The following is a 235,740-nucleotide window of genomic DNA, read 5'->3' on the forward strand; positions in this document are numbered from 1 at the left end:
GCAGATTATGTTAACCTAACTTTGTAGTGTAGACCAGGCCTCAGGCTCAGCAATGAATACATGGTTAGATTAACGTGAGCAAATCACAAGAGATAAACACTTCTGGGAGGAAAGAAGATCTATCACGAGCTACCTAAGAGAAAAGAAAAGGAGTACTTGTGGCACCTTAGAGACTAACAAACTTATTTGAGATTTAGTCTCTAAGGTGCCACAAGTATTCCTTTTCTTTTTGCTAATACAAACTAACACGGCTGCTTCTCTGAAACCTACCTAAGAGAAGACATTCTGTCTCTGAGGATGGGTTGTATGTGGGATGAGATGGGGACAAGAGATCCAGTCAAGGCAAGTCACTGGGGAAGCCAACCGAGTGGCAGACAGCATGCCCTTTTTACCTGGAATAACTAAATTTCTGCATAGGCCAGACCTGGTTGTAGTATAGGGCTGGGCTACTGTCCTTTCAAACTGGGGCTGCTATAGGTTTGCATGACAAGAGACAAAATCCACTGACTAACAGTTACACTGACCTGACAGTCCACCAGCCCTTTATATTTCACCAAAGTCTTCGGTCAATCAATTTCCTCCCCCACATCAACAAAAACTCCAAAGAAAACTTTAAGAAGTTTAGGAGGAAGGCAGCAGGCTGAGGAACTAGCTCAACATGTTCTGCTTCAAAGACAATTATATTACCCAGTAGTTGTGTTATTTGACCGGGCTCCTGTTTAAAGCCTGGGCTCCCCATAGATAGACATCAGACTGTAATGAACAGCAAGGAGTCTTCTTCCAGGGCTGATCAATCATCACGATCAAAAAGTTTAATCAGATTAGAAGGAAAAGCCTGTACTTTTAAACTTTTAACTCCCAACCTAGTTTTATTCAACCTCATTAGTCCAAAGAGCTCAGATTTGCAAAAGTAAACATCTTCCCATGTGTAATCTGAGGAGAAATGGCTGTTGCTTCACTTACTTTGGAATGTTAATGTATTTGTTGCTGTTTCACGACCTGTTAGTAGGTTACATTGGTCACATTCTTCTTCACTCAGAACACAAAATGACATTTCTTTCTCTCATAAGCCATTTGGATGGATGAACTGGCCAACAAGAAGTGGCGATTAACTACATCTCTCTCTCTCCCAAGCTCCTGGAAATCTGGATTGTTGCCCACTCAGCCCCATCACTTGCAGATGTCCCCAAGATGCTAAGACGTTTCATATTTTGCCACATCCTGGGATGGAATCTTCCACTGACTTAAGTAGAAATGATCCTAAATCCAAGAAAACTCTGTGGAAATTTAATGGCTACACACGCCCATTAAATGATGGAGTTTGTAGACCCACCAGTGTTAAATGTGGGCCAGTGACTTACCCACATCTTTTCTGTAGTAATTTTTGATGACAGAATAGACTCCTCTTACATCTATCAAGACCACACTTCTGAGTTTGTAGATCTACTGGGTGGGACCATTTTTGTGTTTTAAATTGGAATGGCAGCATATAAGAAGTTTTATTTAGTCCAGTTTTGTAGTCAATTGCGTAGGGCCTTAAAGTGTAATCTTCTTGAGGCAGGGTTCTTGGCACCTTATTACTTTGTAGTTCAGTGCTAAATAAACAATATAACAAATACCAATAATTATCTTTACAACTCCCAGACTCTGCTTGCTACTCAGCCTCTGGGGCCTTGTTCTGAACTTGCCAATTTTCTTCCTGTACTAACGTGTATTAATATATAGCTAACAGTTCATCAATGACTGTTTTCACTTCAGACTTAATACCTCTCTGAAAGGAGGATATTCTCCCTTGAAAACAAAGACCTGTAATATGCCCAGCCACTGGCTGTCCTGGTTGATTTACAGACCCATGTTCATCTAGATGGCAGTTAAAGAAAGAACATTTAATGTCATAAGGAAGAAAGAGTAGAAAGTAGTCATGGAGCTGGCTGTGTTTCATGTAACTGTGTGTCTCTGTTCTCTCTCTTCATCATCACATTTCTATCAGCTATTTTCAGTTGGCTTCCTTTTTATAGCCTTTCCCTTAAGCTTCACTATAACTCTGTCTGACCAGTAATTTCTTCTTCTCCATTATCTGTTGGCAAGAATCCACCAAGATCCTCTTGCTCTAAATCTCCTCTATTCCAAATCATTTTATACTCCTGGAAATCTTCAAATCCACTTTGCCCTTTGATCACTTAACCCAGTGGTGTATAGGCTCCTGAAGATCCTGAGGTTAAGTGGGCTAAAAGGCAGATGACCATTATGATCATTTAGTTGGACCTCCAGCATAACACAGGCCATTGAATTTCACCCAGTACTTCCTGCATAAATCCCAGTGATTGTATTAGCAGGTAGCTTTTAGAAAGCCAGTCAGCCTGGGTTCAGTTCCCAGAGCTAGCACACCTTCCTTGTGTGACCTTAAGCCTGTCTGTGCCTTAGTACCTCATGTGTGAAATGAAGAGATGCCTTCCTTTCTCACACCCTGTCTGTCTGATTGCCAGGGACTGTCTCTCACTCTGGGTCTGTAACCCACACAGCACAATGGGCTCCTGATCATGGCTCGGGTCTCGAGATGCTACCGTAATACACATAAACAAGGGTCATAACCATATACCAGCCCTTAGCTGCTGGTGAGTCACAAACAGATTCTGGTGACAAGGGTCCTGGGCCTGTTTCCCTCGGCATGGTAACTTCACGTAGGGGGCATGGCTGCCTCCTAATACCAGCCCTGTCAACCTGAAGAAACATCTTCCATCGCTCAGAGGGGCAGCCCTGTTCGTCTGTAACCACAAAAACAAAGGAGGAGGCTGATGGCACCTTAAAGGCTAACAGATTTATTTGGGCATAAGCTTTCCTGGGTAAAACCCCCCACTTCTTCTCCATGCATCTGAAGAAGTGGGTTTTTTACCCAGGGGAATCTTATTCCCAAATAAATCTGTTAATAAATTAGCGTGTAATTCGTGGTGCCACGACAGCCTTGCCTCCCCCTCGTGTCTGGGGAGCATCCTTCTCACCTCCTTTGTATGCCCCCCACCGTAGTCCCCTCCCAGCCCCAGGCTCTTTGCCCCTCACCGAGCTCCCCAGTGAAATCTCCTTGGCTCGGACTCCCCCCCAGTGCGCTGGGCTGGGGGGCAGCGCCAATGTGGGAAGAGCCTGGTTCCGCTCGGAAGTGTCCGGCGCAGGCGGCTGGCTGAGAGGAGGCGTGGGGGGCAGGAGTGCAGCCCAGGGGTTGGGAAGGAGGTGACTGGGGAAGCGAGAGGTCCAGGCCCACACGCGGCCCTTCTCAGGGCACCCCCGGCTGGAGCAAGCGGCCGAGCTTTAATATGCAGGCCCAGCCGGGGGTAAAGCGAGCGTGGCTGGCGACTCGAGGCGGGTATTTCCATTGCAAATGGCTGGTGATAACCCCCCGGAGTCAGCCCGGCGCGAAATGCTAATCCCGCCGCGAAAGAGGAGTGGGGGGAGAGCCAGAGACTCCAGCCCGCCCCGGCGCCCCCCGAAGGGAGAGCGGCCCCCAGCCACCGGCGCTGCTGCCAGGAAAAGGGAAGGAGACAACCGGAGCCCGGCCCCTGGAGCTGCGCTCTGCCCTGCGGCCCGGGGGGCGCATCGCCCAGCTGGGGCCGGGCCCCTTCCACGCGCCCAGCCTGGCCCGGAGCAATACGGGGGGGGGCTGTGATCCGCACGCAGCGGTAACCAGAGGGGCGCACGCCGAGCCCGCGGGGGTCCCGGGGAGGCCCGGGCACGCTGCCCTGCGAGCGCCAGCCGCCGGCTCCTCTCCCGGGACTCTGGGGTGCTGCCCCCCGCAGACCCATTCCCTTGGCACCGGCGGCCGGGGGCCCGAGGCCAGTGTGGGAGCCGGGCCGCAGCCCCGCTCACGGCTCCGGGTGGGCTGGCGGAGGGAACTGGCAAGTCGCCTCCTGGGGCAGCAGCCGCCTCTCCCGGGAAACCCCGAGCGGGAGCGGAGCTGCGGGAACATGGACGGAGGGATTAGCCGGGGGCGGGGCTGCGTTTACACTCCCGAGCGGGACTCGGGCTGCTGCCTCCCTGAGCCGGGGGCGCGGCCAGGCGTGAGCGCAAAGCCCCCGGCCTCCCCCCGGGCACCTGACCTCGCTCACATCCCCCGCTCGCCTCCTCATTAGCGCGTAGGAAATGGATCCTGGCCCGAGGGGGGACCCACTTATTTGGGTGTAAAGCCGGGAGTCGTGCCAGGGTCCGGGCGAGGAGGGTCCGGCTCCCGAGCGAACCCCCCTAGGGAGGGCGGTGGGAGCAGAGAGGCTGCACGGCTAGAGGAGAGGGAAGGGTTAAAAGACTCGGCCCGGCCCCGCAGCGCTGTCCCAGCACCCGAGGGTGGTGCTCCGGGCACAGCCACACGCCGGTTGCCCGGAAGGACAAGACAACCGACCGGGGAGGGCGGGCGAGGGTTCAGCTAGGGAGAGCTGCCAGCCAGACCGCTCCGGGGAACCGACCCCTGGGTGGAGCCACGGCGCAGGTGCAAACCCAACACCCCGCCCTCCGGGCCCTTCCCAGCCTGGCCCGAGGGACCCTGGGCTGGGGAGGGGAGAGAGTTCAGTCTCCGTGGCCCCCTGAGTCCTTGATTTCTCTGCTGGGGAGGCCGCCAGAGAGGCCAGTTGGCTGTGAAGGGGGTTGTTGAGAGAGCTGTGGAAATGCAGCCACTGATACAATTCACAGAAGCCACGGAGCAGCCATAACAGGGGACCTGTGCTTGGTTGCTGTTTATCCTCGGGCTACGTGAATGCAGGGCAGAAGACCCTCGCGGTTGTAAAAGGTTGTACAGGGAGCCCCAGAGTTGTGCACTCTAGGGGCCCAGTTGGCGAGCTTGGGGTCTAAAGTCAGAGGCGTAATTATCCCATTTCAAGCTCTCAGCTGATTTAGGTGCCTGCACAGAGACTTAGGTGCTTAGTGCTAGGCGCCCACGTTTGGAAATTAGGCCTGGCTTGTAATGTTAGCGTTTGTCAATGTTAGACAACTAGCAGCTACTTATCAGTCAGACAAAGGAACGCTGAAACACTTTTAGAGCACGGACTGGGGAATTTTGTAGACAACAGCTCTCTAAGCAAAACAGCAGATGAACTGTCAGGCTATGCTACATTTAAAGTGCCCTTCTCCAATATTGTTTAGACGAGTTACCATTTCTGGATACAGCCAGAAACAGGAAAATAGCTGAATCTTTCTTGATCTGATTTAGAAGCTTTTCGAGAGACAGTCTGATTCCAGTTCAGAATGGTGCTCTTCCCTGATCTATTAGCAGCCAGGCAGTTCATTCTCTGACCAGTGCCTCACAAAGGGCCAAAGAAGTGGCATTTCACACCGAGCCCCAGGATCCTGCAAGCATTTCCTCCTTGTCCAAGTAGACTGGTGGCCATGAATTCATGGCTAATGAAGCTCTAAGTGAGCTACAAAGAGGATTGCTCCCTCCTGTTAGAATTAAATACAATATTCCACCCCCCATCCATATTCCACTCTCTTCAAGTCAATGCTCATCTGCTTTGGGGATTTTAAAAGACTGCTGCTGCTATTTTAAGGTTGCACTCAATTTTGTCACATTTACCATATAAGCACAAGTTGGAATATTTCTATATAATTGTTTTGCCGCCTTCTTCATTCTTGCAACTCTTATTTTTTCTGGTTAATGGAGGGGTTAAGTGTCTCTGAATCACTCCTTTTATACTTATTGTTCAACAAACCCCAACACCTCAAAATGTATGCTGGGGCTGCTTTATTGGTATTCCACTAATGTACAGCTTCCCATGCTACAGCCGAGGAGAATCAGAACTTCCTAGTAAACTAGGAAACATTGGGTCAATTACAGCCTCAGTTAGAGAAATTAAAGCCCACCCACATTGGAAGAAACACCAGTTCTAACAGTGATTCCCAACTTTCTCCGTCAACTGTACCAGTCCACCAGATACAGTAAGTCACAAAAACCAGAGAATCACTGTTCTAGAACCTATGTGAGCTGCGCTGGGGAGACAAAAAATATTGCTTAGGCTACGGTGACAACAAATTCTCATTTGCAACCACAATCATGCAACAACAGTCTTGGCACAGCTCCCACTTTCAGCATCAGCCAAAGAGTCTGGACTCTGCTGATTTGAGGCAGTGTGAGCATAATTACAATGTATACAGTAATGTCAATAGAGGCAAAAGCAGGTCCTTATGGGAGAGTTACTCAGAAATCTAATCAAGTAATCAGCTGTGCAGTGCTTGGGAACCAGGGCACTGTAGGGGAGTGAATGAAGAACAGAATTCACCTTGGGAAAAAACTGCACATTTCCATAATGTTCCATGTCTGATGACAACGAAGAACAAGTGGTTACACAAGTTTCTAACTACAAACCGAACCTTGGGAATATACTTGGAATGTAACCTCCTCTCTTTAGTGATTGTAAACCAAACCATGTCCCATGTCTTGGGAAACTCTGGAAAGAAAGAGGAAGTAGAGGAAAATCCCCCTTGTGCTAGGGAAAGGGCACACAGATCCTATACAGCTGCACAATAGTTATTGTCTGGCCAGAAGTAACATGCATCTCAATGACAGGAATAAACTGAAGGGCCAGATCCTCAGCTGGTCTAAATCGGCCTAGTTCCATTGAAGTCAGAAGTCAATGGAGTGACAGCGACGTGCACCAGCTGAGCGTCTTCTCAAAATGTTGTTTGATAGTAAAAGCCACCAGTGCGGATCTGTGGGTGTGGAGACAAAAATAAGCTTAGAATGACCCGAAGCAGGGACCCAAACTTCACAGGCAATTGTCCCTCAGATCGAGAGCTCAGCTGCACCAGTCAAGACCTGCTAGCTCACAGTCAGTAGCACACACACTGTCCCATTTGTGCTGCTTCAAGCCCAAATCTTAATTTCAAGAGGCCCAAGCTCCTTTGGGGGCAGGTGGTTGTTTAGAGAAAAAGCAATTACATGAGTCAGGCATGCATCAGGGCCCAGCTCAGAGGCTTATCATTCAGGTAGGGAAGGGGGATCTAGAGAACCCCTCACACAAGCCTTCAGTACCAGCACTACGCATGAACCAGCCACTAGGCCCCATTGACCCAGAGAACCATGGTGCAAGCTGCTGGGTCCTGTGGGGGAAATGCACCCCAGGCAGGAGGGTAGCACAAGCCCTATGCACTACCTGAGTCCCACTCAAGCTCTGTTTCGAAGGCATAAATGGGACCTAAGTTGTGCCGAGGCATTGCACTAGTGCTCTGCACAGGAGGTGAATTTCCAAGTCACGCCATGAGCTGTTGCATTTGCTTGCAACACCCTGGACAGAGAATGTAGAAGCATCACCTGTAATTAGGAAGCATTAATAAATGAACAGCAGCCATGTCGCTTTCCCACCTCTCTTGTTCATATTTAATTCACTAGGAAGTTCGGTGAAGCCTGGCTTGCAATAAGCATGGAGCCTAATAAATATTTGCCTTACTGCACGCACTGTTAAACGTTAACAAATGGAGGAAAGGCTCTCTGCTTGAGCTAATCGCCATTGCTGCCTGGGGACAATGAATGGTGCGCGCCTCATCCCAGGCAGCTCTCCTCAGGCCCGGCATTTGGACAGGATCGCAACCCAAGCACATACTCACCTAAGTAAGACACCTCATTGATATTAATGCTGCCCACAGACCTGTTCAAAGGGAATCAAACCAGGAGGAACGCTTCTGGTTAAAGCCCATGAAGCATTAACCCAACCTTTTGTGCAAGTGGGTTAGATTAAAGTGTCTGATCCTACTGCTGGTCTCAGAGGCTGGGTGTTGGAATCCAGATTTTAGGAAAGGGATGAAGACCACATCCGGTGGCCCCTGAAGGTACTCCTTTGCTCCTCCCCTAAGCTCCATTAGAATTGTTTTTTTCTATACAAATACATGCAATGTCTGTAACTGAGGACAGGGTGACTGGGATAGAGGAAGAGGAGAACAGGGCTGGCTTCAGGCCCACGATGCTCAGCTTGTTCACACTCATCATTGTATTTGGTGGCGTGTGCAAGAGAAGAGAAGAGCAAACATGGGCTGAACTCTATGTCTCTGGCTTCCTGTGAAGGCCCCTGCAGCCTGTAGCGTTGGCCTGCTGGAGAGAGGCTGGATCAAATGCACGCACTTGTCCTGGATCTGTTGCACAGGTTGAGGAGGCTGCAGTGGAAAACAAGATTAGGCTATCACCCAAGTAATGCTTAACCCCCTGAGCCAGTGAACCCCAGATACTGTTCTCTGGGCTCTTGTACCCACTCTAGTCTGCCTTCCCCCCAGGAGGACAACATGCTTCCAAACTTCCAGTCACTCCAGCTTTGCGTCTCTCCAGTTTGCTAACAAAGTGCATGAAGAGAAGGGGCTTCTCCCCTCTCCTTGGCAGATGGGCATGCTGGAAGTGCTAGATCCAGGCAAAGCCGTTAGTTGGTGAAGGGGCTTTTCACCCAGCTCGTCAGGCTCATCTGCAACAGGATTAACACAGCAAAGATACATCGTGTTCCTGTGATCTGCTGCTTCTCCTCTAAAGCGGCATCTACTTGAACGAAAGGGAGTTTGAAGAGAATGGAGATCCTGAGCATGCAGGTGCCATAATGAGGAATCTTCTCCCCTGCTCTCCGCTCCCCTGTGCAGCCTTCCTACGCTTACCTGATACTTGGGTTCATTATACTGACACTGTGCTCACGGCTATTGTATTTCAGCCACTATTATAGCACTGGTTGGATAGCCCAGGATGTTGTAGCCAGCTAGATGAAGGGTGGTAGTACACGGCCGAAGATCCTTCAGCTGGCATGTGGGTGTATGAGAACCAGAGAATCAGAAAGAAGAAAAGCAGAAAAGACCCAGCTGGCCGCAGTCAACACATCCTCCTCCCAGTCAGGGCAGGTTTGTTCCTGTCTATTCATCAGGGCTGTGACCAGTCAACTTTTACAAGACCCCAGTGGTGGGTCTCCCCTCAGACCAAGGCTCCACCGTCTCACACAGCTGATTGTTTGGGAGGTTTTAGTAGCTACCTGGCCTAAACTTTCCTTTCTCAGTTTCAGGCAAGAGTTTCGGATTGGTACAAAGACTTCACTAAACCAAAAGCTTCCTGGATTTGTTTATTTCCTCTTCGCTTCCATTTCCATCTCTCCTTTTCCTTCCCACCCTCCCTCTAGTTCTGGTATTTTTCTCCTCCCCTCCCCTCTGTCTTTCTGCTTATCTGTCTCTCACTTTCATTCCTATTCACATCTTTCTCTCCTCTTCCTGACTCCTGCCTTTTCTCTCCCAACCTGTCTCTGGCCCTTTTCTCTCCCTTTTCAATTCTCCCCTTACTCTGCTGCAGTTTCCTTTTCCTCTCCCCCTTCCCAAGAGTTCCATTTCCCCTTCTCACGCTCTTCCAAGCACCACTGGCTCTCCCTCCTTCTCTCTCTCCATAGGACCATCCACTTCTCCCTTCCACCCTGGCTCTTGCCTCTACACACACCTCAGGAGGCCCACTGAGGTGGGGTGCTGGAGTACAGGAGGTAGGGGGCAGCGCACAAAGGGGTGACAGCAGCAGCAGTGAGGAGGAGCTAGGAGCCATGCTCAGCTGGTTAGACCCCAGCCTGTGCATGGGTCTGAGCTTCATGGATGGGGGGCAGTTTCCTGAGCACCCACATATGCTGCAAGAGACTCAGACCAGCTCTACAGCCAGTGTAACCTGGACCCCTGACGTATCACAGGTGCCATTTGCTATTCGCTTACTTGCTCAGTGCTTAATCCTGACCTTCTACTGCTATGCTCAGAGCATCCTGTACCGCAACTGGCCCTCCCCATGCCCCCAGCCCAGCAAGCTGCATGCAAGGACCACTGCTGTGCAAAGGCAGAGCTGAGAATAAGCATTACTGAGGAGCTACTGCGAGAAGCAAGAGCCCATTTCTCAAGGAGGAGCCAGGGAGTGCGGAGACTCAGGCAGCAGAATGAGCGGGCTCTGTTCTCTGCCAGCCAGGCTAATAACCCTCTATTCAATTACTGGCTGGGTTTTTTATCAGCTGTCTCGTTAGCTTTATCAGCATAATTCCTGAGCCTGCCTTGTCGGGGAGCATTATGATAATCTCCGTAGCGTATCCTTGGGGGCATAGCGAGGAAAGTGAGGGGCAGGCCTGGGAGCTGAGGAGAAGCAGAAGCACTGTCCCCCTCTCAGCCTCCAGTTCTGAGCTGGTGAGGGTGTCAGAGCTGCAGAACTTCCCTCGCTGGAGGAACAGATCAATGGGCATGAAACAGGGAAGTGTGTGAATGTGGGTTATGCTACAGGCCCTTTCACTATAAAGGATCCTAAGGCACTTTGCTGAAATGCAGCCACCTCTGGGGTGCAGAGCAACAGCCAACATACAGTACAAAAGGGGAGATTTGGGTCTATGGGTTTCAGACCTGAGGCTGAGACCCTAAAGCCTGGCCACCCCTGCCCTGCTGCTTGGGCTCTGGGAGCTCACGGATGGATTCTGTGATGCATGTTCTGCGAGGCACTGCAAGAAAGCAAACCAGTATTGGGGAGTGTTAGTGGGCCCCAGGAAGTCATTGAGGAAGGTGCTCCCAGGAAAGGGTGTTCTTTGTCAGCGGCTGTTCTCCACAGCACCACTGTGTCACACATAACCCCTTTGTGCTCTTCGAAACAATCCCTTCCTCTGCTGGGTAAGAAACGCAAAGGGGGCTTAGAAATAAAGACACACATCAAAAGTATTTACTGTAGAGCGCCCACAAGCTCCAGCTGAGCAATGAAGAGTAGGACAAGAAAGCCCTTAGCAATGGCAGCAGCACCCCATTGCAGAGCGGACTGGGACAGAGACAGTCATTCTTTTCCTCTCTCCCCTCAATCACGTGCCAGCCCCATACCTTGTGGCGGAGAGTTCTCAGCTGTACTAAAGCAGTTAATGCCTTGCCCTGTGTTTGCCAGGAGCCCACATGGCATAATTTTAGTACACTGGGCTGGGTTTCATCAGCACGTCTCCCTCATCTAGCCGTTAGAAAGCTTATGAGGCAGAGACAGGATCATATGGCCCAGTGCTTAGGGCACTAGCCTAGGCGTTGGGAGTCCTCCGTATTTCAATAGTTGTTTTTTGGAGGGGAGGAGCCCGGGGGGTGCAGTTTAACATAGCTCTCCCTGTTAGTAACTGTTAGGCATAGTTTAATCACCAGACCATGAGTATAAATGTAGTCCTTGAGACTGCACCCAAATTTGCATTTACCATAGCATCTCCACAGACATCCTGGTTGACCATGGGCTAGTCACTTATGAATGTTGTTCCTGGGTTTCCCCTCTGTAAAATGGGGATAACAGCACTTCCCTCTGAGGAGAAATACCCTACAGGTTGGGAGGTGCTGTAATGGAGGCCTATAAGCACATTACATAGATAAAGCAAACAGCAGCCTGTGCAGAGAAGAGGCCCATCATAGAGCCAGAGGAGAGGCATCCCATTTGCTTTGCCCAGTGACTGTTTGCTACATTACTGATAAATGCCAATACAGGTACCAAGCTGAAAACAAGACTAATCCCGGCAGGATGGTTAAATACTAAAAATCAGCCAAAGTCACCCCAGGGACCCCAGAAATTCTATGGGGCAGGGCCAGATTAGGGCAATTCAGCTATTTTAATAGGCATAGGGAGGCAATATTCCCCTCCAGGGCTCCCCAAAGGTCCAAGAACCCCTCTTCCTTTCATCTGGTTGTCAGAAGTTTAGTGTCCCTGGCCAGGAGAGATTTAATATCAGCTCTTGTTCTGGCCCCTTCAGCAGGCGGCTCTGTAGGGAATGAGAAAGCAGGAGTGGACGAGGGGCGAGCTCCCAGCTACCGCAGTTCTTCTTTCTCCCAATAGGAGGTGCTGCAGGGAAGGGCAGGGGCAGTGGCTGAAAGGCACTTCCAGATCCTCCAGTCCTGGACTCTCTCAGCAAGGTGTACTGTAGAGGCAGGGCCAGAGGGGTGACGGTGGAGAGTTCACAGCTATTTGAACACTGGTGTCTCTCTGAAGGAGTCTTTGTGGAATGGTGCAGCACTGGCTTGGGCTCCCAGCTACCCAGCCTCTTCCAGCAGGAGGTGCTATGGGGAACAGTGCAGAAAGCAGTCGTAGGGGCCGAGATCCCACACAAGATCGCACGAGGAAGAAGAGAATTGTTTTTAAAATGAGTGAAGACAAATCCTGAGGATCCAGTGAAGCGGATAATTGGAAGCCTTTGTGTTGGCACCAATCCCCCACCTCCCCTTAATTCCCAGTAATTGCATCATTTATTTAAATAAGGCTCAGAGCAGAAAGTGTAGTGAGGGGAGGGTGGGGAGGCCAGCCTCACCCAGCCAGCCATCCCCAACACTTGCTGTTTTCTCATGTCATCCTGAGAGCGCAGATCCGTATGGCTGATTCTTTCAAGCTACAAGTCTCTATCCCCCATCCCCACACACAGACTCCTAATTGCAACAGCTGCAGCTGGGCAGCTCTGCTCTTCGCTCTACACAGGGGGATCCACACCAGGCCGAGACATGGAATCTGGTGTGTAGCCCTGTCCTGCTTGTTCTGTTTATAAACACTTGCTTGGCAGAAGGCAAAGCACAGACTGTTTTGTTCCCCAGCCTTTCAGTGGTGACTTTGCATGAAGAACCCTTTGCCCTTACAAGTACTAGTCCACAGCAGCGCCTGGTGGCTGCCACCCATGTCACAGTGGGAGGGGGAACAGTGCCTCTTGGATCAGTTTGCAACGATGTCAGTGGTACTCACTGGAGGTTAGTGAGGGGCACAGCTCAGGGAGTCTGCTCCTCAGCTTTACCACAAGAGGGATGGAGGCAAGGAGTCCAGCAAGGCCTTCTGGCAGCGTTCCACTCCCCACAAACAGGGCTTGCATCACCAGAGACAGGCAACTCACACCCATCAAGGCTAAATTGCAAGCCCTCCCTGCTCTCTGATACTCAGTCCCCTCTCTGCCAACAGAAGCGAGGAATGCAAAGCCCCACTCCTGCCCCAGCCAGTGGGTTCCCCCCTCCATCCAGGGTAATGCCTGTGCTCCCTCTCCCAGGATTCAGGAGGGGAGGGAGGGAACGGCTTCTGCCTCTCTGTGATTGCAATTGCTTTCCCACCAGCAACCCTCACTTCTACTGTGCCCTCTGGCACGGCCATCAGCTCCTAACAACGTGGGAGGAGCTTGAGTCCGATTCCCCCCAACTTCCGCACTATTGATTTTATTTATTCCTATGGAGTTCGTTAGATTCTCCCATTCCACCCTGGGCTCATGGACTCAAAATGCAACAACAAACCTTATGGATAAACCAACAGCACAGGGTGAGCTCCTCTGTCCCCTGCAGCCTCTCCGGTGTCAGAAACACCAATGGCCCGAGCCCCCGCCATCCCTCATCCTAGCCCAGACAGACCCTGCAGCAGGTCACCAGGCTTGGGTTCTGCTAGACCAAGGGGCAAGTGCGGGTTCCATGCCCACGTTCCCCTCATGGTTAAACTCGGGGACTGTCAGCTCCCATGCCTTGGGGATCTCAATTGCTGCAGGATCACATCAGGTGCAGCTCTGAGGTAACCAGGGACCAAACCAGTCAGGGCTTTCTAGACTGGAGTCAAAAGCTTTCAGTTGCACCTGGGAATGATCTGTCTGCCAGTGCAGCTGCCAGAGCCCAAGGTAATGCATGTCCTATGGGGTTCGCCCCAGCCCCGTTCTGCACCAGCTGATGTACACATTGTGCGGATCCCAGTTTGAGGCCTGGGGAACTGTAGCAGAGGCCTCACATCCACAAAATAAGAACAGATGACAAAGGTGTATGCTTGGCCATTGCTGCTACCTGGGCATCCAGAGGTAGCTGGGGATCCACTCCGACACCCAGGCATGGCAGGCAGGGAGACAGTATGCCCTTGGTCAAATCTCCCCATCACTTCCCCCATCCAACAGCTCACCTCAGTCTTGTCTGGGCTGCATCTGAGACAGTGCACCCCTGTCCAGGAGCCTTTTTGGGGGCTGGGAACATGACTCCACTGCAGCAGGTCAGACCAAGGGGCTTAAATACAATGGGAGAGAACATGGGGAAAAGAAAGGAATTCAGGAGAACGGAGAGAATGACGGGGAGGAGAAAAACTGACAGAAGAGAGGAGGAGGACAAACAGCAATGGAAAGAGAGAAGAGAATGAGAACCAGGAGCTCTGACTTAGGGGCCTTGTCACACCCACTGAGATAGTGCGGCACCGGGAGCTCTTCCCCGCCCACCAGGGACTGTTCAGCTATTGAAAGACACCAGCCCCCCCCCCCCCCCAGAGTCCCTGTTAGAACCATAGCTGCATTCACACAGCTAGCAGCAGCCACCGACTGGGTATCCCCACCCTAGTGTCTGCTCCCCAGTGGGCTGGCTTGGCCAGAGCAGAGAGGGAGAGGGGGACAAACACATCAGAAAAATAACCTTGTGATGGCTTTACTAAATAAAAAGAGCCTCTGATGGGACTTAACTTCCAGCCTTTCAGAGATTAGGAGCAGTGCTGGGATCTAGCCCAAGACCCTGGAGACAATGAGCAGAGAACAGAAGTGACAGGACTGGAGGGGAATGAATGAGAACCACCAGGACCAGCTAGAGAAAGGCTCAGACCATGGGAGTGAGTGATGAGGGCCCTGGTTGAAACGGCAAAGGAATTCTGCTCTGCAATTAGTAAGAGAAAGGAGAGAAGCAGCCAGTATGACGAATGGCAAATCAAACACACATAATTGCCTCATTCAAAACAGGGCACTTGAAGTAGCAGCGATGTTAACCCCAGGGATCAGTTAAGGGGATGCTTTGGCCAAGGGAAAGGGCACCCGAAACTAGTTTGAGACCCTAAGTTTAGATGACTATCCTGCAAATATTTATGCCCAAGAGTAATTTTACACACATCAATAGTCCCATGAACTCTATGGGAACCCCCACATGCCAAAAGTTACTCTCCTGTATCGATGTTTATGAGATCAAGGCCTTCAGTTTTAGCAGCCCCACTCAGAATCACAGCCAGGTGAGTCGGGCTACCTAGAGGTACCAAACCGATCACCTGGGTGGGAACATTACTACCATGGTGCCTGTCTGACAGCTCAGGGGCCTGCAGCTCCTGGGCTGAATCTGTTCCAGAGTCATGACGATGACGGGCAGGGCTTCTGTTACAAGCCCCCTGTTTTGCCATGGGTGTTTAGGGAGCCACCTGAGTGTGATGGAGTCAGAGCGGCTTCCCACACCCTCTCAGTAACTTTCTGCAGTGATACCTGTCAGTGAGCCACAGCCCAGATCCCCGGCAGGAGCCATGGCGGGGGCGGGGCAGGTTTCCTCTTCCCTCCCCAGCTCAGCACTGTGCCTGGGGCTCTGTTTCCTGCCCCGTACAACACAGAGGCCTACAGGGCCTGGCTGGGAACTGCAGCCCCGAACAAATCAGCATGCCAGAAAAATAGCACTAAAGAGGTGAGTGGGTCCCCCAAGGATGGTTTGTTACCAACTGGAAGGGAGGGATTTGTATGCAAAACGTTCAGACGGCACGCAGCCCATGGCAAACGCCAGCCAGCCCCCTAGATGGGCAGAATGGCTTTAGAGTCTGAGATCAGGGCAGCAGAGCATGAAGCACCAAGCCTAAGAACCTGCCTGGCCATGGGAAATCGTCCCGGAGTCCTGGGAAGCAGCAGCAGCCCCAGTCCAGTCTCACACACAGCAGCAGGATGACCGAGGGTGGAGTAACTAGTGGCTCGGTTTCAGAGTCTGTCCTTCTGGATGGGCCAGATGGTCCCTTAGCAGCTGGGCTCAACTCCTTAATGAGCGTGGAATAAACAACAAACATTTGCAAACCTTCCTCCTCCTCACATAGGGTTACCATATTTGAACATTCAAAAAAGAGGACACTCCAAGGGGGGGGGTATTTGCTTGCGTCCCCCGGTTCCGCCCCAACTCCGCCCTTCCCTGCCCCCATTCCAACCCCTTCCCCAAAGTCTCCGTCCCCTCCGTGCCTCATTGTACCCCTTCCCCAAATTCCCGCTCCGGCCCCGCCTCCTCCCCTGAGCTTGCCGCATCCTCCCTCCCAGCCATGCAAAACAGCTGTTTTGCAGTGCAAGCACTGGGAACTAGTGGGAAAAAGCGGGCACTCTCTCTAGCGATCAACATTCACTCTCTTTCCTGAATGATCAACTCTTCTTTGGGGAAAAATAATAATGGCAAAATCCTGGACGTTTTTAGATGTTTAAAAATTCCTCTTGGACGGCGATTTAAAAACCAAAAAGCCGGTCATGTCCAGGAAAATACGGACGTATGGTAACCCTATCCTCACAGCTGTATGAGACAGACCATTGTATCTGAATGCATCATACCCCACAGACAGCTGGGGGGATGGAGGGGCTGGAGACAGCCCAACCCTCAAAAACCAGAACAAAAGGAGAGCGAAGCACGGAACCCCCGAGGCAGGTTTACACAGTACCCAGTATAGGGGAGCCCCAATAGGGAAGGGCTCATCCCACAGAGAGGAAGGGCCCAATCCTGCATGGTGCTCAGCTCCCCCGACCACTAAGCACTTCCCAACGTAGATTCAGCACCTCTAGCAGAGCAAAGGGGCGGCCTTTAGCTCCTGTCCAGGCTCTCTGGGGCAGAGGCTGTCACTCAATATATGGGGCTGGCCTGGCTGAGGCCTTAGGGCTGCGGCAATGTAAATGTTAAACAACACTAAATCCAAGGCAGGGCTATTGCTCTGGTCCCTTTAATGACTCCACCCTCTAAGTTCTGATTCATCAGCATCTCCGGGGGTGCTGGGAAGAGAGATTTCAGGGAAAATCTTGGTGGCTCCAATACCTCCCCTCCCCACACCCTGCCGTTGGCATAGAGACGAGATTATCATCACTATATACAGAACGCTGACAACACACCTGGCCTTGTACGAACACAGCCAAAGGGCTGCCTTCCCCAAGGTGCTTGCCCCGCGCTGGGGGCTGCCTCACAAGGTGACACTGGTACGGTGAAGTGACTGCTCCACACTTTGCAGCCTCAGGAGGCCGTAATGGCAGGTGACTCTGGACCTGGCCCAACAGGACACCCTGCCGGCAGTGCAGGGCCTGCTGCAGAGGTTCAAGGCACAGAGCCAGGCACCGTTGTGTGTGGAGATTTCACCCACGCAGCAGCAGACTAATGCCCGTGTAATTTAAGCAGGAAACTCCTCATTAGGGCTTCCTCTCATGCAGCCTTGCAGGGAGCAGAGCTCAGCCACTAAAGATGCTATTTGTCTGACAGCCAACTCTGCGCGTTAGCAGCTCCCCTGACAGCAGTGGCTTCTAAACCCCAGCGCACAGAGCTGGCAGGGCTGGCAGCAAGTCTGGCTCTGGGAGCTTTCTGGGGCACTTTGGCATTATGGTCCCTGGGTAGCGAATGGAGGCCCTGTAGAGGACAAGGGAAATGGCAGGAGTAGGAAACAACGAAGCCTCCTCACCCTTTATCTCCATTTTCTCCTTCTACCTGCCTCTCCCCTGCTCAGTAGCTGGGAGACAGGAAAGCCTGCTCCTAGCAGGACCTCACGCTCACCAAAGCTGTCTGGGCAGGGCTGGCCTCAGGTGTTACACAGGGGCTGTTGGAATCAACACTTCCTTTGTGCTGAATGGTCTCCAGGGACTGCTCTAGCTATGGGAAAACTAGGCAGCTGTCTAAGGTGGCAGATTCTTCCCAGGGCAGCTGGGCTAAACTTGAGTGAGTGGCACTGCGACCTGAAGCTTGGTTCCCCCATTTCTACTACAACCACTGAACCTTCATAAGGCTCCCCACCTCCCCCACCAAAAGTACCCCCTCGCCCCAGCTGAAAACCTTTGTTGGGGGTTAAGAGCTCTCTGAAGTTTTGCCTAGAGCAGTAGACTGTCTTGAGCAGCCTCTGTTTTGGGCTCTAATGCCAGGCTGGGAGGCTGAGATTTGAACCTGTGAGCTTTAAACTCAAATGCCTGGCAGCTAGTTTTGTGATGTGTGTCCGTCCAGAAAAAGCCAAGGTGAGAACACACTCACTGCCGCAACCCAACTGTGCTCAGCAAAGAAAGAATGGAAGAGCTGCAGAAAAAAAAAAACAGCCTCACAGCACATGGTACCCCTTGGGTATCCACTCTGCCAAGGGCTAGCTGAGCTCAGACACGACAGCAGCAGGAGTGTGGGACCCATCCCTAGGCAGCTGGTCCACATTAACCAGACTAAGAGCTTAGCTGCCCCAGACCATGCCCACTGCTTCCTGCTATGTGATGCCACTGACCTACCACAGAGACTGGGCTGGTTAGTGCACCCCCCCTGAATGGGGTAGGATATGGGCAGCAGCAGCGATGCACTGGGGCCCAGCGGAGCTCCCTTGACAAGGCTGGGAGAGAGAAGCGCAGAGTAGCCGCCCCCAAACCTGAAATGAGGGCTCCAAAATGCCAGCACTGAGCCAGATGACCCAGTGGGATCATATCAGCTATTGCCATTTGGCTGTAACTTTCTATCTCAAGCCCTTTCTAAGGGGGAACCTAAAGCCAGCTGACCTTTCCACTGACCTTTCTCACAGCCTCAGAGCTGGGTGACAGTTTTTGGACAAAGAGTAAATGAGCCAGAAAATGCGGTTTTGGTCGATCTGAGACTATTTGCGGGTTTGACACAAATTGGCCAAATAGTTTTGGCCAGAAAAAAAAAAAAACAGGCTAGATTTACAAACCAGCTGCAGGCGGGGAGATGATCACCGTATAACTTTTAGCCCAGTGGTTAGCACTCTGGCATGTGGGGGACACACAGTTGACTCCTTACTCTGGAACAGGGACTCGAACCCAGGTCTCTCCCTTTCAGTGTGTGTGCTGTAACCACGGTGCTAACAGTGATCAGGTGAGCATCAGCCCTCTCCTCCCACCCCCACTGTGTTTGTGAATCTAGCCCTTTTAAAATGCCCAGAAACAACACAGTTCAGATCAAACTACAAATCTTCTTTGACCCAAAACAAATGTTTCTGATTCACCAAAAAAAAATCTTCCAGATTCGGGTTGGACCCAGCTCTTTTCCAATTCTTCAGAACTTCCAGGGAACTAAAAAGTCAGTTATTTACCCAGCTCTGCTCACCATGTGCTCCCTGGCTCCGGGTGTGCTTTCTGATCAGGTCGAGGGACTCAAAAGGGGGTGGGGGATTTACAGGGGATTGGATGAAAAATATAAAATTGTCAGCTTCACCCCCATCCAAACACTTCAAGGACCAGACAAGGTCATGTCCCAGCTTGTAGGGTTCGCATAGGCTCGGCTCAAGCAGGGCAGAGGCTCAAGGACAAGAAATGTGTGCGTGACAGGTCCAGAAGGGAGAAGAGAGGGGTGAAACCGAAGCCTGTGGCAGCCCGGCCCCTGATTTGTTATCCTGAGGCACAAGTGCTGCTGGCTGAGAAGGATTACTGAGGTTTCTTGCTTTCTCTTCTCCAAAACATGCTTCCCCCCACCCCCGAGGGGTGTTGAAAGCTGCAAACTCCACACTGTGACCCAGGACACACGCTGCCTCATGTCCCTCCATCTGGCTAGAGGAGAGTGATCTGATCCAGAGTGGGTTGGTCAGAGCCCTCATGGAGTGCGTCTCCTGCTCTTCCCTTCCCAGTCTGCGCACCAGCAACACCAGCCTTTTGTTCTTGCCCTCCCTGCTCACCCTGGTGAAAACAGCTTTGTCACTATCCAGTGGATGCAGGCACTGGTATGCGAGAGGCTCACACACACAGCAGTGCCTTGCTTTGCTAGGAATTAGGCCTGAGAGCTGACCCAGAACATTTCCTCGGCGGGTGCCACAGGCTGATAGAGGCTGAAAGAGAACTGCACCAAAACATCCCAGTGAGCTCAGGGGAGCCACCCAACACGTTGAGGGGGGGAAGGGGGGACACACTCTCACAGAGACTTGGGCTGTCACTCAGAGCAGCTCTTTTCCAAGCGATGGGAAGATGTGGTGGCAAACGTTGGGAGTAAGACACCTGCCCTCTGCACTAAAACAGCCACAGGTCTGGGAGTGGGGGGTGCATCCCACTGAGTATTCTTACAAGGAGCAGCATGGTTTATAAGCATTTCTCTGGACCCCAGCAGTAGCGTGTCTGAGCCCCTCACTATCACTCCTGAATCCATCCTCGCAACACCCTGGGGGACAGGAAGTACCACAATCCCCATTTCACAGACAGGGACATTGAGGCCAACTTTTTCAACAGAGGCTCCAGCTGTCAGGGGCCTCAAGAGTTTGGTACCCGACTTGAGCCCCCATTTTCAGAAGTGCTGACCACCCTATGGTTAGCCTCTGGCTGGCTTCCATTCGGCACCCCAAATCAGGGGCCACTTTTGAAAATCTTGACCGAAGTGATTTGCCCAAGTCACAGCTGGAGTCTGTGGCCAAGCTGGCTATTGAGCCCAGGGCTCCTGATTCCAAGCCCAGTGCCTTAATGTTCAGGCCAGCCTTCCTCCCCAACATGGCAGGACCACACGCAGCTGCCTACATGTCAGTCTGTCAGCATCTGATCTCCCCTCAGTGCAAGCCTCAAACCGCACGCCGGCACTTCCTGCACTTAGCTGTTGGGTCTAACATGCCTTCCCCCCCCACCCCCAACGTGTTCAGATGTACACCAGATGGGCTCAGGACTGCATGAGACCAGGCCTTGCTGTCTCACTCAGCTCAGCACACGTGGAAACACATCAGCACAGGTCACTGCTGGGGGTCCAGCCTTCATTAGGAGAGAACAATGCACATATATGCCAGAAAAGTGGGTCCTCGGTGCCAAGTCAACATGGTATTTCTTTCAGGCCATGGCAGAGGCAAGGGCAGCGCAGCCTCTGACCCACTGCAGGATGCTCTCAGGTCTGCACTTGGCACCACAACAGAGTTTGGCAAAGCCATTGTTTTGATCTATGTAACGCCGAAAGCCCATTCTGCTGCACCAGGCTTGGGCATGCCGGGATTTCCTGAGCCCAGAGCTCCTTCCCCAGCAGCAGCTGCAGGGGCTCATTGCCTCCACTCCCCTGACAGAGAAGCAACACAGCATCACGTTGTGTGATGGAACACAGCAATCCCCATTCTGTGGAGCAAGAGCCACAGTAACTGTGGTGGTTTAGGAAGCAGCTTCCCTCACTGATGACTGAACCCAGAAGAACTCACATTGTCAAACGGTCTCTGGGGCACTTCCTGGAAGATTAGGATCTGAGCGTGTCATCAGCTTTGCCAGGCTAGCAGGAGGCAATATAGGGAATGTCATGGGAGCACCGGCTGTGAGGTTGCACCCTGCTACCCCAGGCCCTGACTCTGCCAGCAGCTGGTGCCTTAGGGAAAGATGCATGCAGGAGTACTGGCTGTTGCTAGGGGTCACCGCTGTTGCAATCTGGGCATCTCCAAGTGGAGAGCAGCCTGCACCAGGGCAGGATGACATTGTAACCCAGTTGGAGAAGCAGAACTGTGAGGCGTGGAGGGAATGCAGGTGAAATGGCTGTCTGCATTGGGGCTGTGTGTCTGCAAGGGCTTGGGAGATTTCTGTGCTCCAGCTGTTTCCTAAATGATATGACTTTGTGCAAACCCATCTCCAGCAGCAGCAGCTGTTCCCCCAAAGGCTTGGGAAATAAGTCACCATGGCACCACCACCATGGGGTCTGAACAGTGACAGCCTGCAGTGCGGGAATAGGCCTCCCTGCAGGAGCCCCCTGCCTGCCTCAGCATCGCACGTCAGGGGTCCCTCTGTTATTCATCTTCTTGATGAATAGAGATGGATGTGTGACAGGTACAGCTGAAATGTACTATCCTTATTGAGCTGGGATTCTTCAAACAGCTCTGGACTGTGACACAAATTATACTTTTATGAGGCCCATTATGCCATCTGGATGGACTTAAATAGCCTTCATTGAGCTGGAGCAGGGGCTGCTTAAAGGAAGAAGAGTCTCAGCAGCTTCAGCTCGTTTGCCATCCTAAACTAAACATTTGGACTGAGCGATCTGGCGACAGGGACTCATGTCAGCAGCCATAAAGGGGCTACCAGTGGCAGGATGTGGCCAGCTGCCTCTCTCCCCCACTTATTGTGAGAATAGAGGGGTCTTCGGCAGGGGTGCATACCCCCATGTACTCTGCCCTCCTTGCTTTCAGATTGAAAGTTCCTCTCCCCACATCCTCTTGATGACCACGACTGCCCAGGTGCTGTCCTTCCCAGGGGACACCTTGAGCTGAAACGGGGAGGTTAACCATGGAGGGTGCGGGGGGGTGGGGGGGAAGGCATGTTAGAGCGGAAGGAACCTTTGCCTTTCAAGACAAAATGAGAATTGTGTGTAAGGGGTCTTCCCCCTGTGTTTCCTTTGGGCTCCCCAAGTAGCTGCATTCAGGCAGCACTGTGGCCCAGGACTTAGTGCTCTCTGCTGGCCCTTGGGAGCTCTGGCTTCAGTTCTCACGCAGCCCAGAGGCAAGGAACAGGGAGCACGAGGCTGGAAGTGCAGGAGAAGGGGCTTGTGGAGATGAAGTGCTGGAGATGGATAGAGCACGTGTGCCCGTTTCCAAGCTCTCCTAGCACAGAGCACAGCCCCAAGACCCTTGCCCCAGGCTCAGGCCAGGCTAGAGTGTACCAGAACTGTAACCGGGGAGAGGCTCTGTTAGGGTCCCCATCATCCCTTCAGGAGCAGCTCTCCTCTGCAGACTGCCTATTGGACCACAAGCCAGCCCTAACACAGGCCTATTCCAGGCTCGAGCAGCACAGAAAGCTGCTTCCCCTGCTAGGAGGTACTTGGTGTGGGGCTGACTCACTGCCCAAACCTGGCACTGATGAACTCTTCTTCCTGCCCACACAAGGGGCACCCGCTTCTCCCCTCCACCCCCGGAAAGACAAAATCAGGGGAGGGAAGCTGCTCTGCTCTCCCCCTGGTAAGCCAGCAGATGCCATGAATCTGCAGACAGTGCTGTGGAACACGCACCTCTGAGCAAAGGGTGGCATTCCTGCAGTGCTGCTGCACAGAGCCCAAGCCTCACCCCACCCACCGTCTGCTCCCCTCGACACCAGGAGCAGCCCCAAGAGGGGAGCTCAGGGGGGTGGATTTTTTTCTAATTCAGATGCCAGAGAGATGAATGAATGTGGAGTTAGGGGAAGGGGCTCACGAGGTGAGCCAGCCCAGTTCAAGCCTTACTAGTTCAAGCCTTAATTCCCTCCTAGCACGCCAGTATGCCAACAGCTCAGGCACCTGCAGCCTGCACCCCCGCACTGGGCTGGCAGAGGCAGCATTGCAGGAGGCATTTAGTGAGCTGAAAAGAAAGCACAGGAGCTGCGTGAAACAATTGGAATCTAAATAGATTCGAGTTCCACTCAGGCATTGTCAAGCCAGAACAAAAACCAAAGCAAAAAACCAGAAGGGGAGGGGATGGCTGTGTAGGCAGTGACTGGATAATACGCTATCAGCTGCATTAAGAGGAATTTGTTAGAAGGGCTTTCCCTGGGGGAGAGCTAATCTATTCTCTAGTTTATTATACCTCAGACACGAGTCTGCAATGCCTCCAGGGAGGAAAAATACAGAGGCTGCAAAAACCATTTGCTAAGGACCAGCAGGACGGGCTGAAGGTGGAGGACAGGGAAAACAGCTCTCAGCCCTTGTGCGGACCTGCCCCAGTTTATGCAAACTAAGAGTTCAGCTTCCCCCACCAGCTGTGCCACTGACCCACCTCTTAGCCCCAACCGCTCCAAACACCACTCTCTCCCTCGTGGCACAGGGGACAGACAGAGGCGCTAAACAGAACCGCCTGCATGTCCTTCATCAATCAACGGTACGTGCTGTGACCTTGTTACCAGGATTAGACATAAATAGGAGAGCACAAGGGCAGTATGGCAGAATACTGCCCAGCGTGTCAAGCAGGGAGAGACAATCTATGCTTTCACTATGCATACATCCACTACATGAGCTGCCCAGGGAAGGCAGTGTTGTCCATTCGTTAGAGCACCAGAGACCTACTGGCCATCACACTCCTCCCGTGCTGAGTATAAATGTTGCCTCAGAATGGTCCCCTTCCATCGGTTCTCTGTGCTGCATGGGACACAGGGCTCCCAGGAAGAAAAGCCAATTCAAATTGATCAGCATAAGATAAATCATGTGCCTGAGAGAAAAACCAACAACAAGGTGCAAGAGAAATAAAGTGCAGTGGGGCGTCTGCCCCACACTGGCAGCAGAGGGGTTAAAGCAGCCTCAGGGAGGCTGCGCAGGAGACAGCCAATTAGGAAAAGGTTTAGAGAGACAGCCAATCAGGGCCAGGCTGGGCCATATAAGAAGAGCTGCTGAACAGAACACTGTCAGTCACTCTCTGGAGTTTGAGGAATAGGAGGACTGACTGCCCTGAAGGAGGGAAGAAGACACAACACCATGGCCAGAGCAGTGCTGGGCAGATGAGTGAGCGCCCAGCTGACCGCTGCCAGACTGAGGCCTTGATACAAGGGTGGAAAAGGTGCTAGAGCTGCGGGGAAGAGGCCCAGGGAAACAGATGGCAGGGGTTGAACGTGATGCAGATTTTTAGGGCCAGAAAGCACCACTGTAATCATCTTGTCTGATGTCTTGCATAACAAGCCATAGAATCTCACCAGCAACTCCTCTACCAAGCTCATAACTTCTGTTTTGAGTTATTGCATATCGTTTAGACAGAGAATCAGTCATGATTTACAGACTTAAGTGATGGAGAATCCACCATATCTGTAGCATACATTGTTCCAATGGTTAATGAACCTCACTATTAAAACATTTCCCTTTGTTTCTAGATTAGATTTGTCTAGCTTCAGCTTCCAACCACTGTTTCTCATGATACAAGTCTAAAATTAACAAGTGCTCTGCCATAAGAACACTTCTGCCCATGTGGACCATGATCAAGTCACTAGTCACACTCTGTAAGGCAGGTTTTTCAGATCTTAAATCATTCTTGTGGCTCTTTTCTGAACCCTTACCCAGTTTGTCAGCATCGTTGTTAAAGTGTGGACACCAGAACTGGACACAATATTCAGTCATGGCCTCACTAATGCCACAAACAGTGGCAAAACATCCCTACTTCTACTAGATATTCTCCTGTTTATGCATGCTAGGGTCACATTAGCAGCTTTTAGTCACATCATCACACTTGGTATTCACCATGATTCCTAAGTCCTTTTCTGAGTCTAAAATACAGTTCCCACCCTGCTAACGTGACCTACATTCATAGCTCTTAAATGTCTGACCTTGCATCTAGCTGTAGTAAACCAGTCTAATGCTGCGTAGTGCTATTTATTCTTAAACAATGTCATGCAGTAAATCTAAATATGTTATGCCAACACAGTTACCATTGTTCACCAAACTTATGATCTCATCACAAAACGATATCATGTTGGTCTTTCCCCAGCTCTTTTGGTAACAAATCCATCGTCAGGGCTCTCCTTGGGTCGTTAAACCGGAGTTCGTAGCCTTTCACTTTGGGCAGAGTGCGCATTTAGAACCAGTAGCTCCAAACTCCCGAAAGACTGCTGGAATATTAGTTCAAGAGAGAACAGCTTCGGGGGAGGGGGAAGGGGTTTACAAAGGACTAAGGCATTTGCCCTTTGATTCCTGAGCTGGAATTCATTACAAACATTGACAGTGTCCAGTGGCGCCTTCAGGAGAAGGCTTATGTGACCTTGAAATGAAGTACACACTGGATATCCCTATTTCCAGTCCAAGAAAGGGTGGACTCTGTGCTCCACCAAACACAACTCTGGTTGAGCCCAGAAGAGAAGCGTAGCCTGGGCTGGACCTGGAGATTGAGCCCAGGTCACACTCCAGGATAGGGTGCAACCCCTAGTCTATGGCTGGAGAGTGCAGAAGTGTGGCCCAAAAGCTGAATGAACTTGGAGGACACAATCACAATGGACATACAGGGGGGTAGCACTGGGGGAAAGCAAGAGCAATAAAACGAAGAAAAGCCCAGGACTGAATGAGCACAGACTGAGATCTCTCTGCTGAAGAACACCGTGGGTTGCCATGTTGGTGCCCCTTGGGCAAGCAGCTTAGGAGATACAATGGGCTAAATGGACAACCCTGAATTCTCATCTCATATTGAGCATGGTGGTCTCCTCAGCTCAGGCTGCTGTCAGAGGCACATTGCAGCATGACCAGAGGGGACAGCAACTCTGAGTGAGAGTGAACCAGTGGAGGAAGGTTATTGTTGCTGCTGCCGCCATTGCAAATCCTAGTCTGAGGTTTGCACGTCAAGACCACTCTGCACAGGGCAGGTTCCTGGAGCCCGAGCCCCAGTTTCACATTACAAAACATGGAACTGTCCCTGTAGTTCTACTGGTCATTGTGATTACGCCACTTCCCAGCGCCTACTTAGTGGCTGAGTTTGGCCACTCAGAGAAAAACAAAAAGAACCCAACCAGCCTTGTTTCCTCCGTGAGTAATTGTTTTAATTAGCATTTGCTTTGATGCAGATGATTAGCATGGGGCTGCTAGCAGAGTTTCCGCGGAACTTTTGCAGTGGGCAGACAGATAAGTGCAGCCCTTTGTACTGCTATAGCATTTAAACACTTTAATGTCACCTCCCTCAGAGCTGCCAGTCAGTCTTCATTAGGCCATTGGAGTCTCGTCTAATTATGTCTGTGATTGAACCATTAGATGCAGAGGCGGAGGTGACTGCATGGAGGCCTTAACCGTTGCAACAAGATCAAGTTCATGAGCAAAATCATGAGGATTTCCTGACAGAAAAACACTCCAGTTCCCTCTCTAATCACCTGCACTCTCTAGCTACCAGATACCACTGCACAAGAGCTGCATCTCTCCTGCTGTGGAGAAAGGGGTGTGTGCGGGGTAAGAGCGTTCCTTGCTCTGAAGAGCTTCCAATGCAATTTTTTAAACAGATGCAACGGGTGAGTGTAGCAAACAGGAGGGAAGGGGCTGAGGGTGTCTAACAAGGTCATGCAGTTACACAGGTTAGCGACGCAGTCAGCTTGAGGGTTCCAACACAGCCAGTATTTTCCTGCTAGCAGTCAGTAAAGTACACCACCTTTTCAGCTGGGCCCCAACCTGGAAGGAACTTAGAAAATCCATGTGTAATGGTGACTGCTCATCCTTCACTAAGGTGCCTGTTGCAAAGTACCAAGCATCTTCTCTGCAAGGCTCTTATTAACTGGTACAGTCCCTGCCCAGGGAATTATATTAGCAGAGATAGGAAATCTTGCTAGGGTGAATGGAAGAGCAGAAAGTTGGGTTTTGGAAGCCACATGTCAAAGTGCTTTGGAGCCTGATAGACTGCTCTGAATTAGCAGGTCAGCACTCTGAGACCGCTGTGCCGATAACAGGAACTCGCTTAGCCCCCAACTGGGTCTGAAGTTAGCCACAAAAATAAATAATCTGCCAATTAAAATTTCCCTGCAATAGGGCCCTGTGCTCTGCTCTGAAGGAGAGATTAGAGCCAATTTGATCAGAGCCAATCCATGATCCTATCAGGGTATTACAGTACAATTGAACTGGGAATTGAGAAAACTATTTTAATAGCTACAATCTTATCAGAAGTCAAGCACTAAACTCCAGGAGAGCCCATGACTCCTTGTGCTTTCTCTGCTGCAAGCCAACAATTGCAAAACACAGAATTCTTGAGGGTAAAAGTATTTTCACCTCTGCCCCCAGATTTATATACAACCCCCATCAATGGGAGCCAATAAAATTGTATTATTTATCAGGCACTGACTGCGTGCTGGGAGCTTTACGAACATCCCAGGAGACTGATCCTGCCTCAGGGAGTCTGTATTCTAGTTCAGACACAGAGGGCCTGGTGCCAGTGGAGTGGGGGGAGGCTGAGCTGGAGGTGGGAGTTGGCCACTCACTTTCTGACCAACTGATATTTACAGGACTGTGTCCTGGAAAGTGGTGACTCTGAAAAGGATTTAGGGGTCAGAATGGACAAGCAACTCCATCTGAGCTCCTAGTGCAATGCTGGAACATGCCAACGCACTTCTTGGCTGTAGAAACAGGAGAGGAGCAAGTAAGAGAAGGGATGGTTTTCCCTCTGGATACAGCATTGGTGAGACCGTTACTGGAATACTGTGTCCACATTTGTAAAAAGTTGTTGAAAAGGTGGAGAGGGTGCAGAAAAGAGCCACCAAATTGATTGAGGCTGAAGAAGCCATACAGGGAGATTTGAGGAACTTGTTGTCTTTAGTTTAGCAAAAAGACGAGGGTGAGGTGACTAGATTACAGTGTATAAGTACCTTCATGGGGAGAAAATACCCAGTACTAATGGGCTCTTTCACCTAGGGGAGAAAGGCATTATAAGAACCAGTGGCTTGGGGAAGTGCTGAATTCTCCATCTCTTGATGTCATCTAATCAAGACTGGCTAAAGCATAGCTTCCAGAAAGCAGCCAATCACAAGTTATTGGGCTCCATACAGGGGTAGGTGGGCAAAACGTAACAGCCTGCGATGCACAGGAGGTCAGACTGGATGGTATAATGGTCCCTTCTGGCTTTAAACTCGCTGACTCTCAGAATTTATTCAACCCCTGCAGTTTCTACCACCTATTTGAGCTCATCCTCCTCTCTCATCTAATTGTTAGTCCTCCATTGGCAGGGAGTCTGGGTTAGCCCATCTGACAGGAGGAGCTTGACTGGAGTTGCCGCCTCAGCAGAATGGCACAGGGACAGTCACAGCAGGCAGAGCCCCTCTGATGTCAGCTCTTCACCATGGGATTGCCTCAGGCTGGTCCATTTCTACCACTCAAATAGTTGTAAGGAGAAATCAGCATCGCAGGGGAGGGAAGAATGGAGCTGCTCCCTGTGGGGGCACTGTAAGGGCCCGTCCCCATTGTCAGCCTTCCCTCCCTGCATAAAGAGTTTCTCCCCTCAGCCTCCGGCAAGGAGTGGCACCCCCGATGGACACCATGGGCTGGGCACCGTGCCTGGTTGTGAGCACTTGTGCTGAGTACTTTATTGGGTGGCACAGAGCTGCTGGCAGAGTTTCCCTGGGAACTTTTGCAGTGGGCAGAATGGGTCAGACCCCACGATACAAACACAGGGAGGGTTGGAGTGAGGGTCTGTGACAGGGTGTAGTAGGCCCAGAGGTCCCCTGCTGGAGGTCTTGTGGTCCTACCACACCCATTCCAGAGGGGAGCAGTGGAGGTGAATCCTTCAAGCTGCTCAGAGTGGCTATGTGAGAAGCAGTCAATTGGAAAGCGGCTGCAGGGAGCAGGCGATCGGGGCTCGGTAGGGCCATATAGAAAGAGCTGCAGTCACCAAGGCCCGATCGGTCGCTGTTTGGAGATGCAGGAGTGAGGACTGTGTTCCTGGCTGGCTGAAAGAGCGGCAGGACCACAGACAGATCAGTTGCTGGCCGGGACCGGGACTGCGGGAAGTAAGAGGGAGCTCCTGGCTGGCTCCTGGGGCTGAGTAAAAGACTTCAGCCCTATGGTATGGGTCAAGCATTTGTGAAGCTGCTGGGGCCACGGAGAAGCGGCCCATGGAACTGTAGCAGCGTAGTGACTAATTAAAGGGGACGCAGTGGCCCATGGCTGCTATTCAACGGATCCTCCTGGGCCGGGAGCTGGAGTAGTGGGCGGGACTGGGTCCCGTCCACACCCCAGCCACTAGGGAAGTGGCTTAAGCTCTGAGGAATGGAGTTGAGAAGGTCCAGAGAAGGGGCAGCATATTGAATTGTGAAACACTCCCAGGAGGAGATCAGATGGTTTAGTGACCCAGCTGCAGAGCTGGAACCAGAAAGGCCCAGAGCAGATGAAGACAGTGTCTCCAGGGAGGAAGCACTGTAGGTAGGTTCCCATACCAGGGCTAGGACAATGTAAAGATTGAGCCCGGGAGGGCTACAGAGATACCAATGGAGGGGTACCGGGATAGGCCCCTGTTGGATTGTATGCCTTGGAAGGGGTCTGTTTTGTTTCATAAAGTGGAGAAAGCAAGGGCTGTTCACAGGTGGCACCACGTGGCTTCAGTATGAAATCTGCAGCTGTCCCCACATCCACCAACTGAGGACAACTTGGTGGATACCCGCAAGGCCAGAGGCCCAGCTGGCGGTAACTGGGTACTGCTGGGAGGGGGCCCATGCGGCTGGGTTCTCAGTGGGTACAGATTGGGCACTGCTAGCTCCTGCCTGCTGTACACTAGTAACAAATTGCTTGAAAGAAAAACAAACACTAGCAAAGGAGCTAACCAGGAACAGATGAGACGCGCCTCTGCTGGGGACGCTGTGGGGAAACAAATCCATGTCTTTGCTGGGAAGTGCTAAGCATGTTTTAATGAGCCTCCCACCTGTTCCCCCAGCAGGAACGCCAGGCAATGACAGCAGGAGGGGGAGGAGAGAGGCCCAGCCCACTTCGGGGGAAAGAGAGGAAGGGGCACTAGACATTAATTGGCTGGTTTTTCTCCTGGGGTGCTGGCTGGATATCAAAGGCCATCTCCCTGCATGGGCCGAGTCCCCCCTGCACACGGCATAACGACATTTCCATGCTGTGCACTGAGATCCCAATTAGAGCCACGACAGCTCGCCACACGGCACATTTTAATCAATTTGCCTTTCCTGTGGAAGAACAGCTCCGCTGACAGAGTGCGGCTACGCAGGGAGGGCGGCCGATCCCAGGCAAGCTGCCTCTTCTGTCAGCTCGAGCCAAGGGCAGAGAAGCTAGTTCTGGGCCTTCACCCTGGCTCAGGGACAGGGGAACAGCAGCAGCTCCCTCCACACAGTCCCCTGGATGCTTCTGGCAGGAGGCCAGAGTAGCAGCTTGGCAGCTCCTTCCTTGCCAGGCTAAAATGACACCTGTGGATGAGGGCAGCAGCTAAAGCAGGCAAGTCACAAGCCACCTGTGGGTGTGAATCTGATGCACTTGCCCTCAAAGCTCAGCTCATTCATTTGCCAGCACTTCCCTGGGGTTCAGCACTATGGAATCCCACCACCCGAATCTCCCATTCACTCCTTTCTGTCTCCCCCCGAGCAGCCGGAGTGGAACAGAGCCCTGCAGAGAGAGGCCAGGCAATACTAGCTGCAGGTGGGGACCAGCCCCACCATGGAGAAGACAAGCAAATGCACAGGACCTACAATGTGGGCTTAGCTACCCTCTTATCCTGGTGCTGATGGCCACTGACAGTGGACACTTCAGAGGAATAGGTAAACCCCCGCATTGCACTCAGCTGAGCACTGGGGGGGCGGGGTGGGCGCGGCACCAGACACCCCCACCCCAGCAGCTTGTAGCCTTGGGGTCAGTGAAGGAAAAAATACATAAAGACCCGTAGGAAAAGAACAGAAAATGGAAAAAAAGAAGAGACAAGGCAGCTGTCAGGTCACTCATCTGCTCATCCAGCCCAGGGGCTCCAGCAAAAACCAGCTGGGAATCCTGGCCTGAGCTGCTAATTGTCAGTAGGGACTGGTCCCCAATGGTGCCTTGAGCTTATTCCTCCCTCTCTCGAACACACCCATTGCTGTAGCAGCCTCATAGGTTAGCACTGGTTGAGTCCTAGCAGTGTGTCTGATTAATTTCAAGCTGACCTTCCAACAGCCAGCACCTAGCACTCCTCCCCAATGAATTGCACCTGCCATTGTTCTCCCAATGACCTAACTTTGCTGGTTCCTTCCCTCCTCTTGACTGACCTAAATAATGTTGCATCTTCAGCAAATTTTGCCCCCTTGCTCTTCCCCCTCCTTTTCCAACTCATTAAGGCATTTATAGAACATGGGGCCTTGTGCTGATCCTTGGGCCAACCCACTATTAACCTCTTTCCCTGCTGAGAATTGGCCATTTAGTCCTAACACTGCTTCCTATCTCAGAAAGTTTTAATCTACAAGAGAACTTTACCTCTCACCCCAGAGGTGACCGTTTCCTTAACAGCCTCTTGTGAGGGACTTTATCAAAAGCCTTTTGAAAGTTACATAAATTCTATCCACCAGGTTTCTCCACACTTCTGTTAGCTCATTTAAAGGTGTCTGATGGGTTAGAGAGCCAAGAAAAGCCTTGGATTCTCAGCTTCTTTCTTGTTCCCAAGAAACAAATGCTCCCATTTCCCCTTCTGAACGGGGCCAGGGAAGGGCGTGTGGCCACGACACAGCTTCTTCCTATGGTAGCTCTTGCTGACATGCTGGGGTAGCGGGTCTGAGGGGCTGCCTCGCCCTCACTCCTGGAAGGGTGTTTGCTCCAGACTGGGGTGTTTTCTCCTTTCAGAGCAGGGTCTTTGCGAGAGGTGCCCTTCTTAAAACTGCCAGAGAAGCAAGGCTGGTGCAGCAGTGAAGGGAGCCAGCCCTAGCACTGGCTGCAGGCCCTCGCCAGAAAAATAGCTCTGCCATGATGGTATTAAGAGATGGAAAAACCCTAATAGGTCTCATCTAATCCATCTTCATATCCATATCACCCTCCGTGTAGGATTGTCCCCGGCAGCATACATTTCCAAGGCTTTCTGGAGCTCACTTGTAACTCACTCAAGGAAAGGAGGCTCTCACTCTTTCCCCATAGGCTAAGATCCTCACTGCCCTAGATCAGTGCAAGCATAAGGGATGGAGTGGGAACAGCAGCCATAGCTGCCCTGAGATTCGCTGGAGTCCCCAGCCTTGAGAGCACAGGACTTGCTGACACAGCCTCTGTTCAAAGCTTAATGTGAGGAGAAAGCTGTTAGCCCTCTCTTCCCTGACTGACATCCTGGAGAGAGCTAGCACCCGTCCTAAGGGATTGGGGGTGTGGGCGAAACAGTACATCTGCAGGGACTGGGGCAGGGGTGGCCGTCTGTGCCAAGGACCAGGGAGCTGGAGGGAGACAACCTGAGCAGGGGTGATTCTACTCATCGTTTCCCTCCTGAGTGCTGAGCTCCCCCTGGCAACCCAGATCATCCTCCCCTCACTCTGCTCCATCAGGGGCTCTGGGCCTATTCTAAGGGGTGGGCTGTTGAGTTGTGCAGATTCTCTGCCGGCAGCAGCTACAGTAAACTGCTGATGACTCTGCAGGATCAAGCCCCCCAACTTCTTGCACCAACGAGCACCTGCCAGGCTTTCAACCCTAGAACCCAGTTTCCCAACAGCAGCCTGACTTCTGTTCCCAGCAAAGCTTCTGAAAGAGAGTAACCGAGGACTCAGTAGGCTGCGGCCTGGAGAATTGGTTTGTCCGTCTTCCCCACCACCTTCTCTCCAAGCATTTGTAAATAAATCCACTGCAACTGTGATCTCAGCCTCTGCACAGAGCTGTATTTGCCAAGCAGACTTGAGAGGGAATGGGAGAAGAGCCTTCTTGATGAGCCTGACCTCCTATAGCTGCTGGGCACCTCAGGCCTTGGCACTTCTAGGTAGCTTCACTTCAGCCTTCTCCGAATGAAGATCTACTTCCATACAGGAGAGAGAGTGATCTGAGACATTAGTGTTTGCTCCTGTTCCCACTGGAGTTCTCCCCATCAACTTCAGCAGGAGCAGGACCTTAATGTGAGGGTTGAGGAAGCACACCCAGAATAGCTGGCTAAGATGCTTCATGTCCGTTCACAGCTGCAGCACAAGGGCCTGGCTCAACTGCTGTAGGGTATATGAACAAATTGGGCCCTCACGAACCAGGCACCACTGAAAAAAGGGTATCCCAAGTGACCATTTCCCTGGCCCGATGAGGCTCTCCCCCAAGTCTGTCTGGCCATGGGCTGTAGGGAAGGATGTAAACACTCTGCAAGGCTTTCATCTAGCAAGAATATGCCCAGAGGCTCTTCTGGGAGGCAGACATGGAGAAGGGTGGGGAGAGGCCAGTCTGGTGCATTGGAACCTTTCTGCAGGCTCTGCTCCTTTTTATTTCCAAGGGGAGCAGTAATCGGACCCTCAAGAACTGGGAATATCTAGTGCAGACTCTGGCATTACAGGAATATAGCCCCTCTGGTTCAGGGTATCAATACATGCCCATGGAGCCTGCACAGACGCAGGGGCAGGGAGTGTGAAGCCATCATCTCCACAGAAGGGAATCCCATTATCAGGCCCTGTCATCTCAGAGACGCTACTGACACAGGGCACGTTTTAGAGCCTCATTAACACCCTGCGAAGAGGCCTCGCAGTGGCAGATTTGATTTAAGGTTCATTCCCAGGCTGTGATTTAAGGGAAGATTTGCTTAATGTTCTTTAACAGACTCTTCTGACTGAGAGCTTGAGTGCGGCTTAATGATGGCCTTATTCACTGGGATGGGCCAGGCAGGTGCTGGGTGACAATAACTCAGACACAGTGGGGGAAGTGCACATCCCACCAGGGTGGTTATCACGCCTAGCCCCCATGGGCTTAAGAGCACAGTCCCATCTCTGAAACAGGCCCCTGGCCACCTCTCCTCCCCTCTCCAGGAAGCAGTCAGTCAGATGTCTTTTGGCTCTTTTGGGGTAGGGGACTGGACAGGAAGGACATTTCCTGGCTCTCTTGGAGTAGACAGCTGTGTCCCTATTCTTTTAGCGGAATATAGTGGGAATCAACTACTTTCCCCTTGCCTTAGGAGATGAAGGGGAGAGCGAGGGGAAAACCAGAGAGGAATGTACCCAGCTGTGCAATAGTTAGAGCAAGGCATTTGGAAGCAGGACTCCTGAGCTCTATTCCCAGCTCTGCCAGCGACTCGACGTTGTGTGATCCCGCGTCTCTCTAACACAGAGGTGATTCTACCCCCTGCCCCTTGTGGGGGGTGAGGGAATGAGAGGTTAATGTTTATGAAGCACCTGGAGCTCCCTGGCTGAGGGGGCTATGGCAGGGCCAAGCATGCAAACACACACTCTCCCAGCACACAAGAGAAGACAGCAGGCCAGAGAGGGGTTTGTCATATTTTAATGACGTTGATCTTTGGTGTTTCCCTCGTTAGCACTCAGACTCTCCCCCTACCCTCCCGCCACAAGCTTGCTGGGATGGAGAGTTACAAACGAAAAGGAAAATCACATTTTAGACTAAAAACAAAATATCAGAGCCTTGATTTCTCCACTAGAAACTACATGTACAAGGTCAAGATTTCACATGCAACACCTTACGTCACAGACCCATACCTCATGCCCTGACCTGGAGCTGGAAAATCACCCCCTCCTCGCCTCAAGGGAAATGCAGCCAGCCAATGGTGCCATGATACTGGCAGGCTTTGCCAAGATGGCTCATTCATGTTAATATTGGCACAGCTGGCGGTGTGAAGATATTGGAGTATCCTTGTGCTAACTGCATCCTTACCAGGGGGAGCCACGCCCACCTCACTCCCACACCCTGCATTTGCCCCTATTCTCTCTCCCCATCGATAGCAGCTCGGTGCTAAACTGACACTCAAAGAAAAGGTCCTCACTTCTGAGAGGCTCCTGGGTATATAAAGGATAGTGAAGCTTAAGCCTGGCTCTTTTTACTCCAGCTCTGCCCCGGGAAGACTGCAGACTGGATAGGAATAATGTTCTCTCTAGTCTCCAAAATGCTCTACCCTCCCCCTCCCTTCCCAAGGGGCACTAGGGCCATGCCATGGAGTGGGACTGTGGCCTGGAAGACTCCTCCACTCTACCAACAGAGCTGGGGCATCAAATCCAGGATATGCCCAATAGGGTTGCTTGTCTCTGGAGGACACTGCAGGGCCCTTCCCTGATATTTGTTCTTCTGCTCAATCCTTGGGGCTGGTGGCAAGCAGGGGGAAACGCTCATTTGACAAACAGTAACATTTAGAGCACTGCAGGGTTAGGGCTAAGCCCAGGGATTCCCAGTCAGCTGGGAAATTTACACAAGGCTCAGATGAGCCTTGTTAGGGATCGTTAATGTTCTCATAGAAACTGCAGCAACATGGGTGCCGGAAGCAAAGACCAAATAAAGCTTCTTCCTCCTGGGGTCCCTATAGATTTGATAGCCTCCCTTCCATTTCTGCCCCCTCCGCATAGGTACAGGTGCCCCCTCAATTACCATCATCCTATCAGAGCCACAATACCCCCACTCTTCCAGCTCCTGATCAGCTGTGAGGTACAGGTCTCTGCTTAGCAGTACAAGGGTAGCACCAAGACACAATTCATCTCTACCTGTTCCGCGACTCCCCACTGGTGCTGTCGTTACTATAGTAGTTGGTATTGTCGGGAAGATGGTTATTATTGGTTAGGTCACTGTATTCAATTGGTCCCTCAGTGTCCATAGAGGACTGGGACTGCTCTGGCAGATCCAGTCCCTCGGCTCCTTGTCCTTCACGCCTGCCAGGAGCTGTCTGCGGGCTCTGGCCATGCTCTGCCAGCTGCATAGACTCTGAAAGGATCCGTCCCTCCAGCTCGGCTGCCAGCTCACGCGAGGTGGACTGCTGCATCAAGGCACCATCAGCTCCCACGGATTCCACACCAGTCTGAGAGCTGCGGTGAATCCGGTGACTCACAATAATGTTGTTGCCAAAGCCGCCCATGGATGCCATAGTGGTGCTCTGCTCCCGCTGGACCACAGCAGTCATGCCACCCTCAGCCATCAGCCTTTGGATCCTGCTGAGGGCATCGTCCCCACTGGCTCCATATTCTGGACCTTCACCTGGAGGAGAGAACATAAGTAGTGGCTTGAGTGCACAAAACACAAGAACTATGGGACAAAGAAAACCATGCTGGCCAACTAGAACGGAGGAAGCAGAATGGTCAGATGCAGCATGGTGCACGTGGACTAGGACAGGTCAGCGACAAGGCACACTAGCTCCTCTGCAGATGTGCAGGGTTTGCGCCAGACAGACCCTGGAGTTTTAACTTTTATTCAAGTGCCAAACAAGAGAAATTCAACTCTGAGACCACACCATCCTGCAGAGAAGAACATCTGCCCAAGCCACAGGCCCCCAAAGCCGCCAGCCCATAGGACAGAGGACTGAACAATCCCTGCCAGCCAGCATTAGGGATGGGTAACGCTGCCTTGTCTAAAGGCCCCTAAGGGTGGGACACTTGAGGTAAAGCTCCTCAAAAAGCCACGGGTAAGTGTGTCCATGGTATCTACATCCTCAATAACCCACACCCTGCACATGCTACTCCTCTTCCCCGCTACACCAGGGAGGGGAGCAGTCACCCCCCCTCACCCCCAGAGCACTGTGAGTCAAACTCCCCTATTGTGCTCCACCTAATCTAGAAAATATCCCATAGTGGCAGGTCCTGTTTCCTGAGGGTCAGTGCACCAGCCGTGAGCTCACAGGCTGCAATAGGTCCCAGGCCAGCAGACCGGCCCCCGGGCAGACCCTGCCCCCTCTAAGGCCATGGAGACCAAAAGACAGACTGTGCAGCACGTCTGGTGGGCAACAAGCTAAGCACAGCACAGCACAGCACAGCACAGCCTCCCCCTCGCGCGGCTGCATTCTGCACGAGCTGCAGCACAGGAGTGTTTCCCAATGAAAGAGAGGCAACAAGACCCATCCCAGAGCCGGCTGGCAAAGAGTCCTGGAGGCCCTTCTCTACCACATGTTCACACCCACCCTGGGCTCCCGCAGGCTCTAGCAAAGAGAAACAGCATCCCTGAGACACACAGCAGAGTCTGAGGGGAAGCTCTTATCAAGCCATGCAGGTGTCGAGTGAAAAGGTCACAGAGACAGGGAGTTTCTTCCCAGCTCTGAGAAAGGTCAGCGAGTCCCCAGGACCCCAAGGGGAAGAGCACAGCTCAGCATGCACTGCAATAAACCAAATGCTTTGCCAAGTGGCGAGAGGGGCTAAGAACTCACCTCTAGTGCCCTTCCTCCCTTACCCCACCAAGAATCTTCCAGATCGGGTCCCCCAGCCCCCTCCAATCAGAGGGAGAGGCCAGGGTTGGAATGGATAACGATCCATTGCTATGTGCACAGAGCAATCACAAAGCAAGATCTGTGCCCGCAGATCACCACAGCAGAAAAGACTCAACAGTCTAAGCATATGCTCTATGGAGAAAAAAATCCTACAAGAAATAAAGCCTAGCAAGAAGAAAAAGTAGTCACCAGTGCAGACAGGTCTGGCCCCTGATCCTCTCACTCCATTAGCAGTAAACCTCATCCACACTGTGCAGGGAAAGCTTCTGATTCACTGGAATGGGTTAGAATCATTCCGCAGAGGGATGCAGTAGCCTTCCTGATTCTTATTAAAGAGATAAATCTCACTCCCAGCTCTGGACTGATTAGAACAGAGGAGAAAGGAGCCAGCTTCTCTGGCACCAGGGGAAAGAATACAAATATGAGCAAAACAATAGCGAGTGTGTGTTTGTGTGTGTGTGTGGGGGGGGGGCACGGGTATTTAAAAACCAACAAAACACTGAACTAGAGGGCAAAATTGGCCCTGCTCCTGGCAGTGGCTTGGATAACATTGCTACAATGAGGGAGCAGAGAGAGATTCATCCTGGTCCACACACAATTTTTGTACCATTGTAACTATTTTGATCAGAGCGGTAACGTTTCTTTTTTTTAAACCCTGTTACGCTAATACAGCCTGCCAGATTTTACTATTCATGGCACCAACATGAAGAGCTGGGCACTTCATAGACAGAAACAATTACCAGATCCCTGCCCCATAGAGCTTACACTACTAGGCAATACACAGACTAAAGCAGTGGGGGATGGGATGCAGCAACAAGCAGGACTGGATGGGCAGGCTGAGCGCCTGGCTTGGTTTGGCAGTTTCACTTTGGAGGGATGGATGCTGTAATTTACTGACATTACTCTGAGGAGGAAGGTCTGGTTTGTAGAGGAGAGGGTGGAGGATGCAGATAGGTGGCTGCACAGAGTAAGGCGCAGAGCTGATAGAGTGAGAGGATGACAATAAGGGAAGTCTGGGTGAGGAGGAATCAAGCGCAGAGAGGCAGACAGGCTGTGCAGCGCTATGAAGAGAAGGAGGAGCCTGCGTATGATATATGACCGATGGGAACTAGTGTTTGGACTAGCAGGGCCAGATGTGGTAAGAGCAGCAGCAGGGAAGATAATCTTTGTGGCAGCATTCCAGGGAACATCTGGGAGGCCAGAGAGGAGGCAACCACAAGAATCAGGGACCCAACAAGGGTTCTAGCCATGGGGACAGAGATGAGGAAGTAATTTTGAAGATGCTGCGAAGGAAGAAGGGCAGGAATTAGAGACTGCATCAATGTGGGAGAGATGGAGGTGAGAACAATGCTGAGGCTTGAGCTTGCTGGGCAGAATGTCATCAGAAAGAACCTTACAATGGAATTCCAGCCTCACAGGGCAGAGATGCTGGTTATTTCAGCTAGGCATTAACCTCTCTTCCTGCATTGCACTGGGGAATGACCGGAGAAGTGAGACAGACACACACACGGACAGGAACCATACAGGAGCACGCTAGCCACAGAAATGAAATACAAGGTTGTGGGCAAAGCTGAATCAGGTGGTTAGCAGCTCTGAATTCTTCCTTTCTGGAGGCAAGTGAAAACCAGGAGAGCCCCAGGGCAGGTTGTGGGGGACCCATATCTTACTGCTGCAGCATGGGTGTGGATTTTGGGGGCATGGATGGTGAAGTTCTGAATCCCATGGATTGGTCTGGATGGGCCTAGGGCATCTGCCTAGGGCAATGGTTTTCAAACTTTTTTCATTTGCAGACCCCTAAAAGATTTTGAATAGAGGTACAGACCCCTTTGATCTTAGACAGTCTGCAGATCCCCAGGGGTCCACTGACCACAGGCTGAAAACCATTGTTCTAAGGCCATGACAACCTTTCGCGGACCCCTTAGACATAGTCTGGGGACCCCCTTAGGGGGTCCGCGAACCACAGATTGAAAACCACTAGTGTAGGGAATGCTCTCCAGGACCATGGGAAGCAGAGGTGCTTGAAAAGGGCAGAACATTCTGGGGCAGAGTTTATTTTGGTTGAATTATATGTTTTTACTTCTGAGGTGTTGTGGCCAAAGGCTCCTGGAAGCTAAACATCAGCCCAACTGAAAATGAGACTTTTAGCACCAGTCTGGCCCAGTGACCAAGATCCCAGAACAATTATTATAAGGAGCCCCCAATAAACCAGCCCCTCCATCACTAAAGAGGCAATGAAAACACAACAATGCCTCCTAAGAGGGTACATGGAGCACTAGTGTATGTAAGGCAAAGATGCAGGCCCTCAGGAGAGAAGGTACTTCCTTTCATCCTGACAGGACCCTATACAGGGCAGCAGACACGGACCCTCAGCTGCTGCAGGCTGGGAGGATATTCCACCTAATGACTGATCACAGTGCATACTCTTGGGACCAGAGTGCAGCTCACAAGTCTAACCCTCACAGCAGTCACGCTGCTGTCTACAACTGCTTTTCAAGGGCAGCCACATGTAAAGTGCATTGCACTAATCGAGCCGAGATTGCATGGGTGCAGGTCACCACAGTACAGAGGGTATCTTCAAGAGAGATTAAATCCCAAGTGAAGAAAGTTTCTTCTAACCACCACCAAGACATGAAATTCTATGTTCAGCTCTTGGTGGCCATTCTCACAGCATCTACCTAGCTGCCTGGGGCAAACGGTAAAGGGAGGACATTCATTGAGCAAGCAAGTTCCTCCAGACATTTCCCCCCGTCTCTGGGCAACACTCCCACCTTTTAGAGATATAGCTTCGGCCAGCATCTCATCCACTGCTAGACAGAGACTGAATGGCTTTGGTAAGAATATCAGGAGCATACTGATCACAATTCAGACCACATGTGAATAACAGTCCTTTGTTACTAAGTATCTGGCAATGCTGGAAATATAAAGCATTAGAAATCCAGAGTATTGGTTAGGGGCATGCAAACCAGTTCCTAACATTAGAGGCTGTAAATACCTGGTATTCTGCCCCCCCCATGCATACCCTGGGGCTACAAGTCAGCCAGGATTGTCAGCTGGCACAGGCACCAACTTTCTGATTGCCCTGGGGGTGCTCGACCCGTGCTTCGCCCCAGGCCCTGCCCCCACCCCACCCCTTTCCCCAAGGCCCCCACCCCACCACACTTTGCTTCTTCCTGGCTCCACTCCTCCCTTTTCTGCTGATCTTCTTCTGGTGGGCAGGAGATGCCGGGGAGGAAGGGGGCGCAGCTGATCAGTGGCGCCCACCAATGAGCGCTGAGCACTTTTTTTCCCCCATGGGTGCTCCGGAGCTGGAGCACCCATGGAGTCGGCACCTATGTCAGCTGGTACTCCTGCCTCTGACACGCTCAGACGTTAATAGCAAGTGCTGAATATGAGCACTCCCTGCAAGCAGCCTTCAGGCAGATCCTGCCATACCACCTTTAACTCCCCCCCCCCCGCCCTTTAATTCAGATCATGTGCTTCACTAAGCTACGGCTGGAGTGGAATTCCGGGGTTTGAGGCAGTTGCCTGCTCAGAGAACAAGGGCTGATTCCTCAACAGCAGGCCCTGCTGCTCAGCAATTTATCACATCAGGAGCGATCCTATTAAGAAACCCGAAAGTGCAGAGAAATGAGTGCTAGAGCTTCTAAAAAAAGGCCAGTGGGGACTGGCCTGCAATATCATTGCTGCGCCCACTGGCTTGGTCACTCCAGTCTCTTACCACATACAGCTGAGCAGCGCATCTTGCGCTTTCCTTGGTCCAGCTTGTTACTTTTCTTTCTCCCTCCTCTCAAATGTATAGCAATTGCCTCAGCTAAGAGGCAGCAGAGAGTGTTTCACACAGTCTGTCTCATCAGTTGGATAAGATCAGGACAGCAGGGAGGGAAAGCGGGGCTGGCGATTGGGTGTCTCACTACGTCTTACATCTCTTTCAGGCTCCACTGGGGTTTTGGCTGGTGCTCAGTGTGAGCAGAGAGCTAGTATAAGAGGAATGAGCTAAGTGACAGGTCAATCCACTTTTCCATTAAGAGGCTGTTTGCTCTCTCCTCACCTTTAAAGCTCAACAAATGCATTGAGACCTCCTGGACCCTGCAAGGGCCCTCACGCACACTGCTCAGAGGGTGGTCTGGAGGTCTGGGTCCTGCAGCTGACCCCTACATTGCCTTTCTTAGGAGGGCTGAGTCAGCCAGCTCAGCAGAATGCAGATTTCTCACGGATACTAGTATGACACGCACAAGTAACATACTCCCTTTTGTTTCTCGATGGGACATGACCCTGTGACTCCCCAAAGGTGAGTCTTTCTGAAACGGTCTCTGCTGCACTAGGTCTTGGGAACATTGTCCCCATGGCACCCCTTTCTTGAGTGCTGGTGAATTTTCCACAGTGCTAAGCATCTCCTGAGAAAAATGTCTGCATGATCCCAAGCCCTTCCTTGTGGAACACGGTGCTCTTTACTAACAGCTCTCCTCAGAATACCGGGACAACTGGCATAGCAGATGGCTTTAGCTAATGTTCACATTGCAGCAAAATGGTCTAGTCCAGGAGACAATGGCAATTCTTTGTGGGCCAGAAAAGCAGCAAAGACCCCACATCACACCAGAGGCAGAGAATTCAGATTAGCAGGCAGCCAGCTCCGCAAGTGAGGGTACTGAGTGGAATGTGAATGTGGACGTATCACACAAAGAAGGAACAGCTGCTCATCTTCCACCTGGGTTGCTCCAATGTCAGAATTCATCTTGCAGCGAAACTGACCTTGAAACACCTGAACTGCTTTGCCATTCACCTGGGATAGGGATAAACCAACTCCACTCAGTCAGGCACAGAACAGGATCACTGAGCCCAGCAAATAGCCCAAACCCAGCAGGCTGGGACTCCTTCAAGGAATGCAAACATTAAACAGAGCTGCCCATAGCATCTAAGTTGTAAGGAACTTCCCAAGCGTCCAAAAGATTCCTATTCCTATTCCAAAACAAATGCAAAGCCATAGGCAGAGCTTATAGATACTTATCCCAAAGAGTAGGGGATTCATAGAATCATAGAATATCAGAGTTGGAAGGGACCTCAGGAGGTCATCTAGTCCAACCCCCTGCTCAAAGTAGGACCAATCCCCAATTAAATCATCCCAGCCAGGGCTTTGTCAAGCCTGACCTTAAAAACTTCTAAGGAAGGAGATTCTACCACCTCCCTAGATAACGCATTCCAGTGTTTCACCACCCTCCTAGAGAAAAAGTTTTTCCTAATATCCAACCTAAACCTCCCCCACTGCAACTTGAGACCATTACTCCTTGTCCTGTCCTCTTCTACCACTCAGAATAGTCTAGAACCATCCTCTCTGGAACCACCTCTCAGGTAGTTGAAAGCAGCTATCAAATCCCCCCTCATTCTTCTCTTCTGCAGACTAAACAATCCCAGTTCCCTCAGCCTCTCCTCATAAGTGATGTGTTCCAGTCCCCTAATCATTTTTGTTGCCCTTCGCTGGACTCCCTCCAATTTATCCACATCTTTCTTGTAGTGTGGGGCCCAAAACTGGACACAGTACTCCAGATGAGGCCTCACCAATGTCAAATAGAGGGGGACGATCACATCCCTCGATCTGCTCACTATGCCCCTACTTATACATCCCAAAATGCCATTGGCCTTCTTGGCAACAAGGGCACACTGCTGACTCATATCCAGCTTCTCGTCCACTGTCACCCCTAGGTCCTTTTCCGCAGAACTGCTGCCTAGCCATTCGGTCCCTAGTCTGTAGCTGTGCATTGGGTTCTTCCGTCCTAAGTGAAGGACCCTGCACTTATCCTTATTGAACCTCATCAGATTTCTTTTGGTCCAATCCTCCAATTTGTCTAGGTCCCTCTGTATCCTATCCCTGCCCTCTAGCGTATCTACCACTCCTCCCAGTTTAGTATCATCCGCAAATTTGCTGAGAGTGCAATCCACACCATCCTCCAGATCATTTATGAAGATATTGAACAAAACCGGCCCCAGGACCGACCCCTGGGGCACTCCACTTGACACCGGCTGCCAACTAGACATGGAGCCATTGATCACTACCCGTTGAGCCCGACAATCTAGCCAACTTTCTACCCACCTTATAGTGCATTCATCCAGCCCATACTTCTTTAACTTGCTGACAAGAATACTGTGGGAGACCGTGTCAAAAGCTTTGCTAAAGTCAAGAAACAATACATCCACTGCTTTCCCTTCATCCACAGAACCAGTAATCTCATCATAGAAGGCGATTAGATTAGTCAGGCATGACCTTCCCTTGGTGAATCCATGCTGACTGTTCCTGATCACTTTCCTCTCATGTAAGTGCTTCAGGATTGATTCTTTGAGGACCTGCTTCATGATTTTTCCGGGGACTGAGGTGAGGCTGACTGGCCTGTAGTTCCCAGGATCCTCCTTCTTCCCTTTTTTAAAGATTGGCACTACATTAGCCTTTTTCCAGTCATCCGGGACTTCCCCCGTTCGCCACGAGTTTTCAAAGATAATGGCCAATGGCTCTGCAATCACAGCCGCCAATTCCTTTAGCACTCTCGGATGCAACTCATCTGGCTCCATGGACTTGTGCACGTCCAGCTTTTCTAAATAGTCCCTAACCACCTCTTTCTCCACAGAGGGCTGGCCATCTATTCCCCATGTTGTGATGCCCAGCGCAGCAGTCTGGGAGCTGACCTTGTTCGTGAAGACAGAGGCAAAAAAAGCATTGAGTACATTAGCTTTTTCCACATCCTCTGTCACTAGGTTGCCTCCCTCAATCAGATTCCAGTCTGTGCAGCTGGCCCCAATACCATATTAGTGAGTATGGCAGAATCATCCTCCCCAGTGGTTGGAAACCAACTCAGATGTCCTCTGCCAGGCTGCTCTAGGAAGAGGAGAATTTTGTTTGGAGTAGCAAGACTACAAATTGGGAATGTATAATGACTCCAGTAGAGCCAAGAGACAGCAGGCAGGAATTATATAGCTAGCACTTTCCACAGGACATACAAAAGGTGCGACGTTTATATTCCTGGGTGCAGAGATGGCAACATAACACATGATTAGCAGGGACCCAATGGGCAGCAGGGCTTGGATTGGGCTGATTTGTGGCAGCCTGGCATACTGGCACCTCCCTTCAGGTGTTATTTTGTTCTCCAAAATCTCAACTCTCCTTTTTAAAAGAAAGTCAGTCTTTAGCTGTTATGGTTGTAAGCCTCAACAATGGGAGCCAAACGTAAATGATGGACAGATGTCTATTAAATGAGTCTGCTGAGAACATGGAACAATAGCTCAGAGCCCCTTTAACTCAGATGATCAAGAATAATTCCAATGTCGACATCTCACGTAAGAAAGGAACAGGAAGGTCACAGTTCTGCACAATCTATTGTGAGAGATGTCTCATTTTGGTACCATATAGGATACTGCCACTTATTTTTCCACAAGCCCAAGGATTTAAATCAATATTGGAAGGTTTTCGAAAAGCTCTACTCTAGGAAATATTTTGGGAAGTTCTGTGGCCAGTGCTATACAGGAGGTCAGACCAGATGATCACAATGGTCCTGTCTGGTCTTAGAATCTATTAATTGACTCTATCAGGGCCCATGGCCACATTCAAGCTCCACTGAAGGGTAACTAAGCTCACGGAGCAGGCACAGTTCTTTTGATCATTAGCACAAACTACTCAGCAGTGAATAGCCAAAATGAGACACAAGGGTGGAATTTATTTGGTGGGAAGATCTGAGCATACCATCACCATTTCTCATCCACGGTTTGACCTCTTGGAGGGAAGGGAAATGGACAGGGAACCACAAAGGATCCGATGTATATGCCACTCAAACAATCTACCCTCTCTAGCTAGCCCTTTTCATCAGAGGATCTCTTACAAACAGTAACTGAATTCACAACACCACATCTGACTATGGTACTACAGTGACATAGCCCCAGTCCTAGACATGGCCTTAGATGTGTGTGCTCTCTGCAAGCACTGCTGAGGTCTTTACAGGATGCTTCACTTACTCCAGGATCCAGGGTCCTGCTGGAATGTTTCAGGCATATGCAACATCACTTGGCTATTTGCAGCTTGTGAGGCTCAGCATATACTAGCCCAGTGCAACTTCCAGGCTTTATTTTTAGAAACAACACCTCTAAGGGCCCAGGTCATATAGCTATTTGTACTAGGCTGTAAAACAGGCTGGGCGGATTACAATCAAATCAGAGAGACCAGAAGCTGCACATGCATGAGCACAGTCATCCTGCCCTGGTCTCCCAAGAGGGACAAGGTGACCTACTGATAACAAATCTTCTCATTTTTAGGATACTATGCGCTCATACTGCACTTATCTGCTCAATGGATATTAAAGTGTCTGTATTACAACCCCCCAAACACAGGCAGATGCTGGGAGTTGGGATGATAAACACCACTCTCCAGAGTCCCATCAGGGGTTTGTTTTGTTTAACGTTAATGTAGTGATCAGAAAAGAGAGGGACAGATATATATATGTTGTTAAGGGCAGGCAGGCTAGTTGCATAAGCTCCACTCACTCAGCTCTGCCAACGCTTCTCAAGCTCAACCCGTAGCACCTCTCCTTTAATATTCCAGTCCTGGGCTTCTCCTGATAAACACTGCCAGTTTGGCCAAATTGTGTTGATTCAGTGATGTGTACAAATGTCAATTAGGGACTAAGATGGAACGCATCAAACTCATGTCATTTCTGACATGGTCTGGATTAGCAATCACGTTTCCTAAAGGTCGGTGTGTTGGGAGGTCCTCCTTGTTTCTAATTTTAGAGATTTAATTTGGCCATTAGGCAAGCAAGACCCTCCCCACTGCATCTCTCCATTTGCAGGGAAACTGAGCAAAGTAAATACCAATGTTTAACAAAGACTCCGTGTTAGAGCCCAATCGGAATTACTCTTACATCTGTTAACTTAAAAGGAAGCAGGAAACAGACATATTTTTCAGGAGTCAAAGCATCTTTCAAATATTTCTTAGTGCCTTTCTCACAGCCTTTCACCCAAACTTGTGTCTCTCTGGCTCATGCATGCTTCACAGGGGACACAGTTCACAAGGCAGTGATTAACTAACGGAAAAGGCAACATGTGCACTAGAGGGATTTGCTTCTAATAAATTCACTCCCTGTACATTCATTCTTCTGAAGCAAGCACAAAGACCATCAGAAAGGCAAAGCGTCTGCAGAGCTTAGCAGGGAGAGAAGGAGACTGTATTTACATAGAGAGAAAACTTAATTAGATTTCTGATGCTACATTGCATATTTCTTTCCACAGAAAGTATATATCTGGGAGAGCACCATGACATGGAATTCCCCACACCAGGAGAGGGGACAGCAGGTGGTCCAGAAAGCCACTCGTTTGTTTCCAAAGGAGCTGCAATGTACACTTGCTTTTTTTCTCTCTCATTATGAAGCTGGTCACTAAACATTTTCCTTGGTGCTGCCCAGACTCACATCTGTTTCATCCATCGTGCTGAGTTCTTCCCATAGTAATACTAAGCCCTTATATAGTGTTTTACATCTTCAGAGCTCAACACAAAACCACAAATTAATTCTCACAACCCACTCTTGAGGTACTCCAGTGAAGTTTATCCCCATTTTACAGACAGATTAAATAACATACTCAAGGTCACATACTGAGGTAGTGGTAGCACTGGGATTCATGTTTAGGAGCTCCTGGTTTCTAGCCCTGTGATCTTACCATTGGACAAAGCTGTTTCCCTTTTAAAATGGCATCAGAAACTCAGAATGGTTGAAGATTTTGGCAGATGCAGAAAACAAGAAAGCCATCAAAAAGGCATTAAGACATCTGAACAGCCCAGTGCAATGTGCAGCTCCGTTAGTGCCAGACACAGCGGGAGCATTAAGGTGGACTGGCTGATGACAGCCTGACCCTGTTCTGGGCAGGGTTAGATGATACAGTGGGATAAAACTGGCGGCCACTCTACACCAGTGCTTCCAATATTTCCAGCACAAATGGAGCTACAGCAAACACAGGGTCTTCAGCACAGATGCAGCCCTAAAGCGTAAGATGCTTCCGCTCAGAGAAAACACAGCATTACCTCCTTCGGAATCTGCTACCAAAGGAGGCTACAGACAACCTAGCAATGTTACTGGGGACAAACAGACTGTTTGAAATCATGGACAGTACAAGTAAAATCAAGGACGGAATGTTACCAAAAAAACAGCTGATTTCACATAATCACTGAGCACACTCCAAAGGTTACCACGTGGCTCAGGCTATGTTAGAGCAAAGTGCTAACTTGTTCTTGGAAGGAGCAGGCCAGTGATGCTGTAATTGTGCACGCTAATTGGCTGGGGTGCCAGTCTCAGAGGAGCCAAAGGACCCAATCTATCCAAACCTTGTGAACCTAACATCACCCCAGTGCCAGAGGGAAAGGGGCTCACTGGTATCTGGTAGTGAGTTTCAGCTGGCCTGATAAGGTGAATCTACTCCAACTCACTAATGTCATAACCTCTATCCAAAAGGTATCATGTAAGATATCAACACAAAGTATCATACCGATCATTAGTATTATTGCGCATATGTACAGAGGACAAATTCAAAATTACAAACAGTGTGTGCCAGGCAGGGCTAATATTACCTCACCCTAAACAAAGGTACTGCCACCTTGAAGGTACTTCCAAGGTACATTAAGAGACAATAACACTGCAATTTATACAGAAGGTAAACAGGATCATCAAGCCAACAAGGGGAGGAGATAACTACTCAGCATCATGGCAGGGGGAGGAAATTGCAGGAACAGATCAATCTGCATTTTTAGCAAACACCAGCAGGGAAAGAAACAAGGAATTTTCATGCTGATCACCTTCCTTACAGCTTGAATGAACTTTACTTTGGGGGGGTGGGGGGAGAAGAGGGAGAGGGTAATCTTCAGAAGAATCCATTTCAAAGGTTTACTGCACCATAAAGAGTGGGGCAAAGAACCCCAAGTGATCCTTCACCTAAGACGACAGAGGGACTCAACACTTCGGACTTTGTGGGAGATGCTGACCAGAGGAGTTGGTCAGCCATCATGCGGGAAGGCAGTGTGAAAGAATCTTACCTTAACAAAACAAGCTACAGCCTTTGTTCAAGTCTTAGTCTCTAGAAAGCATTTTTCACTTTTGTTTGCTTGTAACCATTTCCAAATCCTATCACCTTTGTTAATAAACTTGTTTTACTTTTAAATTTAAACCAACCCAGTGCTGTGTTTGACTTAAAGTCAATGTTAACTTCAGTTAACGTGGCAAGCTTCTGGGTATTGTATCTTCAAAGAAACAAACCAATCTTTTAAAACCTCTCAGGAGAGGGCTGGATATGTGGAGCACAGGATTTGGGGAAAATCTGGGACCGGGATGTTGGGGTCATCTTGCTATGTGTAACGAAGGCTGGTGGATGCCAGAGTGTGTCAGAGGTGTAACAGAGGCTGCTGGAATCAGAGCACTGACCCAGGGCTACTTAACACACAGATGTTCCGAGCATGCGTGTATGCTGGCTGGAAGCCCCCAGTCAAGACCGCTATAGCAGCAGACACTGAGAGGCACTCAGGGTTAGAGGGCAGGCAGTGACACTGGTCTGGATCACACCCCAGAACAATGCTAACTGATTGGGGTGCCAGTCACAGAGGAGCCAAGGGTGCCAGTTTATCCACACCATCCTTCTTACTTCAGAGGAGGCTGGGCCATCAGTGCTCAGGAAAGGAATAGGCCTCCTTGCAATAGTACTCTGCCACTGAATTTCAGCTTTTTGGGGCCATTTGCTCTGATTGGCTTATAGTTAAGGAGCTCCTATGTTCTGAGCTGCTCTTGGGCCTTGGTAAGCATCTGCTGATGGGAAGAAGCAATGAATCAATAAGATCCACTGCAGAATAATAATACTCTGCCCATCTCTAGTGCCTCCTTCCTGGCTATAAACAATGAATTTATTCCCTCAGAACCCCCTTGGCAGGTAGGGGAGTTAGTTCATTTTGCAGGTGAAGTGATTTGCCCACAGTGAGCCAGTGGCAGAGCCAGCAATAAAGCCCATGAGGCCATGCTGCCAGCCCGCAAGAGGCAAAGGGGACAGCAGGGGGCATTTGTCACGCTCTCCTCTCTTCTCCAAGTGCCAGATTTGTGGCACCCTGAGAGCTGGCATTGCAAGGTGGGGCTTCCACACGAACAAGAGGAGAGGCTCAGGCTCTCATTTCACATGCTCAGGTTCTCAGCACAGCCATTATTTCAGGTTTACTGATGAACTGTCCCTGCCCCGGGTGCTCGTGTACATGAAAGCATGTGCGAATTTCTAACTGGACTCTTATAATCAACCTGCCCACCTGACAGGGACCTGCAAATAGACAACCTGAACTGCTGGTGAGAGGATGCGACTCCCAGAACCATCCTCTTCAATTGCCTCCTCTCCCATGCACAGAGAGAGATATTTCTATGGTGAGCTCTCTCTTGCACTCACCACTTTTTTCCAGTGCTCCCCACTGAGCCAGCTTAGCATGTCTGACTTCTCCAGTATGTCCAGTCTCTAGTGCCCAAGGCTTTAGTGAAGAGAATCTCTTCCCAGACTGGTTAGGGGCTGTCACAAACCGGTCCCTGTGTCTGAAGACTGAAAAGCTTTTTTAAGAATGGAAACAAAATCAAGCCCTCAGCTGGAACAGTAGCAAGGGAGAGGAGGGTTGGAGAAATGCACTGATCTCATGGAGAAACGAGGATAGGGGACAGCTAAACCAGCCACATATCTCCAGTCGCTGTGTTGAGGTGCTCAGGGTCCCACGGCCTGCACCACCCACCAACCTTCACTTTTCTATGTATCAATAGTTTTCTCTCCTCTCGCTTTTTTTCTCAGGTCCCATGCCAGGTACAGAGAAGGGAACAGAATTATCCTCCCCATGAATTTGGCATTTGCCCAGCCCGTGTAGCTTCCAGCATGGTTCACATGCCCTCAACTGCACTAAGCCTCCCAAGAGGTTAATTCTGATCCCACTGAGACAGGTCGCCTGGAAGCTACTCTCAGATCAGGAGGGCATTTCCCACTTAATTGATTCTGAACTGAAATGTCAGGACCAGAGTAGTGCAAATCTGTATCTCACACCCTGACTGCTGGCTACAGTAGCAGGAACAGTGGAGGGGCACAGGCCACAGAACAGGCAGTTAGCTCAGCTTCAGAACAAGCAGAGTTATAGTTCACAGAGCCTGTTCCCATAGCCCAGACTTCATCATGAACCTAAATGCACTCAGAATCATCTCCTCTGAATTACACTGCCACTTTCCTTATAGGAGCTAGACTCAAGTCTAAGTTCCCAAGCTACAAGCTGGGAACAGGTAAGGTGGCCCTGACACTAGAGGTACTTGGAAGAGCTCTGAGACATGTTCTTCATCATTGGGGAACTGCACCTTGGAAGCTTCCATCCCTGGCTTTGTTGCACACTCCAACACATCCCTTCTTTATCTGGGACGTGGCAGAGATGTTCTTGAGCAGTTCATCGGGGCTCTCACAGAGGAGTTAATGCAACCACAGCCTCTGTGCAACCCAAACCAAGGCAGATACACAAGCCCACTCTTGGAGTTGTGATTATACAATGGCAGAAGAGGGTTTGCAGTATCTGGCCCTAGCAACAGGACAACATCAGAAAGTATAATCAGCTTTTGAAGACTGGGGTAAGAGGGAGCCTAGCTAGACTGGCAGGGGAGGGAAGAGTGAAAAATCTTAGCACTGCCCAGTCTCCCATTCCGGCAAGGGAGCAGGGAGATGCCTGCAGAAGCAGCACCATGAGGAGCTTATTTATTAGGAACAATGTTCTAGAGAAAGCTTCTTTCTGAACTTTGAAGCAGAGGCCATTACTATTGCACAGAGCTGACAAGTGAGGGCCAGGAGGGAAAATGCTATGCCCAACTAGGTAGAGTAACCCCCAGTGGAAACAAGAACCTTGTAACCATCAAGGCCTGGACCCTGGGGTTCCACCTCAGAAAGGCCTCACTGCAGAGGATAACTCAGAGGCTGGAGATGCCTCTTTGCAGACAGATGTTGGAATATCGACATCACAAGGGGTTCATGGGTCACCAGAATCCTGTGTGTATGAGCTCCCTGCCACTCAGCTGGCAAACACAAGGTAGCTCTGTCAAAGAGAGGATACTACCCAAGCTCCTACCTTCTCCGGTTCCTGAGGTAGCAGCACCTGGCTCCTGTACCTCCCTCTCTGTCTGAGTCTCTGCATTCTGCAGCAGAGGAGCCAGGGTCTGGGTACCCTGTGATGTCACCGAGGTGGTGGGGTTCCTGGGCTGCAGACCTATGGCATTCATTAGGCCCATGTCTCTGTCTGTCCTCCATGTGGCTCTGCTTGTTCTGAAGAGAGACAGACAGACAAATAAATCAGGAGCAATGGGGGGGTCTGACAGCTCAGCCTCCCATGACCTTAGGAACACAACAGCATCCAGCTCACTCTCTTCTCTCCATCCCAACCAGGCATCTCGTAGTCTAATCTAACTGCTTTGCAGGCAGTAAGGAATGACACTTATATCATGCTATGAATGCCATTTCCCTCCTTGGTTTGCTGCTCACAGGACTTTCTGCTTGACGTTTAAATCACACTGGGGCCTTGTCATAGGGTCCTTTACCCAGTGTTACCTCCCCATAGGCTGCATGGCTATTTGAGAGGCATGAACATACCAGCAGTGCCACCAAGTCTATAAAACAAACTTTAGTCCTTCGGAGCTACTAGATTGAGCAGGAATTACAATAAGCAGCTCAGGAACATACATTTATGGAACCCTTCTCTGGCTCAGGAGATGGGTCTGGGTTCCAGAGCAATTTGGCAAAGCAGGGTTTCTGCTCCTGAGTGTATGATCTGCATCACTTCCCTGGCCTTATCCTCTTGGTTTGTCAGCATCACACACTAGCTCCCCTCTGGCACATGCTTCAGCCTGTGCTGTCTGGGCCAGCCAATTCTCCTCTCCCCAGTGCAAATTCCAAGAGGACTGGACATGAGGCTTATTTTATTTTCAGAAACAAGTAGTTGATATGTTGGAGCTCCCCAGGTGGGAGTGCTTGCAGTGAAAAGGGACTCTTCACTGAACTGGCCTCTGACTGCCTGTCCTGCAAGTGCTGAAGGGGCTGCAAGAGATCACCTCATCACATGGCTCCTATTCTTCTGTTTAATGCTCTGTAATCTTCTGATGTTCTGAACCCACCCAGCTCCCCAGCCCTCCAACAGGAATCAGAGGTTTCTCAAAGCTGTCCTCCTGCCTCTGGTGTCCACACCAGATGGCGAGAGAAAGGGGAAGCCTGGATTTTCCCACCATGCTGCTGCTCTCCAGCACATCACACTCCTGCAGGACTAAGACACAAGGAGAGAGATCTTGATGACTAAGGAGGGGAAAGAGCTCCACCTAGCTGGAGAGGACGACACACTACAGAAAAGGGACAGCATCTCTCGTCTCCCACCCTGCAGTCTGACTGGGAATTTAGGACTGCGTGGGGGAGGGACAGTGGGAGCCTGGACAGAACCACACTCTGAGCTCCAATTTCCTTGGGATTCTGGAGTTCAGGTATCAGACGGATAGCCTGGGGAGGGAGTGCCCCTCACTGGGGCAGGAAGCTAGAGGTGGCCCCATTCCCACGTTTAGGACATCACTGGACAGAGGGGACTGGGATTCCCCATTGATCCTGGCTGCCTATGAAATACCCTTTGGGATTTTGGGGGAAACCTAGCTCTGCTTTTAGAATTTGTTACAAAGAAACAACTGTCCTGTGACCAGGAATTCAGGGATTAAAGTCATTAGCATTATCCTTTGATTCCTGGTCACTGGAGCTGTTTAATGGATTTGTCTTTGCCTGTAGCTGACCCATTATTCTCCGGGTATCTTGTCCAGTGCCATTTACTTTACACAGCACTTTTCATACTGTGAGCCACACATGGCTCCCCAGTGGTTTGCTTAAGGGTGCTGATGGCAGGAGGGGCCATAGGCGATAGATGTACTTCAGTATCGGGGTCTGCCCCTCTGGGCACCAAATATTACTGCTAATGGTGTGACAGCTGGCGTTGGCTGGGCAGTGCCAAGAGAGAAGTTGTGTACCTAACGATGCCAGTAGGATGGGAGACAGGAGGAAAAGTATGGGCATGCAGCACTGTCAGCTGTAGTAACCCCAAAAGGAAGCACCAAGACAGGGAGCACTCTGATTAGCTGCCTCTAACCCTCCCACCTCCCACAAGACTCACCCAGGCCGCTCGGTGCTCCTGTTGCTGGAATGCACAGTAAAGACAGTTTCATTCAGCTGGTCCCAGTAGTACTCAACTCCAGAGTTTAAGGCCCTGAAATGCCAAGGGGGGAAAAACATTAGAAGGGGAGATTGTTCCATGTAAGCCCCCTACTGGCTACACTGCAAGACAATACTCAGCACTTGTCTAATCTGCCCACCCAGCTTGGCTGAGCAGGCATAACCGTTTGCAATAAGGGTGTCTACTCCTGATGCAGAGGTGGTGTTCAGTGGGCCCCCAGGACAGGCTCAGATCCTGCCCAATTTAATTGAACATTTCTAGGGCTTATTGCTGCACAGTTTCCCAGTCATGGAGTACTGTCTTCTAGTATCTCTGCACTCTGAGCTGAAGGTGTCATTTCCAGCTCAGGTGGATGTTCACGCACTAATTTTGATTGAGCAAGTGCACTAAAAATAGTAGTCTAGGCATGGGCTAGCTGTCTGTACACAGTCCTATCAGAGACCCTACATAAATATTCAGAGGGCTAGCCCTCCGCCTGTGCTGCCAAGCCTACACTGCTACTTTTAGTGCACTAGCTCAACCTAAGCTAGCGCATGTACATCTGTCTGAGCTGGAAAGTACACCTTCAGCTGCAGCATCCATGTATCCTGAGCCAGAGAGCAGTGAACTGCCCCCTTTATTTCAGTGGCGTGTTAGCTCTGAAAGACCACGCCACAGGCCAGATTTCCAAGTGAGGCAGGCACGCAGCTGCACGTGCATTTACCAATTGCGTTTGTATGTCAGGTAACTATACATCCAAGTGGCCAAATACACAAACGGCAGAAAAAGCACTTGTCTAAAAGGCGTCTGGCAGCATTTTACCGCACTGGGCAATGCTAACAATTACTCAATACTAAACATCTAGTTACTATACAAGGGTCTTTCCTTCTGCTCATAAATCTCGGTGCAAACGTCTCATTGGCACTGGCAGGTCTTCTGTGGAATAAGGATGGATGTAGCTCAGGTTATTAGACCACAAATGTAACTTGGCCCTACCCATAGAATAGGTTTGATACAGACTAGACAGGACCTAATAGGACTTTGTCATATCTAACTTCTGTTAAGGGGCACAAGAGGATGCAGGGAGAGATGCACATGTGTATCATCCACACTGCTCCATTAGTCACTCATGGTCTGGAGCACAGCAAGTGGGTCCTTTTTCTGGAGTCTTGGCATGCAGTGTACAGCATTGGTGCCTTCCAGGGATTTCAGCAATCACACTGCTTAGTTGCTGGAAGCCCGATAAGTCAAGAAAGTCACAAAATGCTGCAACTGTTAGTCCAGTTAGCAGACTTAGGGAAGAGGCCTCAGGTGCTGCTCCTGTCCTGCAGACACAGAGTACAAAGTGAGAAAAATGTCTCAAAAGATACGAATGCACACGTGTTCCAGTCACCCTAGAATACGTGCTGTAGAAGCAGGGAGCAGCTGAGCCTCCCACATCCCATGAAGAGAAGCACAGAGCCGGAAAATGCACTGCTCCCCAGAGCTCTGAGATCCAAGCTCGGTCAGCAAGTTGCATGGGAGTGTGTGTGGAGCGTGGTGAGCCGAGGAAGGGCAGAAGGGCTTCTTAAAGCGACAGGCAATGTAAATACAAAGATATAGTGACACATGAAGCAAAGGGCCAGGAGGTGCCAGGATACCGTAAGGCACACAGGAGATGATCGCTGCACAGCAGGAGAATCCAGCTGGTTAACACTAGGGGTCTGAGAGAGGGGAAAGAAACAGGATTACATCTGCAGACCTGGATCCACATCTAATACAGATCACATCAGAAACAGTCTCAATCTAGTCCAGAGTAGATGTTTGTCCAGGCCATGGGAAAGTCTAGTCAGGGAGAGACCCAGGATAAATGGTGTATAACCAATTAGTTCTCAAATGCAGTGACAGAGCGATTGTGATATCAGTGGCCCAGTACTGGATTAGTGAGGGGGGCTGTGGGTCAGGAGTGAGGTGTATCAGCAGGATGGCTGCAGGGGAATATTGAGAAGTATTGGCAGAGCTGTGCATGTTGGAGGACCAGGACCAGCAAAACATGAGTGGCTCCAGTTCAGAGTAAATGCAAAAGCCAAAGAGAAGAAAACAGGTCAACGCAACCATGCACAGAGTCTGCAGAACGTGATCTGTCATCACATTTTTCACTGAGCTAGTCCTATAGCATTATAACCATGTGAAAGCAGCTGCCAACGAGACAACTATTTCCAAACTCTTCAGAATTTATTGACAGATGGCAACCCATGACTAGAAACTCACCAATCCTCCCCAGTGCTCTGCCTGATGCACTGAGACAGCAAAACTTGACAACTAAGCCTACAGGGCAGCGGCATTCCCTAAGAATGAAAGCCATTCAGATCTAGCAGTGAAATCCTCCTGAAAGTGCCTAGCTGCTTTGGCATTTGAGACTACTGGCCAGAGCTGCGCTGAGCCCAAACTCCCATCCTGTCCTCTGAAGCTCACTCTGCCCCCAAGAGCACACAGTCCCCACAGCCGTCCATGCTGCTCCTACTCTTCATTAGGGATGCATGCCAACTGCCGTAATCATCCCCAAACAACTGGAGATCTAAGATTTCAGTGTTGCCCCTAGTGCAGGTTCTGGGATGGTGAAATGCTCCACTCCCCACCCCACATCAGCTGTTCAGTTTCCATGCTGCACAGGGAATGTGGCTCCCTGCCCTCTGCATGCTCCCTTCCTGGGAGCCTAATCCAGCTTGCTGCTATCAGAGCAACAATATAGCCAGGTTGCGTGCCCTGCACATTTTGGAGAAAACAGGATTACAACTCTCACCCCCACTGCCACCCCTTTAGGCGGAGCTCTTGCTGCTGCTCTCTCTTCCTGCTCCCCATTTGTTGGATGGGAAGGTCCATTCTAACTCTACGCTGTCAGCTTGCCTCTTTCCCTGGACAGGGAAATCAAAAGCCATTTAATACATTACTTCACATGCAGGTCTTAAATAGTAGCATTTATCAACTAAGCTCCCTCTGCCATGCTCCTATTAACCACTCATTAACTGCCAGAGGGCTGCGGCCTTTGGCTTTCATTCCCGTGGGAGAGGAGCCTGTTGGAAGCATCAGCTGCATACCTCCACCACTGCCTCTGGGAATTCTGACAGACAGCACAAAGCAGAGTATGTCTGATTTCATTAACTGTGGAAGTGGAATGCCTTTTTTCCCTCTTCACTCAGGACCTGCTCTGACCCGGTTGCCAAGTTTTCATTCAGAGCACTCAACGGGAGGCCAGGAGACTGGCGAGTGCCCTCCACCCACTCTAAGCCCATGTGCCAAGCATCCCAACTGTCCTCCTTTTGCCCTCCCCAGGTTAGCTACCCCTCCTCACCCCAAGTTTTTTAAAGTGTCAGGGTGCTGGAGTCATCTGACACAATCTTTATTCCATCCCTTGCCATGCCCTTCCCTACCCTCTCTCTTTGCCTGTACACACTCATCAGGGCAGCGACTGACTGCTCTTCCTCTAACGTGCTATTGAAAGTGTGGTAGTAGATTATTGAAAAAACAACAAAATAATCCTCCAGCCTTTGTGGACTCAGTTTCGAGCCCAAGGTGTCTCCAGATCTCAGACAGGGAAAAGCACACTGGGATCTTTCTGGGAATCTCAGATATCCTGGTTCAGGTACAGGAAAATGGCATAAATGTGGGCACTATCATTCTCACACAAAAGGGCTGCCTGTCTTGCCCGTACCATCTTAGGCTATGTCTCACTGCACAGTTAACCCAGGCAATTGGCACCCAAATTAGCCTAGCCCGGGTGTGAGCATCCCCACAGTAAAGCCCTACCAGCGTTTTTGTGTCCTCACTAGTTCTGCACTAGCTCATACATGTCTAGGGGTATATCTCATGATTTTTTGAGGAGATGCTCTAGAATTCTTTCCCATAAAATTATGGGAGAATTAGGTTTGTCCTTTGAGGGGGAATACAGGAAGGGTACTAGACGACTGTCAGCACTTGAGTGATTTAGCCACAAAGCAGGTGAGTTCAAACCTGAGTTGAAGCAAAGCCTGGGTTTTAACTCCCATCCCAAGCGAGTAAGATAGCCTGGAATGAAAGCATCTTTGGGCCTGCATCAGAGGTTTTTCTGTGTGCATGGGTAGGGGAATGAGAGGAGAGTGTGGGGAGCTAAAAACCAGGTTAACTATGCAGTGTAGCCATACCCAAAGATGTAACCACAGAGATGCTGCTATACTGAGGGCTCCTATTATTAAGTCTTTGTCTACATGAGAAACTTCCTCTGGTTAAATACGGTGTGATTTTTAAACCAGTTTAGTCTAACTAGCGCAACCCCCTGCGTGGGCATTTTGTTTGGTTTAAACCAAGTTTATTTTGTTTTTGCTTATGACAATTTAAGAAATGGTTTAAGATAAACCAGAATAAGCCAGTCTTGAACCAACATCAGATTGTCTACACAGGGGTTTGCACTAGTTTAACTAAATCAGTTTTAAAAAAAACAGTGCAACTTTCTTGCGTAGATAAGGCCTAAAACTTCATTTTTACATCTTGCATTACAGAATATTGTTAACTTGAAACATTCAGTCAGTCTTTCACAATGGGCTTCCCAGTTCCAGTGGACGTCATCAAAGTCTGACTATTCAGTTGAGAGATGCAGAACTAGTACTGGAAGGGGGAACACTTAACTTTTGTCCTAGCAAGCTCTAGACACAGAAATGCTGGAAACAACATCTTCTGAGGCTTGAGGTGGCATCTTTCCTTGGCACAGCACCGGATGTCTCTTGGATGCAGCTGCAGTAAGGAGGGCATTCACTGCCCAGGGCCTCAGAGTGAGAAATTGCAATTCTCCATGCTGCTGCTAGGTTCTTATTTTTCTTCCTTTTTATGGCTGTCAAACAAGCTCCTCGAACCCTCCCTGGAAATCCCCATTAGCTTTGCTGAATGCAGAGCTAGTAACAGACAGGCTGCCCCAACAGGATATCTGCTCAGTGAGCAGTTTATCCAGCTCAAACTACTGATGTGATTGGAGAGTCTGAGGGGCACAGAGCCCCATGTTGTGTTGTACAGCTGAACAAGGACTGCGAGTGGGTCCTTCAAAAAACAGGCAGAAACAACCTAAGCAGTCTTGCCCCTCAGTCTGGGAGCACTACCTACACTGCATGGGAGCCCTGTGGCAGAGAAAAAACTGGTAATCCTGTCTCACAGAAATGCTTGATTGCTTTTGCCATCCATAAGGGGAAAACTGAACAGTCCCCATTTGTAGTTTCCTAGGCCAGAAGGGACCATTGTGATAATCTAGTCTGAGCTGTATAGCAAAGGCCATGGAACTTCCCCAACATAGTATCTAGAGCAGAGCTTTTAGAAGCTTTTAGAAAAATATCCAATCTGGATTTAAAAATGTCCAGTGATGGAGAATCCACCATGACCCTCAGTAAATTGTTCCGGTGGTTAATTGTCCTCACTGTTAAAAATGTGCACCTTATTTCCAGTATGAATTTATCTAGCTTCGACTTCCAGCCATTGGATGATGTTATACATTTATCTGCTAGACTGAAGAGTACATTATCATACTGAGAAAGAGGGACGATCATTGAGTTATCTCAAGTGCCTATACACAAATGCAAGAAGCCTGGGAAACAAGCAGGGAGAACGGGAAGTCCTGGCACAGTCAAGGAATTATGATGTGATTGGAATAACAGAGACTTGGTGGGATAACTCACATGACTGGATTACTGTCATGGATGGATATAAACTGTTCAGGAAGGACAGGCAGGGCAGAAAAGGTGGGGGAGTTGCACTGTATGTAAGGGAGCAGTATGACTGCTCAGAGCTCAAGTATGAAACTGCAGAAAAACCTGAGTGTCTCTGGTTTAAGTTTGGAAGTGTGAGCAACAAGGGTGATGTCGTGGTGGGAGTCTGCTATAGACCACCGGACCAGGGGGATGAGGTGGACGAGGCTTTCTTCCGGCAACTCACAAAAGTTACTAGATCACAGGCCCTGGTTCTCATGGGAGAGTTCAATCACCCTGATATCTGCTGGGAGAGCAATACAGTGGTGCACAGATAATCCAGGAAGTTTTTGGAAAGTGTAGGGGACAATTTCGTGGTGCAAGTGCTGGAGGAACCAACTAGGGGCAGAGCTCTTCTTGACCTGCTGCTCACAAACCGGGAAGAATTAGCAGGGGAATCTAAAGTGGATGGGAACCTGGGAGGCGGTGACCATGAGATGGTCGAGTTCAGGATCCTGACAGGGAAGAAAGGAGAGCAGCAGAATACGGACCCTGGACTTCAGAAAAGCAGACTTTGACTCCCTCAGGGAACTGATGGGCAGGATCCTCTGGGAGAATAACATGAGGGGGAAAGGAGTCCAGGAGAGCTGGCTGTATTTTAAAGAATCCTTATTGAGGTTACAGGGACAAACCATCCCGATGTGTAGAAAGAATAGTAAATATGGCAGGGGACCTGCTCGGCTTAAGAGTGAAATCCTTGCTGATCTTGAACACAAAAAAGAAGCTTACAAGAAGTGGAAGATTGGATAAATGACCAGGGAAGAGTATAAAATTTTTGCTCGGGCATGTAGGAGTGAAATCAGGAAGGCCAAATCACACCTGGAGTTGCAGCTAGCAAGAGATGTTAAGAGTAACAAGAAGGCTTTCTTCAGGTATGTTAACAACAAGAAGAAAGTCAAGGAAAGTGTGGGCCCCTTACTGAATGAGGGAGGCAACCTAGTGACAGAGGATGTGGAAAAAGCTAATGTACTCAATGCTTTTTTTGCCTCTGTCTTTATGAACAAGGTCGGCTCCCAGACTTCTGCACTGGGCAGCACAGCATGGGGAGGAGGTGACCAGCCCTCTGTTGAGAAAGAAGTGGTTCGGGACTATTTAGAAAAGCTGGATGAGCACACGTCCATGGGGCTGGATGTGCTGCATCCGAGAGTGCTAAAGGAGTTGGCGGATGTGATTACAGAGCCATTGGCCATTATCTTTGAAAACTCGTGGCGATCAGGGGAAGTCCCGGACGACTGGAAAAAGGCTAATATAGTGCCCATCTTTAAAAAAGGGAAGGAGGAGGATCCTGGGAACTACAGGCCAGTCAGCCTCACCTCAGTCCCTGGAAAAATCATGGAGCAGGTCCTCAAGGAATCCATTTTGAAGCACTCAGAGGAGAGGAAAGTGATCAGGAACAGTCAGCATGGATTACCAAGGGCAAGTCATGCCTGACTAATCTAATTGCCTTCTATGACGAGATCACTGGCTCTGTGGATGAGGGGAAAGTGGTGGACGGGTTGTTCCTTGACTTTAGCAAAGCTTTTGACATGGTCTCCCACAGTATTCTTGCCAGCAAGTTAAAGTAGTATGGGCTGGATGAATGGACTATAAGGTGGATAGAAAGTTGGCTAGATTGTCAGGCTCAACAGATAGTGATCAATGGCTCCATGTCTAGATGGCAGCCGGTATCAAGTGGAGTGCCCCAAGGGTCAGTCCTGGGGCCGGTTTTGTTCAATATCTTCATAAATGATCTGGAGGATGGTGTGGATTGCACCCTCAGCAAGTTTGCAGATGACACTAAACTGAGAGGAGAGGTAGATACGCCTGAGGGTAGGGATAGGATACAGAGGGCCCTAGACAAATTAGAGGATTGGGCCAAAAGAAAGCTGATGAGGTTCAACAAGGACAAGTGCAGAGTCGTGCACTTAGGACGGAAGAATCCCATGCACCGCTACAGACTAGGGACTGAGTGGCTAGGCAGCAGTTCTGTAGAAAAGGACCTAGGGGTTACAGTGGACGAGAAGCTGGATATGAGTCAGCAGTGTGCCCTTGTTGCCAAGAAGACCAGTGGCATTTTGGGACGTATACGTAGGGGCATTGCCAGCAGATTGAGGGACGTGATTGTTCCCCTCTATTCAACGTTGGTGAGGCCTCATCTGGAGTACTGTGTCCAGTTTTCAGCCCCACACTACAAGAAGGATGTGGAAAAATTGGAAAGAGTCCAGCGGAGGGCAACAAAAATGATTAGGGGACTGGAACACATGACTTATGAGGAGAGGCTGAGGAAACTGGGATTGTTTAGTCTGTGGAAGAGAAGAATGAGGGGGGATTTGATAGCTGCTTTCAACTACCTGAAAGGGGGTTCCAAAGAGGATGGATCTAGACTGTTCTCAGTGGTAGCTGATGACAGAACAAGGAGTAATGGTCTCAAGTTGCAGTGGGGGAGGTTTAGGCTGGATATTAGGAAAAACTTTTTCACTTGGAGGGTGGAGAAACACTGGAATGTGTTACCTAGGGAGGTGGTGGAATCTCCTTCCTTAGATATTTTTAAGGTCAGGCTTGACAAAGCCCTGGCTGGGATGATTTAGTTGGGGATTGGTCCTGCAGGGGGTTGGATTAGATGACCTCCTGAGGTCCCTTCCAACCCTGACATTCTATGATTCTATGATACTTGTTCCCCCTGCAGGTATTTACAGACTATGATCAAGCCTCCCCATAAGCATCTCTTCATTAAACTAAAGAGATTCAGCTCATTGGCTTAAAAGGAATTTAACAAGAGAGCTGCCCCAGGGCAAATCCAACATCAATCCCATAGTGAGGCCATCAGGGATGAAAACCTCCAGCAGGCATGTACCCATAGATGGAACTCAGTAGGGAAGCGGGACGACACCAACAATGCTAAAGCCTTGCCAGGTGCAGTAAAGCCAATCAGCTTGATGGCAGGAGCCGTTATGAAGAGGCCTTCATCTTGCAATGGGCTGAGCATGCCTGGCCAGGGGGATCATGTTTCTAACAGCTCAGCTTATGGGACCTAGAAATAATGCTTATCAAGGTAATGCTTATATGTCTTTCATTTCAAACCATCCCAAACACCTTGAAGTTAAAGTGAAATACAAGCAATGGTCAGGGATAACCTCACACCTTACTAAAAACGCAGAACAACCATAATACAGTACTCCGTGGAACAGAGCTGGGACACTGAGTTCAGTTGATTCAGGGCCATCATTACCACTTCCTGCAGCCTTTAGGAGGTCTCCTCATCTAAATACCAACCTAGCCTGAAGCTACTTGGCTTGAGAGATCTGAAAAGACCCAACATGAGGTGAACCAGTGGCAGACCCAACCCATATAGAACAGGGCTGGGTGAAACATCTGGCTTTCACACTGCAAAAGCTCCTCTCTTGCTATAAGAATATCAATTTTTAAGCCAGTTTCATAAATCCATCATCAATTCAATTTCATCATCATTGTGGTTCATTCTGTAAATTTTAGGGTAATATATTAAACAGTTTGCATTTTCCATGACAAAAAATACCTTCTCCCCTCTTCCTGTGAAAATGCCAGCAACTCTGCTGCCTTCCAGCTTGGGTGAGGGAATGAACAACCAAGTGAAACTGCACCAATCAATCAGGATTTTGTTGTTCTTGTTTGGAAAGGCTGAAACACCAGAACCTGCCTTGCTGGTACCTCACATAAAGTTCCCCCCAGATCCCAGCTGTACTCCACACAATCAGCTTTTATCTCCTGCCTACGGAGAGAATGAGTAAGGGACCTATTTTCAGTGTAGTAATCATAGTGCTTGTTCCCATGAATAGCTGGACAGTACAGCCTTATGTACTTGAGAGGTTTGGAACTCTCAGCAGCTGCCCAGATAGGCAAACACTAGCATTTATAGTCCTGATTTCAATACAATTTAATTCCCTGTGCAAGAGATGGATCATGTGCAGAGAACGAGAAATTTAAGATGCTTCACCAAAGGGTCTTAAGCAAAGTAAGCAGTCATGGGATAAGTAGTAAGGTCCTCTCATGGACCAGTTAAAAGACAAGAAACAATAGGTAGGAATGGAGAGAGGTAAATAGTGCTGTCCCCCAGGGATCTGTACTGGGACCTGGGAAAGGGTATAAAAAGTGAGGCGGCAAAGTTTGCAGATGATACAAAATTAATCAAGTTCATAGCAGACTGTGAAGAGCTACAGTGGGATCTCACAAAACTGGGTGACTGGGCAACAAAATGGCAGATGAAATTCCATGTTGATAAATGCAAAATAATGCACACTGGAAAAAATAATCCCAACTATACCCAAAATGATGGGATCTAAATTAGCTGTTATCACTCAAGAGAGATCTTGAAGTCATGGATATTTCTCTGAAAACTTCTGCTCAATGTGCAGCAGCTGCCGCCTTCTTCTTCTTCGCATATGCACAATGTACCTCAGGTGGCACATGACCAGGATCCATCAACGAATTTGGTCCACTGGTTGGATCATTAGCTTCCCCAGCCCAAGCTGGGCACTGACAGGGACAGTGACATGAACGCTGATCCATGAAGCTAACAGAATGTTAGGAATCACTAGGAAAGGGACATATAATAAATCAAGAAATATCCCTGGTACACCCACACCTTGAATACTCTGTGCAGTTCCGGTTGCCCCATTTCAAAAAAGATATATTAAGAAATGGAAATGAGCATAGAAAGGCAGCAAAAAAAAAAAAAAATGATGAAGTGGCTGAAACAGTTTCCTTTATGAGGAGAGATTAAAAAGCCTGGGACTTTTCATCTGGGAAAAGGGATGACTAAAGGCAGATAGGATAGAGGATTATAATATCATGGCTGGTGTAGAGAAAGTGAATATGAGAGTGTTTTTTACCTCTTCAGATAACACAAGAACCAGGGGTCACCCAGTGAAATTAACAGGCAACAGATTTAAAACAAAGAAAAGAAGGTACTGCTTCACATAATGCACAATCAACCTGTGGAACTCATTGACAGGGGATGCTGCAATAGTTGAAAGTAAAACTGGGTTAAAAAAAACTAGATAAATTCATGATGATCGGTCCATCAATGGCTATCAGCCATGCCCTGGGTGTCCTGAAGCTTTTGACTGCCAGATGCTGGAACTGGATGACAGGGGAAGGATCACTTGATGGTCATCCTGTTCCGTTCATTCCTTTGGAAGCATGTGTCATTGGCCACTGCCGGAAAACACCATACTGGGTTAGATGAACCATGGGTCTGACCCAGTATAGCCCTTCTTATGGGAAATTGGCTGTGATGCAGACCTGGAGGGAATCAGGAACTGGGATTCCTGGGGTGGATGTGCTGGGCAGTAATTGCCTCCAATCAGGGGAAGATATACCAGTTCAGACGTAGGAATCACTGATATGGATTAGAGCTGTTGATTAATCGCAGTTAACTCAAGCGATTAACTCAAAAAAATTAACTGCGGGATTAAAAAAATTAATCGTGATTAATCGCAGTTTTAATCTCACTGTTAAACAATACAATACCAAATTAAATTTATTAAATATTTTGGATGTTTTTCTACATTTTCATATATATTGCATTCTGTGTTGTAATTGAAATCAAAGTGTATATTATTTTTATTATAAATGTTTGCACTGTACAAATGATAAACAAAAGAAATATTAATTTTCAATTCCCCTCATACAAATACTGTAGTGCAATCTCTTTGTCACCAAAATGCAATTTACAAATGTAGATTTTTTTTGTTACATAACTGCACTCAAAAATAAAACAATGAAAAACTTCAGAGCCTACAAGTCCACTCAGTCCTACTTCTTCTTCAGCCAATCGCAAAGACAAACAAGTTTGTTTACATTTACAGTAGATAATGCTGCCCTCTTCTTATTTACAATGTCACCAGAAAGTGAGAACAGGCATTTGCATGGCACTTTTGTAGCTGGCACTGCAAGGTCTTTACATGCCAGATATGCTAAACATTTGTATGCCCCTTCATGCTTTGACCACCATTCCAGAGGACATGCTTCCATGCTGATGACGCTTGTTAAAAAAATAATGTGTTAATTAAATTTGTGACTGAATTTGTCAGGGGAGAATTGTATGACCCCTGCTCTGTTTTACCCACATTCTGCCATATATTTCATGTTATAGCAATCTCAAAATATGACCCAGCACATTATTCATTTTAAGAACACTTTCACTGCGGATTTGAAAAAACGCAAAGAAGGTACCAATGTGAGATTTCTAAAGATAGCTAGCTACAGCACTTGACCCAAGGTTTAAGAATCTGAAGTGCCTTCCAAAATCCTAGAAGGATAAGGTGTGGAGCATGTTTTCAGAAGTCTTAAAAGAGCAGCACTCTTATGTGGAAACTACAGAACATGAACCACCAAAAAGGAAAATCAACCGTCTGCTGGTGGCATCTGACTCAGATAATGGCATGTCCACTGGAATGGTGGTTGAAGCATGAAGGGACATATGAATCTTTAGCACATCTCTCACATAAATATCTTGCTATGCCAGCTACAACAGTGCGATGAGAACACCTGTTCTCATTTTCAGATGACATTGTAAACAAGAAGCAGGCAGCATTATCTCCTGCAAATGTAAATACACTTGTTTGCACGATTGGCTGAACAAGAAGTAGGACTGACTGAACTTGCAGGCTCTAAAACAGAGGTGGGCAAATTTTTGGCCTGAGGGCCACATCAGGTTTCCAAAATTGTATGGAGGGCCAGTAAGGGAAGGTTGTGTCTGGCCTGGCCCCCACCTCCTATCCGACCCCCCCGCTTCTCGCCCCCCAACGGCTCCCCCAGGACTCCTGCCCCATCCAATGCCCCCTACTCCCTGTCCCCTGACCACCCCAGGCCCTCCCACCCCTGACTGCCCCTTGCTGCCCCATCCAACCCCTCCCCTCATTTCTGTCTGCCCCTCCGAGACCCCCGCCCCCTGACCACACCCCCTGTTCCCCGCCCTCTGACCACCCCAACCACTATCCACACCCCTGCTCCCTGACCACACCCCCAAACTCCCCTGTCCTCTATCCAACCCCCCTTGCTCCCTGCCCCCTTACCATGCCACTCAGAGCAGCGGGTCAGGCTGCGGCTCTGCAACTGGGCTGCCCAGATGCCCAGAGCATTACGCCGGCGGCGCGCTAAGGCTGCGGGGAAGGAGAAACAGCAGGGGAGGGGCCGGGGGCTAGCCTCCCCAGCCGGGAGCTCAGGGGCTGGGCAGGAGGTCCCACGGCCCCGATGTGGCCCGTAGTTTGCCCACCTCTGCTCTAAAATGTGATGCTGTTTTATTTTTGAATGCATTTTTTCTACATAATTCTACTTTTATAGGTTCAACTTTCATGATAAAGAAATTGCACTACAGTACTTGTATTAGGTGAACAGAAAAATACTCTCTCTTTCTTTTTACAGTGCAAATACTCGTAGTCAAAAATAAATATAAAGAGAGCACTGTACACTTTGTATTCTGTGTTGTAATTGAATCAATATATTTGAAAATGTAGAAAACATCCAAAAATATTTAAATAAATGGTATTCTATTATTGCTTAACAGTGCGATTAATCACTTAAAAATTTTTTTTTGATGGCTTGACAGCCCTAATATGGATATATTTTTGGTACAAGTCCCTGTGGTGGAGCCCACATGGCTAACGTGGGTATGAATTCTGGAGGCAACATAAGAGGATTTCTAACAAGGTAACTCATGTGGAGAGAGAGTTTTTAGTTTGAGATTTAAAATCCATTAGTATTTAAGTGACCGTGCTAGCTCTGAAGTTTACTTGCTCACCCCAATTAAGATTGCTAGGGGAAGGCCACCTTTCGGCTGACAGGGTAGCAGGAGCACTTGGTTACTGTGCAAGCTCCTACATTGCCAGCAGCTCATTTTCCTCCAAACCCCACACCCCAAAAAACTCAAGTTGGTGCAGCTTGGCGTGGTGTAGAAAACCAACCATCCTGCTGCTCTCCCTGAAGTGCAGAAACTCCAGTCTGATCACTATGTGGTTGGGTAGCAAGAACGCAGACCCCAGTGCAGCCAGTAGCCCCATGCCTGCTTTAGGGAAGAGGCCAACTCATAACACTATTGACCCAGTAGTAACTGACTGCACAAACATACAAGCTAAGAAAATAAGTGGATTGGAGTGGACTCTGTTCAAAACTACTTGACTAAGGTCAGCATTATAAATCTGGAGACATGGATGGCTGGTGACATTTTCCTGTCTTATAGTAGGCATGGTATTACATGAGCCCCTTCTGCCCACCACTAGGCATCCAAACTGGCTCTTACCCACTGGCTTGCAGCCATGGAGAAAGAAGCCAGCTTTGTCAACAAAGACACACCTCAGTCAGTCTCTTTCCCAGGGCAACATGGTCACTCTTCTTTAGCTAGGATGTTGCATCTGCCAGCCAGGCTATAGGAGAGATCTCATTAAAGAGACAGACTTGGAAATCACACACAAGACACCAACACTCAGGGAAGACATACAAGTGGAATGGTTCCAGCTGGTTTACCAGGTTACTGTGACTAAGACTCAGGAGGTTTACAGGCCCCAACATCTTTTTGCAGCCTTAATCTCCCATAGGCAACATATGATAGGTGTACTGTCTTATGACTGGCATGAAAGATATACTGAGAGAGTAAATGGACCGCAAGCAGAATTCATCTCTGCACTTCCTGGGATGAAGAATCTAAATTAAGAACCAAACTCCTCTCGGGTTCCCAGCAATTCCTGAAAATGGAGATTCATCACTGGTTTAGTGACAGCCAAAGCGGGGAGTTTAGCATGCAAGAGTGGCATCAAGGCGGTCTTGGAGCATGACTAGGAGTGCTGTGACTGGGAGAGTGCCTCATGCACAGCCTGTGCGACAGAGAAGCTACAGAGCAGAACCGTACTTTCCTCTATGCTGCGAACAAGGGCAGAGGATTCGCTCTCTCATGGAGAGCCCCCATGACCTCACCATCTTCTTTTGCTTGTGGTAACTCTCCTTACAATGAAGAGGATTAGGTGTAGCTCCCTCCATAGCTCATCCATGCTATTCTGAGCATCAGACAGAAGGAAGTATTCCAGGCCCCCCAGAGATGACAAGGGACCCTTCTGTGTCCTGAATTTGGATTCCTGCCTCAGACATGCTGTCACTAGACTGCCAGTCACAGAAAAACTACACCCCAGTTTGAGTGACACCCCGAAGCCTTAATTAAATGCAACAGTGAGAGTTGAGGAAATCAAGACAGGAAATTCTAAAGTTAAAGTTATTCCAATAATGACAGGGCTCTTGCACATCATGAATGTTTATGGTCAGTTTAATACCATGAATCTATTACTCTTTGTTTACATGCACCAGAAAAGCACAGAACAGAACATATCACCTACATGGAATGGGGCTGAGGAAACACAGCAGAAGCAGTCTTTACTTTGGGAATTTCCTGAATTTTCTGATTTCTCATTCTTAACAATACACTAATGCTGAGGAACTTTTTTCATTTAATTCCTGCAGACCAACCCCCAAACCTCCCCTACACAAAAGTGAAGCTATTCAAGGTAGGGAGTTTAAAAGCTCCACTGACAAGTTCTCTCCATTGGAGCTATCTGCATTGTGGAGTTTGTAAGTTCCTTGAACAAGACCTATTTTTTTTTTGAGGTCCTTCAACGAGGCTTCATAAGAAGAATAAAATGCTTAAACCACTCCAAGAACTTAGTGCAGCTTCAACTGGATCATGGACTTAAGACTATCACTGCTCAAGCTGCTTTGATCCCTTATGTTTATGTCCTGTCAGGTTTTATAGTGGCTTAAACTACTTAAAATGATTAAAATCTTTAGGGCAGTTCAAACTGCTTAAACCCTTAAGGAATTAAACATCTTAAACTGCAATAAGGCCTTAGAGCCAAATAAGCTGTTTAATCTACTTTAAACACTTACAATGGTTTAGCAGCAGTTAATGTATAATCAGTTCAAAGTAGGCTTGCTTTGTAGATCTTATGGAGAATCAACCAAGACAGACCGAGGAATATGGCTTCAATTGGAAGGAAGTTGCTTCTAAAGTTCTGAATATTTAAGGCTAGAAAGCATAACAAAGCTTTCAGATAGAGCATTCTAATGAGCATGCATGAAGCTGACAATCTTAAACATTCACCAGTTACAGAATCAAAATCTTGGCTTGACTGAAGTCTCAGAGAAATCCACAACCAAGCCAAGTTTGATATATTTCTAGTCTCAGCAGCTTTGAAATTAGCTAAGTAAAAAAACATCTAACTGGAATATACGGAGAGTGGGGGGAGGAGTAGCATTTTTTTTCCCAGTTCCAATAACAGAAAATAAAATGCTCCACCAATTACTTTTCATAAAAGTTAATATTTGGATTGAGATCAAACACGGAACATTTCAATCCATAAGAATATCTGAAAGTTATGAACAACTGAAAGAGAGAAAATGTAAAAGAGAAGCAGGAACTCAACCTTGGCTATTGTGGGATCTATCTCAACTCACTACAATACTTTGACAAACCACTACAATCCCCCTGTCAAAAAAATAGCAGGTAAGGAACAGGGAAGATGGCTCCATACCGGACTGCATCGAAGTTCAGAAGATAAAAAAAACTGTACTGCAAATAGTGGAGGAAGCAACCAAACAAGGACAGTCAGTTAAGGCTTGCAGGGAAAAGGTGAATGCTGCAAGAAAGCAGAATAGTTAGTGCTGTCAAATGGGGAAAATAAGGGGTTTTCTAAAATTATCAGGGAGCAAGAAGTACTAAAAACAAAGGTGGTCCATTCACCAATGAAGAAAAGGATGAAACAAATGATGAGTCAAGTGGCTGAGATTCTGAACTGCTCTTTGAAATCTGCATTCAAAAAAGAAAATCAAGGGAAGTTTAAGCCAATTAGGAGCAAGAAAATTTTTAAAAAGTGTTCTTGACAAAAGGCGGGTAAGAGAACATTTGGAAAAAATGGAGCCTGTTTGAGAGAGGTTGTCATCCTGGGAGATTTCAACACCCACCAACAAGGCCACAGATACAAAAGCTCAAAAACCTCATTTTCTCATTTGCCTCTGTCGGACTTTCTCAGGTCATCTCTGGTCCGACCCATACAGCTGGACACACCTTGGACCTGATCTTTGGCCTGTCTAGTTCAAGGACATTGCAACCCAAGCCTTTGTCTGGGACAGACCATCATCTCATTAAGGCCATGGCCAGAGTTCTTCCAGCTCTCAGGCAACAAGACAAACCCAGGATCCCAATTTAATCATGCAGACTCATGGACTCCAACACATTCCAAACATCTGCTAAAGGACAACAGTGCCCCAACCAAACAACGATGAACTGAGGTCCTGGTGAATCATTTTCACTAGCCTCCGCCATTGACAGGTTGGCCCCCAAAGTATTCTTCCTTCCCATCACTTCCACAGATCTTCGTTTTCTAAACTCTGCCCAGGATGAAGAGAGAGGGGTGGAAACCCAAGCACTGATGGCAGTAAACAAAGGCTGATACAGACAGGATGAAACAATTCCTCCAAGCCTATGCTGAGGCTGTACTACAGGCCTAGAGAGCATTTTTCATCAGTCCTCACTGAAGCTGCCAAATCCCACCCCCAGGAGCTATCCAGCAAGATAAACCACCTTTTCAATCCTGAGTGCCTAGAACAGAGCACCAAGTGCAGGGAAGAACTCTCATCCTACGTTGCTGAACAGATCACAAACCTTTGGGAAGCTCTCTCAAAAACATGGACCCTTTCTGCCTATACTCACTGACTGCCAGTATGCCTCCATTCCCAGAGTTCAATGCGTTCACTCACCAACAAGTTCTGAACACCCTAAAGAAGTCTTGTCCCAAGCCCTGTGAATCCCACCTATGCCCTTCCTGGCTTGCAAAAGTGTCATGTGCAACGGACATCACTCCTCTGAGGCACTGGCTCTTTCAGTTAGAAGGAATCTCTCTTTCCTCCTTCAAATACATAAACAGTCCAACACTAAAGAAACCCACCCTGGATACATCAGTTCTAGCCAACTATTGATCAGTGTCAAACCCCACATTTCTGAGCAAGCTCAGAGAAACTAGCCAAAGCCCAGCTACAAACTCATCTAACAAACTAATATTCTAAACCCAGAACAATCTGGATTGAGGCCAGAATATGGATCTGAAACTGTTTAGAGGCACTGATGGATAATCTGCTCATGGTCAGAGGGCAGACATCCATTCTTATTCACTTCTTTGAACTTGCCCTCTTTAACATAAATACATAGCAACATGTCTATTAAACAAAACAGAATCCTACCCAAACAAGAGATTCCACTGCATGTACCTCTCTCCCTGGGGACAGGATGATACAGATGTTAGTTATGTCGCTTTAATGCAGTATTGGAAGACACTCAGATACTACAGTGATGAGTATGGTCTAAGAACCTACATAGAATAGAATAGGGTGGTTGTACAATGTGCACTCCAGGATAGTTAAGAAAATTACCAAATGAACTTCTGTGCAACTGATGACTATTTTTGACAAGTTACATAAAACTGGAGAGGTACCGGAAGACCACAGAAAACAAACGTAGCATAGATCTTTAAATAGAGAAGGCCAATTTAATTTGGCAATTACTGTCTCTCCTCAGCCTAACCCCCTCCCCTCCTGCTCCTATATAAAACAGACAGAATAATAATTAATTGAATATCCAGAAAGGAACAGAAGAATGAGCAATAAGCAGTATTTTGGGGGGTTAGAGAGAATTTCTTGCCAGATAAACAAACCAATGCTTTTCTTGACTAAATTACAAAATTAGTGAATGAAAGGAAAGGTAAATGTGATATACTTGGATTTTAATGACTTATCAGATACGGTGTCTCACACAAATCTTACTCAACATATATTTCTACCAGCTTGGATACAAACACTGCCCCCTGAACTGAAAACTGGCTGAAGAACTGCAAAAAGGTTACCGCAAAGGCCCAATGAGTTGATACACCAGATAGCAAACAGATGAGAGATATAAAGGTTTTAATATAAGGACAGAGACAATAGCTATGAAATATTTTTATATTACTTTTTCGATCTTTGACCTTAAACCTGGGTTAGGATTTTTTGATTCCTCTGCAGTTTTGGAAGAAGAATTAAGTTTATGATTTATGGGGTCTATTATAAATGAATAAAAAGCTTACTTAAACTTAATCTTTTACTGAAAATAATTTTATTAAACTAATGTTTGAATAGCACAATTAAAATTGGAATTTGATTTAATAAATTAAATTGATAACATGAAATAATATTAACAATTGACTAAATTATTAAATATTGTGGGTGAACACAATTAGGGCCTAAATTATGGAGTTAACATAACACAATTAATTTTTGTACATACTTAAGCCTGGACAGTTGGGGAGGCATGGATGTAGTTTGGTTGTTAGCCTATGCAGCAATACACTGACTCCTTCAAAGTGCGTACTTACTGAATGACTTTTGCAGTTAACTAATTTTTTTTATAATACCAAATGATTAACAACCGTAACAACTTTCCTCTTGAGGCAGATTGTGTTACGCAGCCACGTTTTATATGGCCCGGGGTGTCCTGAGTGATTTTAGGTAGTATTTATTTTAGAGGTAGAATAAGCACTTGCTTTTTCACAAGTAAATTGCAAAAAGAGAAACAAGAAGATGATTATTCAGAGAAAGAGACTGGCTCTCTGGCTTGTTGGTTTTGGGAACTTCAGAGTCAAGGAACTGCACTTTAGGAGACCAGGTGTGGTTGTTTTTGGTCTTGGTACCTTACACTGGCAGGTGGGTTTTCTCAGGCACTCGGCTGACACAGCAGCCTGCAGTTGTCTTGGTCTCCTCTTTCCTTGGGGAAGGACAGGCAGCAGCCCTTTTTGGTATGGGCAGTGGCCCAGAGGATTACATTTGCCTCCCTGCTTACCTGGATTTTTATGGTTGTGATTTCATTAGCTTCAATTAGTGGCACCTCCCCTGTGGGCTTTGAGCAAATAAGGGGATTACAAATCGTGCACCCTGATACATGGCTCAATCTGGGTTGAGAGGTTGGCCAGATGAACCATTTTGGTAGTTTGAAAAGTACTGACTTACTGACATTTCTGTCACCAACTGCAATTGATGTTCTGGAGATGACTGCACAGATGTGATTCTGGGCCCTCTCCTATGGGGTACCAGTTACAGCAGTGGTTCTCAACTAGGGGTCTGAGGCCTCCTGGGGGGGCCACGCACAGATTTCAAGGGGTCTGCCAAGCAGGGCCAGCATTAGACTCGCTTGGGCCGAGGGCAGAAAGCCAAAGCCCCACTGCATGAGGCTGAAGCCTGGGGCTCTGAGCCACACCACTGGGGGCTGAAGCAGAAGCCTAAGAAATGTAGCTTTGCGGGGGCCCCTGTGGCATGGGGCCTCGGGCAATTACCCTGCTTGCTACTTTCTAATGCTGGCCCTAGCTTTTATATGTGTTGTTGTGACACAGGTGGGCTGTGGAGTTTTTATAGCATGTTTTGGGGTCCTCAAAGAAAAAGGTTGAGAACCCCTGAGTTACAGGATACAGATGGTTTGTTTTCCTTTTGAGTTTTAGGCATGGGATACACATTTAGCAGAGTTTTTTTTTAAACCTATTAGCCTTAGGACTTTTTACATTACTTATACTTCCAACCATACTTCATCCTTTTAGCACTTTTAAAACTATAGAGGGATTTTTACTGGTAAAAACTGGGGAAATAAGAGGTCTGTATAATCTAATGGGGTGAAAGGCTATTCCTAAGCAAAAGGCTGTCTTAAGCTTTATTAATATCAACTGTACTTGACCTAAAGAAAACCTAAAAGTTTGTCAAACAAGAGGCTGAACTTTATAAAACTAGGCCTGCTTAGGTAGGCTGATTTACCTTATACAGACTAGACTGCTCAGATGTCCATATACTTCCTCAATGAAATCCAGACATACGATCCGAGCTCTCTAGCAGCAAACTACTAGTGTCACGTTAGTCAGTACTTTAGCATGTCCTGGGGGACAGAAGGAAGGAAGGAACCCATTCACATATGACAAACAGGGATAAAATGTTAAATAAACGGATCCTCAAAACCAGCATGTGGTAGTGACACAGATGAGCTAAGCAGTGCTGTGAGGACAGAGCTTCATCCTTCTAAATGACATCTTTCAACTGACACCAGATCCGTTCTCTGGAAGCATGATGTCGGAAGGGAGACACTGGTTCAAACCCAATCCCTATTTTGCCACTGAAGGTATAGCTACACTGGAATTAAAAACCAGTGGCTTGCCCGTGTCAGCTGACTTGGGCTCATGGGGCTTCAGCTAAGGGGCTGTTGAATTGCGGTGCAGACATTCGGACTTGGACTGGAGCCAGGGCTCTGGGACTCTGCTGGGGGGAGGGTCTCAGAACTCAGGCTCCAGCCTGACCCTGAACATCTACACTGCAATTAAACAGTCCCTTCACCTGAGCCTGAGTCAGCTGACATGGGCCAGCTGTGGGTTTTTAATTGCACCATAGACATACCTTGAGATGCTGCTGTGTCCACAATGACTAGGTTTCAGAGCACAGTATGGAGCTCTCAGGAAACATGCGCTTCCATTGTCAATTTAAAAACAATTTAGTCCAATTTCCACTTGCAAAATGTCTGGGATCACAGGAAGTCCTAACCTAGAGGGGCCAGCCCCTGAGGCAGAGTTAACTTGAGCAATGCCCCTAGCTCCCCTCCCATCCACACACAAAACCCTCTCATCTAAATTTGGTGGTGCTTTCAATTTGGGGTAGCTGACACAGCTGAGGATATAGCTTTTCACTCAGGCTGGTAACCTGCCTACATTACAGCGTGGACACAGGCTAAATCACTTAACTACTGATAGTCCTCCAATACTTTCCCACAATTCCCCCGCGTGTCCAGAAGGACAGACAAATTCTCCCACAATTCACTGGGAAAGAATCAGAGCATCTCATCTTACTGCAGCATAAAGAACCTTAAAATATGCCCACAGTAGTCCTCGCAACACACCTGGGGAGTACAGCATCACTGATGACACAGTAACTTGGGCATGACTTTGCAGGGTGGCTGCTCAGAGCTGGGTGCTCAGAACCAGGTGCCAATCATAAAATCAAAGACCTGGAAGGGACCTCGAGAGGTCAACTAGTCCAGTCCCCTGTATTCATTGCAGGACTAATCATCTAGACCATCCCTGACAGGTGTTTGTCTAACCTGCTCTTAAAAATCTCCAATGATGGAGATTCCACATCTTCCCTAGGCAATTTATTCCAGTGCTTAACCACCTTGACAATTAGGAAGTTTTTTCTAATGTCCAAACTAAACCTCCCTTGATGCAATTTAAGCCCATTGCTTCTTGTCCTATCCTCAGAGGTTAAGAAAAATTTTTTTTCCTTTCTCCTCCTTGTAACAATCTTTCACATATTTGAAAACTGTTATGTCAATGATGTCGTGTTAACGCAATCGCTTGAGTTAAGTCTGCAATGAAGATATACCCTGAGTGCCTGGGAGAGATACCATCTAATATAGTTCAATTACACAGGAAGGAGAACATGGAGGTTCCTTTTTCCCCTCTTCATTCATCCTGCACCCACTGAGGTTGCTCTTAAAAGGCAAACTATGCATTAGGGCTTATGTTGCTGGGAGCCATCTCTGCTAATAACTGAACAGGCTGATAAATGGGATCAGCCAGCACAGCGACATGACAGATGTAGACAGTGGGATAGATTGCCATCTCTCTACCAGCACTAATAACCGGATGAGGCATGCTGCCCCCATGGCTAGATTAGATGATATGCAGTTCTCAAGAAGAAACTGGACTGGCACAGGCAGACAGTCTCAGTGATAAAGCATGGAAGCCTTGTATAGTGGAGTCAATTTTCACCGAACAGTTTCACAACAAAGAATTGCAGTAAGTGCACAGCACAACACTGAATTAATCTGGAACACTCTACCTACTTCCCTATACGGGGATTCCATTGGATAGTCTCGGTCTCAGAACCAAGACATCTTCAGGTGGTATTTTAATTTGTTACCAGAGGCTCTCTATCTCTGCCTGCACTGCATAGCTGGCCCTGCAAAAGGCCTTTGCAGCTCTTAGTTTTGGAATTACCCGTAGCCATGTTCAAAGCATGTTGAAGTTTTGGAATCAGTATTTCCAAAAGATCTGGGCAGTAAATCCCACCTGAACCTGTTCCTGGAGAAGGGAGATTGAGAATGGAAGAACACAGAGAATGATGCTTAGTTCACCCTGCTGCACAGCCTTCTCCAGGAGAAGCCAGAGTGGGCACTGGGCAGAACAGCTGTCTGTGCCTGCCAGCTAGTGTTCTCACACACAGGCTCTGGAACGTCATGAATATTTCATAAGATGGGACTGCAGGTCATTTCTGATGAATGGGAAAGATCTTGATTGAACAGGATGGGGTGGAAAGATTATGAGGAGCTGATATGGTGAGTGTCAACAGGAGCTTGGGACAACTACAGAAATGCCAGCGCTTCCCCTAGGGAAAGTTCCTCCTGCTGCACAGTAACATTGCAATGAGACAGCCTCACTTGTTTAAACGGTGATTCCTGTTCTTATCTACACTGGAGGGCAGTCACCAGGAGTTTTCTCTGAGGACACTGCACTCTACATGGGCTAATACAGTGGTGGGCAAACTTTTTGGCCCAAGGGCCACATCTGGGTATGAAAATTGTATGGCAGGCCAGGAATGCTCTAAGAAATTGGGGGTTGGGGTCCGGGAAGGGGTGAGGGCTCCAGCTGGGGGTGCAGGTTCTGGGGTGGGGCTGGGGATGAGGGGTTCAGAGGGCGGGAGGGTGATCAGGTCGGGGGCAGAGGATTGGGGCGTGGGAAGGGGTCAGAGGTGCAGGCTCTGGGAGGAGCTTATTTAAAGCGGCTCCCAGAAGCAGCAGCATGTCCCCGCTCTGGCTCCTATGCAGAGGTGTAGCCAGGCAGCTCTGCGCGCTGCCCCTTCCCGGCCAATGGGAACTGCGGGAGCTGCATGCGGAGCTCCACGGCTGCCCCTATGCATAGGAGCCAAAGGTGGGACATGCCACTGCTTCCAGGAGCTGCACAGAGCACGGCAAGCCCCCGACCCCGCTTCCCAGCTGGAGCTGCAGCTTGAAACGTCTGGAGGGCCGGATGTGGCCTGAGGGCCATAGTTTGCCCACCCCTGGGCTAATAGCACAGCCTATATCTCCACTCTTATTCCCATCCACTCCTCCCTCACGCACTATACTCTGCCTGTTCCTCTGGGAATGCCTTTTTCATGCTACCCCCTTGACAGAAACATCTGCCTCTACCGGTGCCTTAAGTGTTCTCCCTCAAAACTCACTTTCCGCCAATCATATCCCTATGAAGCATTCTAGTTCCACTGTGGTACCTGATAATTTATGAACAAAACAGAGCAAAAACACCCACCTGCACCAACAAATTAGAAATAAATTGCTCGTACCACCTGCTTCCTTTGCAAATGACTACCTCCAAGAGCTGGATTCCCTTCCCATTGTCTCCCCATTCACGATGAAAGACAGGGATGAAAGGCTGTGCGCATGTCTGTGGGGTCTATCTTAGATAGTAGGTCTATGCCCCAAATCAACAGTCAGTCTCCTTTCATCTGTTCAGTACAGAGAGGACCAATGGTGCTGTGATAAATGAAGCAGGGGAGCTCGCTTTTATGGACACCCAGCCAGCCAGTTAGCTGTAAAATCCCTCTTAGTAGCTGTTCTCTACTTGCTTTACCTGTAAAGAGTTAGAAGTCACTGCGATGCATAGCTAAAAGGAAGGGAGTGGGCACCTGGCCAAAAGAGTCAATGGGAAGGCTAGAACTTTTTGAAATTAAAACAAGACTCCCCTTTTACTTTTGTCTGTTTGTTGTTTTCCGGAGAGAGGGAACAGAGCAACAGCTGATTTCCTTTGTTTTCTTTCTCAGCTCTTCACCGGAGCGGGGGTGGGAGGGGAAGGGCTTGAGGGTACCCCACAGGAAGGAATTCCCAAGTGTGCCTTCTTGGGCCCTCAAAGGGGTTTTGCACTTGAGTGGTGCACAAGAAAAAGCTGTAACCTTGGGAGTTTAATACAAGCTTGGAGTGGCCAGTATTAATTTCTAGATCTTTCCAAGCTGTGCCCACAAAATTAAATCCCATTTACAAAATGCCACTAAAACTAGACATGCTCTCAGGGCACGACAGGGCTCCTTGGACTTTGTCTCTCCCCCACACCTCAAATATACTCAAATAAACCAGTTGGTTCCTCAGTCTGGCTTCCCTTCACTGAGGCTTGAAATCCCCACTAGGTTTTGGTCCCCTTAAGTGGGGCTCAGATGCTCTGCTAAACTCCTTGGGCTTGGGTCTTTATTGACGGGGAGCTAAACATGGCGACTCTTCCCCCAAGTCCACTCGCTTGTGGTTCCACTTATAGTCTATTGTGCAGATCTTCACAACATCATCTTCCCACTGCTTTCTTACTTGTTTTGATAGCAGTAAAATAGTTCAGAATGTTTGACATTTAAAGTATTACCACTGGGCATGTGAGTCAGCACCCAGTGAAATGAATGGTGCAGTTCACATCTCTCAGAGCTATTGTCCTAGACTGTTGCAAACTCAGACTTTGCTGTACTGGTTACACTGTCCGCACTGTTCTCTCAGCAACCATAGACATTTTTCTATGGTCTTGTCTACACAGGGGATATTGACTAGCATGGCTATTCTGGAATAATTCCCCCATGTAGATGGTCTACTCCAGAATAAAAACAACAAGGAGTCCTTGTGGCACCTTTGCCCTGATCTACACTGGGTGGGGAGAGGGGGGTTGATCTTCTACAGAAAGGGAGCAACTTCACTCCCCAGGAATCTCAGCAAGTGAAACATAACCCCATAACCCCAAACCAAAGGCAGCTCGGCAACAGGAAATCACTGATGCAGAAATATATAAGAAGTGTCCTGCATTTCAAAAGGAGCTATGAAGAGCCAGTGGAGAAAGGGATCTCAGCCATACTGTTTGGTCCTTAAGTCCCCCGATGAACCTCTCATACTACAAGAGAAGTGTGTAAGCACTCCACTACCAGGAACTCCCTTGCCTGTCATTATCTCTTCCTATGTTGCATAATTTCTAAATTAGATTGTGTCTACTTGCAAATCTATAAAGTGACATGCACACTTGTGGTGCTGTATAAATAATAAATAGAACTGCCAGACTGGATCAGACCAGTGGCCTTTCATGCTAGAGCCACAACAATTCACTGAATTGTTCTAACAGCCCATACAAAATGTTCTGGTTAATATAATCTCACATTGAATATTCCAGGGAGATTCAAAGATGTCTGGGCATATATGCGCATTAGAGCATCTGGAAGGATTGTGAAAACTATAGTAGGCAGAAATAAGATATGTGAGATATCCCGTCCCCACTCTGCCTCACATGTTTCATCGTCAGGGCAGAAACACTGTTACTTTAATTTTCAAAGACTGAAGTAAACGCTACAACTGCTAAAAAAAAGAGTCCGACTCCTTGCCCCCTAACACAGCCCTGTGTAAGGAGAAGCCACCCCGGCCTGATTCCCCATAAAAAGCAGAACGGTTAAGGTTTCCCTCAGGTTAAGCCATGCCACTTACTCTGGTCGGCAAATCACCAGGTCCCCCTTGTTAGTGCCATATGCCAATCCCAGGCCTGGCTCAGGTAGCCAGCGAGCAGAGTTTATGCTGACGTGTCTCCTCTGGTCAGCAGGCATCGGGTATAGGACGTTGAAAACTCTCTGAAAAAAGCCACAGAAAAGGATTATTTGAAAGGGCAATAAAATTCAGCGTTGCCAAGGCTGCTCACACACTTGAATCCCCTGTAGCAGCACAGCTGGGCAGGGCGGTTAGTCACTTATTTACAGGCTGTTCCAAGAAACAACTAACCGGTCAGCGAGAGTAAGCATCTGACAGAAACATGTACATACATCCACAAATGTTTAATAGAGCACTCAGCAGATAGCTGTGGGGAGCATGACAGCTGCTCCATCATCAGATCTTCACTTGGATAGTGGGCTACACAGCTACACAGTCCCTTCACTGGCACTAATTAATAAGAAAGCTGGGAGCTGGTGGTATATTCACATCAAGCTGGACAGCAGCACAACTGGGAATTTTCTGGCCCTTTATTAACCCCACTTCCCATCTTCATGCTCTCACCATCACACAACTAGGGGAACTGTGCCAGCCAGGAAATGTGCTGGCTTCCAACAGCAATGGCCCAAACAGCTACCTGCATGGCTTAGCTATTAAACAAACCAGAGCCCTACAGATAATATGGGATCTAATCCATGTCAATTGTTTCCTGAATTGCCTTTAGCAACTGGTTAACTTCCAGGCTACAGAGCGTTGAAGAAAATGTTGAGTCCAGAGTTTATCGAGGAGACGCACAAGCACAGAAGTGACATATACCCTCTGAATTCAGTTTGCCTCCCACCACAGTCCCCTTCACCAAATCAATTTTGTTCCCTTAGCAAGACTCTAAGCTACGGCTTGCTCCATACCAAGCACCAGCTGCCTCTGCCTTCCAATCTCACTTGAGCCCAATACTGCAGGGCTCAGACTTGTGTTGATCTCCCTCAACTTTAAGTCATAACAGCTCCGCAGAGGTCTGCGAACTCTCCATCTGCACTCTCAATCTCCTATGGGCCGGGATTTTATATGCCAGCCACACTCCCCATAGTCAGGAAATTTGGTACACCTAGGAGAGGTTGAGACTATAAAACCATGGTGGGAGAAATGGAAAAGAGCAGCAATGTGCTGGTTTGGCCATTGGGTTACGTGGGGAAAGCTGCTTCAGATCATTGGACCATCCAGGGCAGATTCCAATAGTGGGCTCTGAGCACCGGGGCTTCAGAGGGAGGATCAAGAGGTACTTTAAAAAAGACAATTCATTAAGGAGGTTAAGGAGGGTTACGCAGGAAACAAGTTAAAATGCTGACCTGGAGCAATCGTAAGTGACATGCCAATTGTCTAGACTTTCCTCTCAAGAGGTCTGAGGTTTAATCTGCTCTGAGTCACAAGCGAAATGCGTGTTCCCATTAGAATCACTAGTCAATTTTAGCTCATCCAAACTTCAACATAAGTTTGGCCAAACTGGACAATCTTTGTTCAGAAGAGGCCCAATAGCCCGCTTGGTGGTGGGCCACAGGAGATGGGGAATACTGCCTACAACAGTATGTGGGTGCTGCAGGTTAGCACTGTGGTGCATTGTCACAGCTGTGGGGACCTAGGCCTGGAATAGCAGCAGCTCAGGATCCAGGGGTAGCATGATCTGTTGATTAAGTCCCTAGACTGGGACCCAAGAGACGTGGGTTCTACTCCAGAGCTACCACTGACCTGCTGTGAGATGCTGGGCAAGTCACTTTACTTCTCTGTGGCTCCATTTCCTCTCCCACCCCTGTCTATTTAGACTGTAAGCTCTGAGGCAGGGACTATTTTAGTACGTGTTTATAGAATGCCTAAGTGCTGGGGGCCCTATCCTGGCAACTGTCAGACAAATAAATAGAACAGCAGAATTATGTGACATTATTTCTAGCTACAGGCAACTTTCAGCCTCTCCTCAGAAAGGGCCACATTTAGAATAGCAAATGAGTCCTTTAGGATTTCTCTGCAAGATAGAGGCCAGTCACTATCTCTGCCCTTGGTAGTCAGTGGTGTTCACAGAAGCTCAGTGTCAGAGTGGAAGGAACAGGTCCCTGATGTTTTGTTAAGTACTTTTCACAACCCCCCACTCTTCCAGTACGGCCATCCCGTTTTCTGCTCCTGCTTGACTAGCTAGCAAAAATCACATGCACACTAGTAGCACCTGTTGCCATGGAGACTATGGTGCACTCTTCGAAATGGGGAGTGTGGATTTTGATGGGTCAAGGAGGAGAAAGTGGCTTACAACAGCAAAGAGCATTAAATTTGTTGCCAAACTCATAGCTAAAGGCAGAATCTCAAAAGATAAGAACGGTTGGAAATTCTCCCTCGCGACATCTGCTTCATTCAACCCACTTCTCCATTCACTTCTGTACAGCCAGTGGCCCCAAAGAGTTCCCCTCCCCTGCTGCTTCCCACATCCCTCGCTAATGGGACAATGCCATGCAGTTTTAAGAGGTGCTGACATCCATGTGCGTGGTGAGTCACAGATACAAGGAGAGAGAGAACACCTGCACTGGTACAATCACCCCTGGCAGCAGTAACCAGGACCGAGCTGATCAGTCTGATGCAGTCATACAGATGAGCTGCTGCACCCGCATCCATTCATAAAACCTTCCACCCACACACAGAGAATACCAGGGCCCTTTCACATGTGCAGGTGCCCTGGCCCAGAGGGCACTCAGAAAACTACTAGACACACCCTTCTCTCCTAAACAAGGACCAGATCCTGTTTCTTTCTGTCTCACTGCAACACTAAGCATCTTATGAAAAGTTCATGAAATACTTCAACCACACAAGCATGCCATCTGGAAAATTCACGAAGGAGGGCCCGACACCAGCCTGCTGGGAAAGGTGCTTTTCCAGCTCTATACTTGTAGGTACAGCATTCGTAAGATCAAGAAGCCACTTAATGTTCATTCTTCTCCACTTCAGCCAAAGAGTTATGGGACCAGCTGTACTTTCTCCACATATTCCAGACTTGGGGGGGTTGAGAACTTCATTTAACTCAGGCACCAGTTTCACCTATGCAATTGCAATGACATTTCCAGCAAGCATGGCACATTTTCAAGTTCTACCACCTACTGGCCAGCAGAATGTGTCATTTATTACCACATTCAAACCCACCCTAGTATACCTGGGTTACTGACTCAACATTCCATAACCAGGGATATTCCAGACACCTCATTATCCCAGTAAGTTACCCACTATCCACTCCATGTTTCTCTTGTTATCAAACCAGTGTCTGGGTACGAGATCCTGAAGAATTTCGATTCCAGTGCTGGGAAATTTCAGAGAATGGGAGTCTGGAAAGCTGCCGAGCAAATCCTTAAGAGCATGTCTCTGAGGCCTTGAATCCAACAGGTGATGCAAAGGTAACATATAATTTCCCTCTTCAGATGGCACATTATGACCCAGGAAAAGGGGCATGCTACAGTCAGTCAGAAAATGCCTTTTCATCAAGCAAGAGATGTGCTTCCAGAAAACCTTTTACTGCGAGCAGGTCACTGAATCTCAGGGATGTGTGCAAGACTCTGAACCCAGGGGACCAGAGGAAGATGGGGTGTCACCAAATCCAGGAATGTCGAAAGGGAAAGTGATTTTCTCTAGACACATCCCAGTAGTGTCTAGCTAGGTTCTTACACCATCATAAATAAGTGGTATCAAAGGAAAGCAGCTTCTGCTAAAGAGAGGATAATACACACAACCGTTTCCATTTTACATACCTGCATCTGAAGGGTAGGAAGAGACTCAGCTGAGTCATTTGTTACTGTGCTTTCACATTTTCAGATGTCTCACAAAGATTATCTTTCAAGCAGTCACTTACATCTTGGGTGAAGGTTGGGGAAGGGTATCTATTTCGTTCTCCTTGAACATAGAAGCTGCGTGTCTATAATGATCATTCACAAAAAACAGGCACACCCCCATCACGCTACAGCCCCCTTCAGTGCTAATCAAGGAGCATCTCTGTAGAGTGATTTGTCCAGAACATAAAGCTTTGAGGAGGAAGGGGTATAAAAGCAGGGGGGAAATGGATGAACAGAGGTCCAATACCCAGAAATGTTCTGCATACGTTACGCTGGAGAACATGAAGGCTCCAAACTCTGCTGCTGCTCGCCCTCCATCTCAGCAGTGCTTGAGCATCAGCACTGTGACACCTGTCACATCCAATGTTTGGGTATTAAGTGAAATATTTATTTATGGCAGGAAGCCAGGAAAGGCTTCATGATGATCAGCAGCCTCAAGGAATCTTTCCTGAGGATTCCTTCTAAGCTATCAAGCTGCTATACATGGGTGGGCTTGAGAGCGCTTAGGGCACAGTGTGCACACAGAATTATGATGCTAATTTGTTCTCACTCCAGGGGATGGGGACTTTTTATTTTTCTTCAAACAGCCTACCTCTGAAAAAAGTGTTACTTATCCACCTAGTGCTGCTCCTCCGCCTGCCCCATCCTAAGGTAACGGCTGCTACCTAACGATGTTGTTTAAATTCCACCTTCCCCCTGCATTTAAGGGGGCTGCCAATGAGAAGAGTTGGAAAGGGAACTCCCATGCCTGGGATATTGCTCACACCAAGAAGGCAGCAGGCTGCCCTCAAGCTTATGCTACAATGGCCAGCAGACACTGCCCCAGTCCCAGCAGCACCACATCTCAGGTGCCACGTCAATGACAAAAGCATCTGACCAACGGCTTCCCAGCTCTAAAGGAAGGGATAGAAAGCAGAGGGAGATTCCTGTTTCCTTGGAGGGGTGTGGGAAACATTCCCTCTCCTACACTGGGCACCGAGGGAAGAAGAGCATGTTTTGAAGCTGGAGAAGAGGAGAAAGCAGCTATGGGCTGTGCTGAAGACACAGGCAGCCAGTGAAACTCAGCAGGAGCTCTTGCTTTTCTTCCTTTTTAAATTTAATAGAGAGGCATTTCTGCTCTCAATGAGGTGCTTCTCCTTTGTGAGATGCTGATAAATCTCTGGCCATTATCTGTACTTAGTCCCAGCAGCCAATGGGGCTGCTAAATCAGTCTCGATAAGAGGGACTGCATGAATAAAAATGCACAGCCGCTAACTTGTTTACATGGGGAAAAATCTTGTCATCTGTAATGCTCCAACCTTGTGGGTTGGGGGGGGGGGGGGAGAAGTGGCTGGAATGGTACAGGAGGCACTTGGTTACAGTTACACATTATCAGTAGTAGCTTTAAATAGAACGCAGGCTCTCATCCGAGGCAGAATGCTTGCAGAAAGAAAGCATGAAAAACGGAGGTGCATGAAGTGCACTGGAGAGGGAGCTGGGAGTGGAGCAGTCTCAGAGACCAGAAAAGGGCTGGAGTATAGAAAGCCACGGAAATGGATCAGAGCCTAAGAATGGCAAGTGCCTTGAGAGTATCAACCTGTGTTTAAGGAGGCATATTTCTAAGGCAGTCTACTGAACAAACAGCATTATAATGAGGGAAGTCAATGGGGACCCGATGCTGAGAGACAGCTGTCCTTTAAGTTCAAGACTGAAAGCACTCCACCCTAAGGTGGCAGAGAGCCATTAAGCTTCACCTGTAGGAGTCCTGAAGAGGAACTGTGCTCTTTTTCAAGCTTATGGGTTAACAAACTGTGCAAGTGTGAAGGCCCTTGGGATCACTCTGGAGGTCCTCCAATCATCGCATCTCCTTTCTCCCTGGACTTTTCTATGCCTCTTCATTCTGGTGACTGACACTCTGCGTGCAGGCCTTTAGTATCTCCTCGTGTGGCCACAGCTTATACTGGCAAAACTGCACTTTTGTCAGTATAGGTTCCCCCAAGTGAAATAACCTGTACTGACAAAAGCACAGTTTTACTGGCATAACTGTGCCTACACTAGAGGCTTTTGCTGGAACAGCTATGTTGGTCAGAGATCATACCTCATCACACCCGATTAAGCTATGTGCACAAAAGTTTGTAGCATAGACCTGGCCTTAGGAGCAGAATCAAATACAGACATGGCCCTATCCAATTGGAGCTCATTCCAAGGCCAAATCCACATACATCTTGCCCTGGCTAACAGATCAGAGTCCTTTTAGTTATTTACACAATGTTAACATGTGTGCAGAGTGCTTTTCAGAAACAGAGAGCTTGTCAATACCTGGCAATGAGGGAGGGGATAACTTGAGGCAGAATTAAGGAAAAGTAATCTGATCTGGGCTCTGTATTTTGCAATTCCCCAGCTGTAGAATTCCCTCCTTGCTGCTCTGGAATCTCAGCTTGCGTTTAAAAAAAATATCTTTGCTCTTTTATTGCAAAGATTATAGTGAAAGTATGAACTCTGTATAACTGATGCAATTTTTGTTTGCCCCATTCACCTCAGCTGGGTGTTAACTTGGAAATCTAAAGGTGACCATTTCACGGTCAACATTAACTATTATTTTTGCAGAATAACTCCCCATATGTGCTTATCCTACATCCCAAACTGCTTCCCACTCTTCCTCAGATGCTGCAAGCCCCACGCGTCCCTCACTAGTTGCCAGGATCTACAGCTTCAGCACCATCTTCTATGGATACAGTTAGGCACTTAATACAAAAATCCATGGCATACCGACAGCTGAAAATTTATGTATACTGTAAAGCCAACAACTTATCAGAGTAACGATAGTCCTCCTGTGCGGACTGTCATTCATTTCCACATTTATTCAGACCACAACCTCCTATTTTTAAAAGTGACAATGAAGTTGTTGGTGAATTTCAGTATGCTGTGGGGCTGTGCCAGAACCTTCCAACAGTCTTGTAGCAGAGTTTAGGTTTAGCTTGCCATGGAGCACACAGGGCCTCGAGTGCATGTGAACACAATGACTGGGTTTAGGTCGAGTTATTAATGGTTCGATAACACATTTTATATATAAACATTGTGATCAATGCGCCTTTTGCAAGCAAGGATTTTTGGCAAATCTTTCTAGGAGTTTCCAGTTTGGTAAGAATTTCCCTAAATTAAAGCATAAATAGGAGGTGAGTTATGGCCCTGAATCTTTCAGGACACATCTTGCGCCTTCTTTCATGGATTCACCCCTGCTCAGATAGGTTAGTCTGTGCCCTTCCCTGCAATTCATCACTCTCAGCTCAATAGATGTTTCTTCCCACTAGTCATAATGAGATAAATCAATCGGTTCTTGCTCATCTTTTTGGCTTTCTTGGAATTGGTGCGTCTCACCTTAAATTTTGCTATGTGCAACAAGACAGCAGTTTCTTCGAACTGTGTTCATTTTCCCCAGATGTGACAGGATCACGTTTTCTAAGTTTATTTTTCACTCTAGAGATACAACAAATCTGTATGTTGCCTTCGTATTCCATTTAGTCTACAACTCCAACAGAGCTGAAGAAGATCCTACTTTCGCCTTTCAGGATACACTGATTCAACTGGGACCTAACTCCCTGACTCTTAACTCTGTTCTACACTACTAGTTTAGGTCAAATTTAGCAGCGTTAGATCCATTTAACCCTGTACCCGTACACACAACGAAGCCATTTTTGTCGACTTAAAGGGCTCTTAAAATCTATTTCTGTACTCCTCCCCGACGAGGGAATTAGAGCTGAAATGGACATCACCAGGTTGAATTTGGGGTAGTGTGGATGCAATTCGATGGTATTGGCCTCCTGGAGCTATCCCAGAGTGCTCCATTGTGACTGCTCTGAACAGCGCTCTCAACTCAGATGGACTAGCCAGGTAGACAAGAGGCATGTCCGAGCCCCAGACATGCACTTCTATGATGAACTGCATGCAATTCTAGGGGGTGCCCCTACCACTGCCCCATCCCCGTACGTGGATTCCTGCAAGGGGGGAGTCTCACGCGACAGGGATGAGGATTTAGGGGACAAGGAAGATGATTAGGTGGAGGATGAAACCGTTCTCCCTGACACCCAGGAACTGTTTATCACCCTGGATCCAATACCCTCCAAAAACTCCCAAGGCGGGCTCCCGGACCTTGAAGGCGGAGAAGGCACCTCTGGTGAGTGTACCTTTGTAAATATAATACATGGTTTAAAAGCAAGCGTGTTTAATGATTAATTTGCCCTGAAGACTTGGGATGCATTCACGGCCAGTACAGCTACTGGAAAAGTCTGTTAACCTGTCTGGAGATGGATCGGAAATCCTCCAGGGACATCTCAATGAAGCTCTCCTGGAGGTACTCCCAAAGTTTTTGCAAAAGGTTTCTGGGGAGGGCAGCCTTATTCAGTCCTCCCTGGTAGGACACTTTACCATGCCAGGCCAGTAGCACGTAGTCTGGAATCATTGCATAACAAAGCATGGCAGCGTATCGTCCCAGTGTTTGCTGGCAGTCAAGCAACATCTGCGAGAGGACAGGTGGCGGCAGCGTGATGGCGGAAGCAGGATGCAATGCTGAGGCTACTGGAGGATCAAACTGATATGCTCTACCGTATGGTTGAGCTGCAGGAAAGGCAACAGGAGCACAGACTGCCACTGCAGCCCGTGTAACTGCCCGCCCTCCTCCCCAAGTTCCATAGCCTCCTCACCCAGATGCACAAGAACACGGGGCGGGGGAGGGAGAAGGGTCTCCGGGCACCCAACCACTCCACAGAGAGATTGTGGAGCACAGAGCAAGCAGTAATAACAGTGGGAATATTGGTTTCACTGACGTCTAACAGAGTCAGTAAACTGCGCCAGCGCACTTTTAAACACCCAAATGCACATTCTACCACCATTCTGCACTTGCTCAGCCTATAGTTGAACAGCTCCTGACTACTGTCCAGGGTGCCTGTGTACGGCTTCATGAGCCATGGCATTAAGGGATATGCTGGGTCCCCAAGGATAACTATAGGCATTTCAACCTCCCCAACAGTTATTTTCTGGTCTGGAAAGTAAGTCCCTTGCTGCAGCTGTTCAGATAGACCAGAGTTCCTGAAGAGGCGAGCGTCATGTACCTTTCCCGGCCATCCCACGTTGATGTTGGTGAAACGTCCCTTGTGATCCACCACTGCTTGCAGCACCATTGAAAAGTACCCCTTTTGGTTTATGTACTGGCTGCCAAGGTAGTCCAGTGCCAAGATAGGGATATGCGTTCCGTCTATCACCCCATCACAGTTAGGGAATCCCATTGCAGCAAAGTCATCCACTATGGATTTGCACATTTCCCAGAGTCACTACCCTTGATAGCAGCAGCTCAGTGATTGCATTGGCTACTTAGATCACAGCAGCCCCCACAGTAGATCTGCCCACTCCAAAATTGATTCCTGACTGACGGTAGCTGTCTGGCGTTGCAAACTTCCAGAGGGTTATTGCGACTCCTTTGTGAACTGTGAGGGCTGCTCTCATCTTGGTATTCTTGTGCTTCAGGGCAGGGGAAAGCAAGTCACAAAGTTCCATGAAAGTGCCCTTACGCATGCAAAAGTTTCGCAGCCACTGGGAATTATCCCAGACCTGCAACACTATGCAGTCCCACCAGTCTGTGCTTGTTTCCCGGGCTCTGCCCTGTTGCCACCAGGATGTCCAAATTGCCAGGGCCCGTACTTTGAGAGAAGTCTGTGTCCATGTCCTCATCACTCTCGTCACCGCACTGCCATCGCCTCCTCGCCTGCCTTTGCAGGTTCTGAACATATTGCAGGATAATGTACGAGGTGTTTACAATGATCATAACTGCCATGGTGATCTGAGCGAGCTCCATGCTTGCCATGGTATGGTGTCTGCAGGAGAGCAGAGTTGCAGCGGTAGCGATGGCTGACGATGGATGCCACAAGAATAGATATTTATAGAGAACAACGAGAGGACCTGCGAGGTGGATTCATGAGAGAACAGTTGCAGTGGAAGCGGGAGCCCATGACAGCCAACATAGAGAAATTTGCTATCGAGACGAGAGCAGAGTTGCAGCGGAAGCGGTGGCTGGATGACCAGTTTTGCAGACCTACTGCACCGTCTGCTGCCAGTAGCACCAGGACACAACAGCGGTGGTGTCTGTGAGCTGAGCTGAGCGGGCTGCATGCTTTCCGTGGTATGGCGAGACAAGAGGAGGAGAGCAGAATTGCAATGGAAGTCGGAAGTGGTGGATGACAACGGTCATATAGAGGACCTGCGAGGTGGATTCAGGAGAGCAGAGTTGCAGCGGAAGTGGTGGTTCGATGATGACGGTTAGCAGTCCTACTGCACCGTCTGCTGAAAGTAGTATGGCATCCGCACAGAAAAAAGGCACGAAATGATTGTCTACAGTTGCTTTCGCAAAGGGAGGGGCGACTGACGACATGTACACAAAACCACCCGCGACAATGTTTTTGCCCCATCAGGCACTGGGAGCTTAACCCAGAATTCCAAAGGGCAGCAGAGACTGAGGGAACTGTGGGATAGCTACCCACAGTGCAACGCTCCGAAAGTCAACGCTAGCCACAGTACTGTGGATGCACTCCACTGACTTAATGCGCTTAGTGGGGACACACACAATCGACTGTATAAAATCGCTTCCTAAAAAATTGACTTTTATAAATCCGACCTAATTCCATAGTGTAGACATACCTCTAGTGTTGACAGACTATGAATGAGGATACCTGGCCTATCTCCTGAAACGGATGAGCAGGACATGAGGCTATGGGGGAAGGAGAAACTCTACACAAAGATAAAATGCTGCCACTTTCTTACTCGATGCTCTTGATCATGTAGCATATTGTCATCCCTTAGACCAATGCAGGTCTCATTAGAGCACACCCAACTCTTCCTTTCTTCAGGGGAGTTCTTGGTCTTGTAGCCTCGTAACCCATCTCAGAAGCCTATCATGACATAATTGTCTAGGAAGCTTCTTTTAATAATCAACTAGCAGATGGGTTGAAGAAAATTAACAAGGACTGAATCTTAGGAAGGCGTTAATCATCTCAGACAAAAATGCCACCTCTCACTCAGCAACATAATGCTCTTTCAGCAAAGAGCCTCATTACTTTCCTTCATCTCCTGCTAGTTTCTCCTAAAGGCCATAAAAAGAGCAAAGAAACCCAATGCCTCAAAAACCAGAGGGTACTGTCCAGTACTAGATCTGAATCCAAGAACAGAAGAAGCAGCAAACAGAAACTAAGCAAACACGCCCTGTCCTTTAGGGGAGAAGCAGATAAAAGGACAGAAGCAGCAGGCATGTTGAAAAAATGGGCAGTCAGCATAAGAGAAGACAGATAAATGTATGTCAGTGCAGATATGAATGCTGTACAAACAAGACTGTGCCCTAAGCTACTGCTGATCTCTAGCAAATTACTCTGACATCTGCCAATGCTGCAATAATTTCAAAAAATTATGGCCATTTTTACGGCAAAGAACTGATGATCCTCTGCTAATTTTTAGCTTTAATTCAGCCAGTGAACCAAAAACAGTACCTTTGAGTTGCCTGTTAAATGTCATGCTGAGAGAATGAAAGCAAAATTTACAGTATCGTAAAGTTATAATGACAAAAGCAAAGGATTCACATACAGCTGCCACTCCATCCTGCTCTCAGACTGTTGGGCACTCAGTGGAACAATAAATGAGATCAAGTGTCAATAATATGCTGACGAAACAAGCTATATGTATCCTCATCTGGATCAGAAGATGCTCTCAGCCAGCTGCCTAAATGTCTGAAATGAATAAGCAACTAGAGGAAACGGTTGTCTTAAAGTTAACCTAAGTAAGATAAGAGAAAACACTTTGAAAAATCTTTAAGAAATCATGACCGACCCCTCAATCAACAGTCAGACTGGTGCAAATCTTGAAGTCACACTCCGTTCAGTGTTATGCTTGGGCGAGCAGGTTCCAGAAATATATGTCTCCTTCTCTGATTGACAAGATTACTGCGCCCAACTCCCCAGACAAGGCCACAGTGATGCTTGCCTTTATTACTTCAAGGCTGGGATACCACAATGCTCCCTAGGTGAGGCTGACAGAACCAACTGCAGATTGTGTCTACTATAGAGTGCAAGAGCTCATCATGCCCTCAGCAGAACATGCAGACTGGATCATATCACTCTGGTGGTGCGTGCTGGTTCCTTGCTCAATATCAATCCAATTTAAGGTGCTGGTCCTCATCTTCAAGGTCCTTACCAGGTTACAGAGTAACAGCCGTGTTGGTCTGTATTCGCAAAAAGAAAAGGAGTACTTGTGGCACCTTAGAGACTAACCAATTTATTTGAGCAGAAGCTTTCGTGAGCTACAGCTCACTTCATCAGATGCATACTGTGGAAAGTGTAGAAGATCTTATTATATACACACAAAAAGCATGAAAAAATACTTCCTCCCTCCCCACTCTCTGGCTGGTAATAGCTTATCTAAAGTGATCACTCTCCTTACAATGTGTATGATAATCAAGGTGGGCCATTTCCAGCACAAATCCAGGTTCTCTCACCCCCCCCCCCCACACACACACAAACTCACTCTCCTGCTGGTAATCTCAGGCATTGGCACCTTGACAGCAGGATTGTCTGGCTATGTAGACTCCCTCCTCAGGCCCTACGCTACCAGCACTCCCAGCTACCTTTGAGACACCACTGAATTCCTCAGGAAACTACAATCCATCGGTGATCTTCCTGATAACACCATCCTGGCCACTATGGATGTAGAAGCCCTCTACACCAACATTCCACATAAAGATGGACTACAAGCCGTCAAGAACACTATCCCCGATAATGTCACGGCTAACCTGGTGGCTGAACTTTGTGACTTTGTCCTTACCCATAACTATTTTACATTTGGGGACAATGTATACCTTCAAATCAGCGGCACTGCTATGGGTACCCGCATGGCTCCACAGTATGACAACATTTTTATGGCTGATTTAGAAAAGCGCTTCCTCAGCTCTCGTCCCCTAACACCCCTACTCTACTTGCGCTATATTGATGACATCTTCATCATCTGGACCCATGGAAAAGAAGCCCTTGAGGAATTCCACCATGATTTCAACAATTTCCATCCCACCATCAACCTCAGCCTGGTCCAGTCCACACAAGAGATCCACTTCCCAGACACTATGGTGTTAATAAGCCATGGTCACATAAATACCACCCTATACCGGAAACCTACTGACCGCTATTCCTACCTACATGCCTCCAGCTTTCACCCTGACCACACCACATGATCCATCGTCTACAGCCAAGCTCTGCGATACAACTGCATTTGCTCCAACCCCTCACACAGAGACAAACACCTACAAGATCTCTATCAAGCATTCTTACAACTACAATACCCACCTGCGGAAGTAAAGAAACAGATTGATAGAGCCAGAAGAGTTCCGAGAAGTCACCTACTACAGGACAGGCCTAACAAAGAAAATAACAGAACGCCACTAGCCGTCACCTTCAGCCCCCAACTAAAACCCCTCCAACGCATTATTAAGGATCTACAACCTATCCTGAAGGATGACCCAACACTCTCACAAATCTTGGGAGACAGGCCAGTCCTTGCCTACAGACAGCCCCCCAACCTGAAGCAAATACTCACCAGCAACCACATACCACACAACAGAACCACTAACCCAGGAACCTATCCTTACAACAAAGCCCGTTGCCAACTGTGTCCACATATCTATTCAGGGGACACCATCACAGGGCCTAATAACATCAGCCACACTATCAGAGGCTTGTTCACCTGCACATCCACCAATGTGATATATGCCATCATGTGCCAGCAATGCCCCTCTGCCATGTACATTGGTCAAACTGGACAGTCTCTACGTAAAAGAGTAAATGGACACAAATCGGATGTCAAGAATTATAACATTCATAAACCAGTCGGAGAACACTTCAATCTCTCTGGTCACGCGATTACAGACATGAAAGTCGCTATTTTACAACAAAAAAACTTCAAATCCAGACTCCAGCGAGAAATTGCTGAATTGGAATTCATTTGCAAATTGGATACAATTAACTTAGGCTTGAATAGAGACTGGGAGTGGCTTAGTCATTATGCAAGGTAGCCTATTCCCCCCCCCGACGTTCTTGTTAAACCCTGGATTTGTGCTGGAAATGGCCCACCTTGATTATCATACACAATGTAAGGAGAGTGGTCACTTTGGATAAGCTATTACCAGAGAGGGGGGGGGAAGAGAGAGAGTGAGAGAGTGTGTGTGTGTGTGTGGGGGGGGGGGGGGGGGGACCTGGATTTGTGCTGGAAATGGCCCAACTTGATTATCATACACATTGTAAGGAGAGTGATCACTTTAGATAAGCTATTACTAGCAGGAGAGTGGGGTGGGAGGAGGTATTTTTTCATGCTTTTTTGTGTATATAATAAGATCTTCTACACTTTCCACAGTATGCATCCGATGAAGTGAGCTGTAGCTCACGAAAGCTTATGCTCAAATAAATTGGTTAGTCTTTAAGGTGCCACAAGTACTCCTTTTCTTCTTACCAGGTTAGTAGATGACTATCTTAGATACCCTATTTCTCACTTCAGCACACAATGGGCATTATAAAACTGATATTCGTACTTGGATGAGACATTTAATTATTGTATTTGGTGCCTAATACCATATTGATGCACTAGAAACAGAGCTTGCAGGAGTTTCCAGACCATTGAAACACCTATTCTGAGTTCTAGACTTTCCTGGCTCTACAGGTGTGGGCCCCAGTGGACAGAGCAAAATATTTACAGCACATAATCTTCCCATCAGAGAATGCATCTCTTAACTCTTACAGTGTACCAGCCCAACATCCATAGACAATGAAGCCCTTTGGTTATCCACAAAACAATACAGAATGGGCACCAGCAGTGCAAATTTCCCACAGTGCCACACCCCACTACAAATGTCTCAGCCCATAACCATGTCTAGTCTAGAGGTTTTGGTTATGTGATTGTGTAATTTAAAGACTGTATCTTAATGCATAGGCACAATGGGGCAGAGATAAAGTTACACAGGCAACATTAATTCAGGTGTTTCCTAACTTTAGATTGACTTTGCAACCTTAATGTTCTTTTAATGTAGTTTTTAAACATATAATTTAAGTTTTTTAACACCTTAAAAACTGAAAAACAAAAACGTCATTCTGTAAAACCATACTGACCCCTGACAGGAGGCTTGAGCAGGGTTGATATCTTCAGATCCACTGTGCAGTCTTTTACCATTTGAGTTAATGGAGTAACTGAGAGGAGCTGAAGGCTGTTATCTTCTATGTGGACCTGCCACTAGAGCAGTGGTGGACAATTTACTGCCTGTCAGGGTAATCCGCTGGCGGGATGCGAGACAGTTTGTTCACATTGACCGTCCGCAGGCACCACCATCCACAGCTCCCAGCGGCCACGACTTGCCATTCCTGGCCAATGGGAGCTGTGGGAAGCAGCGGCCAGCAAGTCGCTGCAGCCCGTGCCTCTTCCCGCAGCTCCCATTGGCCGGGAATGGCGAACCACGGTCACTGGGGGTGGCTGTGCCTGTGGGTGGTCAATGTAAACCAACTGTCTCATGGCCTGTCAGTGGATTACTTTGATGGGCCGCAGGTTGTCCGCCACTGCACTAGAGGGATGGAGATAAATAGCAGTGAAACCCACTGCAAAGTGCCAGACAGTAAAGGAATACAGAGACTCAGGAGTAATGGGTTCAATTCCAGATTCTACAGAATGCCCTCTAGTGATTACAGACCTTTCTGCCCTTCTGGTCTCATCACCTCCAGGATCCTAACCACCCACCCACCAACATTCCTCACTCCTCTGAATTCAAATAAATCTGCTTCCTCCTCCTACTCCAGGTTGCCTTGGCATCAGCAGCAGGACCACAGGAGTGTTTCCCTGCTCTCAGGTCCTATGCTTGGTGCCACAGCAGCTCCTGGCAATCGCAAGGAGAAATTGCTGGGAAAGTCCTTCTCAGCCATTACAGCGCCAGAGTGGATCATGCACTGTCCAGTCCAATCACACGAAAGCTTTGAGATTTAGCTGCCAAGCTAACGAGTCTCTAGGCATGTACAAACTACAATTTTTCAGGGGCTTATAATTTGGCTAGAACATCTCAATGAAACAATTGTAAGAATTTTTTTTAAATCTTATTCTTGCAAAATTGAAGAACCATTTTAGTTGAAAAGAAAAAACCCCAAACAAAATAGCTTTGCTAGTGTAAAACTCAGTTTGAGCCCAGTACACTACATGTTCTGCAAAAAAGCGAACACAGCGAGCAGGATTTGAAAAAGAAATGTGCGTGAGTGACGACTTCCATCCCAATTGTCAAGCAGGTAAAACTTCCAGAGTAGGTGATGGAAAGAACCCGATAGATCTTAAACACCCAGTCCTGTGTTCCCACACGGCGCTGACACACATTATACTTAACTTCACACCTCGGCTATTCAATTTCTGTGCCCGCGCTCTTTACCAATGCACCTCTGTCAATTCACCTCAACCCTAACCGGCACAACTCCACTCAATCTCTCCCAAATATTAAACCCAGGCTCACTGTAAACAGAAGCATGGACACTGCAATGTAATCTGCACAGGCTGCATGTTAAAGCAATTCAGGAATGTGGCACTTTTATATGGAGTACATTACTCCTGGGTTCCACAAACTATGCTGGATGACAGTTGGCTTTTAGGTGCAATTGAAGATGTTGGCTTTTGTTTATGAATCCCTAATGAGTTGGATCCTGATAACTTTAGTCTCCTCTCCTCCCATTTGATACTGTTGCTGTTGAGATCTTCTGAGGAAACAGAATCAACACCCCTAGCTTAATTGTGAGAGGGATGAAGGCTTGGAGCTTCTGTTTTAACTATAGAATTCTATTCCCTGTTAGCTTGCCAAAGCTGGAATCTGACGACCTTCAGGTCATGTTGCAAGGCTTATTTGTTCTCCCAGGCTTTTCCTGTGTCCGGGTGGAGAGCATCTGCAAAGTGTGATGGGAGAGCTTTCTGAGGGATTCAACAGAATTTGGAGTGCTGTTTCTCTTGGACTTTGGTCTCAGGAGTTGTTCTAATTTTACATTATTTTAACAAGCACCCAGAGCATTGGTTTATAGAGCATGGCTGTGATTTTTAAACAGAATACAAGTAAATGTTAAGCAGTATTTCCTTTGTCACAAACTGTGTCAGCACACTGGCAATATGGATGATTACTGATTCTTTATCTGTAATGTACTTGTTTTAAATTACAAAGCAAAGAATAGAAGCTTTAATGGGTGCTTATTTAAAAAATACTTTTTCTATTACACACTTGCCAAGCTGCAAACAATCTTTTACTCAACTGAATATGAATACAGCAGCCACTAGTCAGCACTGAGTGTGCTAAGACTATTATAAAACATCTTAATTGAGGCCGTGGTTTTATTTCACATGCTCTCAGAAGCAGATACAGAGCAATATAACAGCCTTATTGCAAATCCCAAAGATGACTCATTTTTACAAGTTAACAATTCGTAAAACTAGATGATGAGATAAACATTTAAAAAACAAACGGCAGTTTTATTGTGCCTTCCATTTATTTTTTAGATCTTGGACCGATTACAAAGAAAGTGCATGGCAGAGGCAATAAATGCAGCACAGCTCAACTGTAGTACAGCATTTGACATACTGCCACATGAAATCTTGCTGGTAAAATTAATTCCAATTGATCTGGACATGGACACTGTCATATTGACTGAAAACTGACTGAAAGACTAAAGGATTATGATTAACAGGCAAGGTCAGAGAAGAGGCATTTAGTCGGGGCACAGAGAATGGGGTTAGATCCTGCTACATTTAACATCTTCATTAATGATCTAGGAAATGGAAAAAACAGATTATTAGTGAAATTAGCAGATTCTGTTAAACTGAAAGGAGCAGCAAATACCAGTGCAGAAAAAAACAAACAAACACAAAAAAGGCCCTAGAGGTCCAAAATACAGGCAGGAAATAACATGAAATTCAACCTGGATAATACGGCTAATCCATCTGGGGAAAATAATCCAAAACAGAGATATTCAGATGGAGGAAGAGAACTGGGGAGCAGTAATGCTGAGAGTGAACAGCAAATAGGATAGGACTTTGCAATGCAGAAGACTGACAAAAAGAAAAAACAAACAGAACTTTGTCAATTTTGGCTTGCATCTACTAAGCCTAACATCCCAGAGAAACGAGGAAATATTCCCTTTATACGGTTCTTGTGAGACTACACCTAGCACATTACATACACTCAAATACTAGAAAGACATTGACATGTAGAGAGAATTCGGAAGAGCAAGAAAAGTAAGTATGAGGCTGGAGGACTAAGTTACAAGGAAAGATTAAGGGAACAACAATTTATTGCTTTGCTAAACAATGACTCGGAGCAGGAGAAAATAAGTGTCTACAAATACTTGAAGGGTGTTACACACCAAGGAGGGAGAAGACATGTTTAAAACTAGTTCAAGGGGACACAAATAGGAAGAATGGAATTGAAAAGGAAAATATAGATTGACTATTAGGCAATATTTCTTAATAGTCAGAATTAGTTGGCTGAGGAACAGTCCCCACAGAAAGGGAGGAAAGCCCCATTTATTGGGATTTAACAGCCTATCTAGAGAATGGGCCTTAAGGAACAATCCTGGCCTGGCTCCTTATAGGAATGGATGAGATGTGAACTAAACAGACTGTTCCACCTTTATCTTTTATGATGTGGTACAAGAGGACCCTGGGAAGTGACACACCCATCTATGGCAGTGAAACTTGGGTAAGTCAGAGGTATCCTCAAACAGCTGGAGATGGAAAACATTCTAGTACCAGTGAAAAGTGCAGTCATCACACTAGACACTGCTGCTTATCACATCCATATTCAGGCCTCTACCCCAGCTGACCATTAGATGATCTGTGCTGGTATGTCCCTCTCTCTGCAGTTTGGAGACTGACCACAGAGTTATGAAGCAGAGCCAAGCAATTTATCCCAACAGAGAGGTGGAGTGTCTCCCCTGCATTCTTACAGAGGGATGTCTCAGAGTAACTCTCTCACTCCAGGAAAGCACTGCCAAAATCAGAGATAACAATCACAGGAAAACGCTATTTGTGGCTTTGTAGCATCCGTCATGGAACAGCCGTTATGGAAGCTATTCCACTGTGTAAAGCTACCACCATTCAAAATGAAAAGGTTTAAAACCTTAGCCAGTCAGGCATACACACTAATCCCACTGCTTCACAGCCACAGCTCACTACTTGGGACACCTACTGGGTAATTACTGATTAAAAAAAGACATGCATTAACCGTAGGCATATTTCAGAGATGTAAAGATGCAGTGTGGCTCTCCTGTGGTAATGGAAAATGCCATGACACTGTCCTCAAGTGTATAGGAATTAACTCCAGTATCCCGTCCAGATTTAAATTCTGATTATTACATCATTCTGCCTTCTTAGCATTCCTTCTGCAGTTTCAACTAGGCATGGTTTTCAACCTCACTGCCTCACTTAAATGTTATGTAGCGCCGTATTGAACAGCTGCCATGTTTTACAGTGGAAGTGGTTAAATTTCAATGGTGGTTGATGGGATCACTGTGCACATTTTGTTAAGTTTGCCCATTGCTTTGGGAGGAGATAAATGGACTCTACAAATATCAGACTTATTGGGTTGACAGCCAGGTTCTTCCACAGAGCAAAAGCACAAACAAACCTTCTCCCACCCTTAAGACAACGGCTCATCCCCACCAGCTCAAGCAATTGTGTTAAGCTAGATAGGAAACATCCACTTAGAGTGCAACAAGAGTGCATTCATTTGGTATAAGCATTGCACGGATGTGGTAAGCATCATGCCTAGCCTTCAGACAAGATACTAAACTGAACTCTCATCCTTCCCCAATCACTGGTGGCTGCTCTCCAGGTAGAAGTTAGGCACTTTTCAAACAGAGTTGACAAATAATCCCAATACCCCAGCAGAGAGACTTCTTCAACTCCTTAGTGAAACCAACTCTAACACCCCAGGCTGGGTGCAAGATATTTATAAGCACAGAATGGCTGCCACACACACTGACCCGGTAGTAGTAATGTTCATATTTGGGATGCTCCAAGTATGGGGCATGCTACAGACACAAAAACTGCTGCATGGTTGATGTCAGGCTTCAAGCCATAGTAAATTTTCACAACTCCATTCCATTTAGATCCTGATACCATGCTCCATCACTGTGGTATGCAAGTCCCTAGTAGATTTTTAATCACTCATTGGGGCGGAAACTTTTGACCCTTAGCCTTATAAGCCAGCAACCACAGCACTGAGCCACACAGCCAGCTAAACTAGACACCAACACAAACAAAGTGCTGTAGCAGCAGAGGAATACTCACCCTCATGGATGTTTCTCCACCATGTGGCTGCTGCAGCCTGAAGACCTGAGCCACCATGTGTTCTGTGGAAGGGTGCAGGAGAATGCGCCGGGAAGCCAGTCCCACCATCACATACCTGCCCATTGGAGACAGGCTCACAGAAATTGCATTGGGGCCTGGGGATAGAACATAACAGGTGACATTTCCTGTGAGGAATGGCCAGTGGCTCTGCAATGTCCTCATTAATTATCTACTCCCTCATCTGCCTTATAATCCACTATATAATGAGCTCATGCTGCAGTGACCACTGAACTAGGAGAGGCCTACCAATGCCAGTTAGAACTCTGCAAGGAGATTCCTCACAGCAGTGCCCTCCCATTAGCAACTAGGATTCCAGTACATCTTCACAGCAGTACTCTCATCATCAGCCAGGACTTCTGCAACAGGAGCTTCACCACAGCGGTGCCACATCATTGCCCGGTCAGAACATTGATATAATCTTCCTTACAGCAGTGATGTGCTACTTCATTGTGATCTTCGGATCAGGGCATTTCAATGCCAAGAGTACGCTCCTGAAGTAACAGTCCTGGACCTCTCCCATCCCACCCCCCTTATGCATTCTTACCAAATCTTTTCGTGTATAGCATCTCGCCCAGGTTGTGAGGTGCCAGAGAATACACAGCCAGTATGCCTTCATCAGGAAAGCCCCGCTGACTGCTGGGAATGAAGGCTGCCAGGAGCTGCCCATCTGCAGAGATATCGCAGCTAGCATCATTGTAAATCTTGCAGTTCTGAACAAGCACATTCACAGAGGCTGCAAAAGAAAAGGAAAGAAAGGAACAGGGGTTAAAGAAGTAAAGTTGCAGTTGGGAAGAACTGAGGCTCAAGCCTAGCGCCAGAGATAGGGATCTTCCATGCAAAAGGGCTACAGATTTTTGGTCTCCTTAAAAAGGTACCACAGTATTTACAGCCCTACTGGAATACAATCTATTACAAAATGGAGACCAGACATTTTGAGGCTTCTGAGGCTGGGGAAACGAGATCCATTCACCTCTTAGAATCTTCAGCCTTAAGCAGAGAACCAAGGACGATTACATGCTATCAAATCACCTTCTTCATTCTGATACCACACTTTGCTAAAGATGGCATAGTTTAGAACAGGAGTTTAGAACTGTGGACCTTTGAACACTTGAGGTCCACAGAGAGGTGGCTGTTCACAGGGTCCTTGTTTCCAGCTGCTAAAAAGGCATTAAAATATTTATTATCTTTAGCTACTTTCCCTGATATTTTCCCCATATTAGTAACTGCTGTAGTTGCCACAGTGATTTTTGTGTTCATGAATGGGAGAGGAGTAGGGGACCCAGACAATGGATTCTGAAGAGAGATGTCAATGAAAATCTGCCTGTTAATCTGTAGTGTATGCTGAAAATCTAAGAATCGTTATTTTAGGGTAATTAGAATACATATGGCAAACCAGGAGCCAAACACAGACATCTTAAAAGAGCTCAGAGTTCAACAGAGTTGCCAGCCTAAAGCTATATTCCCTTTATTTGCTCCAGTAAACAGGAAATAAAGGGTAAACACTCCTCACTCCAGGTAAGAAAGCCCACTTTTGGTGTGAGCATGCCAAATCCACCCTAGATATGGCTAGCAATTTTCGCTGGAAGAACATTCTTTTCTGGCCAGCCCAAACACCTCAGCGCCAACCCATCATTCCACTACTCCAAAGCAAAAAATAAAACAGAAAAAAATGCATTGTATGCGACTATATTTGAGAAACAGTCTGAGACCAATGAGGCAGCATGGTCTAGTGGACAAGACACTGGACTGGGAGTCAGGTAAACTTGCTGTGTAAATTTGTGCTACTCACTTCCCCTCCACTGTGTTTGTATAGCCTCCCACCATAACCATTTGTCTGTCTTGTATATTTTGGTTGATGGCTCTAGGCACTAAAGTAATAACAGACTATTGTAATGCTTACTCAAGGAGCAGAGAGAAGTTTGCCCATGCAGCTTAAACATTAGCACTTCGGGATTTCTGACGGCTTAACTGTGCAATATTCTCAAGAAGGTCTGGGCCGGAATTGCATGGGCTCTTTTTACAAAGAAAATCAAGAACCACCTTCACTTTCCAGGACTTTGAAACTCAGTGGATTACAAAGCATTTGCAATATTAGTCTGTTTAAACTCCATGTTGTAGCACTGTTTTGATAAAAAGCAATGGAACATGCTGTTCCACACACCTTAGCCGAAGGCACCCATGGAGTGCTGCCTCAACTTACAAAGCGCACAGGGGCCTTCACACAACCCCTTCAGACCTTACATGGTCTGCAGGAGGACTCAATATATTTGGCTACAACTACACATAGGTGCACCAAATGCTTCCTCAGCTGGACAACCAATGAGTGTAGTAAAAAGGAATCTGCTGGGCATGCATGGTATGTCATTTTGAAAGGCCCAAACTCAAATCAAGCCCAATTTTCTCTGTTCCCAAGGTATTTTTCCTGAAGGCTGGTCCTTGCCCAATTTCAAATTTCAGCTCCTGCTATTTCATCTAAAAAACTGATTAAAAATAGTTACAAGCATTAATAATAGACAAATTAATTCCACTCCCCACAAAAAAAATATTCTTCTACTTAAAATGGCTGAACCATTTTGCTCAACCTTGGATGACACCAAGTACGGTGAGTTTAGCTTAACAAAAGAGAAGGTTAAGGGGTGACAATCACAGGCTATAAGTATAAACCTAGCGACAAATATTTGGCTCTTCAGTCTAGCAGAGGAAGGTAGAACACAATCCAATGGCTGGAAGCTGAAGCTAGATAAATTCAGAATGGAAATATGGTGTCAATTTTTTACAGTGAGAGTAATTAACCATTGGAACAGTTTACCAAGGGGATGGTGGATTCTCCAACACTGAATTTTAAAATCGATATTGGATTTTTTTTTTTTTTTTTTTTTTAAAAAGCTCTGCTCTAGGAATTATTTTGGGAAAGTTCTACGACCTGTGCTATATAGGAGGTCAGCCTAGAATAGATGATCACAAATGTCACTTTTGCCCTTGGAATCTATGAGTTTCAGCCCATAAAAGTGAAAGTGTCAGAATATGATGGTACTGAAAACAAGGGGTTCCAATAGAAACTGGTAAACAACCGCAACTAACTATAGAGGTCTGCGTCTGTAAAAAAGCTCCATAAAATGTACAGGGCACTACAAAATATATACAGTTGACCAAAAGAGGACAAAACACCAATTTCAGGGAGCTTACTGCCTAAAGATGCACGAGTGGATACAGTACAGAACAGAAAGGCGAGAGATCGTTCCATCTGGAATGCTTTGCATAATTCAGAAGTCTGCAGGAGGAAAAGAAATGGCAATTTACAAACTAGCCTGAGACAGTGCTAATTTGAGGTGATATCAGAAATTAAAGTGTGAGCCTGGTAGTTGTATCAGTCCATAAGAGGAGAGCAGGGCAAGAGAGCAGATACAAAGCAGCAGCAGCACACGTTACATGGAGTATCTGAAGAGGCATCTGCAGAGCACTGTTCCTTTTTAAATTTGCTGCATATAGTGAAGCCCTCTTAGCAAGACAGATTGTTAGCTTCCCTGCCAGAAGTGAGCCATCTACCCAGCTTGATGTAAGCCTGGAATATGAGAACATCACAGCTGCACTGTACAGGGAGAGCATCCTGCATTTCAGTCCTTTCAGATCTTATTCACACTGACTTTGTGAAGATGCTTCTTTTGCCCAGTTTACGTATGGTCATGGGAGATGTAGCACTGCCATTAAGGGTTGAGAGATGCCAGGTTCACAGGAGGGAAAAAGTCTTAACTCAAGAAGTGGGGATCTCAGCAACCATCAGCAGGTTTTTGGTACAAGTAGTTACTCTCAAAGAACAGGGAATTCAAAACTTTCCAAGTCATGGTGGGTGGAGCTCTCTATACACCTTACAAGATTCTAGGTAGTTACTCTTTGGGACCTGCTCTATAGGAACAGCCAGTACAGATGATTTGAGAGAAAAGTTTGCTATTTCAGTAAAAATCATTGTGACAAGGCTGCCCTTTCATCTCCTGTTTTCTTTCACATTGTTAATGCAGTGACTGTGCTGACAGAACAGATCAAAAGAGACATCAGACAACAAATTAAGCTGTTGTGCCAACTTGGAGTGCATTACACCTACAGTACGATTATGCTCAGAACCAAGGAAAGTTTGGAATGCCAGCAAGAGAAGCGTTCTGTTTGCTCTGGGTATCTCAGGAAATAGCAGTAGCCAGAATACTGTGCCCATTCCCAGCCGCCCTCAGTGTTCATCTTCCTCATGGGCTGTATATCGTTTCTCGTAGACTTTATTTATTACAATTTCTTATGCCACACACTGGTGTGGGTGGGAGAGGGCTTACAAATCAGTGGGTACTGATTGTCTCCCATCTTGAGACACGGCCAATGTTACATAGGAGAATGGATTTCTGGCTTGTGACTGAGTGAGGTGAACAAGACCAGTTTGCCCAAGGTAGCACTCAGCAGCATAAGAAGAAAGACTATATTTAAAAGGGTGATGGGCAACAGACTTATGCTCAAAGTTTCACCTACTTTAATATATGTAATCTAGAGAGGAGTATTCAAAATTTTCTAATCAATTTACTGTACATCAATACTTCGTTGCTGAGAAAAAATAAGAACACTCACTAGAAGAAAACGCAATAAATGGGCAGTGTTGGCTCTGCTTCTGCCACCAACCTCCCAGTCCACTGCTGACATGGTGACTATCATTAAGGATATGCTTTAGTCACGGAGGTCACAGATTGTGTGACATTAACGGACCTCCATGACTTCTTCAGCTTCAGCCCCCACCACAGCAGCTGGAGCTGCCAGCAGCAGAGGCTAGAGTGGTCTCCCCCTGCAGCTGCCAGGGCTGTCTCCCTTCCCCCCTCCACGGCCAGAGCTGTCCAGGGCCAGAGCTATTCACAACCCCCACCTGCCCCGTGGGCACAGCTGGGGCCAGAGCTGTGCCCACCATCACTGCCAGAGCTGTCCCCCCCAACCCCCAGCGCGGTCATCCCACTACCCTCCCCACTAGCAGACACAGCTGAAGCTGACCTTCCCTACCCCAGAGGCTATGACTGGGGCTTGGGCTGTCAGTTCCCCCAAGCAGTCAGCCCCTCTTCCCCCTGGTTATTTATAGTAAGTCATGGACAAGTTGAGGGCTTCCATGAATTTTTGTTTATTGCCCACGACCTGTCTGTGACTTTTGCTAAAAATAACTGTGACTAAATCTTAACCTTAACAATCATAGCTCTGCCACAAGGAAAACAAAGAGTAGTGTTCATTTTGGAGTCATTAAAAACAAAAGGTGGGAGGAGGGAGAGAAGAAATAAAAGCTTATTAGCAAAATGGAAAAAAAGACAAATCAGTAGGGAATGAGATGGGATTTTACAGTCTTTACTCTAGCTGTCTATTTGGTGCCAATCTCTGTACTGTCCGAGGCTTCTCGAGAGAGAAAGAGAGAGAGAGAGAGTGTGAGTGTGTGTCTCACATTATCTCCCACACCCACCCTCAGCATTTAGTAAGACCTGCTGTTGAGATGAATTCTGAAGCCTGGCTTGATTCATGGCATCGTCCCATGAATTCCATGCCTTAAGTGTTAGGATAGCTGTCTATGCATTGGGAAACAGTTGAACGAAGAACGTTTTATCTAACCGCATTTTGTTAATGACATCCTCTTCCAGAGTCATCTCTCATGTGAAAGATGGCATCTCCGATAGCACAATACCCCCAGCACCACGACAGGGCACTGGGTTCAGTACTGACACAAAGGAAAGAACACTCCTACAGAATGCCTTATATTACCTCTGCACCATCTGGATATTCCTTGAAGGTGTCCCATTCAAGTACTAACAAGATCACAGTTCAATGTAATTAGGTTACAGGCCATTCCATGACAGGCAGGTCTGACACCATTAGTAAGGGGGAAACAGCCTGGAGAGGTTTCTCACCGACACTCCTAATACAACAGCAGCTGAAACAAGGTGTGGTGCCATTCTTATTTTTGCACTTAACGCCTAGAGTTTATAGTGGTGGATGCACTAAAAATACAGAAACACAGCAGAAGAGGAGGTAGGCCTGTCTACTTCAAGGCGCACCAGTTCAATTAAACTGATTTAGGTGATGTCTACACTATTACTTCTGTCACAAAACTCATGTCACTTGGGTATAAAAACACACCGTTGAGCGACGTAAGTTACACCAACATAAGCACCCGTGCGGAGAGACCTATGTCGGGGGGGGGGAGGGGGAGGGCTTCTCCCACTGATGTAGCTACCACTGCTCACTGGGGATGGTTTAATTATGTCGATGGGAGAGCTCTCTCCTGTTGGCATAGAGTGGCTACACAGGAGATCTTACAGCAGCACAGTTGCATCAGTACAGCTGTGCTGCTGTCAGCTCTCTAATGTAGACATAGTCTTAGGGACACCAGTGTAAGTCTATATGTAGATGCTCTTCTATGGGTTTAAAATAATCTTTTTGATTTAGCTTAATCCTGCAAAAAAAACCCCAAAAATTAACTTAAACTGAACCAAGCAACTCAAACCGAAATACAAGTATTTTCACACAAACTTTGATCAGTTTCACTAAAACCAGTTGAAAAACACATTTCTAATGAACATGGTGGAAGCTTGCATATAGACAAAGGCAAAGATAAAAACTCCAAAACCCTGCGTGGACATGCTTACTTCGATTTAATCCCTCCTCATATTGCTTTAGAGTCTGTCAGGAAATTTATAGGTACAAGTTAACGCAATATAGTGGGCTTCAAGAGATATAAAAGTATGTCCCACAGAGATACTGTTTGCAAGTTAATTTTGGGTAAATTGATGTAACTTGTGTGATCAATCAACACCTTGGCAAAGAAGTGAAAGCGAGGGGAAAGGAACTGTTCAAGGTCACATCAATAGGGCCCTACCAAATTCAAGGCCATGAAAAATGCATCATGCGCCGTGAAATCTGGTCTCCCCACCATGAAATCTGGTCTTTTGTGCACTTTTACCCTATACTATACAGATTTCACAGGGGAGACCTTAGACCATCCCACACTTTGCTGCAGATTGGCCTACTCATGTTTGCCATCCTTGCCTGTCAAGTGCCCTTCTCTTCAAATCTTCCCATTTCATGCTGAGGTGCTTGATGTCATTCACAATTGTTCGTTTCCATGTTATTCGCGGTCTTCCTCTTCTTGCGTTTCCTGGCTTTCATTCAAGGGCGGTATTTGGTTAGTTATTTGTGAGGGTGCCTTTTCCAGTAATTTTTCTGACTTCTTTATTCATCTTCCTATCTCCATATCTTATTCCCAATATTCTTCTCAGACATTTCTAATGAAATGCATCCAGCTTTTGCTTATCTTTCTTGGTAAGTTGCCATGTCTCACTGCTATATGTTGTGATGGCGATAACATTTGCTTTGTACACGTTCAGTTTTGTCTTGAGGAAGATGTTTTTGAGTTGCCAGATGTTTCTGAGTCTTCCAAATGCAGCGTTTCCCTTTCAGATTCTCATTTCCTTGGAACTAGTACCATCTTGGCTGATGGTACTTCCAGATACGTAATATAGTCCACCTTCTGCAGTTTCTCTTCTTCCATTTTGATTTCTGTCCCTGTAGTCCCCATTAACATGACTTTACATTTTTTTGCACAGGGAAGACCAGCGTTTCTCAAATTGGGGATCCTGACCCAACAGGGAGTTGCAGTGGGGTCACAAGGTTATTTTAGGGGCAAGGGTCACGGTATTGACACCCTTCTGCTCTGCTTTCACAGCGGGGCGGCTGGAGAGCAGCAACTGTGGGCCGGGCACCCAGCTCTGAAAGCAGCGCCATGCCAGCAGCAGCCCAGAAGTAAGAAACGCAACACCATACCATGCCACCCTTACTTCTGCGCTGCTGCCTGCAGAGCTAGATGGCCAGAGAGTGGTGGCTGCTGACTGAGGGTTCAGCTCTGCAGGCAGCAACACAGAAGTAAAAGTGGCAATACCATACCATGCCATCTGTACTTCTGTGCTGTTCTGGCAGCAGCTCTGCCTTCAGAGCTGGGCTCCCGGCCAGCAGCTGCTGCTCTCCAGCTGCCCAGCTGTGAAGGCAGTGCCGTTGCCAGCAGCAGCACAGAAGTAAGGGTAGCAGTACCGCAACCTCCCACCCCGTACAATAACCTTGCGACCCCCGCCCCCTGCAACTTCTTTTTGGGTCAGGATCCCTACAATTACAACACTGTGAAATTTCAGATTTAAATGGATGAAGTCATAAAATTTATGATTTTTAAAATCTTAGGACCGTTAAACTGAACAAAATGGACTGTGAATTTGGTAGGGCCCCATACATCAGGGTTCAGTAACAGACAATCATAACCTCAGGAGTTACTGGCTCCCAGTGCTGTTCTCTTTCCTCTGTGCCCCAGTATAAGGTCTCAGGTTTCAAGTGCAGCTCTGGAGTAATTCTGGCCAATGAACCAACAAGAGCAGGGGTCCATGAACCACAGGTTGCAAACCATTGTTGTAAGATGTACAAAGTGCCAGAGATACGTGCAGCGAGTGAGTGGGAAGGAAAGGGAGAACTAAATACCTAAACATTGTAAAATTCAAATAAATGAAGGTAAGGAAGCCTGGAGCCAGGTTCTGGCTAGCCAGAGTGGGGAACCAGATGGGCACAGCACAGGCTTGCAGCAGGGACCGAGGCTGCAGACAGACAGAGGATGGGCATGATGGCAACAGAAGACAGAAATATTTGAGTCCAATAATCTGCTAGTTATAAATGATCTCTGAATGGAAGTATCCTAGCAGGGGAGAGGGAGGAGTTTGAAATATTGATGCCTCGAGGAGCAGATGGTTCTGCCTTTCTCTGGGACTCCATAAATTATAAACCAACACCCTACACAAAAATTTAACAGCAGCCTGCTCCAGGGCAACCGGATGAGCCTAGAAGAGTTATTAGCAGCTGAAACACTTTTCAAATGCATTAAAAGCAAGTGGAGAAGCCCAGAGGATTTTAAACCAGCAGCAATGTTTCCTCCTCTCTGATCGCAGCTTTATCCTTGTGCCAGGGTCTCTGACTAGGGAGGGAACACTTCTTGTGGTCAACATGGCAGAGACCTGCCCTTGGGCACAGGTCTGCTTCTCAGGTGAAAAAACCTAATTAGTACTACAAATTAATCGAATCACTGACATCTGGTACAGTGCTCACATCATCTGAGAAGATGCTACCTGCTACTCTCCAAAAGATACAATGCCCCTCAGACAAACAAGATTGCATTTAATTACCTTTTTCCATGCAACATTAAGAACCAACTTTTAGAAATGGGCCTCATTTCCAGCAAGGGTGTAACCCTTGAAACACCACCCTATGGATTTCCAGGGGAGGGGCAACAGAGACAGAGAAAAGGAAGCAGTGCAACTCTCCCTCTACGCATGGGACCACCAGCACTCTTATCCCTACATATACAGTAGCTGCCTTTATTCCTGGGATAGGCTCCACATACTTAACTGTGAAAGAAGAAGGCTCCTTAAAAAAGAATCCATGCCCCTCCCAAGCACCATCAAGTCACTGAAGGCTGCACTCTGCTGCACAGAAATACACTACAACAGCGTTTCTCAATGACCAGTCCGTGGACTGGTGCCGGCCCCTAAGATCTCCCTGACACAGTTTAGGAAGGCAGCAACTGGTCCCTGGTATCAAAAAGGTTGAGAAACACTGATCTACAACTCAGTTGTTTCATGGGTAAGTAGGTGGGGAGGAGAGAGAGAGAGAGAGAGAGAGAAGTCCAGTGATAAGGTTTTCATCCTTCACCTCCAGCAAGAAAGCTGGATGCGGCTCCCTTTGAGATCCCAAACACCATAAATCCCAAGGGTCATTGGAAGCTATAGTTACAATTCCAACCACGTGTTAGTATGGTATGCAAGAGACCAAGTGCTTACTCCAAACTCTAATGCAGCTGGGTGCTGCCAGAATACCACCCAGTCAGCCCTTCCACTCCATGCAGCTCTCCTGCACTTATGAGAATGTTCACTGATTTGAGGAGATACCCACAGAAACTGATCCACCCAAAGAACCCTAGATGAAGTCAACAAGGTGTACGTGGGCAAAACAGAGCGGTAAGAGCACCCTACATGATTCCAACAAACTTGCTAATTATTTAATGGCTCCAGTTGAAGTGACAATCACATCAGGAAATCCAGTGTGCTTGGACTGGACCTTTGGGAATTCCTAGGAATTCTGGTGCTAATGGGGCTCAGTGGGTAGGGGGGACCTGCAAGGAGGCATTAGTTCCCTTCCCAGCTTACCATTGCTGATTTCAGGCAGGTCAAACTTGGTGAAGTCCCACCACTGGAGCCGGTAGGTGGTATTGGCAATGTTGCTGGCTACAGCTGACTGTCCATCTCCAATCACAGCCCCTGGAGGGAAGGAGAAAACAATTAGCAACTGGACATCTTTGCTTTCCCTAACAGATTATCTGAAAATCACAATATAGGAGATGAATCAACAAACATTTTCAGTGCCCAATGCACAAAGGCCTCTGGTTTCCTAAACAAAAGTAACGAAGCAACATTTACAGAAATGGTAACAACTCACAAACCTCTGAGCAGAGGAAATGGAGAAAAAGCCACAACCATCCTTGCATCACATTCTGGGGACGGAAGATGGTTACCACCAAATATTTACCCAAACACAAAGGAGGTTTCATTTATTCCTACCTACTCTCATCTATTCATTTCAGATTTATCTTAATTTATTGACACCATCACAAGGTGCATGTCATTAGCTCCCAAATTTCTATGCAATTTGGAAAGCAGGCAAATGTATGCTAAGGAACAAAAAACTATGGCCTTTAAAATGGCTCTCATCAGAATTAATTTGTCCTATATGAATATCCGCCTTTGTATTCCCCATTCCCACTCTTACTTCCCATCCCTGAAGGGACTGTTTGACTATAATATCTATCCCTATTAACAGGACATATATTTATGAGAAATCAAGGAGCCAATATTTGAGCTGATCCTGGGGCAGGGTGGGGGGGTGGGAGGAGGGAAGAGTCTCGTCACTCCCACAAAGGAGAGATCAGAGAGAGGACAGGACAGAAAGATGGTATGTTCCAAGCAGTCACAGAATAGCAAACACATATGATCCCCTTGTCTTAGTCCATGAGCTTGCCTTCCCTTTGCCTTTCCTATTAATTTTATGTGCCATGTTTGTCTCAGGTAGGTGTAAGCTTTTCTGGGCAGAGAATCTCTCTCTCAAGCCCGATATAAAGTTATGGTGCTATATAAATAGCACAGTGCTCATTATGCTAAAATGCAGGTGAACTTGATGACTAGGCTGGGCAGAATTCAATTTTTTTAATATAATTTTCATGCAGGATATCAATGTTTATTCATAAGGGTTTTCGTTAGATTTTTATTCATTTAAAAGTTCACAGTTGAGTGAAATTGGGAGAAGAGGGGATTAACATCACATGTCTAAATATACAGAGTACATATCCTTAAATCAAACTGAAGTTCTCAAGCAGCATTTTTCTTACTTTGTCTATCTGTAAACTTAGATCATCATCGATGGAAATATTTTTTCATTGTGTGGGTATATGGTGACATGGACGTTCATCGACATTTACCAACAAAAATGTAATCCTGCCATGTCTATTACGGACTGACTTATGCAGTTGAGTCACATGTGTGTCCCTCCTGGCCCTTTAAAATGACACCCGTGTATAGTGTTGTAGCCTCACAGAGGTGGTTCTTTGGTAAAGTCACGTTTTATTGGATATGCCTCAGCCTCAGCACTAAGAGAAACTTAGAAAACTTAGAAAACCACCTCCTATTTCTTAATTCACTCTGATCTCTGGCTGGCACGGGGGAAAGAGGCTCAACATAGCTGTCGGCATAGTTCTCTTCTCTCTGTAGCTCTGTTCTGGCTGGCCATACCTACTGCCACAGAGGCAGCCAGAAACTTATATTCCCCCTTGCTGGAGCTAGGTGCCATTCCCAACTCCAGCAAGCCCTATCAGAAAGCTCAGACAATGCCCCAGAGCATTCAGTTAAGAGAATGCCCTGGAAACTCATACCTAGAAGAGATGTGGCCAGAAAATAAACTTCTAAGCACACTGGTTTGAAACAAAGGAATCACCCTGGCACATCACAATGGAGTAGCTCAGTGGGATTGCACTCAACTTCTGGGGAGGTGGAGGAGAAGAGAGTCAGTACCCACACAGCAACAATGTATTTGAAGGGTTGGGAATAATCACATATTTCATATTCCTGCATAGACAATGCCACTACCTTCAAATGCAAGCAGGCCTAGTGCTGTGGAGACACAGGCGCACACACAGACAAAAGCCCAAGTTAAAAGAATTTGGTCATGGAAAGGAAGACAAGCCAAATAGAATGAGGGAGAATGCAGACCCCAGACTTTAAGGGAATTTGTTTAGCTGGAGCATTCTTGGCACTAATGATGAAAACATTAGACTGTTAGTAGCCAAGTTCTCCCAGAAAGTCTGCACAGGATGCTGCAGCAGCCATATTAGACGAGATGAAATTTCTTGAACAATTCAGATTTTGATTTGTGCCAGACATACCAACTGCCCTGGCAGATGGGTGGGAGTTTGCTAGGCACCAGTTGGCACAATGGCATGCAAGGTGATCAGGCTAAGCTTCCTAGATTCTTTCATTCTCCCTTCGCTCCTCCCTTATCAAATCCTAGCAGAAAGCTCAGGGCAGCAAAATAAAGATGGTCTGAAAACACACTGAGCAATGCTTATGCTCTGTCTACAAATAAGAGAGGTGAGAACAAGGGCAAAGAGCAAACTCAAGAACAATCCTGACGAACAAAGAGGAAGACACTGAAAAAGGGGCTGCTGGTCCCCTTTATACAGATAAACTGTCCTAAGCCATGGTTTGTGGTTCCAGTGAAAACTCTGAAAATATGTCCAGGATGAGATTTCAGAGCAGTCAGTCAGAGCTATATATTGTGTACTCAGCTACGACAGGCCTCCAGCGACTAACAGCCCTCCACTGTGCTCCCCTTGGCCTCTCTATCTGCCTCTTTCAGACACACACTCAGACTGCTTGGAAAGCAGAATTGAGAACCTTTTCTATCACTGTATAAATGCCTAGTGCTTTCCCTCTATATCCCCCCCAAATGCACAGGGCTCCTCTGAGAACCCTGATGGTAAATGATGTTCAGTATGCTACTAAAACTATCCTGCACCTGAGAGTTAATACCCATCAGCAAGTCCATATCTGGGGAAGGGAACGGGAGACAGATCGGCAAGTTTAAACTCCATACTCCTAGGTCTGCTGTTTTCAAGCCTGCCTTGAGCATGTAACTGCAGCTTCCTCTGGTGCGGCCACTGTGCAAGGAGAGAAGAAAAGGAAACTGAAGTCTTTGTACAAAAGGCACAGTGATGGAACCAGCAGGGTGGGAGAAGTAACAGAAACTATCATGATTAGGTTACAGTAATTGCCATATAAGACTTGGTCACAAAATGGTTTCTCTTCTACAGAAATACTGCAGATAGTAAAGGAAGCAGACATACCACGCAGGACACCTACTCTTGTAGCAGCCTAGCTGCAGTAAGACATAAGCCTTTCCTGGCTTGTGAGGAGGATCTTTACATGCCCTTTGGCTCCCAAAGAGAAACCTAACAAGCCCCCTAGTAATGCCACAAACAGCAGTCTCCCTTCCCAAATCCATGCACCACTTTGTATGAGTAAGTCATCTTTTTAGTGTATGCGCAACATACCTCAAGATGATCAGGATTCACCACCGAAATCGGTTCACTGGTTTGATTATTAGCTTCACTGGCCTGGGCAGTGATGGGGAGCACGACATGAACGCTGATGAGTGTGTCCATGTGAGTGAGTGAGTGTATGAAAGTGGGAGCACACTTCTGTCCACAAAGCCCTGGCTATCAGCTGCACTCTCAACCCCTGGGATAACAAACCTTTCCAGTGTTCTTAACCTTGTACACTTCTAGGCCTGGCATACTGTACAGATGCTATTTCCCCCTCAGTAAAAATGGCAACGTATCTGTTTGTTGGCTTTGTGACACAGTTGTATCCATTGCTACAAACACTGAGCGACAGCAAGCCACTGGCAAATGTTTCCTGAAATTTTCGAGACCTTCTGGTTCTGCCCAGAGCCCTTTCCAAAAGGATAATGGTGTCCATTACCCCTTTGCTCTTTTTTTCCTGGAGGTGCCAGACTCTCTTTCAAGGGGTAAAAAGCAGATCCTTCTCTGTTGTTCCAAGAAAGGGTAAAAGCAGCCCTGTGCCCCTTCACCCACATGGCAGCCTTCTACACAAACACACACAGAGTCTGGCAGAAGCTAACACAATAGATGGGTGTTACCGCCACAGATAGCCTAAACTAGAAAATCTCATCCATAGCAGAGAGGAGTGGGCAAAGGCACCAAACCTAGAAAGGGTCTGCTGTGTATGGATGTCCATGGGCAAAAGGGTTCTGGCCACTTCGGATCCAAAGCGGTTCACCCCACATAATGTCTATTCTGCAAATTTACATGCTTTCATTAAGCAATTATCTACATTTACAGTAATTATGTAATTGAGAAGTGTAATTATTAAATTACATCTAGTTACATGTAATCAATGTCATTCAGTTTTGTCTCTCAAATCCAGCCAGAAATTTCACACTTACATGCACCATCCTACAATAAAGACAATTAAGAGAAAGCAAATCTTGGACTCTCAGTAAAAAGGGAGAAGTAGGGGGAGAATATACTTTCATGTGTGCCCCTCATTACCCAGGGCCCACACAGCACTGCCCCAACTATTTCAGTTGGTCTCTCCAATGGACGAGGAGTCAGAAAGGTGAACAATTTAGGAAGAAAGCTAAAAACCCCTCTCCCATTACTCAGCAGTTTCTGAACAATGAAAAGCATCTGGGACTTGCTCTCACTGCTGGCTTTGCCAAACCAGGTACTGACCCAGGAAGGTGCTGCTGTCTCTTAAGCTCTGGCGCAGCCTGGAGATACTGAAGGAACATCCACACAGGGATTAAAAAAATCTGGGGCTGGAAAGGTCAGTTGACTCAGGCTTGCAGAGCGTGGGCTCCAAGCTGAAAAGACTGCTGTGTAAATGTCTGGGCTTGGGCTCAGTCTGGAGCCCAAGTTCTGGGACCCTGCCAGGGTGGAGGGGCTCAGGCTTCAGCCCAACCGTCTACACAGTAATTTTTAGCCCCACAGCCAAAGTCAGCTGACCTGAGCCAGCTGCGGCCATGATGCGGGTCTTTTTTCCCTGTGTAGACATACCCTAAGAACACTTCAGCTTCTTTCATAGATTCGAAGGACAGAAGGGGCTATTGTGATCATCTAGTTTAACATCCCACATAACACAGGCCAGAGAATTTCCCCAAAATAATTCCAAAAGCATAGCTTTAAGAAAACAGCTAGTCTTGATTTAAAAATTGCCAGTGATGGAGAATCCACCACAAACCTGGGTAAATTGTTCCAGTGGTTAATTACCCTCACTGTTAAAAAGTTACACCTTATTTCCGGTCTGAATTTGTCCAGCTTCAATGTCCAGCCATTGGCTCATGTTATAATTTTCTCTGCTAGATTAAAAAACTCATTTTCAAATATTTGTTCCCCATGTAGGTACTTATATAGTAATTAAGTCACCTTATCCTCCTCTTTGTTAAGACAAATAGATTGAGCTCCTGGAGTCTATCCTATAAGGCAGGTTTTCTAATCCTTTAATCATTCTCATGGCTCTTCTATGAATCTTCTCAAATTAAACAACATCCTTCTTGAACTGTGGACACCAGAACTTGACACAGCATTCCTGCAGTGATCACACCAGTGCCAAATGCAGAGGTACAATAACCTCTTTTCTCTTAGAGAGACAAGGTGGGGGAGGCAATATCTTATTGGCCCATCTTCTGTTGGTGAGAGAGACAAGCTATTGATCTTACACAGAGCTCCTCTTCAGGTCCAGGAAACTAACTCATAGTGTCACTGCTAAATACAAGGTGGAACTGTTTAGCATAAGTTGTTAACACATATTTCAAGGGACCATTCAAGGTGAACTCCTACTCATAACTCCCATTTATGCAGTCAAGGATTACATTAGTCCTTCCAACTATAGCATCTCACTGGGGGCTCATGTTTAGCTGATTATCCACCATAAGCCCAAAAATCTTTTTCAGAGTCACTGCATCCCAGGATAGAGTTCTCCATCCTGTAAGCATGGCCTACATTCTTTGTTCCTAGATGTATATATTTCCATTTAGTTGTATTAAAAACACATAGTTTGTTTGCTCCCAGGTTACTAAGCAATCCAGATCACTCTGTATCAGTGACTTGTACTTCCCCAATTTTTGTGTTACCTGAAAACTATCAGTGATGATTTTATGTCTTCTTCTAGGTCACTGATAAAAATGTTAAATAGCATAGGCCCAAGAACTGACCCCTAGGGGACCCCACAAGAAACACACCCACTTAATGACAATTCCCTGTTTACAAGTCTTAAGTCTGGATAGAGGCAGATCAATTCTTCCAGGAAATGGTTCTCACCAGTCACTTGACAGATTGTTCTGATTTCTGGAGCTTCCTTTGTTTGGTGGAATCACAAGTGACTGGAGCAGGTACCCAAGAGTCTTGGGCTTGTCATCACCATGAGCAAAACGACCTTTTTCTACAAAGATGTAGATTTCACAATACTGAAATCTGAAATGAAGGGCAATTGAAATGCAGTGAACGTGGGTTTGATTGGCAGCTTTCCTGCGTCTGTCTATCACTGGGTAATAAACACTAGGTGATGGCAGAAATGAAGATAAAGGCTTTCAGCACCCTCCCCCCCCCAGTCTCTACCCGCCCCCACTCAGCACATGTCGAGAGAGAGTTATAAAAGAAACATCAGCCTTTTAACAAAGATATGGTTAAAAATGTTCCTTACGTGCCACCTCCATGTGACAATTAACCACCTGTCAGCCTTATCCACTCAGAGGGTCCGATTCATCTCAGACACGTGGAAGAATCAACTGTTCATTTGTGAATCAAGCCATGCAAGCCCAATATCTAAGCACAGAGGGGGGCCCAGGAAGAAACAGCACAGAGCTTGTCTTTAGAGCACTCTAATGTTCCTTCATTGAAGAGCAGGGTACTTGCTCTGTTTCCAGAGACTCACTGGATGAGTTGGTAATATTGTCACCATCTTTATACAGGTATTGCTGCTTAAGTGTCAGAGATGGGGAGCAGCTACGTGCTTCAGAAGCTTTCTCCCTTGCTGTACATCTAACAGAAGCAATAGTTCAAGTTCTTCCAGAACTTGGCATAAAAAAGTAAATCCCTTATTCAGAACCACAGCTGGCCTATAAGATGCTAGAAACTTAGGGCCACATTTACAAAGGTACTTATGTGCACAAAGATGCAGACACATATCTAGTGGGATTTACAAAATCCCTAAGTAGGTTAGGTGCCTGACTCCCATTGAAAAAAGTGCTTAGACACTTTGTCAATTCCAATAGGCATTTATTTGCATCTTTAGGTGCCTAAACACCTGTGAAAATTTGGCCCTTAAGTCTGTGTATTGCTTGTGGACAATGAAACTCTCCTTTGGAGCTGCCCATCAGTTTCTGCGTTTACAACTGGGGCTCAGCACACTACTGACACTGGGTTCTACACCTCACTAGCCTTGTGTTAGTTCTAGACACAGCACAGACCAACAGCCAGGTGGTCTGCAACACTGCACAGATCCACCAAAGCTGAGCAGGACAGTGGAGTCTCTCTAACAAGTCCAGACAAAGAAGCTTTCACTGAAAATGGATCGGCCCAATCTGCTGCACACAATGATCTGGAAGTTCCCAGGGAGAGGCATATTTCTCACACAGACAACTCTGACGCAGTTTAATTAAGTTCAGTTTCGATATTAACAGTGGCCACAGAAGCCAGGTGAGGTGAGTACACTGAGATCATAATCTGGCTTGTGCAGAAAGCCAGGTGTTTTACAGGACAGCCTTGTTCCTGGGATCACCGCTGGCCACAGTAAATGGTCAGATGCACCCCAGGAGCTAACCAAAATCCCAGTGAGCCTCCTCTGTTCCAGGCTACCAACAGGGCATGGTTCTGAGCTAGCACAGTTGGCTACATACAACATTAGCCCAACGCAGAAAGATACAAGTGCAGACAGCTGCCATTCTTGACATACAGCCAACTAGGGTAATGTTTTCCAGCATACCAGCAAGTGTACAGCAGCAGGCACAATGCATCTCCTGCCAGAGTTCTTACCATTTCAGTAACAATTCCCATGCCCATTCATAAACGTAGGAAGTGGAAAATCTAGTTCCATATATGCTAAGCAGAGAAAGACTTTAGGCTTTGTGCAATGTTAATGAAGAAACACAGGCAGAGTTGAGTGGGCTCTGAAGGGTGGATCTTTTAAGAGACCTGTTTTCTTCCCCATACCTGGTAAGGAGAGTTGCAATTCCCTAAACAATACTCATTCCTATTACAAAATCTCTTTTCAAAACTGGGGTTTGATTCAGCAGTCAGTGGAGAGAAGAGTAAACCCCAACTACAGACTCTGAACATTCTACCATCTTGATAGGACTTCAGAGTTAAGTGCCCTGTTTACAAGTCTTAAGTCTGGATAGAAGCAGATCAATTCTTCCAGGAAATGGTTCAATGGTTCAATCTTTATGCGACAGACATTGCAAACGTCACACAGAAAAGGGGAATCTAGCTGTTACAAGCTCAGATGATTTAAAAGATCAATTGGTTTGTAAGAAACACAGGTGACAGGGAACAGCTGTCCAGCCCAACACCTCCATCTCTGATGTTGCCTTGATGGCTCCTTGACATCTTACTTTGAAGACAGGGGAAGGGCTTATTTTTAACATCAGGTCAGATAATTTGATAAAGAAATGCCTGTGACACGTCTCGCTTTGATGGTAGGATGGGTTTCCCTGAGGGACACTTGAAGAGGTTAAGATCCCTTTCAAATGCTTCCCCTCTTGTCAGAACTGTTTGTGCTTCACCTCTATGAAAAAGAGAGACATTCAAGCTGGTAACTGTTCTCCCTAGGAGAGAAAATCCAGATGCCCAGAATCTCTGAGCACATCCTCACTGAAATGCCACTGCTCAGATAGGCCTGCAGAGTGGGAGACAGAGACTCAATTAGGAAAGGGCACTGCAATTTCTAAAACAAACCACAACTGCCTCATGGGACACTGGCATTTAATGCAGAATCCCTCAGATCAGGACACCACAAGTCTTACATTGCAGGGTGGGAAATACCATGCCCCAGCATGTTCTGTGTACAACCCCCCGCGCCCTCTCCAAGTGCTATCCTATAGAAATCATGGCCAGCCATTCTCATCGTAAACAGAATTAACAGGGAGGAACAAACTCTTCTGTTTCCTCTGGTTCCAGACCCAAAGTTTCTGAACCCGTGTTACAGACAGAACACACAGCTGTAGTCTCTGATCTCCCAAGAACTTGCTACACCCCCACCACCCGCCTCTTTCCATCCATCTGAGATTCTCAGCACTATGCAAGAAACCTGATTCAAAAGCTGCTTCTTACTGCTCCCTAGGTACCTGCCAGCCATTGCCCTAGAGAACATGGCATGAGAGAACAGAAAAATACTTGTGCTTTCAGTTGTATTTGTCCCCAGTGAGACCGCATCTCTTCCATGCTATCCCATCAGAAATGTGGACATACTGGGGCATCTTTTAATCAGGCTTCACCATGTAATAAATTGAGATAAAGAAATGACTATTTACCAGCAATGAGTTGTTAGGGGACAAAAGAGAGCATGATGGTGGCAGTCATGATTAACGATTAAATTGTATTAATTATTGATGTGTAATTATTTAGCTTGTGTGTATCCACCATCTTAAAAGACAATTAGCTTGAATGGTTTAGACACATTTATTGTGGGGTAACAAATATCAGTGAGTGAAGAGAAGCATCATGTACTTTGCCTGCCCAGGAAGGGGGGGCTTTGGGGATTGACTGTGCTGTTCTTGTTCCTCAATTTCTGCTGGGTTAGTGGGGTTGAGGAGGATGTGGCTGGTGCGTGTTTAAAAGTTGCTGGAAATGGCTATTAGGAGCTCCTTGTTTGCAGCTTGAAATCTATCAGCAACAGTCATTTGGGACACTTTTCTCTCAGGAGAAAGGAGGAACAAGTTCCCCAGCAAGAAGGAGGCATTGCCTCCACTTCTACATAGCACTAATGGGGTCATTAGTTACCTATGACTAAGTCATTGCCAAGCTACATTTGGGGTTTGGGATTTAGGGAACTTGTTGGAAAACACAATGTAGGGCTGGAGTCTTCCTGACTCGTGGATGCTTCCTGGGACGGCCGTTCCATTTCTATAGATGCTGCTACCTGGGCTCTTTTCCTGGGGTACACCTTCACTGCAATTTAGGGTGTAACAGTAGCCCAGGTAGGCATACCTATGCTAGCTTTAAACTAGCTGGTGTGTTAACAGCAGCAGTAAAGAAGTGTACCCCGGTGTGGACTACCAACCCACACACAAACCTAGGTCCCTGGCAGGTTTGCAGTCAGGCAGCTAGCTGGTGGTACCGCATCTTCATTTTGTTCCCTGGGATAGCTAGATTAAAGCTAGCGTGGGTATACCTACCCACACTGCAATTACATGTTAAATGGCAGTGTAGATGTACCCTGTGAGACCATTTCTCTCACATTTCTGTGAGGCAGTGATTTGTGCTGGGAATTTGTTTCATGCTGCCATATAATTTAAGTGGTACGGCATGTTCCATTTCATGAGGAAATTGTAGATTTCGGAATCGCTTTGGTGACTGTTTTATGTTAAAAATGGTTTTACCTGCATCTTGTTTCATCAATTGTTTTAAATTGTTTCTGCCTTTCATGAAGACTCACTGCCTTTTTTAGGCTGTTTTTGTTTTCTGTGGATTCTATATGCATCGTTCAGCTTCTATTGTACGAGAATGTCTAGATGGGACCTGACAGGCTGTGTCTCTTTCTAAATTCTATGATTGTGTGTGACAAGAAATCCACTACCTGGCAGTAAGGGGTTCAGATGTAAGAGCCATCAGTGCCTGTCTGATCACGGGAGACAGGGCTCTCATATCTCCTGGCTCAAATGTGGGAGATGTATCTGACTTGTAGCTTTCCTCTGTCAGTGTGAGGAGAAGTACAGATCTGTGGAAATATGCGTTCATTTCTAAGTCTGGAAGGCAGTACAGATCCACTGAAATGAACAATGCACGCTATATCAGAGACCACTCTCTCCCAGACATCAGATGCTGCAGAAGGGAAATGTTCTTCAGAATGATTATAGCAAGGTGACATGTGGCCTGGCCCTTCAGTGCAGGATGAGGCGGCACAGTGGACTGAACTTTCAAGAATGCTAAGAGAAAGATTTTTTTTTGCTTAACTTCATTTGAACCCAAACACAAGGGGAAGCTTACAAACCCTCTTTGCAGCTTTCCAGAAACAGGAAGAGACTTTTAAAATCAAAATGCCAAACCTTCCTGCCACAGCTCTCTCCCTGTTTTGTGAAATCCCTGTGAACTTGAACTAGTGGGCTCTCAATAGCTAATCTGTGCTGTGTGTCAACTGGGCTCCTCCCAGTGCCAGTTCTGTCCTTTGCAGTGCCTCCACTTTATCCTACTGCCCGGTCTCTTGCATCATTTCCAGACCCTTCATTAAATACTGCTAGAAATCTGCTTTTTAACCTCCACATCTGTGTTTATCCTTTGCACAAAACTAGAGTGAAATGTGTGCCTGGCAGGCATTTTCTTTTGTAAAACTCCCTTTTCTTTCCCTTTTTGACTTTTCAGAGCATGAAATGTGCCTGCTAATCTTAATTGCTTCAGATGGCGAGCCTTGCAAAGGCAGGACAAAGCCTTTCACCAGTTAGTGTAACCCTGCACAGTGCCTGCACACCCTCCTCTGATTCTAACCAATCCCAGGCCTCCAGAGAGCTTCCCTGTCCTGTTTTGCTGTCACTGATGAGGAGTCAGAGCACAAACTTCCCCACATTTATTCCTTAGTCAGCTGCATAAAGCTACATTGAAGAAGGAACGTCACTCTTCCTGGAGTGGTTTCCTTTTCGCCTTGTATGTAGTCCAACAGATTAGTTCATGCAGTCCAGAAGGTCTGTTCTTGTAGTCAAGAATCACCAGGTTGTGAGAATTCCTGTTGGCATGACTGAGACATTGGTTGACCAAGGTCCTGGAGTAGGAATGCCTTGTGCAAAATCAAAGATTTGAGATTTAGCTTTTCTAAGGTGCACCTGTATGACTTAGAAAAACCACAGACACACAAGCTGAGTGAAATAATATCTTTTATTGGATCAACTAGAAACACCTCAGAAACCCTTACCTTCCTCAGCAAGGAAAGAATCCTGCAGATGCTGCTGCTGTTCTTAGGATACCAGCTGTTCCTGGGAACAGCTTCCAAACCCTCTTCCTCCAGTGTTACTTGTGGTTGGGGGCACGAAGTACTATGTTCTTTACTAAACTGGCTTGGATATAAAGCGGGTATCTGCAGAGCTGCAAAGCTCTAGGGACAATGACCGAGACCAGCAAGACTCTGGCCAGTGACCAGGCCAGGAACTACAGCAGCGAAAGCAGCAGCATGCCAGGATGCTGCTCACAGGAGCCAACGCCCAGCCTGGGCAGCTCCTCGGGCGTGGCTGTGCTGTCAGACTCACCAGCAGCTGTCCCTGGTGACACTAGCGCGTGAAAGCAGCTCACATGCTCCCGGACAGGAGCCACATACCACTGCGTGGACACCAGAGTTTTCTCCCACACTCAGAGCAGCCTCTCCCGAGTCCTGAAACCTTACCAAATGGTGGCTCTCAGTCCCCAGATCAGAAGGTCCCTCACTTCCTGAAGCTGGTGCTACCTTGCAGAGACAGGAAGTGTCAGCCTAGCCATAGCACCTGATAGGCCCCACCTAGTCCATCCCCCTACCCAGGAGGCCAATGGAGAAAAGAATGTAAGGATCAATACTACAAGGCTTTTCTAGACTAGTTTTAGACCTATGTTCATTGTTTTGTAGCAAAACCGTACCACTCTCTTTCCAGGCAGATGAGAAAGAGAGTCAGACAAACTTACTTTCATACCAGAAAACACATTCAAGACTAATTTATAACATAATCCCTTGAGAAACCAGGTCTATAATAAAAATGCTGTTTCAGCCTAGAAATAATAGCAGAGCTGCCATCACAACACAGAGTACTGGGCTAAACACACACGATGGTCGATTATGTTTCACAGTTATAATACCCTGAACAGGACAGCTTTGCTCAGGAGATGTTAGCAAACACTAAATTTACACACATGTAAGGGAAGGTTAAGGATAAGTCATGTGTCCTCAGGGGAAATGCAACTTCAGTAATAAGAATTCCAGTCCGAACAATGTAAATGCACCTCATACTGTAAACTAACAGTGTCCTGGGGGAAATGAAGAGCTGACAGATCGTTTTTATAGAATACATTTTAAGAGAGTACTGTGCTCATTAAGAGCACCTATCCAGTGCAATGGCTCACACGCAGTTGCTGTATCTGCAAGGAAAGCAGTCACTAAGCTTGTCTAGGAAACACAAAGCTGGAAGGACAGCACACCAGAGGGAGCAATTTCTGAATCCTTCCCAAAGCTCTATAAAGAAAGGGAAAGAAGCCAGTGCAGCAGTTAGGGAGTGAGCAAGGTCAAGTGAGCGGTTTCCTGAGTGGGATGAAGGGATATGGATATTGTGAGAAGAGCACAATGGAGTATACTAGGGAAAAAGCTCTGGATAATGCAATTAATGGCCAGTGGGTAAAACTAGGGACAATGACAGGAAAGACAGAGATAACAGGCTGGAAGGGCATCCAGTGAAAAGAGGTTTGTTCAGACTGGATGAGAAGAGGAAGGTGAAAGGGAGCCAGGTTAAATAAAATACCTGGGCTCAAGGTAGCAGGACAGATTAAGATCTTCAAAAGGAAGAGTGTAGCCAAATCCTCACTCTATTTGGTGAGGGTCAGAAAGAGGGTGGAGGGAGGTGGACGACAGTTTGGAACAAGACACTAGTGCTCTCTGCAATGACCAGAGAGTAGGCACTTTGAGACTGCAGTAGAGGGAGGGAGTTTTAGTGCACAAAGGAGTCTTCCATATCTCAGTGGAGAGCAAACTCCAGAAAGGCTGCTGAAACATGAACCCTAATTATTGTGATCTGGATATCAGAGTGAGCAGCACAGGACTTCGGGAGACTGATGTGGTTAAGAGACAATAGAAGGCTAGAGCTGTAGGTCCCAAGACTGACAGTCAGGTGAAGAACAGGGTGGCACAGAGGGGGTTAAATGTTTGGTGTCCAAGTTCACAGGAGGATGCAGGAATCCAGGAAGGAGTTACACTGAGCAGATAACATTGAAGTTATCTGCATGCAACAGGTGCCATAGCAAAACACAGCCCAGCCCAGCCGGGTCCAATACACTAAAAGTACAAAAGCAACATCAATGAGAACAAGAGACACGGGCGCTTTTTTCTTTATTTCAAATTAGGTTAAAAGTCAAAAACCCACAACTGACACACAAAAGAAGTCAAACCTGAGTTTAGGATGCAGAAGAGCAGCTCAGCTAGTCAGCCTGCAGGCCCTGGGCTGAGAGAGGGACAGATACTTCAAACAGGTTCAATTTCTTTTTAGGGCAGATTTGACCTTAATCTAACAGAATTAGTTCATAATATTTTAAAGGACATCAAGTAAAGTGACCCAGAAAGCTGTTACACAGCACCATCTGCTGCTACCCAGCAGCTGCACTCAGCCAAATCTTCAATCAGGAGTGGACAAAAATTCAGACAGGAGAAATAGGACATCACAGTTTGTTGACTTACAGCTGAATCCATTAAAGCAGTGCTACTCAAAGTGGTGGTCCACGGACCGGTGCCAATCCACGAGCCATCGGCTGCCGGTCTGCGCGCACATTGGAAAAAAAAAAATTGCCGGTCCCCCACATCAGATAGCTTGAGAAGCACTGCATTAAAGTATATGAGTGAGGTTTGGAGCTGGCTGAACTCCATGGTATATAAGAGCCTCACAAGTAAATGTACAGCAGCGCACCACGATCCCATGCTGACAACAGTAAAGTCTAGAGTACCATGTCACAAGTACCAGTGACAGTGTGGACCAATGGATGACAAGCACTGGCTCAAGTGGCCTCATATTCCTGGAGTTGTGTGTGAACTCTCATCCTTTTAGGACGATTCCCCTACTATGCCTCGGAGTTTGAGGGGGCAGCAGAGCTGGTCCATATCTCACTACATGTGAGAAATGTGAGACAGGCATCTCGGTGTATGCTCTGCTCAGGCAGCCAGCTGGAGGGGGTGTACTGTTACCATAATTCCTGTGTTTAGAGAGAGAATTAATGCACCCAAAGACTAGAAATCAGTGTGTGCATGCACAAGCAGGGCGGGGAGGACTGAAATAGGACTCATCTGATGGTTGGAAAGAGAATGGTCATTAGCTAAGCTATGAAGCAGCACCATTTTCATCATAACTAGAACTGGAAATATCAACACAGCCTCCTTTACAGAGGATTCTTCTGCTACAGTTCTGAGCTGTCCTTTTGCTATGGCTATTAGTGCCTGAATTCTTCTCTACAGTACTCCCTGCTGGAAAAAGGCTGGGACTGCAGTAGCTGTTAGCTCCCCATAGCCAGTTAGCTATCATTTTAGAAAACATATGCACACTGAGCACACTATGCAGCACTGATACTTCCAGTTCCAATTAGCCATTTAACTACCAAAGTTTGCATTCTAACATCCTGCTCTCACCTTGCACTGCTCTGGGTCATTGTAAATACACATGTGGAGAGACCTACTGTCTTGGGATTTTAATTAACTGCATGGGTGGTTTCACTGGTTTTGCTTTAGCAAAATAAATAAATAAATAAATTAATTAAATTGGTCTGCATATTGGAATGCTGAGGACCCACTGTCCAACTTCAGCTACATATGAAAGCTCTCTCCTCTTCTCTCTTTCATCAGCTAAGACAAAGATCAATCTGAAGTACTGTCACTGCCATCATATTATAGTACTGACGACAATATAATAGCAATAGCTGAATCAGTGGCAGCTTTGTCCCTCTACCCATCCGCTCTCATTTTGGAACACATTGCCCCCATCCTCCTCCAGTGATGATGGCCTTGACTGCCCATTTGTCTGCTTTACCCACAATCATCTTCTCAACTTCTTCCATATTGTCCTCAGTGCACAGAATGCCACACTTGAACCTACTCCCTCAAATCTCTCCTTAACGCAAATACCTGCCATAATGTCTTTAAGAAAAAAGGGGTTGAGAGGAAGTCTGGTGCAGCTGAAATGATATCACTATATGTAATTTTAGATGTAAACAAAATGTATTTGAATCCCTTTCCCCCACCTACCTCATCTTAGGGCTCATCTACACAGGGAATTCAAAGGGAAGTTAGTGCAAAATAGTTAGGGTGTGAATTTAAAGCATGACAGCAATTCTGCATTAACTCTCTGTGTGGACACTCTTATTCCTTGCTAAGCACGCCTTTCGTATTATTTAAGTTAATCTGCTTTGGAAGTGGACAAATCTAAACTGCACAAAGGCAGTTTAGTTACAAGTAAGTATGTCCCCATGGGGAATTAGGCTATGTCTACACGACAGCTTATGTCGGCATAACTTATGTCGCTCAGGGGGTGAATAAATCACCCCCAGAGCAACGCAAGTTACACCCACATTAGCACCGGTGTGGACAGCTGCTACGGCGGTGGGAGAACTTCTCCCGCTGACATAGCTTCTGCTCATGGGGGCAAGAGTAGTTAAGCTGATGGGAAAGCTCTCCCCCGTTGGCTTAGAGCAGCTACATTAGAGAGCTTACAGCGGCACAGCTGTGCCACTGTAAACTCTCTAGTGTAGCCATATCCCAAGTATATAATAGCTATTCAGCAACAGCTATTCTAGGCTTTCCTCTTAGCCCTAAGATTGTAAACTCCTTGAAAGAATGAGGTGTTCACACAGTGTCCAGCACAAAGGAATCCAGAACCTCACTAGGGCCTCTATGACCTATACAGATGATGTTCTGGATCCTCATTTAGATGGAACATTAAGTTCACTCTCTTCGTGCTACTTGCAACAGTTTTAATACTGAAGCTTCCCTTTGCTTTTGTTTGTGTTTTGGAAGGAGGCCCGTAGCCTGATTTACTCCCCTGGCTCTGCCCTTGCCAAGACCTTTTTCCAAACAACTCCAGCCTCTGAACATAAAGGATGATCTTACTAGTGACACACTCCAGGACTTGTCTGCAGCATTGTAGCTGTGTTAGTCTCAGGATGTTAAAGACAGAAGGTGGGTGAGGGAATACCTTTTATTAGACCAACTTCTGTTGGTGAGAGAGACAAGCTTTCGAGCTTACACAGAGCTCTTCTACAAGTATGGGAAATATATTAAGTGTCAGAGATAAATACAAGGTGGAACACATTGTTTAGCACAGTGGCTCTCAACCTTTCCAGACTACTGTGCTCCTTTCAGGAGTCTGATTTGTCTTGAGTACCCCAAGTTTCACCTCACTTAAAAACTGCTTGCTTACAAAATCAGACTTAAAAATACAAAAGTGTCATAGCACACTACTGAAAAATTGCTTAACTTTCTTTACCATGTAATTATAAAATAATCAATTGGCATATAAATATTGTACTTACAATTCAGTGTATAGTCTATAGAGCAGTATAAACAAGTCATCATATGACATTGTAGTTTGTACTGACTTTGCTAGTGCTTTTTATGTAGCCTGTTGTAAAACTAAGCAAGTATCTAGATGAATTTGTGCGCCCTTGGAAGACTTCTACATACCTGTACCCCTGGTTGAGAACCACTGGTTTAGCATAAGCAGTTAATATGTATTTCAAGGGAACATCGAAGTGAAGTGGCCTATTAAATACCTCTCAAGTCATAAGGTAGAAAAGAAAACAAAAAGCTGGTGTGTGTGGGGGTGTTAAGTGGGTTACAGATTGTTGTAATAAGCCATAAATTTAGTGTTTCTATTCAGTCTATGATTTTTAATATCTAGCAAAGTTATGAATTTAAGCTCCCAGGGAGTTTAATGGATGTGTGTTAGAAATCTATGAGGGAGTTTAAGTCATCTGTCCAAAAGATGAAAATATCTCAGGTATATCATTGGTTCCATGGTGCATATTTTCATCCTCTTGACAGATAACCTAAACTCCCTCCTAGATTTCCACCACAACTTCAACAACCACTTCTCATCCATTAAACGCCCGAACTCCCACAAACTAGCATCAACTCCCTCGACACCACGATCAGCTTCAGCAATGGAACCCTGCAGACAACTATATACAAGAAACCCACAGATCACCGCACCTTGTCTCTCTCAACAGTCCAATACGATAAATTACCTCTCCCACCTTGACACTCCATGACCTTAATCTATTTATCTTAACAAAGAGAAGGTTAAATGGTGATTTAATCAGTCTATAAATACCTACCTAGGTAAACACATCTTTGATAATGGGCTCTTTAATCTACAAGACTATAACAAGATCCTGTGGTTGAAAGTTGAAGCTAGATAAATTCAGACTGGAAAAATAAGGGGCGATTTTTTAACAGTGAGGTTAATTAACCATTGCAACAATTTACCAAGGATTGTCGTGGATTCTCCATCACTGGACATTTTAAAATCAAAATAGGATGTTCTTCTATAAAAGATATCCTCTAATTCAAACAGGAATTAATTCAGGGAACTCCTCTGGCCTGTGTTATTCTGCAGACCAGACGATCACAATGGTGCCTTCTGGTTTTATAATCTAGGGGTAAGAATGGTTCCCTTCCAGATTAGGGTACAGTAACAAACAGTTTCTAGGGTTAGTTGAAGGGGAAAGATGCAGGCAAGTAGCAATCAATATTTACAGCACCCCTTAGCTTACATCCATCATCCTGAAACTCAGAACCTTGATGCTCAGTTATTGTCTTGGTGGCTTTGAAATGCAAGAGCTGATGCCTAATGACATCTGCATCCATTACATGCCTTTTCGCTCACCTAATTCCCTCTAACATTTAAAACAAACTCCAGGACTGTAGTCAGAAAGATGTGGTGTTCTATACAGCCAAATTTACACAAGAAAGGGAGTCTATAATCAACACTCTGAACAGTGATTATAGCACCCAATGTGGCCACTGTGTAGCAGTAGAGATTTGGTGGTGTCCTGCATTCTGATGGCCCAGGCTAGATGGGAAATCTCTGTCTGAGGCTGGCCCAGGCTGGACCCTCAGTCCTTAGGTAAATCTGGTTCAGAGATTCCTAAATTAATCTTTGAATATAAATTTTTACTATTCTCTCCTGGCGGCACACCTATAGCACATTGCCACAAGCCCTAAAGCCCACTGTCAGAATTCACAGCCTCTTTGCACACTACCTTCCAGGGGGTTCCACTCTGTCCCTCCTCCTATGAAATCTGAAGACTGTGGGTGATGTCCTATTTTTAAAAGGCCCAGCAAGTTATGAGAAAGTACATTTATGGCTGACTAAGTGAGCTTTACCACCCACGGAAAGAGACACAGCCCCAAGGGGCCCTCACCGCCCACAGAGAGATGAGCACTGCCGCAAAACCTTACCCCTTCTAGCATACTGATATCCAAGAATACATCACTTTAACAATGCACGGAGAAAGAGCAACAATAAGCTTGTGAACTTTTTCATCTCTCCAAGGCTCACCTCTTGCCATTCTGAATCTCAGGCCAGCACCAAGTCAGGGCGTGCTTCTGTGAAACTCCATATTTGTGCGTACACAGCTCCCTGATCACCATTCGCTGGGGAATCAAGCCCGCCTGCAGGTTGCGACATGATGTAGAAAGCCACTTGGGCCTCTCCTGTGTTAAGCTCACCTTGCAAGTTTGCTTCACTCTGTGACAATGTTCCCCAAATGTTTCATTATGGTATCCTTCTCCCTTTAACTGCCTTCCGCTTGAGTACCATGGCAGAATAGCTTAGCCACCCATTGCTTGCAATGCTCTTTCCAGTATGCCTCTGTGTAAGACACCCAGTTCTTTTGCTCAAGACCCAGACTTCTCCTTTAATCTTCGTATCCTACAGAGAACCTGCAGTTTCATTTCAGACTTGGGGACTCACCTTTTCTACTACAGACGAGTGCTTACTATATAACCCTTGTCTAAGGCTATGTCTACACTGCCACTTATGTCGCTCAGGGGTCTGAATATTCCACTCCCTGAGACACAAAAATTAAGCTGGCAAAAGCGCTCATGTGCACAGTGCTATGTCGGTAGGAGAGCTTCTCCCGCTGACATATCCCTGTGAGTAGCGTAACCCTTTTTTTTTTTTTTTTTTTTTAATGTCAACGGGAGAGCTCTCTCCCGTTGGCACAGAGCATCTTTACTACACCTGTGCCACTGCAGCGCACGTGTTGACTGAACCGCTGTACGTGTAGATGTACATTCATGGATTTTTAAGGTCAGACGGGACCACTATGATCACCTAGTTGGACATCCTGCAGAACAGGCCATAGAATCTCTTCTGCATCAACCTCATAACTTGTGGTGGTGCTATAGCAAATCTTTTAGAAAGACATCAAATCTTGATTTAAAGACTGCAAGTGATAAAGACTCAACTATGTCCCTAGCTAAGCTGTTCCAATGGTAAGCTACCATAACATGGGTGTACAGTACCTAGCACAATGAGGCCCTGATCGATAACAGAGGACCCTCTGGTCTTCCATAATACAAAGGATCAGCACCACCACTCAAAAACATGCACCTTATTTTAAGGTTGAATTTGTCCAGCTTCAAGGCACTGGATCTTATGATTTTTGCGTGTTAGACTAAAGACCGCTCTATCAGAAATTTTCTCCCCATGTTGGTGTGACACCCTGGCACCCCAATATTCACCACGGTCATGTAATTAGGATATGTTTTGTATAAAGTATGCTTTGTGAGGTATCATTCTAAAAGTCTTGATCTGCTCAACATTATTATCTCATTGGATTGCATGTGCTATCATCGTAAGTTTGGCTATGTATGTATTACAGAAACATGCTGTGAGGTTGAACACACCCACAAGCAGCCTCTCAGGTACAACAGTAAAAAGGCCAAACAATGTTAATGGCTTATTGAGGAAATGCACATAAGCACAAAGGACTTGGAGTGGCTGGCTCACTAGAAAAACAATCTTCCCTCTCTTGATATTGATACCTCCTCATCAATTATTGGGAGTGGACCACAACCACTCTGACTGAACTGGCCATGTCAACACTGGTTCTCCACCTGTAAGGTAACTCCCTTCTCTTCATGTGCCAGTATATTTATGCTGGTCTCTGTAACTTTACTCCATGCATCTGAAGTGGCGTTTTTTATCCACGAAAGCTTATGCCCAAATAAATCTGTAAGTCTTTAAGGTGCCACCAGACTCCTCGTTGTTTTTGTGGATACAGACTAACATGGCTAACCCTCTGATACAAGCACAAGGATTACCCCAGGAAATGTGTACAATGGAAACATCTCAGAGATAGCACTACACAATGGGAACTGTTTGACCCAGGTCACAGCAAGAGAGCTTTCCAACAAGTGGGAAGAAGATATAAAAGGGGGAAAATGACATTCGGGGGGAACCTCACTCTCCCTACACTACCACACCTGGAAACACCTGAGGAATAAAGATTGAACAGTGGGGAAGTGATTGTCCCAGGCTAGAGGGATTTCTAGCCTGTGTATGAAAACCTGGGAAACCCAAGCTGCATAGCCAAGGCAGCTTGTGCCTTAAGAATCCATCAGCCTGTTTATCACTCAGGATGAGAATTTGCTAATTCATATCCTACCTATCTAGAATGTTAAGTTCAGTTCATGGTTTTGTTTATTTATTGGGTAATCTGCTTTGATCTGTTTGCTATCACTTAAAATCTATCCTTTTGTAGTTAATAAACTTATTTTATGTTTTAATCCAAACCAGTGTGTGTTTGGCTAAGGTGTCTAGGGAAAATCTCAGCTTGGTTACCACAAGTGTGCACGGTCCTCTTCACAGTCAGGGAGACACAGACAGAGTTAAACCCATACACTGGCCAGCTTTGACCAGGACAGGACAGTATTGCTCTGGAGTCCTAGGTTTGGAGGCTGGTGGTTAGAGAGCCTGCACGTGACTGCAGCTGGGTGTCCCCCTACCTGTGTGAATGCTGGTGAAAGTGCAAGTTTGGAGGGCTTTGCAACTTGTCACAGCAGCACAGTGTGAGATGGAGCCCAGGCTGGTGGATCAGAGGGCTCAGTGGTATCCCAGTTCCAGGTGGCACTCTGGGGGGAACCTGTCACAGTTGGTACTTACATACTGATCAAGTCACTTCTTAAGAAGCTCATTGTATTAAGCTAATTAAAGAAAAGACTATGTGTGACTTAACCAGGTTTTAAGAACATAAGCACTGCCATACTGGATCAGACCAAATGGTCTGTCTAGCCCAGTATCCTGTCTCCAGCAGTGGCCAGTGCCAGAGGTTCAGGGGGAGTGTACAGAACAGGGTAATTGGAGTGATCCACCCCATCTTCCCCTCCCAACTTTCAGCAGTCAGAGGTTTAGGGTTGCCCCAAGCATGGGGTTACATTCCTGATCATCTTGGCTAATAGTCACCGATGGATCTATACTCCATGAACTTATCTAGTCCTTTTTTGAACCTAAGTACACTTTTGGACATCCCACGGGAATGAGTTACATAGGTTAATTGTGCAGTGTGTGAAAAAGTACCTTCTCTTGTTTGTATTAAACCTGCTGCCTATTAAATTTCACTGGGTGAGCCCAGTTTTTTGTACTGCGTGAAAGGGTAAAGAGTTCTTTATTCACTTTTCCCAAATCATTCATGATTTTATAGACCTCAATCCTATCCCTTCCATAGTCATCTCCTTTGTAAGATGAACAGCCCTAATCTTTTCAGTCTCTCCTCATATGGAAGCCATTCCACACCTTTAATCATCTTTGTTGCCTTTCTCTGAACATTTTCCAGCTCCATATCATCTTTTTTTGAAGTGAGGGACTGGACACAGTATTCAATGTGTGGCACACCATGGATTTCTAGAGTGAAATTATATTTTCTGTGGTTTTCTATCCGTTTCTTAATAGTTGTTAACATTCTGTTAGCTTTTTTGACCACTGCTGCACATTGAGCTGAAGTTCTCAGATAACTACCCGGAGAGACTCCAAGATATTTCTTGAGTGGAAACAGCTAATTCACACCCCATCATTGTAAGTGTGTAGTTAAGATGATTTTTTCCCCAATATGCATTACTTTGCACTTCTCAGTGGTGAATTTCATCTGCCATTTTTTTGACAAGTCATCCAGTTTTGTGAGATCGCTCTAACGCTTTGCAGTCAGCTTTTGACTCAACTATCTTGAATAATTTTGAATCATCCAGAACTTGAATCATTCTTATAACTCTTTTATGATCTTTCCAATTTTTTAACATTCTTCTGAAAGTGTTGACACCAAAACAAGACATATTATTCCAGGAACAGTCTCACTAATGCCATATACAAAGGTAATGCCGCCTCCTTAATCCTCAGTATTCCCATTAATATTTTAAAGGATCATATTCAAACTTAGCCATTTCATCACGATGGAGCTCATGTTCAGTAGACTATCCACAACGACCTGTAAGCCCTTTTCAAAGTCACTGCTTTCCAGAATACAGTCTCCTACATCCTGTGTGACCTACACTCCTTGTTCCTAGATGTATGACTTTGCATTTGATTGTACTAAAACGCATTCAGCCTCATGTTCCAACACTAGGATCAGCAGGGGTGAGGAAATAGGACTTCGGGAGAGACCTCTCCCATTGCTATCAATGGGCTGAGATGGCAAATAGTGTACTCCACAAGCCATATCATTGTCTCCAGATGGTGGCCTAGGCCACAGCAGTGGATTTCCACCCAATCCCCAGCCTCTGCCTTCCATGAAAGAGCTTGGCTCCAAGTCACCAAGATTCTAAACAAAAAATGCCTCTAACTGGCTCAACCTGAAACACGTGTTGTCTTTGGCCCAGTGAATAATCCATTAAAGCAGCTCCCTCTGACAGTCCAAAATCCCTTCGGCTTGCTGCTGACTTGACCTTGCTCAGGACTTTAAACTGAGTAATGCTCTGTTGCTATCTCAGCTGTGCTCTCACAAATGGGCATAGAGGTTAGAGGCCTGAGCTTAGAAGAGCAACAAAGTGCAATTATGCCCTCACATCTCTTTCTGGGAATGTAATCATCACCCCAGCCTTCTTCCCACCAGGATGGCAAGAGTGTAGTTAGTCCAGGGGTGGGCAAACTTTTTGGCCTGATGGCCGCATCGGATTTCCGAAATTGTATGGAAGGCCGGTTAGGGGAGGTTATGCCCCCCCAAACAGCCAGGCATGGCACGGCCCCTGCCTCCTATCCAACCCCCTCTGCTTCTCGCCCCCTGATGCCCCCCCCCGGGACTTCTGCCCCATCCACACCCCCTGCCTCCCCCGACTGCCCCATCCAACCCCTCCTCTCACTCCTGACTACCCCCCCCGGGACCCCACCCCATCCAACCACCCCTTCTCCCTGACCCCTCACCGCTAACTGCCCCTCGCCACCCCATCCAACCCCTCTCCTTTCTGACTCCACCCCCCCACAACCCCTGCCCCATACAACCACCTTCTCCCTGTCCCTGACTGCCCCCAGAACCCCCACCCCTGACTGCCCCCTGCCACCCCATCCAACCCCTCCTTCCTGACTGCCCCCTGGGACCCCTGCTCCAGCCACCCCTCCCTGTCTCCTGACTGACCCTGGAGCCCCCGCCTCTGACTGCCCCCCCCCCGCTGTCCCATCCAACTCCTCCTCTCCTTCCTGACTGCCCCACCAGGACCCCTGCCCCCATTCAACCCCCCTGTTCCCCGCCCTCTGACTGCCTCGACCCCATCCACATCCCTGGCCCCTAACCACCACCCCAAACTCCCCTGCCGTCTATCCAACCCCCCCGCTCCCTTCCCCCTTACAGCGCTGCGTGGGGCACCGGTGGCTGGCGGCGCGGCTGCACCAGGACAGGCAGCTGTGCCACGCAGCACAGAGCACCAGGTCAGGCCGGGCTCTGCAGCTGCAGTGCCCCAGGAGCTCACTGCTCTGTCGCCCAGAGCATTGCGCCGATGGCGCAGTGAGTTGAGGTGGGGAGGGGGGACACACTGAGTCAGGGGGCGGGGGGAGCGCTAGCCTCCCAGGCCAGGAGGGGCCCGCGGGCCGGATGTGGCCCGTGGACCATAGTTTGCCCACCTCTGAGTTAGCTCCTCAGGGCTCTTTGCTTGGGAGCAACACTCCTTTTCCAGAGCCCTCTTCAGTGGGGGAACAAGGAAGGGCAATGTATGCACACACTTAACAGCAGCTCCTCCCAAGTGGTAGCATAACTATGCTGGAGTGCTGTGGACATTTCCATAACTATTAAAATACAGCCATAGTTAAGGAGACTGGCTTGGAATGCTCTTGTGAGTGGTAACAAAGCTCAGGCAGATCCACCCAACAAGTGCCATATCCCATCTCACTGCTGCTGCACTGTCAGATACTAACAAAATCCTCAGACACTTCCTGGTGTGTTCAGCCATCCAGCATGTTCTATAATAGAGCAGCCTGGAACCATGTTAATTGTGGCAGCCCCACAGAGATGTGAGAATGCTCTGCAATCAGATCCCTCACAGGGGTTCCACAAGAGTCCCAGCAGAATGCCTGAGGGGTTTCCATAATAAAGATCGCATGGAGAGGAGGAGACTGTTTTGATCTGGGAGAAGGACTGACTGAAAGGCTCAAGGCGTTGCAAGGTATGCAGTGTTTCTAAAGAGTTCACACCCTTCTGCACAAAGAAGTACCCTGAGACCCTGCATTAAACCCTGCAGCTGCATTAAACACACTGCACAAACAAGCCACACTCCCCTTACGGGTGGATTACCCTGCAGATCTGCTCAGGGTTGAAAAGGAGGCTCTGGCTATGACACTACCCAACCTTATGGTGGCTTCCACAGTCCGAAGGGCAAAAACAAACTGGCAGCTAAAATTGGGAAGAGGCAGCTGAAGCCACCCAAAAATGACACTCAGAAGTCTCGCATAAGTGGAGAAAAGAGTTAGGAAACCTACATAGGAAACCTTCCCAAACATGTGTCTGCTTAAGGTCACATCACTGCCTGAGAGATGAGGGCAAATGGGGGATCCACTTCTCTATCCATTTGCATATCCTTCCAGGGAGGGCAGATCATACTCTCCTAAACATCTGTCAGTCCAGGGCTAGAGAACATTCAATTAAGATTAGCTTCAGACAGCCCAGAGTTCTCTTTGATAGAGATGCTTCTCCCCTTTTCACAGTTCAAATGTGAACCCAAGTTGCAGGGCTGGGCTGACGCTTCTGAGAGGAAGGTCTCAGTTGTATCATGGGGTCAGCAGGTGTGGGATGAGACCACGTCAGAGGAAGTGGGCATCTCTCTGCCAGTAGCAAGACAAGGCTCCTGTAGAAGAGTTGGGAAGTAGAAGTATCCCCCCTGAGAGTCTAGAAGAACAGACTCCCCAAAGCCATTCATAATAAAACGGGACCCAATCAGTCCCTGCTACCTGCCTATTGTAAGGTCAGGTGGTCAAGATGCTTCTGGGAGACTACACCTGAAGAGAGCCTTCGCGATGTTCAGAGCTTCAATCCCAACCCTATTCTGAGCAATTGTGTGTTACACAGGCAGTTTGAAGGAGTCACAGGACATAGCCTTCAAATCACTGGGAGATGCTGGTAACAACAGTAAAAGAATCCAGGGGGCCTGAAACTAGGACGCAGCAAAGTCCTCATGTTAGTGAAGCTGGAGTAGCTTCCTAGAATACTGTTTCCAGGGCAACCAAGCCACCTTCTTATGCTCACTTTCATCACTACAGCAGAAGTGAAAAGTAATTGGGTCAATTATCAAAGCAGCACCAGCCAGAGCACTACCACTAATTGTCCATTTATCAGGGGCTTATAAACAGCTAATTGAAGAGGCACTGGGCTGAAATGTGCCACTTAGGCACACTCATCTGCCCAATATGCCTGAGTACAGCATAAGGTAAGTGAACAAGTAATGGGTAAACTGTGAAGCACTTTGAGATCTACTGAGTTATACCAGAGTTAGAAATAAGAAGGCAGCATGTCTAACAGGTATGATCCAGTATATATAATTTGGATACAGGAGACCTGTGTTCTAGTTCTATCGCTGACATGCGGAGAGACCTTGGGCAAGTCCTTTCCCCTCTCCAAGCCTCAGTTTCCGTACCAGTATCATGGAGATGACAACACTTACCCACCTTTGTAGAGTACTTTAAGATTTACAGATAAAAACATTAAATAGTTACAGGCAAAGGAGTGGAAGCTTGAAGGGTCCAATACAATGGTAACCTCCTGACTCACTTTATGGCCTTGGGCAAATGATCCAGAATTGCCTCTGTGATCCAGGTTGTTAAATGGGATACGGTACAGTGTCTGGGGTATGGTAACTGAATAGATATTGAGACTTTTACCTTGGTCACTGATTCCAATCAAGCACAGGCTGAAAGTGATCAAAAGTCATTACTACGGTTAAGATTTTGTCATGGTTATTTTTAGTAAAAGTCTGACAGGTCATGGGCAATAAACAAAAATTCATGGAAGCTGTGACCTGTCTGTCACTTTTACTAAAAATAATGGGCGTGTGTGTGTGCGCACGCGGTGACAGGTGGAGGACTGAAGCCTGAGATAGGGAGGAGATGAGACCCTAAGCCATGTTGCGGGGAGCGGGTGGGGTGTTTGTCCAGCACCTGCCATGACCGCATCTGATAGCGCCAGGGCCGCCCACGGCTGCTGAGAGCTCCAGGGTGCCTTGCCGCCCGTGGCCAATGGCTTGGAGCTCTGGGCTCCCCCCCCTGCCTGCAGCAGCTTGGCCCTCTGGGCTTGGAGCTCTGGGTGCCCCAGATGCTCCTGGTGGCTCAGAGCTCTGGGGCTGGTGGCTTAGAGTGCCGGGGGGGGCCCAGACACCAGCAGCAGCTTGGAGCACCAGGGCCAGTGGCTTGGAACTCCGGGGTACCCCTGCCGCAGCTGACAGGTCTGGGGAGAAACTGCTGCAGGGCTGGTGATTGGGAGCTCAGGGATGAGAGCTGTGGGGTTTTTCCCCTGGCTGGCTGGAGAATGAGAAAAGCTTGTACTACCACTGCTTGCTCTTGGGATAAACAGAGCTGTTCAGTGACTGGGTTGTAAATCTAGCATGCTTCACCAGCACTAAATTCACTCAAATATTTAAAATGTTTGAATCTCTCAACTCAACAGGAAGCCACACGTGGAAACCAAGCTCTCCACTAAAACCAGGATTCAGAGTCCAAGGATACAGACTAACCCTGCCAGCAGGGTCTCTCAAACTCTAACATAAGCTGTTTGTTTTCATCCAAAGGAAATTGTTAAATTCATTGAGCCGCACACGACAGGGCAGATGCTCATTAAGATAAAAGACAAGGTTTATGTGGGTTCTGTGCTTTCAGCCAGTGGACTCCATCTGTAGGTCCTTTGTTGAGTAATAGGACTATCAATAAGCTGGTGTAACCTTTCAGGATTTTAAGAGTGCGGGAAGCTGAGAAAACACACGTGATCCTGTGCTATTTGGCAAACATTGATTTCTTTTCTCCAGGAGTTTTCATGGAACTGAAACTGAAGTGTTTTTCTGTTCTGTTCCTCTGTCAATATCGCGCTGCCAAGCTCAAAGAACAGAATGCTCAGGTAATTGCCGTAGAGCTGGTAAGAGGAGTTCACACAGGCAGACATGGGGCTTTAAGTGTTTGGTGACAGGGGTTAGATTTTCTAGGTATTTATGGATTTTTAAATGGATATCTGAATCTACAATTGCTTCCCACCAGATGCAAAGAATTCAGTTTCTCCCCCACCTTACTTGACAGTGTACTGTTCAAGGTCTGACTCTCAGTGAGGAAGGCTCTGCAAAGAAAGCTGCTGGTCAGAAGTGTTCAGACCGGGGTGGGGGGATGGGAAAGCAAGTAGGCAGTATAAGACTAACACTGCGAACTCCAGGAAGGTGTGCTAAACATCCTTGACTGGGGCAAGACAGACCATGAGGTCATTGCACTAGTTCCCTGGCTGCTCTCTTTGACAGAGACGTTTTTTCTCATTCCATAAAGCAGGTCCTCACCTGAGGAACATGAGCATTTTAGAATGAATGCCTGCTGGCTAGGGCAGAGGGATGATTGCCCAGAGGATTGGAAATAGTATTGTGAGAAGACCAACATCCTTGTGCCACATACCACACTACAAATGGGTTGAGGAGAGGCTATGGAAATAGAAGCCAATTTTTCTCATTTCAAGATACTTCCCTAGCTGGACTGTTCCCATGTGCCACAGGATTCACTTTACAGGCTTTTCCTCAGAGGCACAGTTCCCACCATGAGCTCAGAGTTTATGCTGATTCTCCTATGCATATTGGTTGGATAGGGAAGAACTAGAATCCAGAGGGCCAGTGAGACCCCTCACCATCCTGCTAAGAGTTTTAAAAGAGCTGACCTGGAAGAACACTAATGTTGTGCAAATATTTAAAAAGGATAAACAGGACAACCCAAGTAATCAATCTGATATCCATGCTGAGCAAAATAATGGAGCAGTTGATACAGGACTCCATTAATAAAGAATTAAAAGAGGATATAATTAATGTCATCAAATAAGTATTTCTAGAGACAGATTGTGTCAAACTAATGACATCTTTTTTAGTGAGATTACAAGTTTATAAAAGGTAACAGTGTTTATGTAATAATATTCTTAGGGCAAGCTTAGAGGGTGTGGTAATGTGCTGTACGGGGGGGTACAATTTGGAAGTGCATGAATGTGCTGCTTATTAATTGGTCCACACAGACCCTGCTAGTACCCATTAAAAGGTCTCTAATGCACTATAACAAACTGCTGCTTGAAACAGCACTACGTTAGCGTGCACTAGGAAACATTTAGTCCGCACCAGCAGGACCAGTGCTGGTCTACATGGGCCAATTAATGCACAACACAATAGCGTACTTTGGAAATCACGCTCCCTCCCCCCCGCATAGTGTACATTATCCCACTCTGTAGACGTGCCGTTAGGTTTCTGGAAGGCATTTGACTCGGTAATGTACAACATTTTAAGAAAGGAGAATAATACAAAACAACATGGCACACATTAAATTGATTATATACTGGCCGATAGCTCTCAAAACATAAGTTGTTAACTGGGAATCATCATCAAATTGGTGTTTTTCTAGTGGGGCCTGCAGGGATTGATTCTTGGTCCTACTCTAACATTTTTATCAGTGATATGGAAAAAAGAAAAGATCACCACTGAAAGTCTGCAGATGACAAAAAATTAGGGGAATGGGAAATAACGAAGAGGACAGGTCATTGATACAGAGCAATCTTTATCACCAGATAAACTGGGATCAAACTAATGTGCGTTTTAATGTGGTCAAATGTAAAGTCATATCTAGGAACAAAGAATGCAAGCCGTACTTCCAGAATGGGGACTCTATCCTGGGAAGCCACGACTCTGAAAAAGTGGTGGATAATCAGCTGAACATGAACTCCTAGTTCAAAGCTGTGGCCAAAAAGGATAATGCTATCCTTGACTGCATAAACAGGGGTCTATATCGAGCAAGAATACATAGGTTGTATTACCGTTTGGTGTGTCCACAATTCAAAAAGAATGCTGATAACTTGGAGAGGGTTCAGAGAGAAGAGCCATGAGAATGATTGGTAAACATGCCTTACAGAAAAAGGCTTCAAGAGCTCACTCTTCAGCTTTACCTTCTCTTTGTTAAAGCGTGACTTAAAGCACAGTCTGTAGGTATCTACATGGGGAACAGACATGTGATAATAGAGAGTTCCTCAGTGTCAGATGTAACAAGTTCCACAGTCCTCCGATACAGATGTAACAAGATCCTATGTCTGGATGCTGAAGCTAGACAATTCAGACTAGAAATAAGGGGCAATTTTTTAACAGTGAAGGTAATTTACCATGTGTTACGGTGGATTCCCCATCACTGAAATGTTTAAATCATGACACGGTATTTTTCTAAGAGATACGTTCTAGTTCAAAGAGGAATGAATATAGAGAAGCCCCATGGCCTATGTAATGCAGAAGGTCAGGCTAAGGGCTTGTCTACACTACACAGCTTTTAGCGACAAGACTGTGTCAACACAGCCTTGTTGCTAAAGGTCAGCGTGTGCGAATGCTCTCTGCCGGTATTTTGTCCGCACTTTTGCGGACAAAATACTTACAGCCCGAGAGCAGCGTTAGCTTTGTCGGTAGGAGTGACAAAGCCGCATTCACACTGCCACTTGTGTCAGCAAAACTTTTGTCTTTCACGGGGGGGCCTTTTTTAAGTATCCGTGAAAGACAAAAGTTTTGTCGACAACATCACAGCGTAGACAAGCCCTAGATCACGATGGTCCCTTCTGGCCTTATAATCTATGAGAATCTTTTTCCGGATTGCTGCAAAGCCAAGCTGGTTCAGCACTGATATTTCAAAGGTGTTCAGTGACCAATTGGCATGTCTCATTCAGAAGGCATTTCCCTTCTGAAGTGGTTGGCAATGGAGAAAGCAAAAGAACTACACAGGCCTTTCCTGCCTAGAGGATCGGACGCAAGTCTGTGGGAGATGGGCATTCCTGGAAGAGCCATAAGATTTCCATACATGGGGTGTAAACATCTGAAGGATTTAGAGATTAATAAATTCATCTCCCACTTCCCTTTCATCTATAAAATCATTCAATTTGCAGACAGGAGCTCATCTCCTCCAACTCCATCCTAGACTCTCTCCTATCTGGCTTCCTCCCATTGCGCTCCACTGAAACCACTCCCATCAAAGTCTAACGACCTCTTTCTAGCCAAAGCTAAGAACCCGTACTCCATCCTCACCCTAATTGACAGTCCGCTGCCTTTAACTGTGTTCTTCTTGGAATCCTGTCCTCCCTTGTCTTCCATGACTCTTCCCTCTCCTGGTTCTCCTCCTACCTCTGTAATTAATCTTTCAACACGTCCTCCATAGGTTCCTCCTCATCCCCTCTTCAAGGGCTCCATGGGGGACCAATGACAGACTCTTTCCTTTCTCCTGCTACACCTTATCTCTGATTTATCTTATCCACAAACAAATTAAACTACCATTTCTATGCTGATGAGTCACAGCTCTACCTCTCTACTGCAGACTAGTTTCCTTCTGTCCAAACTAAAATCTGACATTTTGTGGATGTCTAATCATCAGCTCAAGTGAAACGTGGCTAAAATTGTTCTTCCTCTCCAAGCCCATCCTACCACCTCCTTTCTTAATCACGGTGGACACCATCTCCATCCTGCCTGTTAACTCAGGCCTGTAACATGGGTGTTACCTTCAATTTGGACCTCACTGTAGGTTCTCACACCCAGGCTGTCTCTAAATTTTGTCGATTCTTTCTGCATGAAACCTCTGAGATACAGTCTTTTCTGTCTATCCACAAAGCTAATACTCCTGTACAAGAATCATCTCACATCTCAATTACTGCAAAAATTTTTCTTTGGCCAAATGCAGTCTTACCCTACTCATATCCATTCAGAATGCTGCTGCAACGATCATTCTCTTACCTCATTACTTTGAACATGTCATCCCTCTTTCTGAATCCCTCCACTGGATCCTCCTTTTCTATCACATCAAACGTAAGCTGCTTGTCTTCACTTTCAAGGCCCTTCATAATCAATCCCAGGGGTTCTCAAACTGGGAGTCAGGACCCCTCGGGGGTCGCAAGGTTATTACATGGGGGGTTGCAAGCTGTCAGCCTCCACCCCAAGCCCCGCTTTGTCTCCAGCATTTATAATGGTGTTAAATATATAAAAAAGTGTTTTTAATTTATAAGGCGGGGGGGGGGGGGTTACACTCGGAGGTTTGCTATTTGAAAGGGATCACCAGTACAAAAGTTTGAGAATCACTGGTCAATCCCCACCTCAGTTATCTCTCACTCGCTACTGAAATGTAGACTCCTGCCTCTGAAGCCCTCTCCAACCCCCCCTTTTCTTTTCTTACATTTTTCAAACAAGCACATTTGTGCTTTCTCTCATGCTGCCCTCACATGTGGAAGAAGCTCCCCATAAACATCCACAGAGCTACCTCATTATCCGCCTTAAAATTCTTCTCTGCCAGAACACCTACAAAAAACTTAACAGTTAGGCATCTGGTGCATCGAGACCACTGCCTATCATGCTGACCAATACTGTCTCATTGTTTCCTTGATTTTCTGGTCTATCTGTCCATAGCCATCTGTGGCCTCTTGTCTTGCCTCTTAAATTGTAAAAACTCTTTGGGCAAGTCTACAGAGCAATTCAATTCTTGCAGCTGGCCAGGGTCAGCTGACTTAGGCTCACAGGGCTCAAGCTACAGGGTTGTAAAATTGCGGTGTAGACATTTGTGCTCAGGCTGGAATCCAACCTCTGGGACCCATGACGGGGAAGGGTCTTTTATTCTAGTGTAGACATACCTTTTGGGGCAGAGACATTCTTTTGTTCTTTGTTTGTACAGTACCTAGCACAATGGGGTTCTGGCCCTTGACTAGGCCTCCTAGATGCTACAACAACAAATAGGCAGGGTCTTGGGTATTAACTGGTCAAGAAATTTGCACAGAATCTACCCCATTCCGGGACAGTGTTTCAGAATATAAGTTTCAGAGTTTTCACAAAAAAAAGTATGCTCCAAGCCTTCCATACTTGATCCAAATATAAACCAATGCAGTGTGGCCTTCCCAAGTCAGCAGGCATCCTGAAACAATAACTCTGAGCAGTGTGAACTGGTCTTTTATCTCAAATATTAAATTTCAGAGCTAATACTCTGTTGTGTTAACACTCAGCTATTTCACTGCTAATCATTTTAGCAAAAATGAGTGAATATGCTTATTCCACAACTCCAGGCTCCCTCCAGTTCCAAAAGCCCCCTGTGCCTACAGTTAAGTTTCGACCTCCACCAATTTCTATAATGCAGTTACTTGTTAACACTTAAATCTGTGGCATGTCAAAAACTGAAAATGAGGAGGGAGTAAAATAAACTGAATTCAATATTAAAACAAACACCAAACAAACAACCACCACAAGGGGCCACTGCATGGATGGGATGTAGCATTTCAATAAAAATCATTCAATAAAAACTCCACTGTGGAAGTTACTTGGATTTGCAGCACAATTTCCAGTCTGATGCACTGGAACACTGCAGAAACCAAGGGGCCTTGCCATAGAATTTAGATCCATCTTGCCATGGAGTAGACTGGGATGGACCTTGGTCATTGGGAGATTTAGTGGAGGAGCTGTAAACACCTTGCTTGCTTAGCTTAATGAAGTCTCTGTGATAGGGTGCTGCAGTTTTTACATCTGAATTGTGGGGGTTACGTTTTCTGCACTGAGAGGGGCTTGGGCTCTTGGACTGGGTTACTCTCCATCAGAACATCATGAAGGAAGAGGAAGTAGAATACTAAAAGGAATCATTGGAAGCCAGGAGCCCACTGACTGAGTATCTTAAAGCTAAATGCCAGGAAAAGATAGAATGCTCCTCAGCTGCTGGGAAAGAGGTGCTGTGCAGGGAGGGCTGAAGGCAGATGTCTCCAACAAAGCCCGACTACAGAAGAGTTCTGCAGTGTTGCCTGGCAGCAAGTAATTATCTGCTAGTGAGCTGTTTCCAGAAGCAGACAGCCAAATTCCACACAAGCAACAGTCATGAGGAAAGTATGTGCATCAGCTAAATGCTACAAGCTGGCTTCCCTGCTCATCAGGTAGTGGGATGGAGGTGCTCCACAGCCTGTGCTTTGGCTACTCTTGCAATTGTTGCGACAGGATGACTAGGAGGCAAGTGAGATACAAAGATCTGGAGACATTTCTGGATTTTACAGATGACAATGAGGTTTTAAAAGGCTACGCTGGCACACTATACTATATAGCCACGCAAAATACTTTGGAAGTAGAATGAATTATATTTAAACTATAATTCATTAAAGAAATGCTGCTTGAAGGGTTTGTTGAAATATAGTTGTCAGGAAGAGAAACATTAAGGAGTGTGAGACTATGGGTCCTCAAACTAATTAACTTAGAGCTTCTATTGAGCTAGGAGATTGGTAAACGTTAGTCTGCAAATAAGATATATATGTATATTTGTCAGTTTATCTTCCTTTTGTCTCTTATGTTAAATTGGCTTTGGCTTATCTGTATAAATAAGTTAGCTTGAGCTTTTGCAGGGGGCTCACATATCTGGGTGCATTGGCAAAGCGCTTTGCTAATAAACAGAGTGATCTGACAAATTCTGTGAGCCTTGAATCTGACTTTGACAATACACAGGCTCTCCCCACACAGGTAACCTCTGCCTGAACACACCACAGTGAGAGAGAAAGACTAGATGGGAGACCACGCTCCTTCCAGGGGGGTTTTATGCCTTTCCCACATGTGCCCCATTGCCAATAGTAGCAGCAGCCAATGGATCTCCATCTGGCAGGTACATAGATAGACCTTCCCCTTATCCAAAAAAGTCTCTCCACTGCTGGTATTGATCACAGAGCAGCTCAAGCGCCACCAAGAAGCACTCAAGAATTATACCATCTATCATATAAAACTGTTTCATTCACTGGCTGCCAAAGCCCCACTCCTCTTCCATTCCACCCCCGCCTGCCCTTTAAGGCTCCTGTATGCTGTGGCAGCCGAGGTTTTAACACGCACTTATTAGGATCTTAATTGAATCCCGCGCTCCCTTGTGAGTGGCTTGCCAGCCGGAACATGAACAAGGCACCCTATAATTCAATTAGAAGGACCTGCAGCAAGCTGATCATTAGGCTGTCAGATTGCTTTAAAAAAAAAAAAAATCAGATTGGGGAGGGAATTAAACATCAGGAGAATTATTAAATTCCCCCTTCCTTAGGGAAATCTCAGCACAGAGCCTAATATGCACTCAAAGTACGGAATCTGCAACTTCTAGGCACGTGTATGAACCCCATCACTATAGTATCTAGTTCCACATCCTCTGCTAGTTCAGGAGCTTTACATACCAATACCAGGATGGACACACATTTCTCATAGGTTCTTTTTCCAGGCCGACCCACTATGTGCAGACTCTGGAGAGAATTCCACCTAGCACAGGTCTCTATATTCCAGAAGGGGTATTTCTTTACCTGCCAAGACCCGGTTAACAGAAGAGTGGGTGGCCAACCCTGGCTGTCCGCGTTCATGGAAAATCCCAGCATAAGGTAAGTACTCTGGCAGCAAGAAACGCCTAAAGAAAGAGAGAGCACGCTGTGAGAAACACCCCACACACTGAGAAAAACCTCAAATGTGTTGCCAGGAAACTTAGACTCTAGTGCAGGAATCCCATCTAATTTTGGCAAGCAGTACTGGGCTCTGGGACCCTAACAGGGGGAAAGGGAGGTCAAAGAGAGGAGCCCAGTTATCTGAGTGCTCCATCCAGCAGAAAAATGGCAGGTCATGGCTCAGGAGCACAAACCCTCCCCCGCACCACCACATGCTCCATCCAGCCAAGATGGAATTGAAGACCTGCTGAGCTATACCAGCAATCTAATCCCCATCTTCTCTCTTCCCTCCTCTTTCATCTTTGACCCAGTATGCTTCCCTGAGAATCCCCATCAGATTTTCTCCTCCCTTCCATTTTGGCTCCACACTACAGCTGTCAATTTCCAGTTAAGGAAGCTCAGGACAGGGCTTTGGGGAATGTGGCTATGAAAGCTAATCACACTAATTTCACCCTCTCTTTTCTAAGAGGAGGGCCAGGCATCCACAAGAGTCCCAGACACTGATAACCTAATTCACATCACATCCGTGCAAGCAACTGAATCTGAGCCTCTGACATGGCAGCAGAGAGCTCTGTTGTAAGTGGCACTGCCAAGCTTCTATCCCAATTTCCAGATGGGTTTACAGGTCTCACCTGGGAACGAAGCGCCCAAGCGATGGTGCAGACATACGGGCGTTCCGGGGAGCTCGGTGCCTTGATCTGTCTCCATTGTCCCTTCAGTAAAACAAAAAATATTGCACATTAAAATATCCACATAATAAGACAAGGCCCCAGGAAAGAAACACCTGCAACCTTAATTTACCACCTTGTGTAATGCCAGAGAGCTCCAGAGGTACCATCAGCCTCCAACATTCTGTATTCCCAAAGCAACTTTCACCAACAATCTCAAAGTGATTCTCACATACCAAGCCTCTTGTGTTCCATAGTTCATCTCCAGAGGTGCTAGTACAGGACTGTTCCCTGCAGTCTATTCTTCACTGTTTTGTCACGGTCAGCTTTAAATGATTCCATATCCCACAGTGAGTTTTCCCAGACGAGACAGATAAAAGAAACAAAACAGTCCCAGCTAGGAATTCAACCCCCTCAAAACAACTCATTTCGATCCGGAGCACAAAAGGAGGACTTCAGGTGTTCCTTGAAGAATGGACAAACGATCCCCCTTTTCCTCACCACTCTAGTAAGCCACACAGCTTAATATATTGGAGTAATATGGCAAGGAGGATAGTGAAGAGTCACAAAAGGACCTGGACTCTATCTCCGACTCCAAAATCTGCTCTGAAATGAACTACTGAGGTGGTTCTATTCCCATTTCTGAGAATGACTTGTTGCATGACCTTGGGTAAGTCTGTTCTCTGCCCTGGGTCACAGATCCTTATCTGTAAATGGGGATAATACTTGGCTACCTCCCAGTGAGTTAAGAAGAGAAGCTAATGTTTGCAGAGCACTTTGAAGGCAAGAAGCTTCGAGAGCTACACATCCTCATTCCTAGAGTCTTTGGAATATTAAGTCTCTTTCTGATGCAACAACCCTGGTAGCAGCAAATTCCTAACCCACTCCAGCAAGCTGTGCGTGTAATTTCTTTTTAACAGTAAGCAAGGAAATGTGGGCTGAGAAGGGTCCATTACGTGGTTGTTTCCCACTTATCTGAAGAACCAGGAACAGAAGAGCAGAGGTTGCACTCCACAGCTCATTAGCATCTTAAACTTTACTTCATCAACATCAAATCTAAAACAAAAGCCCAGAAAAGGAAATCCATCCATTTCTCTCCCCATCTGCCTGAACAGCCTGCAGTCGTAGTGCTTGGCCACATAGCTGGATCTCGGCGCATAATTTACATGGGACCAGCAGGGCTCCTGAAGTCTGCAAAGGAAAACAAGTTGCTGTACTTGTCTCCCATTGACTAAGAGGCCTCCTGGCCATTAAGAAGCAGATCAATAGCAGAAAGAATGCCGTGGAGTTTTTCCATCAAAGATGATGTATGTCAGCACTCCACTTCATTCTCTTGCCAAAGAGAAAAAAAACATCTATTCCCCCCGCCCCCACCACCTGCACCACTCCCCAGTCTCGTCTCACTGCGTGGGGAGGGAGAGAGGAAGAAGCTGTTGAAGAACAGGGAGCAATATGCACAAAGACCACTGCATACAGTTAAAGCTAGTAAAAAGCCAAGACAAATCTGCTTTTTCAAACTCTTAACAAGCCTCAAACCACGCTGGGTGTTTGGCAATCAGCGAAGAGAGGCAAAACTAGCCCAGAGAGAACCCCTTAGACCAGCAACACAGAGACAACCACTGGAGTTAGAAGCTGCTTTTTGCAGGGGAGAATCGCAGTGAGAAATCAGCAGGCTGCACCCTGCAAAACTCTGCATCTAAAAATATTTCTCTAGCAAGTTTTAAAGGAATGAGAAATTAATTCAGGCTGACAGAAATAAAGAGGAAAAAAAAAGAATGCAAATGCCCATAGCCACCTCTCCAACCAGGTTCAGAGACCTAAAGCATCACAGTGACTAGTAATTATTCATTTTGATTTTTAAAATGCACCTGCTGAATGCTGCCAGTTCCCATGTAAATATCATAAAAATAATTCAATGTCTTAAACCCTACCTTCAAAATCCAACCAGATACCTCAGAGCTCTCTTACCGTGCCACATCAACCAATTCATTCCTCTCTCCTCCCCCGCACAGAAATAGCTTGAGAGAAGAGACAGGCCTTGTAATGTGGCCTGAAAGTAAACAAACAAGAATTCTAGTGAATTGGCAGGTAAAGCAAATCCTACAGTTTCAAACCACCTGCCCCAAGTGTGCCTGGCCTCCAGGTAACAGGATTTGGGATAAGAAAGAAGAAAAGCAGGCCATATTCCCAAAGAATGCTGAAGATTGCCATTTATTGTAGTCCCTGAAGAAAAAGAACAAGATGATTAAATGATGAGATGGACAGCCTAGGGGGAGAGGAAAGAGGAGGAATATTACAAGCAGACACCTTCTAGTTAGATCTACTAATTTACAGAATCTTTACCTAATCCCATGCTCATCATCACATACTGAATGTCTGAAATCTGTGTTACCTGAGAGCCTTCATCTACTGCTGAAAAGCTGGAGCAGCTGGTGTTACCCTAATGCCAGCTGAAGATTATTCCTGCACCTTCTAAAAAGGAGATAAAGCCTACAGATTGGTAAAGATGGATGGTGCTTTCTGTGTTATTTCTGTACAATATATATTCTGCTTACAGAGAGCAGATGTTAACACGACTGTATGCCAAAATGAAGTAGTGCTGCAAGGAATGAAACAAGTTTCCAACAAAGTTCTCCAAAGTACTAGTGGGACTTTATATTCCATACCAGTAACTTGAGTTCTATCTCAGCTTTGAATTTTCCGTCTGTGTGTCAGCTACTTATTAGACTCACCAGCTACCATGGCTGAGCATCAGGAAGATTTACAGTGTTCAGTTGCAGAGCAAAACGCACAACTTGAATAAGTGGATCCCTTCTATACAAAAAGCAGCTACTCCCCTGAAATCAACCCAATATCTCCCCTGCCAAAGAGGGGGGAAAAAGGAAAGAAAAAGGTGCTGTCTTTCCCAGTGTCAGGATCTGGGCTATAAACATGACCATGCCAACAAACAATGAAAAACGTAGCTGAAGTCGACGTACTTTGATCTACTTACTGCAGGGTCTGCACTATGCTATGTTGATGGGAGACGCTCTCCTGTCGACTCCCCTTGCGCTGCTCGTTCAGATGGAGTACAAGAGTCCACAGGAGAGCAATCTGCAGTCAATTTAGCGGGTCTTCACTAGACCCGCTAAATCGATCACTGATGCATTGATCCCCCGGTAAGTGTAGACAAGCTCTGATATAAACAGATAAAAGCAGATTTGAAAAAACAAGAACTACAAATTCATGCATGTAAAGAAGGAAGTTAGTTAACTTACCAAACTTAATGCTTTTAAAAAATGGCTTAGAACTGAGAAGTTTAGCAAGACACTGGAGAAAAGCAAAATGTAATGGAGATCTTCAGGAAAGGGAAGAAGAGTGATCCTGGTAATTACTATCCTGCACATTTAATTTCCCAGTTTAATAAAACAATCAAATAGAAGAAAATCTCTAAAGGTTTAGGATGGTATTGACAAAAGCACTCTATGTTGGTCTAACTGCTCCCATTGACTGCAATGGGACTAGAGTTAGGTCAACATTGAACACTTCTGAAAATCCCATGTAAGTTTATTAGGAGGTATAAGCAGTAAGCAGAACAGGCTTATAAATATCAAATCATGCCAGACAAACCTAATTGCTTTTTAGAGAATTACTAAGTTAGCAGATCAAGGCAATGTGGTAGAGGTATAACTAAAAACCTTATTTAGAGCATTTTATACAGTGTTTTACAAAACCTAATTTAAAGGGTTAGAGCAAAGTTGTTTATAATGGAATCATATTTAAATTTCAATCACATGGGTAGGAAAGTAGTTAAAGATTGATTTAAAAAAGTGATAAATAATTGGCAAAGTAGGCACTGGGTTTGATTTTATCATCTTTGGTTACATTGTGGAGCTCCTGGGAAATTTATGTATTATTTCTAATTTCATATTTCTAGTTATATGTACCTCAGTTTACATGCTTGATATTATTCTGTATGACTGCATGGAGCTAAATCAATCAAAGGCTTTTGGAGGAGGAATCAAACCAGTGATAGAGAAAAGTCAGGATACCTCCAGAAAGAATATAACAGTTCCTGAACAGAACCTTGGCAGAGCTATTGACTGGGAAATACCCACAGCAGGTTTATTTTTCCAAGGTCTAAGCCTAGGATCAAAGGGACACTAAACTGTTAAAAGACTCCTGCCTAGAGAGGAAAGAGTATGAGTGAGCAGCTGCATCTGGAGGTGACTCTCTGACAGTGAGACATGGAGTATGCTTCATGGGCTGACTGTCCCAGTCCAGGAGAAGTGTCTAGGCTATGTGCAACTTACCCAAAACTTGCCAGGAAAGAATAAAGTTTCAGTAAGATTCACATGTGTAACCCTGCTTTGTTATTTTTACCCATTTCTCCACTACTGTGTTCCTTTTGACTAATAAGTAGAACTTAGTTCAGCCTTTTCAAAACAGTGACCCCACATACATTTTCGGGTACAAAGCTCCTATGACACATGGCCAGAAAGGGTTAAGCATCCTGCAGGATAAATAATCCAAAGTCAATCTTTAGGGACATATTAGTAGATAATGTTTGTGTTTTTGTGTGTTTACATATATACTGTCAGAGGTTAACAATGTAATCAAACAGCTTCTGTCTATGCTGTAGCTTGTTAATTCAGAGACCAAAAGGAGATCTTAACATTTAAAGTAGCTCACGAAAGCTTATGCTCAAATAAATTTGTTAGTCTCTAAGGTGCCACAAGTCCTCCTTTTCTTTTTGTGAATACAGACTAACACGGCTACTACTCTGAAACCTGTAAATATATTAATATCACTGTATTGATCTCTCTCTGAAATGTATAGCAAATCACCTGTGAATGGTGGAAAACAGGCAACTGCCTTATGTTAATCGGTATAGCTAATTACCAGTGATGCTTAGGAAATAGGTCTACTTCAGAGTCTCGATGATTGCCTATTGTTCGCCTAAGAACGCTGAGCTGCCAAGAGAAGGCCTTGAACTATATAAAACCCTTAGGTCCTGATCCTTTTCATCTCAGATCTGCTTGTGGCTTTATGTAGGGGAAGCTTAAGTCATAAGACTGAGATCTCCAGTCCCACCTGGATCACCCTGGATACGAACACTGGACTGAACCTATGGACTAATTCTAAGAACTCTTTGTAACTCCATAGATCACCATCTCTACTAGGAAATTAATCTCAGAACTGTACTCATGTCTGTATGTATTCTAATCTTTTAACCAATACTCACTCTCTCTTTTCATTTTAATAAATTTTAGTTTAGTTAATAAGAATTGGCTGTAAGCATGTATTTGGGTAAGATCTGAAATAGTCATTAATTTGGGAGGTGATGTGTCCAATCCTTTGGGATTGGTAGAACTTTCATATTTGACTTGGGTGTCTGGGTGGAAGCACAAGACTGGTTTGCTATAATGGAACTGTATTTTGGCTTCTGTGCAACCACTAAGGTATTGTGGAAGCTGTTTTGTAGTGGCTTGGTAAATCTAAGTATTGGAATAGCCACCAGCTTTGGGGATTGCCTGCCCCATTTTTTGCAGTTTGCCCTAATTGGGTAACCTCAGTGTGGTCCCCCGGGGCCCCAGTCACATCTCCTAAGAGAGAAGATTCCTGCAGGCAGCCAAGCCAAACTGGCCCTGCTAAAGGAGCTATAGGAAGAAACACAGGTATTGAAGCCTGGAGATCCAGTGAAAGAGTCAGGACCTCCCCTGAAGTGAGTGAAAGTTCAAGGCCTATCACTAGGAAGCGTGTACTCACAAGAACAGGGGTGGCCAACCTGAGCCTGAGAAGGAGCCAGAATTTACCATTGTACATTGCCAAAGAGCCACAGTAATATATCAGCAGCCCCCCCATCAGCTCCTGCCCCTGCTCCCAGCTCCTCCCACCCACTGATAAGCACCTCCCCATCCCTTCCGATCAGCTGTTTCGTGGCGTGCAGGAGGCTCTGGGAGGGAGGGAGGGGGGAGGGAGGAGCGAGGGCACGGCAGGCTCAGGGGAGGGGGCAGGAAGGGGTGGAGTGGGGGCAGGGCCTGTGGCAGAGCCAGGGGTCGAGCAGTGAGCACCCGCCAGCAGATTGGAAAGTTGGCGCCTGTAGCTCCAGCCCTGGAGTCGATGCCTATACAAGGAGACACATATTAAATTCTGAAGAGCCGCATGTGGCTCCGGAGCCACAGGTTGGCCACCCCTGCACAAGAGACTACAGAGGGGTGCAAGGCATAGCACACCCTGTAATCCATAACAGATATGAAGGAGGAAGGAAATAGCATGTTAAATGAAATGTGTGGATGATACTAAGGATGTGTTGTCAGTCACCCTACATACCCATGCTGGTAAGTAAAGGATGTGCGTTGCATGGGGTGCCACTGAAGACAAATTAACGGCTAATTTTGCCCTGAATAGGGAAAAGATGCAAACATCATTGAGGACAGAGAAACAAAGGGATCTAAGGCCTGATAGTGCAGGGTTCTCAGCTCTTTCTGGAAGCGCCCTCAACTTTCACTGACTTGCACTTACAAGGATCAAAGCCCCTTATAAAAGAGAAATATGAGCAGTAAATAAAAACAAAACGTGGAAAAATGGAAACCAACTACACATCTGGGAAAAAATAATCCCAAACATTCAATAAAAGGGAGATAACAAAGAAGCAGAATGCAGAGACATCACTAGGTATGAACACAGGCAGCAAATTAGACAAAAGTATGCAATACAACATGACAGCAAAAAGTCTCCTGTTGGAGCAATGATGGGAAGTCCCTCTTTGGGAGACTCCACCTGAGATTACTGTACTCTGCGCCCAGACCCTCAATTTCAAAGGCCTCATCAAATGAAATTAATAGGCAGCAGGTTTAAAACAAACAAAAGGAGGTATTTCTTCACACAATGCACAGTCAACCTGTGGAACTCCTTGCCAGAGAATGTTGTGAAGGCCAAGACTATAACAGGATTCAAAAAAAAACTAGGTAAATTCATGGAGGATAGGTCCATCAATGGCTATTAGCCAGGATGGGCAGGGATGGCGTCCCTAGCCAGAAACTGGGAATGGGTGACAGGGGGTGGATCACTTAGTGATTACCTGTTCTGTTCATTCCCTCCGGGGCACCTGGCATTGGTCACTGACAGAATACAGGATACTGGGCTAGATGGACCTTTGGTCCGACCCAGGAAGGCCGTTCTTATGTTCATGCCCCAAAGCAGAAAGGCGACAATTGCTCTTGACACAGTTTTGGGCATAGGGACACCCTCCCCAAAATACTGCACTTAATTCTGGATATCTCATTACCAGATCTCTTTGGGCAGGAAGGGTGCACGCATGTGTGCGCATGTGCACAGCACCTAGACATTACAAGGACAGAACTAACTACTAACACCCACAGTAGGTAAAGGGCTTAAGGGATTTAGAAGAAAAGAATCACAATTATACAAGCATAACTTTGTAAGAAATGAGTAAACAGGGATCAAACATTTACAAGTATTTGAAGGATGCAATAATCATGAAGGAAGAAATATTTAAGGTGAAACACAGGGATGTAATTAGAAAGAATGGGGTAAAATTAAGCAAAGTAAAAATTTAGGCTACACCAAAAATCTCTTTACTGGCAGGGAGAGATGTATTAGGACTGTGGAATAAACTCCCAAAGGTAGCAGATAAAGCACTAGAGACAGACTGCAGGGAACAATCCTGTCCTGGCTGAAGAGATGGAAACTAACAGAATAGGTCTTTTTCATCTCTAGTGCATGTAACAACTGAGATGATAGCCAGGTAAAATTAGTAAAGACATGGTACCTTCCCAGTATTTCACCTTTTTCTTCTGAATGCTAAATATGATAATCTTTCACTACAAGCTGTTCCAAGGGAAACACCAGAGAAATCCTCATCAATTTATCAGCTAAAGCTTCCTTAAGACAGCAGGATTGTAGATGGCTGCATTTATTAACAGCTCTCCTGACCGCCAAAAAGAACACAGTCTTGATTACCTCTCAGAGGGCCATTCAGGGAGAAAAAAAATGAGTTTTACAAGATAAAAAAACGCACTTCAGAAGGTCAAGTATCTCTGACAAGTACCACATACTAGAGGATTCATCACCTGGTCAAAAGAGAAACACAGCAGCAGCTCCCTGCTAAATGCTGAGGATTAATCACTTCAGAAAAAGACAGATTTAAAAGCACAGTGAAACAGACTCACAGGCTTACTATATACGTTCTGAACAGGTAACCAGTTGTGTCTATTCCAATCCCACCTGTCACACTGACACATGATTAGGGACCCACCACCACCTTTTGAAATGAGACTAACCAAATCAGTGGCTGCATTAGTCATTAGTGCTTTGAAGCTTCATGGGATAGACTGAAACTGGCTGTAAATAGCAAAATAATATAAAACTACCACAACCATGCAGGTTCTGTCTGGAACATCACTAGGGCTCTGCCTGTACAAACAGAGCACAGCACCCAGGAACCAGCCTCCTTCCAGAGATACGACAACTGCATTAGCCAAGGTAAAGTTCCCAACATGTACTGTCCATTTGACTACTTCCCATCAGTAAGTGTGACTGGGAGACCTCACACCAGGTCTACCCCTAACAGCGAGAACACTCACAGTAATTTGTGCTACTCTGCAAGCAGTTTACAGCCCTGCAACATACACTGGCTGCTCACTGTGGACTTTCAATATCCATACTGGACTTAGGGGTCAAAAATTAACAAAGCCACTTCTCTACATATTGAGCCATTAACAGACTCCAGGATTCTCACCCAACAGGTGATGAGGGGGGAAAAAAAAAAAAGAGTTGAAAGTGCAGATACTATTTGTTTGGGATCATGACCTTGTGGAAGATCAAAGAGCATTTAACACCAAAGCCCTGTATGGCCAATCAGATGCAAGCAATGACTCTCCCTTCCTCCCAAATTGCTCCCCCATTCCCTGTCAACCATGTTTGATCCCTTCTGCTCATCAATTTCACTGGTACAAACTCCAGGCAAATGGAAGGCAATGAACATAATGCTGTTGTGTGAGGGAGTTACAGGCAGCAATCGCAGAATACAGACAGGTGGTTACTTCCTGGAGCTACTTTTAGGAAAGAACATTGTTTTAAGAGTGCCCCATCTTGTTGAGAGTCATCAGAATTGCTCAGGAAGCTGGAGCCATCAACGCTGTGAGAGCAGTGTTGCCAGGAAGCTCAAGCTACTGAAGTCTAAGTTGGCACTGGTATGCAAAAACTTAACCAAGCAGCACCCTTGTGGGAGCCAGCATTCATGGTAACAGGATGCTATTCTGCAGAAGCTAACAATATTCTGCTAATAGCAGCCCCACTGCAAGGAAGAAGTCTTGAACTATCACTACATCCAGACATTGTCGCTGTGCATTAGGACTAAGAAGAGGGGTGCAAGAGTGTAAAAATAAATGTAAAGAATCAGGGAAGACAGAGCTGCAGGCTATGATGAGTAGGTCACAGGCCAAATTAAGACACTTCCCAAGCACTAGTAAGGAAAGTGTAGATTCAGTACCTTTCCTATTCCTCCAGATCTTGCAGGGTTCTTTACCTGCACTGTTTTAAAGGAGATGAATATAATTAATATAAATTGTTGCATGTTTGGTAGTGATATCCGAGTGCTTAGTGTCCCAATCCAAAGATTTTTAGTAGAAAGACAGAACGAAAACAAAAACCACCACCAAGTCCTAGGTGATCCCTTTCTACTTAAACTGCTTCTGAGAATGCACCTCTTCATCAAACCATGGGAAGCAAAGCAATGTGGGATAGGAGTAAGCTTAAATCATTACCCCACTATGCTTCCTCCTTAAATGCAGAGCAAGAGAGAGAAAGAGGATCTGGGAAGAAAATGGAATAATAAAGTCAGGTACAGAAAAAATTTAAGCTCCTGCTTTTAACAGCTCTATCTGGACTCCAGTGACAAGAAACCATCACTCAGAAGAGTATTCATTGTAGTTATGCCAGTAAAAGTGATCACAGACAATTTGCAATTTTCACATCTACATCTCCTGCAGAGAGACAAGTAGTTAGGAACCATTAGGAAAGGAATAGACAATAAGACAGAAAATATCATAATGCCACTATATAAATCCCTGGTACGCCCACACCTTGAATATTGCATCAGTTCTGGTCACCACATCTCAAAAAAGAGATATGAGAATTGGAAAAGGTACCGAGAAGGGCAACAAAAATGATTAGGGTTATAGAACAGCTTCCATATGAGGAGAGATTAAAAAGACTGGGAAAGCTCGGAAAAGAAATGACTAAGAGAGGATATGAGAGAGGTCTATAAAATCATGAATGATACGGAGAAAGTAAATAAGGAAGTGTTATTTATCCTTTCCCATAACACAAAAACCAGGGATAACCCAATGAAATTAACAGGCAGCAGGTTTAAAACAAACAAAAGAAAGTACTTCTTAACACAATGCACAGTCAACTTGTGGAACTTGTTGTCAGGGGATGTTGTGAAGGCCAAAACTATAATGGGGTTAAAAAAAGAATTAGATAAGTTAAGAAGGCTAGGACCCAAGTGGCTATTAGCCAAGATAGTCAGAGATGCAACCCCCTGCGCTGGGTGTCCCTAGCCACTGTTTTCCAGAAGATGGGAGTGGACAACAGGGGATGGATCATTTGATGTTTACCTGTTCATTCCCTCTGAAGCACCTGGCATTTGCCACTGTCAAATCAAAGGATATGGGGTTAGATGGACAATTGGTCTGACCTAGTATGGCTGTTCTTAAGATCTTATGTAATAGCTATGACTGGAGTATTTGTACATCAAGGTCCTAGAAGTTTCTGCTCATCAGCATTTCTGGGCCAGGCACATGTCACCCAGAAGTCTCATGTATGCATCTGCTAGTTTCTTTTTTCCATTTTATTTATATGGTGATCATATAAATTCAACCATCCAGGATGACACTTCTTGTTCTTGCATTAAAGGTCTTACGATCACAGTCCCTTCTGGCCTACATCTCAGAACTGGTCACCTTATATATCCTCTTCAGAAAGAGGGGATCTCCTGATCTTCCTGGCTGAATGTTTAGCCAGCCATATATCTTTCCCCTTTGTGTATGTGTAAATAAGCAGACCAAGCCAACCTCACAAGCTTTACTTATAAGCTGGCCTGGAATGGAGAAGTCACCATGACAAGAAAAGACAGTAATAGTCTTCTGTGCTGCTCACCGAAGTAACTACCCCATACTTCTGCCAGTGCATGTAAATTCAAGTTCTCAAAGGCACTGGAAATCTGATAATTATGGAACATCTCCAGGTAGGATAGAAGAGAGCGGCACTGAACGTAAACCAGTGCTCTGCTTTATAAAATCAAGATCAGAGGGTGCAGCTCTCGGATCCTAAAGCCTCCTGTTTCTTTATGAAAAGATGACAGCTATTGGAGGAACTCTGAGATGACTCCTTTAGATCCCAGTGTGAGAGGTCAGTGAGGCTGTCAAGAATGGTGGAGAGAAGGCAGGTAGGAGACTGGAGGCCTTTGTTGAATGGAAAGGCCATGGCTTATCCTACCATGCGGAGAGCATTTACTTTATACCTGCTGCAAGGTAACTTGCTAAGAGACTCGTAGGTCTGGGAACCAAATATTCCACAGCTGGCCTCATTATAGAAGAGAACCAAGTAATCCTTGGTGCTCTGAAGCATGTGAACATTCTGAAGAAGGCTCATCCACTCTGCAAGTCAATAGGTGGCTGTCATGAACCCATGATCTTACCGACTGGGGCTGCCAAAGACTGTCTCCTGCAGTGCACACACTCCAATCACAGATCTCTGTCTAGTCATTTCTAGTGCACTTGCATTGCTGAAAAACCTAAATACCATGATGGGACCTCAGTTCAAAGAGCCCAGTCCCTCTCCTTGTCCATAGGAGATTCTGCCAAGGACTGCTCATTTGTGTCACAGTCACAGATCAGAAAGGATCTTTCCCAGTACTGATGGGAATTGTTCGGCTTCACAGTCCAATTTACAGGATTTAGGAGCGAAGAAACAGAGCTAACAGTGAGCAGTGCTGGTACAACAGTGACCTCTCCTATGGGACGAATGGTACCATAGTCAGAGTAGAGAATGGGACAGACAGCACACATATAGAAGGGGAGAAGGTACAAACATTAAACAATGTAATTGCTGAACTCTTCCCAATCTATATTCTAACAGGCAGCCCATTTTTGAAGGCAGACAGAGGGAGTCAGCCACAATCACACCTTTAGCCTTGGCTTGAAACCCTTTATGAAACCGTGGTGAAGCACTTCCGTGAAGGTTTTCAGACAGAGCAACATATCGTCCTAAATATTTGCCTTTCTGACAAACACAGTAAATCTGCATTCTCTCCCATGCTTGCTGCAGACAGAGACAGGGAGATAGATGGCAGAAATTCAGGACACGGAAATATTTCTGCATATGAATATGGCAATCAATCTGTACTGCATGCAAAAATTTTAACCTGCTGGTGTCCAAGGAACCCCAACAGCACTGCCCACTGCAAGGATGACTCCCGTGTCAGAAGTGCTCCAAGCGAAAGGAAATCTCCAAGAGAAACCTGCTCTCTCGTGCAAGTCAATTTAAGGGATTTTAAGCCTGCTGGATTTACTGAAAACAACAAGGACATCTTCCCTTCATTAAATGTACCAAATCATGCTCCTCATTCCAAGTATGCTGGAGGATTGCAAACAAGGCTGGGACATTAAGGAGCCCAAGATGGATGAGGGCTTGTCTACAGGGAAAACTTTTACCAGTTATCCTGCTATAATTGTATCAGTGTAGTTAGATAGTTATACCAATAAGGCCCCACATGGACACTCCTATTCCTGAATCAGAGTGTGTCGGCATGGGGAGATATACCACTATAATTATAACAGTTTAAATTCACATCTTAGTTTATACTGGCATAACTTTCCTGTGCAGACAAGCCCTGAGCTTACAGTTGTCAGTAGAACTTAGTATGGAAAAGTATGCTGAGGCTGAGAGGTTAAACATATATGAGTGGGAAGTGAACAGAATTGGTCTTAGGAGAAAATCCCAACAGGGTTGCACAGGAGAGAGCGGGGTTTGGGCAGGGAGGAGAAGGTGGGTACTGGTGGCAATGCTACAGGGCCACAAGAGTGTAGAATTGGCACTGCTGGGGAACAAGTTTCTTGTGGGCCAGCAAATCTGAAAGCACACAATAATACACCCTTAAAACCCTGCGAAAGAGTGAAGGGGCTGAACAAGGCCTGGGCCTCCAGAGCCCTGTGCAAATATGGAAAGGGTGAGGGAATGACAACTATCGCTGCCTGCTCAGAGGCCCAGATCCAGTAGAGTACTTGGGTACTAACCATCACATATGCCTCCTTCACCAGGATCCCTAAACAAAGACTGAAGAGGGGGAGAGAAATTTACAATCGGATTCATCCAGAATAGAAAGACAAGAAACCAAGGTAGTTTGCTGGCACTTCAGGGAATGCTCTCTAGGATTCCAGAAGCAAAAGCAAGCCACTGAAAGCTGAAAAGCATGGTGATGAGGGAAGATCAAAGTACTGACCTATCCCCATCTTTCTCATCCATCACAGAAGGCTGGAGAGATGTGGTGTAAGGTCTGAGGCCTTTTTTCTGCAGCTACATTAGGACAGCAGCAGCCATGAGCTACAAAGCAGAGGAAAAAAAAATCACATCCCTGCATTCCATCTAAATTACATTAAAACAATGAACTATTGGGCTGTTAAGAAGGAGCTCCTGTCCTAACAGTACCCACCATCACCAGATAAGGAGACAGATCTCTAAACATCTTAAGAAAACTGTTTGACAGCATGCTGTCTGGCAAGGAATCACTTATTAACAGTTGTGATTGTAAAATCTATACGTCTTTATTGTTTTGCCTTCATGGTTCCTGCTTCTCTATTGTTTATCTATATGATTTCTGTCTGGTTCTTTGTTTGTCTGTTACAAAACTAATTTCACAAGATTTAAATCAATTAAGGTGGTGGAGTATGATTGGTTAAAGAATTGTTTCACAATATGTTAGGACTGGTCAAAGAATTGGTTTATAGTACTTTAGTTTAAAATGATTGGGTAAGGTATAGCTAAGCAGGGCTCAAGTTTCACTATATAAACTGGGGTCCAAAAGGAAGTTCCTTGGAATCTAACTCCAGGACACAGCCCAGGGTCAGAGCTGCCAGACTCAACACCCTGCCAACCATATCAGGCAGAAACTGGAGGAGCTCCGGACAACCTGATCCTAACTGGCCACCAGGAAAAGTATGTCTGCCTTATTGGCAGCGGTGAGCACTGTATGCTTAGCATGTGTATTCTGCTTTGGTAACTGTTAATAAATAGAGGTTAAGAATATTACTGTGTAAGGCACTTTCACCGGTAAAAGGCCCCGCAAACCCTCAGAAGAATACGCGAGGAGCCCTAGGAACTGGGAAAGGGTGGGGGTGCCTAAATTAACCAGGTTATGCCTTGAGCCCACGGAAGGATAAAGGTGGGGTGCTCTAGAGAGTGCGGGTAGCAGTGGAAGCTAAACCAACTCAATAAGAGCAGAAAAGGGAAAGATGAAACAGAAAAGGGAAAGCACAGAAGGGACAGTTGGAAAGTGGAAGGAAAACAAAAAAGGCTTCACTGCGAGAGGTCAGCAGACAAAACTGAAAGATGAGTCACAAGACAAGTTCCAGTGCAAAGGCCCCCACGCTAGGTCCCTGTTATCAGCCAGAGAGACAATGAAGCAGAGGAAAGAGAGACAGAGAAGGCCCTTAAGATGCAGAAGGGCAGAATTCAACATGGCAATTTCATTCCCAAAAGCTCAGTTAGCACAGAGGAAGAAAGACTCCTTTTCCCTCAGCATGAAATGAAAGGCGACCTCAGTGTGCCTGAGTAAATTGCTTCCTTGAATGGGCTCTGGCACTGTGTGAATATTATCTGCAGGGGAACACATTTCTCTACAGGTATCGGATTTGCTGTGTGAATGGAGAACGTACCATCCATTTTCACCAGCAGAACCACCTTTCCCAGAAGATGAATAGGAGGCAAGAATGGAAATACTAAGAGCTGTGTTTGCTGGGCTCTCCCCTCACAAAATGGGCCCATGAGGCTGTCACACTGATGCTCCTTTTGCTGCAGAGTTGCTTAGGGAAAGCTATTAGGCAGCTGACACTTCTGCATATCTCCCCTCATTTACATCTTACACAAACAAGGCCACAATGAAAAGGGAAGATGCATGCACTCCCCCTGCGCTTTCGAGTATTTAATTGCTGGAGCATGAAATGACAGCTCCACAGAATAACATTTCAGAAAAATTCTGCCACCCCCTTAATCCTCACCAGGAAAGGGATTTATCTGCTGCTACTTTGGGAGGTGTTAGGATCAATACTGTCCTTCATAAAAGGGGCTTCACCTTGAATCAAAAGACATGGGGTATGCTGCTACCCCAGCAGATGGCGCTGTAGGAAATGAGGGTAAGAACTCTGGCAGTGGGAGAGGTCAATCCTTCAGATGCCAGAAGGAGACACTGTTGAGGACAGTCTAGAAGCCCAGGATATTGGGGTGCTCACGGCTCCCACAGTCCCAATACCTCATAGCAGATTGTTTTGTGTGGGGATCCTGTGGGTGGAGAACATAAGTGTGATAAGGATCAAAATAAAAGTGGATACTTGCAACAGCTGGGAAAATTCTACTTCGAAATGGAACAAATAGTGAATGAATGGAAAGGTCACAATCAGCAGAGCAGGGAATGCAAGATGGACCTTTCTTATCTCAGTGCCTCTGACAGTAAGTGGTGCCCAAGCTCTTTGAGCAACCCACTACAGTTAGTCAGATGGCTGTGTGAAGAACCTCACCCTTCCATATAGTGGAAAGAACTTGCTACAAGTCAGTTTGTCAGGGCCACAAAGTGAGAACACAGAACGGCCCATCAGCACAGTTCCAAGCAGAGGCTTGCATGAAACCCAGCATAGAGGATTAAGAATGGAGGATGGCCTCGTCTAAGAGGAAAACTACTCAGCAGAGAGTGTGGTGAGAGAACCAGTTATCCTAGAGGTTTGCTGTCCTCAGCTCTGACTGGAGGAATCTCTCTTTCTGCCACACACTGGTCCAGTTATCATCTGTACTGAAGTCATGGTTCAACCTTATAACCCCTGTGAGAAGGGAGCTATCTGACACCATAGACACCAGCCCCCCCAAAGGTGTCTCCATAGCTATAGTAAATGGAAAATGGAAGCACATGCTGACTGTGCTCTCCCTCTACTCAGCTCAATGAAGCACCACTGTCCCCTGAAAGATATTACTTGCTCCTACTCTGCTACAGCTTTGAGTGCATGTCCCTCCTTGGATTCTGCCCTTAATATGAAGGGCAGGACAGGATTCTGCTTAACCAGCACTCCAGCAGCAAGTCAGCTGGAGGCATCATGAAGCGAAGTAGGCAGCTCAATTTGTGTCTCATTTATTGTTATAAAAGTGTAGGGGACTGATTAGTGACAGATGCTGCTCTAATTTCTGATCAAATGGCCTAAACAAGCCTGAGACAAGTTTGCTTGCTGAGCAATAGAAACTTATAGAGCAGCCATTGGGTAGACAGTGTGATGTAGTGGGAAGAGGCAGGGTGCACAAACTTACTCAAAGTCTTCAAACTCCAGATCATTTCCCTCTACAGACGGGCCTTGGTTCTCTGAGGCGGAAGCAGATGACGAGGAAGAGCGAAGACGATTCTGTTGGTAACGCATGGAGCGCTGGCGAATGCTGTCCCTCCGGGAAAGATACTGGATCATTCTCTGGGCATAATATGCTGCAGGAGACAACCTGAAAAAGGAAGAGACAGAAAGAAACACGTTATGACCTGTAACTTGAGGGCCCAAAGGAGCAGAGAATGAGAGAGCAATCCTACTTTTCCTGTTGAAATCTGAGCTTCCAGGTGATCATGGCAAAAGAACATTGCACCCCATACACACTGGCTGGGAAATAGATAGTACAGACACAAACAAAAAATAGGAAAGGAGCAATGGAGAAGAGCGCAAGGAAACTTCCCCTTTAAAGATAAGCCTTCCACCTCATTCTCCTGCTGGGGAGACAGACAACAGTATCTGCAGACAGCACCACTGATGGTTAACAGACACTGTTTCTTCAGATTCCTTGGAACATGCTCTTTCATTTATCACAATAGTTCTCAAACTTTTGTGCTCGTGACCCCTTTCACACAGGAAGCCTCTGAGTGCGACCCCCTCTTATAAATTAATAACACTTTTAATATATTTAACACCATTATAAATTCTGGAGGCAACACAGGATTTGGGGTAGAGAATGATAGCTCACGACCCCCAATGTAATACCCTCATGACCCCCCTGAGGGGTCCCGACCCCCAATTTGAGAACCCCTGATTTATCATCACCTCAGCCAACTAATTTCAGCAGAGGGCTCTGAACAACCACCAAGAACCAAGGCCATTCACAATAAGGACCTGTTAATCAGTTCTGAGGGGAAAGGCAGCAGCAACCTTCAGATGAGACGTTAAGCAGAGGTCTGTGCCTGCTGCTAGTCTCCACAATACAAGGTACAGGAGGAACTTAATTTTTCATGAAGAGCTACAAACAAATACTTTGTTGAAGGCCCTTTAGAATTTAGTCCCAAGGGACTAAATTCTAATGACCTGGTCAATAATCAAACAGATTTTATCAACCTAGGCTGTGAACAGTCTGTAGATGGAGACTGATAGCAGTTGCTACACTCCTGGAATATACATTCTTATTACTGTAAAGCACTTTGGGATATCGAAGAGTATGAAAGAAATAATGAGAAACCAATGTCTATTCACCTGTGCCTAGCAGTCCCCCCACTGCCATACCATAAATCCTGAGCATACATAAATGCTTCTGCACATAACCAGCACCTGTTGCAGGTGGACAGGGAAATGACTATGTCCTAGTAGTCAATATGATATTAATAGCTGGCCAGAAGAAATCTCCTTTAGCTGAGCCTAGCAATGAAATTCTCTTTTCACTGGGAAGACCAGTGAGACAACTAGGGTCTTGAGTCACCCTTCCACATGACAGACTAGCTCTAGTGATCTGTACTCTCCAACACTCCCTACTTGATACCAGCCTGCTTTTCTCTTTACATATGCTTGATTAGACAATCTCAGGAGGCCAACAACACACAACTTTTAGTGGCCAATATATGTCATTCAATATCTAATCGAACAGTCATAATCCAGATTTCTTTCTGCAGCACTTGATCCAGAAGAGGGGGCTAATTACATAAGTCACTGGGGTAAGCAGAAAGGTCACTTCAGAGACCACAGTAGATGAACAGTGCCACTCACCAAAAAGCAGGATATTCACACGTGTGCCAAATGGCGTCAAAGCTCAACAGCTCTGTCTCACTTTGCAAACAGAAGGGCTGAGGTTTCACTCAGTGAGGGCAATCTCATCAGCTAACCACTGCATTTACCAACTCAGATGGATGCCTTCATGTTAAGAAGCCTTGTGTGTTGTAATGATGCTCATTTTGTAATGTGATAATGCCGTTAACTAAAGAGATCTGATGACTATATTCCTGTATGTCTCTTTAAACAAAAGCTCACTGTTGTAATGATTATTGTTTTGTTTCTGATAGTTATATGGCAAGGATTTGTATGCTGTTAATACTTCCTAAATAAAAATAGTTTAAAAAACACCACAACAGAAGCAGGGCCAGCTGCCTTGCACTCAGATAGGAAGGCTTACCTTAATTCCTGCTCATCTGCAGTTTGGCCTTGGTCTGCATCAACAATTATGTGTCAATATCCCCTAATTCCTTGGTGAAAAAAGATATGTTCTCCCTTCTCTTCTTGCGTTTCCTGTACGCATGCATATATGTGTACATGTGATTTTTCTAGTACAAAGATTTACTAGGGGTACAAACCTTTAACACCTCAAATACTTAGTATGCTAGGGAGATAGTTATCTGTTTATAAAAATGCCTGTTTAGGATTAGAACTGAACTCTTGACTATTTGGGATTAGAGTCTCACTCTTTGCCTGGTCTGCACTGACTGCCCTGAATGAACTGTGCTCAGATTTTAACTAGTGCAATTCAGAAGTGTCTCCTATGCCCTTAAAGTTCACTTTGCACTTCCAGCCTCTCTCATCCCACTGAATCATGGAAGGAAAAATCCTCATGCACTCATTGGAATGTATTTATTTTAATGGTACTGGAACATTTTTAATAGTGGGGGTGCTGAAAGCCAACCCCTTTGCCACTGTCCAAACACCCCCCAACACACACCCCAGAGTTAAGACTGGCAGCCGGGAGCCCAGGCGCTTGGGGCCGGCAGCCCGGGGTGCTGCAGCACCCCCCCACACCCATAGTTCCTGCGCCTATGGATGGGGAGGTAAAAACCTCATTTCTAGTGCAAATGCACTAGGAACAGGAGACGGGATATTGAGACAATGGCTCTAATGTTACAGTGCAGACTAAAGTGCACTTCCACTCTGAAAAAGATTGAAAAATATCCTTCTGGGGCTCATTGTTTCTGGTTCCAGATCAACTGTACTCAGTTTACAAGTACAAAACGGGGTTGTCTAACGGCCAGCACTACACATTCACCACAAAATAAGAGTCAAGCTAGGTGCTTTCTGGAATAGGCATCCCCACCAGTAATAAGATTCTGCAAGTCAAACTCTGCCTTAAATTACACTGCTCAATCCTATTGTGTTCTGTATGGGGAGAGCACAGGTGCAACAAATGGCAAAATGTGCTCTGGTAATTGGAACTGAATTAACAATTCTGTTATTGATACAGAGACCACAAGAAACTCCAGCTCACTCTCCCAGAACTGGTTCTGACAGGAATACAATTTAGTGAGAATTATTCGTAGGTTCCAAGGCCAAAAGAGACCATTGTGATCATCTAGCCTGACATCCTGTATAACACAAGTCAGAGAACTTCCCCTCAAAAGCTTCCAGAACATTTTCAGAAAAACATCCAATCTTGATTTTAAAATTGCCAGTGATGCAGAGTCTACCACAACCTGTTCCACTGGCTGATTACCTTCATTGCTAAATAAAGTCACACCTTATTTCCAGTCTGTCTAGCTTCAACTTCCAATCATGGGATCGAGTTATACCCTTCTCTGCTAGATTGAAGAGCCTATCATCAAATATTTGTTCCCCATGTAGGTACTTAGAGACTGTACTCAAATCATCCCCTAACATTCTCTTTGTTAAGCTAAACATACTTAACTCCTATAGTCTGTCACTATATGGCTGGTTTTCTAAACCTTTAATCATTCTTGTGGCTCTTCTCTGAACCCTCTTCAATTTATCAACATCCTTCTTAGATTGTGGACACCAAACCAGACACAGTATTCCAGCAATGGTATTCCAGTACCAAATGAAGCGGTAAAATAACCTCACTACTCCTACTTGAGATACCCCTGTTTATGTAGCCAAGGATTGCATTAGCCCTTTTAGTCACAACATTGCATGTTCAGCTGATTATCCACAACAACTCACAAATCTTTTTCAGGTTTCAGAGTAACAGCCGTGTTAGTCTGTATTCGCAAAAAGAAAAGGAGTACTTGTGGCACCTTAGAGACTAACAAATCTTTTTCAGTCACTGCATCCCAGGACAGGGTCCCTATCTCGTAAGTATGGCCTATTTTCTTTGTTCCTAGATGTAGACATTTATATTTAGCCATATTAAAACGCATAGTTTGCTTGCTCCCAGCCATCCAAGGGATCCAGATTGCTCAGTATCAGTGACCTGTCCTCTTCCTTATTTACCATTTGCCCAATTTTTGGATCATTTGTGAACTTTATCAGTGATGTTTTTATGTTTTTTCCCAAATCGTTATACACCATAGAGCCAAGAACTGATCCCTCTGGGAGGAGGTGTCCCACAAATACATCTACTTGATGATGATTCCCTGTTTACAATTACATTTTGAGACCTCTTAGTAATTCTGAGACCTATTCAGTTCTTTCTGCTATCACCAGCAGCAAACATAGGGAACAGATCAGTTATGGTGCTTCCCATATGTCCCCAGCCCACAAAGCCACAATTCAGAGCAGAACCACATTTGAGATGATTTTGAGAGATAAATTGCTATAGCCCTTTGTCAGAGGCTTCCCCACTGCAGCAAAAGTGCATCTTTCCAAGAAGACGCCTCACCCTTACACACCCCAGGTAATCTGCCTCACTGCCTGGCACTGACTAATCCCAAGGAAATTTCAATTCAAAGAGACACATTAGTGGAGAACTGAAGAAACTGATCCATCATGCACCACTCCTGCTGTGATCCCAAACCCTTTGACACCAAGAGTCTCAGCCAACAGTAAACAACATGGCTAAACCGGAAAACTACTGGGTTTTAATCTTAAAATATATCCAAGATGAACAACTTTTTTTTAACAAAACCTCACAAAACGTTACTGGTGGGCTTCCCCATTTGTCTTTGTCCTATAAGTCCTCAGTGCAGAAAAAAATGAGAAGCAATAGGCTGGTGAGGCAACAACTGCTCTTATTTGTCCTATCTTCTCTATATAGGTCTCTTAAGACACCCTGATTACTAGATTCAGCCAGTCCTTTGCTAAAGCCAGTACAACAGCAAGCTCTAAACATTAGTTCATTTCTGTATTCCCCACCCATGTCTCTAACAGGCCAGTGACAAAAACAGACAAGCACCTTAGACATACCAGAGTAAAATCCAGACTAATGAGTAGCTGTGTCACCCCTGCCCTGTAATCTGGGGTGCCCTTTACAATGCCTTGTTGCTCTCAAACAGTCACCACATGTAAGTCACTCCCAGCTATGTCTCTGCATGTGCTGGAGCCAGACAGCCACATCTTGGCTCTTAACAGCCCTAAAAATTATGACTTGGTGACCCCAACACACTCCCAGTTCCAGATTTTCCCTCAGAAATCTATGACCTGTACTGCCCAGCCTTCTCCTGGACAGTACAGATATATTAAATTAGTTATTCCTATTAAGTTTGTTATTTCTTTAAAGGAAATAATATGTACACAACTTGTTACCGAGATACTTCAACTTGAACATACTGGATTAGATAAAACAGCAAAATAAATTGATTAACTACAAAGAGAGATTTTAAGTGAGTATAAGTAACGAGGCGTAAAAGTCAGAAATGGTTACAAGAAAAATAAAGATAAAATGTTTACTAATGCCTAACAAACTGTATTCGAGTCAAGCAAAGTTTCTCAGCTCATGCTCCAGCAGATTAGTGACCAAATTCTCAAATCAGAATCTCTCCCACAGAGTCTAACACCTGCTTCCTTTGTCTCTTCAAATGCAGTGAATGTGATGGGCAGAAAGTAAGAGAGGGTCCCTTGGGGTATTTGTCCCTCCTTTTTATAGTTTCAGTCCCCCTCTTGAAAAACATTTTCATCCAAGAACCAGGAGCCAAAGAGAGTCTATGTGGAAGGATAGTCCCTGCTGGTTGTTTCACCTGTTTGAACTTCCTTTGTCTTCCCTTCCTGCTTGAAGGCAGTGCTTATTGCTTAAATCAAACTAAGCAGAGCACACATTCCTTTGTTTAGGACAGACCTGTTCGCCAACTTCTGTTTGGGCAGGGCTGTCTGGTTTGGAACATGGTTAACACCATAGAGGGGAATCTTATAACTTCACATACAGTGTTGCCACACATTTTACCAGGACAACATTGACCAGCAAATTTTGAGTTTTCAAATGTTATCCTACAAGGCCTACTTGTACAAAGATTATTACAATAGCATATAGGATGTGAATAAAGAGATGTATTCTGTCAGAGACCCCTAGCAACACACAAACTGTGTAGCAGTTCACAAGACAGTAGACTACTTTTGACACCACAGGATCCAAATTAACTCAGTACATGAGGTGCATATGGATCACACAGATGCTTGCAGTGAATGGAATCCAATTACCAACGCAGATGGCACAGACTGAGAGACTGCACTGCTGGATGTGACACAACAATTGTTCAAGCTGCTGACTGTGAACCCTGAGGCCAATTTTGGCAGTGCAGAATTCAGCCTCAAGCAGCACAGTCTCACAAAGACTACAGCATGGAGCAATGGTGCTGACCGATGAGGAATCTAGAGGAGAAGGAACTGAATGGCATTAAACACTTGCTTTAGTTGGCACTAAAGCAAAAGTTCAAAGATACCGCTCCCTAAAGAGAGAAGTGAGCATGCAGGGAGGGATTTACTAGGCAATACAAAGTCCTTGGTTACAACCCACAGAAGTCTAACCAGTCTGGCCATGTAGATAAATGGGCAATCAAGATCCTAGGGAAGACCACTTCTTTTCAGAATGAGGATTCTCCAAGCCTCAAGCATCCCTCCCTCCCCTTGTTTTCTGGGAAAACTCTCCACCTGCTGAAGGAACTCTGGTCTATGTTCCTGAAAATACCTGAAGGATCGCTAAAGTAACACTAGGCACTCCTTCTGACCAAGGGAGAATTACACTTGCACTTTCATGTCCCCAGCCCCAAGCTGTCCAGAAGCAGAGTAACTTCCCCCTCCCTGTTGCTGACAGCAGAGCTGTTTAAAGCCGATGGACTTGCTTTCATTAGTACACAAGACTCAGCCGTCAACGTATATTTTAATTAAGTAACTGATTTACAGTTTCTACTCTGTTGTCAAGCCTGCAAGTACCATTAGATCAGCAGAGCAGGTCCCAAAACCTCCTCTGTCTGTTATCAAGGTTCTGTGGTATGGCTTCCAGCACTTCATGGTTGTTCTCAAAGTCAGCCTGATGGCAGCATGGGAATACCAGTCTACAACAGGAAAGTAAAAAGAAAAAGGGAGTACTTGTGGCACCTTAGAGACTAACAAATTTATTTGAGCATAAGCTTTCGTGAGCTACAGCTCAATTCATCGGATGCATTCAGTGGAAAATACAGTGGGGAGATTTATATACACACAGAACACGAAACAATGGGTGTTACCATACACACTTTAACGAGAGTGACCGGTCCTACCCATAGTAACTGCTCCAGCAACTTAAATTTTCTTGGAGTGTTTTCTACTACATACAGTCTGACATGTAGCTGCTTGGAGAGACAGAGTCCAAGTAAAACGGTCTAGCTGGGATATTAATATGAACATCCTTATTTCAAGCTGTACTAGCATAGCTGCCATCAAAGAGCACCTGTCCTAGGGCAGCAATTCCCTTGCTGCTTTCCTTTCCTTTTCTATTGTCTTAGTAAATCTGGAAGTCCAGGGAAAGGACTTAACAGCCAAGCTGACCTTGAAGTCCAATCAATGAGACCATCTAAACAGAGGACAGGCCCTTTCAACTTCATCATAAGATTCCTGGGAATTTTGAAACATAGCTTCAAAGTGATCCACATTTTCCTTGCCTCATTCCATATCCTACACTATTCATTCAAACCAAGCACCACTCCTCATACAACAAGTGGTGGGTGCAACCTAAAAATCTAGATCAAACAGAATCACCTTGAACTGAAATTCTTTAAAGTGTGGCTGAAGTTTTTAAACCTCCCCTAGAGACAAGACACAGCTTGTGTATTTATTTATTTATTTTTATTAAAGTTATTTAATTCCATCTCTGCTTCGAGTAACTTTTCCACTGTGTTTTGTAGGATGCATCTGGTAGGCTCAGACCTCTTGTTGTAACATCAGAAGATTCTGCAGCATACTCAACTGCAATCCATGGAAATAACAACTTCCCCTACATTTCTAGGAACGTCTAGGGGAAATTGGAAAGATCCCATTGTCTCAAAGGATGCCCTTTGGACGAGCATAACCAATAAACCTGAGGGAAGCTATGCAATGATCATACCCTTAACCCCACTCAAACTTTCAGCTCCAGTTGATAGATCCATGCACCTAATCCTTTGCAGGGGAGAAGGATCTGCTATTAACACAGGTTAATCTCAACACTGGCCTTTTCCTCCAGTAGATCCTTATAATCCCAATTCTCACACTTAAAACTTCCACCACTACTTACAGCCCTCAAAGTTCCACGTGGTGAGAGCAAGAACTTGTTTTAAAAATTGTTTCCAAGATGAAAACTGCACTTGATTTTGTTCCCCAGTGTATCAGATACCTGGAACAGCTGTCACATGTTACAGAAATTCAACACGGAAAAGATCCATTAGGCTTTGCCTACTCTGGACTTTCGTCGGTAAAACTTTTGTCGTTCAAAGGTGCGAAAAACACCCCCTCCGTCCCCCGAACAACAAAAGTTTTACCGCCAACAAGCACCGGTGTGAACAGAGCTTTGTCGGCAGGAGCACGCTCCTGCTGACAAAGCTGCTGCTGCTCGTTGGGGGTGGAAGTTTTTTTGTTGGCGAGAGCGCTCTCTCCTGCCAACAAACAGCAGCTACACTGCGCACCTTTTAGCGGCCTGGCTGTAGCGGCACAATTGTGTCGCTAAAAGGTGCGTAGTGTAAACATAGCCTAAGACTCATCTCCCAGAAAGCCACTCTGGATTTAGGTGTTCCAGTCAATGGTGTGTCTTCCACATTGCACCTAATAGCGCTCACTGTTAGGAAATTCCCACATATTTAGATTAAGTTTTCTGTTGCCCCATGTATTCTTAACATTTAATTTTAATCTTTCCTTATAAATAAATCCCTCCAGCCCCCCTTTAGCCACTTTCATCAGCCCTCTAACACACATTTGATACATTTGTCAGCATCTTTCTGGTTTTCAATCACCCAAGAGTGATGGCAACATTCAGAGCCTCAGAGAAACACTAGCCCTCAGCCCACACTCCAGAATGAAAGCTCATAGTTCATGAAGGTTTTGTGGCAGTGGACTCAGTCATATTTTTGACACCATGTTGAATTATAGGCTTATAATCATTTACTGCCTCTTTTATCCTTGAGTCTTTCCACAGCATCTCCCTCCCATTGAATGCTGGGATTTCAAATTAGCTTCCCAGAGATGGATAAATGCTCTTATATTTTTCTGGGATAAGATGTGTATTTTAAGTCCTTACCCATTTTACTAACCTTGTCTACACAGGGAGATTTATTGCTGTAATTAGACAGGTATTATACCAGTATAACTCCTTGTGTGGACACTGCCTTTTTTCAATTTCGCTTATGTTACTCTCTTTACTGGGGAATGCCAAACCTCTCAAGTTAGCCTCATCTGCAGTAACAACATGCAGATTTAATCTCTTCCAGATCATGAAAATATTGACATTAAACTCAGCTCCTGCAGCAACTCACTGGACACTTAACCTCAGTACATTCCCACTGACTGTTTCCCTTTGCATAGGGTTCCTTTAACCCAACTTCAGTTCACATGACAGTGTCAAAGGTTTCATGAGTAGCTATACCAGATGATGATATAGCTGCCGAATTCTCAGTCATTAGCTTTGCTAATTCCTTCCAAAACTGATCACATTTGTCACAATTTAGTCTTTATAAACCTCCAATGCTGCTTATTGCTCATGGTTCCATTACCCACTTTTGACAGCTTCTCTCTGTGGGTCACACTACCCCATCTGTTGCTTTCTTGATATGCTAAGCAGTATGGGCAGAAATTACTCCTTTCTGGTTTTGACAATTTTGCCACATTTGATTTTTTTTTAGTTCTCCAAAATACCTTCACCTATCAACGTCTTCATGGGCTAAACAGCACTGCACATGTTTCTCTCTCTAATGTCAGTGTTTCGGGACTTTCAGAAATAATTTTCAGTGGTTTGCTTTTTGTTAGCCAACACATTTAACACCCTAAGTCGTGCCATTCAGACTCACACATGTGGATAGGTTAAATTTTTCCAAGTATTCTCTCACCTGCTTTCATCAACAGTTACATTTACAAGGCTCTCAGAATAGGCCTTTTCTCTCCCCCGCCCTTCTTGTGGAGATACAGATTTATCAGATTTATCATTGATTTCATCACTCATTTATTGATGAGCCTGCTTCCTCTGTAGTATTTTCCCCCAATATGTGTTTGTAAGTTCCCTTCTTAAAGCTCTTACCCCCTTCAGCAGCATTAACTCATCCTTCCTTTATTATTTACCCCCAAGACTTGACCACATATTGTCTTTTATTTCCATATTTTGTTAGGTTTCTTCATACTCAGATCTTTGAGCCATGCCCTCAAAGTCACACCAGTCTCCTTGTCTGTATTTTTGTTTTTTAGAGCCATTGTATTCTATGGCATCTAGGGATTCTCTAGCCTTCTCCTACATTCATGCATCACAATACTTCCATCACCTTTACTTAAATTTCTTAGTTTAATTTCTCAAATATTTGCTTTCCTAAAATCCAGGATGATCCTCCTCTGCACTCTCTACATCCCCTCGCCTTACTATGTTGCATCAAAATAGGTTGCTATCATTGGCTCTAACCTACCCTATTATTTTCACATCCTTACTTGGTCCCTTCCCATTAGTCAAGCAGCAGATCCAGGGTGGCTTCTCTTCTGGTTTGAATTATCAGCTTTCTGAATCATAAGGTCATCCTCCAGGTTCCTTAAGAACCTCAGATCTGCGTTCGGTTGTATGGAGTCTTTCCCTCCACTTGATTCATCTGACACAGATATAGACAGAGAGAAGGAAGAGGTTCCCTTTCCCAAATGGGATTAAATCCAACCTTGACCAAGACCCTCACACAATAACAGGCTTTTGCTTTTTGTACCTCATTACCTCTCTTTTGTCTCACTGTTATTGCACAAGGCCTTTTGATTTAAATGAAAGGTAGCTCGTCAAAACGTCAACAAAGGGCATGGGACTCTCAAAACCCAACACTATGGTTATCTCCACAGTTATGTGCCATAAAGGGTGAGATGGATCAGATACCAGTACTATTCCCAAGGGGCTCAGTATACGTTGCTGCCACAGCAGTAGTGCTTCTGGCAGTGAAACTGGACTGAATCTGGATTGTACTTAGTCCTCACCTGGCTGGATCTGGGTAGATTGGGTGCTCCCGGGACCCTGCTCCGTCATAGCGTGATAACGAAATGAGGGAAGACTCCAGCAGCCTCCTAGAAATAAAAGCAAAAATGTTAATGTCTGTAAGTGACCAGCTACATGTCTCCTGCTTCCTTATATCACCAGAGATTATTTGTATGACTGATTCATTGCTATAGACATGCATGGGACTGTACAGACAAACAGGGCCAGTGATAGCTGGCATAAATTTTTGCCATATAAAGATTCAAAGCATACAAGAGTCCCATTATATGGATGGAAGAACTCCCAAAAGGACTCACTCCTGCATGGATGTCTCAAGAGAGCTGCAGATGGCAAGCAGTCCAAAGTAGCCAGGCCTGTAATCACAGATGCTGCTTTAGCAGTCTGTCAGGAATTTCTGCCACCCTATTCTAAGGGGCTCATACAGGCCTGGAAGATGCTCTTGACATGGACAAACAGTGTTTGTTTACTGCCCCTCACTGATTCCCTTGCTCGGAAGTCAGGCCACAGGACACCAGAAAGCCTACACTAGTTATGTGTTTATGGGTTTTTCGTTGTTCTTAAACAAAAAAACCCACACCACCACCACCAAAACACCTTGCTTACACGGAGCTCCCCAAAACCAGCAGCCTCCAATCAACCATGATGGAAAAGCTGAGACAATGACCCTCCCAAATGCAGCACTGTCTGGTCATGGCATGGATGTGTCAGACCAGGGAATAGCTTATTGGCTGGAAACTGTCCATTAACCATCCTGGACTAGCTAGTATTAGAGAGTACCAGTTGCTCTATGTTCTGTCAACCACAGAAAAGAGAAAAATGCTGCAGTGTAAACTTCACTGAATTTGCACAGCGGGGCAGATTTTCTGTTGCCTTGCTGTCTGCCTAGGCTTGACAGTGATTAAGCTAAACACTTAGGCTCTTCAAGATAATTGTGTTCTCAAACCAAACCTCTATTATGGTTTTAAAATTGACATCTCTGCTTTAAATTATCAGAGGAATTCAAGAGAATCCGAGGTTTCACAGACTGACAATGAATGCTGACAGATTTCAGTGGTGCCGTGTTAGTCTGTATCAGCAAAAACAAAAAAAAAACCCAAAAAACGAGGCGTCCTTGTGGCACTTTAGAGACTAACAAATTTATTTGGGCATAAGCTTTCGTGGGCTAGAACCCATTTCATCAGATGCATGGAGTGGAAAATACAGGAGCAGGTATAAATATATGAAAAGATGTGCGTTGCTTTACCAAGTGTGAGGTCAGTCTAACGAGATAAATCAATTAACAGCAGGATACCAAGGGAGGAGAAATAACTTTTGAAGTGGTAAGAGAGTGCCCATTACAGACAGTTGACAAGAAGGTGTGAGTAACAGTAGGAAGAAATTAGTTTTGGGGAAATTAAGTTTAGGTTTTGTAATGACCCAACCACTCCCAGTCTTTATTCAGGCCTAATCTGATGGTATCTCGTTTGCAAATTAATTCCAGCTCTGCAGCTTCACCTTAGAGTCTATTTTTGACGTTTTTTTTGTTGAAGAATTGCCACTTTGGGGTCCGTTATTGAGTGACCAGAGAGAGAGAAGTGTTCTGCTACTGGTTTTTGAATGTTAGGATTCCTGATGTCAGATTTGTGTCCACTTATTCTTTTGCGTAGAGACTGTCCAGCTTGGCCAATGTACATGGCAGAGGGGCATTGCTGGCACATGATGGCATATATCACATTGGTAGATGTGCAGGTGAACGAGCCCCGGATGGTGTGGCTGATGTGGTTAGGTCCTACGATGGTGTCCCTTGAATAGATATGTGGACAGAATTGGCACCAGGGTTTGTAGCAGAGTTTGGTCCCTGGGTTGGTGTTTTTGTTGTGTGGTGTGTAGTTGCTGGTGAGTATTTGCTTCAGGTTGGGGGTCTGTGTGTAAGCGAGGGCTGGCCTGTCTCCCAGCATCTGTGAGAGTGAGGGGTCACCCTTCAGGATAGGTCGTAGATTCTTGATAATGCACTGGGGAGGTTTTAGTTGGGGGCTGTAGGTGACGGCTAGTGGTGCTCTGTTACTCTCTTTGTTGGGCCTGTCTTGTAGTAGGTGACTTCTCGGTACCCTTCTGGCTCTGTCAATCTGTTTCTTCACTTCACCAGGTGGACACAAATTGGACATCAGGAATCAGAACATTCAAAAACCAGTAGAAGAACACTTCAATCTCTCTGGTCACTCAATAACGGACCTCAACAAAAAACCCCCTTCAAAAACAGACTCCAAAGTGAAGCTGCAGAACTGGAATTAATTTGCAAACGAGATACCATCAGATTAGGCCTGAATAAAGACTGGGAGTGGTTGGGTCATTACAAAGCCTAAACTTAATTTCCCCAAGACTAAATTTCCCCCTACTGTTACTCACACCTTCTTGTCAACTGTCTGTAATGGGCACTCTCTTACCACTTCAAAAGTTATTTCTCCTCCCTTGGTATCCTGCTGTTAATTGATTTATCTCGTTAGACTGACCTCACACTTGGTAAAGCAACCCACATCCTTTCTTGTATTTATACCTGCTCCTGTATCTTTTACTTCATACATCTGATACAGTGGGTTCTAGCCCACGAAAGCTAAAGCCCAAATAAATCAGTTAGTCTCTAAGGTGCCACAAGGACTCCTCGGGTTTTTTTTTTGGTTTTTTTTTAAATGAATGCTGAGTTACCTAGGCACTGGGTTACTTTTCCAGAGATTCAAGTTCTGTTATTTCTCCTGAAGAGCACATAACTCAGTTCCCAAAGAAGCCACAATTCCTGCCACTGCTGCATGGTGTCACCCCTGAGCACTGTAGCATCCCTTCCCCCCCCCCCCAAAAAAAACAAAACAAAAAAACCCACAACAACCTCAGCCCCTGGCTCTCTCCTCCCCCCAGGTAAGGAATGTCACATGCACTCCACTGAGCATTCTCAGAGAATCTGCAGTAGTCTCGAAGATTATCTGCATGGATTAATTCAAAGAACAGTCATCAAGTACCAGCATGTTCCTCCAAAGGGTAAAGCGTTCTGAATTTAGGGATAGCAAAACCACCCTGGTTATCACCATGTCTCAGACCCACCTGCCTTCCCTACATGCACTCTAAGGCCACATCCGAATGCCATGTATAAAAGTTCAGTTGCCATGAGCAGTGGTTGATTTTAAGCTTCAGCACTGGTTTTTGGTTACCTTGTCACTTTGTCCTGTCAGATTATCAAGAGTGATAAAAGTGTGCTCTTGACATCAATGTAAATAAGGATGGCAGAGATGCCCTGCACCTAAAACCACTAATGTCAAAGCGATTTGTTTTATTAGTTAAAATAACTTGTTCCAAGCTAAAGCCCTGAGGACCAACTTGCAGTTTAGCTTTTATTTTCATAGCCAGATAAATGGGTCCAATAATTAAGGCACTGTTATCATCACCATCAATAATGCCTCCATGGTCTGCGACACTAATATTGTTACCTACAATCCCCAAGGAGACTGTGGTGCCTGCTTTTAAAATGATACACTTTCGTAGTCCTTAGAATTTAAACTCCAGACCTTAAATCCACATAATGGACTAATGGATCACTCACCACCACCCCCTTTAGAATATGCCCAACACTGGGAACCTGAAAGCAGAAATTAATGATCCCTTGGTCAGAAACAGCTGCCCCTTGGAAGACCTAGTCTAGGAGACAAAGACTGGGTTTATTTTCATTATTAACAGAGGGGCTAAAGCAGTCCAAAGTACTGTCAGTGCTAACAGCATTACTAGTAATTCTGTTATAGGTAGAAAAAGATGATCCCTGAAGGAACAGCAGCTGCAACAAGTACTAGCCACGAAACAAAACAGTTTTCAGAGTAACAGCCGTGTTAGTCTGTATTCGCAAAAAGAAAAGGAGTACTTGTGGCACCTTAGAGACTAACCAATTTATTTGAGCATGAGCTTTCGTGAGCTACAGCTCACTTCATCGGATGCATACTGTGGAAACTGCAGCAGACATTATATACACACAGTATAATGTCTGCTGCAGTTTCCACGGTATGCATCCGATGAAGTGAGCTGTAGCTCACGAAAGCTCATGCTCAAATAAATTGGTTAGTCTCTAAGGTGCCACAAGTACTCCTTTTCTTTAAACAGTCTGACATTTTCACACAAAAATTCAGGTTGCACCTCCTCTTGAAACCCTTCACTTGGCAACGCTTGATTCAAGTGTCCCTTCTGGAGCACTGAGCTCCCTTCCCCCCTAGTGCTGCCCAGATCCATAGCAGGCTAACACTAGGCTCTGTTGAAGCAATTGCTCCACAATCTCTGTCTAGACAACATGAAATTGTCACAAATGACATCTAAAGTACAATTAGCAAAGAAACTGCAATTTCCACTCTCCTCCCCCGCTCACGGGGAGAATCACACATTAACATCCTCCAGATTGTCAATCAATGCCTCAGTGATGAAGATTAACTCTGCGCACACTAGGAGACGCTTCAAGCCCAACTTGCTAAAATAGGCTTTTTTTAAAAAAAAAACACCACAAGGAGATATAAATTGCCTTCTGTTCGGCAGCACTCTCTGTTGTGATCTCAACGGACTGCCTGCCTGCCAGACATCAGCACCCCAGGAAAAGGTTTTGGAACTATCATTTTACCCCGCACAATATTACTCAGGGACTGCAAACAGAAGCAGTCGTCAGGAAGAGGAAAAAGGGAACTGGAAGCCCAAGTTATCGGACAACACAATTTAAACAGAATAAAAAAGGGAGAGAGGGACAAGGCAGGAATAAGCTTTTCCACCAAGCTGCTCTCACCTGGGAGCACACTGATCAAAAGAGGAATGGGCAGCTACAGACAGTAGCAAAGGAAGTGGGGAGGAAAAGAAAAATGGGAACTGCAGGGCAGCTAAGCATCCCAAGAATGTTTTTATGTCTCCAACCCTCTGAGCAGTTTTGATTTTCATCAGCCACCAGAGCACTAGCGAGTTTCTTTAGCATGGAGCAGCTGAGTGCCAGAAGCCGTAGCTTTAAAAAACCCAGCACAATCCCCTCATGTTACAGCAGGAGTTAGCAGATTAATTTCTCCCTACTATCCTCATACTCTCCCCGCTGGCAGCAAGACTTAATCACCCAGGCCACTTGGGACAGAATGACTGATTAATCCATAAAGGATCTCAGGAGGTATTCAAATGCAGCAAGTTTAGCTTCTTGGGATCAGTTTCCAAGGATACAAGATTCCTAAAACTTTTTAGCGCAGTGAAGTCTCAAACCCAGCAGCACAGCATGCACATCAATAAATAACTAAGCTATCCAACTATACAAAGCTAATGGCTTCCCTCCCCTCTCAAAAAGGGAGGCACTGATCAAAAGGGGAGCTCTTTAAAAGGCAACTCAAGCACTCTGTGCATGTGACAAGTGTGCACCCCAAAGCATGCTACTGCTCTGGCAGCCTCCATTCCCACCCTCCAGAAGCTGCTAAGTGCTGCCTGGCAAAAACAGAAATTATGCTGAAGCACTCTCTTATAAGGATGGCTACAGTCTCCCTAGCCCGGCACAATCACACCCTCAGTCAACCTCCAAAATCGAATGAGGGTGGAATTCATAGTCAAGATGCTTCAACTTCAAAGAGAGGACCACTCTGCCAACTTCTTTACTATTCTTTTCGGCATTCAGTCTTGCATCTTCCCACAAGGACAGTAGGGCTCAAGAAACCTATGTGAAGGTGGAATTGAAGCAGGACCGTGGATCATATCCTCCCATTCCTCTCAGCTCACAACTATCTGTCAGAGCTCTTGGATTCTGACCCCTATGGATGCAGAGTACCATACACACTGCTCTATATACAAATCCTATGGAGAACTAAACGGTATTCAATCATAGAATATCAGGGCTGGAAGGGACCTCAGGAGGTCATCTAGTTCAACCCCCTGCTCAAAGCTGCTTCCCACTATAAAAGGGGAGGTTTAACCCAGAAAGGTAACAAAGAAGAGTTGAATCCCCACAACAAGTGAGGCATCGAGAGCTGCCCAACATCACCTCCTGCTCATCCTCAAATGCTGCGCCCAGATATTTAAAGGGGGTTGCATAATTAATTCCTATGGACCTGGAGACCAGCATTATGGGATGAATGGCTATGTCAGACCGAAATCTTATCCAGACCATATGATCTCCTCAAGGGCAGGCAGCATTTGTTTTTCCAAAAACCTTCACATTTTAGTCTCTTCTCTTCACAGAGCAGATTTCAGCCTACTTGTCTACAGCCACGCAAGCAAACAGGGATCTTCAACCACCACCCTTTATAGCTAGCCCGATTTCACAGCTCTTGGGAAGAAGTGAAATTTCATAACTCTCTTGGATCAGACACAACCTATTCAAGCTCAAAGAAAGAAGAGCTAGTAAACAACTCTACAGGTTCCTTGAAAAGGACCTAATTTAGGAGATTATTGTTAGTGGAACCCTTGTCAGTCCTGCTTCAGTACTCGGGAATCTGAAAGCTAAAAAGCTCCAGAGTCTGAAATGTTAAGTCCTATAGTTCTCAACCTTTTTGGGCTCAGGACCCATTTGTAAACCTTGATGGCCCGTCGCAACCCAGTAAATAGTTTTAGTACAAAAACCATCTGGCTTACTCAATATTTCTTACCCATGATAAACAATATACTCCTTAAGTACTAAAAAAAGTACACAGTGCGTACCACAGTGACAGCTCCTGACCCATGGGGCTGGCTGGGCTCATCTCCCTGCTGGGGTCATTGTGACCTCAAGGATCCCTTAAGTTTCAGACAGGGAGGTTTAAGTTGGATGTTAAGAAAAAAACTTCCTGTCAGGATGGTTAAGCACTGGAATAAATTGCCTAGGGAGGTTGTGGAATCTCCATCACTGGATATTTTAAAGAGCAGGTTAGACAAACATCTGTCAGGAATGGTCTAGATAGTATGCAGTCCTACCATGAGTGCAGTGGACTGGACTAGGTGACCTCTCAAAGTCCCCTCAAGTTCTATAATTCTCTGATTCTATCTCTGCCCGTCAGGTTTGGACAATTTGAGTGGCACTGTAATCTGACATGTCTGGTTGTAACATCTCTCATTCAAATTTGGCCCAGCTGGTCCCCCATCTTCATGACAGAGGAGTGGCTGAGCCAAACCTCGGCAGTGCTGCAATCCCATGTACCAGGTTTCAACACCTGGAGCGGGGAGATGAGCCGAGTCCAGTCAAATACTCAGTATCAGAGCTGCTACCATAGAGCAAGTGGGGGGCAGCCCTCCTTGGTGACTTTCAACCCCTCCCCTCCCCCTAGGGGCAGGACCCAACCCCATCACCACCACCAGGGCCTCCCACACAACCCTTTGACACATCCTGGCAACCTAATTTTGGGTCATGACCCACAGGCTGAGAAACACTGTTCTAGTTTATTTCAGTTTTTGCATGGTTTAAGATAACCCAAGTTTGTGACTGGCATCTGAACTGGATTATCACTTAACAGCACTGCTCAGGCATAAGCAAACAGGGTCAGAAGAGTAGGAAGAGACATCCAGCGCAGAACAGCACGCTTGATTTTACTAGTCCTAAATCACCACCAGTAGGTGAATATGTAATCTTAGCCATCTAGTGATGGAAACGTGCCTTAGCAGTCATGATGATTTATGGAACCTATGTACAACTTATGAATTTGGTTGATATGAAAGTACTGCATCATGGAATGCCTCAATGTATAGTGAGTCAACCATGGAGTGACAGGGGCTGTGTCACATACCTGTTAGACCAGAGACAATGGTTGGTCATTAATCTTAATGGTCCTCTATTCAAGCGGAAACACCTTGGGACAATGGGTTGGCTGAAGCAAGGAGAGCCAGTTCTCTCCAAATTGGGAAGGGGGAAGAGGAAAATCCTCTGCAACAGAGCAAAGAAACTAAGGTGTTGATGCTAGCCTGTAAAAACAACAGAGACTGGATTGCTCAGACACAGAAAGCTCTGGGCAGGAGAGAGGAAGACATTGGTATGGGTTTATAGCAGGGGCATCTTGTTTAAATATGGGACAAACCAAGGAAGTCAGAAGTTAGCTGACCTCAAGAGAGACACTATGATTCTTAACAGAAGCCACATGAAGGGAGATCCTAGACACCGCAGAGGACTTAGTCCTAAGCCCAGAGAATGCTCCAGAGTCATGAGGAAACGGAGGCAGGGAAATACAAACATCTGATGAAGTGAGCTGTAGCTCACGAAAGCTCATGCTCAAATAAATTGGTTAGTCTCTAAGGTGCCACAAGTACTCCTTTTCTTTTTGCACATACAGGTGTGTTTTTTATTTTGTCTAGATCTGTGTATTTGTCATGCTAAATAAAAGATAATGGTGTTTAGAATCCTGGGCAAAGTCTGTATCTGCTTGCTTCACTCTCACATACCCCTGAAGAGTTAAACTGTGAACACAGAACACCCACACGGCAAAGTTCTGGAAGAGGGTGCGCTTAAACTACTCTGAAATCAGCACTGGTCATAGGAGGCCATGGGCAGCTGAACCATATGGTCTCATTTCTGTGAAGGTGGGACACACAGTATGCCTGTGCTCATAAAATGTCCCAGAGGGGCCACAGGAGGAGTGGTGTAGTCTACTCAGCTCAAGAGAGGTTCAAAGCACACATGGAGAGGTTCAAAGCACACATGTCCCAACACAGGTAGCCTGGAGAATGTCCAGCAGAGGGAGCTTTGATAGGACTGTGTGTGTGTGGCAGCAGTTCTCAGAGTTACATTTTCCCTGTAGCACCTTAGCCCTTTGACTTTTTCTGGTCTTCAGTGACTAACAAGAATTGGTGGTTGCTTTTCCCCAACCCTATCTGGTCATTCTGTAGTCCATCTGTCAGACTGTGTACACAGTGCACCTTTCTGCAGTAAAGGTTTCTTTCTTTAAACGGGGTAGGTGGAAGCAGAAGTATAGTGAGTCCAGTACACAATCAAGCAAGTTTTCCAAATTCAGGCCCCAGTCTCTCCAGACCATCATTCCGGGGAGGACCCCACACTCAATAGCATTGGAGTGGCATGTTATGGTAGCATTTAGGGTTGGGGGAGGAGGGGAGTTGAGGAGGGAGGAACACCTTCTGAATTACCCTGGGCCATTCCAAACATACTAGCAGAATCCAGCCCTCAGGCAGAGAAATAGATTGGTTACGGGGAAAGAAGAGACTGAAGAATGCATTTGCAACAGTACAAAAATGTAGTCATATGGAGAATGGCGCTGCCAAATAAGAGACCTATAGGAATTAAACTTTAAAAACTTTCTACTCAAGAGGAGATGAAAGAACACTAAACCTTCTGCCAGGATGGTGGAAAGTCTCAGACACAGAAGGGGAAAGAAAAGGAGTAGTTGTGGCACCTTAGAGACTAACCAATTTATTTGAGCATGAGCTTTCGTGAGCTTCATCGGATGCATACCGTGGAAACTGCAGCAGACTTTATATATACACAGAGAATATGAAACAATACCTCCTCCCACCCCACTGTCCTGCTGGTAATAGCTTATCTAAAGTGATCATCAGGTTGGGCCATTTCCAGCACAAATCCAGATTTTCTCACCCTCCACCCCCCCACACAAATTCACTCTCCTGCTGGTGATAGCCCATCCAAAGTGACAACTCTTTACACAATGTGCATGATAATCAAGTTGGGCCATTTCCTGCACAAATCCAGGTTTTCTCACATCCCCCCCACCCCCATACACACACAAACTCACTCTCCTGCTGGTAATAGCTCATCCAAACTGACCACTCTCCAAGTTTAAATCCAAGTTAAACCAGAACATCGGGGGGGGGGGGGAGGAAAAAACAAGAGGAAATAGGCTACCTTGCATAATGACTTAGCCACTGCCAGTCTCTATTAGACACTGCAGTGCTAATAAACAATGGTCACATAAACACCACCCTATACCGGAAACCTACTGACCGCTATTCCTACCTGCATGCCTCCAGTTTTCACCCTGACCACACCACACGATCCATCGTCTACAGCCAAGCTCTGCGATACAACCGCATTTGCTCCAACCCCTCAGACAGAGACAAACACCTACAAGATCTCAGTCAAGCTTTCTTACAACTACAATACCCACCTGCAGAAGTAAAGAAACAGATTGATAGAGCCAGAAGAGTTCCCAGAAGTTACCTACTACAGGAAAGGCCTAACAAAGAAAATAACAGAACGCCACTAGCCGTCACCTTCAGCCCCCAACTAAAACCCCTCCAACGCATTATTAAGGATCTACAACCTATCCTAAAGGATGACCCAACACTCTCACAAATCTTGGGAGACAGGCCAGTCCTTGCCTACAGACAGCCCCGCAACCTGAAGCAAATACTCACCAACAACCACATACCACACAACAGAACCACTAACCCAGGAACTTATCCTTGCAACAAAGCCCGTTGCCAATTGTGCCCACATATCTATTCAGGGGACACCATCACAGGGCCTAATAACATCAGCCACACTATCAGAGGCTCGTTCACCTGCACATCCACCAATGTGATATATGCCATCATGTGCCAGCAATGCCCCTCTGCCATGTACATTGGTCAAACTGGACAGTCTCTACGTAAAAGAATAAATGGACACAAATCAGATGTCAAGAATTATAACATTCATAAACCAGTCGGAGAACACTTCAATCTCTCTGGTCACGCAATCACAGACATGAAGGTCACTATCTTAAAACAAAAAAACTTCAAATCCAGACTCCAGCGAGAAACTGCTGAATTGGAATTCATTTGCAAATTGGATACTATTAATTTAGGCTTAAATAGAGACTGGGAGTGGCTAAGTCATTATGCAAGGTAGCCTATTTCCTCTTGTTTTTTCCTCCCCCCCCCCAGATGTTCTGGTTTAACTTGGATTTAAACTTGGAGAGTGGTCAGTTTGGATGAGCTATTACCAGCAGGAGAGTGAGTTTGTGTGTGTATGGGGGTGGGGGGATGTGAGAAAACCTGGATTTGTGCAGGAAATGGCCCAACTTGATTATCATGCACATTGTGTAAAGAGTTGTCACTTTGGATGGGCTATCACCAGCAGGAGAGTGAATTTGTGTGGGGGGGTGGAGGGTGAGAAAACCTGGATTTGTGCTGGAAATGGCCCAACCTGATGATCACTTTAGATAAGCTATTACCAGCAGGACAGTGGGGTGGGAGGAGGTATTGTTTCATATTCTCTGTGTGTATATAAAGTCTGCTGCAGTTTCCACGGTATGCATCCGATGAAGTGAGCTGTAGCTCACGAAAGCTCATGCTCAAATAAATTGGTTAGTCTCTAAGGTGCCACAAGTACTCCTTTTCTTTTTGCGAATACAGACTAACACGGCTGTTACTCTGAAACCTGTCAGAAGGGGAAAGAGCACACTGACAAGAAGAATGAGGTATGGACTATATCAAACACATACATATATATTTATTTAAGTCTGCAGGGACAGAGATCCTTGGATTTGAATTCTCCGTAGAAAAAAGTTGGGGGAAAGGAGGACACAAAAATCCCTTCCCCTGTCTCTGAGCGAAATAGGGCTAATGCTCCAAAATTCACCAGATTTTGTTAAGTGAACTGAGGTGTTGATTTGCAAAAAGAAAAGGAGTACTTGTGGCACCTTAGAGACTAACAAATTTATTTGAGCATAAGCTTTATTTTCCACTGCATGCATCCAATGAAGTGAGCTGTAGCTCACGCAAGCTCATGCTCAAATAAATTTGTTAGTCTCTAAGGTGCCACAAGTACTCCTTTTCTTTTTGTGGATACAGACTAACATGGCTGCTACTCTGAGGTGTTGATTGTATCCCAACAGCAGTTCTACTCTCTGGCTCAAACATTAACCTCTGTTTAACTGTCTGATGCCACAAAAGCCAAGCAGCATCTCTGGTGGAGCTCCTCGTATTCCCTTGGTGAGTGTTGTGGGCACCAGGAAGAGTGATTAATTCCTCAAGTGACCCAAGGTTGCACTCAATCTGCTAGGTCGCTTGCAGACAAAGGCCATAAATCAGAACAGGAGATGAGTGAGCATTATGCAGACATCCCTCATCTTACAGCACCCAGAGCGTGATTAATGGACTGGTTTGCAAGTGATGGGAAGCATGCCTCTGTGATGAACATGCTAAGGACTGAGAACAGAGCTGAGAACATACTATTTAGTTTGGCAAGGACTTTGCAAAGTTGGAGACTACCCAAGTGAGAGACCGTCCACTTTGCATTTCAGGTGCTGGAGTTCTTTTGAGACTGGGGGGAGGGAAGAGAGGAAAACCTAAGTAACTAACAAAGACTGATTATTACGGTTGCTATTTACTCCATGTTTGTAGTTCTGCACTCAAGAGACTGGAAAAGCACCAAGGCCAGATTAAAGGCACAGGCACGATACGCCTGTGCCTGGAGTGACCTGGTTGTATCAGAAATTCAGTTTTACACTTTTTAAAATAAAACTTTCTTTTCTTCAAACCATGAGGACTAGCTTGAAAATGTGCCAGAATGTAACCAAGACAGTGATGTCTACTCGAGCACGCAAACTCTGCTGGAAAGAGCAGCCCTCAGAGCGGTGAATAGCTCCATACATCTAACTGGTGTGTTCGCTTCGAGACCCACTCCTCTGAGAGGTCACCACCACCAGCACTCACAGATGACTCTGTTTTGCAGTAGAAAAGTTTCGCAGGCTCAGTCCGCCAGCCCAAGCATATATACCTCAGATTGGGGGTCAAGCACTGGAGGCTTCCTACCTCTCTGGAGGGGATGGAGGAAGAACTGCCTTTCCTGAGTGGGAGGGGAGCCCCGCTGTTGTTCCTAAGGGGCCCAGAGCTGTGGGAGAGCTGCTCAGGGATCACGTCAACGTGTGCCCAGAGCCCCAGCCTTGTCTGAACTCAGCCCCACGAGACATTTTATAAATAAAAAACAGGTCTATGGACCTTCTGACAGCATCTAGGCCACTTACCCCAGCTTTTCCCTGGGAGGGAATTTCAATTCGATAGAATTCAAAACAAAAAAAATTTGTCACTTTCTTGGCAGATAATAAACCCTGCTTGCTCCCTGGACTTCAGTTCCAGCAGGTGCTTTCTCAAGAAAAACAGTGGGAACAATTACACCAGCGCAAAGGCAGCTATTTCGAGCAATCTGTTAAATATGTATGTTGAGGGGGGGAGGGGTGGGGGGAGAATCTTTAAAATGCATGTTAGTTACTCAACAGACCAGAATGGTTCAACTGGAGAAAGCCAGAGTCATAGCTATTTTGGTTAAATTCATATTTATTGAGGTCTCTCTCCATTCGCTCATGCTCAGAGCCGGCCTGGGCTCAAGGCCCTGGGGAATCAGTGCTCAGCTGTAACTTCTCCAGTCAGGAAGCCAGTCTAGAGGAGTCAGGGTATTGCTTTCCAAGAGATGCAAGATATTTGCCTTTCCTTTTCCCCCTTTATAATTAATCTGAGAATGGACTATCTAGTTTAGTTTATGAAAAACGTAAATCTGGATATGTTAAGCAAGTCATGTGTTTGATTCAGCTGACCTTCCAATTTTAATAAATCTGTTTAAGATTATTGTTGTATGGGCAATCTCATGCAGACTCCTCAAGGAGAAGAGGACCCATAAACTCAGAGGAGGTGCTGATGGGTTTCCCACAGCTTCCAGAACCTACATCCCCTCTTAATCTTAGTCAAGGGGCTTGGACAGAGGCTTCCACTCTAAGTGGCTTGTATTGCCAACAGTCGGCAAATACGAGGGGAGAAGCAAAAAGGCCCAGGTGGAGACTAGAGCTAGGGGGTAGGTTACAGGCCACTTTCCCCAAATTCACACATGTCTAAGTACATCATTTGGGGAAGGTTTCACTTGCTCATCAATCCTGTGCAACTCTTGTCCTTTGAAAGGGAAAGGAATGTTGGAGATTTAAGATAGTAAGGTAGTGGGGCTGATCTATATTACATGAACAGAATTTGGCACAGATCAGAGAGTTAACTCCAAAGAGGGCCGGTCAGACCTTTTCAAATTCAATGCACATACGAAGCACAGCCAAATCTGCTCTCCATCCAAGAAGGATAATTGGGGCAATTTGGATCAGTTTATAATGTATTAATTTGGCCTCAGGTAGGGGAGAAGATTCGTGCTAATCACAAGAGGTTGGAAAGTCCAGGTTTCTCATTCTATCAAAGGGGAAGTTTTGACAGCCTGAGCTTATTCTTCCACTCACTGCAAGAGCTGATGGAGGAAGATTGTCAGCATGGAGATCTATTGAGGAAGCCTGCCCTACCAGAAGAAAGAGGAGAAGGGGGAAGAGCCTGTGCGAGTGGGCCCTTTCTCACAAATCTGGAAACAAGAGCATAGATGGGAACAAGCCCAGCTTTTAGATACACAAGAGCAACTCTGCAGCAGGAACCGAGAGTAACCCCTATTAGTCATTGTTACAGGGAGGGAGAATCAGTTTTTCCCACCAACCCTCCATAATAAAGAATCAGAGTAAAGAGCAGCAGCAGTTTATTCCTAAAATAGGAAGCTACAGTGGGTGCAAGGAAGCTTGCGTAAGAACAGTTTCACTTAGAATGGTGAGTCAAAACTGAAACAATTGGGAGAGGGGCAGACCTGATCTTTCCCCATCAGCAATGATGCACCACCACAGTGGGGGTGGACTGGCCTAGTTGGGGGTGGACTGGCCTATGGAACATGCTGGCATTTCTTTGGTAGTCTCAGAATAGCTAAGTTTGGCACTTGACATCTCATGAGCAGGGACTCTTGATTGCTCCAAACTGGGGCAATGCAGGAATTCAACAGTTCCAGGGGCTTGAGAAATAGGTTACTTGTAAGCATGAGGAAATCTGGAGATGGAGGAGGGCTGCAGGTTGGAAACAGTTAATAGAACAGAGTTAAAACAAAGGTGTAACTAAATGAGAGCATACTACAAGAGTGAAATGGGCACAAAGTTGGAAAGGGTAATGAACAGTGTGACTGCAGATTAGGATAGGGTTTCCAAATATTGTGTTCTCTCTTCCTCTCTCATCTATTTAGAATGTAAGCTCTTCGATGCAGGGATCTGTTTTATTTTTGTATTGTTTACTATGGCTCTCTGCGAACATGCTTATGTATGAGCATCCTTAGTAAGTTAAGTTTCTAGTACTTATGCAAACAAAAGCTTCCAAACGTGATCCAACGCAGCTCAGAGTGGTATGGATGGTCCATTCCTATAAAGTAGTAGTTGACTCTGAAGTCTAATGACCATTTAAACATCAGCATTCTAGAGTGATTAACTTCTCCATAGTTAAGGTTACAATGAAAGTGCCACTATGAACCCAATTCTGGTCCTACTTTTCTCAAATCTACAATAATACTGGCTTCAGAAGTGTAAGTTAAACCAAGGCCAAGGTGGAACTTCACCACCAAACCTGATGAAAACACAAATTTATAACTAACATTTGGGGCTCAGAACTCTAGGCCCCTTTCAGTACAACATCTATGCAACTGGCTGTGGCAACAATTGGGAGTGCAAGAGTCCAGCGTTCACCATACAGGCATCCAGGGACTGCCCATTTCAGGAGGCTGCTTACTATAAAGAAGGGGGTGAACTACTGTTATTTATTATTTCTATAATCATCTTCCAAGGAAAAGAAAACACAGAGAAAGGCAGCGGAGGGGGGTTAACCGAAAAAAGAGTAAAACAGCTAGCTAAAACTTGGCCAGAGAATTGCAGCAGCTCAGGGAAGAGGAGGGCTACAGAGGAAATTAAAAATAGAACTGAAGGGAGGAGAGAGGCTAAGGCTTTGTCTACACTGCACTTTCGTTGGTAAAACTTTTGTTGTCAGGGGGCATGAAGAAAAAAACACCCCCAAATGACAAAAGTTTTACCGACGAAAAGCATCGGTATGGACAGTGCTTTGTCGGCGGGAGAGCTCTGTCCTGCTGACAAAGAGCGGCTACACAGCACAACTTTTAGCAACACAGCTGTAGCAGCACGGCTGTGTAGTGTAGACATAGCCTTAGCTGAAAGACAAAAGCTGAAGAGGGCAAAAAAAGTGGGAAATTAAAAATGATCCTACATCAAGGGGAGGACAGGAAGACTGTGAGAGGAAGGGAAAGTGAATCCACCTCACCCCCCCTCCAACTTTCTGTGGGGGTTCCATGGGGATCTCTCCTTGGTCCCCTTCTCTTCTCCCTCTATGCCTTACTCCGAGTAATCTCATCCACAAACAAATTCATCTATGCCGAACTCACAGATCTAACTCTCTACTGCCGACCTGTCCAAGCTAAAATCTTGCCCTGTCTCTTTCATATCTCTTTGTCCCATATCTAACTCAAGCTTAGCATAGCTAAAACAGAGCTCTTCATCTTCACCCCCAACCTCTCTGCCTTGTCACTGTTCTCAATTACTGTCAACACAACCACCACCCTGTCTGTAACCTGGGCATCATCTTTGATTTAGACCTCTGGCTAGGTCCTCATATGCATGCTACATCTAAATCTTAGTGATTCTTTCTGCATAACATTTATAAGTTACGGCCATCCCTATCCATCCACACAGCTAAAACTGATCCAGGCTCTCACTATCTCTATTATTGCAACATCCTTCTCTTTGCCCTTGACAGATGCAATCTTGCCCCCACTTATATCCACTCACAATGCTGCTTCAAAGATAGTTTTCTTAGCTTATCACTTTAAGCATGTCATCCCTCCCTTTGAATCTCACCACAGGTTCCTCCTCCTTTCTCACATCAAACTGTCTTCACTGTCAAGGAAGCCCTTCACAGCCCATCCCCACCCTAACTCATTCACTATTGAAATGTCAAGTCCTGTCTCCAATCAACCCAGGTGCCACCCTCCATTACCCACCCCTGCTCAATTTTTCCAACAAGCACCTTCCTGGTTTCTACTATGCTGCCCCTCACATTTGAGAGAAACTCCCCCTAAACATCCACAAAGTTACCTCAGCCTTCTTCAGATCCCTCCTTAAAACTCTCCTTTGTGTGATACTTACACAAAAAAACTGGACAACTGTTAGGCCTCTAGTGTGCTGAGACCACTCACCACTGCCCGTCATGTTGACTATACTCCTATGGTTTCCTTGTACTCCTGTGTGTGTTTATCTTTTGTTTGACAGCTCCACATACAGCAGCTAGCAGTGCACACTGCTTTACCCCTCCCTCTCCGGTCACAAGGCGAAGGGCCACCTCTCCCCATATTACAGCTTTGCACAACTGGTAAGTTTTGCCTTTTTTGAAGCATTCTGCAGTGGGTTCAGCTGGAAACAGAATAGCAGACTGTAGTGCTTATGGTTTGTCTAATCATTCCTAAAACAGCAAATCCAAAATGTGAGAAAGCTTGATCTTGTGGGTAAGGCACTGGAATGGAACTCGAAGATCTGGATCCATTTTCCTGTTTGATCTTGGGCACATCTTTCAGTACAGGGATTCTAAAACGGGGTTGGGACTGCTCAGGGGGTCGTGAGGTTATTACCTGGGGAGTCGCGAGCTGCCAACCTCCACCCCAAACCCCACTTTGCCTCCAGCATTTATAATGGTGTTAAATATATTAAAAAGTGTTTTTAATTTATTGGGGGGGGTCTCACTCAGAGGCTTGCTATGTGAAAGGGGTCACCAGTACAAAAGTTTGAAAACCACTGATTTAGTATCTGTGCCTCAGTTCCCCACCTATAAAATGGGGATACGATATTATTACTTCCTTTCTTCCACTCTTTGTCTTTCTTGCCTATTCAGTTTATAGGCTCTCACTAGGTGTTCGTACAGCACACGGCATTTAGCACAATGGTGCCCTGACATCAGTTGATACTTGCGTCCATAGATATATAGAGGTGTCAACTACAAGCCACAGCTTGATCGGAGTGGTCTGATCATTGGCATCAAGCATTACATGATGGGACTCAGACTCTACTGGCTTTGCCTCCATATCAAGGTGTAAAAGAGTGACTGTATTCTGCTCCATTTTATGTATAATAGTTACCCTTGGTTGGGTAAAAGCAGGATTGCTCCCTCTCTATCAATTTGGCTTAAACACCAGACTGCTCCTAGCCTGAGACAATCATTGCCTTATCTGCAGTTTGGGCTTGAGAAGTGAGGTGGAAGAATTGCTTGCTTATTTTTAACATAAATGTACCCCGAGGCTAGAGACATGAGAGGCATGCCTACAGATCTACGTAATTGTTCAAGACAGACTTGGCAAGGAGAATATTTACAACTCCGTTTAAAAGGTGACTAGCCAGCCTCTATCACAAGCTGCCAGGCATTCCTCAGACAAGAGGAAAAAATCACTTAACATGGATTATAGAGCAGTCTCCTAGGGAAGGAGTGAAAGCTATTTAAAGTGAGCAAAGCCCTAGAGAATACAGACTATAGGGACACGCTTGCCCTGCCCTCAGGGCCAGGGGTGTGGCGGGCACGACAAATTAAATGGCACTGGATGGGGTTTTTTTTGTAGTTCTAACTCACTTTATTCTATGAGCCCACTTTCATTAAAGAAGCAAAGCACTTGCTTCTTCCTTGTAGCCTAGGGTGACCAGATAGCAAGCGTAAAATCGGGATGGGGGCGAGGGGGGTAACAGGCGCCTTTTTAAGACAAAGCCCTGAGTATCGAGACTGTCCCTATAAAATCTGGTCACCCTATTGATCTCCCAACAGAGCCTTCACATACAAGCCAACACCACACATTCCTTCCCACTCCCTATCCATGACACACATTTTCCCCATAGATTTTTTTTCTCTACTGTAATGGGAAACACTTGCAAACCCATATAACTGAGAACAGAAGCTGTAATTTAGGACTCAGGGAAAAGGAGTCTCAAACCACATTTTCTTCTTTTCTACAGGCATTCAAAGAGACATTTGGATACTGTAATGAGCTGCAGGAAAGCAGTGAGCAGCAGCAACATTACCCCCTTGTGGCAGGAAGGCAATATGGAAACCAAATAAAGTCTAGGAAATCTAAAGGGAAACTAGATGGATGAGATGTTTCTTTGCAGATCTCAAGGCATAAAAGACATTTGCAGACAGGAATCTGCATGTTCCTGAGGGGAGCACAGAAAACATGGGAACTGGGAGACATGGGCAGAAGAGTCAGTACTCTCAAGCCAGCACATGACTCTCTCTAACTCGTTCCCACATCTTCTCATCCCCCAATACTGCTCCTGAGCTCTGCACAGCACCGCCAGAAGCAGCAGACAAAGCTTAAGAGGGTTTGGCTTCATCTCCCATCAGGAACATGAAAAGCATTCACAGCTGTCCCATAGAAAGGGAAAGACACACATTGGCAAAACACTTGTGGGGAGTGCAGGCAGTTAATGCACTGAACTTCATGCTCGTATTTACTTTCGCATCCGAGCTCAAGCAGCACTGGTGTCACAATCCGGACCACAGCCACTTGGTGCCTAAAGCACTGGCCGAATGGAGAGGACAAAATCTTATCCAAAACCCAGGTGGATTGGTTTAAATCAGTGTTTTAAACCACCAATTTTAATCATGACATAAATCAGCAAGCAGGAAACCTTGATTTAAATAATCAATCAATCTTGTTTTGCATATGTACTTTAGTTTCCTAAAGAAAATTCATTCTCATTGGTTGGTATAATTTGGTATTTCTTTTTGTTAACCCGCAGACTATGCTATATCTATACACACTTAAGTAATTATACAGCTTATCCATATTCTTAAATTTTACATGTTTTATGTTAGAAAAGGGTGAATGACGTATTTCTAATTTACTAGATGATTATGGTCTTTTATTTGTGGTCAGTGTCAAGCTGTAATTGGAAATTTGAATTCCATCAAGAATGCACAAGAGCAGCATTCTTAAGTTATTAGTTAAACAAAATTACCTTAAATGTGCTGATATAAAAGAAAAATATTTATCAAAATATATTTTGCATTTAACACTAACTGCTTAAACAAAGGAAGTACAGTAGAACCCCATTTATCCAAACCTCCATTACCTGGCTCTCCATATTAACTGAACCAAGCTGACCACTGAAGCCCCGCCACCTAGGGCTGAAGCTCTTTGCCCATTCTCCTAATTATCCGGATTTTTGATTATGCAATGTTTCCCAATTAGATCAGATAAATGGGGTTCTACTGTATTATCTGTAGTTAGTGAAACTGATTGGTTTTAGTCATTATGTTCTTCAAAATTTAGAACTAGTAGATCTTATCCTCTCCTACCTTGTGTTTATTAAAACTGGAAGAGGAAAACAAGCTTTCCTGCTTCTTCAGCTGGCAATTTAATTGGTTTCTCAACTCTGAATGAGCTAGTCATTGAACTGAACTAGTTGAAGAAAATACTCTGCACCTGCAGAAGCAGCTACTGTGCCAAATGCTGATTTAGCACTTCAACAAACTGTTTCCAGGTTTTTAACCAGTGACTTCCACTAGTTTAATGGTTTGACTTTCTTTAAAACTTCAAATATGTGCTGCTTGAATATTTTTAAATTTAATTTAAGTGATGTCAATAAAAATGTAAATGTAGGCCTTAACATGGAGTGACAATTTCAAATAGGTTTATTTTTGAAAAGATGCATTTTCAAAAATCCAACTTTTAAATTTATTTTAACCAGCCTGTCTAGACCGCCCCTCTCCAGAGTCTGCCTACAGTTGCAGTTATCTTCATACACGCAACGTCCACAGATAAAAGCAAGTCTCTCCCTCCCACCTTAATCTGATCAACTCTGCAGTCTAAGCAGGCGGCTTATTTTACACAAGAGTCTGAGATGTCACATATTGCTGGCTTCTCTAACACAAACCCAGATTCAAGCTTCAGGAAAAGCTGGAAGGAGTGTGAATAGATCCCCCAAGTCACAAACCATCCCAATGTGTGGCTGAACCTTTATCTGGGTCAGTGAGACTGCTGGGGGTTTAGCTAGATTTGACAACTCATTTTTCCTCATGACATCTCTTATTTTCTCTTTCTGTAATCTCCAATCTATTCACCTTCCAAACTCCCTACTTGCCAAAACAAACAGCTGAGTGAGGGAAAACTTATGCTCCCTCTTCTAACACAGGGAAAGGAATTAATTATGCCAAGGTCTGAGGGGGCATGACTAAGAGGAGTGGGGAAAAAAAACTTGGGCTGAATAACAGACCAAGTTTCTTAATGGTAGGATCTAGACAATGAAAAAAAAAAAGTTTCCTCTTGGGCCTGGTCTTCACTACCAAATTAGGCTGATGTAAGGCAGCTTATGTCAATCTAATTCTATCAGTGTCCACATTCTAGCCTTGCTCCCACTGAAGTAAGTGCTTTACTACACTGATATAACAACTCCACCTCCACCAGAGGGGTAGAGCTTATGTCGTAGTAGGTAGGGTGATGCAGTGTCCTTGTAGACACTGTGGGTTACTTACATCCGTGGTTGGCTGTCATTCTTGTCAATTTCATAGCTCCAGCCTGGCTCACAGCTTGGGCTGTCATCCTGGGGCAGGTGAGGGGCTCCCCACTGTGAGCCAAGTTGGGCTTTCCCCGGGCTCCCCACTCCAAGCTGGGTTGCCCCCAAGCTCCCTGCCTGCACCAAGGCTCCCCACTGGACTCCTGGAGGAGGCAGGGGTAGCCGAGAGCCCGAGGTAGCAGTCGGGCTCTCAGCAGGGTGCTGTGCATGGAGTTGGGAGCCCTGGCTCTCAGCCCCCTACACGGCCCCTCTTAAGTCAGTGGAAGTGCTGGTGAGGATAAGCATCATTGACAGAAGGAGGGTAGTATGGACATGAACCACCACAGTAATTACTGCAGTGGCTAGAAGTTGACCTAACATAGGTCGACTTAAGTTTGCAGTGTAGACATGCCCATGGAAGGGATGAAGCACCAACACAGGAGTCAATTCAAACTGGACTGGCTGGCTCAGCTCACCGGTCATGGGATAAAGCGCCTGTTTCATCTATAGACTGCTAGTCCAAATCCAGCCAAGATAGGTAAACCACAATCAGACTCATGATGGTTGATCATGTGAGGAGTAGCCAAAGGCGCCATGGAGACTGAGGGTTTTTTTGGTTTGTTTTTCTACTCTTCTTAGGATTGGTCTCACTAGGTCAGGTTTGAGGCAAAATGGCAGGGGACAGCACATGGCAGAAGCTTTTCCTAGAACAGAAGCAGCAGGGCAAGCAGACTTTGGCCTTGGAGGTCATCAAGCCAGCACCTTACACCAGCATCAAATTCACATGAAAATCTTTAAACAAAACTATTGTATACAAAACTCTGAAGATGAGACCAAAAGGGACATTTCAGTACAGCCAAAGGTTTATCAGATTCAAAGAAGGATTAGACAATTATATAAACAGCTAGATCATCAATTACATCAAACAAAGAAATAAGGGGGAATATAAACCCTTCTAATTCAGGGAATAAAAGACAACCACTAACTGATGAGGAGGGCCCTACCAAATTCACAGTCCATTTTGGTCAATTTCATGGTAATAGGATTTTTCAAATTGTAAATTTCATGATTTCAGCTATTTAAATCTGAAATTTCAGGGTGTTGTCATTTTAGGGGTCCTGACTCAAAGGAGTTGTGTGTGTGTGGGGGGGAGGGTTTGCAATGTTAGTGTGGGGGGGGTTGCAGTACTGCAGCTACCATGACCTCTGTACTGCCTTCAGAGCTGGGCAGCTGGAGCGTGGTGGCTGCTGGCCGGGAGCCCAGCTCCAAAGGCAGAGCCACCGCCAGCAACACCACAGAAGTAAGGATGGTATGGCCACTCTTACTTCTGTGCTGCTTGCTGCAGAGCTGGGCCCTCAGCCAGCAGCTGCCACTCTCTGGCTGCCCAGGTCTAAAGGTGGCAGCACAGAAGTAAGGATGGTATGGTATGGCATTGCCACCCTTACTTCTGCACTGTTGCTGACGGGGCGCTGCCTTCAGAGCTGGGTGCCCGGCTAACAGCCACCACTCTCCGGCTGCCCAGCTCTGAAAGCAGTGCAGAAGTAAGGGTGGCAATATCACAACTCCCCTAAAATAACCTTGTGACCCTCGCTGCAATTCCCTTTTGGGTCAGGACCCCCAATTTGAGAAACGCTGGTCTCCCCTGTAAAATCTGTAAAAGCACACAAAAGACCAGATTTCACAGTCCATGACACATTTTTCATGGCCTTGAATTTGGTAGGGCCCTACTGATGAGGGTTAGGAAGAAACTTCCATAACAGTCCACTCCAAGGATTTCATGCACCGTTCTCTGAAAAATTTGGTACTGCCAACTCTCAGGGACAGGCTATTGGGTTAGATGGACCATCTCCCTCATCCGTTATTGCAGTTTTTAAGTAACAATCCTCCATTGATCTGTCTGATAGGGATGGCTTGAACAGAATTTAATCTGACTTTTCAATCACTAAAATTCTAGAACAAAGAGGCCAATCTTGAGGGTTATCAGGAAGTTAAAAGAGAACAAACTCAACTGTGGCTCAATTATTTTCCCCTTCATTCAGCTTTTGCTAACAACCTCCTTTATCACTTGATACAGTAACGAAGTTCACATGTCAGCACTCAGATACTTCAAAGACTCCCACCACCTTGATATCCAAGACAGGTAGAGAAAATACCTGGTGGAAGTATACATGACAAATATAGTATCTATCAAATGCACTGACCCGGAGAATACTTGAGAAACTGAAGCCCAGATTTCACCCACTACCGTTTAGGGCAGTCAATGACACACTCTCTCTAATCCCCCCTCCAGAATTTTTTTTCCCTCCCAAATTCTTATCATACCATTGAGCTTATCACACAGCAGCTAAAAGTGCAGATCTGAGCCCTGACAGAAGGCCCCCATCAACGCACTTGGAAAGTGAAAGCTGCATGCAACAGTCAGGCTGCCTGTCCTGTCCCATCCTGTCCTGTTGTCATACCAAGCCAAGTGAGAGAGCCAATACACTGTGCTAAATGGAGTTCTCAGCAACATGTCCCTGTTAACAAATGATGCCAGAGCTGTCAGTCAGGGAAAACCTCATTAGATGCTTATTAATGTCCTCATTATTAGCCCAAATTAATTAGCCCAGCACCATCAGAAAAAGCAGAATGTTTCACTCCCGACCTGGCCTAAGGGCAGCAACAGAACCCAGAAAGGGCCAATCTTCATTAATTACTCATTAACTTCTTTGACCCTCTGCAGCAACGACTTCCCTAGCGAGTTACTTCTGTGCCAGACAAGCTAGGCCAAGGAAATCGATCCCACCCACAGATGGTGAATGAAACACACTCCACCTTCTGGTCCTGCTTTATCCTAGGTTTCCTGACAAACTGCATGTAGAACTCGACTGCCCAACAGTGACAGCTGCTGGGGAAAACAGGAAAGTGAACAAAATTATGAGAAACCAACTAACTAGCTAGCACAGGGATTTCTTCTAGCCCTAATCTGCACCTTGATACTTTGTGGTCTCTAGCCACAAACCCAAGTACATTTATTTTGTGAGAACAAGGTGATTGCTATGTATAGCTGTTCTCTTGCTGTTGCAGTCCTCATCCTCCCAGCTCCATTTCAATTCCCACCCCCACTGCTCACTATATTACATAGTTTAGATTACGCGAGCCTCTGTGCAGGAATCTGTTATGGTCTTTGAGGTGTCCTGCACCCCTTTGGAATTGAACCAACTAATGAAAGGGGGCCTAGAATTCAGTTATGAAGAACCTGCATTAGTGCTCCCTGTTCTTGGGCTCTGGTGCTCACCAGACCTGGATGCAGGGAGGTTGGGTGGGGGTCCATCCTATGACTGGAAAGGGCAAATTAGTGGGTGAGCATTAGCTGGCTTGCCACTGTTCTGAATAGGAATATATTTGTAAATTTGGGGATGGTGAATGGGGGGGAGGGGGAAGAGGAGTGGGGTATTTGTAGGATGCCCACCCCACTCTGGGGTTACCCTTTTTTTTGGTAACAAGATTTTATGAAACTTCCTTGATTTAACAGCCAAATGGGCTTGTTCCAGCCTAACTACATAAAGCATTTAATGCTGATTTATACCCACTGTTCAGCCAATCCAGCACTCTGGCCCCACTGTTTTATGGTTCACATTCACTTCCTGTTAAGTGTGAATGAACCCACAAGAACAGCCCTGAAGGAGAAAGAGTCTCATGGCAGATGCAGGAGACAGGGACATACAAGAAAGCACGGTACCTAGTTTGGCGTCTTAGCAGTGTCTTCTAACAGGAGCTGAGCCAGGGCTCCTTGCCATAGGAATCCCATGGAATGAATTCCAAAGCAAGCCCAAGCATTAGACTGCTTACTCCAAATTCATTTACCTTGGCAAGAAGCATCTGTTTGCACAGGTGAATGACTGACTGGGTGACTGACTGTGCACAGCTGCTACAGCCACAGTGCAGCAGTAACAACCATCTGTGACAGCTCAAACAGCCCAAATTGAAGCACAGGAATCAGAGATGAAAAAGATTTAAGAGGTCACAACTAATCCCCCCCGGGAACCAGAGCAGGATTGCTCTCTATGGTGTGTGCTCCAGTGCAGTTTTAAGTGACACATTAGGAGGCTCAAAATCCCTCCCCTTGGAAGGACTATAGAACAGCTTATTACATCTCATTGCCAGAGTGTTCTGAGAGCCTTTTTTTTTTTTTTTTTTAATTTCACCTCATTACTTCTACTGACACACCACTGAATTGGCCCAGAGAACAGATACTAAGATAGTTAGAAGAAAAGGAGTACTTGTGGCACCTTAGAGACTAATAGATGTATTTGAGCATAAGCTTTCGTGAGCTACAGCTCACTTCACTGGATGTAGCTCACAAAAGCTTATATTCAAATACATCTGTTAGTCTCTAAGGTGCCACAAGTACTCCTTTTCTATTTGCAAATACAGACCAACACGGCTGCTACTCTGAAACCTGTTAAGATAGTTAGCTGTACAGTGGAGGTATTATGAGAGGGGAATTATTTGGCCAAGAAAGGAGATGAGTAAAACACACCTGAGTGTCGGTTTCAAAGTTATAATGTTGTAACAAAAACAAGTCAATCCGGTCTTTTTTCCCTTCTGTCCTATGAGACCAGAGGGCATTTACTTAAAATCAAGGACCAGTAAATTTAGACCAAGAAAGGAAGTAACCATCATCATGCAGTCAACTTGTGGGAGTCACTCATATAGACAGTCAAAAACTGGGGCAGAGATTAGAAAGAGCAGACTAATTTCATCACCACTACCACCTGCTATACAAATAAACAATTGAGATAATCACAGCTCCTGCTTCTGAGAATAAGCTGATTACCTGCGGAGAGAAGGAAAAGAAGAGGATTTCCTTCCATCAAACATCCCTATGAACAATACTGCTCAGCTGGTTACATGCACCAAAGTAGGAGATTTCACCTTTCTCTAAAAGCATCAGGCAATAGCCATTGTTGGAGAAAGGATTAGACAAGCTTCCTCTGAAGTGGCTGGTACAAGCCATTGACAGACAGGATGCCAAACTAGATGGACCATCGGTCTGACCCAACATGGCAACTCCTGTGTAATATATCAGAGTGGCTGGACCAACAATCGGAGCCAGCACAGACAGTGTCTGAAGTGCAGATTCAGCTGAGCTGCTCTGCTCCACTTGCCACATCTGAAGTCTGTAAGACACTCACTTTCTAGTACAGCAAATACTACATTTGGGGGTGATTAATATGACCCTCCTGTGCAGAGCACAGATATACTCTCAGGCTGAGCTCTGAATGCCAGATTCAGCATAATGGGCTCTCTGTAAAGGTGCAGGCTCTGAAAATGGTTTTCAGTTACCTACTTGCTCAATGCCACAAGAAGCAGTGTTTCTCATGGTACGAATATGAACTGCATCGGTTTAATAAAGGTCATGTATTCAAAACGAGCCTGGAAGTGCAATCCTCCCCCATTAAGATAAGATATGCTGCTGCAAGGCCCACCCTAATGTAGCTCCAAGATAAAGCCTTCACCTTCCCACCCCTGTGGTTGCAGTCTCTGGGCCCACTCTTCATAGGTCACACTATTCCGAGGAAATAAACTATCACTGCTGTTGTTCATGATTGCTATGTGCCAATCCCCAGGGTGGGCACGGCCCATGCTGCAGTCACCATAGTAGATCGGTTGCATGCTGTAAAGTGGACATTGCAGTACATTCCATGCCCAGACATTCCAAGCAGTGTCTCAGTCAGACCACTCCCGAGAGCACAGTTTGCCCAATAGAATTACTATTCAACATCCTCTCTCCCTGCTCCACCCTCTGGACAGTCCACCCTTCCCTTTAATGGGAAGGATCTCTTCCCTAATCCCTCCCCACAGACACACCTTCAGAAGTTACCTCTGATACAGCAGTAATGCCTACTGAAGATTGTGGGGAAGGGGGATAGTTCATCTTTGAGATCACAGATGGCCAAAGAAATGACCAAATCATGAAAAGGTCTACTCTGGAAGCACCAGGCAGCTCAGACTAGATGGGAAGGGTTTAACAAAAGACTGAAGAGGAAGGCAATGGAAAAAATGCATCTTACCTCCTAAGCGAATCCTCCTCAGAACTTTCCTCAGGCATTTCCTGGCTTAAGGCCTCCTGTGATACATTCCCAGGTCTGCTCGAAGCTGACTGGCTGTAAACTCTCTCCCAGTGCCCTGTCTCCTGGTTAAAGACCACTCCCACAGTCCTTTCCTCCTGTGGGTTGGAAGAGCTTCCCAGCTGCAGCCTGCTAGAGGTAGGAGCTCTGCCCTCGGTTCTCTCTGCAGGCTGCGCCTGGCTGCTGCTTGGTGGCACGCCATCAAATGTGCTTTGGACCTGCCCTGATGGATAGCTGGGTGTGCTTCTTTCCCAGCGTAGTGTGTCATTGTTAAAGGTCAGCAGATTGTGACAGGCGCGACAGCGGTTCAGGTGGCCCCGAGACAAATTGGAATTGTTTTCACTGCTATGTGGAGTCTGCTGGTGGGAGGGACCTGGCCTATCAGGCTCAATGTTGTTGTTGAGCATTTCTTGAGCCTGTTGCGACTGGCTGGGCTCCCCACCAATCCCTTGATCTAGCTCTTGAAGTCTGTCGTACTCCAAGAAGAACCGTCTCAAGTCACACTGGAGCTCATTGCGGATGCTGGCTGGATTGCTTGGGCCAGCACTACCACTGCTGTCTGCTTCAGCCCCTGGTGCCAGGAAGCCCCTCCCTTCTGTAGCAGATGTATACACCGAGGACTGGGAACCTCCCTCCTGCTGTCTGAGCACTGACAGCAAACTCACTGAAGAGGCACTGGTTCTAGGTGGAGGCATGGCTTCCAACTCCGAGCGAGAGCCCATGTTCAGCACTGTTCTAGTCCAGTCGGACCCTCCTAAGCCAGATGCCATCTCTCTCGCAGACTGGTACCTGGAGGGATGGCCTGACAAGGGTCCACTGAGGGATCTGCGAGTGGGGCCCAGGCTAAGGTTGCGTAGGGTGTTACCAGCAGTGCTGCTCTGAACAGTGCTGAAAGCAGAAGGCCTGTTAAGCAGACCCTGCTCCTGCTGCGTTGTGGACACCTGCTCTGGGGGTTGGTATGGCTCCGTCTGCACAGAGGAAAAGGAAGTGCCAGTGGCCCCAGAGGAAGTGGAGGGGGCATTTTCCTGGTGCGGGAAGAGAGAAGAAGGAAGTCTTGCACTAGAGCATCGACTGCAAAGGCACAACATCCCCAGGTGCTGACAGCACTCTGTTGTGGGGTAATTGACACGCTCACGGAGCCTGGTGTAGGCTGATGCTCTGGTGTTCTCGCTGGCTGGAGGCAGTGGTGGAGGTGGCGGGGGTGGCGGGGATGGCGTGGCAGAATCTTGCCCAGTGTTTTGCTCTCCCACCTGGATGCTAGAGGAGCGTGAGGACAGCATGTGCAGGAAGTTGTGGAGGAGGGGCGTACGCCTCACAGGCTGAGACTGGAGAATAGAGCGCTGGCGATAATGTGGCATATCTGTGCTATCCACAGGGATCTCCACCTCCTCGTCACTCTGCAAGGGAAATCACCAGAGCTCAGTCACCTCACAGCAGAACCCCACAGTAGTGTTAAAGGGGGCAGGTGATAAAAGCCTGTAGATAGGCATAAAAAAGGACTAGATGTTTGGGGGGGGGGAGGGGAGACATGGAAAATTACAATAGGATCATAAAAGCAACAAGAGGGAAATCAGTGGGGGGAAATCTACTCAACATCTTAGATGTCTATACACAAATGCAAGCAGTGTGGGGAATAAACAGGAAGAACTGGAAGTATTAGTAAATAAGATAAATTAGGATTTAATTGGGTACACTGGGGACACTTAATGGGGTAAATTTCATGACTAGAATATTGAACAGGGGGTATAGCCTGTTCAAGAAGAACAGGCAGGGGAAAAAGGAGGAAGTGTTGCAGTATACATCATGAATATATACACTTGTTCTGAGGTCCAGAAGGAGGTGAGAGGCAGATCAGTTGAAAGTCTGAGTGAAGGTAAAAGGTGGGGAGTGGGGGGGGGGAAGGGAGGGAAGAGAAATAAAGGGTAACATCATGGTAAGGGTCTACTGTAGACCACCAAATCAAGAGGAGGAGGTGGATAAGGTATTTCTAGAACACCACAAATATCCAAAATACAAGACCTGGTAGGAATGGGGGACTTTAACCTCACAGTGAGCTGTTTGAAAACTAATATGGATATTTCCAGCAACTTCTTGGAATGTACCAGGGACAACTTCTTGTTTCAGGAAGTGGAGGAAATAACCAGAACAGTCAATTTAGACTAGATTCTGAGCAGCAGGGAGAAACTGGTTGTGAATCTGAAGGTGGAAGGCAACTTGGGATCAAAGATTTCATGATTATAAAGAAAAGAAGAAGTGACAGCAGAAGAATAAGGACAATGAACTTAAAAAAAAAAAGCAGAATTTAAAAATCTTGGAGCTGGGAAGGCAACGTAAGGAGAGTTGGCAGTTTCTCAAGGAGACAATATTAAAGGCACAACTGCAAACTATCCTGACGTGAAAAAAATTAGGAAGAACAGAAACAGGCCAACATGGTGCTATCAGCAGCTCTTTAATAACCTGAAAACCAAAAAGGAAACTTACAAAAAATAGAAACATGGCTGAATTTCTAAGAAGGAGAAAAGACAATACAACAAGCATAGAAGGACAAAAATTAGAAAGGCTAAGGCACAAAATGAGTTACAGCTAGCAAGGGACATAAAAAGCATATGAAGCTCTTTAAATAAATTAGGCCCAAGAGAAAGATGAAGGAAAGCCTAGGTCCAGTATTTAGTGGAGAAGAGCTAATAACTGATAACATCAAGAAGGCAGAGGTGTTTAATACTTACTCTGCTTCAGTCTGCACTAAAAAAGTTAATGGTGTTATAATAAGGAAGAGCCAGCATGGATTTCTCAAGAAACAAATCATGCCAAACCAAAATTTCCTTCTTTGACATGGTTTCTTTCCATAGTGGACAGGGAGAAGCAGTAGATAGGATATATCTTGATTTTAATAATGCTTTTGGCACAGTCCCACATGACATTCTTATCAGAAAACTAGGGAACATGGTATAGATTAAATTATTATGACGTGGGTGCACAACTGATTGAAAGACTGTACTCAAAGAGTAGTCATCAATAGTTTGCTGTCACACTGGGAGGGCACATCTAGTGGGGCCCCCCAGTGGCTAGTTCCAAGGCCAGTACTATTCAATATTTTCATCAATGACATGGATAACAGAATGGAGAGTATGCTTATAAAATTTGGAGAGGACACCAAGTTGGGGTTGATTGCGAGGAGAGAACTAACATTCAAAATGACCTTTACAAATTGGAGAATTGGTCTGAAATCAAGAAGATGAAATTCAATAAAGACAAGTGCAAATAGTGCATTTAGAGAGGGAAAAAAATGCACATCTACAAAATGGGGAATAACTGGGTAGCTGATAGTAGTGCTGAAAAAGATTTGGGGATTATAGTGGACCACAAATTGAACGAGAGTCAACAATGTGATGCATTTTTGGGGGGGAGAAAGAGCTATATAGTTCTGGGGTGTATTAACAGGAATGTTGTATGTAAGAAGTGGCAGGTAATTGTCCCACTCCAGTTGGCACTGGTTAGGCCTCAGCTGCAGTATTGTGTTCACTTCTGGGTGCCACACTTTAGAAAAGTGTGGACCAACTGGAGGGAACCCAAAGGACAGCAACAAAAATGATAAAAGGTTTAGAATCTTAACCTATGAGGAAAGGTTAAAAATTAGGCACATTTAGTCTTGAGGAAAGAAGACTGAGGGGAGGCCTGATTCCAGTCTTCAAAATATGTTAAGGGCTGTTATAACAAGGATGGTGATCAACTTTCTCCATGTCCACTGAAGATTGGACAAGTAGTAATGAGCTTAATCTGCAGCAATGGAGATTTAGGTTCGATATTGGGGAAAACTTAACTAGAAAGGTAGTTACATTCTGGAATAAGCTTCCAAGGGAGATTGTGGAATCCCATCATTGGAGGTTTTTAAGAACAGTTTGGACAAACACTTGTCAGGGATGGTCTAAGTTTACTTGGTCCTGCCACAGTGTAGGGGGCTGAACTTAATGACCTCTTGAAGTCCCTTCCAGGTCTACATGTCTATGATTTTATAAACGTAACTAAACAAAGGGAAGCCAGCTACAGCCCACAGACAAATAAGGACACAAACTTCTTCCAAAAGGAAAGCAGAGACACTATCCTTGGGTTGCATGAAGCTATCTAGCCCCTAATCCATAAGGAAGCCTTGTATGGACCCTGACAAACCCCATACCTTGCAGTTCCACAATACGTCAGCCAACACCTGGCAGATTCAACCCCTGTGGGGCTCAGGCTAACAGTTCTACAGCCTAATCAAGGGCAGTGAAGTTGCAGCAAAATTCTTCAGTCTGATGTCATGAAAAGTGCCAAGAAGGCCTTTGCAAACGTAGCAGGGATGGCTCTGGTGCCCCGCATCCTGCGGCCGGATCAGAATGGAAGTCACTGTCTATAACAACCAGGGGCTGGGAGACTAAAAGTAAAGTCTCATGTGCATGTTCTGACCATAACACAACAGTGTGCACACGACCAATTTAGATGAGACACAGAACTTTGAACTCAGGAAGGCATCCAATTTTAAGCAAAGCATCAGGCTGCCGAGCAACAAGCTCTGGTTAGCACAGAGCTCCTTGATTGATATTATTCTCACCTGGTGGTTAGAAGGGTTGACAATCGCTGTGAGCAAGTAGTGTCCCAAGGGATCGAACCGTACCAGCCTGAAACAAGAACAGAGTCAGAGGCTTAGTTGTCAGTTGGCATTTCACACTGACAGAGAAAACCAGATGTTCCAGGGGTAACAGATTTCACACACACAGGTTTATTCGAGTAGGAAGTTTTACATTTCTATAGCAGCACCTCTCATTCTGAAGTATTCCAAAGTCCTTCAAAAATGTCATGTATTAAGAAGTATTCACCCACCCCTTAAATATAGCTCTCTCCAAGGTGAAGACTGCAGCTGTTCAAACAGCATGCAGCAATCCTACGCAACAGTTTAGGAGAGGCAGTTCCCATATCCAGCTGAAACTGCTAGGGAAATTTATGGCAACATAAATAAGCACCCTAGAATTTGGCCAGGAAAGAGGTGTTAACATCTCTTGTGGAAGTGCCTGGGGATCTTTAATGACCACGGATTTTTGTCAGGACCATGTTTTTTAGTCATTCAAAAGAATGAACCTCCAGCAGCATAGCACCATTTAGCATCATGCTGGAGTATTGGTTCAGTACGGACTCCAAGGGTAGGAAGCTCTCTTCCCATAGTATCCGTCTCTCCCATCCGAGGAACAATCATACTTAACCCTGTGTTGCTGGTGAAATCTGAAGATCAGTCTTACAAATGCCAACCCTATGGCAAAGCTGGGAAGGATCCCATAGCAAACAGCCGCCTAACTAATATTTGTTCGTATTTCCGATCTAATCTTGTTCCTTTAGTTTTATTGTTCACAGCCACTGATCCACCAACTGAGCAGGAGCACTGAGAACAATGCTCCAAGTAGCTGAAACCAAGGTCAGGGTGGAGGGGCAGTTACCTTCTGAGTGTCCTCTGCCCCAGAGAAATGGCTACATATTCCCCCACACTATGCCATTTCTCATGCTGGAAGTACAACTGTTCTACTCTCCTGGGAATGAGCACTCACCGGACTCGCTCCATCTCACTGGCTGTCTTCACCACTGCAAAGGGTTCTCGACGACTCCAGTCCCAGAAATGGATCTCATTGGCTGTTGCAATCAGCAGGAGCTGAGCTGTAGGATGAAAAGCCAGGGATGCAATGGCATTGTTGCTGTCTGTGAACCAGCTCTCGCTTCCACCCTGGAGTGGGAAAGGGGGAAATCATCAGCTAATTAACACACAACAATTTTAGGCAACAAGTTTTCTCTGTCAATGCCACAGACCCAAACCAGCCCCAAAACTCCACACATAGCATGGAACTGCTGTACTTCTGCTGCAACAAAAGTCATCATCGACTCTCACTTTACACTGTCGTCTGACTCTACAGCCAGCACACAGAACGCCTGGCAACAGTGACCACAGACACACAGTAGGTAGTTGTGCCTCAGGTCACCTGTAGAACACCACACTCCAGAGCACTCTGCTAGACAGAACAGATCATTTGTCTGTGCATCAACCACTGGGCAAGTCACCAGTGGAGAAAACAAAAACAACAGCATAGCACTTTTCCTAGGGCAGAGTGCACGTTATTCCCCATGAGACCAGCAACAGAAAAGCAAATTTTTTTTATACGAACTAAGAGGGGGTGAGCCCCAATCAGAGCCCTGTAGAGCTCTGAAATATGGCCCACACCACCCATCAATACAGATGTGTGGCCTGGAGAGGAGACAATTGCCAGCATGCCATGTGGCGTGGGTGTTTAAATCAACTAAAAAGTTTGTTGGAACTTTATGGTCTCCAGGAGTTTCATCTCCATATGAGACAGGAGGGTGACTGCAATCTGTTCCGTTGTAACACATTTGGTACAGTTCTCAGAAAGCTGCGCCAGAGCAGTTCTCAGCTGGGCAAAGATTGGGTGCCTCAAGCGCAGACAAAACTGCTGCGCTACAAATACTAAACACTTATGTGTTTCAGGAGAGACTTACATGTAAATCCCAGATTCTAACCTCCCCATCTAGGCACCCTGAAGCAATGAGTCCCGGGATAGTAGGGTGAAAGGTCACACACCACGGTGTGCGCCGATGTCCAACCAAAGAATGGACACACTTGCCCGTTTTCACCTCTGTGATGTAGATATTGTGATTCACGTGGGTGGAAGCCATAAGGGTCCTGGGAAAAGGAAAGGATAGAATTAATGCTGGGGAGGGTGGAGAAGAGAGACAAACAACATGATTTGTTAACTCAACCAGCTCCATCAGAGTATTATTATTATTTATTATTTGTATTAAGAATATGCAGATGCAGCCCAGACTCAGGTACATCCACATTTTAGAAATCTAGCCCCTCAATTCTGTCACTGAGAGAACCCTACAAATATATAAGGGCTAAAGCTCAGAGACATGGCACACAACCAAATCCTTCCTCCCTCTCACCAGCTGGTCCAGGTCAAATGACACTGAGCTTTCTTCCCTCGTTTTCCAATTCATCCCTCTCACTGCCGTGCCCTCACCTCCCCCCATCGTCCCTACTTCCAAGACATTAATCCTGAATCATTCTGTCCGGCTTTTAGACTATCAATTCCTTCAGGCAGGCACTCTGAGATTTGGCTCAGGGCACTGGTACTTCATATAAATAGTTTTTCGTGACACAGTTTGCTCCCCAGGCCCTCCACCTAACTCCCAGGACAGCTTGGTAGAGCCTCTTCCCTGAACACTGTGCAACTCTGAGGCGCACTCAGAAATTAAGTGCTAACTGTGTATCTTCGGCTGCACAGCTGGATAGATGACTTATGTTCTTCATCTCTGCAGCACAGAAACCTGCAGTGTCACATCTGCTGCCAGCTCCTGGTCTCTCAAGAGGCACGAGCCTACACAACCTTTGCTGGCATAACAAGATGTTTAAACAAGTAACAAAATAGAAGTCAGTTACCTATCTGGGCTGAACGCCAGCAAGAACGTGGAACGTGGGCTGTCTGGTAGCTCAACTTTCTGAAAAAGCCAATGGAGCAGGAAACATGAGTGCCATATGATCACAGTCTCAACTCTTATCCAAACACAGACAACACAGGGGACCCCAAAGGAAGAAAGAATTCACTCCCCTACATGCCACCCAGGAACTTGGATGGGTCAGATACAGCACATCCAGGGGCCATATCTGACACAAAGTGGAACATACCACAAAAACACAAATATTAATCTCAAATCCCCACCTCCAAACCTACTGGGACAAACCCACCCGCCAGGTGTGTCCTTCTGCCCCATGACCTTACCTTGCCCTCCCATTTCATCCATCGGGTTTTATCCTCCACCAGCTCCTGCAAAAGCCGCTGAGCACCCAAGGCTTGGGTGCCACGTTCTCTGCCCCACAGGATCCGCACAGCATTCTTCTCTGGTACAACCTTCATGGCTCTCAGTAGCCACTGTTACACTAGGGACCGGGATGAGACACCAGCGGGTTCCAGATCACAACAGCCAAGAAGCTACAGATAGGCCATCCACGTCTGAAGAGGTTGACTCATGGAACTCTAGAAAGAGGAGAACTATATCAAAGGCAGCTTTGGCTTGGGTGGAAAGAGGAAGGCTTCAAGACCTCATCCACCAGTTCCACTACCCTCAACCACTACCCCATTTCCTTTCTTCCATTGTCAAGACCCTGGGTATTTCATGATTCTGCATCCAGAGATTTTAATAACCCATTCCTTGGAGTTATACCCCAGAATCTAAACTTTCATCTTTTCCACAAGGTGACTTGCAAAGGAAGAAAATTGGACTTACTCCCATTTTTGCTTCCCTGCAAATGGGATATAGAATGAAGGCCTGAAAGAGGTTCTCAAAAAAATGCTTGTTCTGTCTTAAAATAAAAATTAAATACAAAAATAATTAAATAAATATTCAGGTCCTGACTATGCTGGATGAGTTGATGGCTAGAAAATGAGTATAAATGACAACACTGTATGCAGCAAGAGAGTGGAAGTTCAGCTGTTAAGAGGAAAAGGGATTTTTTGTCAGACTGTTTAAAACTCTTGTTTTTTGCTCATACAGATTCAACTCTGACCTGTTAACATTTTGAATACAAGAAGTCTCTGTTAAATATTCGTGACTTTAGTTACTTATTAGAACTCGCAAACTTCCTTTTTGTACTCCTGCAGGTACTCCAACAAAAACAGGGACGATAAGGATTGATGTTCCCAATATATTTTTGTTTAAAATGAAGCAGAAAAAAAACCCAAACCTTTAAAAAGCCTTTGGGGCCTTTTTTGTGCATCAAAAAGAAGCAAAGGACACAAGCTATTTAAAGAAGGCTTTGCAAATCTCTTCTGTAATAAACATTAGTTTCTACCCATTCCGGTTACAAAAATGTATTCTCTAGGTGACCCAAGTGCAAACTGACTGTGTTCTTCTATTCCAGCTCTAGAGAGAGCCCAAAACAGTAGTTCAGAGAGAACTGCCTGGTTAATCACAATAGTTAGGTTTCAGAGTAGCAGCCGTGTTAGTCTGTATCCGCAAAAAGAAAAGGAATACTTGTGGCACCTTAGAGACTAACCAATTTATTTGAGCATAAGCTTTCGTGAGCTATAGCTCACTTCATCGGATGCAACGAGCTGTAGCTCACGAAAGCTTATGCTCAAATAAATTGGTTAGTCTCTAAGGTGCCACAAGTCCTCCTTTTCTTTTCAATAGTTAGGTTGAGTTCAATCTATCACATGAATGCACTTCTCACAAATCCAAACAGCCTTCCCCACCAATATGTGCCAAAAGCCATTTGAGGAGCCAGATAAGCACACACCTCATCATCACATGATTTTCAGTTCAACGTTCTAAAACATCTCTAACAGGAACACCATCTGTGACACTGGGTATGTCACTTAGCCTCTCTGCAGTCTCCCCCTCCCATTCCCCAACTGCTATTTGTAAGAACAAGGTAATTTACATAAGGCCATGTCTACACTATAAACTTCGGTTGATACAAGTTGTCAGAGTACAGCCACTCAAGTTTGTATATTGCTGGAGCATATACATACTTGGCTGCTTGCATCAGCGCTACACGTACTCAACAGGAGTGCTTGTGTCAATGCAAAGCGCGATGTGCCATCGGTAGATATCCTAGTGTCCCATGGGCCACTGTCCAGCACAATGTCTTTTGGGAAATTTGCAGTATGTTGGGAGTTAAGTTCCTACCATACAACTTTCTCCATACCATAATGTCATCCATATCCCAACATTTTCACACTTTATTAAAAAAAATCCCACAAACCCCTGTGACCCTTTTCAGTGTCTGTCATCTCTGACAGAAGCATGGAACCAGCAGAGCTCTGCACTAGTCTCATGAACACTGCAAACACAGGGTGCATGATTATGCTATATTTTCAGACATGCAGGAAGGAGCATAACAACACAGGACATGATTTCAGTTTGCTGAAGACAGCAAACAAACAACTCCAGGTTGTCGGTGGCATTCACAGAGCAGATGCAGAAAGTGGAGTGCCAGTTCTGAGCCCAAGAGATGAGCACCCAGTGGTGAGATTGCATCATACTGCAGGTTTGGGACAAGCAGTGGCCCCAGAACTTTCTGATATGAAAGGCCATATTCCTGGATCTGTGCACCAAGCTTGCCCCATCCCTCCAGGGAAGGGTCACCAGAATAAGAGCTGCATTGACAGTGGAGAAGCGAGTGGCAATCGCACTCTGGAACCTTGCAACACCAGATTACTGCTGATCAGTGAGAAATCATTTTGGATTATGCAAATGTTTAGGGACAATCATCTCCTACTATGCAGGCCTATCATTCTTGGTAAAGTGCAGGATCTAGTGGATGGATTTGCAGCAATGTGGTTCCTGAATGGCGTTGGGATGACAGACGACACACATATCCCCATTTGGTGCCAGCCCACTTTGCCACAGAGTACATGAGTAGAAAAGGCTAGTTTTCCATGGTTATGCAAGCACTGGTGGATCTCAGGGGATGCTTCACCAATCTCAACATGGGCTGGTCAAAGAAGGTGCCTGACGCTCACATCTTTAAGAGCACAGGACTGTTCAGAAAGCTGGAAGCAGGCATTCTTTCCCAACTGACAGACCACCACTGGTGATGTTGAAATGCCAGTAGTGATTCTGGGGGACCCACCCTAGCCCATGTTCCACTAGCCTGTGAAACCATACACTGACCACTGAAATAGCACCAAGGAAAGATTCACCTACTGGTTCAGCAGGCGCAGAAGGACTGTTGACTGTACTTCTGGCAGACTGAAGGGACACTAAAGGTGTTTACTCACTAGAATGGATCTCAGTGAGCAAAATATCCCAAAGGTTATAGGTGCCTGCTTTGTCCTGCATAGTATCTGTAAGGCAAAGGGGGGAAAGCTGCCACCAGGATAGAAGGGGCTGGTGGAGTGGCTGTCTGCTGACTTTGCGCAGCCAGACACAAGGGCTTTACAAAAGCCCAATGTGGAGCAATGCAGCTGACAGTAGCATCTTGTGCTGGAGTAGGCTCTGAGCTGAGAACTTTGGGTGCTCCTAAGAATGGTATAGTGTTTGCTGTACATTTAAAAATATGATCGTGTTTTCCTGCACCTATGAATTATGTGGTGCTGTACACTTACAAGCACCTTGCGCTTTGAGTACCACTATGCATTCTGCAATGTGTTGGGAACTAATGATGATAATTTTATTCTCCAAAAATATAACTGAGTGAAAAAAACAGCGAAGAAAAACACAATGTGCAAAAATACACAGGCAATGTAATGCACTTTTTAAAACAAATGATCAGAGTGGAACTTTAAAATTGCGAAGGCAGCAAACGTTTCTGTCCATTTCAGTGCACAGATGTAATCCATTGGGGCTGCATATATAACAGCCATGGTTCTCACAAGTCAGTGTATGTGAAGCTATGATTTTCCTTGTTGTAGAGTGGTAGGAGGAGGATGTGGCCTGTATTCACATGTGGTACGTGGGGGTGTAGGGAACAGCAATCATGGAGTTCTCCAAAGACAGCAAATGGCAGGGAGTCTGGGATTTTTGGACCTGTAGGTGGATCAAGCTCTGCACCATTTGGGTTTGCTGCCGGAAAAGACTTCTTATGTCCTTGTGCACTTCCCTCTCCTTGTGTGCTGGAACTTTCTCCTGTCCTCTTTCTTTCGCCATGCTGTTGGCCATCCTCCAAGCCCTTGGTTCATGGTTCAATGCAGCACTGGCTTGCCGGATCTCTCAGAATATGTCCTCCCTTGTCCTCTTCCTTCTCCGCCTCATCAGGATCAGGCTTTATGCAGGTGTGGAGGGGGGCACCCCTCAAAACCACCAGGCCAGAAGCTGCTGATATAAACAGACATGTACTATTGGATTTACAGTCACAGTGGAAAGCCAAAGATCCATTTAAAAACTCCCTTCCCCTATTTCCAGAAACACTTAATAAGAAATATTTATTGACACTTTAGCTTTGGAGCGCCTTGGCACAGCACCGCTCTCCAGACCCAGCCAGGGTGAGTATTGCCTGACAAAGGTGGGGATGGGGAGATAGGATTTTCTGTAACATGAAGAGCAATAAAATTTTGGTCCCTATTCCCTGGATATGAGTATAGGGGAACAGCACTGAATATTAGCATTATTTTCAACAGGCAGTGGTGGTTTTTAGCAGATCTCTCCTGAGGGTTACAAAGACACAGAGAACATAGCTGCTACTGGTGTCCCACAGCTGCCCAGGCCTGTTTGCCGCTAGCCTCTTTACTCAGCAGTGGTGCCAGCCAAAGTCATTGGGAAGTGGCATGGGAAAATGTCCTACCATGGAGGAAGAAATAAAGCTGCCATCCCTAGAAACCTTTGGGAGCAGATTGCAAAGTATCTCCAGGAAATGTTCATTGAGATCTCTCGGTAGGATAAGAGGGACATCCCTATGTGCATAAACAAAGTGCTTTGTGTGCTCCCACACACCTAACCCAGCAGGGGCAATGAAAAGCAGATACCAACTCTACCTCTGTTTGCTGTTCCTCTACCTCTTCTTGTATGAGTAAAACAGTGAAAAGTCTAAACCTGTGTCTTGTTAACTAGGGGAGGGGCCAGGCACCATCTTTAAATTTAAACATTGTAAGGAAAAAAAAATGCACGCACTTACCCAAGTTCCCTTCCCCTTCATCAGGCTCATCAGTGCTCGCCTGGCTAGACTGTGGCAGAGTCCCAAACAGGTCATGACATGGATGAAGCCCACCTGCTGTGTCTCTTCCCACTGCTGTTTACAGCAGGGATCTCTGCTTTGGGGTCCTCCAAGGTATCCATGGTAGTCTGCAGGGTGCTGGTGAGATCCCTGCCAAGTATGGCATGTAGCCCGGCAGGTCAGCGGCTCAGCACTAGATCGATTTTTGGCCTCCCTGGCTTTGTGATATGCCTGCCACAGTTCCTTCACTTTCCTGCAGCACTGCTGCTGATCCCTGTCATAGCCCTTTGCCTGCATCCCCTGTGTAACCTGTTGAGAGACGTCCGTGTTTCTACGGCTGGTCCATAACCGTGTCTGCACAGTCTTCTCCTCACAGGCCCAGGAGACCGAATACCTCCTGTCTAGTCCAGGCAGAAGAGCCTCTAGACTGAGCAGTGTTCTTCACTGCAAGGTCCGTGAGCCAGTGGCGGCTCCCACTGACCCTAAGTGCAGCTCGCTAAGTTCACTCTAAGCCGCGCAGCCATGCAACACGCAATAAATAGCCGTGCAGCAGCTCTAAAAAGGACCTGGAGAGGAGAGAGATAGGGGGCGGGCAGGAACTGGGGAGGGGAGCAAGTTGGGGCTTGCAGGGCTGCTGTAGGCCTCTCCCCTGGCCCTGGAGCTCCTTGCTGCCAGAGGGGAGAGAAGGGCCTCTTCCCCATGAGCTCTTCCCAGGGAGAGGACACGGGGGAGGGGAGGGAAGGGGAGCCTGCCAGCACCCCAAACTCCTCATTCTTGCTCCCCCCCCCAGAGCCCGCACCCCCAGCCAGAGCCCTCACCCCCCCGCCCCAGCCCTGAGCTCCCCTCCTGCATCCTGAACCCCTCATCCCCAGCCCCACCCTGCAGCCCTCACCCCAACCCTGGGTCCCTCCCACACCCAAACCCCTCATCCCCAGCTTCACCCTAGAGGCCTCACCCCCCAGCCAGAGGGGAGAAAGGAAAACAGAGGAACAAACTGACCAACGAACGTTTGGACTGCCTTACTAGGATTGTGATGATAGATTACAAATACTGCATGAACAAAGTCAAGGAGGAACAGGCACACTTTCGCTCATCCAGTTTTTAAAGTAAGTTTTGCATTATTCTGCTCTTAAAAAGTTTACTTGCACAGGTGCCTTTTTAATTCCATATATTTTCCTGGTTATTATTTTATAAAAGGAGTATCCTCGTTTTATTGCACGAGTAGACTTTGTTTCGTTACACGAATGGCTCTGTAACATTACATCATTAAGGAGTAGCGAGCAATGTGTTAATTTAGTAGTCGATGTGGTTCTCACACTGAAGGTTTTTTGCCAAGTGGCCCCCACTTCAAGAATAGTGAAGAGCACTGCTCTAGAGCATGGAGCCACCACGGTCACTTGGGCAGCTGCATACAAAGGAGTGCTGCTAGGTGTGCTCACCAAGGTAGGCAGTTATGAAAGACATTTCATAAGACATGCAGGGGGCTTTCAAGGGAATGTGTGGGGTTTCCAGACTGTGTGACCCCTCTGTGACCAAAGCAGTCACTGTCGCGGGGACTGGGGCATCGTGAGACAGCCGCTGGAGGACTTTTCAGGTTGATACAGCTTGTGCCGTGTCTACACTTGCACTGCCTGGACCTCAGCAGGTTGGCCACTGCTCCACGCCATTCAGGGAGGTGGTTTTACTGAGGCACTGTAACAGGACGCTTACTGTGAAAATGGACACCTGCTCAAATAACTCAGTGCAAGGAGACTTACGCCAGCCTAACTTTGTAGTGCAGACTAGGCCTAGGTAATAGGAAATTTCCAGGGTTACTGCTGGTGAAACGTATTAAAATGTTAAGTGTTACCTAAGGGCTAAGCATTGTAACTAGAAGTTGCTTCGGGGGGGGGTTCTTGAAATCATCAGATATCGTGACTGCCTAGTAACCCATTTAAACAGTTTGAGCTGTTTGGTTCCCACAGATCTGCGTTGGTTGTCCCAAAATCTTCCACATATGAGTGACTCCCTAGACCGTGTCCAAATAAGAAACACTTCACATGATACTGCTACCTTTATATCACTGCAGGTACAGTACTGTTGTGTCATCTCTACTTCGAAAGCAAATTACAGAAGGGTAAGGCCCTCGTGCCCTCTGACTTTTACAGCACTGAAAATATTGTCAATACTCAATGAAGGAGAAAATAAAGACTACTACAAAAAGAGCAGAAAAGAAGTGGCAGTCACACAGATAAGAGATGGATGGCCAAAGTATGAAGCTGGGAATTCTCACTAGAAACCCGACCTTATGGAAAAAAGCTTCTACACCACTAATTCAAGACAGCAGCCACTTAAAAGGAGGAGCTTGCCTGAAGATTTCAAGCCTGACAACTCTGAATCTAAAGGAGAGCATTTTCCTTTGTAAAAATATAAAAGAGAAGTTAATGCAGTGAATTGCTAAAGGCAGCCTTCTAAAAGAAGTGCTTCTCTCTTCTAGCTAAGAATAAAAGGGAACTAAATTCAAGCTAAGCTGTTATTAACTTGGAACTTTCAGTGGCATTTAAGAGCAAGGAAAGAGTAGTAAAGAGAAGTGCTAAAATCTCAGTGCAGAAATTCCCAGCGTAGACAACCCGTCACTCTAGAATCTATTCTGAAGTCAGCTGAAAACAGACAAGAATAGAACCTCCTGCTAAGGAAAAACTTCACTGTAAAGCAAAACAGAACTTAAAAAAGACACTTCTCAGGAAGACCCTCTGAAGCCAACTGTGCTGGTGAAGAAGCCCCAAGAGGGAAAGGGGAGAAGACAAATTGTCAAAAGTGGGGTAGCATCCAGAGCTTCAGGACCTGCTAAGCCATGCCGTGCTGTTTTCAAAACCTTAGCTTCTATTCTTTGGAATTCCAGGTCATCAGATAAAAGAGACCAGGAAGACAAGCGGTTACAAAACATTAAGAATTCTGAGAGACAAGGTGGGTGGACCAACTTCTGTTGGTGAGAGAGAAGAAGATTTGGAGCTTATACAGAGCTCTTTTTCAAGACCTAACCTGAAGAAGAACTCTGTGTAACCTCCAAAGATATTACCTTACCCACCTTGCGTCTCTAATATCCTGGAAGTGACATGGCTACAACACCACCACATAACGATGTTTGTTACTTTACAACAAGCTTGCTCACTACATTAATGTTTCCAACTGTGCTTACTGAACCATGGGTATTTGCTATGTGGAAATGCCAAGTCCTCTTAGGTGCATTTTCATATTGTTATCTTAAGACATTCTGCCTAAATCTTTACAGTGTGTACGCATGATCCAAAGTCATTATTAGACAGCTTGATGCCAACTGCTCAGGGGGAGATGAAAAAATTAATTTTATCTCAATTATCTGGTCTCATATCCTGCTGCTCTAGGAAAAAAGCCTTAAATCTGAGAACCTGAAGGCTGACCACAGGGAAAAGGGTTTTATTGAATGCAAAAAAGGCATTCCCTGAACCATCCCCAACTGAAACTCAGTATGAACTGATCTCTACAATATGTAAAACATTCAGATCTGCTCACACCAGGTCAATCTGTGTTGGAGAAGGTACTCCAAGAGAGCAGCATTGCTCCACCTATTGTGTTCTGGTCCCAATTTCATAGCTTTTTGAACTGAGGTTCTAGTTTATATGGAACAAAATACTTTGGATCATGATCCCTGTGGAGTTTACTACCTGTTTTATTCACACCCCTAATAGGATCTCTTGCTCCCCATTGTTTGAAGGGATGTAGTCAGCACCTACGTGGTAAGCTGCTGAGCTGGCCAGCTTTCTATAACTTACTGTAGGGCTGACACATTGCACATGTTAGAGAAGATCTGGATACATACAAACACCCCCTCCCCACCTCCAAGAGCCTATAAAGAAGTCTTGAGTGAAGGTTGGATTATAGGGGCTCTCCTGAATCCCTTCTGGGACTAACCCAGTGAGAGCTCACTAAGGATAGAGGTACATCGTTTTCCTAGCTTAATGACACCCTGAATGTTGTGGTGAGAGTGGCTTTAGTGGGGAGATGTGCTCTGCAAGCATTTCAGATTGCATTTGTTTCCCTGTGTGTAGGTTCTATTTTGATGTATCCAGTTTAGGTGTGGGCATCAGCTCTATTTACTGACTTCACTTTAAAAAGCAAGAAACCTTTCCACCTTCTTAATAACAGTGTCTCTTCCTAATTTTCTTACATTGAGCCAAATTCTTCTATCCTTGTCAAAATTCCCCATCAGCTTCAAAAGGGTTTTGTCTGAGGAAGAAAAGCAGCATATGGCACATAGTTTGTGGTTAAATATCATTGCCAGGTATGATACAGAATGCAATTGATAATTAACAGCTATGTGACCCTAAAACAGGACTAGCAGAAGCTCCACAGGCTTGGAATGATCTACATTCTGGCCTCAGCATAAACAGAAGGTGCAGATCACTGGATCAGGCCTTTTCAGCCCACTGTCTCAGTCGCATTAGATTTGTTAGACCCAACATCAAATACCAAACCTGAAAGTTAAAAATCAGAATGAGAAGCAGTGTTTTCTTAACTCTCATGCTCTAGGGGAAAATACCCACAAGTTTTGCCTGACAACTGCAAGATTAATTATTAGTATAGAGTCATTAAAGATCTGGAAAATTGCCCACTGTACCAGGGAAATTCTACAAGTGGAAAGCCAAATGATTTTCTACAACTGGTGGCTTTGTTTTCTTTAACCATTTTTCCTACAGGGCATCTCAGGATACTACAGATTGCATGTTAGGCTGTTTACAAGTGTGGAAAGAGAATTACCCAGCCCAGACCCAATTCTCCCTGAATGCTGCTCCATGCCAGCTATCCTCAAAACAGTCTTGCAAATTCCCAGTTTCTGAATGAGCTACACGAGTCCAGCTGTAATTGTTCAGATCCATAAAGGAGGCCTCTAGTAATCCCAGAATGAATGCAGAACAGGAGACAAATCATTACAGTACACCAGGAGAATGTAGGGTGAAGATCATCATGACAAATGGCCAGCAAGAAGCACACTGAACTGATCTGACAGGAACCCATCTGTCCGAGAGGCAGTCCAAACAGAAATCTGCTCATAGCAGGAAGGACAGTCAAGAATACATAATTTTGGAACATTCAGCAGATGTTCTGTAACTGACATTGAGTAATTGGAGAACACTGGCATGTTGCGAGACTGTAGGTCTCCCCATCTTTCCTTTCCCATTACCCTGATTGCTGATGTTTCTTGACAAGTTTACATAACACTCGCCTCAGGGACCACAGCTGGTTTTGATACAGGAGAGGATTTCAGACACTGGTGTCAGCACAAGTGAATTATCCACTAGAGACACTGGGAAGGAATCTCTTATGGACTTATAGGCTCTTAAAATAAGAATCTCATCTTTCTAGCACTTCATAGGATTGGTTGGTCATGTGCCAAATCAACCACTGAAAGCCTTCTCTGATGAGTGCATCTGAAAGGGGGTAGGACCACCTCTACCAGTAAAAAGGCTTTTGAAAGCAGCAAATGGTGTGCATCTTCTGCACACAACCCCCTTAAAAAAAAAACATTCAAGTCTTTCAGCCTCCCTGCTGCCCAAAGAAGTCCTAAGTGACTGACAAAGGCAACATCAAGTGAAATATAAAAGCTGTCTCTGCCTATGCACTCTGTAGGGCAAAAGGAAGCCATGAAGAGAACTTGCAAACAAACCTTGATGGGAAAACGTCACTGCCTCAGAAGGCGAACACTGCACTGTTGGCTGCTGAATATGAGTCTGGTCACAGAATACAGGATTTTTAGGATTCTGTGTGTTTGCTTTAACAATTAAGTTGTGTTCCCCGTGGCCCTCCCACAGCATGAGGGGAGTTCATTCATGACCCCAAATGAAGTTGGAGAACACTCCAGGAAGAGTTGAGTGATGTGCTGTTGCCCTGCAAGAACACCAATAAAGAAAAATCTACAAATCAGACACTAACACTTGTTAACTGTCCCAGGCTCACAGCACAGCCCTAACCATCCCAAACAGTGGGATACAGAGGTGGATTCTCCAAGAACAATGGATCACTGAGGATACCACCTCCTGGCCAGTCAGGCACAAAAAGCATTTTTGGCCTCCACAAGTATGCCCCACCTTGACAACCAGAAGACAGGTGCCTTCTACTGAGGATGCTACAGCAGATGCTGCTAGTTTCTCAAAGTGCTTCCCCTACCAATCAATCAACTTCCCCTCCATTTTAGCTGGGATTGATCTTGAGACAGATTTTCATCAAGATCCCTATTTCTTTTAGTAGCCGAGAAGAGAGCACTGTACACACTTACAACAGAGCTTGGTGTCATCTTACTGGCAGCACTGTAGTCCACACAGTCCCCCAAAACATTACAACTGGAGAGAGGATAAGACTGAGCTCTCTGGGACCCAGTGGTAAAGGCTCTCTGGGAGGAGGAGCAGATGCCCATCACAACCCTCTGGAACCTATGCAAGAAAAAAAAAGCAAAACCGGCTTAACACAACTCTGTCTATTCCTGCTAGGTCCAGCACAAAGGAACAATAACCCCAAGAGATCACCCATTAAACACAACCAGCATCTTTTCTATGCCATCTACCAAACTGAAGCCAGACTGAAAGGAGTCTAGGATCTCATAGGTGAAGAGATGCTGCCAGCAGTAGCATTCCACAGTGTTAGATTACCTTATTCAAGAAAGAGACTGGGAGTAGGGGCAGTTGTTGGCATTGTCATTAGTTTCAGGGGCAGATTTACTTAACATAAACTTAACTTACTTAACAGATAGAACAATGGACTGGGACTCAGAAGACCTGGTTTCCATTTCAGGCTCTGCCACTGGCCCACTAGGTAACACTGGGAAAGTCATTTCCCTCAGGACCTCAGTTTTTGCATTTGCAAAATGGGGACAATACTGCTCTCAGATGTAAGATATGAAAAGCACTATAAGAGCTAAGTATTACCTCATTCACAAAGGGACCCTAACTCTCCCTCTGGATTTTATTAATCAAAGTGAACTGAATCAATGCCCAGGAGGTGGTGTGTAATTCCAACACTTTCTGAACCTCTACTTTCCAGACAAGCAAGGTTCATTTTCCCTTCCTGCACTGGCTCGATATCCATGGTGCTGGAAAGTGAACAAATCAAAGAATCATTTTACACAAAGTAGTATGATTAGGGCCCTACCAAATTCACAGCCCTGACAAACATGTGACAGGCCGTGAAATCAGACCTCCCACGTGGAATCTAGCTATTGGAGGGCAGTGGGAGAGGCAGGGCTGGGGGCACCTAGCTGCTAGTCTGGGCTGGGCAGGGCGCAGGCCTGGACAGCCGCTCTCAGGGGGAGATCAGACCCACCTCCAGGTACCTTCCTCGACTGCAGGAAGCTCCACGGCTGCTGCTTTCAGAGCCCAGCCCCGAAGGCAGTGCAGAAGTGAGGGTGGCAATCCTGCAACCCCCCTACAACAGTTCTGTGACCCACCCCCCCGACCTCCTTTTGGGTCAGGACCCCCATGATTACACCACCATGAAATTTCAGATGTAAACAGCTGAAAACATGAAATTGACCAATTTTAAAACCCTCTGGCTGTGAAATTGATCAAAATGGACTGTGAATTTGGAAGGCCCCTAGGTATGATCACTCCTTGCAGCATGAAGTACTGGAATCTGAACTATATAAAGACAGTTTAGAATGATAACATGGCCTTTATCCAAAACAGTTCTACTAGTCTAACTTTTACAGAGGTTACAGCAGAAGAAAAGGGCCTCTCAGCATCCTTCACTGCAGTGACATAGGACCATATGAACTTCCAAGGCTGCAATCCATGAGCTTCACATCTAGTCTTCTGTTTAGGGACTCTAATCCTCTGCTTTTCAACTTAATTTCTTGCAGGTCATCCATGAATCATATCATGATAATCACATAGTTCTTGTTCTTCCTGCTTTTATTCAAACTTTAGAGAGAGACTTCTTTCTGGGGTTGTAACTTGGCACTTGAAGACGGCTGCAAGGAAGTTTAATGAATATGCAGGGAAGACAAAGTATGTTATGATGCAAATCTTAACTAAGGATTTTACAGCATTTTACACAGAGTTAAGACCAACACCTTCCTCTCCTGTGACATAGGTGTTATAAAATGGGAGGTATAAGGAGATGGAATTAATTATTAAGCATGACACCAGAACAGTGGCAGAGTCAGAACTAGAACTGCAGAATCCCGATACTCAGTCTCCTGCTCGAACCACAAGCCTACACTGTTCCCGTGTACTTGATTATACCACTTGAGATAGACTAATACCTGATTAAACTACATAAGTATCATAGTGCACTATAGTGGGAAAAGAAAAAAAATCCCTATCCAAATTTGAAAATGTTCTACCATTTGTTATGTTAAACATTAATGTAATGGTCTCTTGTTGGTGACCTTGTAGGATTCCATGAATGCATCCTATGCTACTTTTAACCCTCACTGTGTCATGACTTTGCTCATGAAAAAATCTGCACCATAGATTACACTGGAAGTAGTAGTTCCCTACGACCATTTCTACCATTGCTGTAGAGCTCAGAGACCCCGAAGACGGTCAACTCTCGTACTACGCCATAGGATAGTGTTATTCGGATGGAGAGAGGAGATAGAAAAGGATAGATAGAATATGATCGCCACGGTGCAAGAGGGATTTCAGCAACTTTACAGAGACTTGATCCTCTAGTCTTTGTACACAGAAAGCGCTCACTGAAGTTAATGGAAAGTCAACTTGTGTGAAGATTACATAACTGGGCCCAGGGTTAGGGATGAGGCAGAACTTTCATTCCAAGGCTCTGTTTTTAGGCTTTAACTGTCTCAAACTATTACCCTGTGGGTTGAAGTTACTTACCCCAGAAAGACTTGGCATGTTTGGTAGTTTTTATTCTGCCGTACTGAGATATTGAAAAAGAATAATCCAGTCATTCAGACTTTTTACATCCTTAAATTTTAAAAAGCTTAAATTTAAAGATCTTCACACTTGCCATGGACTAAGCTCTCTGTGAAACAGAAAGCCTTTCATCTGTTTGAAAATATCTGGTTTAGACATAATGGAATAATAAGAATTGCATGCTGTGATCTTCTACATGGATTTTAAATGCATCAAAGTGCACTGCTCAAAAGGAATGTGTATCTTCAACCTGGCATATTTCAATCTCTCATCAAAAAAATAACTTTCTTTCAATGGGAACTTTTACTTTGAATTGTTTCATTTGTACAAGAGGGAAATCCAGTGCCAAAACTGTGTTAGTCTAATTATGTTTGAAAATATAAACACAAGTCAGGAAATTCAAAAGTTACCGTTGCTGCAGCAACACACACAACCACTTTGCACAGACATTAAGCAGCACCCTCATCAATACAAAATATTGTGCAAGTACAACAAGGAGTTAGTTGCCATGAGAGCCTTAACTGGAATTTTCTGACTTCTGTGTTTAAATTCCCAGTCATAATGATGAATTAGTAGTTTTTGCATGAAATATAGAAAACTAGATAACACAAAAAGAGCAACTGATACCAAAACTGCAAGAGACAACAGGGATTAAAATGTGGCACTGAAGACAGACGACTCAGGGAAATAGCCAAAAATACTTCTCATGATAAAAAGAAAAGGAGTACTTGTGGCACCTGTAGCTCACGAAAGCTCATGCTCAAATAAATTGGTTCGTCTCTAAGGTGCCACAAGTCCTCCTTTGCTTTCTGCGAATACAGACTAACACGGCTGCTCCTCTGAAACCTCTCATGATAAAATAAGTTAAGGAAGAGAACTCTTCAATTGATAAAAGGGGAGGAGAAAAATTAAGCTGGCAAAAGATTTAGGTTAGTTATTGACAAGATCACATGGAAGAGGAAGTGCCAAGGAAATCTGAGGAGGTACAGTAACTCCTCACTTAAAGTCATCCTGTTAGGTTGCTGATCAATTAGGGAACATGCTCGTTTAAAGTTGCGCAATGCTCCCTTATAAGGTTGTTTGGCAGCCGCCTGCTTTGTCCACTGCTTGCAGGAAGAGCAGCCCGTTGCAGCTAGCTGGTAGGGACTTGGAACCAGGGTGGACCGGCAGCCCCCCATCAGCTCCCTGCCCCCCCAAATTCCCTGTGTGGCAGCCACCCAGCAGGCTGTCAATTGCGGGCAGTTCAGCTGTCCCTCCCGCCACTGCCATAAGCTGCTCCTACCCTCTGTCTTGGAGCTGCTCCTGGGAGCCTCCTGCTTGCTGTGCAGGGGAGAGGGGAAGAGGAAGGCTAATGTCAGGGTGTTCCCCTCTCCCCTACTCCTGCCCCCCCTTACCCCTTCTTCATATAAAGCAGGGCGGGGACAGGACAGGGCTCAGGACAGAGAGTTTGCTGGCCGCAGCTGCTGTCTCAACTTCCTGATTTTTTTTTTTTTTTAAAGGCAATGTACTTAGAATGGGGTCAGCATACTTAAAGGGGCAATGCACATCTCTCTCTCTCCCACACACATGGTGTGTGTGTCCGTCTCCCTTCCCTGCATTCCTGCCGCCTTGTAGAGTGTGAGGCTACATTAACAGTGTGTTAACCCTTGAGGGCTCAGCCGAGTGCTAGTTCATCATTTAGCAGTAAGGCATTCCCTGGGAAATAACCCACCCTCTTACTTCACCACCTCAACCAAGCTTCACAATCATCATTGCTGTGTATAGTATTAAATTGTTTGTTTAAAACTTATAGGGTGAAAAAAATTTCCCTGGAACCTAGCCCCCACTATTTACATTCATTCTTATGGGGAAATTGGATTCGCTTAAAGTCGCATTTTTCAGGAACATAACTACAACGTTAAGTGAGGAGTTACTGTACGAACGCTGCAAAGACTGGCAAACAGGTTAGAAGAGATATTTGAGGGGAAAGTGTAAGAGGGTATTCCTTTCAAAATTTAGGTGGTCAGATTGGACAACCTGACTGGCCTTTTCTAGCTGTATTATCTACTATCTATTATCTCAGTACTTAGTACATGTATAGCAATTGTCATCTCCAAACAAACTTCACAACCTCTTCACAATCGACAAATGAAGAAATACACAAAAAGGGGAAGTGACTTCTTCAAAGCCACAATCTGAGTCAATAGCACAGCTGATATCAGAACACTAGAGTTCCTAGTTCCCAGTTCAACATTCTCAGACTATGCCTCCCTCTCAAAGGTGTGGTATGGAGAGGAATGGGGAACAGAGTGAGGTAAAGTGTAAATTAACCCTTAAAAAAAAAATTAGCTCTTTTGACATGGAGAGGTAACGAATCCTACAATCTAAGGCCCAGATAAGGCAAACACGTACAGGAATATAGTCCATGCCATGCTGGATCAGACCCAAGGTCCATCTAGTCCAGTAACCCATCTGACAGTGGCCACAACCAGATGTGGCCCACAGATTTCACTGGAACTACTCAAAGCAGCATGTATGTAAGCATTTACAGAATTGGAGTCCAATCCTGTAAACAGATTTGCTGCTAACTGAATGGGCAGAATTAGATCTTTTACAGATTCAGGTTGAGCCCGAGGGTATGTTACCACAAAAATCAATACTGGGAAAAACCAACTGGAAGCAAACACCTCACCTAAACCCAGAGAGCTCCTTGAGATTCCCTAATTCATAGAAGCAAGCAGGCAGATAAGATGGTGATTCAGAGTAGGTATGACCTGGCCAAATGCTGAAACTGGAGCACTTCTGAATGAAGACCATCTAAACAAGAGACAGGAATGAAAAGTTTGGGCTTTGGACAGGGATGCACATCAAATTCTACCTGGACGGACTGTTACCAACATAGCAGGAAAAAGGAGGGGCAGGAAAATGTATGTGATTTTTAAGTGACTCTGTGGTTAACAAGGAAAGTCAATTTCAATGTTTATTCTTGATTCCCTTCTAATTTATGCCAATAAGCCTCTGACTGGCCTAGAATTTAACATGCTCAGCCTCAATCCAAAAGAAAATTTTGCTGGAAAGGTTCAAGGGAATCAGAGAAGTAGTTTTGGAGACAGAAGCCTTGTGGGAGTTATAAATTCCACGAGATGCAGGATAAATGTTACATGCTGTGTCTAACAACTTTTGTAAGACCAAGGTGGTGGTACAAGGGTTATCACCTCTGCCAACATGGCCAAGAAGGCCTCTTAAGAGCAATACTATTAAGAGGCCTCTAAGAGTTGTACTATTGCATGAGCACTCAAAACCTCATATGAAGGTTGTTCATGGAAGTTAAAAGATGAGCTCTGCTAGCACATGGGTTCAGACAGCTTCCCTCTACACCCAATCCCAGCATCCAACACCTCTTGGAAGCTTCAAAGAACGGATCATAAAACTTAGAGCCAACAAAGACTTATTAGGTCACATTTATACTCCACTTTCTTCGGTGCCAAGGCAGGATGTTTTTGTCTATTCCCTAAGCCTATATCCACTCCTGTTTTAAATGTCCCAAGCAATGGGGCTTCCAGCAAAAGACAATTCCACAGTTTAACAGATCTCACCATTAGGAAGTGTTTCTCCTTTACACAATTTCATTACGTTACTTCCTTGTGGGCCACCCTATACTATTCCTCCACAACCCCGTTATTTTGAACTCATTAATATTTAATTCAATCACTTTCCCTCGTAAACCAGGTTAATGAATATGTAGTAAATATGAAGTAGATTCTTCCTACCAGATTGTTTTGTTACTCTGCAATGTCCCCTCTCCATGATGTCAACACACAGACTTCCAATAATGTAACCCCAGTGAAAATACAAGAGTAATAGGACATACATAGTACAAGTGATCAGGAGTGCCCTGAATTCAATAAGTTCACTAACCACAGCATTAAAAGTATAAGAAGTATCAGGAAAAAGGTTTTGAGAAAAAAATTCTAATGAATAAAGGAAGCAATACAAGAAAGTATTCAAATGCACACTTGCGAAGGCAGTTGGGAAACACTAAGAGGCACAATTGTCTAACAACAGGGATTCCTACACTGTACACATACATCATTGGTGGTACATGACTTTGATGTTCCACCAATTCACTTCACAACTTCTTTTTTTAAGATGGTGATAGTCAAACCAATCAAGTTTGGGAGCCGCTGCTCTACAACATCTCTACAAAAAATGCAAAGCAATTGTTAGTTGAGTCAGATGCATAAGGCAGTGCTCAAACATCTGAAGCTAAGAAACCTGTATGGGAAAAGAAAAAGTGGGAATGCAAACACTCAGGTCAATTATGGCTTTCAGAGAAGACAGCAGAAAACAATTAATGCTATCCAAGGAGTTAATGGAAATAAGGACTCCTATAAATCAAGGGGGAAAAGCAGTAATGGAGAGAAAGTAGGTCCATTATTAAGTGAAGAGGGCAATGCAATGCTGAACTCCTTTTTAAAGTCTGCCTTCAAAGAGAAAAAGTAAAAGTATAAAAAAAGGTTGTAAAATAGCTATGGATGAGGAATAGGTGAGTTTGAATTTACAAATCAAGATGTCTGGATAATATGCACCCTAGGATGAAAAAGTATTATTCAAGCAGCATACCAATCCCTTAACACTTATTTCTAGGTGGCAATGAAAAAGTGCCAAGTACCAAAAAAACTGGTACCTATTGCCTCCTTTGCTTTTTGCCTACCTTCTTAAAACAAAAGGGGCTAACTTTTTTAAGTCATTGATTTACAGTGATGGTGGATTACAGAACAACTATCAGCAAGCAGGATGTTGATAGAACACATTATTGTTTATTCTGACAGATTGGTCATAAGTGAACACAGTCGATGTTATATTTGAATTTTAGCAAAAAGTCTCAGGGTCCCATGATGTCTCAATCAAAATTCATTCAAAAGTGCTGAGCTATGACCTTGTCAAATGTATTGAGAACTAGCTGAAAAACTAAATTAAATATAAATATTAAACAGCAATGTACTGGACTGGTGGTAGGGGATCATATTGTATGCTCACATGGGGCCACTGTTGCGTCCCATTTTAACATCTGCAAATTGGAAGAGAGGGGATAAACAGCATAATGAAATTTGCAGAAGATACCAAATTGGGAGGAGTTGTAAACAATGATGAATACAAAGAAATACGTATGGTTCTCACACAAACATTGTGAGCCTTCTTCCATTGGGAGGGGCAGCAGAGAACATGTTCCCTAACCATAACCGCAAGGCCACTACCCTCTCCATATTCCTATCCCTCCTAAAGACCCACTTCTGCCTTCACATCTGTAAGAAATAGGCCAGTTATGGCTGTGTGGGGAAACTCAAGGATATTCTACATATATTGATTGCCACAAAGATATAGGAGGATATACAGATAGTTAACACTTAGGGTATGTGTACACTTTGAGCTGGGGGTGTGATTCCAAACTTGAGGAGACATAAATGCTCTCTCGATGAGGGCTAGCGTAAGTTAAAAATGGAATGTAGCTACAGCATCACAAGAAGCTAGCTGCCCCAAATCCATGCTCCTCAGAGATGCTAAGTATGTACTCAAGGCATCTAGCCCCTCCTGCTTCTAGCCATGGCTACACTCTGTTTTTAGGATGCTGGCTCAATGAGAGCTAGTGTGAGTAAGTCTCCTTGAGCTGGGAATCACCCCCCCCCCCCAGCGTGAAGTGTAGATATACCCTTAGACTATGTTACACCCACGCTCTTTGTTTGCCTTTTAGCTTGTAAGTGTTTCAAGGCAGGAAATCGGTACATTTTCTTGTGTTTGAAAAGTGCCTAACACATTGTGGGCACTGCCAAAACAAATTAGGAGAAATTCAGAGAAGAGCTACAAAATTGATAAGGACTCTGAAGGAATGATTTAGGAGAACAACTCAAGAACTAAATACACATTCCCAGACAAAATCTTTAAGGTGCAGTTAAGGTTGAGAGAATGTATTCAGTAATTTAAGGGACACTGTCAAGTTGAAAAGACCAAAAGTTAACATGGGGACCATGTACCACAGTATCAGAGGCATGTATTAAACCATTTATAAAAAAACAACAATGTTCTGCCACAAGGAAACAGGAAATCATAGAATCATAGGACTGGAAGAACCTTGAGAGGTCATCTACTCCAGTCCCCTGCACTCATGGCAGGACTAAGTATTATCTAGACCATCCCCAACAGCAGTTTGTCTAACCTGCTCTTAAAAATCTCCAATGATGGAAATTCCACAACCTCCCTGGGCAATTTGTTCCAGTGCTTAACTATCCTGACAGTTAGGAAGTTTTTCCAACCTAAACTGCCCTTGCTGCAATTTAAGCCCAGAGAATAATTTTTCTCCCTCCTCCATGTAACAACCTTTTACGTACTTGAAAACTCATCATGTTCCCTCTGTCTTCTCCAGATTAAACAAATCCAGTTTTTTCAATCTTCCCTCATAGATCATGTTTTCTAGACCTTTCATCATTTTTTTGCTCTTTTCTGGACTTCCTCCAATTTGTCCACATCTTTCCTGAAATGTGGTTCCCAGAACTGGACACAATACTCCAGCTGAGGCCTAATCAGTGCAGAGTAGAGCAGAAGAATTACTTCTCATGTCTTTCTTACAACACTTTTGCTAATACATCCCAGAATTATGTTAGTTTTTTTCCTTTGGCAACAGCGTTACACTGTTGACTCATGTTTAGCTTGTGATCCACTATGACCCCCAGATCCCTTTCTGCAGTACTCCTTCCTTGGCAGTCATTTACCATTTTGTATGTGCGCAACTGATGGTTCCTTCCTAAGCGGAGTATACTTACAAGCTAAATGTAAAGGGCCTTCTCCAAATTTCAGATGGAACAGAGATGAAATGAAGACATTGGTAGCCTCAGTTTCTATATAGTTGCATCTCAGCATGTAAGATATCTACAGTCCCTTACTAAGGACGTCAAACTCCTTGGGATGAGTTTTTGATTCAAAGTTTCTTACAGAGTAGGTATGGAAGGAACAAAATAAAAAAAGTAAGGAGACATGAAAAACTTAGTTACCAGGAGGCTCATCAATTGGAAGGATTTTTGTTTGTTTAAGTTAAAAGCAGTTTCAGGCCCTATATCTGCCCAAGTCCATTGGACAGTTTTTGCAGATTTAAAAAAAAGTCTATACACACAACGGTTGTTTCTCTAGCCCCTATCTTACTGAGACACACTCCAACAAGGGAAACTGACTGTATGGGGAAACAGTGCTGTCAAACGAACAAAAACTGAAAAAAGTTGTTTTTTCCTCTACTATCTCAGTTCTTACCTATAAATCATAACAAGATTAGACAAAAAGTCTTCAGAGACAAAATTTTTAAGGTGACAATATCATTTTAAAATCTACATCCTAAAATTAAGTAATTTACTTGCACCTCCTTTTCTCTGTGGGTAACCTCCCTACCCCTTTCGGATATTTGTTCTTCCTTCTCCATAGGGCAAGCCTGTGCCTGATTTCACTAGATACTTTAATTCATTCTGCTGCTGGACGTGTTTGTACCAGAGCCTCCCTTTGCAGGATGGTACTACAAAGAAATTTCAAAATTATGTGGGAAGACATGAATTTAAACCACCAATGATTTTAACTATTTTCCACAATGACCCCAACTCCTTCCCTTATTGAATGAACAATTGAGACTCTGCCAGCATGGACAGCTGTGCAAATTTAGAACCTACCTCTAAGAGTAGGAACTCAACGCCAATGAAGAACTGAAATACCCAATCCTCTCTCATAGTTGCTTCAAAAAAAAAAAAAAAAAAAGCACATGGCTGCTGAAGGACAAGGTACTTTACTTCCACATCACCACTGTAATGTGTAATGAGTAATGAATGTGTAAGGCTGGGAGGCACCGGGGGGGTCTGGGCCTCCAGGGGCTTCACCTCAGCACCTGGAGGCCCAGAACCCCCCCAGTGCCTCCCAGCCCCGACATCCCCACTGCCGCCCCCCTGTTCAGTGCCAGTTGGGGGCGGCGGGGCCAGACTTGGAAGAGGCACGGGCCATGCTCAGCCAGGCCAGGCCGAGTGCCTAGGCCTGGAGCCTACCTGCTGCAGTAGGGGCCAGGGCCTGGCTCACCACGTAGCCCGAGAGGGTGGGGCGAGGTCGTGGCAGGGCTGGGGGGCCCGGGCATGGTGGGGCCTGGCGGGGCCTGGCCTCGGGGAAGTAGCCTGAGCTGCTCCATCTCCTTCAGCTACTACGGCCACTCCCGCGCCATCTCCTTCAGCTACTACGGCCACTCCGAGGACCTCATTGCATACTCATTACACATTACACTGGTGATGTGGAAGTAAAGCACCTTGTCCTAATCTGTAATGAGTACCCTGTTCAGAACAAATTACTCTCATTCCTCAGGACAGATGTACAGTAAGCGTCATTACAAGGAGAGAAAAGGAACTTATTCTATCCCAAAACTACCATGAAAAAATAACCTATCCTACGCTCATGTTTCACAACACCACTGATCAATACAGGAATCATTTTGTAAGGCAAGTTGTTCAAGGACAATCAGCAATTTATGTTTAATTAAACTTGATCGTCCTAATTTTGGTAGCCCAGTAAGTTTTATTTATTGTTTTTAAATATTTAGTCCTGTTACATGAACAGCATGTGTCAAAACAAAGCAACAAAAAAACAATTGTCACTGTGCTATTCCATGAAAGTCCTAAGTGGAGGAACCTATTGGTATATTCAACCTGAAGATAAAAACTGTCCTCCTGCTTCTGTTTCCATCCAAGTGCCTTAGAATAACAGTTATACCACAGCCAGAAACGTGAAAACAGAATTAACCCCATTCCTCCTGCCCTACAGCGTAAGGAGGAGTGTGATGACCCAGTGGAGCTGGAGACAGAAAATGGAGCAAACAAGCAAGACAGGCAACTCCTCCATTTCTGATGCTGCTATTTAGCGGCGTTTCCAGGGGCCCGGAGGCAGGGCCAGTGACCAGTCTCCGGTTTAACGTGGCAGTGGACATGCAGATCGGCAGCGTCTGACAAGCGGGAAGCCATTCAGTTTCACTCACGGTGACTCGGATTTTCTTTGCCTGGGGCTGCCGGACGACGGCATTTTCCGGGCCTGTGCCCAGGGCGGGCAAGCGGAGGGCGCCAGGCGCCTGTTCTCCGGGGCAGCTGGAAGCCCACTGCTGCACCTGTCCTCGGGAGACTCCGCGCCGCGGGGCCCCCAGAGACCAAGTTATCACCTCCCCGGATCCCAGCTCGGGGGCCCCCTCCACCGTGCCACCCCCTGCCCCGCTTCACCCAGCACCGGGAGGCCCGGAACCCCCCCGGTGCCTCCCAGCCCCGACACCCCCGCTGACGCCCCCCTGTCCAGCGCCAGCCGTGGGCGGCGGGGCCGGACTCGGGAGAGGCACGGGCCGTGCTCAGCCAGGCCGGGCCGAGCGCCTAGGCCTGGAGCCTACCTGCTGCAGGAGGGGCCGGGGCCTGGCTCGCCGCGTAGCCCGAGAGGGTGGGGTGGGGTGAGGTCGCGTCGCGGCGGGGCGGGGGGGCCCGGGCGCGGCGGGGCCTGGCCTCGGGGAAGTAGCCCGAGCTGCTCGATCTCCTTCAGCTCGTACGGCCGCCGCCGCTCCGAGGACCTCGGCCAGGGCGGGTAGATGAGCGCCAAGTAACCGAGCCAGGCCCTAGCAGCCGAGCTAAGAGCTGAACCAGGCCCTAGCAGCCGAATCTAGAGCCGTGCCAGGCTCTACTAGCCGAGCGACGAGCGATTCTCCTGATTTATAAACAGGAAAACCCAAAGGAGCACCGGCTTGGGACAGGATAGAGAAATCGAGCTCAGATATAAGGATGGGCAGAGGGCGAGGCGTAGATGGCGGGTAGTGGTAGCCTTTGGAGTGTGCTGCAAACTTAAACCTGGGTCAGGGCATAGACGCCAGGTTGTGCCAGAGGCTGTGCTTGCCTTGAGCCCTGCAGGAATCATTGCCAGTCCCCAGGGTCCTGTACCCAACACGCCCAGCTCGGCCACACGCCCTGGAGCCCATGCAAGGGAGTGGGGTGGCAAGGAGCCATAACCCACAGCATGCGGAGCCAGGTACTGGCCTCCCAGTTGCTTCTGGGTGCAATTCAAAGTGCTGATGACATTCCGTGAGGCTCGGGAGGGACAAGCCCACCACACTCTCCCTCTTCTCAGCTTGCAGATACAGTCAAGTATTTGCCTCACTGAATGGGACTTTCTCAGATATCTCCACACTTTTCCCCATATTCCATTATGTACAGGGACCATTTCCTGTCAAAATGTGTAAAGTTATTGTCTAATCCTTTTAAGCATGTGCATAACTTTGCATGTCTCCCATACATCAGTGGGACCACTCACATAAAGTTACACATGTGCACAGGCCATTGCAGAATGGGACCCTGGATTGTAAACTCCCTGGGACAGTGACTGTCTCCTTTATCTGTCTGTATCTGTATAATGCCTTGTACAATGGCAACCTGATCCTTGTCTAGATTTCCTACAAAATACTGTAATAAATCACACTATTTGTTTTGTTATTATTTCTGGCAGTGTGGTGGATCATTGTCTTGTGTGCCCATTGCATACTACATACATGTGCTTATTTACAACACGTTTTTGCTGAATGGTCTGCATAAAGTATAATCATTAAAGCAATAACACAGATTAATAAGACCTATCCAACCTCCTATTATCTGTCTCCCCTCTAAATCACCCAGCAATTCACATCCAGTCAATCACTTTATTACCACATCCCAGAGATTCAATTTTTCTTTCACCCCTTCTGACTATTCAGTTTTTACCAAACTTCCCCATTCCCAGTGATTCTGTTCAAGCAAACATCTTAATAATTCTCCATCACACAGCAATTCAGATCCATGAAATTTCTCAGTAAACATCACCACCACCAAAGACACAGATCATAGCCATCATATCTCTCTATAACCTCCAATCATTTTTGTGGCTCCTGCTGCTGCTTGCGGCAACTTATCCAGCCATACTGTCTATAAAAAGTGTTATTGCTTGTATCTCTTGGCAATTTTCTTTCTTAATTACCTTCCAGGACAGGATCCTGTTCTTGGAATTTCTCACTTTCACTCTTTATCACTAAGGATATTGATCTATAAACAGGAATTTGGTTTCTTACGAGTTTTGTTTTCTGCTGCCTTCTCCCCCACCTGCAGCCACCCGGCTGACTTTTACCCAGATAATCTGGTTTTTGGCTTCTGTGTCTGGGTGCTCTAACCTGCAGCTACAATCTCGAGAGTGGGTGATACTGTAGTGGGTGTTATATCATCCAGGTAGAATCTCACAAACTAGATCATTGCAACTTCAGAAGCATCTTGAGAATCAGGGTAAGACAAACTGTCCAAGGACACATGAGTCTCCCAGAACATTCCTGTGGCTGAATAAAGCTCTCTTTGAGGTGGTGTTACCATAGAAATGAGATGGTAACTTTTTCTCTCAGCACTGCGAGGAGCATAACACCAAGATTAGTTCCATCAGGAACCTAGAGCTCCATGGATCTACTGGCAACTGATCTACCTTACATTCATAGATGTTAAGGCCAGGACAAACCATTATGATCATCTATTTTGAGGAGACAGTGACAACCTCACCCAGCAATTCCAGCATCAAGCCCATGACTTTTGTTTGACCTATAGCATATCTTTTAGAAAGATACCTTGTCTAGATTTAAAGACTTTAGGTGAAGGAGAATCTACCACAT

General features: G+C 46.0%; 1 protein-coding gene across 5 annotated transcripts; it reads right to left on the minus strand.

Moving 5' to 3' along the window:
* Window positions 1-34,623: 34,623 nt before the first annotated feature.
* AMBRA1 (autophagy and beclin 1 regulator 1) lies at window positions 34,624-231,864 on the minus strand. 5 transcript variants are annotated; one of them, XM_073348167.1, is made up of 19 exons: window positions 230,840-231,863; window positions 230,408-230,595; window positions 210,281-210,535; window positions 209,941-209,999; window positions 208,998-209,181; window positions 208,040-208,212; window positions 207,055-207,121; window positions 202,410-203,863; window positions 175,030-175,116; window positions 163,790-163,972; window positions 147,179-147,262; window positions 146,412-146,512; window positions 110,575-110,685; window positions 100,881-101,069; window positions 100,277-100,431; window positions 80,076-80,215; window positions 53,745-53,837; window positions 51,678-51,871; window positions 34,624-36,333 (listed from the first exon to the last, which is right to left on the minus strand). In XM_073348167.1, exons 3-19 carry the CDS (start codon window positions 210,413-210,415, stop codon window positions 35,843-35,845), a joined length of 3,900 nt encoding a protein of 1,299 aa, XP_073204268.1. In that variant the 5' UTR covers window positions 210,416-210,535; window positions 230,408-230,595; window positions 230,840-231,863; the 3' UTR covers window positions 34,624-35,842. The 5 variants fall into 5 exon arrangements, 4 of the variants coding, with proteins under 4 accessions (XP_073204268.1, XP_073204269.1, XP_073204271.1 ...); XM_073348168.1 differs by lacking the exon at window positions 230,408-230,595; XM_073348170.1 differs by having other exon boundaries at window positions 147,179-147,259; window positions 230,408-231,863.
* Window positions 231,865-235,740: the final 3,876 nt, after the last annotated feature.

Source organism: Lepidochelys kempii, chromosome 6 (genome assembly GCF_965140265.1).
Source record: "Lepidochelys kempii isolate rLepKem1 chromosome 6, rLepKem1.hap2, whole genome shotgun sequence".
Taxonomy (NCBI): Eukaryota; Metazoa; Chordata; order Testudines; family Cheloniidae; genus Lepidochelys; species Lepidochelys kempii.

Excerpts from the sequence above, each read along its gene's own strand:
- AMBRA1 (XM_073348168.1), bottom strand. The coding sequence starts at position 210,415 with ATGAAGGTTGTACCAGAGAAGAATGCTGTGCGGATCCTGTGGGGCAGA. Across the intron at positions 210,000-210,280 it reads GGATGAAATGGGAGGGCAAG|AAAGTTGAGCTACCAGACAG; the intron begins GTAAGGTCATGG and ends TGGCTTTTTCAG. Across the intron at positions 163,973-175,029 it reads ATCTACCCAGATCCAGCCAG|GTTGTCTCCTGCAGCATATT; the intron begins GTGAGGACTAAG and ends TTCCTTTTTCAG.